The 201,940-nt window shown below is 39.2% G+C and overlaps 3 protein-coding genes and 1 long non-coding RNA gene across 6 annotated transcripts; 2 read left to right on the top strand and 2 right to left on the bottom strand.

The window, feature by feature from the left end:
- Positions 1 to 5,260: 5,260 nt before the first annotated feature.
- On the bottom strand, positions 5,261 to 6,609 carry LOC117831424. The gene is made up of 3 exons (XR_004634998.1): positions 6,567 to 6,609; positions 6,341 to 6,453; positions 5,261 to 5,361 (listed from the first exon to the last, which is right to left on the bottom strand). It is a non-coding gene; the product is annotated as an uncharacterized LOC117831424 (long non-coding RNA).
- Positions 6,610 to 43,335: 36,726 nt separating this feature from the next.
- adra1ab (adrenoceptor alpha 1Ab) lies at positions 43,336 to 66,469 on the bottom strand. Its single transcript, XM_034709902.1, has 3 exons — positions 66,352 to 66,469; positions 56,295 to 57,534; positions 43,336 to 46,297 (listed from the first exon to the last, which is right to left on the bottom strand). Exons 2-3 carry the CDS (start codon positions 57,208 to 57,210, stop codon positions 45,822 to 45,824), a joined length of 1,392 nt encoding a protein of 463 aa, XP_034565793.1. The 5' UTR covers positions 57,211 to 57,534; positions 66,352 to 66,469; the 3' UTR covers positions 43,336 to 45,821.
- A 23,343-nt stretch (positions 66,470 to 89,812) lies between these two features.
- On the top strand, positions 89,813 to 101,401 carry tmem230a (transmembrane protein 230a). Of its 3 annotated transcripts, XM_034710025.1 has the most exons (5): positions 89,824 to 89,924; positions 92,304 to 92,371; positions 93,996 to 94,110; positions 94,417 to 94,539; positions 101,150 to 101,401. In XM_034710025.1, the coding sequence occupies exons 1-5, from the start codon at positions 89,877 to 89,879 to the stop codon at positions 101,288 to 101,290; spliced, it is 495 nt and encodes a 164-aa protein (XP_034565916.1). In that variant the 5' UTR covers positions 89,824 to 89,876; the 3' UTR covers positions 101,291 to 101,401. The 3 variants fall into 3 exon arrangements, with proteins under 3 accessions (XP_034565917.1, XP_034565916.1, XP_034565919.1); XM_034710026.1 differs by lacking the exon at positions 92,304 to 92,371 and having other exon boundaries at positions 89,813 to 89,924; XM_034710028.1 differs by lacking the exon at positions 89,824 to 89,924 and having other exon boundaries at positions 92,324 to 92,400.
- Positions 101,402 to 103,351: 1,950 nt separating this feature from the next.
- Positions 103,352 to 182,331, top strand: igsf9a (immunoglobulin superfamily, member 9a). Its single transcript, XM_034710024.1, has 21 exons — positions 103,352 to 103,528; positions 114,097 to 114,191; positions 114,319 to 114,519; positions 126,539 to 126,685; positions 133,485 to 133,633; positions 134,640 to 134,751; positions 143,879 to 144,020; positions 154,349 to 154,494; positions 157,293 to 157,435; positions 158,813 to 158,953; positions 159,423 to 159,539; positions 163,120 to 163,270; positions 163,534 to 163,645; positions 165,224 to 165,414; positions 172,935 to 173,152; positions 173,493 to 173,577; positions 175,263 to 175,433; positions 175,819 to 175,855; positions 176,239 to 178,512; positions 179,034 to 179,107; positions 180,992 to 182,331. Exons 2-21 carry the CDS (start codon positions 114,131 to 114,133, stop codon positions 181,153 to 181,155), a joined length of 4,836 nt encoding a protein of 1,611 aa, XP_034565915.1. The 5' UTR covers positions 103,352 to 103,528; positions 114,097 to 114,130; the 3' UTR covers positions 181,156 to 182,331.
- Positions 182,332 to 201,940: the final 19,609 nt, after the last annotated feature.

Raw genomic sequence — 201,940 nt, 5'->3', positions numbered from 1 at the left:
CATTATCTTGAAAGTGCTGGATCTTTTATCTTTCATATTAAAGATCATTTAATCATCTAATTCACAAATTCATCCCTTTTGTGAAGAGAACCTGTCTTTCTGAAACATAAATGTTCTGTTATAAAGTGTAATTCTTGAAGTGTTCGCAGTCAAAAGATTTTTCCTTTCCCTCAGCACCTAATTGGAAACACATTTTTTTCAGAAACTTATTAAGAGGGGGACAGGAAGGGAGAGAGGGGTGGAGTGCAACAGAGAGAAAAGAGAGCGTGAGACTGACACAGAGGGACTCAAAGACATATTGTATTCTTTACCAATTAACCTTCCACATAATATATCAGAAATATGTCCTGTTGTCTAACATTGCTGGAGTTCACTTTAACCCTCTGAAATTAAGTTCTCAGCTTCAGAGAAACGGTTTTGGAGACAGTTATGTCTGACAACTTCACACCATCTGCAAGCACTTAATTAGGTGTTTGTAGTATACTAACCAGCACAGCTGTAGCACTGAGAACTTGAAGTGTTGAAGTCACCATGCATTAAGCTAGAGGGTTAAAGATTTGTCTGAGTGTCATTAACACCAAGTGTAATTTACGACTAAATACCAGACAAAGCACAGTAGTGTTTCCTTCTTGTCCTCAGCGTGCAGCATCACTCATTTTTCAAAGGAAGAGGTTTTGTTCAGGTTCGGTGCAAAAAAAACCCACCCAGCTTCAAAAAGCCATGTTGACTTTTTTTCAGCATGGAGTCTTTGATACCAGAATCAAATGTCTTGTAGGCATAACCGTTCTTCCAAAGATATTTTATCAGCCTCTTGCTTCTGATGGGAAGATCCTAAAAATATGGTCATGAGTGAAGTGGTTCTCACAAAATCAGATGGTACCTTGATAGATATGTTGTGGTGTCTCGTAGTGTCTGTTAGTTTGAAGATGGGAAAGGAATGAGAGGAACCACACACAACCTAGCAATGGGGAAATCTGTTTGCCTCGGGAGATCTATCAACATACTTGCTTGACCACTCTGCTACGTAAGTACTCTTGCTGTGATAGAAGCCCCACTATTTCACACAAGTTTAACAGGCCAAATTTGAACTGTGGTGTCCCACAAAGGAAAGCAAACATCCACCAGTCTGCCAAAGGAGAATCCAAGCTACTATGCAAGGGGAAGACTCAGGGATACATATCTGAGGCAAGATTAAGCTGTACTTGTTGTTATTATATTGTTTATATGTGATGATTTTGAACTGCTCTGCAAGTTGATGAAGGGATTTGTATTTGAAAAAGTCCATCATCAGCCATCAATAGTCCAAAGTATAACTTTAGGTAATGTATGACTTTTTCCAAACACTTTTCAGGCAAACCAAGCCACATTAGAAGTTTCACCAGTATGACCTCATGATGTCAATCAATCTTTATTTACATAGCGCCAATTCACAACAAACGTGATCACAAGACACTTTTAAAAACAGAACAGGTCCAGACCATACTCTATGTTATATTATTAACGAAGACCCACCATCAAGACAGGATAAGATCCATTCCCATCTTACAGACAGCACTCAGTTGGATCTCATCTTAATCCAGCATGAGCAGAGCACTTTTGGCAAGTTACAGCAGCAAGGACAAACTTCCTTTAACAGGCAGAAACCTCCAGCAGGACCAGACTAATGTTAGACACACATCTGCTGAGACCGAGTTGGGGTTGGGAAGGGGGATAGAGGAGATTAAGAGAGAGTGATGATGATAGTGGTGAGACGGACAGTAGTAGCTGTAGCCGCTGGAGTTTGGCACATCAGCAGCAGCAGGCTGTCTAGGGCAGCGACTCAAAGGAACCTACGAGACAAGGGAGCTTATAGATCGGTTGCATGCTGTAACATGTTTGCATGTCTTAGAGTTTCCTCTGTTGCCTTTCAAATTATGAAGTGCAAACACTTGTTTTCCCTTTAAGCTGTTGAGTGAAAAATATCTGAGAGGTTCTTCATATCTGGAAATGCTGTGTACCATTGACAACAGCAACGGTCAGTCCACTGTTGGTTATCAGGTTTCAGATAAGGTTGATCTTTTCCACCGTCATCGCAAACACATACAGTATCTATGTATGAAATATTACATATGTCTAATGAGAACTGGTATGGGTTATCACTAATACATGGGTGTGAGTATTATTCTTGTTCATCTTGCTTGGCATTGAGACCTTGTTTGCACATTGAGTCACCCTGCTTGTCAAAATACCAGTGCTCGGGAAGTAAAGGCTCAGTAGGTTATCAGCGAGGCCCATTCATGATGTTCCCATCAGGGTTTTGGCATAGATGAGGTTGTTACTGGGCCCTGTCCAGAGAAATTTCTCATGATCACTAAAAGGATGATTGTATACTGCACACATGCTTAGCCAGCCGGTTTTGATCCTTTCTTGTACCTGAATCGTTTTCCTCTGGATCTCCTTCCACTGAATCACCTTCTCTTTAATTGTATTCATCCTGATTACATGTTTCTCAAACAATGCATTTCTGTTCTGGTTCTCTTGCTTAGGTGAAAACATACAGTGGTTGGATTACAGTAATTTGGTGCAACAGACATTGTAAGTCTCAAATGGAATTCCTGGAGGACATTACAGTTTTGATTGCTTGTCATGAATAAGGGCATTCTACTTCTGCTGGCAAGCTAGTCTGTCATGTAAGGAAACACAAAAGCAGTTAAGTCTAAATGCCATACAGACTCCACAACACATCGGCAACCGTTTTCTTTCTCATGTAGACAAACCTTACTTGATGTCTGCTTTGAACCTGTATTTTGGCCTATAGCAGAGGGGGCATAAAAAAAAAAAAAAAGATGGCCATTTAATGCCAATAAGGTAGGCAACTTTGTGGTAACCAGCGAGAACACATGATTTAAAGGCACCCCAATCCTTTCAGCCCAACTCTTCAATAACACACAATTGTGTACTGCCTGCTGATGCTGGAGAAAGGCTCTTTCTCCTTTACCAGAAAGAATTGGGGCAGGGAGTGCAGCACATAGTTGTGATCTCTAATTGCTACCTTTAGCTGCCTTGACAAGCAGGCAGGTTTGTAGGTGACCAGGAAGGGTCAGAAATGAGCTTGTAGCATAACTTGGCCCTTTCACTTTTGATCTTGACCTGCCTCATCTCCGTAAGAGTATCTGGACTTAAAATACATGCATTCAGAAAAGTTGCATACTCCATCTTTAAATATATGTATTCTAGTCACAAGGTAGTTCAGTAAACGCAATCCACAAAAGCTGTTTTCAATGTGTCACACCCAAAGGCTTATGCACCATCTGGTAGCATTTACTGAGGTGTTTGTAGAAAGCAAACCAATATAATTGTCAGAATGGACAGGAAAAGCTGAGATTACAAAACAGACTGTGTTTGAGATATCTCCTTCTTTTGACTCTATTCACAAGTTAATTTCCTCTGCAACTTAGAATGAAATAACTTGGAGAAAATGGATGGTGTTCGAGGATGCAAACACATAAAGAAACGTTTGTATGTAGATCTGTATCTTTTTATATCATAGCCACTTAAAGATGAGGGTGCAAAATCAGTAAAAATATTTTGTCAGCATAGTCAAACATAATGAAATACTACCTGCCACTATCAAGTATTTTAAAAAACATCATCATAAACTGGATGTTTTGACTGAAACATCCATACAAGTTTTATTCAGATAATACATGCTTGATGGTCTCTGAAGCCCCAGCACAAGGCTGACATTTGTGACTTTGAGTAAAGTATCTCAACACTTTACCAAGTGCCATCACATTTAGTAGCCTACATTCATTTATATCAAAAAAGATTAAATAAAATAACTTTTGAAATGTCTTGATTGTTCATGTATCAACCTACAACCTTGCTGTGCATGGTAAGTATCACACTTGGTCAATAGGGGTATGTTAGTGTTGTCTCTGTGAGCAACTTGATGCTCTACTTTGCCGGAGTATAACCAAGTAGCGAACCTCCAGACATGAGAATTGAATCTGATTCGGAATTGCTTAAAACTGCAGTCCATCCAGTGACCACTTGAGGCTGGCACCAGAAGTACTGGAAACCACATACACACCCATTTAAAAAGCACAATCTTTATAGCAGAAATAAAAATGTTTACTGTCTAGTACAAAGTGAATGGTTTTGGTCTGAGTAGCTAAGATTAAGAGTTTTGCATAATTGGAGGCACAGCTGACTTGACTGACAGGCTGGCACCTTGTAGCTGTTAGTGAAGAGGTGAAAGGCCCGCCTCAACACCATGTCTTTACTTCACACTAGATCAACCGAAGTTAGGTTGAGTCAGCATTTCAGACAGGTTGACCACCAACGATAGGCTTCAAATCTACGTTTCAGAAACAGAGGACGTCACGGAGACTACGTCTATGTATTATAAAGTTTATGAGTAAAACATACAACAGCTGCTAGCAATGAGTGAGATTTCTAAAATGTTCTAGATGAAACATTGAGTTAAAAAATATCATTAATAATAACTTAATTTGTAGGTAGGCATGCCAGCTGTTTTTATTTGACAATATCATAAGTGTTTCATTTGCCTGGAGTGTGTGTGATTGCAACTTGGTACAGTCGAACCTACTTCAATAGGGTTGTGTGGTGACGTTTCTCTAAATATGACATCTATTTATGTAGATAAAGGAGGCTTGACAGTTGTGAATTTGAGCAATGATCCTCTCCTCAAGCATGAATTTTAAAACTCAGGACTGGAATTTTTCAATCATCAGAAACAAATCACTAATCACAGAGCAAGAGCTGCAGGCTTTGGACAAATGACAGCAAGGAAAAGATGGGGATTCGTTTTACTGGACTATGAAATTTCAGTAGTGGGGCCAGAGTGAAAGAGAGCAAGGGGTTAGATAGGGTGAAATGAAGGAAATGGAAGAAAAAGTAGATGAAGGGAAGCGAGGTAAGGCTACATAAACAGCCCAGAGGCAGTGAGATGTATTACATCACAATGTCAACAAAACTGACAAGTAGGAGTGTGAAAGGAGGTGGCTGGCTATGATTAAAGTGGGTACAGTGAGCTTGGATGTAAAAATGCCTCAATAATAAAATAGCACAAAAATAAGTGAATTGTGTTTCAGAGCAAGAACAAGACACTCAGGTAAAATTAAAGCCATGCAGGAACTGTAAAAAAAATAGTTAAAAAGTGAAAGATGCATTGTTGTCATCATCTGTAGTGCATTAACAGTTTATGATTTCATGCACGATTTCAAACTAAGGTTCACTGAGCCATGCATAGTTTCCACACTGCTTTATTGTCCCTCATGTTTTATGCACCAAGCAACACGATGGGTGTTTTGCAAATGTTGATGGATGGCTTCCTGACCACAAAAGGGGACTTTGACCCTGTGGAGATAAATATGGTACATCAAAACACATTAATGAATACATCAATAATTTCTCCCTCTGCTAAATTTAAAAGGTTCTCTTTTTGTATCTCCTCCTTTTCTATGATTTCACTTCTCTTTGCTCACAGCTTTTACTGTCACATTTCCTATCAGATAGTCTAAAACGCACAATGATGCCAGTCAGAGAGTGTAACAGAGTAAGTGTGTGTTCCTGTCAGCATCTCACTCTCCTACCCTCCTCTCTCTCTGTTATTGTCACTGCAAAGAAGACTTATGAGATGGAGATGACAGATTAGCCATGGTGACTTCCTCTGTCTCATGTGGTGACTAATGGTACTGGCCTCTCTCTGTTGTTTACTATGTTGCTGATGAAGTGCTGCTCTGTAATGGACTCGTGTACTGGTTCTGAGCCTCCGGAACAAGTCTAAGCCGCAAAATGTTGTCATTGCCAGGATGTCTGACCAAAAATAATTACCATTATTTTCATCACATTTGTTCTTTCTATAAAAGCGTGGTTAATTGTGACATCTAGTTTGGGTTATTTCCATTAAATGAAACAAGTATTGCACAAGATACGAAAAGGAGGGGTCATAGTCCGGCCTTTCCTTCTGCAGCTCCAGCTTCATTGTCACAGATAGTACAGCTGGAGAGTCAGATTTAATGAAAAATGATGATCTTTTCTGTGCACTGAAAACAGTTTTTAGCTTAGCTTTGACCTTATACTATAAAGGTCGACAGATAAAGCAAAATGACAAGAGAAGCAATCACATGTTATTGTTTTGAATTGAAATCCTTGTTTTCAAAATGAATTGCAGAAACGTTTGTGCTGTTTTTGCCAAAAACATGTCAAAGATGGTGTAGCCAGCACAGCACACTTACATTACAAACAACCTAAAGCATAATTTAGTTTCATTAAAAGTGGGAAAGTAGACTTACAGAGCCCTAAAATGTATCAAATGAAGTTGCAAAATACTTACCACAGCTTTTGATGTGCATGTCATAATCAAGGGGCAACCTCGGGACGCGGGAAATGAAACCAATGCGGAAGTGTTAAAACTGCAATTCCTCAAGTGTCCACCTGAGACTGGCTCTGAAAGTACCGGACACCACAAACATACCAATTGAAAAAAAGCTGATCTTTACAGCAGAAATAAACATGATTACACTTGTACAGTGTACAAGTTTCGAAGATATTAAACTTACAAGTTTTCCATAATGAGAGGCATAGCTGACCTGACTAACAGGTGGGAACACTAGCTGTTTGCAAGGAGGCTCAAAGCCCGCCTCTTTACCTCACACTAGCCCGATAGAAGTTAGGTTGAGTTCAGCATTTCCAATATGGCACCCGCCGACGATTGACTTCAAAACTCTGCTACAGAAACAGATGGAATACATCACTGATACTCCGTTCATTTATACCAAGCAGCAACCTCTAGTCTCAAACGATGAAGCCCATGCGGAAGTGTTATAAACTGCAATACATCGAGAATCCGGTTGAGGCTGGCTGCAGAAACACCGGAAACCACATAGACATGAATGGGAAAAAGACGATCTTTGCAGCATTAATAAACATGCTTACAGCCTGGTTCAAAAAACGGCTTGGCTCTACGAAGCTGATCTCTCTATCTGGTTGTACTCCCCCAATTTTGGCTTGAATGACCCCTCTGATGAGGTTCATCTTCTACTATAATCAATCACGTTTATAATCATGGGTACACACACACATGCATAAACAATCAAACAAATGTTGTTTAGCTAAAACACAGTCACTCACACAGAGAAAGAAGCAATCAGGAAAGTAAGCAGGCGTAAAAGCACTCACTCACACACACACACACACACACACACACTCACACAAAGTGCTGTACTGTGACAGCTGTTTGTTATTGAGTCAGTGAGGTCAATGAGGTCTGGTGTTTGTAGTGGCTCAGACTCTTGCTGAGCATCAGGGTCATTGCACTGGTGGGTGTCCATGTTTGTGTGTGTGTTTGTCAAGACAGTTGAGTGTGACATATTGTGACAGCATGCTTTCAGACAGACGAACCCTCAGCATGGATCATGCATTTATTTTCTGTAGTCTGTGAGAGCATTGATTATTTCGCACTAAGGCTGAGAGATGCTGTATTCCAGGATGGGTGTGTGCTTATTGATTAAAATAAACATCCATACTGCATTTAAAAAATGTTACACAGCCTATTTCCAGCGCTCAGTTTTAGTCTCAGGATCTTATCTTTCTTCTGATTACTTTGGATTGTAGCAGAAATTCCCTTTCAACAGCCCATGACTTATAATGCTAATTATGCCATCACAGTTGGTACATTCGTATGATTGTGTGCCTCCTAATCTAAGTCAGGTCGTGAGCTATGGTAGGATGCTAATGTAGCCCCAACCAGAGCAAGGCAGCATGGAAAAGCCATTACAGCTGACAGAGAGGCCTTTTATTTGGAGAGCTAAGCTCAGGTTCACATCAGGAACCAATTACTTTCAACTGCCTTTCTTCAGAAAGCAGCTGAAGAACCCCCCACCTCTACCTTCTTCTGTGTCCATCCCCTCCTTCTTTCTCCCTTCATCCCCTCCCTAGCAAATGTCTACCTCCAGCAATATCCCTCCCTTTCCTTTCTTTCGTCTTCCATCGCTCTGTCATTCTCTCTTGCTGGCACTGTATTCTTTAGCTAACCCTCCTTTTCCTTCCTGTCTGCCTCTCTATCTGCTTTCACTCTTTTCTCCTCCACCCTTTCCTGCCAACTAACCTTACACATATATATTTTCCCCCTAATTTTAACACTACCTCATTCTTCTTTTCACCTTTCTTTGCTCCCGTGCTCAGCTCTTTCTGCACCCTGCTTGTGTTTCCCTTTCAAATCCCTTGCCTTGTTATCATCCATTCATTCCCTGTAACTCGTGCTCCCTCTGCCTCTCACTAAGTTTCTCATGTCTTTCCGCTATGCTAAAGCTAAAACAAAGAAAAATAAAGCCTAATGAAGTCCAGATCTGACAAAGTGTTTGTCATCACAGCAGAAAAAAAGGAAAAGAAACCATTACAAATCAAAAGTAACACTTGGACCCTGCCTCTACCCACCTACCTAAACCCTGTACAGCAATTCGGGGATATTGTTCATGTAAGTGTTTAAAGCTTAGAAATGTACCTGTTCATAAACAAGTAGACTTCATTTAGATGAAAAAAATTATACAGAAAGGTTGTACAGGGAAAAAGCTTGGTAAGTACAGCTTAGACTCATCAGAACAGACCCAAGACAAGAAGCAAGAACACATTAATCACTAAGTGTCAGTGATTCAGAAACAACTAGAACCACCTATTACACATTTTTGGCTCTTGTCTCTTTGGCATAAAGCCACGCAGAGGCCTTATGGGATTTGGTCTAGTCTAGGATGCACAGTATTGAAACATAGTCACATCCCATGTGCTGTGTGAGGGATAAAAATGTTTGCCTAGTGATTGCTGATGAAGTGGAAATTACAACCTCAATTCCATCTTCAAAAAGTCAGACTATAAATTGCAACAGTAAAGAAGTTACTCAAATCTGTACTGACACAGGCAGATGAGGGGTTTTGGTTTCACCTGTCTGTGAAACTAAATTAGTCCAAGTTTACATTTGCACTAAGATGGCATCTTAAAATCACAGGTTTCATATTAGAACATATTGAATCTCTTCCCTCAAACATGCATGTGGTCACATGCATACAGCTGCAGACTAACACACTGAGCCGTGCCATGTCTGTGGTTAAAGGCCTAGTGGTGTAGTGGTGTGGTAGCATGTAAACACACCACTCTGTGGCATGGTTGTGGTAACCCTCACACACTGTGCACTCTCTGTCTTTCTGTATGTATTACTCTGTCTTTCTATCCTGTTTTTGCTTTATCTTTTTTTCTGAAGTCCCACTTTTACCATTCAGTTCTTTTCTTTTCTCACCATGCCATCTTCCTTTTTCAGTATCCTTCTGTCCAGTTGTGCTTTAAAAGTGATTATATATTTGCAAATGTCTTTTTTGAACTACCGAGCTCTGTTTTCACTTTACTATCTGGACATAGTCCTATGTTTTTTTCCTATGCTTTCATTATTTATCTGCAATACTCTGATACAGTTTCTTTAATTGGCAGATCAAAGTCATAAAAAATAATTTGAAGTGGATGCAAAAAAAAAAAATGTGGCAATGAATTTTGGATGCTTCTCTTCCCGGGCAGTAAAACAAGCTGTGAGCACAACTATGACATGAGGTTGCGTTTAAGCTTATATTTTAAATTTGTCAGCAAAAACTTTTCTCTCTACTTTACTGTCATACGTTGCCATTTGATCCATTGCTACAACAAATAATTTATGATGGATTAATATCAATCATTAATCCTTTTCTGACATACTTAAATTAAATGAATTATTAGCTGATGATTAGGGAGGGAATTAATTAGCCAGTGAATATCAGACACGGACCACATTAATAACCAACAAACCAACTTACCAACCAGCCATCCAGCCAGCTAAACAGTAGATCAACCAACCAACCAACCAACCAACCAACCAACCAACCAACCAGCCAGCCATCCAGCAGACCAACCAACCAGCCAACCAACCAAACAACCAACCAACCAGCCAACTTAACACTCAACCAGCCAGCCAGCCAGCCAGCCAAACAACCAAACACTTAACCAAACACTCAACTAACCAACCAACCAACCAACCAACCAACCACTCAACCAACCAACCAACCACAGCAAATGTTATCGCAAGACGCTTTACAAAAACAGCAGGTAAAGCCTGTATGTTTTTATTGTTCAAAAAGATCCAACATCAAAACAGGATAAGCTTCAGTCCCAAAAGACTCTGATCTCTTATCTTATATCATCTTAATCCACCATGAGCAGAGCACTTAGCAGCATTTAGCTAGTTGCAGTGGCAAGGAAAAACGTCCTTTTAACAGGAAGAAACCTCGAGCAAAACCAGACTTATGTTAGGCGGCCATCTGCCTTGACTGAGTTGATTGTAAGGGGATGTCAGAAGAGAAAGAAAGAGAAAGATGGATAGAGACAAACAACAACAACAGAAACAGCTTGTGCAGACTTGTGTTTACAGTGCCAATAAATGTCAGCTGACATCACTAGAATTGTGCTCCAAAGATGTGTAACCTAATTCTGTGAATAAAAGGTAAACGCATGCATGTCTACTCTTACTCAGACACACAAAGTCTCCCTTGTAGACTCACACACACAGACACACAAACACACACAGACATTCTTGGATAAAAACCTATTTGTTTTAATGGCTGAAGGGAGGATGTGGATCCACCACCCATTGTGATGCTGTGCTGACTGCTGCGGTTCTCAGGCATTGTGTGAAGAAAATAAGCTCTTAAAACTCCAAGTTTGAGACAATCAACTCTCAAAACTCCATGATCGAGCCACAGAAACAGCTGGAAGCCTCTCAGTTTGTGCAAACAGAATCCCAGGTCAGATCTTCTCAAGTAATTTAAATAGACAGAATACTTAGTGATGCATAATATTGGATCTTTGACGATATCCAATATGTCTGTATTTACAAAATCAGTTTAGCCAATACCAATATACACACACCCTTGTTTAACACTGTAAAGAACACAAAGTCTCTCCCATTGTTTTTACTTTTCAGAAACTCTTGGTGCTGTTCAGGATCATGCTTCTTGAGGTGCATGATTAAATTGGTCGTGTTAAAGGAGTGTTGTTTTGCTCCTTCTTTTATTGACTGTACTTTACAAGTATTGCAAATAGCTACTGTTTGCTGTCAGTTTATTACACTTCAAAATACTTCCATACAAGCTGACATATTAAAGCCCATTGAGGAGGATGGAGTGATTGAGGGTGTCAAAAGCTGCACTAATGTTCAGGAGGAGGAGGATGCTGAGGGAGTTGTCATCCGATGAGAGAAGGAGGTCGTTGGTGATTTTAAGGGCTGTTTCTGTGCTGTGATGGGTTCTGAATCCGGATTGAAATGGTTCGTAGAGCTGACTGGAGTGAAGATAAGCTTTGAGCTAGGTTGCACAAGTGCGTTCGAGGATTTTTGATAGGACCGGGAGGTTGGAAAAGGGATGGTAATTGTGGGGACTGTTGTGGTCGAGTCCAGGTTTTTTGAGGATGGGTGTGACAGAGGCGAGTTTGAGGGCGGGAGGGACAGAACCAGTAGACAGGGAGAAGTTGATTATGGAGAGGATAAGGGGTTGAAGGAAAGGGAGACAAGCAGTCATGCAGCAAGGATAAGGGATTGAACAGAGTATTGAATATTTGCAGCTAAAATGCGGGTGCTCAGTGAGGAGAGGTGGATGCCAACTAATGAGTAGAAATCGTGCCGGTTCCAGACTGTATCACTGTTTACAGGTATGATACAGATGTCAATTCCATTGGCTCCAAGATCTGATCACAATTTTTATAGATTGTTGGAAACAAAAAATGTATATTAGTTTGCTTTCACTGTTATATATATTTCTTATAATACTGGAGAATTCCACTCTTAAAGCCCCTGGTGGGTTTTTCAAACCATTTCCCCTTACATTCTCATAACTATAAGCTTTTTCTTCTTAAATAATTAACTGTAAATAAATAGGCCTACAATAAAAATGTGATATACCATCATTAACACAAGTATTTTAGACATTGGCTATACCTTACTAATGACAATCCGTCTATACTTTCATGAAATAGTTAAGAATTAAGTGCATGACTTGACAGCTTTTCCTCTACAGCTCTTCAAGATTCATGTCTCATAATGTGGTCCAAATATCTCCTAATATTCAGTACGAATGCAAAGAGTTGTAGCATTTTTACAGCTTTTTCTGTGAAAGCCACAACTCAGTGGAACACCTTACTGGAGGACATTAAGAACAGTGAATCTATCAGCAGCTTCAAAACCAAACTGAAAAGTCTGCTAAAGGACACTCAACACTGCAATCACTGATTTGATACTTTTAACTTGATATACATACTGTTTGTTTGTTTGTTTGTTTGTTTGATTGTGTGTGCGTGTGTGTGTGTGTGTGTGTGTGTGTGTGTGTGTGTGTGTGTGTGCGTGTGCGCGTGCGCGTGCGCTTGTGTGTGTGCAAGCAAGTGTTTTTACAATGTGATGTTTTAATTGTGACCTGCCAAGGGACTGCAGATGTAAATTAGCTTTAAGCTAACTCTGGTACAATGCATCAGATGGTGACATTTATGTTAAATATTGTACATGGTCCCTTTACAAATAAATTGAATAAATAAAAAAAAATAAAAAAAATAAATGTATCACTTGTAATTGTGGGGTCAAACATGCTATTCCTGACTAAAATTGCAACATTATCTTGTTTTCTCTTTAAGCACATTTTAAAGGTACTCTAATACTAGACGGTAACCTGACTGGAGGTGCCCTCAGACAGGGCAGGAAGCCTAGTTCAATAACTCATAGATTATTTCCTAAAGGAATTTAGGAAACAACTTGTAGTCCACTTCCACAAGACTAGACGATCGTCTGTCAGTCAAGGCTTTGGGTCAAAGGTCAGAGGTTATCTTGTAAGTGTCAGAGGCTTTACAATCACAGACTTCTGAAGTCCAGGCAATTGGGGATCTGCCAGTTTTTCACAGGTTGTGGAGAAAAGATGATAAAGGCTGAGGTGGGGAGGGAAGAATATGAAATCAAGGCTTTCACATATTGACAGTGACAGAGAACTCCAGCTGCTCTACCTTTTGCAGCAACATTTCAGTGACATGTCTTAAAAACATGGGGATGGTGAACCAATCCCACTTGTTGGGGTTATTCTTTGCCAAATAAGTTAATCTTCAGTTTTCATACCTTCTGTAAGGAAGCAGTATGAGTAATGCCGCGAGTGAAAGCAGCTTCAAGTCTTGTAGCCATACATGGAGTAAAGCAGAGTGCAGAGCGATAATCTGAAAGGCATATAATTCAAAACTATAATGAATCAAACACAAAACAAACCCCTGCTCCATGTTTTGTTTTTCTCAGACGTAGACTAAGCAAGGAGAAAAATACAGTTTTATGTCTAAAATATGTGAGAAACAAGAATCAACATTAAAAATAAGTTGACTTTGGGTTTTGCTGGCACTGCTGTGTTTATTTTATGGTGAATTCAATGAAAGAGTTTCACTTTTCTACTGTTATTCAGCTCTTTCAGATCCATCCTCTCCTTTTTTAACTCTCTTCTTTATTTCTTTGCAGTCCGCTTGAACTTCTCCAGCATTAATTACGTTTATCTTCCTTTCCGTCCACATCTCCCCTTTGTTACCATAAATATACATTTATTTTTATTACATTTTTATATTCCTTACAATCATTTCATTGAGTTTCACCCCTGTTTACATTTCCCTCTCTGTGTTGTAGCTGTGTATACGTGTATGTATTTCCCCTGCAGCATGGTTAGTGTGATTTATAGGAACGCTGCAGACTGTGGAGAGACTCTGGTTTCAGCTTTGAAGTCTCAGCGACCACAGGGCTGCTGGCTGACACACACAACGACACAGACACACACATGCATACATAGAGGACCTGTGGATAAAAAACACACTGTCAGTTCCTCTGCCAAAAAACCCAAAACAGAGAGTCAGCAAGGGAGGGATGTGACTGGAAGAGAAAGAAGTAAGTGAGGAGAAGAAAGAAATAGAGCTCTCCCCCCAAAAAAGAGAGAAATTGAGGGAGGGAGAGGGAGAGGAAGAGAGAGAGGAGAAGAGGAAATGGTCCCTGCCCACAGAGGTAAAAGGACCCCTTGTCTGTTTAAACAAAGTCACAATTCAACTCTTTTTAGTTGAGTCTCTTTGGTTCAGTCCAGCCTGTCATTTATTCCAGGTTCCCAGACATTCCTTTTTTGAAAGGATTCAACAAGTGCAATTCAAGGTAACCACGTACATACCTACTGAAAAAAGTTTTGATTGAAGAAACACTCTTAAAACATAGAAAGTTACCATAAAGGAAATGAGTTTTACGTATATACATATATAAATATATATATACGTAAAACTAATTTCTCATATGTATAGCAACGTATGTATATATGTATATGTATATGTATATGTATATGTATATGTATGTGTATATATATATATATATATATGTGACATCTTTATGTATATACATTTGTGTGTATATATATATGTAGACATCTTTATATATATATATATATATATACATACATATATATATATGTATATATATGTACTGTATATATACACATAAAGATGTCCAATATACTGTATATATATACACACATGTATATACATATATATATATATATATATACACATACACACATGTATATACATATACATATATACATACATTACTATACATATATCATACAGTATACACACACATGTATACATATATACCTATTTTTGTTTATGTATATGAATATACATATATTCATATATACACACAAATATTTATACATATTTACACATATAAATATATATATACACACATGTATACACACATATATACACATATAAACACATATATATATACATATTCATATACACACATATATCCATGTAAATATATATATATATATATTGATAAATAGAAATGTATCTATATACATATTTCTTTCTATATGAAATGGAACTGTGTAAAATTAATTTACAAAATGTCTATCAACCCAGCATATCAGTTCGGGGGTCTCTGTCTCTGTTTATTCTTTTATTAAATGTTTTTATTAATTGATTTGTTTAATTTTATTATTCTTGTTTTTTTATATATATATATTATATTGTTTTTATGGGCCTATAAATATTTTTTAAGTATCTTATTTTATTTTTTTCTTTATTTTAATTTTTACAAAGGTTTATGTTCTTTGTGTTTTAACTTATATTACATCACTGTGCTGCACTATGGTAAATTTAGTTTTTTTAATAAAGTAGATAGGATTGGATTGGTTTGGATCTTAAAAGCTTTTTTCTTCTTTGTCACTCTAAGTGAGTGTCATCTCCCAGTTCATGGCAGCTTGCATGACTTTGTTGTTGGTTTGCTTAGAGAAAATACTCACTGTGCTTAGAGTATTGAACCAATTCAATTCTGTGCACGATGGTGACTTCTACAACAGAGATCTTATCACCGAACAATAAGAAGACACAAAAAGGAGTTGAGAGACAGAATGAAAAACAGTCAGAAAGAATTAGACAGAGGGGAACACACTGTTGTCCTTCAGACCTCAGATTGAACCAGTGATGAAAGTGACAAAGACCGATCTGTAGTTGGCTACAGCTGTGCTTCTTTAATAGAACAATTTTAGGATATAAAATATTGTCTTAGTGAAATAAGCAAAAGGAATTTGTTGTTCTGAAGTTGTTATCTCCTTCTGATAGTTATAAAGAAAAGTGCAAAACAAGGCATAAAGACACAAAAGGTCTGTTGTGTGGCTGGAAATTAAGATTCTGTAAGTTTCTGTCCTCTGAAACTTAATCTGGGATGTAAACTTTGGACACTGAAAAGTTCAGAAACCATAAGTAACAGTCCTATTGTGAACTGTGGTTTAAATCAGGTCATTAAACCTATCTTTTACGTTAACGTGGCAGTCAGAGCCAGCTGACACATAACTCTGGAAACACAAGCTGAGATTCTGGTGAATAAAAAGCTGTTACAAGGCATCTGACTGCCACTCCTAGGTTTTCTGGTCAGCTCAGTTTGGGTTACAATTGAAGTCATGTTTAGATATTTCCGAACAGCTGAGGAGTGTTTGTACAATCTTATGGACATCATTTGAAACCAAACCAAACAACATGTTGCATGCTGTACACTGCATATTGAAAACTCTATAAAGTGTCACTCTAAGGTTATTTGAGTGGTTAAGTAAATAGACAGTACTTTACAAATACAGTTTTAGGATACAGTTTTAGGTGACATTTGTTTTTCTCCCATCCCCAGATGACATAGTTGTAGACATTGGTTTCATTGAAGTTGTATGAAATTGTTCTTGCTGTGCCATTTGTATAAGTTTGGCAGATTTCAGGGTGCATTTGAAGCAATATATTTCAAAGTAAAACTTATTTTGCATTAGTTCTAGTGTTTTCAAGATTTTTCACCATAGACTGTATAAAAAAATCAACGTAATATCCGTGACATCACTTGTTCCTGAACACAGTTTTGAAGCCAATTGCCAGGGGTAGACATTTTGGAAATGCTGAACACAACCTAACTTTGTCCTTGCTAGTGTGAGGCTAAGAGATGGGCCTCTAGCCTTTATGCTAACAGCTACAGGGTGCCCGCTTGTAGATCAAGTCAGCCATGTCCTTATTTCGGCAAAACTTGTAAGTTTATTATCTTCAAAAATACTGAGTTATAATTTTTTTTATCCCTGTACATGTGTGCGGATAGAGAAAGTAAGGTCTAATTAGTTAGCATGATGCATGGAATTAGCATAAGTCAGAAACAGTTGCTAGGGCTATTTAAATGTCAGCTGATATTAAAGTTAGCTTTGTGGGTATTTTTGCTGCTTTTCTATATCCTTCTTTACAGGCAATGCTCAGAGACCAGTGGAAATTATAACAAATGTCTATATCTTCTTAGATGTAGTAGCTAGTGTAGTGGCTAGCTAGCAGCACTACCTTATGTAAGTAGTCAGGAAACAGTGGTGACATACAGTACAATTTTGGCCAGAAGCATTGACTCCTGTCTTTCAAATATATCTGCCAGCTTTTAAATGCAAACATCCTAGCTTCATGATAGCTAGCAGCTAACATTTTGACTATTGGGATAGTAAGAAAAAGCTCTCCACAGGTCTGGATATGCTGTGTGTATCATTGTCAGTGTAATGACCTGATTATTCTGACCTGTTGTTTTTTAAGAGAGGGAATTGCCATCTCCTACTCTCTTCCTCCCTCGTCAGTTCCTCTGCATGCTTTGGCAAAAAGACATGTTTTTTTTAGGATCACTTGGCTTGACTCAGCTTTCTTCTTTTTTGTGTCATTTTTTTCAATGCATCACAAGCATTTCCCATTTCTCCCTGCTAGTCTCTGTTGCACTAAACCTTTTATTGACTTTCTCTTTTCTTTTATATCTTCTGCTGCTGCAGCATTCCTGAAAACTCTGAATTGTAGTCATTTGTAATGCACACAATGTCAATATTGTGCAATAGCTTGCAGTCTATTTTTATTCTGTACATTCCATACCTTAGACCACCCATATTTCTTTGTAATATAAACACTCATTTAAATATAAATCTCTCGCAAGAACTTCACCAATGTTTTTGATTCTTTCAAGAATGTCAAAAATATAACCCAGATGGGCAAAACAATTCTGTAGAAATAACTTTAACATACAGCACATAAAGAGATGGAAAGACAGCTAGGCAACCATATCAAACACAGGCATGCATGAAGAAAGCTAAAATAGGAAAGCTGTATATGGATTTTCCTCTGTAAATAATGTCATTAGTTATGCATAAATCTGTTACTGTAGTCACCAAGCATTGTTTGGGGAAAACAGACATCCAGACCAGAGGCTGGTCCCAAACACAGAGCCTCACAGACCTAGAAACACTTTACTTTTAATTAAACAAACTTCTGTGAGGACAGACAGGGAAAAAAAAAAACTTAAAGTGGGCTTTTATGGTGTGCAGACTTTTTATTGTGTAGCTGTAGCTTTCTATCAGATGTGCACAAAGTCTGAGTGGAAAGCAGGATTCAATTTATAGCAGAAAATTCAAATATGTCATACTTTAAGTGCTAAATTATTTATTATTTCAGAAAGATCTTCATCAGAAAGGAAGGAATGTAACTTGAATGAAATGTGTCTCATATAAGTCTCTTATTTTGCATCTAAGTACTCAACAGGGAATTCTTGCAGAGCAAATAAGTGACATAGTTTCTAGAGTTATTCCAGTGATTTACATGGTGTAAAACTGTGGACTGTTTTAACACATTTTAGGTTTTAACTTGTCAGCTCTTATTAGTTGCACTGTCAGTAACTCTGCCAACTCAGGATAATTCTGTTCCAATTAAAAGAAGAAGAAGTTTGTTTTACATCATGACAAGGATGAATTCCATTGTAATGACACATACCACATACCATGTCAAACTTTTAATTGTGAAATTGGAAAACATGGCGCTAACTCAATTTTCCCAACTTGGCTCGTCGCATACTTGGGACCCTTAGCTTGGCAGTGGCTCTTTTTATTGGAGGTATAGTGACAGCATTTTCACACAGCACACATGCAATGTGTAAAAAAATTGAACTGATCATCACAAATCCTTATTCACACAAAGTTCTAATGTCATGATAAACCATCATCAGTGCTTGTTATATGGAATTAATTCAAATTACTTGTTTGCATTTAGCTACGAATGGGCTTCTCACACTCACTGGTAGTCATACTTTATGGTACACAGCATTTTTTCAATGTCATTTTGGCATCTGCATTAGAGAGATAGATGACTGCTATATCTGAAAAAAAAAAAAAAGAAGGAGATTGTGACTCAATATGGAAGTGCACAAAACAGAATGGTAGAGCCAAATACTGGATCATAGGGGAAACATGGATTTGGCTTGTCTGGTTTCACAAAAGTTGATAAAGCTATTCTCATATTGACAAGATTGTGATTAAATTGGTTAACTAACAATGCAAACAAATATAGCCACCAATATGGAAACATAAACTGAACTTTTTTCTATTTTCTAGCAAAAAGGCTTGATCCAGTGTCAAGAGGGATCTTCTCAATGGCCCTGGTGGTTTTGCTCTCTAGGCCAGATACTGTAACATATCCTCACTGTGGGACAGAAACCTTGTATCTCCATATTTCATCATTTTTATTTTTACTCAACTTTCTGTATGCCTGCTAGTGGGCTATCTTAGATTTAACCAAAGAAAAGTATTCAAAAAACAGCTTGTGTCTGAATCTCATGCAGTAACTGATGTGAGAACAACGTTTTTTTCATTTCCTGCAAATTAGAGGTATACAAGGTTTTTGCATGCCAGGGTTTTAATGTATTGTGTTAGGGGTCATGAGTTCTTTCCAATCCTCATTCAAATGTTGCTTTTAGAATAGATTTTAAAATTTTATTGTTTGTTTTTAAAGCTCTTAATGGCCTAGCCCCCCAGTACCTGACCGAGCTTCTCCAATATCATGTCCCTGCCAGGACATTGAGATCATCTGGTCAATTGCTACTGGTCACTCCCAAAACCAGGCTTAAAACCAAAGGTGACCGAGCCTTTGTGGCGGCTGCCCCTCGGCTCTGGAACAACCTGCCCCAACAGATCCGCTCTGCAGGATCAATCGAGATTTTTAAATCCTCTCTTAAGACACACCTCTTCTCCTTGGCTTTTAATCAACATTGAGTGGACATCTGGCATAATCTTAATTAAATTTAAATTTATTTTATTCTATCTTATTTTATTATACATTTGCACTGTTTACGTATTCTAGTTTTGTATTTTAGTATTGTATTGTATGCTATGTTTGTCATTTGTGCTGTTTTTGTCCTGTACGGCACTTTGGTCAGCTCCGGTTGTTTTAAACGTGCTCTATGAATAAAGTTTGAGTTGAGTTGAGTTGAGCTTTAACCAGCAGGTCCTTAAGATAGCAACACCTTCTTGCTGTCTAGTTTGTTTAAACATGAGCTCTGTTTAATGATGCTCATAGTGTCAGAGGGCATTTACATGCAGTCAAAGCTTTCTGAGCTTCCCTATGGCGGATGCGGTGTGTCATGATGTCCTGCATGGTGGGAGAGTACGTGTGAACGGGGGTATGTCAGCAGGTAAGCTTGTTGACTCACCTCAAATGGTGTCAAAGGACTCATTGGCAGAGAGAGCCAACAGACTTGTTTGACCCTTTGACATACAAACACTGAGACATATGCTTTTTCTGTTTCACTCTTTCATTCTCCCTCTGTCGCTCTTTCTGTCACCACCCACACACACATACACAAGAATGAGTGACATTCTCATCACTTCTTTGGCGGTGGGTGATCCGCTGACCTCTTACTGAAGTTGGGTGCTAAATGTCACCCCTTTGATGTTAAAGCACAACAGCGTCTGTGTGTGTGAGTGTGTGTGTGTGTGTGTGTGTGTGTGTGTGTGTGTGTGTGTGTGTGTGTTCTATCACACATTCTTTACATGCCAAAAGAATGTCACACAGTTATATACATGTCTTCCCTTGTCAGCCATATGTTAAGGAAGACCTCAACCCACACACAGAGTCACACACAGAAACTTCTTTGTCCATGTAAGGTTCTACCTTAAATGAGAGGATAAGACAGTGAATAAAAGAGGAAACTGGAAGGAGAGAGTAGGGGATGATGTGCAGCAGAGAGTTTGGGGGTCACTAGTCCACTCCAAGGACTATTTTCTGTACATGGATGTGCACAATTTAACCAATGGGCTAAACTGTGACGCTGTCAATCTGTGTCACTATAATATTTAACATAATCAATAATGACATGTTTTGCAGCAGCTGTAATCTGCTAAGCCTGTTATTTTAAACCCCTGTGTTCTCATCTGGATGATGTTTTGAATGTCATTTTCTGTTATACTCTAGACCCCCCCCACACACACACTCAGAATACAAGAAGGGATATAATGGCAGGAGGTATACAATTTTGTGAAGCTTGATACGGTGCATACTTTATTTATTTTACATCTAATGTTTTCCATATTTGTATACAATTTTCTAGTCTTTCTGACCACTCAAAGTGCTTTTACATTTCTTGTTATATTCACCCATTCACACATGATTCTGCACTGATGTGCAGAGGATGATGTAGTAAGGAACCACCAGTATTCACTAACCCCAGTCAATTATATTCACACACTGCTGACCATGTCACTGGGAGCAATTTGGGGTTCAGTGTGTTCCCCAAGGACACTCCGGCATGTGACTGCAGGAGCTGGAATTGAACCGGCAACCCAGTCGAAAGATGACTGACTCTACCCACCGAGCCACAACTGCCAACGCCATGTCCCATGTGTCATATTGTGATCATATGTAACATTCTCTCCCACATCTCACAACCATGAAACCATCTTATAACACAGTATTACATATGATTTTAATCTTCATAGAATCTCATGCCTTGTGTATTAAAAGCCAAGGAGTAAAAATACGTTTTAAGACATGATTTAAAAGTTAGTAAAGTTGGGGAAATTCTAATCTAATCTAATCTGACTCTGGCAGATAAAAAAATGTGGATAATGTTTTGCTTCTCATATTTTGCAATGATTTAGAATACACTCTAATTAATTATTATTTCATGAATAAGCAAAGAAAGGTTGTGCACGTGTTTACTTCAATTTGTCATATCCATACAGTATTGATGGAATGCAGTGATGACAATACTTTAATTTCTGCACATCTTGGTCCCTATACTTTGAAATAGCTGTCTCTCGGGTGCGATTTAAGTTCCTGGCTTCAAACTTTTCCATGATTACAGATCATGTTAGTTAGGAGCTTGAGGACATGTGGACAGGGGCTGGAGAACTGAATGAACAGTAATTTGCATTTTGGTATATCAAATATCAAAGCGCCTATTTATAAAATGTTTAATTTTTATTTTTTTCTATGATGATGATGATGACATTTGAAGTAGTAGTAAATTCAATTTAAGATGCATATACATTAAATGTGTGAATGTTTATGAATACATATACTGTGTTTTGTGAGATCTATATTCACACTTACCGACCTGTTCTTATACGCATCATTATATTTTATTTTCAGACTTGTATGGGTAGAGGTTAACAAAAGTTAGAAAAAACCATTGTGTTCAAATGGTTTGAACCTATAAGAAATTTATCTTATGTATGAACAATCCTGACACAATAAACATTATAAAAAAAGAGGAACCTTTGTCTTGCCTCCCTTCCTCTCATCCCTCCCTCTCGCTGCCCTCAAAGCTTTGCTATCTCAAATACTAAAAACCTCCTTCTGTTTGATTCACCGGTGTAACCACATGTTTTCCAGGTACCACTCTGTCACTATAACTGTCCCATTACATTGCAGTGATTGCAGGACTGCTGCTTTGGTTTCACATATCAAGATTACACCCACATCCCAGACATACCTTGGACATTTCATCTTCAAATAATTGGATCTGAATGTCTACACAGTATCTTCTATAGCTGCAGTGTGAATGCATGTGTGGTTGTGCCTGCAGGGTACGTATGTGAAACGTATATCTTCACTACAAAGGAAGACAGAGGGATTTACCCAAACGTGCAATAAAGCAGACTGGGAGAGACGTTAAGGGATGCATGCACGTGGGTTTTTGATAGTTGTATATTTCTCCTTCTGCAATCTGTAAATATCATTATCAAAACCGTATCCGTAACTCTAAACCTTCTTCCTCTCTCTCAAATCTCCGCAATCCCTCTCCACCCTCACATTCCCTAACCTCTCCTTTGTCTCCTCAACGTTCTATCAGCCATCTTTGTTTTTTCTCAAGACAAAGATCAAATCAGATAATGATTCCTATTAGAGATTGGTTGTTATTAGATCAACATTGTTATCAATGCTGCGTAATATTTTCCTTAAAGAGAAAAATGTTTCTTGGAAAAGGTTTGTTTTCATAGCTTTGACCATTGTTCCTCTCAGTGATAGTATCATTGCACTCACAGATACTCATCAATGTCTCAGTTTCCCTGATGTCAGTGTTTACTTTGGTGAGCACAGAGTTGCCATAACCATACATAATGCTTGCCAAAACACAGAAAATAAGATCCTACATGTAATAAACACTCATTTTCTTTTAAATCAGTAGTAATTCATGTAAAAATGATATGACATCACCCTTTCTCTGGGGGGAACACCAACACCGGAGGATATAATTAAACTGATTTAGTTCACTGCTGCCACTATGCAGTATCGAGTGTTGGACAGAGAGGCTGAGACAGAGATGTAAGTTGTGTATGAGGTAGACGACAGAGTGGAAAACCAGGGTTTTGGAAACATGATTTCCTGTGGAAATAGTGATGTCATGAAGGTCTGTCTTTTACACACACACACACACACACACACACACACACACACACACACACACACACACACACACACACACACGCACGCACGCACGCACACACACACACACACACACACACACACACACACACACACACACACAACATTGTAATTCAGATTTTTTTTGCACTCTGTTAATGTCATTAAAATAGCTGTCTATGCTTTGCTGTGTACTTCATTGTCAAGTCATGGGATTCTTTTGGAATCTACTTTTGTGGTGATGAGACCAAGTATATTGCACAATGCATCTGAGTCTGTTATCATTAGATGTACGAAAAACAAAACAATTTTCAATACTTGAATTGATTATCTGATCATTGCTTATTTTATTGGTGACTTCTGTCAAGCTACAGTGGCTTGCAAGCTAACCGGTGGTATGCTATGTAGCTTATAACAAGCTACTGTCAGCCAGCTACAGTCCCTGGTCAAGCTAGCTAGCTTGCTGCAAAACTGCCAGTTAGCAATGAAGCAAAGTCAGCTTCCAGCCAGACCTTAACTTAGCCCTGTTTTTCAAAATGCACTTTATCTTGACTCTTGTTTCATGGTTAGCTTCAAACCATACTGAATATCTAAGTAATCTAAAATCTTAGTTTTGTTCTCATTGGCAGAATTTGGTAATCTGAAATTGGTGTCAAAAAGCCTGAAATCTATTTTTATTGTTGCAAAAGAAAAAAGACAGGAAAAATTATGTTTTTGTAGTACTATCATTGGACTATATTTAGAGAGCTTTCTCTAGTCATGTGACAACTCAAAGCGTTTTTACTTTACATGTCACATTCACCCATTCACACACTGATGGCAGAGGTCACACACCAATGGCACAGCCACTGGGGCATTTTGGGGTTAATGTCTTGCCCAGGAACACTTTGCATGTGAAAATCAGGACCTGGGATCAAACCGATGACCTTTCGATTGAGAGACGACAAATCTACCATTAAGCCACAGCTTCCCCAGGGATGTCACAATCAAGTTAGTCATTTTAAGGAGTTACTGTGACATGACCTTGACAAAGAGTCATGAGACCTGCTGCGATATTAAAAATAACAATGCCCAGAGACTTGGAGGTGGTGTTAAATGTGACAAGAGGAAGAAAAAAAACAGTCAATTATTTTAATGATGTCAAAGAGTTATACTCTACTTAGTGGAAGATAGGAGCTTATATGGAAATGAATAACTAGCTCTGAAGTTTTCATCTCTTAATGCCAGTTCGAAAAAGTCCAAAACAACAATCAAAACTTTGAGCCTGCTCTTATTTACCCATCGGCAACTCCTGAGTTTTATTAAAAATCACAGAAGTGAAACAAACTGACAAACTCATACTCGCTACAAATAGGTAATCCTCCAGGTCAAGAAAGAGCAACTTGAGGGATTATTCACAATTTAGGCAAGTTTAACATTAGGACCTGAAACTTATATGTGAGCCATATTAAAGCCAAAGCATTTAAGAAGCACAACGTTAGACATGTATGTGCAGATTTTTCAAGCGCTGTTAAAATGGTTACTGGATTTAAGCCATAGTCTGGATGCTTTATACGTGCTGTCTCACTCTGCCAGGTATCCTGCCTCCTAGGGAGTGTTGGGAAAGTGGTGACAGTCTCCATGAATAGCCCCACAGCTGTGCATTTAATTAAAAGCAACCAGGGGAGTGCAGACAAACATTTTTACATGTTAGTTTATGGTGTGAAATCTGGATAGCTACTGGATGGGGTGCTACATATTAAAGAACAGTCTAGCAAATTAAGCTACCTTTATGGACGCTGAGTCCACAAGGGAAGCTAACACCCAACACAAAGCCCATTGTTTCAACTAGAAGTTACCTTACAGAGAAAATTTGCTAACTTGACTTTCAGTGTGGTATGTGGCAAATTTTTGCTAAAACCAACATTTAAAATGATTCTTAGCCATTGTCCCAAGTGAATGAGGATGAGCTTTCACTTAAATATCTTTCCATGATTTTGGTAATCCACAAGAGTAAATAACGGGTGTTTTTTTTGGTGATCCTTAAACAAGATTAAGAAGGTTCAGCCATGCTAGCAGCATCGGTAGGGTTCACGGCAGGAGGCTTCATTTAGCTAAACAAATGACAATTGCTAATATTCAGGTACAGATAAATGACTTTGTCACTTAATCCAATCTTAGTGCAGTGTGTTAGCATACCTACATTTGATAATAAGCACTTTGTTAATAAGCACTGCCATTAGCGTCACAGGTATTTGTTCATAAACTCAGACTAACCAGTGTACAAAGTCATTAGGGCAGCCTGAAAACTCTGCTGGTATCAATCAGACAGTGTGTTAATCCATGAAGGCTTTATATGTCCCGTTCTCTTCCTCTCCTCCAAAGAAACTAGAGTTACTACTTCTGGAAATATTTTCCCTTTCTGTGTGAGAAAAGATTTTTCTTGGAAAGAGGAGATATATGCTACTGAGAACAACTTATATAAATCTCATGTTATAGCTTTAGAAACAACGCTGATCCCCTTGCTCTAAGGTTAAAGAAAATGTTTGGCCAGAAATGGCCCCTGGATAGCTGTTTGTGGCTGCAATTTATTGATGTCCTGTTTCAAGCCCAGATCTAACGATTTCTAATTCAAACTGATTTAAACCTTTGAATTTCAAATGAACTCTAATGTAATAAGTCTACATTTTATTGCTCACATTGAATAGTTGTCGTTTGCATGCTCCCCAACCTTTTCCCATTGACAGTTATTACCGTTTCTTACTATTTTTAAATCCCCTAGTTTTTGTGTTTTTTGTTATTTTTGCCAAATGAGTGGTAAATCAAGTCAGACTCTGAAAACAGAGAGATGAAAAAAAGATAGTTTCATTGAGTGTTGATGTCTCTCTGTGTGTTCTGGTAAATCACTCTTCTCCCTGTAGTACTTATTCAAACTGGATCTAATTTTCCATTCTGCTTGGCTACTGGCACAAACTCAGCCTACAGTCCATGACCTCTTCTAATGTTTTCTTCTTTCTCCTGCTCACTGTCTTCTCTATTTTTTTCCACATCTTTAAGTTTTACTGCCTCGTGCTGTTATTCTAGTTCATGTATTTCCTTTGCTTAAATTCATCTTACTTTATTTCAAATCGATTTGTCTTTTCTTGCAATATTCCATCTTAATCTGTGACACACACTTTTCTTTACGCTCTCCTCCCTTGTTTTCTATGTAGTTCTCATATTCCTTCTTCTCTGTTTTCATATTTTCTCTCTGCTCCATCTCCCTCCTCACCCTTTGGCCTCAGCTCAGATCCATCTCAGCTTTTATTTTCTTGATGTCTCACATTCATACAGAGAAAGCACTCAGGATCTCCCAGCTGAGTGCCGGATCATGTTGCCATATTTCAGTTAATGTAACACACGCACTTGAAACCTTTTGAAATGTATGCAGAATTATATTTGAATGTTTCAGTGTGACATGTAACACATTGCAGGGGCTCTGAAAATCCTCCCAAGGAAAGTAGCCGTGTGCACACATACACTAAAACTGCAACAACACTGGTTTGTTCTAACTTTAACTTTGAAAACAACACACATTGACTCCCTTGTGAATGAGTGTGTGTGTGTGTGTGTTGTTTGTCTACAAAGTCAACCTCGAAAAGTATCCAAGGGCATGTGTTTTTGTGTGTGTTTATGGCTTGCATGCTGACCCTTTGCGCATTATGTGTGTGTGTTTGTGTGCCTGTATGTATGTGTTTGTATCTGTGTGTGCATGTGTTTAGAGGGTACAGACTACGATTGTTCTGCCTGGGTGTTAGCTTTCGGAGCAGGAAGTGCACGTTCAGGTCAGGGGGGGATCGAGGCACGCTCAGTCTGGCCACATCTGTTCAAATACCGGAGACCCTCGAAGTCACACAGGAAATCTGTGTAAGTGTGTGCATGTGTGTGTGCGCGTGCTAGAGAGGCTGCTCTTTGTGAGCACATTTTATAAAAATATTTGACCTTTTCGCTCAGTATAACATGTTCCCACAAGAAGCGATAAAGGAACATTTTTCATGTACCTGCTGTAATGGCATTGCAAAAGGGCAGGTGACTGAATAAACACATCAGTTAATCAACTCCAGAGATCTTATGTGTACACTTTTATTGTTACTTTGAGTCATAAATAATGCACTGAAGCTTGATATGCTGAGCTGCATTGCTTGGAACCCTCTACTCTGATTCAAAATACCTGTCACTCTGTGTGGAACTTTTCAAAGAAAGAAATCAGATTTAAAAAATCTGTCAAAAATACAAAATCATTATGTATTGATCAGTAGGACAACATAATGTCTAAGTGCCCTGAATCAATTCAGAACCACTAATAAAAAAAATGAAGACTGTTTTATGATCTTTCACTTACATTACAGTTTTGATAAATTAAGGAAAAGGTTGCTGGTGTATTCCTATAATGTTATGTATTTTACTGTGTCTTCATATCTATAGTGTTCTGTAGTTTTATGACACTGAATGCTGTTTATTTAGGCGTATCGATACTGTCAATGCCCAGCTATTACGGTAAAAGATGGTAATGATGGAAAGCTGTAAACTCTTTGCAGCAGTGGTATCTCCTGAAATTTTTTTGTGTGTTGGTACTGATCTTGACAGTGAAAGTTTTTTCAAAAATATGACATTTAAATTAATGATCTGCCAACAATCCATGCATACACACCAGTGCGCTTAAACGCACCTATGGACACAAAAAAACCTATACACAAACGTACCATATGCGCGCACAGTCGCTCACAGACTGGTGCATACACTCACACATATCCTGTGACATTTATTACGTCTTCGATGTAAAACAAAAGGTGGAAGTTTCAGCTGAAGGTGAAGAAACAAGCCTGCCCACAAACACAATTATGAATAGAGAATTATGTGCTGTGCAACTGCCCGAGCCAGTGACAGGGCCTTCATTCACGCAACAAGCTATACATTTAATTTTGATCAGATACTAAGAATAAGCAATATCAACAGTATTCCATTCTTCATCACATAGGAATAACTAGGCCTCCAGGAATTCTTAACATGAGCCTCAAACACCAAATGCATTGAATTTAAGCACAGCAGCCAGGAAGGTTATTCATTGCAGAATTTGTCTTTTGCACCATGTTTCTCAGAGTGCTCAGAGAGGATGCTTTAAATTTTCGTCAATATCTCCCCCTCGCCCACTGGCCAGCCTTGTTAAAGGCTTCCTCCTGAAACAGGCCCAGAGTATTGAGAAATTCTGCAACTAAGAGATCGTAATGTTCTCTTAAAATAAGTAGGTTGTTTGAAATCCACTGTGCCGTGTTGAGTTTGACCTACTGCGTTGTTGTGGAATTTGGGGAGACTGGTTTGATAAAGGCGGTTAATTTATTAACCTTTAGCATCATGCCTCCCGGAAAGGAATTATTGCGGGCACATGTGGAAAGTACTTCTGAATGATGTATTGCCTGTAGCAGTTTGAAATAAGTTTTGGTAAAATTTAGGTTTGAATCGATAGAAGAGATTAAAAGAGACATAAGGGATCTCTATTAAACTAAAATTACAATTTCAGACATAGAATTCACATAGCAAGGACAATAAATGACTTAAAAGAGGAAGATAATTAAAGTTAAGAGGTGAGTAAACGAGATTGAAGTGGTTTAAAAGGAGAGAGGAGTCACTATAAGATGGAATATGCTGACATCCAGTGGTCTTGTTTGGGAACTGCGGTTTACCCAAGCATTAGAGGATAAACTGCAGTCAGCACACTCAAGGGGAATTAAAAAGTAACAAAATTATAGAAAAAAAAAACAATACAGAAAATTTTAAGAAAATAAAAATCAAACCTAAACCTTTAGGTATGTGCGTGTTAACCAAATTTTCAATTCGTTACAATTGAAAAACTAAGTAAAGAAAGGGGGGCACACACTTTCTTTCTTTCTTTCTTTCTTCCACAGGAAATTTCCACACACCCTTGGTAAACTCGGTACGGTGCAAAGGAGGAAGAGAAGATGGCTGCTTCTGCAAGCCTCTGAGGCCCCAGAGGTACTTGGTGTTGATTTGTTACACAATGGTTTGCACCCTTGAGTTGAGAAAAATTATTAAAAGAGATAATAAATAATTTGGAATAAAAGGAAGTGTTAGGGTTAGGGTTATGATTAGGGTTAGGGTTAGGGTTGGGGTTAGTGTTGGGGTTAGGGTTAGGGTTTAAGGTTAGAGTTAGGTTTTAGGGTAAGGGTTGGGGTTAGTGTTCAGGTTAGGGTCTAAGGTTAGGGTTAGGTTTTAGAGTAAGGTTTAGGGTTAGGGTTATGGTTAAATGTTAGGGTGAGGGTTTAAGGTTAGGGTTCAGGGTTAGGCTTTAAGGTTAGGGTTAGGTTTTAGGGTTGGGGTTAGTGTTCAGGTTAAGGTAAGGTTTAGGGTTAGGGTTTAAGGTTAGGGTTTAAGGTTAGGGTTGGGGTTTAGGGTTAGGCTTTAAGGCTAGGGTAAGGATTAGGGTTTAGGGTTAGGCTTTAAGGCTAGGGTTAGGCTTTAAGGCTAGGGTTAGTGTTAGGGTTTAAGGTTAGGATTAGGGTTAGGATTTAGGGTAAGGTTTGGGGTTAGTGTTCAATTTAGGGTTAGGGTTATGGTTTAAGGTTAGGGTTAGGGTTTCAGGTTAGGGTTAGGGTTAGGGTTTAGGGTTAGGGTTCTGGTTCTAACCCTAACCCTAATCATAACCCTAACCCTAACCCTAATCATAACGCTAACCCTAACCTTAACTCTAATCAAAACCATTACCCTAATCATAACCCTAACCTTAACCCTTATAACGAACCTAACCCTAAACCTAATCATAACCCTAACCCTAAACCTAACCTCAACCCTTATCATAACCCTAACCCTAAACATAAACCAGACCCTAACCCTAATCCAAAACTTAACCCTAAACCTAATCCTAACCCTAACCCTAATCACAACCGTAAACCTAATCACAACCCTAACCCTAATCCTAACCCTAATAATAACCCTAACCCTTGTTATAACCCTAACCTTAACCGTAATCATAAACCTGACCCTAATCATAACCCTAACCATCATCAAAACCTAACCCTAATTATAAACCTAACCCTAATCGTAATCCTAATAATAACCCTTACCCTAATCATAAACCTAACCCTAATCATAACCCTAACCCTCCTAACCCTAACCCTTACCCGAACCACAACCCTCACCCTAATCACAACCCTAACCCTAATCATAACCTAACCATAACCCTAATCACAACCCTAACCCTAATCATAACCTAACCATAACCCTAATCACAACCCTCACCCTAATCATTACCCTAACCCAATCCTTGGCCTAATCACAACCCTAACCCTAATCCTAACCCTCAACCTAATCACAACCCTAACCCTAATCATAACCCTAAACCTAATCACAACCCTAACCCTAACCATAATCATTACCCTAACCCTAACCCCTTACAACCCTAATCACAACCCTGACCCCAATCATTACCCTAACCCTAATTCTAACACTAATTCTAATCCTAACCCCAATCATAACCCCAACCCTAATCCTAACCCTAATCACAACCCTATCACTAACCCTAATCACAAACCTAACCCAAATCATTACCCTAACCCTAATCACAAACCTAATACTAACCCTTATCATAACTCTAACCCTATCCTAACCCTAATCATAACCCTAATCACAACCCTAACCCTAATCACAACCCAAATCACAACCCGACCCTAATCATTACCCTAACCCTAACCCTTATCCTAACCCTGACCCTAATCCTAACCCTAATCACAACCCTAACCCTAATCACAACCCAAATCACAACCCTGACCCTAATCATTACCCTAACCCTTATCCTAACCCTGACCCTAATCCCAATCATAACCTTAACCCTAATCCTAACCCTAATCATTACCCTAACCCTAACCCTTATCCTTACCCTGACCCTAATCCCAATCATAACCTTAACCCTATCCCTAACCCTAATCATTACCAAACCCTAACCCTAATCACAACCCTATCACTAACCCTAATCATAACCCTAACCCAAATCATTACCTTAACCCTAATCATAACCCTATCCCTAACCCTAATCACAACCCTAACCCTAACCACAACCCAAATCACAACCCTGACCCTAATCATTACCCTAACTCTAATCCTTACCCTAACCCTAATCATAACCCTAACCCTAATCCCAATCATAACCCTAACCCTAATCACAACCCTATCCATAATCATTACTCAAACCCTTACCCCAATCACAACCCTAATCATAACCCTAAACCTAATCACAACCCTAACCCTTATCACAACCCTAACCCTAATCACAACACTAACCCTTATCACAACCCTAATCATAACCCTAAACCTAATCATAACCCTAACCCTAATCAAAACCCTAACCCTAACCACAACCCTAATCACAACCCTGACCCTAATCATTACCCTAACCCTAACCCTTATCCTAACCCTGATCCTAATCCCAATCATAACCTTAACCCTAATCATAACCCTAATCACAACCCTATCCCTAACCCTAATCATTACCAAACCCTAACACTAATCACAACCCTAATCACAACCCTATCACTAACCCTAATCACAACCCTAACCCTAATCATTACCTTAACCCTAATCATAACCCTATCCCTAACCCTAATCCTAACCCTAATCCCAATCATAACCCTAACACTAATCACAACCCTATCCATAATCATTACTCAAACCCTTGCCCTAATCACAACCCTAATCATAACCCTAAACCTAATCATTACCCTAACCCTAATCACAACCCTAACCCTTATCACAACCCTAACCCTAATCACAACACTAACCCTTATAACAACCCTTACCCTTATCACAACCCTAATCATAACCCTAAACCTAATCATAACCCTAACCCTAATCAAAACCTTTACCCTTATCACAACCCTAATCATAACCCTAAACCTAATCATAACCCTAACCCTAATCAAAACCCTAACCCTAACCACAACCCTGACCCTAATTATTACTCTAACCCTAATCACAACCCTGACCCTAATCATTACCCTAGCCCTAATCATAACCCTAATCAAAACCCTAACCCTAATCATTACCCTAACCCTAACCCTAACCCTAACAACCCTAATCACAACCCTAACCCCAATCATTACCCTAACCCTGATCCTTACCCTAATCATAACCCTTACCCTAATCATAACCCTATCCCTAATCATTACCCTAACCCTAATCATAACCCTAACCCAAATCACAACCCTGACCCTAATCATTACCCTAACCCTAATCCTAACCCTAATCTTAACCCTTACCCTAATCATAACCCTATCCCAAACCCTAACCCTGAACAAAACCCTAACCCTAATCATTGCCTTAACCCTAATCACAACCCTAACCCTAATCACCACCCTAACCCTTATCATAACCCTAACCTCTTATCACAACCCTAACCCTTATAACAACCCTTACCCTTATCACAACCCTAATCATAACCCTAAACTTAATCATAACCTTAACTCTAACCTTAAACATAATCATAACACTAACCCTAGTCATAACCCTAACCCTAATGAAAACCCTAACCCTAATCATAACCTTAACACTAATCATAACCCTAACCTTAACCCTTATCATAACCCTAACGTTAACCGTTATCAGAACCCTAACCTTAACCCTAATCATAACCCTAACGTTAACCGTTATCATAACCCTAACCTTTACCCTAATCATAACCCTAACGTTAACCGTTATCAGAACCCTAACCTTAACACTAATCATAACCCTAACGTTAACCGTTATCATAACCCTAACCTTAACCCTTATCATAACCCTAACGTTAACCGTTATCAGAACCCTAACCTTAACACTAATCATAACCCTAACGTTAACCGTTATCATAACCCTAACCTTTACCCTAATCATAACCCTAACCCTAGTCATAATCCTAACCCTAACCTTTACCCTAACCATAATCCTAACCCTAATCATAACCCTAACCTTAACCCCAATCTTAACCCTAATCATTACCCTAACCCCAATCTTAACCCTAATCATTACCCTAACCCTAATCATAACCCTTATCATAACCCTAACCCTAATCATAACCCTAATCATAACCCTAACCCTAATCATAACCCTAACCCTAACTGTAACACTAATCATGACCCTAACCATAATCATAAACCTAACCCTAATCATGGGATCTGGCATCCTGTGACAGTGGAGCATCTGTTGTTCAGCTGCACAGTCGGTTGATGGGGAACTTTATAGTTGTCTATGGCTGTGTCCTGCTAGGTACAGGGGTTGAAGAGGCGCTATGCCTTGATGATAATGCCGGCCAGCCAGTCGTATCGCAGATCTCAGGGCGATGTGTTCTGCCTGATAATCGTCCTCTCTTTTACCAGGGAATTGATTTACCCTTTGTTTTAGCACCAAGAGGGTTCCAGGGAGGACTACCACCTTTAGATTTATTACCCAGTTCACAGTCCTCTTGTTTCTTGGTAGCATGGTTGCTAGTTAGCTGTGTGGTAGCATACTCATGTCCATTGTTTTGAGTTGGTAAAGTGGTGTCATTCCAACCTACACCGTTCATTTCCGCGTTAACTTCTAACCGACAGATTTTTAATTCCAGCACAGCGATCTTCTGAATAAGTTTGTTATAGTCGTCTGTGGAAAAGGGAGTCATCTTGCTGCTAATTAGCTTTAGCTACCAGGTTTCCAGGCACTGGGCTCACTGAGGAAGATGTAGAGATGTTGGGTGTTATTGTATGTCTGTACTGACATGTTGGTTCATACAGAGATGTTGGGTGTTAATGTATGTCTGTACTGACATGTTGGGTCATATTACAAACGAACAGAGGTTATAAAACTATACATTTATATAAAAAGCTTACTTAATAACTATTAGTAAGGTAGCATTTATGTATTTATTTCTGAATGTATTTATTTATTTTATTTTTATTAATTATTTATACATACATTTCTGCATTATTTATTTATTTCTAATTATGTCATTTATTGTCCCACATAGAAGAGAAGAAAAAGAACACATGATAAAGGAAATGGGACAAGAAGGACAACCAGGGGAAAGGGAAAAAGAAAAAACAAAGGAAGGGGTACCAAACCAACAACCAGAAACCATGTTGCAAAAAAAGTGCCAAAACAAAGGAACAAAGGAAATGAAATGAAGCTAAAATAAATATATTGAAAATTAAGTAAGTGCTGCAGTCTGTGTGTATTCAGGGGTGCATGAAAATGAAATTTAAATATATAAAACACTAAATACTGATGAAAAAAACACATGCAGATATGTAAATACATTTTAGAGGAGTATTTAATAATTTGAAAGTGAAAAAGTATATTTTTATAAATATGAATAAATAATAATTAAACAAACAATAATTGCAACAGGTTTCAGCTCTTGTGCTTTGCCTATGTCGGCTGCAGGGGTCGCCAGTGGGACATCAGGGGTACTAGGCCGTCACATTAGGTACCCAGAGAGGAGAAGAGGAAGAAAGGAAGGAGGGAGGTGTGTGTGTGTGTGTGTGAGAGAGAGAGAGAGAGAGAGAGAGAGAGGGGGGGGGGGTGTCGACTGATAGTAGTCAAATGTTCTTCTACTGTTTTAACACACGTTACCCTGGAAAAAAGGAATACAAATTGAAAGGTAATAATTTATGGTCAATAGCTGATTACAACATTTCATGAAAAAATAGAAAAAGGAAAGAAGGAAAGAAGGAAAGCATATGGAGAAAATTAGGATTTAGGTCCTGCTGTGACAGTCACCCATCTAAATGTACCTGTCCTTAGCCCAGTCTGTCATTGAGGCCTGTGGGGGTCAATTGCACTTATCCAATACCTCGCCCTTCTTCTCTGCAGCAGGGACCAGGTCCCTGTTTCCAAGCTTCGGCAGGTCAGGTGCTGTAAACCTACTAGGGTTAGGGTTAGGGTTAGGGTTAATGGTTAAGGGTTAGGGTTGGGGTTAGGGTTGGAGATGTTTATTTTTGTATTTTCATTTTGATAATTATTTCCTACATCTAACAAAATATTTATTTTAATGTAGAGTGAGTGAAATTACGGTTCAAACATTATTAATAAAGTGTATTTCTCTGTTTTGTCTACTACATTCAACCACATCAAGGTCCTAGAATCTGGAGGAAGAGTGGCGAGGCACATATTTCAAGGTGTTTTAATGGAGAGTTTCCACAGTCTGTGATGATTTGGGGTGCGATGTTATCTGCTGATGTTGGTCCACTGTGTTTTATCAAGTCTAAAGTCGATGCAGACATTTGTCATGCTTCCGTCTGCTGAGCGCCTTCTGATACTGCTGATTTCCTTTTCCAGCGGGACTTAGCACCTGCCCACAGCGCCAAAAGTGCTACAAAATAGTTTGCAGACAATGATGTTACTGTGCTTGATTAGCCAGCCATCTGGCCTGAACCTCACAGAGAATCTGTGGAGCGTTTGTCAAGAGGAAGGTGAGAAACATCCGACCCAAAAACACAGATGAGCTGAGGACTGCAATCAAAGCAACCTGGGCTTCAGTAACACCTCAGCAGTGCCACAGGCTGATCGCCTACATGCCACACTGCAGGGATGCAGTAATTTGTAGTAATAGAGCCCCAACCAAATACTGAGTACATAAATGAACAAACCTTTAGGGGTTGTTGGTCTCTGTTTCTATTTCTTATTTTTTAACTGATCTTAGGATATTCAGGAAATACCAGTAATTTGAAGAAAAAAAAGGCTTTTTTAATAAATAATGAATATGTATAAGTTTAAATTTTTTCATGTTTATGTTAGTTTCTTCATATGGTGTGTTAGAGCCTCACAGCAGAAAATCTCATACTGTAATGCCATACAGAGCCCTCTGGTGGCCAACTCAGGTCAAGACAGTTCTTATCAGCTCAAGTGCAAGTAGTAAACTGTTTTCTATAAAGGCTGTGTCTATCATTTGAACCTCATCTGAAGTCCATCCATCCTCTTTGTATCCTCGCTCAGCTTGTGAGGGATCACGGAGGAGCTGAAGCCTGTCTCAGCACTCATTGTGGTGAGCGCTGAGGTTTCTCCCGACTCAGTCAGACAGGACTGATCTATCACAAGGCTGACATGCACCGACAGCCAACCATTCATAAAGAATTCCAAAACTACTAAGACCCTAACAGAATGATTTGACATCCTGTGTTCATTATGCTACAAACACTCCTCAGTTCGATCAGAATTGTATTGATTTCTGCTCAAACAAAATTGTTTTTTTTGCTGTACCAGATCAGTGTGCTGCTGGACAACAAATGAAGGTAGAGAGGTGGTTTAAAAAACAGCGTATGGTGTCAGAAGATACTGTTTGCTAAATTGTTAAAGGCTTTTCTGATTTAATGTAAATTATTAAATAAATGTTGCAGTTAAGCTTTAAAATGCCTGCAGACCTGATAACTGGTGTGCCTGAGCAAAGTTTGCTCAGTTTTATCAAAGCCTTACACCTTGGTCTTGCAGATTTAGTGGTTTCTCGGTATTGTTTTGTCTGAGTCAAATATTCCTCTGGCTCAGGGGTTAGTGCAGCGATGTTTTCTACTTTTTTCTTCTGATTTTCTGAGCAAAGAAAATAACTGCACTGAGTGCTAATAACATTGACACAATGTCAAGGTTGGACTTTTTACAGAAAGCGGCCACCTCACTATTAGCTCATTTTGATTTTAAGTGGAACACTAAAGCTGTCCTGTCCTGATCCTGTGTGCACTTTTATACCAGATGTGGCCACTGACCTTTGGACAAGTGTACTGACCTTTTCTGGCTCAGTCCAGCTTTTAGAAATGAGTTCAAACATGGCCTATGCTTGTTTATTGCCTGAAGTCCAAAAACAGCTACAACACAAACCAAACCATTACTTCTACCTCCTTTTGTGATAGAACCCCCACTTCACTGCTGAAGAAACTCAAGACCTTTAAGACCACTACTCAGCTCAGAAAGAAAATTTATTTTATTTGGACAGCTGTAAAATATAGAGACTTTAAGCCAAGGCAGTATGAGAATAGCTGTGATATAGAAGATGATTTGACCAAGCCAAAACAATTTAAATGGACCAGGAAACAGACATCAGCTTTAAAACAAGTCATCACTGACATGAGTATTCAATGCATATCTTAGATGATGGTGGATGCATCCTGCATAATGGAGGCTGTAAGTCTTGTTAATATATATTCATGGCTGTAAGCATTCAGAAAGGTAATTTCAAGTCTAAACACATACACAGGTGTAGTAATTCCCAATGCAAACTCTGTGGGTAGAGATGAGTTTCTGAATAATTTATACAGTGAGTGTTTGGAGTCATTCAAAAACTTCTTTGTGCCAATTTATTTGTTCTTTGATTTGCAGAAATCAAAGAAAGCAACAGCTACATTTCCTGCTGCAATGAAAAACAATACACTATTTCACCTTAGCTCTTAAATACATTTCATCAACTGCAGGGACTTGTTTGTATTCCTGTAGTTACCGCTTGCTTCTGGCTCTGAGCCTGCAGATTTACATAGTGTCTGCTCCTCTTTCAATGAAACAGCTGCAGGATTTGTTCCTCTTTCGGATGATTCAGGGGCTGCTAAACCACACAGGTGTTAGATTTACTCTTGCTGATTAGACCTCCACTTAGGTTCATCTTTTAAAGGAGCTTTGCTTTTCCGGGAGTAATGGCACCAAACTCAACTAACTGTCAGATAAAGACCCAGATTAGCTTTGAGCACAAGATGTCTAATCAAGGGAAATAAGTAGAAACACCTGTGTAGCCTAATGTCTTATTGTGTTCTAAAATTAGTCTGTTAATGTTTCTCCTAGCCTCAGTGGTTTCTTTTCTTTGAGTATTTTTAAGACTATAATATCATGGGGACACAACCTGTCACAATTTACACAGGATAATACCTAGCTAATTTAAAATAATTTAGCTTAATCTGAAGCTTTTCTACATTAGCTAACTGTTACGGACTTCCCAGAGTAGAGGTATGAATGCAAACTAAAAGCCCTAAAATGAACAGTGGTATCAAACGAGAGCAAAGGGGATGACTGGTTCTCAGTAGGGGAAACTGAAAAAGGATCAGCTGCTCACCTGCGTGCCTGTTCGCCAGGATATACTGTTCGGCGTGGGTTGGGTTGGCCGAGCCCAAACTTCTTTGAGGAGTTCAATAGTTATTTTTGGTTGGTTGGGACAAGTTTAAAAGCGTTGTTGGTTCTCCAAGGGTATTCCGACGTCTCTCTGGTTGAGTTTCGTGTTGATCTGTTGCCATCCTCTTCGCTTCCCAGCTGCGGCTCATCGTCTCAATCAGGTGACATCATACAAAGACCAAGCCCCTTTCATGGGGAGCACCCAAGCGCTAACCTCCGGTCTAAAAATTTGAGTCCAATGTGGAAGTTTTAAAAGCTGCAGTTCATCGAGGATCCGCTTGAGGCTGGCTCCGGAAGTACCGGAAGTCACATACATATGAATGGTAAAAAGACGATCTTAACAGCAGAAATAAGCATGTTTACAGCCTGGTACAAAAGACGAGTGTAGTCTGGATAGCTCATTTCTCGATGTGCTCTCACTGCGAGGGGGGGGGGAATTTTTTTCAAACACCACAATTTCGAAGATATTGAGATTACTAGTCTTCCAATGAGAGGCACAGCTGCCTGTGGGAACACTGCAGCTGTTGGCTAGGAGGCTCAAATTCCGCCTCTTTACGTCACACTGGCTCGATAGAAGCAATATGGCTTCTGCTGACGATTGGTATCAAAACAGCTCTTCAGAAAAAGACGGGTGACGTCACGGATACTACGTCCATATTTTATACAGTCTATGGTGGCACCTCAGGCACAGGATGCATTTAAAATTGTCAGACAAACCCGTGACAACCGAACTCAATTCCAATTTCCCACATGAGAACCAGTCAAAACAAAATAAAGAAAAGAAAAGAAGAGGAGGTTTAAGGTACCCCTTTGTCCTAACACTAGCACAGATTATGAAGTCTGTTCTGATTACCTGTTTCCACCCACATATGTGGATGTGGATGTGTATATGTGGATGATGTCTCTGGTGTCAAATGCAAGGAAGTACATTTCTTTTTTGATGGATAGAGACCTGTTGCAATGGGCGAGAGGCAAATTATTTCCAATTATTGATAAATGTATATTTCATATCAAATTAGCAAAGACAATCTGATCGTATGTATGACCATTTAAGCAGAATAACATCACTCAGATTCACAGTGTGTTAAAACTAGTCAAACAAGGTATTTTTCTACGTACAAACTCATTTAACAATCAACATTAACAACTGAGTTGAAGGAAATAGCCTGTCAGCTAGTTAGCAGCCTTTTAGCTAAGCTAGCAAACTGTCATGAAGCTGTCATCCATAAAGCAGTGAAAGTCGGCTCACACAGAATGCAATGTGTCCGTAAATAGACTTGAGCACAGTCATAGGGATTCATAATACCTAATATTTTGAACTGATACTATGGCAAAACAGTGCTGCATCTCCCCACTCTGTACTCCCAAATTGCCCTGTCTCCCTTCAGCTGTTCTATCAAATAAAGGCAAAATAGCCCTGAAAATAACTTTTTGAAATGTATTGAAGTCCCTATTTATGATTCAGCTCCTGCCCAAATCCATCCACCCGAGTAGGCTTTTAAAGCACAGTTAAAAAATGTTTTTGACCTTCACCAAAAATGCCATAAGCACATAATTTGGATGATAAAAAGATTATGCCCCTTTAAACCTCTGTTGGCTCACAAAAATCCATCAGTCCTCATGTTTCAACAGATCGACTAACTGTTCAACGAGACAGAAAATAATTTAGGCTAATAACAGAGCAGGCCAACTTTTACATTAATGCTAATGCCAGGAGCTGCATTTGTGAGCATACACCTGAGAACTATTTGCATATGAGCGTTTCACTAACTACCGAAGCAGTGGGTGGATTTGTTTCTGTACAATGCTTTTCCTTTGTAGGCATGTGAAAGGAATCAATACACACAATGCCTCAGAGAATCAATACATCTTCAAATTTATGTGCAGACACCATGCGCATAAAAACAATCCAAGATTGGAAGATTCTCCAGAGACAATTCAGAGAAGTCGTCTGGCTCGACACGTAACAAAAGTATTGCAAATAATGAAGCCTGTTTGAGTTTCTGTTAGAGTTACAATCCTCACCATCTGCTTTGCTCAACATCATTATTAATCATGATCGCCATTTGGAATGAAATATCACTTTGCTGAGTCAAATGATTTAGTTAAACAGCACATGCTCGTCTTTCCAGTAATGGGAGCCTGGATCAATTTATCACAGCAGTGTTTGCCTTCATATGACAGCTGCTGCATGCTGTTTGAATCCTGCGCCGCTTTTTGAAATGAGAGCTGCATGTTTAATCGAATCTGATGCATCTATTTCCATAAATAATATTTGAGCTGATGGAAGCAGACCCAACACCTCAGGACTACTCTCTCTCTCTTTTGCATACGCACAAAGTTACACACACATTCATACATAGAAACCAATCCAAACGGACTTAATCAAACACAGGTGTACACACACAAGGATGGAGTCATATTCATGTTGGCATGGATGTGCACACACAGAAAACAAGCTGTGGTTTGATGATTTTTCCCTCTGTCAGTGTTCCTCCCTCTGGCACAGATAATTTGTTATGAATCATTAGTTTTCAGGGTTCTGTTTTTCTTTTCTCCCTGGAAGCCAAAAGAAGGCAGCGGCTGCTTCGCAAAGCTGCAAATTTTGGCAAAGCAGGGAAATGCAAGGGTGGATTGTGTCTGTTGGTTTGACATTGAAATATGACAAGTTGTCACACGAGAAAAAGTCAGCTCCCAAATAAAAAAAGAATAAAGAAAAGTGTTGGATATTTTGGGCTCTTTTAAGTAGGGTTGTATGAGGTACTTGTCAATAATAAGTGTATTACTCACAGGGGATGCCAGTCAGCTCGGCCTCTTTGTGGAGGAACTGTCCAGACAACCAGCATGGATGCTAGACTATCAACTGCTGCAGATGAGGTCAACTTGATCCTAAAAATTAGCAAATTTTAAGACATTAAGACCAGAACACGAATATTTGTGTAAGTGTACGCTCTATTTATACATTTGTCAATGATGTACTTGTGGACACAAGAAGACACCTTTATGAACTAGAGTTTACAAAAGAAAACAAGATTCAAGGAAGAGAGAGGGAGAAACTTCTGTCCTAATTGGAGAGCAGGAGAGATCCTTTGTTACCTGGTGGGGCAGGTGTGGAAACTGAGCCCAGAGAGCTCCTGATGTCATGGAATGGGTCTTGGTAATAGCAGTTCTTCAGGACCAATTCAGAGGATACCAGCAGCTCAGATACAGCTGCAGTCCGCAGTCATGTACCAGGGTTTCCTGAATGCTGACTGTTTCTCTGACTTTCTTTCATTTTTAGAAGTTAAAAGAAGTTTCAGTGGACTGCCTTGCCATGCCTACTAGGCACAATTCATGTTGAGTCATACTCAGCTGATCAGGGAGCTGCAGGTGGAGGAACACTTATATGCTCTGTACGAAAGTAGTGCAGAAACGAATGGACTTTCTGATGGCAAAGTAAAGCTCCGAACATTTCTAAATAGAGCATAAACTGACATTTGCTTTGGTAGGAGTTTGTAAAGCTGCAATACAAGAAAATAGTAAAATAACTATTCCCTTCACATTAGAAAACAATCTGCCAGAAAGATGAGACCATTTTTAGCCCTTTTTAAAGATCACTCTTGTCAAAAGCCTTCAGACATCTTAAAAGTGCTGCTAGACTAAACAATTGACATAAGCTGGATTTAAAGAAAACAAATAAAAATGATTTGTCAGTATGTGGAAATATGTGCTAAAATGTAGCCCCATATGTGGTGAACAACTTGAAATGAGACTGTGTAGCCTGATTTCACACAGGAATTCAGCATGTTATGCTCAAAACAAGTAATACTGATCAAACGTTCTTTTTGAATCGGTAAGAGGCAAAAAATGAATCAAAGATTGTTACATTTCTCTGACAAATCATGTTGCAATCAAAAGTCTGTCCAATAAAGACATGAAAATTGGAAGACATGATTGTGTGCAGAGATTTCAAATGTGAACACCAGGAATTTTATTTGGTCTTTATCTGCTCTTATCAGGAAAGAGATGAAAAGGATAAGATGCATGAAACACACAGTTCTGACTAACAAAGTAGTTTTGTACTTGTTTCTTTAGTGTTAATCTTAAAGCTTTTTAAATCCGCTTCCTCCATTTTCAGGAATTAGGTTTCTCAGACCTGTGATAAAATCCCAGCAGCATTAGAAAGATAATGAATGACAAAAAAAAGTGGAAAAAATGATGCGAAAACTGCTGAGTAAGAAGGAATATCCGTGACAAAGCATCATGTTTCATCGAATAAAGATGTTTCATCTCAACTGGAATTCAGAAGAGATTATAAAGACATAAAGGAGTATATGCAAATGTAAGTCCAAGCATGAAATGTCGTTGTGTTTATTAATATATAAACCGTATCTACACTCAGTCATGCCCATCTAATGAAAAGCTGGCAAATTTTCCACAGCCACTTGTTGCCTAATGCAGCGCAACATTGAGTCCTCAGCTGTGAATGTCAGACAACACGAGCTGCATGTTTATTAGTTATTAAAACACTTCAGTCATTATGTGAAAAGTTACATCTAACAGAGTTTACAAACATACATAATCCTCCTGCACGGTCACTAAACAAAGTGCCTTGAATACAAATCTCCAACAGCAACACAGACGGAAGGATCTCTTTCTCAATGTGCCCTAACCCAAGGTGAGCAAAAAATGACAAATCATGTGTCTCCGAGATTTTCTTTCAGCATCCTGCCTGCTCTTCTCCGATAAGCACACTCAGGTATTCATCTCTGTTGTGATGTCTGCAGGGGAGAGAAATACCTTTTAATCCGAGCACAGCAGATAAAAGCAAATCTGTTTGTACCAGAAGGGAGCAGAGGATTACTAACGAAGAAGAAATGTGTGACAACTTCTTAAAAAAAGATAAGACAGTCAGAAACATGTTTGTTTAAGCTGCTGTATTAGTGAATGTTCACAAGGTGTTTTCCAATGAAACAAACATTATCTCAACATTAGAATACATAATGTGTCTTTAAGTATTAGGCTTTGTTTTCTAATTCATAGATCACTTCATTTCATGAAAGACAGACAGCATTGGCACACAATAGACACACTAATGAAATAACAGAATCCCTGCACCCCTTTGTAAAGCTGTAAGTGTTCATTGTGACAGGTAAGAGGGATTTGAATTCATTAATTTTAATTGAGGTCTTCTTCTGTGTTGACATTTTTCATGATAATCTGCAAGGGAAAAAAATAATAACTTATACAGAATAAACACAGGAGAAACCAAAACAAGGAACCCATGGAAACTGAACTAAACATAGACTCATGACATAGAACTATATTTCATTGCATACTAAATGATTTATACTCACATTATTTGAAGATAAAGTTATCTTTTATAATGCCAGTCTTTACTTTGAACCATACGGATCTCCTGTAGTAGAGTCCATCAATCATAAAGCAACAATTATTTCAAGTAGAACTAAGGCGCCATTCAAGACTCATTAAATGAATATGAACTATGATGAACAATTTAAAGGTATACACATGCACAAAGGGAGAAATTTGGCTTCAAAAATACAGATATTACCCCCAAAAGCCACAGCAAACCACAGTTGGTACGAATGTGCTCATACTAAGAGTGTAAAATATTTGCCCGGCGATGGCACGAGTGTGAGTGTTGGATCATTCATATTTGCTCAGACCAAAAGAGAAGCAAACAGTATCCCCTCTCAGGGAGTCTCAGTTTATTTTAAATGGGAAGGCACACACAGTCTGCACTCATTACATCAGTATGAACAGAAAATAAGCAGATATCCCTGTGGTTTAATTGCATCACAAGGTCCAAAAGAGGACAAGTCTGAAACTTTTCTATGTTGAATGGAGGTTGGATCAGATTGTTTCTGATGCATCCCAGGACAAATCTGATAGGCTTCTGCGACACTGGGTCACAACTCCCATCTTTCCATTGACTATCTATGTGCTCTTGCCACACTTAGAATTCAACTTAGTTTTGGTCTGAACTCACCTTAAGACATCAGTTAACCTGTCAAATGAAAATGTTGCCATACCTTTAAGAAGTGTAAATAAGCAAATGTTTGTTCTCAAGTTCTCTTATCAAGTATAAAGATGCTAAAATGTCAGTGATGATTTTCAGTGTTGTTTTTCGCTTTTAAGGCAACATACAACATTCAGTTGAAATGCAAGTTACAGGCAGACAAAGACATCAGGCTCAGCTGCTGGAGTTTGTCATGCATCAGGTTTTTTTCTGCAGTGTTCACACAAGTGACCTTACTCTCAGTGGGACTGTACTCAGTCCTTCTAAGACCTTTTCATTTATTTCATGACACCAGAAAATGCAACACCCCAAAAAAGGTTGATGTAATGCTTGGGTAGTCATTTTTAAAGCATTTTTGTTGCTCTATTCTTTTAAATCCTGTCCTGGCAAGTGAGATATAGTAAACCATGACAACAGTCACCATTGGTCAATTGCGTACTAGTCACAAGGTGAACATTTGCAAGTGTTGGGGAATTGCTTTGTCATTGTTTTGGTTGGACACTTTTAAAATCCTGCCTATTCTTGCTTTTTCTTCAAAGTTGCCTTCTCCTATCTAACTCTTATTCAACAGTCTTATAAACAAACACTGAAAGCCTCAAAGGGCCAGGATAAAGAGCTTAAAGACTGAAGTGCTCTGTTTTGTTTTTCTGTTATTTACTCCAAACTAAAATCAGCTCATATTCTCCTTTTCAGCAAAAAAATCTCTGTTTTACAGATACAGTATTTCATTATCAAAGCCTATGAGTGTCTCATCCTTTTAATACAGAGCATGAATACACACACTTCTCCTGCAGCTTTCACTTTCTCAGAACTGTTGGTGAATGGTAATTGTACCAGGATTTATGCATTTCCTTCCCTCGGGCCTTTGTGCAATCTGCAGAAATACCACCAGTGTTTCTGGAAATGCTGTCTCTGGAGTGCTTTTGCAATGTCATTTCAATAAGATGCTATTATCCCTTTTATGCCTTTCCCGAAGCACTCATTCCCACTAACATATGTCCATACTCGCAGAATGGATTTTTATCCCGCACTTTTTAAATAAAGCGGTACTAAATTTCCTGCGCTGTGTGTTCATACCCAGCAGTTGTCTACTTACGCATGCAGAGCTCTGTTCCAAAGCAGCTCTATGGGGCGGTTGAGCACAGACAAAATGTTATTCATTTTATTTGACACTTGAGACATTTACCCTGGCATGAAGCCTTAGGGCAGTAGAGTTATCTCCTGTGTCCTCGGAGGCAAGTCACTTTCAGCTAACCTTGCCCCCAAGGAAAATAAATATGCATGCAACAGTTGCGCACAAGTGTTCCCCGAGGCAAAGCCGAAGTACAAGTCTGGTGATGCTCAAACTTCCTCTTTTATCTTGACATGCCAATCAAACAGCCTCTCCTGTAACGCCTAGAGAAAGGCGTAAGACCTTAGCTGATCCATGACTGGAGGGGTTCTGTGGTACTGATGTTTGACTTGCTGAGTAACACCAAGCCTTCAGCAGACTCTTCCTCTGGATTTGTTCCCTTTGTGCCTGATCTGGACCACCTACAGATGTTGTAGAGGTTGAAAGTGGCCTGCAACAACCACATGGGGCGACAGATACACGTCTTTGGGCTGGGAGAACAGAGGTGTTAGATGCAGGGCCCAGACTAGATGAATAGGCGGTGATGTGTCCTTGTGGTTTGGTAACGAGTCCCCCAGTCCTGAGGCAGCGACCGAGCAGCACGTTAAGGAAGGCTTTCTTGAACTCCTGGCTGAAGCAGGGGTAAATAATGGGGTTAATGCAGCTGTTGAGGTAACCAAGCCAGAAGGTTATCTTAAAGATGGTTTCAGAAGGCTTACAGGATGGGAAGATTGATCCTAGAGAACACACAGACAGACACGACTCAATATAAAAGAAAGTAATATTATTCCACTTAAAACATCATGTCGCTCTTAGAGCTAGGAAGCATTACCCTTATGCCTGCACACGATTTTTCTGTGTACTCTGGGTTGGCATCTCTTTCTTTGTAAACCTTAATGCTTCAGCTCGTGATAATGTCTCTCTCTTGTGGCTAAAAGGGTTAAATCTTTGCGGCTGGGCTAAAAAATGTCTGAAATATTAAAATGTTGATTATAAATTCACTCTTAATACTTTCATAGCATGAAATACTGTCCATGGTCTAAGAATGAATCGTTCCTCCTCTGAGGAGTTTTTATCTGGTTATGAAACAGCATATAAATAAAACTGATGCATTTTTATGAGCTACAAAAGCAAAAGGGACAATCAGCATAAAGTTATACTTTATGTCTGGATCCTCTTCCATAGTGTCCGTGTCAGACAAAGTGATTAACTGCGCTCTGTTGAAACATTTTTTTTTGTGTTTTTTTTCCACAGCACAGACTCATGTTTGACTGTTCAAAGACAGCAGGAGAAGATATTCCCCAGAAAAGACTACTTACACATGTAGAGACAAGATCAGAGAAGCGATAAGGTGTACTGCTTCTTCAAAAGGGACATCGAAAACAGTCTAAATCTTAAAGTTCCTCACAGGAGCTTTATGATTAATATGACCGCAATATTCAGGTGTCTACGGAAGCGTATTGTATTCACATGAGAAAAAAAATCATGCAAGAAAAACAGATCACTAATCTTGGAATTACAAGATAAGTGATCTATTTTTCTGAATGAATTAAAAAAATCTGCTCCGTTTTTCTGAATGAATGAATTATCGGGAGGCCTATCTGAAATTCAACAGCTGCAAAGTCCTCTGGTGCCTGCGCAATGTTGGCAAGCTAATAACAAAACCATCTATGTTACTTAGAGACATTGGTATCTCCCAATATTTTAAACCCAAAGCAAAATAAAGCTGGATTAAACTGAAAAACTGGGGCATGTTTACTTCCTTGTGTGGCCTTGAGGTGCTAAAAGGTTTCACTATAACGGTATGCTGTTTAGTCAGAGAAAACAGAGCAGATTTTTTTTTTCCCATTTGAACACAATATGCTTCAGTATTCTTGTCCCTGTTCAGGTGTATTTAGTTTCTAGGGTCAATGGTTTCATGTGTTGATTTTCCTCGTGTTAGTATATGTTCTCCTTTTTTGTATATGCTAATGTCTGTGTATTCCTTGTCTGTGTTTTTGTCATGTGCTTCCTGATGTCTCCCTGTGTCCTGTGTTTTCCCCTCCTTTTTGAATGTCTTCACCTGTGCCTTGTTGGTCTCACCTGTGTCCTTAATTGTTACCCAGTGTGTGTATGTAGTCTCTGGCTGCTTTCGAAACCGCCTACTATACTAGCAGTACGTACTGATTTGGCCAAAATTCAGCATGTAGTATGCGAATCAGAACTAAATCTGCAGTCTACTGATTCGGGAAAATTTCACAGAATGCATCGGACCAGTCTCCCTCACGTACTGTTTCCAAAAATGCACAGCAAGCGTTCCACTTTGTCTTCTTTTTTGACGGGGGGAACTCGGGGGTGCTGTGAAAACAAAAAAATTTCATATATATATAAACAACTTCTTAACTTATAAGTTATAAGTGAATGTTAAAGAAGCAGTTTCTCTATCAGCTTGGCTGTACCTACTGCCTACTACATTAGTAGGTATTATGTAGCAGGCCATTTCAAAAACAGCCTCTTTGTTTCCTCCCTTCTGTGTCGGTTCACTTGGTTTACGACCATAGACTGTAAAAAATATGGACGTAGTATCCGTGACGTCACCCATCTGTTTCTGAAGAGCTGTTTTGAGACCAATCGGCTGCGGCAGCCATATTGCTTCTGTCGAGCCAGTGTGACGTAAAGAGGCGGGCTTTGAGCCTCCTAGCCAACAGCTGCAGTGTTCCCACAGGCAGCTGTGCCTCTCATTGGAAGACTGGTAATCTCAATATCTAAATTGCCGAATTAGAAAAAAATTCACTCCCTCACAGTGAGAGGACGTCGAGAAATTAGCTATTCAGACTACACTCATCTTTTGTACCAGGCTGTAAACATGTTTATTAATGCTGCAAAGATCGTCTTTTCCCCATTCGTGTGTATGTGACTTCCGGTACTTCCGGAGCCAGCCTCAAGCGGATCCTCGATGAACTGCAGCTTTTAACACTTCCGCATTGACTCATATTTTTAGACCGGAGGTTGCCGCTTGTTTACGACGTGTGATCTGTGATGCCGTTTCCAGTGTTTCAGTGGTTCCTGTGGCTGTTTGCAAAACGGCCTGCTGGATACTACCTACAAATGTAGTAGGCAGTAGGTACTGCATACTGTATACTGCGTTTGAATTTAATATGTAGTATGACTGTTCTGTTGGATCTGTTCTGCAGTATGCTGGGCCAGACGTAAATGGATTTAAGGTTTGGGAAAGTGGAAGATAAACTGCTTCTTTAGCATCACTTATGATTTAAAAAGTTAGGAGGTGGTTTATATGTATTTTAATAGTTTTCACAGCACCCCCGAGTTCCCCCCGTCAAAAGAAAGAAAAAGCTGAATGAGCGCTGTGCATTATGGGAAACAGTACAAGGAGGAGACTGGTCCGATGCATACTGTGAAACTTTCCCAAATCAGTGCAACAGCCGGGGAGTTTTGGCATACTGCAGATTTTGCTCTTGTTCACGTATTGCATACTATACTGAATTTTGGCCAAATCAGTACGTACTGCTAGTATAGCAGCCTCTCTGTTTCCTCACTTCTGTGTCGGTTCATTATATTTATGACGTGTGATCTGTGATGTCAAATCAGTTTTATTTTGAATCTGCACATGGGTCTTCCTCCGCGTTATTCGGAAACTGCAACATCGTCTCGCAGAGGTTTCAGGCTTTAAAAATGACAAATATTGCCAATCTTGTTGCTGATGGTCTTGTTTGTACTTGTGGGTCACAGAAAGTCATCACTGTTCATTTTAGTCTGTTTCATTCCGATCAAAAACTCCCCACAGGAGCTTTAATGAAACAGTTTCACTTCTATCTTTCAAAATCAAATGATGAATACCAAATTGCCAAACTCACAGGGTTCCAAATTGTAGTCTAAACACTTCTGCACTTCTTGTACTGTTACAGTCCATAACCCAAGCATTAAAGGATCAAAGCAGCATTACAGATTTTAAATAGAGATCAAGACTACAACAGTATTTCCAAGATGCAATGAAATACAATTATTTATCACATGAGATCACATTATGTTATTCATAAATGGTCGCTTCATGGAGCGTGTGTTCCAATACCTAAGCTAATCAGTTGATTCAAGGCAATTGAACCTCATTCCTCCCAACTTCATTCAAATTCATATGTATAGATTGTGTTCACGCTCAAGCCACTGCACAAAAATGGAAAAACCTCCCTTGTTGTTTGAGAAAATAAAAGCTTTCAAGTCACATCTTTGATTTACATTTTCAAAAGCAGTCTGCGTTACAGCAGATTTATTCACTGGATGGCACCACTGATGATCAGTACACACTTCATTTTTTGTCTTTATGTAACGATAATATACTGTCTTGCAGGAGAATGGAAACAAAGTGCTTCAGCACAACAGGCTTTCAATCTGCAGAGCTCAAGAAAATACACAACCCAGAAAGAGGCGCGTGTGTGTTCAAGCCCTCATTTCAGATATCTCAGACAATCTTTGCCTCAGAGCTAATATGATCGCTGTGCTATGAGCCATGAAGGTCCGTCTCAATTGAAATGCAGAGCTGTTCTCTGATGACTTGCTGCCTTGGGAGGCTACAGGGTGACTGAGGATGCCTCCTAGCATTACAGCCCATTAGGCCTCATGCTTGTTATCTATAATAGCTTTCTTAGGATGCTGCAATAGTTTGGTTTATTTCATTTCATATCACAGCATAAGCCTGTTCTGCCGCAGTGGTGTTTTGGTCTATTTGGTTACTCGTAATTGAATTTTTTGATGTCTCCTCTGAGACCCGAGCAGCCGAGTTGAAGCACAGTGAAGGAGGAGGGTCCTTCATGATTTTGTGTTCAAAGAGCAAAAAAACCCATCACGCAACATTATACAAATAATTCTGGTCTAAACAGCTTTTGTAGAACAATGTTGCTAAACCACAGGAGGGTTGTTGTTAGATCTCTCTGTTCAATGCTCAGCCAATATTTTTAGCCATGAATGTCGCACAGACGTGTCAGTTAGATGTTAAATTGGTCGCTATGTCACTTTGGTTCAGGTTGAAATGTTTCAAGAGCTACTTGATGAATTACCATGAACTCTATTCACAGTCTCCAGAGGATTAACCACACTAACATTATCTTTGCATTCTTATGAGGTGGACATTTTTCTGCTTTGGCACAAGAGAATTATATTAATTTGATGAGCTCTCATAGTGCGCCACTGTCCCTCCCATAGTGCCCCACTATCCCTCTCATAGTGCGCCACTATCCCTCTCATAGTGCCCCACTATCCCTCCAGAGCATCCCTCCCCCAGCATGCAGCCCTGCTTGTGTTAACTCTAAAAGTAGTATGGGAGGTAGAGCCTTCTCAACCCCCTCTCCTCTGGAATCATCTACCAGTCAGAATCAAGGAGGCAGACTCCCTTTCTACTTTAAAGAGTATGCTTCAAACTTTCCTTTTTGATTAAGCTTATAGTAAGAGCTGGCTCAGGCTTGGACCAGCTCTTGGTTCTGCTGCTAAAGGCTCTGAGTGCTGGGGGATCTGGCACACTGAGCTCCTGTCTTTCCCTCTCTCTTTTGTCTGCATGCCACTTACTATCAATCTCCATGTCCCTATAAAGTAACTATATGTCTTCCGTGCAAGTTCTTGAACTCCCTTGTCTCGTAGGTTCCTCTGGATCATTACAGCAGACAGCCTGCAATCATGGACTTTAACTACTGGTTCTAACTGCTATCCCTGTTAACATCAGACTTACCTTACCTTTAAGGTTAATCCTAAAACAGCTTGACTCCAACTGCTATGATTAAAATTATCAGTCCTACCTCTATTATCATTGTCATAATTGTATGCTGATATGAGACCTTTTAATTTTAACTGTTATAAATAGGATCATAGGATCAGTCTGATATATTCACTCTGCTGTCCCTGTAAGTAGTTCACATCCTTGTACTGTCACTCTAACCACAAGTCTATATGAGCTGTCATTGTCTTCTTGTTGGGGCTCTGTCTGTTGGCCTCTATCCATCTCTGTGTTCCTGCATCATCCAAGTCCAACACAGTCTCAAGAGATGGCTGTTCAACACGAGTCTGGTGCTGCTGGAGGTTTAGAGGATTTTTTTCCCTTCTACTGTTACTTGCATATGTTGCCTCATGTATTCTCATGGTCGACTAATATAGGGTGTCTAAAAGATCAATCAAAGAGTACGAACTAGTCGTGCTCTTTTTGTAAAGACTCTTAAGAAAATGTCACCGAAACATCCTTCTTCTACCTCCGAAACATTGCACGCCTCAGATCCTCTCTCTCCTCCTCTGCTGCTGAAACACTCACACACGCCTTCATAACTGCCAGACTGGACTACTGCAACAGCATCCTTTACGGCCTTCCCTCCACCAACCTCCAAAAACTCCAATATGTCCAGAACTCAGCTGCCCGGTTACTCACCCACTCCCTCTTCAGAGTACCCATCCTTCACCCCCTGCACTGGCTCCCCATACAGCACCAACTCAACTTCAAAATCTTGCTCATCACCTACAAAGCCCTCAATAACCTCGCCCCCTCATAACTGACCGACCTCCTCAAACATCAATCCCCATCTTGCCGCCTTGGATCATCAGATGCCAATTTCCTGTCCCCTATCATCAAGTCCAAGCACCACACCTTGGGGGACAGAGCCTTTGACATTGCTGCCCCAACTCTCTGGAACTCTCTTCCTCCAAACATCCGCTACTCTGACTCACTTCCATCATTTAAAAACCACCTCAAGACCTTCCTGTTCAAAAAAAGCACACAATACATAACCCCTACTCCTGCTCCACCTCTGTCTTTGTTCTGTTCTATTTATTTGATTTATTTTTATTTTTCTGTGAAGCGACTTTGAGTACCATGAAACGCGCTATACAAATCCAATCAATTATTATTATTATTGTTAAAACATTTGTCATGAATTGTAGCGCTACAAATAAAGATTGGTTAATTGGTTGAGTTTAAGCAGACATGTGTCTCTTTTGGCTTGTTAAATGAATACATTAAGTATTCTGCTCTAAGGTTCATAACTGGTGACAGATGTGACACCCATCACTGTATCCTGTATGAGAAGGTTGGTTGGCCCTCTCTTGAGCAGAGGAGAAACAAACACTGTTTTTTGTTTATTTTTAAAGCGCTTGCTGGAAAGCTCTTTGGAATGGAAATATGGATCCTATGGGTCTCGCTCTTCTGATTGGCTCATTCTGAAAGCACCTCGAGTTAACACTGAACTGAGTAGATCAGCATTTTCCATTGATGCCCCTAAATCATGGAATACCCTCCAACAGACTTTAAAGTTAATATCCATTCCCTCTTTTGCAAAGTTTAAGACTTTGATCTCAGACCACTGTCTGAAATTGTATCTGTTTTTAATGTATCTATTATTTTGTGAATGATTTTGTTTGTATGTTTGTTGTTTGGAATGTGTCTGTGATCTCGACGACATTGGAAATGTGGGAAACCTCAATGTCTTTTCAAGAATAAATAAAGGTTTTGAATTTAATTTAATTTAATTTAAGTTTCCAGGCTCCATTCTGTGTACTTGTCAGTAAGCCCTGCTTACTGCCCTAGCGTGAACAATTAATTGAACAGAAATTAGCATTAATTATTTTCTTTATTCTGTCTCTGTGAGGAGTCCAAGCGCCTTTGCCTGTGACTGTAAAATGACCTGCTGGCCTTGTGTTTCAGCCATAAAGCAAACACACATTATCAGGATGAGAGGGGGAGAACAACACAGCCGGTATACTCTCACTTTGTAAACAGTTTTTTTTGGAGGACCTTATCCACTCTACTCACAATCCTTCCCTACAGAGCTTACAATTCTGAATAAGAGTCTTGCATTTGACACTATTGATAAAGGGCTGCTACAGTAATAAAGATTGTGCTGTAAATAGACCTATCTCCATGACAACTGAGCAGGACTGTATGATACAGCTGAAAGTGCAGAAAAAGCTACAAAGTTCAGCATCTGCTTTCAAATATTGATTTTAAAGAAACAGTAATAAGTTAGATTAAGTTTGAATGTTAATTGAATGCTAAATAGCTGCTCCATGAAGGCAGACAGCAGATCCCAGTTTTAGCACAGCTTCCCTATTGTTTGCAACAGGATTAAATATCAGGCTATAATAAAGCTAGTTATTAATGTGCACAGGCACAAAAAGGAAAAGACAGATAACACACAGCCCTTTATTTGTTTCGATACTGTGTTTCACTCACGTCTCCTCCATCTTTTGCTCCATCTCTCAATAAGAGTACAGTGTGTGTAACTAAATACATGTTTCAGCAATAATCGCACAATCTGTGCACAGGGAGCAAACTGCTGACACACTACTATCCTTTAAACACACTGGTCCCCAATGACATTCTCTTATCTCAGTCAAGCAATAAGAGTTACTTAAGAAGCTATTAAGATTCCAGATAAGGTTTATAATGGCGGGTTTCTGGCCCCCTTTCACATGTATGATAACATCAGTGTTATCAATTTTTCTTGACAGACTCTTACTCTTTTTTGAAGCTATAGTTCAGGAAATCTGGCTTAAGGGACATTTGCTTTTTTCAACGGGCTCCTTATATTGTTCACTTCAGCCCACATCATCAGTGAGGTTTAGCTTCAACACTGAATTAATCCTTAATTAGGCAATTTACATTCAGCTTTCCTTCTCTACAATTTCAATTACTGTTTCTTACACACTAGAACAGAGATGATAGGAAATAAGTGTCATAGAAATCTTTCATGCTCTTATTATGATGTGAATTAATGTTTCATTCATAACCCGTTTTAGATCAAAAGAATACCATTATGAAGGTATAACTTTCTTGAAATGTATGCAGGGGCTCAATCATTTTAAGTTCTGCTTTAGACATTTACTCAAGGTTAGGCACATTGTGTGACTCTTATTGTGTTATCATAATAATTATTATTTCAGGAATGTGGCATGTTGTGCTTTGTCGAAACGTGGCTGCATCAGGATATTCCCGACCATAACGTCTCCATTGACGGCTTCCAGACTGTCCGGGCAGACCGGGATAGCACTGAGAACGCTGTGGGCCTTCGACCATGTTATCTGCACAGGGAGATCTCACATGTCATACTGATAGCTGTTTACATCCCCTCTCTGCCAACCCGACTACGGTGTCCAACGTTCTCAACGCTGCCATAGCCAGAGTCCAGACAGACCACCAGAGTGAACTCTTCCTGATCTCTGGGGACTTCAACCATTTATTAATTTTCTACATAGCTTATTATTGTATTTGTATAACTTATTGTGTATAGAGCAACTGTAATGACTGAATTCAAATCCCTGAAAGAAGCTTACATTCCATTAAAATTTGATGTTATTTTTCATGAGGTCTCTTTAAAACTAAGGATTTTAATTTAAATCAGAGGTTAAAAATAATAATTGGCTAATAATAATAATAACTGATGACACACTTAGATCAATAAACACTGAGGTGTTAAACTAAACTCCCAAACCGGTGGAAGTCAGGGGTCCCAATCATTCAGAACTCACATAACATCTGAGTGTGTATGTTTGTTCAAAACCTTCATGTTTTGTCTCATAATGCCGTTTCACGTTGGCTCTTTTAATAAGTGCCACGGTTTCATATGATGTACGCTGGTTTAGTGCTCCCAGTGGGAAGTATGAACAGGAATTAGTCTGTCCTTTATGAATTAAATGCTCTATTTTTGCTCCTCACTTTTCTTTCATTGAGAGCCATTTGTTCCTTAGTTTCTAAACTAGCGCAGTCGTCTGTATTGCTCCGTTTCTCCGTCTCATTCCTCTGTATATCTCCCTTTGTTTCCTCTAAATGTATCGCTATCTGTCTTTTTCTTTCCACCGTCTTTTCACGTGTTACTTGCTTCTAACTCTCTCATCTGTCTGATCTGTATGGTCATTATGTTTATCGCCTGGAATGCACAGACTTGATTGGCTGAGTAGTATCACGTGGGATGGTTTAACTTGCATGCAATTGGTCTGCATGTTTCCTCATCTGCTCAACCACTGCTGTAACGATGACAAAAGATGCACCGGTTAACATAGAAGCGCCCGTCAGATTTTATATCAGAACCCTCTGTTTTGGCTGTAGGTCCGGGTCCATATGGGACGGCTTCTCGGTCCATCAGTTAGTGACCTATGCTGTAGAGATTAACCAACGGCCCACATGGTGTGGTGCTTCATGGGAGATGGATGAGCAAAATAACAAAGAATCTATACCTGGGAGACCAGTTTGACACCCAAACTAAATCTGCAGCACCCCATGATGTATTTCTCACCCTAACTATACATGTTTTTGCTTTAACCTTGTCAAACAGACATAACTGATTGTTAGGACTCACAGCCTTCTCATGTTAAGAGGCCTGATAATGGAGAAGCTGTATTGGCAGTAAACAAGTGAATGTTAACGCTATTCATAAGTGGATGTTACTTAACTTTTTTGTTTATATCTTTTCATCCCTCTAAGGTCTAATGTTTACAAAAACAGTGAGCATAGCTTCAAAATTGAAGAAAGAAGTAGAAAATCCTTTTTACTGTCCTTCCTGGGGACAGATTATTTCTGATTCACAGAGACAAACATGTCCTTTAGGATCCTTCAGGTACAACCTTACTGATTTTTAGAACATTGCCAGGGGTTTATCTCTCAGAGAAACAAAGTTTGGGCTTTGAGACTAAAATAGAATAACAATACATGAAAAGTCACAAGCTGGGTTTATGCCAAGTCAAAAATTGAAGAGGTTGAAAGGTACGTACCGATGGGTAAAACCACGAAGAAAGGGAGCCAGCACAGAATGAAGCAGCCAACAACAACACTGAGAGTTTTGGCTGCTTTCTCTTCTCTTGAGAACTTCAGCATCCTCGGCAGGGAAAAAGTGGAGCATTTATGTTGCTTCTCAACCTTTTCTTCTTCCTGTTTCTCTGCATGAGCTGCATTCCCTCTGTGTATCCTCAGTGTCACCCCCTCCGTCTCAACCCCTTCTCCCTCACTGCCCTTCCTGAGGGTCTTTGTCTCCCTCTTTGCCACAGTATACACACGGCAGTACATGGCCAGGATGATGGCCAAAGGTATGTAGAAAGATCCAAGAGCTGAAAACAAAGCATAGCCCGGCTCCTCTGTTATGCGGCATACTGTCTCATCCTCTGGTTCTGGCTCCTTCCACCCAAAAAGAGGACCCACAGATATCGCTGCTGAGAGTCCCCACAGAGCAGCCACCGCAGTCAGGCCTCGCCGTCCTGTAGCCATGGCAGGGTATCGCAGAGGGTAGCTGACAGCAAGATAGCGATCAATTGATATCACACACAGACTGAGGATGGAGGCAGTGCAGCAGAGAACATCCAGAGCGGCCCAGACGCTGCAGAAGGAGCGGCCAAACACCCATCTGCCAAGAGCCTCAGAGGTAGCGGAGAACGGCAGGACTGCGGAGCTGAGCAGCAGGTCTGCAGCAGCCAGGTTGGCAATGAAATAATGCGTCACAGAGCGCCAGTGGTGGTGAAACAACACTGATAGGATGACAAGGATATTGCCAAGGACCCCGAACACAACAAACACCACCAGCAGTAACCCCAACAACATTGCCTTCGCTACATCCATTGGTGGGTAGGTGGAGGAGCTGCAATTCAAACAGGTCTCTGCTGCAGAGAAAACACTGATGTTCTCAGAGGGAACCATTGTAGTCCATTCAATGCAGATTTGAGCACAAGTTTTTCCTTAAGCAGCTTCAGCCCTCTGCCTCTTCTGCTCCTTAATCAGAAGTTGAGGCATTTCCTGCCCCATAAGCTGCTCTGTAAGTTTATTCCCAGCTGTAGCAGATCTTGCCCATTCCTCACCACTCACACAGTCTTTGTCAGGTTTCTTTAGCAGGATGTCACATTAGGAGGGAGAGGCACCGCCATTATTTGTCATATTTAGTCCAGAATAGCTTAATAGCTTGTACATTCATCTTTTATGTAGCAGTCATGTTCAGACATGCTGAAAGGCTTTGTCGAAGGAAACCTGTCAAAACAAGGAAAGAGATAAAGCGTGATTAACACCCCAGCTTTTATAGACACCCCAAACAGGCCGATTACTTCTTAAGTGCTGTTCTTACTTTAGCATTGTGAGAACAAATGGAAACATCACACATTAAACAGAACACATTAAGAAGTTAAATTGGTTAGGGCATAATAACAGTTCCCTGTCATTAGAAAAGGGTAAAAATATCTCTTGATTTCAGGGGACACAGCCTCTTTTTGCAAATTCATCCTGTTGCACAGATACATGGAACAGACAGGAGCAATGCTCGATTGAACTGTTTGTAAGTGGCGTTCATAATTTCCTTGTCATCTCCTACAAATTACAGCCTGATGTCTTTTTGTTGTCTCTGCAAGAAATCAACTGATGTCTATTAAACATACTGTTATTAATATTTAACTTAAGTTTAACTCTGCACCATCAAAGATCCATTAAAGACACTGTGAAGGTCATAGAGCTGTTAAACAGTCTGGAGGTGGTAGGGATTATAGGGGAAAGAGAAAAAGGGAAAGAAGATCTAATCAGAGGCAAAGGGGTAAAGACAAAGACAGCACTGCCGCAATGTTAATCCTTAGGGGGGGAAAGAAAATCATCTGTGGTGTTATGAGAAAACAAGTCGTTCATACAGGGGTTACAGAGATAAATGAGAGCAAGGATAACTTTTATAACGCCAGACTGTGATGGCTTCCCTTGAAGGCCCTGTGTCTTTGAGCTGTACTCTAACTCAACCTCCAGATGACAGGCCAGGAATTGGACCTTGAGGAGGGCACTTTATTACAAAGGCAAAGGCTTGGACCACTGATAGACCCACTAAGTACCACTCTCTGTGTACGTGTTGGGGATCTTAGATGTCACCGAGCGAGATAAACGGCGGCGAGGAGTAAAAAATGAAAAAGCAGCTGCGATAAAGCCTTCGGAGATCACAGTCATGCTTGTCATATGTTCCTGCATCGGATCAAAGGCTTTCGCTTACTGCGCATACCAGGCGGAACGAAATCTCCCCCAAATAAACACTCGATGCTGGGCTCAGTAGCCAGAGGGAGAATGGAAATGAAATAGGCGGTGAATGGATACCTCAGATTGTTTCCGCTGAAGAGCTAGACAAGGTGATATTTGAAATACATTTTCGCTTGTAATGAGATTTCTCTTCGCGCTGAAGTATCTGCGCAAAGAGATTAGCTGCATTTGAAAAGTTTATTCTCTCAGCCCACCTGTGTGCGGTGTCTACATTGAAAAGCCTCTTCACAGGAAATATATTTACATGATCTGAGGTGGGACGGAAAAATCTATTTGAGCAAGTTAAATAATGTTATCAAGGAGTGTCAGAGAGGTCAGGCGTTATTAGATTTATGCGGCAGCTCACAACAAGTGTCAAGGTGGCGCAGTGTGTTTGTAAAGGGAAGCAGCATTCATCCTAAAGTTAACACACAGAACAGTGTGTCTGAGACAGGTGGCACAATTGACATCAAGCTGCTTTGCTACATTTTATTAATATGTGCCCACATCCTGAGAAAAAGACACTTTGTCAGTGGTCTTATTCCTGGGAGCTGTCTTTAAGCTGATTATTTTGAAGTGACTGTAGAGTCAGTTGGGTGGAATGAAGAGTGCAAATGTGAGAATTTATGGTTCAAACATACAGCTGACTGTGAGCCAGGAGAATGGGGTTTGGGTTCCTCTCTGAACCAAGTAGTCAGTACTTACCTCTTTTTTGAGTTACCTAACATTATGTGAATGAGGTATCATGAATGTACTTGCACAGAACTTGTGAATTAAAACTTAATTTAAGACAGACCAGTGATCCTTTTTTTCTAAAACCCTTTTCCAAATGCCAAGTTCTTTCTCTAAACCGTTAACTATTTTTCAGTCAACCAGCAGGTTATGATTGTTGCAAGGGAATGCATGATAGATAGTGGACTGTTAAAGAGAATATTTTGTTCTAATCCGGCTGAGTTAAATACTTGATTCTGATTGGTCAAATCCCCATAACAATCGTTATTAATTTTGAATAGCAAAGGTTACACTAGGGATAAACTGGTCACACATATCAAATCAAGCTGTCTGATTTCACCTCTTTCTAGTGTGACAAACACCTTACATACTGATAGCATCAGTAGACAACAGGGAGGACATTTTTAATTTTACACTCAATTTATTTGAAGAGCACAGAGCTTTGGATTCATGGTTAATGCCTGTCCGCTGACCAGTCACCAGCAGAGAGAAGAAGATGAGAAGTGTGAAAACAGGGCAGAAACACAAAAGCTGAGTGAAAGAGGCGTGGAACAAATTGAAGAAAACAGACACAAAGCAACCACAAACCACAACATGGTATGGACTTTGTCAGTCTTATAAGACCGGTTGAGTGAGAAGAAAATGCAACCAGAAAGGTTACAGAGAGGAACACCTCAAACAGGTGCTGCTGTTATTTCTGCCAACAGAAAAAAGACTAGTGTTTTGACTTCACTGTGAATGAAAATATCAAGCTTCATGTTAATTCAACCTGTGCGTGACCTGACTGATAGAATGCTGTTGCTATGGAAGCACTGCCGACTGTCAATACAGAGGAACTTTTCTCTTTTTTTAACTGTATAAATAAATCATTTGAAATCAATGAAAACATCTTTAAATCATACTTGATATGGTGTACTCAGTGTGGACAAGATCCCAATGCAAAGTGGAGGGGACTGTGTTCACCCTGTCAGGATTCTATTTGAATAACCACCAGCTGACTATACATAATACCTTACATTGTTCATTATTCCACTATTACAATTTTATCTGGAAAATAAAAGAAGAAAACTAAGATAAAAGCTGCTTTACTTTACATATTTTTTTGGACTGGAATAAGATTGCACCTAATTTCGTTGTACTTGTGACAATGACAATAAAGATATTCTATTCTATTCTATTCTATTATTAACAAGCCTGAACAACCTAACACAGTAGGTAGTGGTATGTGACTCACAATTACATCCAGAAAATAAAACAGGCACAAGCTGATGAGAGAGTAAACATGATGTTATCTGTGTGTACATTTTCACTGTTTTAGAGGATAACACGATTGTAACCTTCAAAACTGATGCAAGTATTGCAGGAGGAGCAAATATCCTCAAACTTTAAGTCACCTGAGAAGTCGGCCTCACAGTGAAGATGCATAGAAGAAATACAAAACAGCAGCTCACATTACAGACTGCAAAAAATGTACCTGACAAATCAAAGGCTAAAGCACTTCATGGCAAAATAAATTAATTTAAAGCACTTAATTGCCAATCATGTTCCCCAAGGTAGGAGACGAAGGATCACACCTGCTAACTGTGTATGTGGAACACTGGACTGACTTGCAGCTGCTTTTGAGAAGTAGCCTCTATGCATACATTCCCAGTCTGACTGACAACATCAGTGACATCAGTTGTGCCACGGACATTTGGACTTTTGATGTTAATCTGATGAGTATGCTTAGTTTGGCTGCTCAGTGGCTGCATTAAGATTTTTTTTAAAGGTATTAGTACATTCACAGGGGTGCTCCTGTATTCATAAAAAAAAAGTAAGGTCTGTATTCTGTATTATTCTTTGTTAACAACAGTGATTTCACTTAAAATTGGTATGTATAGAATACTAATTTGCATCTTTGGGCACTAATCTTAGTCTGTTTTACAGTCAGGTGTGCATAAACTACACACTCTGAGATACCTGATATCTGTAATCTCACTGGCATCACCAACCAGGAGCAGGTTATAATTGGTTAGTTGTATCAGCTCAAAAAAAGTGAAAATCATGATCCTATTTCTTCTGATTCAGATGACCATGAGAGTAATAAAAACTTTTGGGGGACTCCAAGTTAATCAGCATTTAACAGTAAAAGTCTTATGACAAAGACTTTCTTCCCCATGTGTTGTTATCGTTCACAGCTTGACAAGTAGCTTTAGAAGTGAAAATTGAGATGACTTCTTAAAGTAGATTGTTGGCTGCTCTTGCATACAAATGATATTTTTGAAGACATTAATCTTGGTTGCATAACTGCTGATAGGTTCTGGGATTGCATTACAGCTGGGTCCATTCTATTTTACTCTGCAGACTGTTTGGATGAATTAAAAGTGGACCATATGTACAACAAACATAAGCAGAACACTTCTGATTCTAAATATATGTTACTTCACCCACAGTCTACACATTTGCATGCATAATCTGTAAATAAAGACAATAAGACAGTAGAGTTGTTACACACTATTGCCATAATGCTTTTCTAAGCTTTGTGCCGCTGACCGTGCTGCTGTTATTCACGAGTTAAGAGTAAGAGGAGGCTCTACACTATAAACACCCCTACATGCCTCTGCTTCATGTTTCTTTCATGCATGTTCAAGAACGTAACCGTCAGGGTGATGACAGTGCTGTGACAAGATGATGAATGACTGTAAAATGCGTTAAATGACCTTTTCAATCTATTCCATTCCTGAATGCCTTCACAGCCTTTCTGCCTCATCCAGTGAGAACTACGTCTCATGTATAATTTTCTTCCTCATCTAAAGGATAATCATGAGGAAATATGAAAACGTTTTTGAGCTGCTTATGTTCTGACAAAAAGGCATTCCCTTGATAACAAAATAAAATCAAAGAGTTGTACACTTCTAGTCAGCTGTGGAATGAACAGAACAGAAAGCCCGATGAAACAGAAATGTCAATCAATGACTGAAATGGTGCATCTAAATGCCAAAGTATTTGATTAATCTACCCTTTTAGAGCAAATATAATAGATTAATTTTTAAGGTCATTGATCAATCAAAATGTCAAATATTTGCTTATTTAAGATTCTGAAATGTGACAACTTTCAGCTTTCTCCAATGATATCACGCTTAACATCCTGAGGTTTTGGACTTAGCAGAAAAAGAAGCTATGTAAAAACGGTATCATGTAGTAGGTTTAATAATATGTCTAATCAACAAATTAAAGGTAAGTATGACCAATTCTTAATCGTTACCATCAAACAAGAATCTTTTCATGCCATATTTATTTAAACTTTGACTCTCCTTGTGATTATAAAACCTGTTACAGACTAGGATAATGCATAGTGAAGAGGTGGTTTAGTAGAATTAGAATCCCCACAGTCTGGATTCTACCTTGCATAATAACCTGTTCACTATACATAATCCCATTTATTATGCATGTACCACATGTTGACATGAAAATGTTGATTTAAAGATTATTTTATTACTTCAAAATTATTAATTAACTGGCGAATGAAGAGGGATTGGAAGGGAAAAATGGCATTGCTGAATAGATGATATGCCTCTACTATTTTTATTTCTGACAGTCCAAATATGTTGACATGCGCACGGGAGATTCTCTCTCTCTGTTGTCTGTCATTGCATTTATGACTCCTTCTCGCCACAGTGACCGCAGCCATTTGTGCATAACACTGTGCCAGTTTGCACCTGCCTTTCAAACGTGCTAAATATAGGCGCAAAAACAGCACCTGCAAATGGTCGCAGGTTTGATAAATCACAATGTGTGTGATAATTAGTTATATTTGCATCTCCTCCTCTCAGTATTTTGCGCGTTCTGATAATCTGCATATAGTCTGCATATTCATGACGACAAACACGCTAAATATATTGCGCATGCTATTTTGCTCATTTGACAGCCACAATCCTTAGTGCACCCAGTTAGTACATCAGCTATCAAGTTCGCACATGTTTTTATATACGCAAACCTTTAGTAGATCGGGCCCAATGTGTTATTAAAAAAGAGCAAAAAAAGCTGCTATCTACAGCTGGAGTAAACCTGGAAAAACACCAACCAATCCCTGCCATCAGGAGCCAAATTATGAAACCAATCAAATCCCGTCCTGCCATTCTGCCCGCCTCCTGTGTTTACATTTTATATTTGTGTTTTTAACTTTCACTATGATAATGTTTTGGTGTTTTCTTACCGCTGAGTGAGACATGAGTTTACATAGTGCAAAACACAAACAATGTGCTGAGGACCAGTTTTGAATAAGTCACGATCATATGGTCACGAATCAGGGCAATCGTGCATGTCAGCAGGGGCATTGTTTTGGAGGCGCTCTGAGGGGAGGGGTTAGACGGAGTCCTGAGGAAATGCTACATTCAAGTTCATGCTAGTTTACTGTGGCACTCAACCCTAGCTTTAAATAGAATATCCTTAAATGAAGGTAAGGTTAAAGGGTTTTTTGTTATTTTTTTTGTTACAAATGACGTCAAACTGCACATTTCCACTGAAGGTAATGTTAGAGAAGGTGAACAGGGCTTCTGCAGGAATATTTATGTTGACATTTTTGTCCTCATTCACCTCTCCTCCTTCTCTGAGCTTTGCAGCTGACAATAACAATAAATGAGGCACAGCTTAACACTGTTGCTACTCCCGCCTATGGTTTGAGTTATTGTACAGCGATTGGCAATGCAGAGATACCCCTCAGCTCTGCTGCTGTTTGCCTGGATTGCAGGACAGGATGTTACATCACTTTTCCCTCTCAGAGATGGTCGGGGGCCCAGTGGCTCCTCAGGCTGCTCTCACATTTGAGAGAACACACTAACCTTTTTGCCACAGTGTTTACCAATTTAATATACCAATTGAAGCATATGCGTGTTTCTTTTACCTCAGTGTCAACAGGCAGAGATGAAATGTGCTGGACTGTTCTCTGTGGATTGATTTGATATGCTGAGTGTGATTAGGTTGTCCCTAGTGTCACTGTTGCTGTTCAGAATTAATTTATGGGGTTTTGACGAATCAGAATCAAGTATGTAACCCAACAGGGTAATACATATACATAGCAGTACTTATATATGTTCACCTGCATACAGCAGTTTCATGTTCATAACTGGCAAGCTTATTGTCCTTGTTTTAAGCTGCATCATAAAACTAAATGCAATACAAACCAGACTCAAATTCCTTGTGTTCACAAACCTGACCAGAAGAGCTGATTGTTTTTCTGATCTTGATTTCAGTACTATGTCTTGTTGCATCCCTGAGAGCCTTTGATCAGCTGATAAGCAGCTCATACGTACATACAATGACATCCAATGCATCTCGCAGAGGATAGCCTATCAGATTGAAAGCCACCAGCGGATACCATTACATCTGAAATTCAAGGGTACTGCTCATTTTATTGCATTATGGGGTCTCATGCAGAGATAGTGTATTACCCTTGAAGAAACTTTCCCGTTAGCCTCCCCAGCCTGAGAGGCCGTTACGGAGGTGAATAAAGTCAGCCAAATAAATCTCTGATTGGACTCATAATTAGGATTCTGTTTTAGGAGAGAGAATATTAGCAGGCTTATTAAATGGCTTAATGTAGCCTGACCATGGGGATATTTAATCAGAGCTGCAGCTCATAAGCATAGGACAGCTTTACTGTCTCAGAGGTAGGTAATATTAATGACAACATTTTGTCAATGCAGCAGATGAGATACTCCTGTTCTTGTTAAAATCCTTGTTTTGCTTCCACTTGGTAATGAAACTTTTAGAGCCCATATTCATTACTGTTTTCTTTGAGTGTTGTGAGATATATATCAGACTAGTCAGACAACAAAAAGATGAAGTCTGAGCACTTTTTCTGACTTTTTAACCTGCAACACTGTGATTAAATGCTATCGCCTAAGAACAATAACTTAATTGGCATAATATTTGTATCACTTCATCATCAGTGAAGTATTTGTTGAATGATCAGTTTGTTGTTTTATTGATAAGTTGACTTATTATGAAAGTAGATGGTGAAATAACCAATCAGAAATCTCTGTAGCCCATGTAGATGTCTTTAAGTTCCTTAATTTGTGAGATCATTAACTTCAAAATCCACTAAGAAATGATGTACAGTGTTATTAAATTGATAACAAATCCTATGAGAGGCTCGAACAAGAATACGGTCACATTTCTAAAACACATCTGTTCCACTACAACACCACCTCAGAGGAAACTCCTGGATTTCCCATTTTAAATACATTAGTTCCCTTAAAGTCAAGCCTTTAAACACATGACATCCAAACATCCTTTCAAAAAGAAACACCTGAATATTCTCAACACTGTAATCTAAACTGCTGCCAGTACAGCAGTTCATGTATCATCTGTTTCCACAAACACCACAGTGAAACTGTTTCTGTCAGGTCTCCTGAGCAGTGCAGTACATCATGATGAATGACTGCATGTTTGTAGTCCATTTCTTAAATGCTGCTCTCTCAAGGGGGAAGAGTCATTGCAGGAAGTTCATAATTCAAAACTCTGTGACATGAATCATTATGTTTTATCAACCTTGAACACTAAAGCTGCACAGTGCCCTTTGGAAAGAACATATAAGTGTTTTGTGCTCTCATCCATTCAAGCCATTGCTATTGCAAGTGCTAACCTCCAAGTGTGATGTGTAATTCTCCTTAGATCCAAACCATAAGCCCTTGCAGTCCCCTAAAACTTTAACCATTCATCATCCTCTCTATAGTCTATAAATATTTAAATACTTTGAATTGTTTTAGAGCAACATGTTTGACCTGTTGAGGAAAAATGTTCTAAATCTAAGTTTGACGCAGCAAAGGGACCCAGCCTAATAGTCTTTGTTCATTATAATGAAATAGTTTTCTTTATGCATCAAACACTGCATGAATTATTAGCATTTCCATTGATGATGAAGAAAAGCAATTTTCACAATGTTCTAATCAGGCCTATTAAAAACAATCGCCACTTCCTCCACTTGATTGAAATTAATCAAAAACAATCATAATTATCCATTATGGAAATTTGAAGTCACTCAGCCTTTGAGGTTAGCTGTTTGATGGTGAGAAGAAAAAAGTGTCTTACCTCCATCCAAGCACGCGTGTCTGTCTTTGAAAAAGAGGGGGAGAAATTCAGATCATTTTCTCTGAAGGCAATCATGCGTTTTTCTGTCCTCCACAGACAGCGAGAGCGCTCTCCTCCCTCCCTGCTGCCGTCCTCTTGCCTCCTCTGGTGAGAGAGAGAGTCACAGTGGACCACCCGGCCTGATCCTCCCACGCCCCGCCCCCGGCACGAGCCACTCAGAACTTGAATTAGCTAGTGTTCACGCGCCCTGCCCATTTATTTAGCTACTGTGTGTGACCCAGTATGAGCCAAGCTGTAATCACAGTCTCACTGTACATTAGTTTTCATTAACTAGCAGGTAAACAGAGTTGTTTAACATCTTTTATTTTTCTACAAGTAGGAAAGAAAACCAAAAAAAACATATACTTCCATGTTTCTTTGTTCATATTCATGTTTCAAGCATTGAAGAAATTACCAAAAGTAGTAGCACAACATAAAAGAACACACCAGCAATGTGTGTTTAGCCAAAGACCTTTTCTGCCATGGAGCTTTTGTGACAGAACAAAAACATTAAATCACATCAATGAGTCACACTGTTGCACTGCCTGGCATTGTCTTTTAAATACACAGTGGTTATATTTGAGTGGATCACAGATGCAACATCCTGCTGCTCAAAATACTTGTGCAGCATATGTATTAATCCGGGGTTAAAAATAGTTCCGAGCCATTTTCTCCTGGAGGTTTTCCAAATAACTTCCTCATCAGATTCGGGAAATTTCACTTTGTCAGATCTGTTTTTAAAAATTACATCTATATTTGTAGCAGCAGGGGCGCAATCGAAGGGGTGGACAAGAATGGCATGAGCACTCCCTTGATATCTGATTGGTCGCCCCAGTTGCCACCCCAAAATCCCAAACCATGACTGGCTATATCTCTTATCAAAGGTGGGACTTCCGTTTATAGGTAAACAGCATTTAGCAAAACAGACTTTGGTAGTAATGGAATACAATTTTCATAGGTACATTTAAATAAGTGTATGATCACTTTAATATATTTGTTTTTGTTAACTTAGAATGAGCATTATGTATTTACATAAGGAGTGGGCCCCCTTCTATAGAGGCCGCCATCTTGCACTGCCATGTTTCTACGGAAGAACAGAACAGACAAACTAGTGACAGATGTGTTTTCGTGTTTGTGTTGCAGGGAATTGTGGGCAAAATCCACCAGTTGGAAGATGAAAAGAAGAGAGTGGTTGTTGTGATGAAAACAAATTGTATCTATAGACTTTTTTTAGTGTAAACAGATCATACTTATCATGCATCACTGGAGCTTCTTGTCCTTGAAGGCCGTGGTAGCTTCATCGACAGGAGGGGTGAGCAAGGGAGCGTTTGCATCTAGAATCTGACTGTAGATATCGCTAAAAATTCCTATTTCTACACACTGTGCCTTTAAATCATCTTTGAAGACTATGTTGCAACAGACTGCTAGTAGCTATCTTAGCATTTAAATAAAGCACATGTCTTTGTTGCTACTTTAAAAATCAACTTTTGAAAAGTAAAATTTTATACAAAGGAATATAAAATCTGTATTATACTAAACAAAAGTGAGTATGATAATTGGAGACTGAAAGAGCACTTTGATGATATTTGACATGTGTGTGCGTGTGTTTTTGTGTGAACCATCCCAGGCAAATCAAGTCTGGACACACCCCTGTGTGGTCATCCAAAAGCTTTGGTAAAGCTATGTGTCTTCTAAAAAATTGACAAGGATTCAAATAACAGGACAGGAAGACTGTGAGTATCATTTTAGTTCATAAGCACTAGTATTACTGAATGCATAATTTGATTTTGTTGGCTCACGGATGTACTGTCCTGCTTCACTACTTTGTCAATAAGCAACAGTGTCCCATGATAAGGTGACACTGTCCTCAACAGAACTACAGTCTTCATTATTATTTCAAACACATGAAATGACTTCAGTATTTTTTAATGCTCCTCCTCCGGCATAAGGAATGATTGTTGTTTTTCTGGAGCGAAGGCAGAAGAAGTCTTATTGTGGGGGAGTGCTGCAGAACCTGAAAGGAATGAGGTTAGAGCCTGAGTGTGACACAGACTTCAGAGTTCATGTCTCATCCCCACAGCAGTGACTGTTGATTTAACCTTTTACCAAGACCCCAATCTTTCTTTAACCTGAACAGAGTAGATTCAGTTGTTTGAATCACTGAAGATTATCCACAGCGGACATTCAGAAGAAAATATTCATAAATGCGCCTTTATTGTTTTTCTACTTGGAGGATTTATTCACCAAATCAGTCAAAACTGAACAACTTCAATCCCGTGTTACTCACTGCATGTAATCATAGTTCCCTGAAGATTATTTCTACTGGTTTTGGCCGAGTTAAAGTGTTGGAATTTGTACCAAACTTGAAAAATAGGTGTACCAGAATTACGAAAATCTAATGTGCAGATCGCCATGGTGTTTCCAAAAGATTCATGCCCCACAGAGGATAAACCCTAACTCTAAAGGTATTAAACAACATAACGAATCAATTGCAATCAAACTTGCAGACAACATTTACACAATGGGTTTACTCTTTTTAAGATTACTTTAGTGGAAGCCTTCTCTTCATTCTCACCTTGGTAAGATCATAGTCCCACATAGCATATACGTCTGGGCCAGATCTGGTGTCAAGACGGCACTGCTGGCTGACTGCTGGCATGGCCAGTGGTATGTCAACCGGATGTCGGCCAGGTCTGGCAATGATGGCATTATATATATGATGGCATGCCACATCTGGCCCGGTTGTGGCTTGGTTTATGTGGCCCAGATTTGTCCATGCCGCATCACGGCCGATTAAGATTGAGCTTGTGATTAAGCTGGTCCGTGTGGGCCGTCTCTGACAAACTATATCTTGGCCACTTAAGGGCCTTCATTCTTTGTGGTATGTTGGCCAAGTCTAAGTGTATTGTGGGCCAGAACCAGGCCAGACCAATTTTGCTATGTGGGGTATTGTGATATTTTTAATAAGCAAAACATGTAGATACTGAAACATGACACCTGTCTGTGTTTATCGTGCGGCCAGTATCAGTAAATCATCAGATGTATGTTCTAAATTTCTACATTTGATTCTAGTATGAATTACCAAAATAAAGTTTTACGTGGGGAGGACAGGAAAGGGTTCTGGGAGCTGGTAAGAAGTCCTGGTATGCCAAGGGGTTTCAGGTTTAGACACGGCGTACCAACCCACTTAAAACCCTGCTGATTGTTAAACATACCGTTCCAAAACTATCAGCATTCATCTGGTGCCCTCCCAAAACTGTTGCCACAAATTTTGGATCAAACTGTTTAGGTTATTAAAGTCAGTAGATGGATGAGAGACACACGCTGCTGCAGGGCCAACAGGAAATGGTTCTGGTAGTGCCTGTCTATACTTCGAAGAGGGAGTCTGCTCGCTATGAGGCAGACCGTGAACAGTTTTGGAAAGAGTTTCAGTGCATAACAACTACCTCCTGGATGACAAATCAGCTATTTATTCTGTCAGGTTATTGTTTCACGTTGACTTATTTAAAGCTTCTGCAATGGTGCTGCAACCTGACCGCAGGTGTCTAAGATGGAGCTGATGGCCTTAGCAGCCGTGTTTACTTTCAGATTTTTTTCTCCTCATCTGTCTCAAATTCCAGGGTGATGCATTCATCTTCTAAAGACAGAGTTGTCTCATAAGTCTGCTGCTGCAGGGTGTATTGATCTTGTGTATGGATTTTTCTGGTCTATGAAGTAATATTGCAACTTTCAGAGTTCATTTGGGGATGCCCTCACAGTAAAATTTTTAAAAACTTATCTTTTGTCCCTTTGGTGAAAGAAGAAGAAGTTATAAGTGGGTAATAATCTATGAATTTTGCACAATCTAAAGTGGAAAAAATTTGCATTTCTTTAGCTCTGTTATTTCATCTCTTCTTAAAATTACAACAGGGGGTTACAGACAACGTTGAGCTCATCAACATTTGGATTATTTTGCTCAGTGTTTGCTTCAGTGAGTGAACTTATTTTATTCCTGAGTTGGGAACAGTGGCTGAAAATTGCCTATTTAAATTCAACTCATGGATACTGCACCTGTACCAGTCCTGCAGATCGTGATGGGGAACATAAGATGAATATTTGGGGATGCACTGAGTATTTTCAGATATTTTCCATGAGCACAGAGCTGTCTAATACTCTTCTGAGTTCTTCCTGAATGCATGGTGTGAGAAGACAGACTTTTTTCTCTCCCAATGAAGGGCTCTGCAGGGGCTTAAAAAATGCATTCCGTTATTGCAGTGTACCAAATGTAGGAATGTGTTGATATAAGCTGTTAGTTCTTTAGCTGGGCCATTTGTCTAGTTATAAGGATGACCATGTCAATTTAAACAAAAAGACTATCTACTGAGAGAACTGTAGAAAAATCGGAATCTTTACTTATTTTGAAATTTCTCAACTTGTCATTCAGCATCACAGTCAATTACATTTTCTTTAGTATTTCAACATCTACACCACAGCTGTCTCTTTGTTGAACTCTGTCTCCCAACGCCCCACCCCCCCTTTACTCACATCAACATGCTTACAAACTACCTCAGGACTGAACCACCACAGCACCATTAACTGCACTTTCCATCCTGTACATTCATTCATTCATTCATTCATTCATTCATTCATTCATTCATTCATTCATTCATTCATTCATTCATTCATTCATTCATTCCGCACAAACTATAAAATGTAGAAACTGTAAAATGTAAATCTCTTTTAATCCCTATTGCACTACTGTAAATATATAGTCTAGTCATTCATGTAGATACATATTATATCATATTTATTCATCAGTCATACTTGTACATTCTGTATCATTCATGTTATTTAACTTACTGCTAAGCACTTCTGGTTGGATGCTATCTATATTTCATTGCTTGTTTGTACCTGATACATGCTCAATGGCAATAAACTGAATCTAATCTCACCTCATCTCATCTCATCTACAGGATGTCTTTGTGCAGACATTCTTTGTGTTTAGATGATGCTCATGATCTCAGCAATCTGAAGTAGGCCCAGAGTGCTAATTTGGAGAACCAGGAATAGAGTATGATGAGAGTAAATAGATCATACAGGCTTTACTTGCTAGGGTTAGGTACGAGTACTTATCAATTTGAGTAGCGCTTCTCAACTAGGGTTTCACATGTTCTCCAACAGCCAAACAGTAGGCTTGGTCTGGGAGGTCTGTATCCCACTGGAAACATACAGTATGCTGCATGGCTCCGAAAATACGTTTTTCCACTGACATCAATTGATATCTCTGTCCCAAAATAGTAAAGAGGCGATGCGATGGATGGGCCTATTAAAAAGAGCAACGGTGGTGCTGAAAAACCCTGCTTAAAAAAAGAAAATCTTCAGAAGCTGTCTTGGCCAAATGCACCAAAATAAAAAAAATGTTGTTTTTTTAATTGAAACAAGCTTGCAGCCTGCTGTAATCATACCAAGTGGACATGACACAGGTAAGCTGAGAGCATAATCAAGATGCCAGATAATGCAACACAAAACACAACATATATTGTTCAAACCACTGTTCAAGTTTATGAATCAAATCAGTGAATTGAGGTGTTATATGTGTACTTTGCAAAGTACTATCTAACTGTGAAGCACTTCCATGTAGCCCCTCAGCAGTAGCAGCAGCCCCTCAGCCAGTGTGCTGCAGACAGTGAGAGAGAGAGGAAGAGCCACTACCAAGCACAAGCATAGAGCCAGGTTCAGTCAGTGTCAGTGTTATATATTAGCATATATTATACAGAGTACAGTCTAGACCTGTTCTGCATGAAAAGTGCCCAAGAAAAGAATAATGATTTAGTGCTATGTAAGAAAAACTGACTAGACTTAATGATGATTGAAAGTTTATAAGTAAGGAATACTTGTACAAAAGTTGAAGACGTTTAGAGCTGTAGATCTTACCCATGATAAAAACATGATAATTTATACTACCAATAGTTAATTTATTTGCAACATTATTAAATCCCACACACTGCAACCTTAATAACAACAATAATAAACTAATTAGTTTAGCACCATTCATATGAAAAACAGCTTCAGGATACGCATAATTATAAAAAAAGATTATGCACAGAATGGATGATAAAACTCACTAAAAATAATGATGTGTTTAAAAATTATAATTATTACACTCATTTTATTAATATTAAAATGAAAAAAAAATCTGATGTTATGCAAAATTGTTAATTATCCAAATAATGTGAATATTTATAGACATGAAGTTTTTATACTTAATCAGAGAGGCTCAGCAAATGCCTGGTCACAAAAACAACTTGTATTATGTTAAACTAATATGGACCATACTGGCTGATATGTGAAGTAATTATAAATCAAGGCTTCTTCACTGATAAATAAAGGTGAACTAATAAAGTCAGAGGGACTTCATCATTAGTTAATGGTGAGCAACAGGAGCTGATGATACATCTCACATTATACATTAAAAATGTACTTGAATTAAAATGTCCAACACTTGTAATGTGTACCCTCATTGTAAAGTTTAACTACATGTCCATGTTGGCAGCAATAAGAAGTTGAGAGCACTGCAGTAAGAGGCGCCCAATGTACAGATGTATTATATAATAAAAGGTTAGAAGTGGGTTTTACGAAGACACATGAGCATGCACTTCCATGTACAAATTCACAGTGTGAAATGGTACAATGCAAGTCCCTCCCGTGTGATGCAAGGACAACATTTGATTTTTGGAAACACAGTATACTTATAAATATTTATTCCTCATTCATATGAAATGGACACAGTGTCGTGGCCTTGAGTGAAGTCTAGCATATCTGAGGTATTTTACTGTTCAGTTTCTTGGTAGAGTAATGGCATGTATGATAAGAAACAGGAAGTTTTCTCTAGTCAGGATGAAATAAATTGATAATGCAGTCGTGTCTGAGTTTCATGTTTGTGGACCTGTTCAATTTTAATGGATTTCCGTAGTTGTGATTAATTTGGTTAATTTCTGGTTATGAACGAAAGCTCAGATGTGCTTAAACATACTAACTGGAAGATTAAAAGAATCAAAAATAACACAGGATTTGTTCTTTAGAAGGGTTCCTTTGAATCTTTTTATATGATTTAAATGTTCAATAAAATCTCTGCTTGTGAAAGAAATGTTGACAGGTGACTAAACAAGCGCCTCTGTGCATAAGAACAACCAGAAAATATGTGTAGTTTATTGTGTGAAGGCCTTGAGGTTTAAATGCCAAGAAGCCAAAGGCAAGTTATTTCATGAAGGAGCCTTTGTTTGTGAGCAGTTCTTTTTAAATCTATGCTTCTATTCTGAAATGTCAACCTCTATAAAAAGTTTTAACAATAACTTGAGCACTCAAAGCACTTGTCAGACTTCAATAAGAGAAGTGTCTCTGGTTTTTACTTCCCCCACACTCTCATTCATTGATTTTTGATGATTATAAAAGGAAAGTAAGCTTACTAGATTGTGATTTTTGACAAAAGGAAAGTTGTAAAGGTACAGGTTAAATAACAGACAAGATGTTATTATTGCCCTGATCTGATCTCATCGATCAAACGTCTGTGTAGTCACTCATCCCATGGGCAGGAATGTTCATGTTACTCATCTCTCGTCTGCAGTGTTCATGTTTAGCCTGTGTTACCTTTCCTATGTACACAAATACATAAACTCTCCACTGGTTAAAGGTCAGGTACTTTACTTTGAGCTGACAGGCACTTCATAAGGCTGTCACTGCACCATAATGCTCAGGGCATCCTTGAACTGATGTTCTCCCTCAGACTCCTGACATAAACTGATTATATTTTGGGTAAACCCTCCCCCTTCCATCCCTTCACTCTGCCAGGGAAATGCAAACATGCACAGAGCCAGCCCTCCGCTTGGCAGAGGGAAATATATTCTGTCGTTATCAGCTTCAGTTGGTTAAATGCTAAATTATTCATAGGGCAGTAAAAGCATGCCCTCATGAGATTAGTGCAAGTAATTGTTCATCCCATTTGCTGCTTGAATGCAAGAGAGAGGCTGGCTGAACACCAGCATCCTGGATAATTTTTCAATAAGAAAAAAAGAAATGCCATTCAGAGACTGTGAACAACTCCTCAAACTTTCATAAACAATGCCAACCAATAATGCCTGCCTCCAACTTTACAGCGAAGGGAAGTTAAAGGGACATTTAACATCAAGCTTGGAGAAGGCAACAGATGACACTTGTGTTTAACCAGCAAACTCAAAATCTGAAGAATGCTCGCCTTTCTAACTACAGCCTTTGTATTACGGGCAAAAACTAACCCTCATGTGCAAAATAAACTTTATGAGATGAGTGTGTTCCCTAAACATCAAGGTTCGGTCCTCACTGCAGCAGTCCTGGTCTGACTCCAAGTGCATCCCTCCCAAACGTTTGTCTCTGCATTGCTACAGAGACAAAATCTGAAATGCCAGAAAACTATTTTAAAAAACACTGCAAGTGGAGGAAGATGTTTGTGTCACGTCTATGAAGAGTGCAAAAACTAACAGGCTTTCTGAGGACTAAGTAAATAACTGTAACATTTCAAAATACCTTGGAGCTTACACACCTACATTACCATTGAGTTGGAGCTTCTTTATATTATCTAAATAGCTTGGCAGAGCTGACCCAGTCTGCAGCAGTTGACAGCCTCGCTTTTGTTCTCGTTCTCCGTCCACCAACTCAACAAAGAGGCAGAACCGCCCGGCTTCCACTGAGAGTGATACACTTAACATTGAGTGTGTAAATATAAGGCTATCCTTTTAAAGGAAGCAAAACCTGGTATAAAGCCCTTTGTCCAGGGGACTACTACTGAAGAGGACTCCTGTGTTTTTAAACATGTGTGAATCAACCATGTCTCTCATTTTTAAAGTGAAAATTTCAAGGCAGATCACCTCTCATATTTCGAGACTGAAAGAGGGCAGCGGTCGGGCTCAGTTAGTGTTTATGTAGATCATATGCAAGCCAAGGTTTGCAAATGATCTGAAACCAATAACACCCCATGTTGCTTCCTATTTTTGACTATAATTGCATGCATAGCTGCAAAGATGAGCCCTACATGCAAACAATACTGAATCAAATCGTAAATACTGAATCAAATTCTGTGTACTTTGTACTGAGCTTTTCTTACCTTTTATATGTCCACTGGTTATATTTCAGCTGAGTGGAAAAGTCTTTAGTGCTGGCTGTCATCTATCATTGCTTGGTTTACTGCATGTGAAGCCAAATTCCATCTACAGGGAGAGATAGACAAACAGACAGCTTTAGAAACAGATGAAAACCCTCACCACGCCACTGAAAGTGCAACAAACGACCTGAGTGTTAAAAGCAAAAAATAAATGTGACTTGATTTAATCAGTGTAAAAGCTGTGAAGAATAGAAAAACAATCATCAGAAAACTGTTCATTCAGGTAACTTTGAGAAATGCTGCACTGAATCAACAAACACAGGGATTCTTTTTAAAGGATAAAGCAATTTCCCCGAAACAGTGATAAAAAAACAGGATTGATTACTCTATTATTTCTTACTTTGTAACAAAAAAACCCATTTAAGAACATTAAGGAACTTCTTGGATGCAGGCATTTTTCTTCTGGGTTGCATTTCAAAACTATTCAGTTGTAAAGCAAACAGCTGGATTGATTATAGTAGTTTTAATAGACTTGAACTGTGCAGTGTGCAGCTTTTTGAAGAAAATACTTGTAGTATTTGATTTAGACTCTTCAGATTCTCTCTATATGAAGTTAGTGTAACACAAGTACAGGAACAGGACCAACCCCCCAAATCCTATCTAATCACTTGCAGCTCATTATCTCTTTCACCTGGGCATTTATCCATAACTGTCCATATAAGTCTGCCTGACCCATTCTCTCTTGTTCGTCTCAGTTCTTGCTACCTTCCCCCCCGGTTCCCGTTTGCCTTCTCTCTCCTTCCCCGCTCCTCTTTTTACAGAAACAGGGGTTGCTAAACAAGAGGTGCGTCCAAACATGTCCCCAACCTGAGTCTCGACACCTCATTCCCGACTATTCAGATACCTCGACCCTTACTTTTTTATTCCTTGGCTTTCAACCCTGCATGAGACTCTGCTCCTGTTTTAGTGTTGTATGGCTTGTTTTTATTTATTGTTTTATTGTTTTTATTGTTTTATTATCCTGTGTTTTAATTGTTTTTATGCCTGCGTTGTTTGTCTATTTATGTACAGCACTTTGTTCCGGCTGTGGTCGTTTTAAAGTGCTTTATAAATAAAGTTGAGTTGAGTTGAGTTGAGTTACTCTTCCTTCCTTTCCTCGACCCCTGATCATCCCTCCCAACCTCGATCCTTTAACTTATTTAGATACAATTCTTAAAACTGTAACATCGTGTGGTTCCTTTTTGGATGTTCAATGATGTGGTTTTGTTTAAGTATTTCAGCGGGTCCCATCACAAACATAATTATACTGTACAAGGGCGTGGTTGTTTGTTAGTGAATGGCTTAAAATACGTTTTTCATCTTCTTTGTCCTGGAACATACAAGTCATAAGACATGCAACTATATCATACAGTCAAGGAGCACCTGAGGCCTGTAGCACAAAGCAGGTTAAGTGTACTAGGTTATCATTTAGTTATGGCTTCTCTTCCTACAGCACAAGAGATCACACTCAGCAGTCAAATGAAGTTGGTTAGCAACTTATGAGTTAACTTAAACTATGAGCCCCACAAAAGATATGACCGATCCCGAACAGAACCTATAAAAAAAAAGTTTACTGTCAGCAATAAAGTCCCTCTCTAAAGATTTGTGCAAAGGAGATGAGACTATCTCACCAGTTATTATTCCATTAGTTTGGAGCTAGTTTTTTTGGGGTCTTTTTGTTAAGACAGTTTGGACGTTTTTTCCCAGTTGTATCTTCAACTGTATTGAATGGAGTGGTATGAAGTTAACCAAATTGAAAATGAGAACATAATTCAACGTAATTAAAATTAGTAAATATGCTTTCATATCTTACAGGGCTTTGCTTCTTGTATCAGTCTCTGTTGTAGGATGATAAAGTATACAGAATCTCTCCTGAATATATTCCAAACTGAAAAATCATTCCCAAACATAATCTGCTCCAATGCAAATCAGGTGTACAACATGAGCTACCAAGATAACCTTGACTGGATGACAGAGAATCATCTTTGTATTACTGAGTTAACCTTGAACTAAACTGAAAATCCTGTTACAGCACTTAGTTAACTGCTCTGGTGCATTTGTTGTATTTGATGGTGACATTGTTAAATCTCATGGTTCAAGTTTGTGGATGTAAAATAAGCACTGCAGTAAATACATTTATTCTCTTCATTTAGCTCTAAACATCCTCAGAGGCTTGGCGGATTTTATGCTTGTTTTATTGCGGTTCATTGCCAAATGACTGCATTAAGATGTTTACTCACCTGAAAGGAGCTATTCAATCACCAACTCTTTCCTTTAACTAAACTAATAAGATATTTTATATTTAAACTGAAACAAATTATGTGAGTAAAGTAACACACCGCTCATACATAAATTCCTGGGTATCATCAACCAACTCCAATAATTTTCTTTCATGAGTTTCTTATTAAACTAAGGAAGATTTTGCACCAATTTGAAGGCCTGCAAAAAAAGATAAGTTATGCAAGTAAAGAATACGACCAGTATTCTTAAAGAGAAAAGAGGAAAAAGTACCATGTACCATGCATCATGCATTGATTACTGCAACTCCTTGTACTTTGGCATCACTCAATCCTCATTATCCCGCCTTCAAATAGTTCAGAATGCAGCAGCCAGGATCCTGATTAGCTCAAAAAAGATAGACCACATAACCCCAATTCTTTCCTCCCTACACTGGCTTTTGGTCAGCTACATAATTCATTTCAAAATCCTTCTGTTCGTATATAAAGCACTTCATGGTTTGGCCCTCTCTTGCAACTCAGAGCTCCTGTCTCCGTATCACTCTGTCAGAGCACTCAGATCATCACACCAAAACTTCCTGTCTGTCTGAACATCAAGGACAAAGAGATAAGGGGACAGGGCCTTCTCCATCTGGGCCCCAGAACTGTGGAATTCTCTTCCCCCCACCATCCGATTCTCCCCCTCTGTCGAGACTTTTAAAAGTCATCTCAAAACGCACTTTTATTCATTAGCTTTTAACTGCCCTTAAACTCACTGGCTCAGATACTCACTGTACTGATAATTGTACATCTTGTCATTACCGTTGTTATTATTACTGTTAATTTCGTTTTTAATTATATTGCTCTCTTGCCACTCTTCTTTCCCTCTCTCTCCCTCTGTTTGTGTGTTTTTTATATTTTATAATTTATTTTTCATTTTCTCTTTGTTTTCCTCATTTTCTGTTGTAAAGCACTTTGGATCAACCGTGTTGTGTGTAAAGTGCTATATAAATAAAGTTGATTTGATTTGATTTGATGTAATGAACAACACATCTTTGGTGGCCTATACACAGACCCACTATTGTGGTTTTGCTTTGTGTTGCAGAATCAAGATGTCAAAGGTTAAAGCCAAACATGCCAACTGCTCTGTTGTCGGCTGCAAATACCAAAACGATCATGTAGATTCTGTCCCAGCACTAGAGGACCAAAGAAAACAGGGGCTGCTTTTTTGACAGCATTGTGTCGGCTCCAGCTGGTGTTAATTTGTTTGTTGGTGCTAATAATTTCATCTCAGACTGCTTCAAAAGCGAGGACTGACCACATAAAGTTAACCACAAAAGGGTAGGAAGTAGGACTGACACCCAAATTGTAATGAAGCACTTGAAGCCATGAACAGTGGTCTCCTCCTGTCAGGGTCAGATTATGGGTCAAATGTGATGTGTACCGGCACAGGTTCTTCTGGAGCACTTGCCATTTTTTTCTATGGTGTTTTTCCGGCTCTACATTTGTCTGCACCGGTCTGCATACCCTCTCCCTCGGACAACAAACAAGGTTCAAAGTTCAAGTGAGGATTGGAAAGTATAGAGTTGGGGTCAATATAAAGAAGCTATCAGGGGGTTTTAATGTTGCAATTTCTTTGGGGGAAACAGACCTTGATCTTCTTGATAAAGCGATCAGGGCCAATCACAAGGACCACAGTTTTGTCAGAATTAAGATCAAGGAACTTTTGAGACATCCAAACTGTGGCAGAGGCTTGGGAGTCATGGACGGTGGTAAGATTATGAGGTTTAAAGAGATGCATTATACATATATTGTGTTTATTTGTGAATAAATGAGGTTTAACAAACCCATTGTTTGTTTGTATTTCAGGAGAGGAGTGTTTTGCCTGTGTGAGTGATTAATCTTCTCTGGAGTGTTCTGTGAAAGTGTGATGTGTGTGTGAGAGTTGGGATGTCCTCAGCTCAGACACTTTTTTTTTTAATTAGGATGACATGATTCTTGGTGTCAAAGAAGCAGATAAGTCAAGTCACATTTAAATGGAACATTCTCCTCCATCTGCATGTGTCACAGTGTCACCGGTCACCTAAAGCAGTGCTGTTTCAGTGCTATATATTTTAAGAGAGCCAAGACAGAAGTGTATCTAAGCTCCTGTGTCAACATGTAGGAGAGCCTGGCAAGAGAATTTTAGACAAGACAGGGAGTTTGGAAACAGACCTATAGTAGACTACATCTGTGCAATGCTAGGGTGATGTTTTTTATGGAGTCGAAGGAAGACACAGACTGTCTTGATGGACAGATACTGACACATAAGGGGAAGTTTGACTGACAATAGAGAAAAGACGGGAGACACTGACTGGCAGGCCTTCATAAAGAAATCCGAGACAATCCAAGATGGCCTTCATGGAATAATGTTCACCTTGGACAGCAGGGGTGGATTCCGGTACCCCTCAAGGTTAAATTTGATGTGAGAACATTGATCTAATCAACAAAGATTTTTAAAAACTTTTACATAAATGGATTATAAAATACTTGATTCTGGTTGGTCAAAACCCATGACATGGTCCAAATGTTGCAAGTGACAACTTGATTACATACGTAATATCAAATCAGTCTACTGAAAAGAGACCAACAAGTTGCACCTCTGCCTGATCACACTGTGGCTTAGGCGTTTTTTCCCCAAACATTGTTTTTACGTATTTATCATTTTTTATTTATCTATTGTTTTTGTTTGATAAATAATGAGTCAAAGACATCAGTTTCAGTTATCATTTAATTCTAAGTTGGAAGGCTTAACCAGTGATTCTCAACCTGGGGGTCCTGACCGCATTGGGGGCTGTAAAATCATCTCTGGGGACTGCTAGATGATTGTGGATTAAAAAAAAACAACATAAAAAATGAAATAACATATTTTTGACTGAGTAATGTTTTTTAAATAAATAACATCACCAGTAAGACTGTACGACTCATCAATACATTAATGATGACTTCATCATCAATTAATGAAGAGCATAATATATGACTACCTGTCTGAGTAATATATGACTTACTTTTAATGCATTGATTATTTCATTATTATTTAATGCTGTTAATTCATGTGTTAATTATCACAATGGGTTGATGGTCCACTGTTCTGCACGATGAGTTAATGATGGTGCCACACTAAGTACAGTCACAACATGATTATATCTTTGTTAATCGTTAGTTAATGATTAATTAAGACAAATGATCATAATATCACTTGAAGACTATATGCAGCAGCAACAATAGTAAAGTAAATACAGTCAACATAAAATCAAGTTAAATAACTGTCATTAGTTAAAGAAATTATTCATTAAAAGAGTTTTATTCAACAGTTCATGCTCTCATGAAACAATAAAAATCCATCCTGGTGAAGGGTTTAAAATAAAGAGCAGTATTTTTAACTGTTGGTTCTTCTCCTCTTTTTGTCCTCAAAAGATTATTTCTTTAGAGATGCAGGACTGTATCGTTTGAGTCTGACACAGGGTACACAATCTAAGATATTCGTTCCGACAAAGGTAAGCAAATTCCTGATATTTTGAAGGTTGCAAAGATTATCTTGCCAGATTGTCCTGCGGTGAGGTATTTTAAGAGTGCTTTTACTTCCCTTTCTCAGGAACGTCATGGCTGCACTGATTTGAAATCATACATATAAAACATGTTCGAACAGATATTCTGTTGTGTGTGGGGGGAACCCAGCTGGGCATGCACAATGGTTTTTTAAAAGATATTGCAACTAAGAAGTTAACCTTAAAACAAACACTTAAAAATCTCACTCAGTTGTAAAAGTTACCAATCCAAAATAATGAAGATATCCAGCACTGAACTCAACATGGTTAAGGCAGTTTCTTACAAACCCCTGCAATAAGAGGGCTATATTTCATAAGGGACAGTTTTGAAAGAGGAAGCATCCATCACCTGTTACCTTGGCTCCACCAGGTATTATCTTTTATCCAGCAAGCTCTGCAACCTGCTCGATCTCCTGACCTGTTGTCAAACATAAAGCAGAGGCCTGAGCTCTGATAACTGAGCAAAGAAAATGACACACATATTTCTGTGCAGCCTTCTTAGATCCTTGTTCATATTTAATGAAAGAGTGCCGGTGCACTTACATCCATCAAATGCACGACACAAGGTTTACCCTCCCTTTGTAGACACGACAAGGTAAAGGTTTCAAAGAAATGATGTCAATCCTAATTTAATTTCCTCGTCTGGAGAGGACTCAGCAGAGATGCCTGAGGACGCTTTTGAAAGGGGACCTGTTTGAGGGGAAAAATAACATGGGTCAAGTTAATCATGGAATACACTTAGAGATGGGCAAATGGAATTTGAATGAGTGCTTTTTGTTTCATTAACTTACAAAGCCGCTGAGATTGACAGAAAAGCAGGACGTATAAATCAACGGCAAGTGGGGGAGGAAATAATTCAAATGGAAATGAAACAGAAGACAGGCTGTGTGATCAGTGACAGCTACTTGGCTAAACCAACACAAGGAATGTTGTATGAATTCCTGCCAACACTGTCGCTACATTTAATTAAATAAGGACACAGGTACCTGGCTCGCTCCATCTGTTTACAAATTGGTTTGTTTGCTCTTGATAAACACATTTCACGGTAATAGTTTTTGTTTTAAAGGATTTGGAACAAGTTTAGTTGTTAATTCTCAACATTTACAAAGTTAATGTATGACTCCTGTCATTATTAATTTCCTTAAGTTAACTTAAGCATTATTTTTGCCAGGAAACAGTTGGTCATATTCTTACTTTGGTGATTCCTTTTTTCATTCCTCCATAAGTGTACTCACTAACTTATATTCAGGAATAGATAAAACTGTTTTATTAAAGTTATTAGTTAAGCTGTTAACACTTTTAATTAAGTATGGAACAAAACGGAATTAACAGTGAATCCTCTTTATGACCTATAAAGCAAACACCATCAGAAAAATACAGATCACTTCTTCCATACCGTCATTTTCACGCCTTTATCTACTGTGAGAGGGAAGGTGTCAGATGAGTTAATTAAAAGTTCAATTTAAAACTTTTTTCATGGCTAATCTTCACAGTGAGAGATACATTAAACTATTCATTTTAGAAGAGATATAAGAGGTACTGCTTTGTCCACAGGGGGGCACCGAAATACACAATAACTGGGTATTCCTCACAGGAGCTTTTAGGACTGTTTGAGAAGAAAGCGGAGGTAGATTTAGCTAACTGGATTTTAGCAAGGTATGGCATTCAACTGTGTTCTGCAGCTGATCAACAAAAACCAAGGAGCACCTTTGGCCACGATGGGCTCCAGGTACAACTGTTTAGCCACTCTCAGCTGAATAGGGGGACCTGGTGGTCCATAGTTGTTTGGATAAAGTACGGGCCTGGTCATATAGAGTTCAAAGGACAGTTATAAAATGTTGAACTTAATGAGGGACCGAGTAAGAGGCCAGGATTGGATCTTATAAACTGTTGATAAGTCGAGCAGCAGCATTCTGGGCCAGTCACAAATGGTAAAGGAAAGCCTGTGATGCCTATATGAGCATAGCAGAAGTCCAAATGGGGCAACACAAAAGGATGCACAACCTTGTGCAAAGCCCAGACAGATGAAAACGATTGAACTCTTGAACTGGTGTCATATCTGAACAAATCTCTGAATCCGTACATCAAAATAAAGATCATATAAAAAAACATACTGTACATGCATAGTGAGGGGTCCAACACTTTGGAACAATCTGCCCAAGGAGATCAGGTCTGCTGAGTCAGTGATCTCTTTTAAATCTTTTTTGAAAACATACTCTAACTGTAGAGCCTTTCCGGATTTTATCTGAATTTTATTTTGTTTGAACCATTTTAAGAAACATATTTGAAAAGAATTGTATTCTTATTTGAAAAGTGCTCTACAAATAAAATGTATATTATTATTTCTTGCACCTTGCTTAAAGTTTTGTGAGAGGGGGCCAAGTTTGCTCGATATTTACCCTAAAGAGGGAGGTGTAGAGAACACAGCGACTTCACTTATGATCAAACATCATTCAAAGTATGAGAAATGAAAATACAAACAAACAATAAACACACATAAACCTTCCAAATATAAATATAGTTCTTGTGCATTGATGGACATAAACCATCAAACAGACATGAATACACCACCTGAAATCTGAATCTGATGGCATAATTGCAGACTTTCAAGTATTTACAATGTCTGCATAAATGCAATCAAAAATAAATATTTCGCTCACGTCAGTCAGAGAGGATTAGAGTATTTTGTACATTCTCGTTTCACAGTGCGGCCTGCCCATTTATACACATGTTTGAAAAACATCTTAAAGCCTTAAACAAAGGCAAACATATTAAATGAAGTCTCATATTTAGAACAGTGATGATATAAGAAGCATGAAAACATGTCTATATAACTTGTACACTTTACATCAGGGGGGCTGTGAAACAACGTGATAATTAAAGAGCTGTGTAATTCCTGTTTTTTACTTTAAATTTTCTTCACCAGCATCAAGACAAAGAATCTTTATAGTTTAAAAAAAAAATCTGAGCAGGAAAAAAAAACAGTTGGTAGATTATGGACCCGTCGACACAAACAGAATGTCCTGCCAGCTCTGCCACAGCAGGCGAGGCATCCTGCGTGTCTCAGGAGTTTTTCTTTATGACTGCTGGAGCAGCAGCAGGAGAGAACATCTTGTGAATATAAAGGATAGGAAGGTGCTGGCCATGTCATATTTTCCATGCTTGCAGCCACACTTTGGCGTCACCGCTGGCAATTCTGTTTTTGTCTGGAGACTGAAACAGGGCTTTGTGTTATTAAAGTGCTGTGAGGCCTTTGATGGATGGTTCCCTGTGTGTACACCGTAAACCTGAAGTTTGTTTGTTCATTTGATCTTATCATTTTCTATTAAAGGTGTGTGATTCTTCATCAAATAAAGAAGAAAGTTTGGGACTTACAGATTTTTCTTTAATGAAGTTAAACCACAAGTGTTTGTGAAACTTTGCAAAACCACAGATTCTATAAGACGAGTTATTTTGGGCTTTCTTGAGTGATGAGGAGTTACGTAAAATGTTGTTGGCTGCCTTACTTTAACACTGGTCATACATTCTCAGTTGAAGGTTGTTCTGTTTCTGTACTTTCTGATTTAAAGTATGGAAGAAAGAAACCCTGCTGGTATTTGGAGCAAACATCTTGTTTTTTAATGGATGATGATGATTATATGAACTTTCTCCCATGAAGTTTTGTTTTCACTCTTCTTGCCCAGTTCTGTCTGGATTTCTAAGACGATGAAGCAGCCATAGATGCTTAGATGTGTTCTCTTAGTGCTGTATTGAGCTCATAACTGAGCTCTTAGCAAAGTTTTCCTGATATCAGTAGTGAAGACGTTTAACTCTGGCCTCAAACTGCTTCTTCCCTCCAGTTATTTACTTTTCATTCTTAGTATTGCCAGCAGCTTCCCAAAAAATGATGTGGGTGTGATTATGAAAGAGTCAGATTTGCTCCTGTGAATAAAGGATTAAACATGTTCTGGATTCAGGAGCCGTGTTGTGCTGCCAAGTGTTTTTCATTCTCATAAACAGACAGACATTTGATGAGTCAATATTTCATAACCAGATACTGTTACTGATTATGATACATGTGTCATTTGTCACTTTGGTCCTAACTCAAGTATCTCAATAACTGTTGAATAAACTGTGATTAAATCTCTAACAGACATAAATGTATCCTTAAGGTGAAGAAACTTTACTCTGTCGATCCTCTAGCCCCCCCAGCATGGTCAGTGTGTTTATTGTTCAATGAAATCTCTCAATATGACAGAATGAATTGTTGCAACAGTTGGTTATAACACATTCATGGTTCCAAGATGATGAACCTGTTTACTGTGATGGTCCTCTTTCTTTTCCACTGGCACCACCATGAGGCTAATTTTGAAAGAAATTCCTAAATAGACATTACAAACGAACACATCACGTCCCCCAAGAATGTGTCCTTTTCCGAAATGACTAATCAAACCTACTTCACTTTTGGGAGGGGAGTGAGCGACACTGCTAGTAAAAACCACACAGGTAGAAATCTGCTTAAAACATGAAACAACTTATTTAAAAAAAACAAAAAACTATTTACTTTCTCTTTATAAGCAAAACAATCTCACAAACACAATCATTAAACTGATGAATATAAGATTTGGTCAGGAAACTGTTGCTACCATCTAACCCCTCTAAACAGTCACTGGCCATTTAAAAGCCATCTCTTTGAATGATGTCAGGGGAGTGGCTTGATCAGGTGTGAAGTGGTGAAAGGTGATGCTGCTAATGCTACCATAGGCTGATAGGTTGGCTTAGACTATAGTACTGTGCCAAAAAAAACAGCCCAAGATGTTATGTTTATTCAGGAATGATTTTCATATTTTAAACTCACATGCCTCATATTTCCAGATTTGCAGCTCCAAAATAGTAGGAGCAATAATAGAAAGAACTAGCTATACAATAGAAATAGCAACTAAGTTACTATAAGTGACAACTTGGTATGACAATATGGTTTAAAATGTCCATCTGGAACATAGACTGTATACATAATGGACGTAGTATCTGTGACGTCGCCCATCTGTTTCTGAAGCGCTGTTTTGAGACCAATCGTCGGTGACAGCCATATTGAAATGTTGAACTCAACATAACTGCTGACGAGCGATTGTGACGTAAAGAGGCGGACTTTGAGACTCCTAGTCAACAGCTACAGTGTTACCGCCTGTCAATCAAGTCAGCTGTGCCTCTCATAGTGGAAAACTCATAATCTTAGTATCTTTGAAATTGCTGCGTTAGAAAAAAATTCATCCCCCGTACAGTGTGCCGATCGAGAAATGAGCTATCCAGACTACACTAGCCGTTTGTACCAGGCTGTAGTAATGATAAGTAATAATAATATTTAGTACCATTCAGTTTCAGTAGCTACTAAATGTATTTCTAATTTTAAGTTCACTCAAGAACAAAGACAATTAAACATTCAATTTTTTTTTCATTCATACTATTTTCATATGTCTGATTAGGTGGGTCACTGGTCAATCTGCGTGGGTCTGTGCACACCCAGGCCCATCCATATAGCCACTTTTGCTATAACAAAGGGAATTCCAGGTCTCATTAGTGATTAGATAATTTTTCTGAGCAAGAACCAGCTCCTTCTGCTCCCAAAATGCTCTTCCTAGTATTATCAAAAGTCTGCTTTCAGAGCCAATTTGCGACTGACAAATCACTACAGGCTCTCCAGCTCAGCAGATGTCTGCTGCCACAGTGCTGCGTTCCTTCAGTGGAGCCAGGTAACCCCAACATGATGGCGTTGAATAAAAATGAATCTAATGGAAGTTAAAGGTTTGTATTAAAAAAAAAACCCTTCCAAGTTTAAAGTTATTTAAAAAATGTCTGTATCTTTGCTGATCTCATCCTGGATGTGTGTTTCTGAAATTCATCCTGCTTTCTTTTAGCTGTCAAACATATCACTCATTGAGAACATCTGCTGTGAAAATTACAAAAAAGCTGTTTCTTTGATGTGCTGTCAGTTATCTGCTCTGACACGTCCCCCCTCGAGCTTCCACAAGCATTACAAATCATAATTTAGAAGTTGTCAATCCTGTTGCTGATGATCTTCTTTACTTGTGGGCTCTAAAAAGGCATCACTTTTCTTTTAAGTCTGATTGATCGACCGACCGACCGACCGACCGATTGATCAATCAATCAACCAATCAATCTTCATATAGTGCCACAACAAACTTTATCTCAAGATGCTTTTTCAATGAGCAGGTTCAGACCGTATTTTTCATGAATATCAAGAGAGGATAAGATTAATTTGGCTGGGCTACAGGGGGAAGGAAAACTTATTTCTCACAGGCAGAAAACCTCAAGCAGCGCCAGACTCATGTTGAACAGCCATAATAACCATCAAAAAACCCTCACAGGGGCTTTAAAGAACCATCATTAGCATCAGCCTCCAGAAATCTACCCGCTATTTACTAATTATTATAATTATAATTCACTAACTTGTCATAACAGACAACCCTACAGAAGGAAGCAGAAGCTCCTGAAATCACAGTGCTGCTTGTTTTCAATGTAACTTAACAGCTGCAGAGTAAATCTGCAAACAGGCTTGAATGTGATTACAGAGAGACATATGAGAGATGGAGAAGAGATAAAAGTAAAAATCAAGTGATGAAGCTTTAATACAGATAAACATATCGTAGTTTAACAAAGAGGAAAAAACTCAAGATGATGTCTTTTTAAGGACAGTGTGCCTTGAATATAATTGGAGAGTGAAGATGTCCAACCTTCAGTAACTTTAGTTCATCTTGAAAAGCTTGCACATACTTCACAGATTATTATTATAGACTGAAAAAGGAACAGCAAGCTATAGTGCACCACATAACACTCAAAAGCTTTTGATTAGTGTTTTCTGGAAAGAAAGAAAAAATGCTCTGCAGAATAATAACATAATTACAGAAGTTCTGTAATTATGTTATACTTCACTGAAGGGTTTGAGGAAGACGTTGCTGCTTTTAAGAGCAAATTCACTGAAAACATGAAAGACCATGGACAAAAACCTTGAGAGACTGAGGACAAAAAACATTAAAGACCAAGGAAAAAACCTGTCTAAGCTCAGAGAGGAAGTTGTTTTTGCACAGATGATGAAAAGATCGTATTAAAAGAACATTGTATGGCAAATGTTGTGTGGTAACCTTAAGGTGTTCAATTTGTTTTGAAAGAAGGTACTTTATATATATCGCAATAGTCCACAAACTCCTTGACCTTGTCCAAACTTTTCCTGCTATAGCATTTTACTACTACATGAGAGCAATTGAAAATTATAATCCACTAGTAATACACAAAACTAAATCAAAGACCTAACATTTTAAAATTGCCTGTAATTTGGAGTAACTAGTCTACGTTTTAATTACTGTTTTTAACAAAATATTTCATTTTATTTCATTGTTTATTGTTATTTATTTTGATTTATTTGTTTGTTATTCTTTCATTTTTGGCCGGTATTTATTATTAAAATTGTTTTTTTAAATCAACTTAGTTTACTCCTTAATCTTTTATTTGTTTTAACTGTCTTGGTTTAATTTTTTTTAAAGCATTTAATCATTATCTCTCTTGCCCAAGTCTTTTACTATTAACTGATGTCAACTCTTTTGTGTGTTTGTTCCACTTGCGGCACTTTGTGCTGCTTGCTTCTATGCATGAAATGTGCTCTATGAGTACTATGAATCCCTAAGAGAGTGTCTAAGGATGTATGTCCCCAACTGCTGCCTGAGATCCTCCGGCAGGTCCTTCTTGGAACTTCCTAGAGTAAAGTTAAAAACCAGAGGTGACCAGGCCTTAGCAGTCAGGGCCCCATCATTCTGGAATGACCTGCCGGGGGAGATCAGGCAAACAGCATCCTTGTCCTCTTTTAAATCTCTTTTAAAAACACACTTCTTTAAATGTACTTTTACCTCTTAACTCATCATTGTCTTTTTAATTTCTGCATGGTTTTTATTATTGTCTTTTACTCAACTAATTTTAGTTCTCTTTAATCATTGTCATGTGCTTTTGTGATTTCTATATATTGCTATGTCTTGCACTCTGTAAAGCAGTTTGTAAACCTGTTTTTAAAAGGTGCTATATAAATAAATGTATTATTATTATTATTATTATTATTATTATTATTATTATTATTATTATTATAAAATACAGCTGGATTGCATTGGTAATGGTATACCACTAGATAAATCACATTATAATACTGAAAGATAAATTCAGGATTCTATAAAAACTTAATAATCAAAGAGATCTACTTCAGCTGGTAAAACCTTGAAGCTTTTACTGGGGTTAAGTTGGAATAGAGTAAAAATACACAGAGGAGTTGTTACCAATTTCCAGGTTAAATATCTCCATTGTTTTTTAATCACATCAGTGGTTATTGGTTAACTCGAGTCATTAGATGCACGGCAGTTGGACTACTTTGTACCAGGAGCCTGTGAACCCCACCAGGATTAAAACAGGACGTAGTTTCACGCGCATGCGCACTGCTTCAAAATAAGGAAGTTGACGTGTTTTGAAAAGTACCATGTAGATGTGGCATCGTAGATGAGCAGCCTACACGACATAAAAACACAATCTCTACCTCTATTTAAGGTAAGAGGGGACCGAGGTGAAGAGACGAGTTTATATTGAGTGTTTGTGCGTCTGACGTTATGTTGTGAAGCTTTTGTTAAGAAGCTAATGCTCCAGCTAATTAGGTAGGTCTGTTATTAGCTAAACATGAGCAACCAAAGCAGTTTAAATAAGCTAACTGTTTACTCAGCAGTAAAGCTCTTTACTGAACTACATGTTTACTATGCAGAATCCACAGCTAGACATAGTTACTAATGCACATTAGCTGCTATTACATTGTTATACTGTATGTTCATAATAATGTGTCAGTGAGTTAATCGCTTCTAGAGCTGGAGGGCTCACATTCCTGCAAAGCTGCATTTGTTGTCACTTTAATATCTTCGTTATGATGTATTGGAGGCAACCTATTTGTACAGTCTATGGAGGTAACACAGGCAATGGGCACACTGCAGGAGAAGTAAAGTATGATACAGCACAACTTAAATTCCTATTCTACATTAGCATCAATACAATATGTCAATACATAACAGCATAATGCATGATTTGACATATATGTAGTGTAAAAACCATAGAAGTCCAAATAAGCTTTTTCAAGGGAACCATTGTAGTCAGGAGTTTGGATTAAACATTAGTGCATCATAAGATCAAATTCCCTCAAAATAACTCTTCTACTTGGAAGTTTTAATCCTTTGTTTGTTTAAACAGCCTTTTGAAACAGTAAAAATAATGCTGTATTAAACCCAGAGTCATAGATATAAGCTTAACCCTAGAACACTATCGCTAAAATTAGTAACACCATCACCAATGCCGGGTGTTTTTTACCCGATATAATATACCCAATCAAAAGTACTTGTCATCAAAATATATCAAAATATGACAATACATGACAAATTAGAGTAGTGTTCTTTTCTTTTAAACTGTGCCATGTCTAACTGAATGAAAAAAGTATCATGGGGGGACCCTATATAAAAATGCTACAAAATCACTGAAAAATTTGGAATTTGGGACCAAAAATTCATTAAAAAAAATAAATGAGGAAACTGGAAACTTGTTGTTCAGTCCATCCATTCCTGGGACATTTAAGACTTATCTGGTGAAGGCACAGTCTCCTTGACACACAAACAGCTGCAGGAGAGAGAAAGATAAAATCACTAGTGCCGGGTGAAAACCACCCGAACACGTGCCTGTAGGAAAAAGCGGGTTTTGGAGTAGGGAGACACCCACATCTTCAAAGACGTCACAGACGATGCTGAGGCTACCCAGGGACCCATGACACTCAGACATACTCAACATAATGAAAATCATGTAAATGTGTTTGCTCGGGTGATTTTCACCTGGCGATAGTGTTCTAGGGTTAAAATGCGTTATATCTACAGTGTTCTGGAAAAATCGATAAGTCGTTAGTGTGCAAGTGTAATGTAGAGCAAAGTAAACTCTTCAGGAAAACAATAAAGTTGCATGAAAAATCAATTGTTTAGATTTATTAACTAAGAATGCAAATTGCAAGTTTCACTGTGCAGATAGGTGACATATAAGAGCAGTTATATCAAATGTGGGAAGGTTAAGTTGTGGACCAGCACTTAACTGTAGCATTAAAATGATTGTTGTTCCTGGTACTAGTCAGCCATCCCCTCACAGTTAGACTCAAGTGGTACAAACAGGAGCAAAAGGAAGATTTGCAACAAAACCAAGTTTATCACAGTAATCTCATGGATTCGGTCTCTTCCTCTGAAACCACCCCGGACAAATACGAGTGAATACCCCACATATTTCTATTTAAGCCTGCATACTTTTCTCAAATACCATAAGGACATCTAGAACACCCTTGTAAACACTCGTCTCCATTTTTTCTCTCAATCCGCTGTATTCCCTCGCCGCACTAAGTGCTGAAATATTACTATGACTGTAACCTGGAGCTCTCCTCATCACTGTGGCTCTGTGGGAAGTTGATGTGACAACTGCCAGCAAAATAGAGACTATTTCTGAGAGCTCCTTCATCCTCTGTTTGAGCTGGAACAACAGTTTTTATTCATGGATCTAGTCCCCTGTGGGGGCCTCTAGTACGCAAATGTGTCAAGCCAAAATTTCCAATACAAACAAAACGTACGCCTTGAGGAAGATCGTATCACATCATCCTGCTGTCCCACTTCTCAGAGTCCCTTTGCTACAGATCAATGTGGTGATGTTTTATTGCGCCTCCCTTGTTTGTGTGTATGTGGCCCATCAGATAAGGCTGTGATAATCTGTTTAATAACATATCTTTATTCACGCTGACTGACTTGTGTGGGATTATCACAATTACTCCACGTAAGGCGGCGTCCTCCATGGCGGTAAAAAAAAGAGCACCAGATAATTACTTCTTTCTCTCAGAAGTTAATTGGCAAATATCTTCCCCTGCAGTGTGCACACAGGTTGCATGAAGAGAGAGGGAAAACACAGCTTCCATTTTCATTGAAGGCTCGTACGAGGCAAGTTATGAGCAAAACAAGTCTTAAAGGTGACATATTACGCTTTTTTCATCAAAATATATTGGTCTAAGACAGGGGTGTCCAAAGTACGGCCCGGGGGCCAATTGCGGCCCAATGTCCATTTATTTATGGCCCCAAGCTTCCATCTTAAATTGTGTTATTTATAGAAAAGAAATTAATCACAGTTTCTTTCTACAAACAAAACTAAAGTCAATCCAGAAACGTCTCAAAAAGCTTCATATGGACTACCTGTCTAAAGCCAAAGCTCTGGGAATTCTGCAAGACGGCAATAAAGAAGAAACACAAGGACTCTTAAAGTTGACAAGTTTTCAAATTAATCTTTTTATCATGATGTGAAAATGTTCTTGATGAACACTAAAACTTCTGAAGACACAAAAGAGGACATAAGACAAGATCAAATAATGAAATTGTGCAGAAAAGGCAAAATTTGGTGCATCAAAAATGTTCAGAACTCAGGAAAATAATTATTTTGTTCTTAAAATGTTGTCTGCTTGTCAGAAAGGTCTTAAAAACCACATAAAAAAGAAGTGTAATGAAATCTAGATCATGATCCTGCCATAGGAAAATAATGATACAATACTTTTCCCACATTGCCGAACCCTAATGAAAAACATTTTCCTCCAGAAGAAGATAATGTTTGCTCATGTGTACATGGCTTGTGGAGAACTGAGGACTACCTAGTTATTGATTTATTGAGACTAAATTTAAAATGATTGTTATTAAATAAATATTTCATATACAACTTTTGGGATTCCTAAGTCTCAATAGGAGCCACTGGCCCTGAGGTATTCTGACAACATCATATGTGGCCCTCTTTGAAAAAAGTTTGGACACCCCTGGTCTAAGAGGTCCCCAAAACATGTTTTTAAAGTTTATGCTAAAAAAACCCACTTTGAAATCAGATTTTGGCATGCCTGAAAAACCCTCTTCTTCAGCCCTGCTCAGAACGGTCTGTTTTCTCTCTGACCACCCCCCCCCAGGAAGTGGATGTGGCCTCGGCTCTGCAGCGCGTTGAGCTAATGTTTACATGTTGGCTGCATAGACATGGCTGCTCACAGACCTGCTTTACTTCAACCCTCTGAATCTGATCCAGAATCTGATCCTGACGGAGAGGCGCCTGCAGCAGGACCTTTCTGAACCATTGGTCACAGATTTAGTGTTTCTTGTTGTTTTATTTGTCAGTATGTTGACGTGTGTCTTGGTAGGGGTGTTGTGACTATGTGTATTATACATATATTTATCTACCATAAGAGGGTCCTATGAAAGCTGTAGTTTACCTGCACTTTTGAAATGTAAGGTTATATTTTTTACCTTCAGTGCAGTTATACCATCATTTTTTCTCAATTAAAATAATTTTAGTAGAATAACTTGTTGATTATTTGAACATAAATCTGTCTGAGTGAGGCGACATTGAATTAAAAGTTGTAATCAAGCTCTTCAGTCGTTGATTGAAACAGAAGAAGTGGGATTTTGAAGTGACTACAATTAAAAGAAACCTTCAAGACAAAACATTTTATCGTCAGAGAGTCATGTTGGGCAGATATGAAAGATGATGGTGAAAACGATGAGTGACGATTATCTCTCTCTCTCTGTTTCCAAACAGCTCTTATGCCATAATGAAAGCAGCCAGAAGCAACATGTTGGGTGCTGGAGCATCCAACAACAAGGTCAAGTATTCCCGGCTGGCTGCAGATGATGAAGGTTACATAGATTTACAGGTGAGAAAACCTCTGCTGCCTCCTCTGTAAACCTGACAGTGTCTCTTGTGTCTCCTGACGCTCACTGTGGATTACTCGGGAGGCTGGTAATTAGTAAACCCAATTAATTTGAGGGGTACCCAAATAATGGCTCCCTGGGAAGATGCCAAAGCTCTCTGTGTTTATAACAGAGCTGTAGCTGACTGCAAAAGAATATACTATATCTGCCCCTAACAAATAAACCATAAATAAATAAATAAAATGAACGTGTGTGATGAAAAACTAACAGAAAACTAAATGTTTGTCTTACTATTTAATCTTTTACAGTTCAAGAAAAGCCCCCCAAAGGTCCCGTACAAGGCAATCGCACTGGCAATATTCCTCTTTTTGATTGGCTCCTTGCTAATAATCTTCGGGGCTCTCCTCCTGTCAGGAACCATCGAGGTGGAGGTGAGTTTGATCAATTATGTTATCACATTTGTTCAAACAGTGACTAGCATGAAGTGGTTCCTGGATAGGGTTGCAAAATTCCAGGAATTTTCAAAGTTCAAAACTTTCCATGGAAATTAATAAACCAGGAATGTACTAAATTGAAGATTGGCTCTTAATAGGGAACTTATATATAGTCGGGGAATATATATTTTAGCATTATCCTGACTAAAACAACCGGATTTCATGCAAATACAGTTGAATATCTGTGATATTCCTCAATCACATGCAGTAGTACACTGCTCACTGCAGGGCTATTGAGACCACGCCCCCTACATGCACTGTGAAATTCCTCCATCACATGCACACATGATTTCTGAAGCTTGAGGGAAGATGTGGAATGGGACTCTTTTGGGGGGAGAGGGGCTCTTTTCATTTAACCTTTTGATTGGGACTTTATTGGGATTGCATTTTTGTTTATTTTTAAATAGATTTGGTTGGGGGGGGATGAGTCATTTTTAACTCAACATTCATATTTTTGTTCTTCAATGAAATAATTGATTGTTTTGTAAAATATTTAGATCTTGATAAAGTTCTACTTACAAATAAATCTGTTTTAATTGTATTATTTTGGATGGATGTCTGCTTATAACAAAACACATATTTATGCTTGGATATGATACCTTTCAATTAAATTACCCTAAATTCTATGTTAATTCCCATTGAGGTTTCCAATATTGGAATATTTCCCAAATTCCCCAGCTTAACTTCCCATGGAATTTTACGGGAGAATATCTGGTAATTTATGAGAGATTTTCAACCCCTATGCAAAACCTATTCCTGGCTCAGGTTCTTTTTGTTCCTGCTTACTGTTGAACTGTAGTTGAGATGTGGCCCCAGTATTAATATTGAAATGCAGCTTATTGTGAAGCAGGTCACATTCTCCTGTAGTGTTTGTGTTTTTTAGAACTGACAGTAAATACCCCGTCAGGCCTGTTCCCACAACACACATCTTTTGAAAATCCATTTGTGCCAAATATGTCTCTGTCTGAGCTGCCTGCCTCCTGTCTGTTCTGAATGTAATTCCGCTTTGGAAGATCTCTTTTTGTTTTGCTTCTATATGTGAATCAGAGGAGCTGTATGGACGGCCCCTTATTTGTTTTATTTTCAGCATGGTTCTCCAAACACCTCTGAAAGCATGTTGATCAGCCAGGTCTACTTTGGGATACATTTACTGTAGATCAAGACCTAATTGACTTTGCTGGTTAGCTCACTGTAGCTGAGCATACACTATTGCTCTTTATATACTGACAGTTCAAGGTGCAGTATTTCCACCCTGCAACATTTCCCTGCAATATGAATGTCACAGAGTCCAAGTCGTCCCACCGCTGTGCCAGCTTAGGAGGAAGTAACAGAGGCGATACAGGGGCGAGATGGGATCACTTTAAGTCTGCAGAGCGGGCAGGGCAGAACAGTGAGTGTGTGTGTGCGTGTGTGAGAAGCTCCCACTGTGTGTTTAGCTCTCATGCTTCCATAACACAATGTGAATCACACTGGGACACCAATATTATGGCACTGTGAGATCACTATGAAAGTGTAAAGGCGTGATGACAGCGGAGCGTCGTTGCAGACTCTGAAATTGAAAATGATGTAGGAGAAGCCAGAAGCAGCTGGACCAGCTCTCTTTACAGTAATAAAATTATTTGTATATAGTTAACATGCAGTGATTTTGTTCTGTTAGTTATAAAGGCAAATGTAAATAATAATAAATAATAATAATAATAATAATAATAATAATAATAATAATAACTTTATTTATATAGCACCTTTAAAAACAAATATTTACAATGTGCTTTGACAAACAAAGCATGGTTTGAATAACAAAGTAAACCTTTTGACAGACAGGGAGGAGAAATTAAACGCAAGGTTAAGAAGAATAAACTTAAATTGAACAGAATGAAGTGCTGTGACAACAGACCAATGAATCATTGTTTAAGAGGTTTTTCAAAGATAAATAAATAAAATAAATAAATAAAAAAGGATAATTAAATAAAAGTATTGAAAGGACAATAAAAGAGGTTTTCAGAATGAGAAACGACATCATATCGAGAAAATTAGAAAAAATATAGGATAAATTAGGAGCATTAAAATAATAAATGAAAATATATTAAAACAATGAATAATCAAATAAAACAATCAAATCAAATGTAAAACAATTAATTAGTTGGATAAAAGCTAAAAATAATAATAAAATAGAAGTAAAAGCGGTTAGAAGCATGAAGTCTGTAAAAATGGGATTTAAGAAGAGATTTAAAAGATGTCACTGACTCTGCGAGCCTCATCTCCTCAGGGAGGTCTTCCAAAGTCGAGGGGCTCTGATGGAGAATTCCAATCCCTTTTTAGATTTGAGCCTCGACTTTGGAACGACCAAAAATACCCCACTTGAGGATCTAAGGCCGCAAGATGGCTTGTAATGGGTGACATGAACAATTGAACTTTGGAAATATACACAATATTCCTCAGTCAATTATATGACAATACAGTGCAATGTATTGTTACTCCTGTATTGTAGTACAGATTGTCTGTCCTGATTCTTGCCTTTATAGAGCTGTAAGTAGCACCCCTCCGACTAACATCATGTTTGGATTGTTCATCCCTCACAACAAACCCTCTCGCTCCCTTACAAAGCTGAGGCGGTCTTAAACTAAACAAGCAAACAAAGCTGAGCCAACCAATCTTTCCTCCTGTTTTTCTCGAACAGACATGATGATGGAATCAATTTTTCCATCTAACTTGAAGCAAGAACGGGTAAATCTTCCAAAACGGTGTTGTCTAAACATGAGCAGTGGTCCAAGAACATGCCTCGAGTGAATATCCTGCAAATTTCTGGATTCAGGATCAAGCTGATTTAGGAATAAGTAAACGTGACAGCCTATCTGAGGAGACATTTACTGCCAGCTTTTGATGCGTGGCAGTTTTGGGTAACTCTGTGATACAGTACGGAAATATTTCAGTCAGTACTAAAAAAAATAAAGTGTTGCAGCGTGATATCAGAATCTACTTCAGACTCACACCACGGGAGCCAACAAAGCCTCCCAAATTTCAACTGAAGCAGTAATTAAAACACTAACTCTGCTGTGAAACGTATCTTTAAATATCTGTAATTGAACAGTTGAACTGACATTAAATCGCCGTGCTGCCAATTCTTACTGCGCACTTGCTTTTCCTGGCCAGAAAGATGTCAGTGTCTGTGTGTGTGTGTTTAAATCTAACTAAGGATTTTGATATTTCATACCTTGTAATGCCAATTTGATGAATCCTCTGTTGTGGTTACTGCTTCCTAAACTCATGACTCTGTGTGGGTGACGATGCAGCCTGCACATATTATATATATTTGAGTTTGCAGATTTTGATTGCAGAAAATGTGATCTGACATAAAGGCAGCAGTGGAAGCATCCAAGCCGTTTCCCTGCCAATTAGCCCACGCTAGCCAAAATAGCATATCTAATACTACACATTACACAAGGTTCAAGCTATGAATAATGGAAGAATGGGATCCAGGCAGGTTTTTACAAGAAATGATGCCTTTGAAAAATGTAGTTTGATTATTCTTTTGTTATATCTTTTGTATAACAGCAGTTTTTGTGGTACACTAGGGGTAACACAAGGTCTTCAGCAAGGAGAGTTACAATATGTATCACATTTGAAGTAAAACATGACCCCTACGGCTAACAGTGGCCTTGTTTGGCCTTGTTATACAATATCTGTATCTTGCTATCATGTGCATTAGTTTGGTTGTTCTTGCTTGGTTTAACAGGCAGGAAGGAGTCCATCATCTGTTTTTAAAACCTCTGGTAACCCAAATCAACAAAAAACGTTCGACCCTTGATATTTATAGTCACATTTACATGCCAATTTATACATTTGAAATATTGGAACAGAACTTTAATCCATTTTTGAAATATCATTAGTCAAGTTTTTATACCGTTCAAACGCTAGAATAAAGAAGGCAGGGCTAACTTGGATATTTATGATGAAATAAATATCTAACAAATCATAAATTGAACAGAGTCACGTACACACATGTTTAATAAAATTACTCCTGCTCAGATCGTCTCCTGAAGTCTCAGCCAGCTCCCCTCATTGTTACCTAAGCCACCATACCTACTTATTAGCTTGCTTACTAATCACGTACTGCCTGTAATCTGTCTGTGTACTGTGTACTCTGTCTCTCTACTCTTTGAACCTCTGTGCTCGTGTGTCCCTGTCTGCACATCCACCGGTGAAGATGACAGCTTGTTGTCATTCTTCTATTTTCCGAACTGCGGTGGATTTGGAGAAACTTTAGGCGGTGATTGAGTTGAGCCGCGGCCGAGTGCTATGCTCGTTCCCCCAGGACCGGTCCACTAACTTTCCCCAAACAGCTCAGAGTTTAAACAAACAGCTCCGTCTGACACCCGGAGCCGAGCTCCTCTGCGTGCACATACTACACTTCAGCCTCCGCTGCTCCGGGCGTCCCATGGTCCTAATGCCCCGGAGACTATGAAATGATACAAATGATACATGATATAAGTCCTGATTAGGGATGACCACAATTAATCGATTATCGACTAATTGATTGTTAAGAACTTACTCGAAACACACATTTTTGTTATCAATTTTCCGTCACGTGGAACAAACATCATGTGGTCTCATATTACACTCATCTATCAGGGAGGTGTTTTAAGTTTAAAGCATGTTGCATGTGGCTGTGCGTCAGGTCTCCACGTCCGCATTTTAAAAGAGGATCAATACAAAACTGCTGCCAACAACAACACGGACACGAAGGTTGACAGCTTTAAACAGGATATTTCCCACCTTTGGATACGAAGGCAACAGACAGGTGGGAAATTCAGGTACGCTACGTTTGCAGATCAGCAACATCAGAGCCGTCTGAGCTTTCCCCCAGCGGGACTGATTATGACCCGGTTGCGCTCCTGGCTGACACCTGACCGAATACACATGTTTATTTTTCTCAATAAGAACGAGTAGACAGAAAACTGGACACTGTGAGTCTGAAGTACTTTTCTGTTAGTATTATGAGCCTTCACTTTATAAGATTATGTCCGTGGAGAATATTTAGGGGGAAAACAACTAATTTGTCATTGTTTTTGACGTAAGAATAATAATGTTTTTTTTATCAATTAATCGATAATTGATCGTTAACATTTCCAACAATCGATCACGGAAAATACTTAAAATGTACATCCCTAGTCCTGATTCTGAAGTATTTTGTGACTCAGCACTAAGAGACTATTTGAAATGATTAATTTTCAGATTCTGGAGTTTTTAAGTCTTTAGATCCAGAGTCAGAAAGCTCAAACATGCAGGCTTGGAAACCTTACGTGACCTTACAATCAAAGAGTTAGCGGACACGCCCACACAGTCCTGAGAAATACTCTGAACTGGAAAATAAGCTGTTTTTGAACTGAGTTTTTTCATAGTTGTGGATGTTTGTTTTCACTCTAATTTTTTTAAAGCTTGATTACACATTCAATTTTGGTTTTCTATATGAATTTTAAATATTCCATTTATGTTTCCAGAGGCTTTAAGACTATTCAATGCGATTGTAATCAGTTGTTATCACTTCCAACAGCAGTTGAAGCTGCGCAGCAACATAAACATGAATGTTACAGTGTTCTCTCGTCTCAAAAAAGATTGCCATGACCTCCTTGCACTGTACACAAACATCTCTCTCTGTGTACGTCATGAATACAATCGTCATATTGCATATGTCTCACGGAGGAAGAGGGTGTTTCAAGAATATGTTTCCCAAGGGTGGCTTGTGCTATTTGGACTGTTTATGAAATCTCCCCAGTAAACATGTTTATTTTTTCCCGGTGAGTCAAGGATCAGTTTGAAATCAAGGCTGCTCTTTGCCACAGACAGAAAAAAGTTTTCTCAGTTAGCATGGAAGTACCTCAATGTCCACATCATGAGAACTGATAACTGAATCTGCTCATGAAGACCGTGAGATATGGTCTTTTTGAAGGTTATTAAGACTTTGAAAAAAAACGGCCTTGCATAATCACAAAAGATATTTAGCAGGATATTTAGATAACAGGTACAAGATGAACCCATGAAGCACTTAAAAAAAAAACTCATGGAGGGGGCTACAGTAACTTTGTGCACAAGACTGCCATCTGGTGGTGAAGCCCAGCACTACACTTGGCACAAAGTCTGCCTGTGCCTCCTGGTCGTTAGCTGCTACACATGAAATGGCTTATGATTTACATGTAACCAGATCCCTGACGGATGAAGTCATTCTGTGTGTGTGTGTGTGTGTGTGTGTGTGTGTGTGTGTGTGTGTGTGTGTGTGTGTGTGTGTGTGTGTGTGTGTGCCTCCTGCACAGCCTTCTCACTCAGAGGGGGTTGTGCCGGGTTGACAGATGACAGGGAGATAAGTATGTTAAAGCCTGATGAGTACATTAAAGACTCTGTTATGCTCCTTGCAGCAACTCATTACAGGGTTAAATATTCTGATACATGATGTCTGGGAGTGAATCATGGCTGTGACCTCAAGTAGATCAAACCTCATGAATACCAAGAAATGTCTGCTTCTAACTCATTATCACATGTGTTATCTCTGCAGCATCCAGACCGCACCATCCCAGTCATCATCATCGGACTGCTTGTTTTCCTCCCTGGGTTTTACCATTTGAGAATCGCTTACTTCGCTGCCAAAGGATACCGTGGTTACTCCTACGAAGACATCCCAGATTTTGGTGACTGAGCCAAATGTCAGCTGCTGATTGTTGGAGAATCCCCTCCTCTGTTTTGAGACTGTTGCTCTTTACTTTGAGCTTCTGAATGTATGTAGCAAATAAAGCAAAACTCAATCACTGCTCTGCCATAGAGACTTGTGTGTGTTCACAAGTGCAGCGCTGCAGGATTCGACATGTTTAGCTCAGATTTTATTATCTGTGTTTATTACCGCACTCATAGAAGCTTTAAAAACCTTAGAGGCATTTATATTCAGCCTGTTAGCATTGATTCAGACACTTAATAGCTGGAGGATGTTTGTCTGCAGTAGTTCAGCAACACTACTCAGTACTCAACAAACATGTTCTTGTTTACACAGAGGCCTTTTTAAAAACTACTGCTAGAAAGTCTATAACTTGTATGACTGAAATTCTTTGTGTTTCTTTGCACAGCTGTTTTGTAGTGTATTTTAAACAAATATGAATTTGTTGCTGTAGTTGAAGTGATATAAAAAGAGGGTATATTTCTCCTGAAAGATTATATTAAACAGATTACCCTGTCCAAAGATTGATTACTTTATTGAATGCTTATTACTTATATTATGAAGTATTGCTGTTTGTGCATATTCAATACGTTTTGAAAATCAAAGAAGGATGTATTTTTTTTAAACATACAATTGCTTGATTCAAACAAATGAAATAAAAGTAGAAATGTGATCTGGAGTCTGAAGTTCATGATTTTAATCAGTCTTGTTTACTGCAAAGTCCTGTGAGGCATGATCGTAACAGCACGATTGAACTGTGTGCATAACTTTATTTATTGTAATAATGAATTATATATAGAATATAGCAGGTAATAATAAATAAAATAATCTTTATTTCTATAGCACTGTTCAAAACAAAGTTACGAAGTGCTTCACAGATAGATAAAAAAAAAACAAAGAAAAAAAAAAAACACATGCATATGAATAATTAATTAATAATAATAATAATTATAAATAAAAAATAAAGGTACTCCAAAGTACTAGAGTGCATAATAAGACATCAAGCACTTGCAAGTACATTTACAGAAATAGACTAATGAGTAGCATTCTTGTACACTCATTAATTAATTATCTTTATTTAAACTCGAAAATAATTGAGAGCGAAGCCCTCATTTACAATGACATTGAGCATTTAAAAGAAACATTAAAATGCATGACAAGCAAATAAAAGATAAAACCTTAAAATGGTGATGATCAGACAACAATTAAAAAGTCATGTTAAAACCATTGAAAAGTAATGTTAACACAAAGTCAGTGGAAACAGGTGCAATCAGATGTTAAAAAGTTTAAAAATAATGATTTAAAATGACTAAAATAAACCAATGTATTCATTTTCAAAGTGCTTTGAAGGGAGTTCCATGCAGATGGTGTAAAAAAAGCCAAAAGCAGATTTTCCCTGCTCTGAATTAATTCTGGGAACCTTTAGAGTAAGCCATTTAGTCGACTAAATTTGAACCAAAATTTACTGAACATACAAATAACCAAAACTCAAATTATCAAGAAGTTGTATCAGTTTTACAGCCTAGTTTAAAGGAGGAAAACGGACCTGACGCACATCATGTCTCTACTGAAGGTTGACTTGTGTATTTGACTGGCATAATTGTCGTACTTTATTATTCAACAACAAAGAGTTTGTAACTTTTTCTCCTGGTTTGGCCTCCAACATCAGGTAAAGGACACCCTCTTGTGGTTAGCATTAGCTGGATCTCATCAGGGATTAGGGGCATAAAAAGCAGCTTTTCATCCTGTGCCTGCACAAACAAACTCTTTCATTAAAGCTGCATTGGTTTAAAACATTAAAGAGCTTAAAGGGCTGTGGCACTGACTTCAATTAATGTGGTTTGAGTCTTTTGAACATAGAACAGCGGCAGCCACAGGAGGGGGAGGTGTGGGGTGTGTGTGGGGGGGAAGGGAGGAGGAAGGAGGGGGGTGTTGGACTCTGACGAGCTCAGCGAGGGAGCAGCGAAGTGCGCCGATGCTTCACTGTCACCTGTACGTGAAATGAACACCTGTTGCCAGCGGGGGTTCACAAAGAAAAGCGCTCATATTCCAGGTGGCTTTAAACACCAAAAAAGAGAAGAGGGCCTGCTTTAAGTTTGCCTCACAGTGACCTGGTCCCAACACGGAGAACAATTTACGTACAAGTTGGACTTTTAAAGGAACATACGGAGGATGTGTTTTTAAAGAGTGTCTCAGCGGCTGCGAGTTCCCGAGCTACAGGCACAGGTAGGAAATGTTACAATTAGACACAAAACAAAAAAGTCATCCGGTAATGATTCTGAAAGTGTTTCTGACTTATTGCAGCTTTGAAAGGATGAGAAATTAAAACTCAGACCTCGCGAAATTCCCCCTCAATCCTCTGAACTGTGTCATGCATTTAAACGTCAGTAATGAAATTTCTATGGAGGCTTTTTTCATTATAATGGGAAATGTAAAAGTTGGTTGGATCTGAAAGCAGCAGCAGCAGTCACTACTTTTCAAGAACAGCTATAGCTACTAAATGCAAACCAGGTCTGTGTTAATCATTCACGAAACCATATCTCCTTGTCTCTGTCTGATATCGCTAATTGGGTAATAAAAGTGTGACAGCTCCAGCTTGTGACCTCTTTAAAACTGGGGCAATCAGGTTAAAGGTATCTGGAAAAACTTTGCTTCAAAGCTTCCTAAAAACATGCTGGGTTGTATTCACATCACTTTCAGGGCTTTAGAACTACATTATTACAAAACAGAGTTTTGTTTTATTTCATGGAAATTATTGAAGTACAAATTGGAAACAGTTTTAACTCAGATAAGTTGACTTTTAATGATTTGTGGTCCAAACCAAGGGAAAAACTGAGCTGGCTCTCTTTGTTTTTTATCCTATTACATTTTTTTTCTGAGTCGCACGATGAGAGCTAGGAAGAATAATCTTTTTGTGCTGTTGATTTTATACTGAGACTAAATTCTATCTTTATTATATATTCTCATGATTCCCCGTAGACTAGGCCCGTTAAATCATTTCACAGCCTATTTCTGGTTTGATTGAGTCTGTAAAGGTGCCAGATGGGCACCGTTTCCCATAATATAATATCCCCAATCATCAGAGGATGGTTAAGTGGAAATATATTCTTGTACCTCTTTTTTGAAGGAGGACTTGTCTGACACAATATGAATTAGGCCTACGATTTAGATCTGATAGTTAGTGTCTGAAGTACATGCAAATGAGTGCCTGGAAAACACCATTAAGCCCATACCAGTGTTTTGCATGTTTATACCATCCCATTACTGATGGCTGAGAGGTTTGCTGTGATGTTGATGTAGATGTAGTTCACAAGAGGGGATTCATTTAAACTACACCTGACAATGATGCTACTTTTGACAGGAAGTGAAGAAGACATGATGATAACTACAATGAATTATCCATGTCTAAAAAGTCTCCGATGCACTGTAATGACATGGGGGGGAAGAGACAGCTGACAGATTGTGGAGAAATCACAATTAAAAGTGGCAGTAATGTAAAAAGCAACTTGTATCGTCAGAGCTCCTGAAAAGCTTGGCCTCAATATTTCAAACTCTGTGTATAAAGACAGTGAGGACAAGTCAACGCTTCATCCAGGTTTCACACTTTCAGAAACTCAAAGCTGCTTCATCGAGATGGATCATTGTGGGTGGATTTTGAGCAGATTATCTCCCATTAGGTGCTTGTTCAAATGTTGCTCAATACTGATTGGTTGAAAATGTGTGACGTCACCTCTTTCAAAAGAGCTCTGTTCACTTTGAGCCAGCAGGAAGTGCACAACAGGAAAATAGGAATGTGTCATGTTAAATAATCTTCACTTTAGTAAATTTTGACTGGGTAATTCAAATGAAGAATTCAAGGCCTGGAAGACAACAAATGAAATTAGTTGCCGTACATTATTATTCCTTACATTAAGTGTGCAGTCAAGCTGGCTCTAATTAAATGTTTAATTAGAGGTGTAAATCCTCCCAAGATGACCCTGATATGATTCAGTCCTGGAATCAGGATCAATGTAATGTCTGTAGACTCAACTATCAGGATTAGCATAAATTGGACTTTTGTGTTTGAATTTTTGAGGCACAAAGATCCTAAGTTTAAACTCAGGGAGGAGCCTTCTCATATCCCTGACAACAAACACACTTTGGATCAGTTTGACAGGAATCAATCAATTTGCAGCAGCTTTAGAGAAAAAAAATCTCTTTTTGTTGTCAACAAAATATCAGTTGACATAAAAACATTTGGCTCACGAAAGAAGAATTTCTGCACAGAATGGTTGAATCACATTCAGCTGGACAGAGATCATAAGTTTTAGTTCCTTCAGGACCTGAAACACATACTTAAGCACTTGGACTTCAGAACGTTGGGGTGTTGAAAACAGACTTTATCTCCTCTGCACTTTGACCCCACTGCACTTTTATTTTCTGTAAGTGACTGAAGTATATACTGTGGATCAAACAAAGAAACATTGTTCCTTTCATCTGGGTTTTTCTGACTGTGCTGATTCACTGAAAAATATACCTTATGTTTGAACTCTGAGTTTAGAGATGTATACCCACACTGCAGAAACCTTTTTATATTTCCTTTTCTCTCTTCTTTTCAGCCTGTCCTATTTTCTCTTTAAGTGCACATCAAACTGAGTCACACCAAGGGTTCCTTTTGTGATCGGAAGCCAGCTTTTGAAAATTGGCTTTTTTTTAAAGCCATGTGCAAGTTGTCGAAAACTAAAATCTACACTTAGAGGGTGCAGACAAAATAAGGTAAGCACCTTGAGGAGAAGAGCTTAGCTCTGCAGTCATAATATCACGATGACATTACTGGTGCAGAGGTGGGTTACAGCTGCTTGAAATGTCAATAAGCTGAGTTTTTAAGCTGCGAGAGGCGTCTGGCAGTCATCACTCTGATGGGAGATTCTGAAGCACATCAGCTAACAGAAAGGACCTCCAAAGAGCTTGTAGAGAACAAGCTCAGAGGAAATGTAGTATGTAAGAAAGAGCCTTCTCGAATTTCTTAATGAAAATATGGAGTATTGAGGAGTAGTGAGTCAGAAGTTGTTATTACAGGAATTGGTTTATTCAGTTTAAAGGTACAGTGTGTAAAAACGTCTTGGGGCTACGTAGCTAATTTCTCTATCGGCACACACTGTTGGGGGGTGAATTTTTTCTAACGCACCAGTTCAGAAGATATTTCGATTACGAGTTTTGCCCAAATAAGTACATGACTGACTTGACTGACAGGTGGGAACACATAGCTGTTGGCTAGGAGGCTCAAACTCTGCCCCTTTACCTCACACTAAGCTTGGTTGAGTTCAGCATTTCCAATATGGCTGCCGCCACCTGGCTTCAAATCAGCGCTCAGGAACAGATGGGTGAAGTCATGGATACTACGTCCATCATTTATACAGTCTATGATTGAAACGCTCCCTTGCTCCCCCCAACCTGAAACCATGATGGCCTTCAAGGTCAAAAAGCTCATGTGATGCTTTATCAGTATAATCATTTTGTGTTTACACCATCAAAAACTGTTAGTACAAATTATTTTCTGCACAACAACCACTCTTTATTTCTTCATCTTCCAACTTTTGCATTTTGTGCAGCCACCCACTAAATACAGTCATGCATATGTTACTTGTTTGTCCGTTCTCTGCTGTGATAGAATCATGGTGGAGCAAGATGTTGGAATCTATGGACGGAGAACTGCTCATTATAAGTGGGGTTATTTTTTGCATTCAGGTGATTATACATTAGTTTTAACATTCTCACGAATATTGTATTCCATTTCTACCAAGTGTGTTCTGGTAAATGTCACAAATTATACCCAATAATACCTTGTTAAGCTGTACTAGTCATTTGTTTTCACTTATTGGACACCAGATTCCAGCAATGCAGAGGCCTTTTTATTGAAATGTATTATATTTATACATATGTCTGACTATACAGGGCCTGTATACCTGCTTTTTGCCTGACAATTTTAACTTCAAGGCTCAAGTCAAGTCTTTTATTCAGATTTTTGTGACTTGTGACCCCTACACAGCCTCAACAGTCTAATAAGCTCTTGAATTTATCAGCACAGTGTAGCTGTAATAATAAATCAACTGGCTGGTGGAAAATGATGAGGTAATTATTTTGTCAATGATTAATTTTTTAGGCATCAATAAAAACAAGGAGATTTGCTTCCTCTCTTTGTATATAAATATAAAAGCAAGAAAAGACTAGTCATCTCTCAGCACAGTTGGTGCCCTGCATACGTGTCCCTATAAGTTCTCAAGATGTCAGCCTGGCAGATATTTTTTGTCATTTCTACATTTCTGGCTGAGTTGCAGCTATGAGTCAGAGCAGAAATTGCTTTGTCAAAATCTGATTGTAACTTTTAGACAGATGAAGTTGGACACAAGACAGCGTGAGTCAAAGGTCTACAAGACAACGGGTGGGCTTGTCTTTCTTCGGAATAAGGAATAAAATATTGTAAAAGTTCCTCTCGTAGTTTGTCAGCTGTGTTTTGGTTCCATCCAGTTTGACAGCACAGAGGCCTCAAGTCCACATCCACTGCTCTGTGGGAAGTTAGAGGGGTACTCTGACAGAGAACGCACTTCAGATTCTGCTTATACAGGTCTCAGAGAGTACCGCTGCATGGGTGAACATGAAACATTTTGTCCTCCTAAAAACTGATTAATGAATTGAGCGAGGTCACTTGAGGTTTCTTAAGACTACAAAGATCCCGGGGTTGTATAGTCACAACAAAGAGCTTAACAGAGCTCATCATCTCTGCTTCAGGCTAGCCCCTAGAGCTACCATTAGCCTATAGGAGGGATGGGTTTTTCAAACAAAAACACTTAAAGTCACAGGGAACTAATCAACCCCCCCTTCTGCTGGGTGCCTCACTCTTTGTCATCTAGTTATTGTATGATATGCTAGTTTCTGTTGTGGTGGTTGCTCTTGACCTTAGTTTCTTATTTTAAAGGAGTACCACAGAAGTATTTGACAGCTGCTGAAGCCTCTGCAGTTTCCCCTGGTTCAGAATCTCACAGCACCACAAGACAAGCTATAACTACCATTCGTCAGTTGTACTGCATTACCATCAGGCCCTGGTTATGGAAAAATATTTTCTGGATGAGGTAATGCTCACATGAGCTATCAAATTGACTATTCAAATATTTGTAAAACTATGACCCATACTCATAGAATGTATAAATAATAAGCACAGCCATCATTATGTCATCCATTGCTTTGACTGCATGTATGAAGCCTTGAGATCTGCAATTGGCCACCACCATGTTTATTGCAGCCAGATGTAACCGTATCTGAATGAGAGGGTGGTGCTGGAGGGGTGTAGTATTTATTTATCTATTCAGCCATGCTCGTAATTTCATTCTGCTTGGAATCTTTGATGTTTTTGCTGAATGACAAAAAATGTAGTCTTGAATCTTAAGGGGTTGAGCTAAACTGCCAACACTCATGGCTCTTTAATTACCTGCTGAATGAGCCACATTTGCCATCGTATTCCCCATTCTGAGATATTCTATATGTTGTGGTGGCTGACCACAGATGTTTATTTAAAACCAGAATCGGAAATACTTAATTAATCCCTGGGAAGGAAATTCGGAACCAAGAAAAGAAACAAAGGGAGCTTTAGGAGTATGGCGAACTTGCCGCTAGTTCGTCCAAATCTTGAGTGAGAGAGTAGCGAGTGTCCGACACATAACTGGTCTACTCGCCACTTGAGTACACTATAATCTCTCAGAGACAGACGCCACTGGTCTGCTTTCAGTCCCTAGAGTCAGAACGAAACATGGGGAAGCAGCGTTTAGTCATTATGCACCACATATCAGGAACAAACTCCCTGAAAGCTGTTGGTCTCTCTCAGAACTCTCACCTCTTTTAAATCAAAGACTAAGACTTTTTATTTACCATTGCCTTCCTATTTTAGCTATTTTTTTAAACTTGCTTTAAATGCAATTGTTTTTTAAGATATATTTATAATTTTCCTTTTCTTTTCTATGTTTTATTATATTTGTCAATTTAATTGTGCTCTTTTATGCCTGTCTGAATGTTTCCAATGCTTTTAATGTTTTAATGTTAAGCACATTGAGTTGCCCTCTTGTATGAAATGTGCTATACAAATAAAGCTGCCTTGCCTTGCCAACAACAGTCCTGACTGCTGTTAACCAGCTGACAGATATAAAATCATGATAGACAATCGATGAGCAAACAAAACTGGTATGATGCTACTTTTTTCTAGGCTGCATAAACATTACACAGAAGTGAAAGCGTGGACAAAGGAGACACCAGACAGAGTGATGAAGCAGCAGAGGAACTTATAGCAAGTTGAAAATGTGTGAATATGTTGATACACTTTCCCTGTAATACATGCAATGAAAGTATCTAGACCTGTTACCTGTTTACTGAGATACACTGACAGAAAGAAGAGTATATGAAATACATGATAACTGTTGATAGCTTTAAACTTGAGATCACAATCTTGGATATCCATTTGGTGCTATAAAACACACCGAGACTTATCTAAAAAATATCCTTTAGAGTTGTTGTGAATGGAAAAATGAACTTTAGTTACCAAAACCATTGTTGAGCCATGGCGTCAGCATGTATATCTGCTGGAAAAATAAGGATCTATTGAGGATTTTTGGCTTTTGGGGCCGAAAATGGAGTGGATACTGAAGCATCAGTTTTTTGTACTTTGCATTGGCTTCATTTTTCAACAGCAGGGAATAGCCACTACTAGCATTTCACAAAACAAGACTTGATCAGATTATTTGCAGTCGATTTGCATTGTGGGTAATGGCTGCACCATATTTTGACAAGAAAGAGGAATAAATATGAAAGATCATGTCTCTTGTTAGCATTAGTTCATATAATTTTGAGATAGCATAGTGAGTGGTTGGCGTTTTTTCATTATTCTCTGTCTGGTCAGAGGATAACATTAAATATATCTTACTGGCATATACAAATATCCTTGAAACCATTCTAATCAACTGAACAAATATCCTGTGTTTCACATTCCCTAAGGAAACAGTACGTGAAACTGTGAGAATCAGTACCCAGCACATTATACGGACACACGTGTTCCACTGAAATACTCATGAGAGAAGTGAATCTGATCAGAAACAAACATGTTGCAGCCTTTTTATCTTTAGTCTTCGAGTGTGCTGGGGTGAGAGGAAGCAGCACTGCTGATAAATCTGTTACTGTGCCTCGGTCATGATTAATCAGTGGGTGCCCATTTCTTCCCATGTGTAGATTAAAATGGCAACAACACAGAATTTCAACAGCATGCCTGTCACTGACATTTCTATTTCTGTCAGCTGATAAATCTGCGTGAAACAGAGAGCTTTCTTTTGAGAGCTACTGGCTCATTTATTTTAGCTTTGACCGTTTTCTGAGTGCCGTGCTGTCAATGTGCTTATGTTTATGCATGTCCTCAGAGTCAGCGTATGGGGGAACATGTCGCAGGGAAGCTGTCTAGAGACCATCTGTGTTACCATGGTGGAGGGTTTCACCTGCACAGGCCACTCTGTCTGGCAGCTCTGTGAGACTTTGGTTCAGATTTAATGATAGAAAATGTCCTGCAGTTTAACAAGACTTTTTTTGCCTCTCATCTCGTCTCTTGCTGTGTTTGCCGCACTTTCCCTGCTCTGTTTCTCTTCTTAATAGATTTTTTTTACCTCTTTTCTGCTTTATTGCCTCGCTATTTTGCCAGACTTACAAATAAGTTGCATCTTGTTAGAGCAATAAAAGCATAAACAACATTGTATTCATCTGTAGCTGTCTATTATATGGATAATAGAGCAGAAGTGTCTACTTATATATCTTCATCTGTGACATAATAAAAAATGAGGGACAAGAACATGTTGCGCATCTCTTTATTATGTGTCCAACAGGGCAGAGTCGCCGCTGCCTTGTCATGGCAACAGACAGTCTAAATTTGAGCATACGTGTGAGTGTTTGTTCTTTCAAACTGGCTCACTGTGTGAAGCCCAGAAATAAAAGAATCATAATGTTCAAGTTTTACCTTGAGCCAGTCTCAGCACACACTCAATACTAATTCAAATGTAAAAAGCCCAGGATGAAGCCTCTGTTGTGCTGATTTGCATAAAGCCAGCAGGGTGAAGGGCAGAGGATGGAGGCAGGCAAAGATCAGCAGTCATGCTGCAGATTGAGGATTCCTTTTTTTGACTTTCACTTTGATTTTGAGGCACATTTGTGTATGCTGTGCTGTTTGCTGAGGCAGGGGAGTTTGTTGAAACAGAGGCTGCAGCTGTGGACAGGCTACGTAATTGTTTTTCACCAGTTCAGACTTTGCCCTCGTTATGACATGAAAAAAGCCAATAAAAGTCTCATGTAGAGAGAGAGAGAGAGAGAGAGAGAGAGAGAGAGAGAGAGAGAGAGAGAATGAGAATGCACATGCTATATGCGGCTGGGTGAGGTGTTGGCTCATACTCAGGAAACAAGGAGCATCAGAAATCTTGTAAACTATTCTGGGCTTACCTGTATAGATTTTGTGTGTGAACTATATTCATAATAACAAGGGCTTTCAATGCAAATTTCATGCAAACTTAAAGCTGGGGTTGGTAGTCAGATTTAGATACACTTTTTGTCATACTGGTTAAAATAATCTTTATGTCCCGATGGCAATCAATACATAATGTGTTCTTAAAAAAGAGTGAAAAAAAGCCGCTATCTAAAGCCGGAGTAAACCTGGGAAAACAACAACCAATCCCTGCTATCAGGAGCCAAATAATGAAACCAATCAAAGCCCGTCCTGCCATTCTGCTCGCCTCCTGCGCGTACATTTCATGTTTGTTTGTGTTTTTAACTTTCACTATAATAATGTTTTGGTGTCTTTTTACTACCGAGTGAGACATGAGTTGACGTAGTGCAAAGCACAGACAATGTGCTGAGGACCGGTTTTGAATCAGTCGGAGTCCTGAGGACACGCTATATTCAAATTCATGATAGTTTTCCGTGACTACCAACCCTAGCTTTAAGTCAGAGCTTTAACTATGTGTAAACTTCATATATACAGTGCTATATATATATTACGTATTGCTTAATTTTTAGTGATTATATTCATACCATATGTTTTAAAATCCATGTTTTACAATCATTCATTTTGCAGTTTTAATACACAATGCAAGGCAACTAGACATTGGGATCTGAACAGCAGGTTTTTACAGCCTGAGCATTTTCTGTTTCAGTGAAATCTTTGCATATAAACTATTCATCTAAAAATCTATTGAGTGTTTTTGAATAACTCCCTCTGCAGACCGGAGTGCATCCTCCAACTTTCCTCTCATCTCAGCATACAGAGCTAGAGTCGTTTTTTCTTTCCTCTCATTGGTTTTGAAAATGGCTAGCACATCTTTCGACTTCTTTTCACCGCTGTCTGATGTCTGCTGTCTGCTGTCTTCTTCTGGTATGCTGACACTGTGAACTTATGTTTGGGGCCAGTTGATATCCGTTCATGTAAACCTCACAAATGTCATTAGCAATGCATAGAGTTGAGAAAAAGTGACATGGTAACTCAAATTGGTAAGGAAAATGCCTTATTTATTCAGTGTGCATATTAATCGGTCTGTCCAAAAATAGATAAATATGTGGGTATTTAAATGTATGTATATGTCAAGTATATGTTTGTATGTCCTTAAGTCCACCTGTCTGTCTATCTGTCTGTATGTAATTAGAGATGTATATACAAAGTATGAAAGCAATCTTTGTGTATTTGTACTATCTTATTGCTATCAATACTTAGAACAAGACCATGCAACCTTTTCTGAAGCAGAAACAACAACAACATGAACAGTAATAGCTGTTCTAATAAGCAGCGCTGGATCATTGTCCTTATCTGGCCAGTGTTTTGATGTCTGCTATTGTGAGTGGACGGACATGGTAGCACGTGCCTGGAGTATTTGTTAAGGGTGCTGCCACCAAAAATTAGCTGTAGTTCTTCATATCGGGGTACTGCAATGATTAATCCTAATTACATTCAGTAACAAATGTGGGCTGACAAAGGGGAGGCTAAACTGTCAGTCCATTTCCTGTCAAATGTGACCTTAAAACAAGCAGCAACTGTGGAAGAATGCACATGACCCCCGTGATACTAGGTCAACCATGTTGAAAAAGACAACCTTACATGACTGTTTGTGGTGTTTACTGGTTTATACAATGATTTTGTACATTATTGTATATCTTATGAAGGTGATTGACAGCTAAATAGTTGATGCTTTGAAGTTTGTTTGTAGAATCTGACCTCTCTTGTTAACGTCTTCCTCTAGTTTCCCATTAGCTAGAATGGAGGTTGGTGTTGTTTTGACTAGACTGAATCGGTCGCTGCGTCTTGACATTTAGTCGCGCTCCTTGATGCTGTATGATCCCATCAGCTCAGCTTATCTCTGTCCTTGAGTGCTGAGTCTCCTGGCTGCTCCAGCCAAATGTCTCTATTGATGGGCTCTAAATAAAACACTTAGATGTCACTCTACACGTGACACTCGGAAGATTTACGTGACATTTATGACATTTACTTTCAGAAAAGGATATAGGGCCATGAAGTTTTCTGGCAGCAGGGGCAGCTCTGCCCATTTGTGTAATGATATGGGATGAATTCCAGTTATTGGAAAGCTGTATAAAAATCTGAGCGCTTCTCTCCCCCTGTCTGTGAAATTATGACAGAAGCGACAGCTCGGCTGTAGCCTTTTAAGTTTGGAAATCTGTCACAGATGGCTGTCTCTTTGCATGCAGCCAAGGAAGTAATGTGATTGTGACAATTGTATCTCCTTTGCCAACAGATTGAACATGCTGCAGGTTGTATGAGTGACAGATATGGGATCAGCAGGATCATATATGCAGACTTTCACTCTGGTGGCCATTTCTTGTCTGTTTTGTAAGTATCTGAATCATTTTATTGGAAAGAGATTTGACATCCCTCTCTTTTTGATTTGATTTGCATCATATAAACACATACTAATCATTCATTTGAAACTAACCTGACATTTTTTCTCTCACATCAGTATCCAGTGAAGGTGGAAGCCTGGAGGTGCTAGGGAAGGCAGGAGGTGTGGTGGAGTTGGAGTGCAGTTTTCCCCCGTCAGGTCCAGCTGCTCTGTCCTTGGCATCCCTGCATGTGGTGGAATGGGTTCGACAGGGACTGGACATCCCTGTTCTGATGAAATTTGGATCGCACATGCCTCGGGTCCATCCACAATATGAGGGTGAGTGCCTGTGGAAATGATCACAATACACAATCCAATTAAAGACTATGTTAGAGGAATCCTATGTGTTCAATTAAGCTTCATAGTATACTACACGTGTTCTTAATGTTAAGTACTTCTGCTCATTCTTTTTAGAGTTCAAGTGTGAACCTTCACCTTGTTTTGTTTTGCAACTGGCATGATAATTTTGTTTAAGTCCAAACTTTTGAACTTTGCATACTTTTATGCTGTTGCCACACTAACTTGTTTTATGTGGTGTCTTATCCAAAGACGATATAGGGGAGGTTCTAACATTTAGACTTACTAATAGAACCTGGTTAAAATATTACCTCATCAGTAATTATGTTCAGATTTGAGATGATAGCAGATACAGTAGTATCTTATTTGTTCGCTGTTAAGTCACAAAAGACTGTAGTACAGGAAGTCAATGACAATTTAAGATCACCTATTTTTTTCAGCTTGAAATATCCTGAAAACAATCAATAGCTTAACATTCCATATTGTATGGGCTTCGTGGTCATCTGAGGATAAACCCTACGGATTATGGTGACCACCTTACTCTGCATTAAGCACCACCATGAGGTTTACTTTTAGGTTTTTAATAGATATGTCATACATAAACCATTCATCAGCTAGCTTTTGGATGAAATCTGGTGTAGACATTCATGCTCCCTTTGGGATGACCAGGTCCTCTCCTGACCTTTAGCCTGGAGCCATCATTTAGCCACATTTTACACTTTGTCAGATGCTAACTAAAAACCAATCACTTTCCAATCTGCCTCAGCTGCACTTTTTGCCAAGTACCTATACCGCATGTGCAAGCTATCAGGCTAAACTAGGATGGTTAAAACTGAGATTCAAAATAAAAAATTGACATAAGGTTTATGTTGACATTGGGGATGTTAGCAAGCAGCTAGGGAAACACTGAGAACATTTTTTATAATTGAGCGCAATTTATTTAACCCAACCAAACAATGGATTACAGAGTCTTATAAAAAATGTCAAATTGGTTTGCCAAGTGTAGTTAACGTTAGCAGAGCTAGCACCACTAGCCTTTGGTCCCCCTTGCAGGTAAACATCCACATGCCTGTGCTGGCTACGCATTTCTTTGGTTGAGTGGCTGTACACCAGTTTAACCAAACACAGTCTTCATTCAACTTCATCTCCATTTTCTAGATCAGAATACTGACAAACCACCACAAGTTGCCATCTGTCATGTTAGCTTGTTTACATCTGTTATTGTTGTAGCCGTTAACTGGAGCTAGTGGCAGATGGCTGATCTACATCTGAGACACAACATTTGACCAGCAGTTCAGACCTACAATAATCAAATTATTAATAATTAATGTAACTGCCTATTCATTCCAGTGCCGACTAGCCAGGGTGACACAGGTTAATTGATTAGTTAACTAAATGGCACTATTCCGTATCTAAGGGATGTAGTTCTGGACCATTGATCAGAGGAAATTTGAATGCAGGGATTGTTTTGTTGTGACTGAAAAGATGTGCTAAAGTTATTTTTTGGTGAGTTAGAATTCATTGTAAACCTGTCTCAGTATTTCTGTCCTTTTTTAAAACCACAGTCAACTATCATCATTGCAAAATAAATGTGATTGAAGGCCCAGGATACATAAAGTACCAGTATTATTAAAGAAGGATGTGCTGTGAGACCACAGTCCCATTTCCCCAACTGAAAGAATGTAACCAGTATCTGGGTCTGGGCGTGTTTTTAGCACCACACCTTGATGGCCTTTCAAATCAGTCTCAGTGGGAGCTACTTTTTCTGGAGCTGAAGCTCTCACATTGCATCACCGCCTATTGTGCTCTTTCTGCCCACAGCACTGAGAACAAAGCAAGTCTGTGGGGAAAAATATCCTCAATGGACCAAGAAAACCCATGTGTAGCTCCTGTTATCCTTTAAAGTCACAAACAATAGGACTGGTGTGGACAAAAGGGGAGCATGGCTGGGTGGCTCAGATATTCTTTTTGTCAGAGGACTTTTCGTCCGCATAGAATTTTACCCCATCCACCTTTCCGAAGGCTATTTGAACTCCAGCAAGGAGGCCATATAGTGTTTTGACTAAAGTGTAACTGAAAAGAGAAACTACCTGAACAGGCTTCATGATATCTCCTAGAAGTGTAGCATTAATCCTTATTGTTTAACATACATAGAGAGCACATAGGAACCTCTACTTGTCATTCCTTAACAGCAACATAAATGCTTATAGATAGTAGGTATCAACATTTCATAAAAACAGCTTAACGATTAGAAATTCCACCCCTTAAACACTTCTTACCCACAGTTGCATCAGCTAGTACAAAGTCGTGCTGTGCTAAATATTGTTCAAACCCACAGAACTTCATTCTGAATTCTGGTGGAGATCCCAAATGTTTTTAAAGATATCAAGTCTGTCAGGCAGAATTTTTGGAAAAGGTGGATGCACAAAATATATCATATGTCAAATTATTTGATGGAGAGTGAAACACCTCACTCTGGATTCATTTTAAACAGTTTCAATGAAGATCTGGAACAAGATGATAAAGAGTGAGAGGGTTTTCTTATTTGTAAAGATTCTCCAGGGTAAATAAAAAAGGATCAAATAGCAGATAAGTGGTTCAGAACATAAATGGTAATTTGGGAAATCTAAAAAATGAGAGATGCAACACAGTTTGAGATAAAAGCCTTGCCACTAGGAATATTTAAAACTTTTATCAGTCCTAAATCATTATCACCTAAATGCATTCGTATTATTTCATTATTTGTTAGGAAAAAGGGGCAATTAAAAACAACTCCTTTGGCTCTGTTAACATTAGATGGGCATGTATCTTTAAGTATCTTAACATTTCATTTTATTACCTTTTACCATGAACGTATCCACAGGCTACAAACACATTGGAGGAGTTAAACTGTAGGAATGCAGGACCTTGATACGAACTGTTAATGCATGTGTCAGGAAATTAGACTGTTTTGGGGTCACTTGAAAAGAGTGAGGTACTCATGAGTGGTTGTTATATGATGCAAACACATGATGGAGAAAAAAACTAAGTGTGGTATAGCTAGCTGTCTTGAAATAATGATCATATCATATGAGCATTATGGAGTAAAGCATTTTTCCCCCAAAACTATCTTAATTAATCCGAACTTTTAACAATTTAAGTTGAAGCCCAAATAACTAAATCCAATCTAGGTTCTCCTCCATAATGGTCAGTTTAATTCTGCAATGATAAGGCTGCTTTTTCTATAGTTTTCTTATTTTCAGTAAATTACAAAACCTCAGTATGGACAATTGCATTCTGCCTTAAAACTCTACTGCAGATACAATTAGGTGTACAAGATGGACTATCAATGCTTTTTAGGCATCTAAAAATCAATCCCGTATCCAATGTGACCAATATACCAGTATTAAAAACAGAGAAGCAAGCAGCCACTTTGTTGCGCAAAGCATGCTGGATACTAAATGAGGTGGACCAGTCTATGGCACCACACTCAAATGTTAATCTGTCTCATTAGGTCCTAATCAGGCATTTAAAGTAAACAGTGGTATGCTATTAAGTAAATACATTTTGTAGAGTGTTGGAAAAATACCTAAATTCAAGACAACAAATGAAGAGCAGAGGAGGTGGCGTGAGTCCCAGTGAATTGGTCATGGGCAGTGGTTCAATACATACATTATATCTACCATTGGCTGTGTTCTGCTATACGGGTAGCTGGCAGGGTGGCGATAACAGATGGTACTAGAAACCTACTAGAAGCTACTCATCTGCATAGAAACTGGTCATTGCTGAATGCTTTTTGCCTTCAGGAGCCCCCAAAATTAGACTGTCTTGAATTCCAGATTTTATGGTAATGCTAAAAAAACATGTCTTATATAATAAATGCATAATTATAAAGTGGATTTATGTAGGACATTTTTCTACTGAAAGTGACGACCCATTTAGGGTGCTACCCTTTATTTCAAACTTTAGGTTGATCTGTCTAGAATTGATTTAAAGATAAACCACTTGTTCATGGTAATAAAGGAATATGTCAGCAGGTGTAATGGTGCGACACAGTGACACGTTTTAAATAGCTTCTAAGCAAAATGTCAGAGAGAAAATCGATTTTTCTGGCTCTGCCTGAGCTGAAAATACTTGTTAGCAGGATCAATTCATTGTTGGTTTTGGGATTTGTTGACAGTAAGACAAGTATGGAATATTGCCAGGCTTTTCCTTTGAGCCACTATTTAAATACAACCTGAAAAGTCATAGGTCGCACAGATTCATTGGTTGTCCTGACACATTAAACAGCAGTAATTGTTGCATTTAGGTGTTTGTTTGCCAAAGGATCAGAACCTGCTTTTAACTGAGCCAAGGCCTTTCTCATTTGAGTTGAATGCCACTCCCTCGCCCGACACAAGGAAATACGGCACAGACATTTACATAGCAATAAAGTCAGGCTGAACCTTGGCTGATGAATTATTGGAAGTGGGAGCGGGGCAGACTTTAATTCCAGCCCGGGCTCATAAAAGACAGTAGCCTTTTGTCGGTGACTCTGAGGACGATCCTTCAACGTACACTGATGTCACCTTTCATTACACTGGATGTTAGCTGCAGAAGAAGCCAGGCAATATAGAGGCAGTAAAACTCTGAAGTTTGCATACCCTTTGGCCTGTGAATCACACTTATTGTACACTCAACCCGACAATAAAGCTTCCTGCACAGAGAAACACCTTCTTTTATAAGGAAAGGTATGTTAATCACATGCCTCTCTGGTGACAAACAGAAACCTGCTGTTCTAATGCGGATACAAAAGGTTTGAAAAAAGATGCTTCGTCCAATTCAACGCTGGACTTTCTCACAGCTACATGCTGGTGTGGGGGTAACAGGTGCAACATGGGAAACTAACGCTTAAGTGATGGAAGGAGAGGTGTGTGTTTCACCTCCTCAGGCTATGAATGTTCTCAGGTGTCTCAACAGTTTGGTTCCAAGAGCCAGAGCCCAACTGTTGCTTTGGTGTAGTGATTCTTACAGCAACAAAACTGATTCACTCTGTCAAGGTTCCATTTTTTTTGCACCGTTTTTCCCTCTTTGCCAACTTAAAAGGATAAAACCTGACCTTTTGTGATTGCAGGCCACCTCTTCCATCAATACTCTTTGTGCCTGACCTTGTGTGCAGCTTCACTGTGTGTGAGATACATTAGATTTTGGTCAGATTGCTCCCTGGAGAGTGTTAAGAGCTAAAAGGGTTTAAATGTATTTGTTGTAATAGAGCAGTTAAGATCAAAGGATTAGTGTCTGATCTGTGAAGAGGACAGAGAGTGCCTCAGCACCCCTAAAGTTGCTGACTGTATTAGAATACAGCTGTATGAACCAAGCAGCAACCTCCTGTATTAAGAAAAGAAGCCAAAACGGAGGTGCTAAAAATTGAAGTTCCTCCATTGTCCACATGAGGCTGGCTCCAAAAACCAAAGAAGCACAATTTGACAGCGAAAAAAAAACCAAATTTACTGCCTGGTTCAAAAATAATTATGATCTGTATGCCTCATTTCTCTATTCGCACATGCTATATGGGAGGGGAACTTTTATATAGCACTTTAGTTTTAAGATATGAAGGTTATGAGTTCAGGGGCACAGCTGACCTGACCGACAAGACGGCACACTGCAGGTGTTTGCAAGGGGGCTAAAGGCCCGCCTCAACTCTGTCTCTTTGCCTCATGTAGGCCAACCGAAAGTTACGGTGATTCAGCAATTCCAACATGGCAACAGCATAGACTGTATAAAATATGAACGCAGTATCCGTGACGTCAACCATCTGTTTCTGAAGAGCTGTTTTGAGGCCAATCATGGCGGCAGCCATATTGCTGCTGTCGAGCCAGTGTGACGTAAAGAGGCGGAGTTTGAGCCTCCTCGCCAATAGCTATAGTCTTCCTGCAGTCAGCTGTGCCTCTTATTGGAAGACTCGTAATCTCAATATCTTCGAAATTGCCGCGTTAGAAAAAAATTCACCCCCCTCACAGTGTGAGCCGATCGAGAAATGAGCTATCGAGACTACACTTGTCTTTTGTACCAGGCTGTACACATGTTTATTTCTGCTTTAAAGATCATCTTTTTCCCACTCATGTGCATGTGACTTCCGGTACATCCGAAGCCAGCCTCAAGTGGATCCTCGATGAACTGCAGTTTTTAGCACTTCAGCTTTGGACTCATATTTTTAGACCGGAGGTTGCCGCTTGGGCAACAGCCATCAAGGGCTTCAAAATTTCAGAATCCAATGGGTGACATCACGGAGACTATGTCTATGGTATGATCACAGCACAAGCTCTTTTCAAGTTAAAACTCATCACACTCAGCAGGCTATGTGGGAGAAGCACGTTACAGACAGCTAATATGGCTAATACACTTTCCTTTCCCCACATGGACAAACACGAGAGTTTGCTCTGCAGTTGCTCATCTTTCTTATTACAGCAAGCTGCTCCCAATTCAAATTTCAAACCATCACACTCTCGAGCATAAGGGAGCAACCAGCTGCAACCTCACGTGAAACCTTATCTGCTTCTTTCTCTCACTGAAACCTGAATGTCTCTGTGCGGTGTGCCATACGCTGACGACATCTTTGAAGATGCTGTGGGGTCTCTGCCCGTAAATATCACATTCTCAGGGACATGGACGTCCGTGTTGTGCAAAGCAGTTTTTAATTTTTCATGCAGAGTCCTGTCCAACCAGAAAAGACGCTCTGCCGGCGATGCCCCAAAAGACTTTTTTAGCATTTAAAAACTTCATTTCCAAAATGTTACACATCCATTTTTGGAGGACATAAAATCAATTCCTCTGGGGCATCTTTCACTCCAACAGAATAATACAACAGAAAAACAAACACATGCTCTGTGGCCTTTGAAGTTGTCCTTTTGTCAGGTAAAGGGCTGCTTTGTAGTGAGGTTAATTAAGCAACTCAAACCAATGAACATATCAGCATCTGTTGAAGCTGTTTTTGAAGTTAGTTCTTGGCATGATCCAAATCCTGTTTTCATTTATTTGTGCTTTATATAAAAGAAATGAAAACAAATTAAGGTAATTAAAGAATACTGCTTGACTACCCAGATGCAAACAAGCACAGATGGGAGATGGCAACTCCGATACAACATGCTTGTCAGTGTTTTGTTGTTGAAAATAAAGACAAGGTTATATGTTGGCTATTTCTGGTTAAACTGGGGAATAACCACTCCACAGGCGTGATGTGTAACCTGAACAGGCATGTTGACGTTAACCTGCAAGAAGGACAAAGGCTGGTGTTGCTAGCTTGGCAAAATGATTACACAGCCCCTGCTGAGCTGTGTCCAAACTTAATTTTTGACTGTTTTCTGAGTTTATTTTTACTTTTACACTTATTGGTTAAATAGAACAATGAGGACTCAGAAGTTTCTTGCTTTGGAACATCTCATACAATAAAAACCCTCAACCACAAACCAACACTTTCATGGGAAATAAAAAGATTTGGGTCAGGCCCATCAGATTTACTCTCAGGTAGAAAAAGCTGCTGGATTAATTAAACACTTCTTGATCTGTCTCAAATGACATTACACCAAAGGGTCTTGTCAGTATTTCAGAATGAATGCTCATTCTTTTTTTTTTCATTTCTTCTTCAAAAACTGTGTTTTCAAGAAATGGTAAAGGCCATGACAAGTTTTTAACCAACCCTGTTGTGAATGCAGCAAACCTTTATATTCAGACAAGACCTTTTCATTTGTAAGGTGTTGTATTTCATTACAGCACTGAAGGGTTTTGTGTTTCCCTGTCACCTGAGAGCCTCTTGGGGGGATGGGGTTTGGGCTTCGGTTGGAAACAGTTGGGCGAATAAATACATTATGTGTGTGTGAGCGAGTGTATCGCTGTGGGTGTGTCTGTGTGCGAGTGCACGAATTAAACTGATCAGGGTTATTGTTTGGCCAGGAGGAGTCAAAAAGCTGCACTTTGGTTGATTTAATTCAACGGATTTAGTGAGCAGAGAAGAGAGGAGCAGGGCAGAGAACCTGAGGAGGAGAGGGAGGAGGAGGAGGAGGAGGGGTTGTTGTTGGTGGGGGTGGTGCATCGACCTGTTGTCAGTATCGTTATCATTCCCTGCTGTAGCTCTGGTGTTTGGTTACCTGCATCATCATCTATGGATTCACTTCACTCTCTGGTTTAGAAGAGCTTTCATTATTCTCCTTATTGATATTATTTAAAAGAAAATAAGCAACTCAGTTTGTAACTGTTCCTGAGACTTCCAACATTAAAACAGCTAATCTTACTTGTCCACATACATGCAATAACATTATATAGTCAGAAGTTTGTGGACACTGACGTTTTGCTCCCCTCACATGAAGCTGGGTACCTCACTCTAACACAGCCTCTGAAACTGATGTAAACCTGGCTGCAGGGTTCGCTCCTATTAGAGCGTCGTGCAGGTCTGACACTGATGTTAACTGATAAGGTCTGATTAAACATTGGTGCACCAGTTCACCCTAAAGGTGTTGGATTGGGTTGGGGCGGCACGTGTTTCACACCAAATTTGGAGAACACCTCTTTATGGGGACAGAAGTCTGCACAAACAACATATTCTCACTTCAAACTCACCATATTAAAGAGTCTGTCACAGGCCCAAAGCTTCACAGTATGATGATCCAGGTAACACTCTGGTGACAGTTTTCCAAATGCAGGTCAGGGCTTGAGGTAGCAACAATAAATATCCAACAGCCAGTTACACACACACACACACACACACACACACACACACACACACACACACACACACACACACACACACACACACACACACACACACACACACACACACACACACACACACAAATGAGTCAAGTTAACAATGATGAAAAGAAAAAAGCTGGTAGGAATTTTTAAAGAAAGCTGACTGATGAAAAATTCAGGATGACTTTTTATCTACAAGAATCATTAACTTTTTCTTTAGGTGGAAAAAAAGAATTAAAACAAATTCAAAAATCTTCAGGCAAAAAAACTAACCAAAATCTTCATTAGAATGAAGTAAGTGATCAAGGATTGGACCTAAACAAGTGCAAATCTATTTGTACCTGTTGTGTAAGTAACCTATCCAAATTTGCAGCTTTCATTGAAACAACTTAAAAAAAACAAACATCTATGGCCACTACTGAAAAGGCGTAGAGAGGTTTAAAAAATAAAGTTTAAAGTAAAACACATTTTTCAGATGTTGATTCAACATCCATGCTTCGCCAACAAATCTGTTAAATGCTAAATTAACACACAAATGAATGCTAATTTTCTAGCTTTAATTTTTAGCGTCAAAGCACACCGTGGATTAGAACAACACTTACATTTAAGACCAGCACTCATCACTGTCAGACACTGAGCTCTGTTGAATATCAATCATTGTTATATATTAATCAACTACGTCGGCTTCCAGGGGTCTTTCTGCCTTCACAGCCGGAGCTTCAGTCTTCTTTTCTTTTCAGCAGTGTTTGAAACTGCTCCCTTTAAGATGTCTCTAGACCGAACTGGTTAACCTCACATGGCCTGTAAAGTGCAATATTCATGACTTTTGTATTAAAAATCAAATGCATTGGAATCACGTCTTTGTAGAAATGGGACTTCGACTACTGATAGATAATTACTTTGATGACAAATACATAATGTCAAATTAATCATCCCTGTCTGCCTTTTAGAGGTTATTCAAATTTAAAGACTAGATTAACATGTTGATGTTATAGGTATAGTCTTTTTGCTGATCAGACCAGATTTGACCTGTTTCCCCACCATAGACTGTATAAATAGTGGACGTAGTATCCGTGACGTCACCCATCTGTTTCTGAAGCGCTGATTTGAAAGCCATTTGGTAGCAGGAGCCATATTGGTAATGCTGAACTCAACCTAACTGCTGTCGAGTTCGTGTGAGGTAAAGAGGCGGGCTTTGAGCTTCCTAGCCAACAGCTACAGTGTTCCCGCCTGTCAATCAGTTCAGCTGTGCGTCTCATAAACTGGTAAACTGGTAATCTTAGTATCTTCGAAATAGCTGCGTTATGAAAAAATTCACCCCCCGTACAGTGTGTGCCGATCAAGAAACAAGCTATCCAGACTACATTCATTTCTTGAACCAGGCTGTAAACATGTTTATTTCTGCTGTAAAGATCGGCTTTTTTGAATTGGTGTGTATGTGGTTTCCGGTACTTCTGGAGCCAGCATCAAGCGGACACTCAAGGAAGTGCAGTTTTTAACACTTCCGCATTGGCTTCAGTTCTCGCAGCCGGAGTTTCCCACTTGTTCACCACTGAGACGTTATATTACTTAAAAAGATCCCTGTATAAAACACTTTAATTTACCATTGGTTAAATATGTGAAGCTCCCAGGTTTGTCTGGCCCATCCCATTGACCTTGAGTGCTCATCCAAGAGGAGTTTCATGCTTCTTATATTATTGGACCACTGACATACAGTGGCTGTCATACCTGGGAGTTAGAGCAGACATTCATGTTGAAATGGCTTGGTTAAAGGTAATGGTCTTTCTCAAACAGTTTATACATTTTAATACTCACCTGTAGCATGAACAAATTAAACAAGCTAAGTCCCTTAAAAAATGACATACTAGTTATATGGTTAGTGGTGTTGCAGCATTTCCCCTGGTACACCTTCAAACCAACAGTTGCTAACAAAGACACCATGCAAAAAATGCAAATTCATATTATCAGAGTTTCAAACGGTCCACAGAAACAACAGTTTTCTTTGGTTTCCAGGTGTATTTGTAGTAAAAGAAGAAGATGGAAATACTGTTGGTTTACCAACACCAACAGTTCAAAGCTCAGCGAACCTAATTCAACTACATTCTTCTTCTGTCTGCACACCAAGTGCTCACTTATGCTTCTGTTTAATGCATGCACACACTTGTTTTGGCACTCTCACACATGCATGGCATCGATATACAAAGCAACCTGGATTTCCCTTGTCCCTTCTCTCCTTCCTTCTTACTCCGCTCTCCCTCTCTACCGGCCTTACAGTCCATTTACCTCACATTCAAATCCTTTGCAGTCATACATTTTTCAGATGGTAGGAGTGTTGCCATCAGGTCGCGTTCCAGCTTCACCTCCACCCTTCCCTTCCCATTTTATCTGACAACTCCCAGTCACGGTGGCACAAACCTCCCTGTCTCAGCACAGCCGTTTCCTCTGAGGTGCTGTAGTGACCTATATCACACTGAGCTGGTAAACATAAGAGGGGAAAAAGCTGCCAGGGGTCAAAGGGTAGGATTTTGAAACGCTCTAATCCCCTGAGTGTATTCTGCTGTGTATTTTGCTCAGCATTACCCCTCCCCTCCTCCTTTTCCCCCTGTGGATTCAGTCACCTTTGGCAGCTTGGAAAAGTAAATAAGGTGTGTTATCTCTGCCAACATACCTTACACCAACTTCCTGCTTCTCTCTGCCTGTCCCATCCTGCTATAGTGACCAGAAATCAGAGCTCCTGTTAATAATTACCACTGCACGGCCTTCCTGGTAGCAGCTTCTGCGCTGCAGTTTGAGCTCTGTGTAGATATTTTTATTTGAAATGGTGCATAGAGCGACAGTGCATCTCACATAATGCTGTCATTGACAGTGTCTCTTCAGCCACACATTTCCAGGCTGTTAGGTCACTGGGCAATTGTCTGTCAGACAAACTGTGAAAAGTTGATGGACACAAAAAGACGTGGGCTGCAGCCTGGAAAAGATAAAGGGGATGATGTGGCAAGCTGTGCTGCGGCTCGAGGGAGCCGTCACCTGGCAACCAGGAGATCACATTTCGAAGTTTGCTTGTTGGCTGTTGTTTGTGTGTGGTTGTGCATTTGTTTGTGTGAGGCCGCTTCATTCGAGGACAATGTTTTTTGTTTTTTTTTGTTTGTTTCATCAAAACAAAGCTTCACACTCCAACAGTTTCACTCAGGTCAGACCTAGAGGATGTCAAAAAAAAACAGAATCATGCAAAGTTAGCCATCTCAGAACCCCCCTACCTCTGCCCCCTCACCTGTCTAACCTCAATCTGTTTCTGCAGGGCGAGTGTCTCTGCTGAGAATCACCGCCCTGAGGCTGGAGGGCCTGCAGCTGGATGACCAGGGCCTGTACGAGTGTCGAATCCTCTTACTGGATGAACCCACAGATGAGCTGCAGAATGGCACCTGGACTCTGCTGTCTGTAACCGGTGAGATTTATGAAGTTGTGTGTGTTGTTTTTGTGTGTGTGTGTGTGTGTGTGTGTGTGTGTGTGTGTGTGTGTGTGTGTGTGTGTGTGTGTGTGTGTGTGTGTGTGTGTGTGTGTGTGTGTATGCATGTGTTTTGGCTGTGCGCCTGTAAAGCTTAGAGCTGAAAGTAGATTATGTTTAGCTTCGTAAGGCAAAATCCATGCGCCAAATGTAAATAAAGTACAGGACTGGAACTTGTTTGAACAATGAGCAACCTTTGGTCTGGAGCTATGAGATAGCTCCTGCTGGGTGTGTCCATCAAAACACGGAAAATCAGAAAAAGATAAGGAAAGCGCGGGTCAGTAGAACATCCACAATACATAGCCTCAGAAAGTGTGAAAGAAGAATGTTTAATTTTAATAATCTTTGCTTTGATAGAGAAAAATGTGTCTGCATTCAACATAAAAACCAGTCAGGCTCCAACAGATGTTGGGGAGAATTGCTCTAGTTTACTGATGCTTATATAACACTTAAATAATATTATTTATTTTTTATTTATACCTGAATTTATTTTGAAAAGAGATCTGCTATTTTTTAGACCAGAGAAAAAAAAGACTTACTTGTATAAAATATGATTTTTTTTTAACACAGTTACAGATCTCCATAAGATGTGCTTATTAATGACATCATTTATAAGGACAAATAAAGTCACAAAAGGACACTTTTAATCAAACTGAAATTGGACTGTTCTCCTCTGTTTGAGTGAGGTTTTATAGACTAAAATTATGTTCTGTTTTTCAAGAAATGATAATACCCTTGTATTTTTTTTTTTTTTTTGGATAGAGCATCTACGGCTAAATCTATTTCTAAAAATAGATCTTTTTCTCGTAGTTTTCAAAGAAAATTCTGTCAACACCAGCATGCCAAGCCAAGTGGTGAGTGTGTATTCAGTCTATCACGTCAAACACTATACCAGCACAAAGTGCACATGTGTGTTGAACATCTTCTTGAGCAAGCAGTAATTGTAAACAGTGTTCTTTAAGCATACAAAGTGGCGAATTAGAAAGGCAGTCTGATGATGAAGAAAGCAATGTTTCCTTCCAAACATGCAGTACAGAGCAGACGTAAACAAATCGGAAGCCTGCCATCTTTGCACATGTGTAGTACTTATAGTGGTGGACAGTAACAAAGTATATTTACTTGAGTACTGTACTAAAGTACATTTTTTGAGTATCTGTACTTTACTTGAGTATTATTTTTTGGGGGAACTTATTACTTTTACTCCACTACATTTGAAAGACAAATATCCTACATTTTACTCAACTATATTTCTATCAACACTCTAGTTACTCACTACTTTAGCTTTAAAGTCAGCTGATGAGTTTTCTTTTCTGAAATCAGATCCCAAAGACTGTAAACTGTTTGTGTACTTGTGTTTGGTTTGTCTATGGTGTAGCTGTACCTCGGTTGAGTGTAGAGCAAATGCAGATCAAATGTTATTCAGATCAGTGCGTTCATTTAGTCGTGGTGATGATGGCTATGACTGAGACGGATGATGATTCTCTACCTGAGCACCACGTCATATTTTAAACCCACATTGGAGGTTTTTGAAATAAATAATGATTGGTATTGTTGTAAATCTCTGATCTGTTTACCACACAAACTTCATCACAGCCAACAAAACATCACCATCTAACCTGAGAAAGAATGTGGAGGTCTGCAGCTCACACACGTGTTTTATTCCAGATGAACATTTGAAACTTGTCTGTGCTTGTAGTAACTTAGTTTATATTTCATGGTAGACTTTGTAGATATGAAATAATGTTTTCTAGATAAACAGAACGTAGCAGAATGTACACCCATACATTCTTGACTGTACTCATACTTTGTGAAAATACCTTTTGAGGTATTTTAAAAAGTACTTTGAATACTTCAGTATTTTTAAAAGCAAGCACTCCAGTACTTTAACTCAGGTAATAATCTGACAGAGCAACTTTCACTTGTATTGGAGTAATGTTTGACCAGGAGGATCTATACTCTAACTTAAGTAATGCAGACGTGTACTTTGTCCACCCATAGTACTTATAAACAACAATTGCCATTTGCAGGTAAGTCAGTGCTTCCCAAAACTTTCGTTTCCTCTGTCTACACAGAAACAACAAAACAGACTTTTTAAAATGATCTACTTTACTTGTGGACGCAGGGGTAACACGGAAGGAAACAACAACGTTTTCAAAAATACCCACATAAGTGTGGACGGGTCTAACCCTGATGCCTCTGGGTGGGCATTTCCCCTGGTAATGTTGACTGACTTCTCAGGGCCATTTTTGCTGGGAGATGCACTGTCAGCCGCACTGCCGTCGCCCACAAAGTGATTTAAGACATCTGTTCCCTTACAACATTTAACATTTTGGAGGACAAACATTTATATTTCATTGGGAAAGTGGAAGCTGAGTAGATTTCACTTACCTAGTGGAACATGGTAAACCTAGTTTGATAACATTGCCACTTATTGTCTCTTTGTCAGAACTTTAAAATCAGGTTGATCTGTGCTGAGCTTTGGGGATGAAAAACAGAAAAATATCTAAAATAAAGTTTTTGTCCATTATTTGTCTCTGATTTTCTGACAAACTTGATGTTAGTCTGTCTTTATGTTTAATGTTTTTGGCTACTTGACAGTTGATCAGGGTTTATTTGGCTCCTCCTGCACATTTATTGTCCCTGAAGTTAGTGGTTAGTTCTGCTGTTGTATTTATCTGTCAAGTCTGTTATATCCTGGCTCTTGTTATTATCCAGTATTGCTTATTTTGGTTCTTTAATATGTGCAATACAATACATATAAATAGAATAAATAAAATAGTGTCTCTTTCAGATTTGCACTTTGGTATCAAATGCTGACCTCATAAAGTCTCTATTATCAAGATGCCAGTTATTTGTTTGTTAAGCTGACTTGCAGGGATGGTATTGATTAAAGAAAACTCTTGGCAGTACACCTTTCTCAACCTTTTAAATGGAGGTCCCTGAAGAGGAGATCTGTTTATTGATCCTATTTCAGTTTGTCACATCCTTAAAAATGATTTGATTTCTGCAACTGTCCATGCACAAATATATATTTGGAGCATTTTTGCCTTAAATGATAGGACAGCTGAAGAGAGACAGAAACTGTAAGGAGTAGAGATTGGGGTCAGACATGCAGCAAAGGGTCGTGGCCGGCAGTCAAACCAGTGATCGCTGCAACAAGGACTGTAGCTTCTGTATATGCTGTGCACAAGCCAACCGGCACCCCCTCACAACAGATCTTAGAGACACACAGTCTACACTGTGTGTACATCAGCTTTGTGTGTCCAGACGTCCCAGTAGAGGAACGTGTTGGTGCAGAAGCTTCATCCCACTTGCAGTCACTGTGGATTTGAAGTTTAGCTGTACTCTTTGTTGCCAGTGTTGCAAAACTTTTTGAAAACATATATAGAGAGAGCGGTCAGACTCAGAGGCATCCATAGTGATGGACAGGGATCACTTTTAAAGCTCCTGTGAGGAATTATTATGTGGTAATGAAACAGCCTGAAATGAATACTGATGTCTCTTTATGAGCTACAAAAACAAACAAAAGCATCAGAGAGAAGAATGATTATTTCTGTAAAGTTATTTTATTTGCCATCAACCTCTACACACTTTAGTTAACACTACAGGAATATCATTTTATTCTGTCTATGCCAAAGACCCATTGTGAATCACATGTAGGTCATGATCTACTGGGGAAAAGATTTTTTTGTCACAAAACGTACACGTGCATGACAAGATCGATAAAGAGGTTAATCTTCCAGTTTTGTCCAGAGAGGGCGCCAAATTCAACATAACCTGAAAGTCCCTCACAGAAGCTTTAAACCCACCCCCAAAGTGTGGCCCACACCCTCTTTTCCAACAACCAATCTGGACACAAACTGGATAATATACAGGATTTGAATTGGCTTTGTTTGAAGAAGGCATCATTTCACAATTACCCAACTGAGGAAGTTTTGCTTATCTCCTGCATGCCACATATTCATTTCATCTACAATACTGTCTATATTTTCAAAATTCTTTACTGGTGCTCGACATATAATACTCCTTTAGAGTTTAACTTCTGAAAAAGTTCTTTAAACAAGACAACTCTTTCTACAACTTCGTTTTTTAAAGACTTCTTTTTAAAAGAAACTGTCGACAGATACGATCATTTAAATAACTTTTGACTCCTTGACACTGGTTTTGTGAGACTCATTTCTGACTTGAGCTATCATCATTATTATTGATACGTCTAAATAATGTATCTAAATCTGAAATATGCATCATTATTTTTTGTGCTTTGAAGTGTGTCTGTATCGAGGAGAACCTTTGCTATGACTCCACACAAACATAAAGAATAGCAGATCAAAGCGAGGTGAGGCAGTTTCACCGAGTTGGTCTGTGCGAGCGTCAGGTTAGAGCGGAGAATTATAATAGATTATGTCTGTGTGCTCAAGGCTTTAGATGTAACTTCACTGACATGCCCTGCAGGTTTTAAGCTTCAAATCCTATTGTTTTCACTCTGTCTTAACATTGGAGATTGACGCTGGCTGAAAGTGTAACAAAGAAAAGGTAAAAGATGATGAAAGTCAGAAGTTTCCCCAATATTTTCCCTTGTTTATGCAACAACATGCAAAAGATTTAGTGAGTATCTGGCAGGAGATTCTGTAACTTTAGCTTATATTTTCATCAGGTCGCTCATGTTTGTGTATAATGAAAGAAGCACTTCGACCTTTAATACAGATGAAAAAAAGAAAAAATCAAATCCTTTTAAAATAATACTGAAAATGAGTTAATATTAAATCAATATATTTGCTATTCACAGAAAAGACAGACTTCTGATAAACTGTGATGATTTGTGGAAGATTCCGGTGGTTTGTCATCATTTGGAGTGTTTGCAGATGATAAAAGAAGTTTCTGTGAGTGCTCTGATGAGATCTGAGGCTTAAAGTGGCAGGAAACGTTCCCGTTAGTGGATCTAAAAGGCAGCGTCACCAGCACTTTCACTGTGGTGCCTGAAATAATAACGTTACCTGATGTCAGTAAACTGCACACAGGCTGCTGCTGTTTTACAAACAAGGCCGAGCTACTGTCATGCTGTGCATGATAGATAAAGAGAATGAGGGCGACAAAAGATTTATTGTCTGCTAGTCCAGCATTCCCCTTTGTAGTTTCTCTTTAATGTGTCTGCTTCAAACAGACAGCGGGTAGTGAGTTTATCTCCTGCTTTACAAATCAAGTTGTATTCATCTAAATCTAAGTTTAAGAACCACTGAAATCATTAACATGTATTTTTAAACACAATGGGCCTCATTTATTGATCTTGTGAGAAAACGGGTGCTGATCTGAGCGCACAATTGGTCTTATGACAGGACACTCGTGTGATTTATGAAACATTTGTGTCTGGCCAATCCCAGTGTACAAATGATCAGGTCTTGTGGAGGCTGAAAACAATCGTCATTTAAAGATAAAGCCCCTAATTATTCACAGTTCAGCCGGGATCGCCCACGGAATTTCAACATGAAGGGACGCTCTACGGCAAAAAAACGGAAACATGTCTGATCTGGAGATCGACACCATACCAACAGAGGTAGAAACATACAACTGTGTTGTTTGACAGCCTGAAAAGTGGCATTACAGGAGTCAGAAAAAACACGTCTGGATGAAAATCATTGTAGCAGTCAACAGTGTGGGTTCGTAATTCTTCATATTCAGGGGGAAAAACTGCAGACCTTAAGATCGCTATAAAAATAAAACATGTGGCCACTCTCAAAACAATCTGTGCTGGGGACCCCAGCCTGAAACGGTCACTGTTCTGTAAGGGGGGAGTGGCAGCACTTACAAGGTCTGCGTCAGGGTGCAGGGGCACAGACAAACCTGCGCCGTGTCTGATGCAAATGATGGCAAATATTCAATATCGTACACCGCACACTTGTTAATCTACCAGTGGTTTTCAATCAACTCCAACTGTGGTCATTTTGTAACACGTAGGCTGGGCAAGAAATTGCGTGTGAATGAATGTTCTTCTGAAATCTGAAATGGTCAGCTGACACACACAGGCCATCCATTCAATAAAATAATGAGTAAAACAATCTTCTTCATGGTAAGTCCCGTCATCAATCACATCTGTCTAAAAAAAAGAAAACCAACCTATTTAAAACGTTAAAGTATAAGTCAATTTCCTCCGGAGAATTTACATATTTGTGTTTTTCTGTTTAAATCACCAACAATATTTTGTACAGAGAGTTAGCTTTGCACACGGGAGAGTTGATAGGTACTGAAAGCTCCGTAGATTTTTAAAGTAAATCTATAAGTAAAACACACATTTGTTATAGGAAGAAATCAGGTGACAGCTCACGCTGCTCAACGTCATTTCAAAAGCATTTTGCAGGGCTGGATAGAGAGCGAAACGTAAAATATATTTTGGGTATCATATCTAATTTAACAATCTAAATATTAATCCTTGATCCTCCGTATGTCTGTCTAATAATGCACTGTACCAATACGTGCTAAATCTCCGCCACAGACAGATTTACTTTACTGTACTGCGTTCCAAACTGACATGAAAACTTGCGTACACGGACTGAGACCTGCCTTGGGATTTGAGCGCATCCTCCGCCCACATTCAAATTGATAAATGCCAACCTTTGCGTGGAAATGGTCATACACCCTTCGGTCATACGCACGTTTGATAAATGAGGGCTATTGTGTATTTTTAAATTCTTGGTTTCCTCAATTTACAGATGTTAAATGTTTACCTTAATGTTTTGTTCTTTAGCTCCACCCACCTTCACTGAAGCCCCGCCTCCCGTGGTGGAGACCCTGGTTGGCAATCAGCTCTCTCTTGCCTGTGCTGCTAAAGGAAACCCTACTCCAAACATCACCTGGATGAAAGATGGCAGTGTGATTCAGAGCGCAAAGTACCAGGTATAGTTGTATGTATTGATATACAAAGTAAAAGTCTTGAAAAGTATACAACCCATCCATTACTGCAAGGTAGTATCTATTCATTCTCTATCTCTCTCTGTTGAGATTCTCCTGTGATAAAAGGATACATTTATTTACCTTGCTAGCACAAAACACAGTTAAACCACTCTATTACAATCAAATGTCCAATCAAACCTTAGAAGAAAGCCCAAGGAAACTGCTCTCAAAGCATCAAAGTAATACAGGCAACACAACACGGCCTCTGTGACTGTTATTGAATTGCTAGTTCTGGCGTGTGCATACTGATGCTGGAGGTCCACTTGAAATCTGAACACTTGAACAAGATTTTGAGTATTTCAAGACAAAAAAACAATGGTTGGTTCACTCAACATGCTATCTGTAAATGATTGGACAGAGCTGAGTGCTTTGAAAAAATGTTAAGAAAGTCAAAATGACTCCCACAGTGAGCCCGCAACTAGATTAAGCAAAGTGGCGTGAGGCTACGCACTGAGTTCCAGTACTCCAGTATATTTTCAAATGGTAGCAAAACTTAAAAAAATATCTTTTTGTGCAAAACTAAAACCGTTTCGAGATTTTCCAGTGTTGTTTTGACAACTCTGACTTTATTTTGAGAATTAAGCCACCTCAAAACTGACTAGACACATGGGGTCTAGATGTTGGGGCATAAAGATTGCTAACACCCTCTGGTCACTAATGCTGGAGGACTCCTACCTCACACAAAAAAACAGTAAGCAACCAGTAACTGCATTTAATGTATAAAATAACATGATTACTTATACTTCCACAAAGTGCCAGTGCGTTAAAATTGGCCATAACAACAGTTCTTGAGTAATAGTACACAGTTCAGTTTCACATCTATCTATCCACCCCCTATACCTATCCATTAATCACATGTTCACTACCTATCTATTGTATGAACAGCATCTATATATGTACCATTGCAGCCATCAATCTCTCACTTGATCTGTCATATTATATTTACCAGGATGGAGCGTTATCTCTGCAAGCAGTGAGCATGCAGTCAGCAGGACAGTATGCCTGCCACGCCTCCAACTCCGAGGGAAACGTGACTTGCGTGACGAGAGTGAAGATCAAAGGTCAGTTGTTGCTTGACGGCCGGCCTGTCTGTCTGACTGCTACCTGTCTGTCTGTCTGTGATGTCTGCCTGCCTGCCTCCCTGCCTGCCAGTTTCTTCACTCTCTGTGATGTTTGTCTGACTGGCTGGGAGCCACCACAATTTACATCGCTGTTTCCCTCTCTTGCATCATATGACAGAGTGGCAACAGAATCTCAAACTGAATTTAACTCCTATTTGGTCCCTGTGAAGGTATTATTGATATCATGGTATGTGACAGGATTTCATCCCGGGTTTGGGGCATTGCTTTATTGTGATAAAACCCTGTGTTTAGCTGAATTTGAAGGCATTTCAGAGACATGACAGTTTTCTATGATTTTAAAGCTGCTCTGGCTGATTGAAATGGTTTAATGTCTCTATTTGGTTTCAAAATGTGCACATATTACAGGGTTCCCACGCGTTCTAAAAAACACCTGGAAAATGGGAGAAAAAGTAAAATGTCCTGGAAAATCACATATAGTCCTGGAAAATTATTCCAACATGGCTGCGTTTGACCTGACCCTATTAACAAAACACATCCCCATTCATTGAAAGTTGAGTGCACGCTGTGCTGGAAAAGACAGCGACACTGCACAACTTTTTTCACATCTTTTCTCCTTCACTTCATAATCATGCATTCACAGAAAACGGGGGTATATAGTTTATGTTTTATGGTACATTTGGCTTAATTACCGTACTCTAGCTCAGTTGTTCTCAAAGTGGGGTCCTGGGACCCCTGGGGGTCCGTGAACCATAGCCTGGGGGGTCCGTGAAATAATTTGAATACATTTCTAGTAAATCATAAAATTGTGCTGTGTCATTACAAAACAGCATACACCATTGTTATGATACCATTTGGTGGCTCGAAGGGATATGTGAGTCTTGTTACTGTTAATTTTCTGAAAGCGTTTAAGATCAATTACTTGAAAAGTATAAATGTTGTCATGTTGAGTCCACAAGGAATGAAATGACCCTCTGTTTTAAAGTATACAAGTGGTATTTACTTGATTCAAATTGAAGTGTTATCTGTTTATCACTATGGTACAGGTCTGAAGTATTTACATTGATACGTTTTAAAATACAAATAGTTCCAAGGGCAACTAAGAGTGCAAATGGTAGTAAGCATGTGCTTTAGTGATGGGAAGTTGGGCTCTTTTCAGAGAGCCGGCTCTTTTGACTCGGCTCCCAAAGAAGAGCCGGCTCTTTCAACTCCCGAACGGCTCTTAATTTAGGATCTTTTGTAGCCGGATGTTTTACCTTAACTTTGCAAAAACTAATGGTTTGTGTTGAAACCCCTTTTACGTACAGTGTTTTTACGAGAAGACTTATATTTGACCAATTGTGTGCATTTATTCTGTTACAAAATCATTCTCACCCTGATCCCAGGGTTAGGGTTGGGGTTAGGGTTGTGATTAGGGTTAGGGTTGTGATTAGGGTTAGGGTTGTGATTAGGGTGAGGGTTAGGGTTGGGGTTAGGGTTAGGGTTGTGATTAGGGTTAGGGTTGTGATTAGGGTTAGGGTTGTGATTAGGGTTAGGGTTGTGATTAGGGTTGGGGTTAGGGTTGTGATTAGGGTTAGGGTTGGGGTTAGGGTTGTGATTAGGGTGAGGGTTAGGGTTGGGGTTAGGGTTAGGGTTGTGATAAGGGTTAGGGTTGTGATTAGGGTTAGGGTTGTGATTAGGGTTGGGGTTAGGGTTGTGATTAGGGTTAGGGTTGTGATTAGGGTTAGGGTTGTGATAAGGGTTAGGGTTGTGATTAGGGTTAGGGTTGTGATAAGGGTTAGGGTTGTGATTAGGTTTAGAGTTGTGATTATGGTTAGGGTTGGGGTTAGGGTTGTGTTAAGGGTTAGGGTTTTGATTAGGGATAGGGTTATGGTTAGGGTTAGGGTTATGATTAAGATTAGGGTTGGGGTTAGGGTTGTGATTAGGGTTAGGGTTAGGGTTCTGATTAGGGATAGGGTTGGGGTTAGGGTTGTGATTAGGGTTAAGGTTCTGATTAGGGTTAGGGTTGTGAAAAGGGATAGGGTTATGGTTGTGGTTAGGGTTAGGGTTCTGATTAGGGATAGGGTTGTGATTAGGGTTGTGATTAGGGTTGTGATTAGGGTTGTGATTAGGGTTAGGGTTGTGATTAGGGTTATGGTTGTAGTTAGGGTTAGGGTTATGATTAAGATTAGGGTTAGGGTTAAGATTAGGGTTAGGGTTATGATTAGGGTTAGGGTTAGGGTTAAGATTAGGGTTAGGGTTAGGGTTATGATTAGGGTTAGGGTTAGGATTAGGGTTAGGGTTATGATTAAGATTAGGGTTAGGGTTAAGATTAGGGTTACGGTTATGATTAGGGTTAGGGTTCGGATTAAGATTAGGGTTAGGGTTATGATTAGGGTTAGGATTAGGGTTATGATTAGGGTTAGGGTTAGGATTAGGGTTAGGGTTAGGGTTAGGATTAGGGTTAGGATTAGGGTTAGGGGTATGATTAGGGTTAGGGTTAGGGTAAAGATTAGGGTTAGGGTTATGATTAGGGTTAGGGTTATGATAAGGGTTAGGGTTATTATTAGGGTTAGGGTTTAGATTAGGATTAGGGTTAGGGTTATGGTTATGATTAGGGTTAGGGTTAGGGCTAGGGTTAGGATTAGGGTTAGGGTTAGGATTAGGTTTAGGATTAGGGTTAGGGTTAGGATTAGGGTTAGGATTAGGGTTAGGGTTAGGATTAGGGTTAGGGTTATGATTAGGGTTAGGGTTAAGATTAGGGTTATGATTAGGGTTAGGGTTAGGTTTAGGGTTATGATTAGGGTTAGGGTTAGGATCAGGGTTAGGATTAGGGTTATGATTAGGGTTAGGGTTAAGATTAGGTTTAGGGTTATGATTAGGGTTAGGGTTATGATTAGGGTTAGGGTTATGATTAGGGTTAGGGTTATGATTAGGGTTAGGGTTATGATTTGGGTTAGGGTTAAGATTAGGGTTAGGGTTAGGATTAGGGTTAGGGTTAGGATTAGGGTTAGGGTTATGATTAGGGTTAGGGTTATGATTAGGTTTAGGGTTAGGGTTAGGATTAGGGTTAGGGTTAGGGTTAGGATTAGGATTAGGGTTAGGGTTAGGATTAGGATTAGGGTTAGGGTTAGGGTTAGGGTTAGGATTAGGATTAGGATTAGGGTGATAGTTAGGATTAGGGTTAGGTTTAGAACCAGAACTAAATTTAAGCATACAGAACCAGAATCAAACTCATGCAAACAGAACCAGAATCAAACTCAACCAGAACCGAACCAGAACCGAACCAGAACCGAACCAGAACCGAACCAGAACCAAACCAGAATTGAACCAGAACCCTACCAGAACTGAACCAGAACCGAACCAGAACCGAACCAGAACCGAACCAGAACTGTAGCAGAACTGAACCAGAACCGAACCGGAACCGAACCGGAACCGAACTGGAACCGAACCGAGCCAGAACCGGACCAGAACAGAACCAGATTCGAAACAGAACCGAAACAGAACCGAACCAGACCCGAACCAGAACCGAACCAGAACTGAACCAGAACCGGAACTGATCCGAACCAGAACCATACAAGAAACGAACCAGAACCGGAACTGATCCGAATCAGAACCATACAAGAAACGAACCAGAACCGAACCAGAACCGTACCAGAATCGAACCAGAACCGAACCAGAACTGAACCAGAACCGTACCAGAACTGAACCAGAACCGAACCAGACTTGATCCAGAATCAAACCAGAACCGAACCAGAACCGAACTCAAGCAAACAGAGCCAGAACCAAGTCAGGTAAACATAACCAGAACCAAACTGGAGCAAACAGAACCAGAACCAGAACCAAACTCGAGCAAACAGAACCAGAACCAGAACCAAACTCAAGCAAACATTATTAATGTCCTCAGGTTGGCATTGAGAAAAATCAGATGCCTCAGCTTGGATGGGCTGATCCGATTTCTCCTCTCAGTGAGTATTTGCCCGGTCTTCAAGAAGACTATCTCTGATGGAACAGATGAAGCCAGGATACACAGCCTCCCCTCCATCACCTGTATCCCATATCCTCACATATGATTGGCTGCATGGCCGCCATGCTGACCAATCAAAACAAAGTTCTGCTGTGAGCAGAGCTGGGGCTGAGCTGGGAGCCGGCTCTCTCTTGATGCGAGCCGGCTCTTCTGATTCACTATGAAGCATCGGCTCTCAGAGCCACAGCTTTTGATCATGACACATCACTAATGTGCTTAATCTGTGTTATAATTATGAGGGGGCCATGGGCAATTTTCTCACCTGTAAGGGGTCCCTGGCTCCAAAAAGTTTGAGAACCCCTGCTCTAGCTAGTAGGAGTGCAAACTACCGATAGTGAAAACAAACGGAACAAAAAGAGCGACACAGCTGTACAGAAACTCCACGTTGTAGACATCGCTGATCATAATAGACATCGCCATGCAGGAAGACAGTTTACATTTTTTAAAATCTCTGAGAGATCTTCAAATACAGAGTGCGTCTTTACACCGGTGCGATTTTTTCAGAGTTTATGGTAACCCAAATAAAAAAACGTGACATTTGCTTTGTTTTATATCGACCACTTAGCAGAGTTGAGTTGAGAAACATTTATGGCCATTTTTGTCATTCAGATCTATTTAGGTCATTAATGCACTGATCCTCTGATCATTATTATTATTTAATTATTTCAATAAGGCAGCTTCCTGATTCCTTTGCAGGCTCTTTTGTTTTTTTCTTAGCGCATTTTATATTTTTTGAAATATAAAATTTAGATGGTCATACCAGCTTGATCATCAATGAAAATGTCCTGGAAATGTCCTGGAAAATTATCTCTGGAAAAGAGTGGGAACCCTGAATTTCTTTGAGGGATGTGATAGTTAAACTGTTTTCAGTATTTCTAGGTACTAGTACACTCCTCTCAGATAAAGATGCATTTTCATGTTGAAGATTTCTAAATTATAAGTCGTGTAAGGACTAATATCTGTAGAAATGTTATGCTGTGTATCACTAGATTACACCAACACATCTCTGCATAATACATTGTGGAATTAATTTCTGACTTTTTCCTGTACTCCTACTCCAACTCCTACTGCTGATTTACTCCAGAGAAGCAGGACTCATCTTGAGCGTTATGCAGGGGGAAATATTTTGTTTTGTCGTAGTGTCTCTTTGAGGTTTCTCTAAATTATGGAACATTGGTAGTGGTCACATTTTGAATAAACATCCTCATGAGCCAAATGCTGTTCAGCTGTAGTCACATTATCCGTGCTTTGGCTGTGTTTCCCTGCAGCGTTGCCACATGGATGGATTACAGTAGACTAATGGCTGATCTGGATGGAGTCAGCCATAACCTCTAAACTGTCACCCATGCATATATCTGTTGAGCATTAAAGGTACAGACCAATCACGAATGACTGCTGTAGAGATCATGTGCTTATTTATACATGAGACATGTGCCACATAAAGCCTACATTATTAGCTCTTTGCAAATAGGACATGTGATGGAGTTCGGCTGGTACAGGGAAGAGATAAATGTGACACAGTAGCACCGCACTGCAGGAGCGGTGTGTGTGATTGGTTTCCAAGGAAATTACCCTGCTATATTCGACAATGCTGTGTCTCAGGAATATTGACAGCTTTGCTCAGTTGCTTAAATGAAACTGGTGCAGCTCTTGGATTCTTGTTGCTTTACTCAGTGAAGCGTTGAATTCTCATTGAGTTGTGTTGCTCTCAAGCAATCATTTCCAGCCATCACAACCTTTCCAACACAGATGTTTCCCATTTCCAGTCATCAAGCATAATTTAAAAGGCACGGCATAAATCCTCGTCCTATCTTTCTGTAAATACCATCATGTTTATCCTCTATCAGAAGAGCAACTTTACAGCTAAAGGGCAAATGAGGATTTTCATAGGATCCAAGCTGACATATTTTGGGCCAGATAGAGCCTGTCATATATTACGAAAAAGACTGATTGTGATGTGTAGAGGATAGCTGTATCATGTATAAGATTATACACATTGTATTGTGTTATATCACTTAAAGGGATTAACTCTGGAAGGATTAAGATGTCATTTCAAATGTGTCTAGTTAACATGTATTCAGTTTGATTGTTTTTAGTGGACCTTGATTTACATATTTCCCATGTTATATTTTATTATCAGTTCATGTTAGCTCTGTAACCCAGCCTCATGCACCTGATCTAGCAATGATTTTACTTTTTTAATTAGGGCTGTCAGTGATGACACATTCATCTCGGTTAGATTAGATCTGAAATTAACACAGTCATTTTTTTTCATCCTGTGCTATTTGCACATTGAAGGTGAGCAGCTGTAAGTATTGCACTTTGCGTCAAACACAACTAAAACATCACTGTAGTACTTTGAGTTTGAGCTACCGTCTTTGAGCTAAGCATACTGGTTCAGCTAATCAGACTGATGTCAGAGGGCAACTACATCACGAATCCAGCAGAGCACTATTTAGAGTGAAGGAATCACTACAGACGTGGGGATGAAACTACATTAACAACAGTATCAGGCATAACTGTGTAAAACAGTGACAGCAACCTAACTAGAGCTCCTGTAAAGGTCAAATGCTGTGGCATTAATTGGGGATCACTGGATGTCACTGAGTAATCAAAATGATCTCGGAATAGCTGCACACAACATTGACACTAATTGGACATTTTGTACATGGACTCCTGTATGCTTCACTGCATTACAGTGTTATTCTTAATTAATAATAAAAAATAAACACTGTATATCACAGGATAATCTGTCTCCTACTTCCAACAAATGGTTTCAGACCGTAATGATGGAGCAACACAGCAACTTTTTGAACAATACATCTAAAAGTCAAGATCATAAAGTACATTTCATTGCAGTCATTGCAAAAAAAACAACCTAAAATTCACACAGCAGGATAAAAAAAATCACTTCATGGTCACATCGGTTTGTGGGAAATCCTTTCATTGAATAACATATAAATTCCAAGTGGCAGTCACAGCAAGTAAGAATATAGTTTTTTTTACCAATTTATATTTTTCAGGCTTTTAAGCCTTTATTCAGAGAGAATATGACATGGTTAGAGCAGGAGACCAAGAGAGAGAGTGGGGAGTGACATGAAGGAAAGGAGCTGTAGATTTGAGTTGAATCTTGAAGGCCATAGCCTCTGTACATGGGGTGCGCAACATAACCCTCAGGTCAAGCTCGCGCTTCAGAATATAGTGCTTTAAGGCAGATCTGACCCACTGTCAGATCATGCATCAAAATCCAAACAAAGCAGCTGCAACTAGGTTCATTTAGAGAGTGCAGAGTGTTAAAGATCTCTGCGCTCACATAAAATCAAAAGTCCATCCTCACTATTGGACATTTCAAATTCTAATAGCGAGAGTTGATGTAATTTAAAATAAGGGCCAACATTACTTTGTGACACTTTAAATGGGATTCATGAATATCATGTTTTTGTACAAATGTATTATTTCAGTAACTTCTCAGATATCAACTGTCAGGCTTCTTTTCAGTATCTTAACATTTCTTCTTGTGGTCCTTATGGCTAACAGCAGGGCCTGACTGGCATAGCAGGCAGTTTCCTTGTTGGCTGACTACTTGGTGCCAATATAATTTTAACTTTGAAAAAAACATTAAAAAAAAAACATAAAAAAAAAAATAATAATAATTATAATAATAATTTTTTAAAAAAAGCTAATGACAAGCTCACAAAGCAGAGGCAGAATGCTATTGGTTAACTTTATGATAACAGTTGGCTGTTCTACAGAGCCGACTCTACCCCTCCCCTTCTGTCCTCTAATGTTCAGATCATGAATGAAGAGCTTCAGTATGCTTAAAAATAATCAGATTGGAATGCAGACAAAATTGAGAATGTATGTGTGAGGTCAAATGACTTCATCAAAATACTGCAAAATTGGGAAATAATCAGCAGGCTGCAGATCTGCTACTACAGAAACATGTAGAGAGAAGGAAGATGTGTGGCTGTGTCAGGTAGACAAGCTGAAGGAGCAGGTGTGTGTCAGAGAGGTAAACATACATTATGATGAGGAGGAGAGTTAAGCTGAAGGAATATCATGCTAATGATGTCATGGCCTATAGGGTAGGACAACTCACAAATCGATCCCGGTACACGTACGGGTAAATGTCCATACTTGTGAACACGGGCAAGCTTGAACACTGACACTGAGTGACATATAAAGGTTTTTGAAACAGGTGTTTGTGTAACATGTGTTTCTTCTGTTTTGTGAAGGTGATATTTGACTGTGGGATACAGTTACTGTATCCAAATCTCATTGAGAAATTACACATTTTTAGCATCTGCTGCTTTACCGACACAGTTCGTGAAACATGTCACTGCATTGGCTGTAATGGATTTTTTCTTTATACTATCATTACCCCTAGCATTAAAAAAACCTGCCATTGTTGCTGTTCTTCTTTTAGCTCCAGTGCTGTCATTTGATGAAGTTGGTGCCCTAGATGAATTGAAGACTATTTCAGCTCAGATTTCTACTCTCCTTCTTCATCACTACAAAGCTAGAAACTAAGTTACAAACAGCACAAGTAGCACACCGAGTAAGGAGGCAGAGGAGGCTTTTTTTTTGTCTGACTCCTATATTCTGCTATTTCAATTTGAGCATACAGTCAAAGTAATGCAGCATAGAGGGGGAACGACTGCTGCCTGCACACAATGCATCTCTGTACACATAGGAAACACTTATCTTTAATAGTCAGTGCAGCACACTGAGGTGTTTAAAGGCTTATATGAATATGTTTATCACCACATTAATTACAAATCTACGACGGTAATGAAAAAAACAACTTTTTGTAAGGGTCGTGAACTTTTGAAAGCAGTGATGCACATTTCGATGAATGTTTACATTGATGAGAGCCTTTAGAGTGAATGACAGCCATTCGAAAAAAGAAGTGCAGTGTTATACAGTGTATGCGTTAAGAACTTCACATTGACAAAGCAACTAAAAAAAACTGTAACATTGTTATTCTCTGTGCTCAGACATGAAGGACATTTTGAGCCTTCTATCTGTGCCTCTGAAATATCCTCTGTTGCAGCTCTTTCTTGGGAATGTGAGTGATGTCTTTTGTAACCTTCCTCCCACCAGGTCCGCCTGTCATTATCATCCCTCCCAAAAGCACCTCTCTCAACATGTCCCAGAATGCACTTCTGCGGTGCCAGGCGGTGGCGGACCCTCCCAACATGACCTACGTGTGGCTGAAAGGGGGCGAAAACGTCTATCACATCGAGTAAGTGCAAAAATGACCTTTGTTCCGAAGCAGTAGGTGGTGTAGAACCTTCCTGAGTGGTTTTGTGATTCAGAATAATTTAGGATTAAAGGAAGTATTGTAGCGTCTGATCAGAAGCTACTTTGGTGCTTTTTTTGTGGAAGAATTTATCACACAAAAGTTGAAAAGAAGTTACAGAAAGATGCATCACAGTAATGGAAATGTAGAAAAAAAAGAAAGAAAAATCTAAAAAGCTCAAGTTTTCAAGGGAAAGCCACTTTCTCCCAACATCTGAAAAGCTGTCCCACAGCCAGAGGTGACACATATTGACAATAAGTGTACTCCTGTGTCCACAAACAGGGTCAAATGCCTTTCTATCAGGGGAAACTAAAATCTGATTCCCCAGGGATCTTAGTTCTGGCCCAAGGAGCTGCAATACAAGGAAGCCAGCCCCATTGCATGAGACAAATTCAGCTGCAACATTTCTTAAAAGCCAGGCTGACATATACGCATGTGTGTTGTTTGTATCATGCATGTACATGTGGATGCAAGAGATGTAACACACATTTTTGTTCTTGATTTTATACTGAAAATTAGTCACAATAAAGAGTCTAGTCAGAGGTCAGAGCAAAAAAAGGATGGATTTAATGGAAAGAGAGGGCTTTGATCAAATGTCTTATGTGAAAGGGAAAGCATTTGAGACCTTTATTAAAGCAGACATTTTCTGGCAGCAGCTGTAAGATCACATAAAAACTGAGTAAACTTTCACATCAGGGTATCTGATAGCAGGGAAGAGAGCAGAATGATAATGTACTTACATTAATTTCAGAGGGATTCTGTTCATATTGTGTTTTAAAAGTTGTGCTTGTATTGTAATATTGCATATTAATGAGCAGAAGTATTATTTTTATCATCTTTAATTACCCGGCTCTTTTACTAACACCTGTCTGTGTTCAATAACTGATTTTGATTGGTCATAACCCCATGACACTGGTGACAGATTCTGAATAGAAAGAGTGACACCAGGAGCAACCACATCACACACATCTTATCAAATCAATCCAAGGAACGGAGTCTGGCACATTTTTGAAGTTGATGGTTTCACCTCTACCTTTTGACAATGTGGCAAACATAGTTCCTAACATCATCAGTGAACAACATGGAGGATATTTATAATAGTATTCTTTTGTGCCCTTAATTTATTTTAAGGGCACAAAACTTTAGGTTCCAAGTCAACAGCAGAGAAAAAAAGACGAGAGGAGGGAAACTGCTCAGAAACTAGGGAGAGAAGTTAAAACTAACAAGGAACTTAGCGAGGGCTGTCTAACTAATTGAAGAAAACAAAAAAAGAAGTAACCACAAACTGGAACATGAGGAAGGCTTTGACAGAGTTACAGGACTGCATGAATTGGAAGAAACATGCCAACAGAAAAGTTACAGGTCAGAGGGCCTGATCCAGGTGCTGCTGTTATTTTCTGCCTCTGTTAAGAATGCCAACCGAGGCTAATGTTTTGACTTCATCATGAATGAAAACATTGGGTTAAACATGTTTTTTTTTTTACTGTTACTGTTACCGTTTTTGTTTTTTTTTAGCATTTTTTTTTATTCAGTAAGATAACCTTTAAACCAAGACTTAGTGTGAAATTATTTGTATCTATGGTTGGTAGGGAGGTAGGAAGTTGGTGCCTTCTCTCACCTTGAAGTAGGGATGTAAATTTCAAGCATTTTGCTTGATCGATCTTGGAAATGTTAACGATCAACTATCGATTAATCATTAAAAAAAACGGAAACGTTTTCAATGTCAAAAACAATGCCAAATACGTTTTTCCCCCTGAATCAGATTTCCCTTCACAACACAATGTATATAACTGATGGTATTGAATAGCTACAGATCATATTGAGGTGTTAAAAATGTTAAAACATGCTGAATATCAGTTTGTGGAGCAGGCGCATAATCTCCGTGGACATACAGTCATAAAAGTGAAGGCTCAGACTTCAACAAGGGAACTGAACAGAAAAATATTTCAGACTCACAGTGTCCAGTTTTCTGGCCACTCGTTCTTATTGAGAAAAATAAGCAAATGAACACGGTCAGGTGTCAGCCGGGAGCGCAACCGGGTCATAATCAGCCCGGAGGCAGAGAAAAAAGCGCTCGTGGAGACCTGTCACTCAGCTGCAGCCCCCAGCTGAGCGTCTCCGCTGTGCACAACACCTTTAGTCAGCTGATTCACAAAAAACATGCTTTAAATGTAAAACACCTCCCTGATAGCAGAACCAAATATAAGATAACATGATGTTTGTTCCACGTGGTATAAAATATAAACAAAAAAATGTGTTTGAGTACATTCTTAACAATCAATTAATCGTCAGTTGATCAATAGTTGACATCCCTACCTTGAAGGGATTCTATTTTGCATAAAGACCCACCCATTATACATTATCCCTTAATTATTATATACATGAATCAATGCACCTTGAAGTCAGGTATTTGAAGTGCTAAACAAGCAAAAATCTGACTTTTCTTTATTTAACACTTCATTTGATTACTTTTTACGTAAATTAGAGCATGTTCGGAAACCTAACAACGTCACTGTATTCCTGTACATTATCAAATCAAATCTATTTATTGGAAGTAACTTTTGAATCAATTTGGTAATAGGCCCTTAAGGTGGGATCACTTAAATGTACCTTTTGCGTGTTGTCATTTATTCACAAATACTCAGATCCACCTCCCTGGGGTCTTACATATGGCCAATGTAGCTACAGCACATGGAAGCTAGTCCCAGGGGACAGGAGGAATTCAGCTGTGACATCTTTTAAAAGGCTGCCTGACATGTGCTGGAGTGCCATTTCACTGAATGTTGAGATGTCATCATTTAATGCTGACCCAGGTTTAGTAATATTTTAAAAGAGATGTGCTATAAAGGTTTGCTTCATGCCCGGGCACATGTTTTACTCATTAAATTTACAGTGCGAAGTTTCCTCATTACTCAGTCAGTCACTGCACACACTGCATATGAAAAAAAATGCTAAAGAAACTCCTCACATGAAGGCTACTTTAAGTTGGACCTAAAATAGCAGTACATAGCTACCACAATCAAGTGTTAATGATGCTGCAGCAGTGCCAAAGATGGCGTGGTATAGGAGCACACACCACACAACATGTGTTCCTAATAAACAGAAAACGGAGATGTGGCTGTATCTCCTCTGGGAGTGTCTGCTGATACCTGCCTATGTTGCCGCTGCATGTAGGAAAAAGTCAACTCATTAAAGTCACAAAAGAAGAATAGTTTCACAATCAAAATGTGGAATGGTAATGGACAAATCCAACGCTGAAGAAAGAGTTTACGAGGAAGGAAAAGAAAGGAGAATAAATTTGAAGGGACTAGCAAAGAAAAAATGTGAAAGCAGTGGAGGAACAAAGGAGAATGTGACATGATCAGGGCAGGGGTGTAAGATGTCCAGGTGCTAAGAGATCAGCAAACATTAAATGAGGATCCACATTAGTAAACAACAAAATAAGTTTCCTGTAACTCAAACTTTTTACTTATCATGCTTTCTAGTACTGGAAAAAACTGAGCTTTTGACCTGCCCAAGGAAAACAGAGACAAGAGTTTTCCATTAGCAATGTTTCCAAGATGATAAAAAAAAAAGGTTCTCTTTCCTGATGTTATATTTATTCCAGCGCAAAAACACTACAATGTGCCTTGTCCAAGGCTTGACATTTTGTGCCAGGTATTTCAATGTATATTAGCAGCTTCCCTTGCTATGTACTAAATGTTTTCAATCTCAGGGTTGGTAAATAGACTTGTACTTATGTAGCACTTTTCTAGTCTGTCTGACCTCTCAAAGTGCTTTTTACATACTACTCGTTGCATTAACCCATTCATACCCATTCATACCCATTCACTCATTGATGGTAGATGGTAAATATTTATAAAATAAAAAGATTGCACATCACGTTGTATAGAGCTGCAGATCGTGTTTTGCTGTTCCCAAGGCAACAGGAAGGCCAAATATAACAGCTGCCAGGGTATATTTTTGGGGAAGGCATAATTTTGGATAAGCAATATGGATAAAATACGTACATGATGATTGTTATTATATTATAACCATTATATATATTCTAGGTTATACATTGTGTGGATTTTAGAAATCTCTTATCTTTGGAAAAGTTGCCAAGAGACAGTTCTCAGTTTTTGTCATTCAGCAGATTGAATACCAGACAGCTGAAGTTAAGGTACATACATTTATCTCAAGTTTTAATAAGAACAGAATTAAGTTTCCAACATGGCCATATGGCAGTTCTGCTTTTTAATTTGTAAGTTGGCCCAAAGTAAATCCACAGATTTCGATGCACTTTATAAGCAGCATGTCTGATGTCATATATTCTTAAACATCAACTGCTGACTAAAGTGCTGCAGAGGTCTGATCAATCTTCTCAATCTTATGTGTAATTACAGGGAAATATAGGGGAAGTAAGTTTTCTAGTTTTCAGCTTAGTGTTAAAGGTGCATTGGGAAGTTTTATTGTACAACCCCAAGCCACAGAAAGTTGACACAAGTGTGTAAAATGTAAAATAAAACCAATTTTAAAGGTTTGCAAATCATTTGTATTAACTTGAAAATATTGCAAACATGACATCAGCTGTTGAAACTGAAACATTTTATTGCTTCATTAAAAATAAAATGCTCATTTTAAGTTTGATGCCAGCAGCATGTTTCAAAGCAGTTGGGACAGGGACAACAAAACACTGACAAAACTTGTGTAATAAAACATAAATAAAAGAGATACAAAAACTGGCGGAACATCTCCCAACTGATAAGGTTAATCTGCGTCAGGTTATTGAGAAAACTAGGTAGAAAAAGGCATACAGAGAGGCTGAGTCTCTCAGAAGTAGATGTTGGTAGAAGTTCACCACTCTGTGAGAGACTGCATAAGCGATATTTCACCACTTTCAGAATAATATTCCTGAGCATAAAACTGGAAAGAATTGTGGGATTTCATCATCCACTGTGCACAGTACCATGAAAGGACTCTGAGAAACTAGATGAATCTCTGTACAGAAGCGACAAGACCCAAAACCAACACTGGATTGCGGGGATCTTCAAGCCCTCAGGCAGCTCTGTATGATGAACAAATATGACTCTGTGGTGGAAATCACTGCATGGGCTCAAATCCCTTCAAAAGCATTGTCTGTGAACAGTGGTTTCAGAACTGGCCTGCCTGCAGTCCTTACTTGTCACCCACTGAAAACATTTGGCATGTCATGAAACGAAAAATATGACAAAGGCGACCCCAAACTGTTGAGTAGCTGAATTCTGTATCAGGTAAGAATGGGTATGTTTCACTTTCACATCATTTACAGTGTTGTTAAAGGGAAAGGTGATACAACATGAAGGCAAACATTCCCCTGCCCCAACTTCTTGGAAATGTGCTGCTGGCATCAAATTTAAAATTGGGGTTTACAATTACAGTCACAACTTTTTGGAAATTGGAGTTATAAATGAGTAAGATATGATGTATAGTGAAGAGGTGGTTATACAAATAAGAATCCCTACAGGGTGAGCAAGACCGTGGCACAGAGTCAAAACCAATTTTTTTTGCCACAGTGTCAACCAGGGGTACATCTCGCTCAGTTGGAAGTGAAGCTTTCAGCAGTGTGTCTGCCCCCTGGTGGCTGGCTGCAGTATAGGTCAAAAACTCCGTCTCCCCCATTCATTTGAATGGGGGAGCAGTCAAACTTTAAAAAATAAACACGTCGTACAAATGTTTCTCACATCCATATGCTGTGGTGATATGTAGTTATTTGACTGTTTTGCGTTTTCTGAAAAGCTTATTTTTCGTTAGTTATTAGAGGTTAAAAAACGGGGTTTTACTTCCAGGTTTGCTTTGATTGACAGCTGCCGTAGAGGGAAACTCCATAGGATCTTGTGATACTACGATGTAGGGAGGAGCTTGTTATCGTGGCAACACAGAAATTACCATAGCAACACAGAAATTCTGTGGCTTCGTAGACTCTGGCTGCACAATGGCTGCGTCCTGGAGCGGGGTTTTTTAGCTTCAGAACCATACAACAAGAAAAGGCGGAGCAACGCTGTTCATTTCTATTTACAGTCTATGGTGTCAAAAGGCAGAGGCGAAATGTGCCAGACTCCTTTCTGCAGAATGATGTGTGAACAGGTTGTCGCTGGTATTATTTTTGCCATTGAGAATTAATCACCATTTTTATGTGGGTTTAACCCAATCGGAATGGAGCATCTAACACAGCCAGGGAATAACATTATACCACAGTTAGTTAATAGACTAAGTGGTCTGATTGGACAAAACACATTTGTGAAGTGCTGATAGAGTACAACAACTGTGAGTGATATTACAGTAATTTACAGACTGTCTGATGTAAATTAACTTCACAGCAGACAGTCTAATTAGTCAAGGTGGTACCTGATTGGTCTTTAATTTAACTGGTTTGAAACATACAATTAAATAATACAATACGGAGCTAGAGTGTAACGGAGATGTTTGTAACCTAAGAATCAAGGTCTGAAACAACTGCTGTTGGTTCAGCCAAATTAATCGTTAAATACAGATGAGATATGAATCTGTTGTTTGTAATGACCTTTTATTTGTTTACCGTTGACTGAATTGCAGCAGTACTGATCTTCAGCATCACACCTTTCCGATATTGCTTAATTATATCTAGCCAGGGTTTCATGCACTATATCCTTAAGATCTATGAAATTTGAAAATCATGTTCTTACATAAAACATTTGACAATCCTTTTTTATAGGTTAAAAATAAAAGCTCTTACATTATTTTGGAGTATATAGCCAGCAATCGTGAATAACAAGAATAGCCTGAAACCAGTCACTAGAATATGTATTGGATGTGCTGCACCCTCAAATGCAGGTGTGATATAAACCCATGCTGGACCGACTTCTGACAGCATGCTTTCATAGCCACTTGACATCAAAAGCTCCCCAGGGTAGCTTTGCTCCTCTCATCAATATTTTTGTAACAGTAATGTGTGTTTATTGTTATGAATAATGCAATGAATGGAATATATGCAATATGAAAGGGGTAACACAACTATGAACTATCTACATGTGCTCCTCTGTAAACCTTTTAAGACAGCTTTAGCACTTTTTTTGTTTTCCCAAACTCACTGTTGGTTATCTCATCAGCCTTATTTACCGTTCTGCTTTACCTGCCCAAGACAAAAAGGCATTAAAGAAAACAACTTGCAGGTAAAGAGGTTTTTACAGGGAGAACCTAATGTGTGAGACAAAACAAGAGCTGTGGTAAAAAAGAGAAAGAATATTGGACTTGAATTCATCAGGTAGACAGACATACTTGCAACTCTGAATACTAATGCTGCTCTCTACCTGCTCAGTGTGTAAGGCAACAGAAAGGAGAGTAACTTCACATTTTAATAATACAGGCTGGAATGTGTGTTTGTCAGCATGTTTCAGTTCCTTATCCTAATATGATGACGATTATAGAGGAAGTACACATACAATACAAGCTATGAAACAGTGGCTCGGATAGGGTCAGTTGAGCAGGTGGAGGGCTTATTCACATTACTTCTCATAGGCATCACTCTGTCACACATAGCATTATTCATTAGAGTGACACTCAGGTTAATACTCAACCTGATTTTGATGAGGGAAAAAGTTTCAGAGAGGCTTTTTGGAGTTGATGTTTAATGCAGTTAACAGCTGAGTAGACCACGCGGGGATTATTCCTATTATCTGTTCCTCATTTCAGTGGAATAAGCTCTTTTGTAATTGCGTAGTTAGAAATAGTGACGTGCTCTTTGAAAATGTTGAAACAACTTTCAGTCTAGGTTTTCCTCATTTGCACTGGAGATATCTTCTTTAACAAGGGGGTTCTTGGTTTTACTTTGAAGGATTTAACTACGGTCATGAGGCATTTATTACAAGAGCTTAATAATCACAGGACAAGAGAGGAATGTGGAAGTATACATCACTATTATGCTCAAAGTTGAAGTGAGGATGATTCTGCCACATTGGGGAGGGGGGGGCTGACTACCCCTTCCTGCTAGTGTGTTGAAGATGAAAAGATTCGTCAATTACTTGATCAGCCATTCTTCGCAAATCTTTTGACAGTGTTGATGATTCATTAGTTGTTCAAGTAATTTCAAAAAAACTTCATTATAAAGAAACATCTTTTAATGGGGAAGCAGTGCAAAAAGTTCTGATAGTACAAGATTAAATGTGTCGACATGACAGCGATAATGGCGTTGTTGATGTTTATAGAAATGTGGTACATGTAAGGTGTTCGCAAATAGTTGTGACAGTATGTACAATGTTGATAAATATAGATTTGTATTGTTTGTAAATCATTTAAACCCTCATATAGGCTCCTGTTACCCTCAAATGTACTAACATATTTTATTCCTTGGGTCAATTTGACCCCAGCAATTTAAACCTCCAGAAACTGATTGTTACCCAGGTTTATGTGTCAGGTACTTTATGTTTCTTTGTTGAATACCTGAATAACCCTTTAAAGAAAATATATTTCAAGCATAAACGCAATTTAAAGCATTTAGAAGGACTTTATTTGTAAATAAATAAATACAACTGCTGCAAGTTTGTCATGCTCTCATCGGCCCTGCCTTGTTTCTATGTTATCAAAATGTATGACACAGGACACATCATTGAATGTCTTTAGAGACATGGGGGCTGGAAATATTATATCTCAATATAAAGGCTGGCGGTTCGATCTCAGCTCCTGCAGTCACATGGGAAGTGTCCTTGGTTATAGTGACTTCAATATCATCCAAAACAACCAAAACAAATATGTGGAAAATGCTGATATTTCTTATGTCATACACAGCTAAAACATCAAATTGACCCCAAGGAACACCAATGTGTAATTTTTTTTACAGGAAATTGGAACATATCAACATTTTAATTTTAGGTTTTCCCAGTTGTCCCCATTAAATTTGGAAAAGTCATGAAATATGAAGCCAAAAAAAAACGATGTTAGTCACTAATTTGGAGACGTTAAACATTGAATGGGGTCGAATTGACCCCGAGGATAATAGGAGGGCTAAGGACTTGCTATATTGTTGCAAAGAAAACTACAGTCAACCATATACCAATGTCAATGCACTTTTCAAGCTGGCAACAGAGATAATTTTGTTTTCACAATTTCCTTTCGTACAAAGTTCAAAGTTGCACAGCTAGCAGCATAGTACGGTTATACTTAGTGAGGTGCTAATATGATCTTACAATGCTAACTTGCTGATCTTAAGCAGGGTAAGATATTAAGATATTTTACATTACTTTAAATGCACAGTACCAAAAAGCTTTACCGGCATGATTCTTAAGGGCTCGTCATTGAAAGTGGTCCCTTTCAAATCAGTGCTTTGATTCAGAGTTAAATAAAAATATGTGTGTAAGGGAAGCAGAATAGAAAGCATTCAGGAACACATGTTGGGATGTCTGTCGATACACAAAAAAGACAAACAGAGTCGTTTTGAGAAATACCCAAGTCTGTTTCAGTGGATGTGTTAGCTCACCTGTAAGGTAACACAGGGGTTCCCAAAGTGTGGGTTGGGACCCCCTGGGGGGTCGCAAGACACAAATGGGGAATCGTGAGATGTCTTCCAGAATGTTTTTTTTTTTTTTTAAGTTATCTAAAAAATAGTAAATTTGACCCATTATAGCAAAAGAAATCGACTTAAATAGTTGCTAAACTTTAAATAAAACCTTGAAAATAGAAAATTTAATGAGTTTTCTGCCTTTCTTTATGCCAGATGACTCCTAAGTTTAGGGTTAGTGAACAGTTAATTATGAAAAGCATCAGTAGCAGCAGGTTAATTCATAACGGCGCATGAAACGCACGCACATGCTCATATAAGTAGGCTCATTTTCTGCAGACCAGCTAAATGAAGCCACATAACTTGACTTTGTGTGAGAGTCTGGGTTGGAAGTCTTTGGCAGTTATATTTTTAGGGTCGCGGGCTGAAAAGTTTGGGAACCCCAGCGGTAACAGGACTACATGTGACTGTGAGTGGCCCCTTGACTACATGTTGAAAGCTTGTATATGTAACCTGTTTTTAAGAAGCTGCATCCCAGCATCATCAGTTTCTCTCTCTGTAAATGTAAGTATGTATACATGAGTGGGCACCTCTCTTCCTACTCTAAACAAAAATGAAATGAAGTTTCTTTAACCTCCATCTGCACACAGTGGTGAATAACTCAGAAAAAAAGCCTCCTACACTGTCAGAGCTGTGAGAAGCTGTTTGACTTGACTAGAATGGAGGAGCTGAATTACCTCTCGCTGTTATTCTCAACAATCTCCTTTTCTTTATTCTCCAGCTCCCTGAAGTCCCGAGTAAAGATCATGGTGGATGGAACTTTACTCATCTCCAGTCTCATCCCAGAGGATTCTGGGAACTACACCTGCATGCCCACCAATGGCCTTCTGACCCCGCCCACTGCCTCTGCCATCCTCACAGTGATGCGTAAGTTTCTGTTTATAGCTTCTGTATGTGTTTGCCACCTGTGCATCTAATAACATAACTCATTTCAACAGATGATAATATGTATACCTGTAAATTTGTTGTGGATAAATGTTGATTTTTGCAAATGACATCTCTAATTTAGGAGAGGTTGAGTAAGATGAGTTTCCTCTATGTGTTAAATAATCTGAGTGTTCCCCTTCTGATCACACTGAAGGGTGTGTTTGGTTGGTCTGTTGCACCTGCAACCACACCCATCATTGATGTCATAGATAGCTGACTCCCTCATCTGTGCTTTCTTCATCACTGCTGCCACTAGAGGACAGTCAGGGAAAATACTTTCAGCAGATGTGAAGTTACTGTTTTAACAGAAGCTGCCTTTATTTCAGAATAAACGGAAAAATACCAAGAAGAAAAGAAAACTCTTACAGATACTTTACATTACCATCACTCTTGAGTTGAAAAGTGAAGCTGTTTTACTGCTTTTGAATGCTTTCTTTTAAAGAGGCAAGATGGTGAGTGAAAATACTTCTACGACAAAGCATAACACCTTGAGTAAAAATTAAAAGAAAGTAGCAGACATATCTGATATCTCATCCTTTTAAACTCACTGTGTTTAAGATAAACACAAAGTGCTTTCATAAGAAGGATAAGTGCTTAGTGAAGAAACCCATCACATCCTCATACCAATATTCTCTACTACTAATGTTCTTAGCCTCCCACATGGCTCCTAACCCCCCACACCCCAAGATATGTGGAGCCAGATGAGCAGCGAGAGCCAGCACATCACTGAGGTTATCTAGTGGGCACTTCCCTTCATCAGTGTTTAGTTAAGTTAGGCCCACGACACCTCAGGGGGGTACACAGTTAGCTCCACCATCATAGAGCCACCCCCCTCCATGCCAGCTCCCACACCGCCCATCACATCCGCGAGCAGAACCTCTTTATATCACGACACAACCCATAAAGCATTACCACGTTCAACAGATCCAGGATGTGTTCATGCTAGCTCCAGTTAGTAACAGCACAGACACTACCTGACATACTACACGGAATGTAGAGGCCCCACAACCCAAAACATACAGACTGATAGATCAGCGAGTGCCGGGACATCAAAATAGAATAGAATAGAATATATCTTTATTGTCATTGTACATTGTACAATTAAATTGAGGTGCAAAAGATGCATCAAAGAACAGTAGTAAAATAAAAAGAAAAAATCATAAAAACAGCAGACAAACATGAATGAATAAAAATAGATAAAAACACGAGACACATCCAGCATTCAACAGGCAGGCATTCAGTGAATAGGAAGATTGCACAGTCCCATTTTATGTTGCATTACTTAGCATTTGGTGCACTTATTTATTAGGGATAAAAACTGTCATTCAGCCTGTTTGTCCTTGTTTTTAATGTCCTGTATCTCCTACCCGAGGGCAGAAGTTCAAACTGGTTATGACCAAGGTGTGTTTGATCCCTGAGAATGTTTCTCGCTGTCTTGTGGCACCATGCGCTATAAAGTGCATCCAGCGACGGGAGAGGGCAGTCGATGATTTTTGAGGCAGTAGTGATGACTCCTGGAGCGTTCTCCTCTCTGCTGCTGTGCAGCTGGCATACCACACACACAGACAGTGCAAAATAACACTCTCTATGGAGCAGTGGTAGAAGGACGCAAGTAGTTTCTGTGACAGGTGGTTCTTACTGAGGAGTCTCAGAAAGTAAAGCCTCTGCTGCACCTTCTTCACAGTTTTTGTGGTGTTAGTGCTCCAGGCCAGGTCCTCCTCAATCTGAACACCCAGGAACCGGAAGTCAGAGACCCTCTCCATACATTCCGCCTCGATGAGTAGAGGCTGGATGTCTGTTTTTTTCCTCCTGAAATCAACGATCAGCTCCTTGGTCTTGGAGGTGTTAAGGACCAGATTATTGTCCTTGCACAACCCAGTCAGCTGTCCACCTCGTCCCTTTATATCACCAGTGTTATCAAGTAGGCACATGATAAAGAATAAACAGAGAATGCAAATTCTTTATCTAAATTAATAAGACAATTGCTTCTCTATAAAATCCAATATATACCTTGATTTTACCAAAATACATTTTAAAAAAGCTCACTCAAAGATTTTATTAACATCATTATCACATTGCCCCATAGGTTTAAAAAAGAATAACAGTGCCAGACTGAATGCTTTTGCTGCATAACAATTTTACCAAGCATAAAAAGTACAAGGTTATTTTTTTAATTAACATCAGAATTTATTGAAGAATAAGATTAATGTGTGTAAATTAATCATTATTAAAATATAAGCCTGCTTTTCTGGTTATTTACCATTCCTTGCTTATTAGAAATCAGTGTTATAAATGGTTTGTTAGGGTAATATGTCAGCAGTAATGCAAAATAACATGTTTTGAATTTGATTGATTTATTTGTTGGTTTCATGAATTGTTTATTTTGAAGTTTTGTAACATGTTTGTTTGTTTGTTTATGTTCCAGGATGAGGTTATTTGACATCACACATGACCTTCTCTGAACTTTTTGCTGCTGTTTATAGACCTGTGAAACCCATTAGACACATTCAGTGAGCTGTAAACACAAAGAGATGTTCAAATAAAGTCTTATTGATTGATTCTTGTGAGGCTCACAGAAAACAGAGAGCAGTGTATCAATATGAATGAGATAGAATGGATCATTGCACTGTTTTGTTGAAACAGTACATGGAAGAAGGATGTTAAGATATGCAAAATAATATAATAGTTTCTACAAAGTGAACTGCTTTGAAACAGCCTTGATTTTGTTTTCTGCTTAGACCCAGCCCAGGCTCTCCAAATGCCCCAGAGAACCTACCTTCCCACTGGAATGGATGGTGTAGTCCCCTGCCCAGCAGCAGCTCAGCCTCCACTTCTACATGTAGATTGGACCAAAGATGGAGGACCTCTTGACCTGTCTCTGGTGAGAAAAAATAATAACATTAACATGGACGTGCTGTAGCCTTATTGTAATACTGTACCAACTTTACTGTGTACCAGAACTCAAACTTCTGTCCCAATACTTTGTCTGATGAGTGCTTTCCTTAATTGATACCTGATATTGTGCACATCACAAGAGAATGGCGACAGAATTATTATTTTTTTAGCAGATAAGTGTCAGACACGCCGCTCACCGAAGGCATGAAGCACCGGTCTCCAGCCACCCATCATGCAAACGCTTTTCTAACTACCAGCCCACTCATCTGCCCACAGAACAGTAGAGCAACAATTTTCTTGCTATTACAGCGTGAGCACTGTGTGAGACGTTGAGTGATTTTTTCAGGTATTTAAAAGGACCATTTCCTTTGTCCAATATTGGAAATTTCGAGTCAGTTTTTCAACCGCAAAGTCATTCAATCACATTTATCTTAATGGACAGGGATGATGTGTTCCATCTTAAAAGCTTTGAAGCAATCCCCAAGGAACTCCTGACTGCCCCTTGCTCTTTCTATCTTTTACCTTTCAAACTAAGAGCCCGGGATGAGCTCACAAGAGATCCAGCCCTTCCTCCACCTGACCTGTCACACGCTGAGTCAACCCTCCCCCTCAACACTTTAGAGATGGACATGACACACACTGCAGGAAATGTGATAGGTTCCTGTAGTGTTAGGCAATGTTGTTGGAGTCAGGCTGTTATTCTGCCAATTATTCCTAATTTACCCTGGATGTGAGGAGCTATTATACCAACCAGAATACTTTCTCACAGCCTCAATCTGGGGAGGATAATAGCAATGTTAACTTCATTAAATTGGGTGGAAACCTTTTGTGGATTCAGAACACAACACAAGGCTTTCACTTGGCTTAATGGAAAAAATGACTTGAAAATACTCCTCATTTTTAGAATTTGAAAGCATATTTATGATGTGTGTGTTTAGATTTAAGGAGGAAATGATAACGGGAATATCCAAAGAAGGATTCAGAATTGGAGAACAACATTTTTTGGCCATTTTTGGCGAGATACTATCTTGCAAAAACTGTGACAGTTTTAATAAATAATACATAATTCTCAAGAAATGTTGAAATAATTTTTCCAATGGGGATTTAAGTACTTAACCATGCAGGACTGTGGCAGGCTGATAGAAAAAATATTTCTGTAAATCCCTCAAACACTGCTGAAGAGCTCATGCATGGCTTTGCAGTAGTTTCAGAATGTCTTGCCTTTTAGCTCTCTAAGCCCTTTGCACACTTCTTATTTTACATTTTTATGCAAATAATGATATGCATCGTTCAAGACTGCATGTGCTAGTTCCTTTTCTTTCATATCTGTCAACATTTTGAGAGTACTGCTCGTTTTTCTCAGTATCCAGGATGGACCTTGACACCAGAGGGCTCTTTGTTCATGGCAACGGTCAATGACGATACAGCAGGCGTGTACACATGTACTCCATATAACAGCTATGGCAGCATGGGATCATCTGGGGAAACGACTGTAATTCTTCAGGTCAGTGTTGAGGTTACTTGGTGAAAAAAAAAATGTTTGAATGATTCATTAAAATGCTTCATAGGAGTAAGACTTAATTCCCTGCACCATAAACTGCAAACTGTTGGTCAGTCATGCCATTTAAGTTCAGATACTGTCACACACTCTGCCCTAGTTTTGTTTTACTATCTATCTACCCCACTGTGCATGTGTTTTAATTACCCCAAGCGACATCTGTCATGGCAAATTAAAAACTTAACTGAAATGACATTTTAATGACCTTTTCACAGCGACGTGTGAGCCCTCTGGCATTAATAGAAGTCAACTCAGACTCACTATAATGGCTGCACTGTTATGGAGTTAATTGTGTGGCTAATCCTTTTGTTATTAAGATAATCTTGTCCAAAGCGGCAGTAATCCAGTCTTCAAAATCCATTGTTGGCAATGCAGCATCTCCTTGATTCAGTTATTTTGCTTTGGAAATTCTCAGGACCCCCCATCCTTCAGCGCCACCCCAGAGAAGCAGTACCAGCAGGAAGCTGGAAGGACCCTGCTCATCCCCTGTCAAGGGAATGATGACCCGACTATAAAAGTGACCTGGGGCAAGGTAAATAACCCACTAAAGCTCTCAGGGAAGTAATGCTGTTTGGTTAGTGGTACTGTAGATATGCCATGTTGTCTGTGTTTATGCAGAACTTGGCTTCTTTTGTTTGTATTTAGAGATGTAGCATATATGGGCAAAATGCTAGCAGCTATATGCTCATTAAAAAATTGACTGTCTGATCCTCAGCCCTGTTCACACGTGAGCACCTGTCATTTTACAGACAATATCAGGACGATCGGTTCAGAAAGTGTTCAGGTTTGGCTTTTCACACGTCCTACACAGCAGGAGCTTGTTAGTGTCGGACTGTCACAAGTTGAAACTCACAGTTTGGTTCAAATGAAAAGGAATACCTAGGTAGAGCATGCAGGAGGAGGTGGAGGAGTCTCCTGTTATGATATCCTGGATTAATTTCACTGCATCATGAGGATGCTTCTATAATACAAATCCAACAGGAGGGAAACAATGTATAGTTAACAGATGCTGGCTGTAAAGAGTCCAAAGTAAAAAAAAAAAAAGACTGCTTAAAGTGGACTAAATCATCCACCTGTCCGATCATTTGTGGCCTTGTTCCAGAATATTACCTGTTGTGTTCAAACACCAGCTCAACCTGATTTCACACGGTCAATTTGCCAGAGGGGCTGGCAGCAGAAAGTCCAGATAAATTCACACATGAACTCCCCCCGGACAATGTTGTGAAAATTTAACAAGTGCAGCTCATGTGTGAAAAGGATTCTGCCTTTCCTGCAGGTTTTTTGCCTTTATAGTTGTCCTGTAGCATTTTTCAAAACATGAGAGAATGTATTAAATATGAATTCCAGTTTTTACTGTGAAATATTTTCTAATGTGTCATTTCAGCATTTCTTCTTTCTATCCAAACAAATCACCTCAACAGTTAATTTTATGTTGGTACCTCTCTCTTTCCTTTACTATAAAAATGTTCAGGTGACTTATTCAATTTTGACGATGTAAATGTGTCATTATAAATCACTGCAGCTCTTGTGAAATTGCACTTGACCTACAGCTAGTAGTTTGTAGTACATAGAGGCCTGTCTCCAAAAACAGTTGGGGTACTAAAACATGAATATAGTAGTACAAACTGTGTGAGGATTTTAAAAAGACACCAATTTTTGGAACTGATAATTTAACTGTTTATTGAAAATGGTTTGCTCATTTTAGAATTGATGCCAGCAACATTTTTCAAACAATTGGGAAGGGGCATGAATACCACTCTGTTGCATCACCTCTTCTTTTAACAACACTTGAAGGGCTGGGAACTGAGGTGATCAATTGCTGTCATTTTTAAATGTAGTCTCATTCTTGCTTGATGTAGGATTTCAGCTTCTACACAGTTTAGGGTCTCATTTGTCACATTGTATGTGTCATATTGCAGTAAACATTTTGTACGGGTTGCAAGTTAGGACTGCTGGAAGGCCAGTTTAGCACTGTGACTGTCTCACTACTGAGTCATGCTGATGTCATGCTTGCAGAATGTGGTTTGCCCTCGTGTTGCTGACATAAACAAGTCCTTCACGGATAAAGATGTCGACTTGGCAGCAAATGTTGCTCCTAAAGCTGTATGTATTGTTCAGCATTGATGGTGCCTCCACAAGTGAGAAAGTTCCCCATGCAACGTGCACTAGTGCACCCCCATAGATGCTGGCTTTGAACTGTAAGCTGACGACAAGCTAAATGGTCCCTCTCTTTTGCCCAGAAGACAGAGCAGCCATGATTTCCAAACAATGTCAATTCGGACTCGTCAGACTGCAGGACAGTTTTCCATTTCCCCTATGGTCCATGTGAAATGAACTTGGGCAGGGATAAGATGGCAGTGTTGCTGGATCATGTTTATGTATGGTTTCCTCTCTGCATGCTAAAGCTAGCTTGTATTTGTCAGTGCAACGACAAACTGTGTTCACAAATGATGGTTTTGGAAGTGTTCTAAACCCATGCAGTGATTTCCATTACAGAGCCATGGTTGTTTTAAATGCATCGCCCCCTGAGGACCTGAAGACTGGCCTTGTCCCTTGCATACAGATATTTCTCCAGGTTCTCTGAATCTTTCAGTGATATTATGCTCTGTAGTTGATGAAATCCTCAGAATATTTCATTTCTTCTTTGAGAAAAATCACTCCTGAAATGTTGCACAGTGCAGCCCTTAACAGAGACAAACCCTCTCCCATCTTTGCTGTAGAAATCTTACTGGGATGCAGTTATTATACCCAATTATGTTACCAACCTGTTGCCAGCCAACCTGATTAATTGTGAGAATTTCATCAGGTGTTCTGTTTTGAGCATTTCCCAACTTTTCAAGCTTTCTTTTGCTTTCACTGTCGGAGCCTTTTTGAAACATGTTGCTGGCATCAAATTCAAAATGGGCTTATAATTACGCATACAATTAAGTTTCAATATTTTACTTTTTTTTTTTTTTTTCACAAGACATGCAATTCAGTGTGGGTTTTTCAGTGCTTTGCAGTTTATTATGTCTGTTTCTAAAGACATTTTTAGAGATAGATATGTAGTCAGAAGAGCTGTGTCATTCATGTAACTTTGTAAACACTTAATTTGGACTTCTCATTAAGCAAGGTTGAGGTCTAATTTATTTATTTCCACTCAATGCTCTGTTTCCTAACCTTGCAAAAGTAGTTAGGGTTATTTGTATGGGCATTCTGAGCCTCCATAGTTCAGCTGTAATGAAAGAAACAGATTGAATCACTTCACTGTTTTTACCCCATCCGCCTATGCCATTTCACAGCACTTTACCGAAATGAAAGACGGAAATACAGAACAAAGTGACTGTCTCTGCTGCTGCCACCATTGAGTGGTGGACAAACTCCCTGTTCTCCATTGTTGCAGGACAGCACTTAGCATTGCGATGATTAACAAACGTTTCACCTATTGAGACAAATTCATCAATGCCTTTCCTTCATGGAGACTAAATTAGCATTTGATGTGGACGTCTGCACTCAAAAGAGCAACTTGTAACACCTTCAGGTCTAAGAAGCCAACCCTCTTAATTAAAAGAACACATTCGAATTCAAACACAAAGACCTGGGACCAGAACCAGTTGCCAGAATCAATAATATAACAAAGTGATTGTGCGTACTGTATAATTTATTAACTCAAATTCAGAGGTAAGATACTCTTTAACCTCATCCATTATTTTATTTAAAAACCCAATCTGCTGGAGTAGAGGGACCAAAAGAGCCAAAAATACATCAATGTCGAGAGACCTTGTGACTGTAATGCATATTAGGACCGGACCCTGACCTAAATCTACGTTGTGATACTTTTTCAGATTTACCCTTGTACCGGTTAATGGAATGGAAGCTTTTATATTACAAATCAATCATATTTCCCTCCTTTGTTGTGTCTTATTTGGTGTTTGATTTGTTTGTGAATGTTTGTTGGAGCTCTCCTTGGGTGATTGATGAGTTTGAGTAAACAGGTGTAAATTTAGCTCAAGGAGAGGTTCTCTATAAAGGTAATTTGATTATACCATCCACTCTAATGATGTATTCACCATTTTTAGACTGATGCTGTGTTTTGTTTCTCCTGTGAATGATGGTTGTTCTTTCCTTGATAGGTGGACTTGGCTCGTCAGATTTCCTATTCCAAAGAATCCAATGGCTCTCTGCTTCTGCAGCCACTCACAAAGGACCACCAGGGCTGGTGGGAGTGCAGCGTTGCTAACCGTGTAGCCTCAGTGAAAGTCAGCACCCAGGTCTTTGTCTTGGGTGAGTGTAAACAGGATTCATATCATACCCTAGATCATAACAGAAGTTTTCTTGTCCAAAGTGAAATGTAGTTCTTCATATTATTGTCTCCGTACCTGTTTAAACTTCCTTTACAAACGGCTTGGGATGGATTCTTGTGCCTCCAACCCGCCTCCAACAGATAAATGTGGTACATCTAGAGATGGCCTCTAAACTTGAGCAGATTCAGGTAGTTGAAGTGCTGGCCGATTTCCACAAACTCCTCTCCTCTCCCTCCATTACAGGAACGAGTCCCCATGCAGCTACCTCTCTGTCAGTCTCTCCAGGGGTGAAGCAGGCCAACATATCCTGGGAGGCAGGCTTTGATGGAGGATCAGCACAGACATTTTCAGTTTGGTGGGTGTAAAGCCTCCTACTTTCTTCTTGGGCTGTAACCATGGCAGCCATCGACAGCACTGGTATTACTCTATTGATCTTGAGGATGAGGAATTCATTTATGTGTTATCACTTCTTGGCAGCTACAATAAAAAACGCTGGTGCAGAGCATAGCTGTGTATCACAGCGGCCATGCTAGCTACAATAGGGGGTAGCTGAGAAAATACAGCGTCATGCCTTGGTGACTCAGCACTTCTGTATCAGCTTACAAATCACAGATAAAGGTCTTGTGTTCACTTGAGAGCTACATGTTTTAAATATGTCTGTGTTCTATGAAAAGAAAGTGATGAACAGGGTAAAAGGAAAGCTGCACCCAGTGATGACTCAGAACCTCTGTGTGGAAAGTGTTTTCCAAAAAAAAAAGCATGAGTGGGGGAGACTCTCTTTGTATTGATAGCACAATCCATGGGCATTTGTCTTTAAAAGGAGGTCATCTTAGTTCATTGAAGTAAAGTGTTTTTAAAATAGAGCTCTCTAATCAGAAAAACATCCACACTAACATTTTGTCTTTGTTTTTATGTCCGAGAATGCAAGTGATGATAACACAAAGCATCTCTTAATGCTCATCTTAATCACATTGTAACCCGCGAGCGCTACATCAGATGAAGATGAGATGAGTTATCTTAATCCCTGAGAGGGAACTGGGTCATTGCTGCATTAAAGAGCAGCATAGGAATAAACATAAGTCACATCAGAAATCCTAAAATAGACGTGCCAGTCATCGGAAACAACTACTTGATGTCTTGTCACTGCTTGCTCTTACTGTCTTACATTTTAGGATCAGGGATTATGAAGAAAAGTCAAAACGGTAAAAGCTGATTTGACCTCCTATGAACTTTGTAGGTCCTGATTTTTATCACAAAGGCTAAAACTTACTAAAGATAAATCTTGTTAACACGGTGTGGCTTCCCCTGAATGTCATTTTGATAAAGAAAGGTGTGTCACAGTTATGAAAGCTTGTTAAATATTCCCAAGCAAGTAATTATTACGTTACAGAAAAATGCCAGCATATTGCTCTTGCATATGCGGTAACAAAATGACCTGCTTTATGCCGCACTATTCACTTGAGTGTGTATGGTTATCTTGTCATTATAAATGAGGGTCACATTCTTTTTTTCCCATTTCCAAATAAAAGAGCACACCACTTCTGTCTAGTCTAAGCCGTCCTCTTGAAGAAGAAAAACCTTAATGTCAGACAGACATTAATAATTTTCAAGAGCTCCTGTAGTTTTGAATCAGTGAATGGGTGAATGGGTTTTTTTGCCCCGGGTCAAGTAATTTGCTTCGTATGAGATAGATGTGTAAGAATCTCAGCATTGGTAAGAACATGAAAATCCTCATAATTGGAGTGGCAAGCTCAGTGCGATTGCAGGGATACATCAGTGCAGTCTCTGCCACAGAATCTGCAGCTAATGAGTATAAATGATTGATGAAACCTACTTTTCTGTCATGTTTCATAAAACCAGACTCACAGCACTCCAGCCGCTCTTTTGTTCTCACTTATTTTCACTGTGCCTCTCTCTCTCTCTTTCTCTGCAGGGTGAAAAAGATTTCAGGACACGATAATGACGGGAAGCTGGAATGGTTTTCTGTGCCGGTTCCCCCCTCCTCTGGAACCAGACTGCAGGTGACAGGCCTGTCTCCTGCCACCGACTACCAGTTCAGCATCCTGTCTCAAAACAAAATAGGCTCAGGACCCTTCAGTGATATTGTCACTGCGAGGACATCGGGTCAGTACCGTATATACAGTATGTCTTTTTAATCTGCTGCTTTCCAGCGCCCCGCTCTGTATGGGATCTGGTTGCAGATTTAAGGATAACAGAGACAATAATGACAGTTTAATTTGCATAGCACTTTCCAAGCTAGGAGCACTATGTGCTTTCATTAGACAACATGAAACCTAAATCAGATAATGAAATAAAAACAGTCCAACAAGCCAAGCCATATCAATTCAACAAGTAGATCACACAAGTAGAATCTATCGAAGCCTTTAAACTACACTTGTTGCTTGAACAGAGCTGCATCCTGGAATAAAATATGCATGGATGTAGTTGTCAGACAAAAAAGAAAAATGAAAGAAAAAATGGACCGCAGAATGAATGCTAATATTGGACTACTTCAAAGCTAGGTGTTTGTACAGCAAGCACTTGATCACCCTTTGACTTAATCATGGATTATGAATTAGCTGGCAGGCCAAAACTCTATTTACATTACACTAATTACTCCACATACAAGACCTGTGGGCACAATTCTGATGTTGGAGGTGTTCTGGTTACCACCTGTATTTCAGCAGGCTTTGGCTGTATGCAGTTTAACAGTTCATGTGAGTGGCAGAGGAGGCGAAACGCATACGCCATAACTAAATCCCTGACCAAGTCAGCTAATATGTGATGACTCCACTGCTTTTCTTAATCCCTCTATTGAAACATCTGCATTTGAATGTTGTCTCCCAGATCTAACCCTAGTCTTGCTTTTCAAGTAGCTAGTTGGAATGTAACCATTGGCTGTGCATGGAAAGGATGTCTTGACCTTAAATTCTTCATCACTAAAGGCTGATTTATACTTCTGCATCTCCCCTACACAGCAGGGGCTGACGCGGACATGAGCACCACATACTTGTGTGTTGATGTGTTTGTGTCGCGCAGCAATTCTCCACCGAAATGCTTGAGGGCAGTTTGGTTTCTCTGGTAGCCGGTCGCCTCCTTCCGGCCCCGCTACGATCTCTGTTTACTTTTCCACAGCGATTCAGAGCGTGTTATGTTTCTCTACAGCTGATACATGTTGCTGTTTATCATACAAACATGATTACATGAAGAATAGAGAGGAGGAGATGAAATACACGGCCAATGTGCAGGGATCCCGGTAGTGACATAAATGCTGGAAATACAAGCCGCAGAGTTGACCAATCACAGGGCTTGTGGTCCGCGTAGAACTACTGATGTGCACCTCCTGACGGAGCTGACGTGCACCTCCTCCAAAATATAACTTTATATTTTGGAGGAGGTGCACGTCAGCTCTGTGAGTAGGGCTCTGAGTAGGTACGGGAGCTACGCGGACCCCCTGCGTAGGCTACACCGTCAATTCGAAGTATAAATCAGCCTTAACTGCTGGTTAAACCAAAAGCCTGCAAAAGTTGTCAGTCCTAGAGGTCACATTAACAACAGCCAATGGTTTCAGTTGTTTATAGCAGGCCTTAAGGCTGATTTATACTTCTGCGTCGAATCGACGGCGTAACCTACGCCGTAGGTCCGCGTAGCTCCCGTACCTACGCAGAGGCCTACGCACGTAGCTGACGTGCACCTCCTCCAAAATGTAACTACGCGTAGAGCCGACGCGGACCGCAAGCTCTGTGATTGGTCCGCTCGACGGCTTTGTCTTTCCCGCATTTACAGCACTTCCGGGGTCCCGGACATCGGCCACACATCGGCCGTGTAATTTCATCTCCTCCTCTCTATTCTTCATGTAATCATGTCTGTATGATAAACAGCAACATGTATCAGCTGTAGATTAACATAACACGCTCTGAATCGATGTGGAAAAGTAAACAGAGATCGTAGCGGGACCGGAAGCAGGTGACCGGCTATCAGAGAGACCGCACTGCCCTCAGGCGTTTCGGCGGAGAATTGCTGCGCGACACAGACACACCAACGCAGAAGTATGAGGGGCTCATGTCCGCGTCAGCCCCTGCTGCGTAGGGCGACGCAGAAGTATAAATCAGCCTTTACCCAGCAGATGTATTGGGGGGGGTAAGAGGCCCTTTTGGACAGTGAGGAGTTAGAAAATCACTGATGTTCAATAGTACCTGGACATGTAAAGCCTTGTAAGTAAAGAGCAGGATTTTACGTGGCTTCTGAAAGTGGCTGAAAACCAGCGCAGTGAGGCTAAAATACTCAGATTTTTCTGAGCTCCAAAGCTATAACAAACCTCTGTTGTTTTCCTCCTCAGTCTTTTTCTTTTTATCAATGAACGGCAAACAAAACATTCAGCTGGCAGGCTTTCATTGTAAGCCGCTACTGTCCATCACATTTGAAAAGGGAAATCCTGGCAGCTTGAGATGATATCAACTTTAGCTAATTAAAGTGAGCTACGGTTGATATGAGCAACTTTCCCAAAGGCCAAACTGATATTTGGCTACAGTGCTGTGGATTTGTTAGCTTCGTGCTGGTGTCTGTCAGCTAAAGATTGTGTATTCTCGATGACAGCAAACTCTTTATCACCACTCTGTTATCCTAATCAGTTCCTCTCTTCCGTTCAGACATCTCATCATTACTTTAAGATCTCTTTACTTTACACAATTAATTGGTCACATAGAATTCCAAACACGCACAAAACATTAAACCACAGCTCGATGATTGCATTGTTAAGCCAGTCCATCTTTTAACCATAGCTGTAGATTACATGAAAAAGGTGAGTGTAGCCACAATTATGTCACCCGTCCCTTTGTGTACCCTTTTTTTTAACCCTCGATCTCTGGATTTTGGCCACTGCCATCTTGTTTTTTTTTGTACTTGACTATTTTTGACCACAACGTTGATAAGACATCCTGGTTAACAAGTCACTGTGGTAGCTAACTCTCAGTCACAGGTAGCCACACTCAACTTTACAATTCATATTTTACATCATGAACGTTGTGCTGCAATGAAAAAAATGCGAATTTGATGCTAAACATTTCAGAAAGATGTTTACAGAGGCAATACATCAATGAAAAAGGAGGGAAATTTTCTCCATGTAGTTGTCCTCTGCTTGTCATTATGAAGAAATGCATCAAGTGCAGTGTGATGTTTCATGTTAATCCTTTTAATGCCATTGTTTGTATTGTTCTGTGCAGCTTGTTATTGCTGGTGTGAGTCTGAAGTCTCTTGTCTGTGCTACGTCATTAACGTTTCCAGATGCGAGGCTCACCTGCTGTGGGAACAGAGTTGTTGGTGAATCATTTTAAAACTGGACATTTGTTGTTTGGGTGACTTTACTTTTTGCTGATAAAGACTGACAGAGGAGCGGACACATACAGTATAAGCAGACTGGAAAAGAGGGGATGATTATGGTGAGGTCAAACAACTGTTTATTTTAATGACAGTACACTCAGGATGGTACATGGTACTGGAGGGGCTCTCGGTCAGCAGCTCTCTCTCTTTCATCTTATTCAGTGCACATATGGGCAGATATGAACAAATTACTATGCTTAGGTGGACACTGTGTTTGACATTAAACATTTGCTCCAACCACTCTATTCATCACAGTAAAGGTTCGGGTACATTGAAAATCAAGTGGCTTTATCACTGTATTTCCATGTGTCAAAGAAGTCTATCACATTCTGGATGAAATGTTTATATTCTCTGTAAAAGAAAGTTCATAAATAAAACTAAAGTAAATCCAGTTATGTCATACAAAACTGCATATGAACTGAACATACATGGCCTCTTATATACAGCTATAGCTCTAGAATTTCTGCAGAGCTTAAGTTGTGCAAAAATACATAACTATTATAGCCCATATGTTTGTAAATGCATTCAATGAATATATATTTTTCATTGGTGCAAAAAGAGATTTAAAATAGAAAAACACAAAAGAGGACGCATTAACAACTTATTTATTAAAGGTGACATATCACGCTTTTTCATCAATATATATTGGTCTAAGAGGTCCCCAAAACATGTCTTTAAAGTTTATGCTAAAAAAAACCACTTTGAAATCAGATTTTGGCATGCCTGAAAAACCCTCTTCTTCAGCCCTCCTCAGAACAGTCTGTTTTCTCTCTGACCACGCCCCCTCAGGAAGTGGATGTGGCCTCAGCTCTCCAGCACATGGATCTAATGTTTACATGTTGGCTGAATATACACGGCTGCTCACAGATCGCGTTACTTCAACCCTCTAAATCTGATCCAGAATCTGATCCTGACGGAGAGGTGCCTGCAGCAGGACCTTTCTGAACGATTGGTCACAGATTTAGTGTTTCTTGTTGTTTTATTTGTCAGTATGTAGACGTGTATCTTGGTACACAGCTACAGCTACAGCTACAGCTACGACATGTAGCTATGTAGCTACGAACATGTAGCTATGTAGCTATGCTAACTAGCGCTAGCACTTTTCCATGACAAAAAAAATCATGCATTAGATCTTCAAATCTGCAGACGTGGGGAGTAAAACCGACCTTTGTGTTTATTAAGACAGCCTACAACTAGCATGTCTCCCTCCTAAGCTCCTTGTTACCGCACATTTGTGCAGGTAATGAAAAACGGAGGAGGGGTTGAGTTGTATTTTATACAGTCTATGGGCTTAACAAGCTCCGAGCTCTGACTCTGTGACAGACCGGATATTGTTGTGACGTAACAAAAACACGGAAGTCTGAAACGGCTCGTTTCACACACATTTACAGAGAGGTGGAGAAATCAAAACAGGGGCAGAATGGATTTTTTTCATTCTCGGGGGGTTTGTAGACATGCCAGGGAAACATATTTCAGGTAGAGAACCATTAAAAAGTCGATTTTGCATGATATGTCACCTTTAAAGATGGTGCAGAAAATATACAAATGGATCAGAATGCAGGAAAAGAAATGTGTGCTGGTGCTGAAAATGTTCTTGGAAGAGCTAGCCATGATTAGTTTAAGCAGCTATGATGAAATGCTATAAAGACAAAGATGGCAGTGCAGTTGCGGGGTTTCCTGTAGCTATCGTACACACCGTCGGAATTAGCCAAAACCTTTTCAGCAGTAGGGAAGTTACAAAACACATTTACTTCACATAAAATAACAGTGACAAAAGGCAAACTATTACTAACATTTGTCTGCAATTTTACAGTGTTGTGTGCCTGGTAGTTAACTCAGATAGGGCCAATAGTTATGAGATGAGAATGATGGAAATCAAAAACATCCACTTCTTGCCTTTCACTTGTCTGAGTTAGGAAGCAGAGCGCTATCCTCCTACAGGAACCCTAAGGCATTACCAACAGATCACTGAACAATCAAACTAATCATAACAGGATCTACTCAAGCATCTGTATTCGTATTTTTTCTATCTTTAAAATGACTACTAGTATACAGCACCCATTTACAGAGAACTAAACCATATAGAACAAAAAGAACATACTTGAACCTTAATTGTTGGAAGTTATCACTACATGAAAAAGTCTTTCAGTTGTTTTGTAAGTTGTTCTTCTATCTGACTCAGCTTTATGAGGTCAGTCAGGGACAGGGGACATTCCTTTCTATATACAGAATCTGTGGATAGGAAAACAATCATGTGTACCTGCAAAAGGCCTGATAACATTTCTGGAGAAGACTGTGTACGTGACTTCTAAAGACATTAGGGAGATTGAAGTGAAATGTATTAGTCTTGTCTGACTCATACAGTCTTTCTTACAGCCTCAGCTTTATTTGTATCTGCTGCTAATTAGTGATGGTGGCATGCTAAACCAATAATATATAAACTGCTGGAGATCAGCATGTTATGCAGGAGAGAAAGCATAGTGGGCCATTATAGCATTCACTACTGTTGTGACAATGCAGGCTGACAGAGCCTCTAGTGTGACCTCAGAGGTTAAGTTTGTTAGTACAGTACATTATGAGGAATCAGAGAGCATCTACATGTCTGTTTCCCTCATCTCAGAGAAATCTCATGCCTCGTCCACATGTAGGCGGGGAAGTTTGCAAACTTTGCTTTTTCTCTGTGTTTTGGCCTTTTGAACACACACACAGATAGTTCAAAGTCACTAAAAACAGAAGTTTTCAAAAATGCTTTCCAAGGGGAAGATTTTTTTAAAACTCTGTTTTGCATGTTTGAATGGACGAAAATTGAAAGTTTTGGAAGAAGCTGCCGTCATCACCTCAACTTGCTCTTGGCAAATGTTGTTTATATGTATTTTCCCCTTGCAGATGGTAAATGGTAAATGGACTTGTACTTATACAGCACTTTTCTAGTCTGTGTGACCACTCAAAGCGCTTTTCACTATTGCATTCTCCCATTCACACAGCATTCACTCTCTTATGCTTGAGGCTGCTTTATGGTAAGGGACCATCAGTATTAGCAAATATCATTCATTAGCTAATAGGGGGAGCAATTTGGGATTCAGTGTGTTGCCTAAGAACACTGACATGTGACTGCAGGAGCTGTGATTCAAACCCTGACCTCCCAATTGATAAACAATTTGCTCAGTACTTGGTTAAATAGCATGTTTACAGGGAAGACAGGTTATTTGTTGTCAGTGTATCGGAGGAGTCAACAAATATTCCAAATTCAATAGTTTTAATTCATTACTTTGTACACAGCTAACACTGTTCACGGCTGTAACTCGCTCAAGTGGGTGCTCAATACACATTAAACAACATTCTTCTATGGTGATTGACATGCCAGACTGATTACACATTATCCCCACCTGCTGGCCTGGTGGACTAGCTACAGTGTTAATGTATTTAGCAAATATTAGCATCGTGAAAACTCAACGCTCAAGTATTCAGTTTTCATATAATGTGCTGCTATTCCTCACTTCTTCTTGGCCAGTACAGTGCATTTAAGTATTTCAAGTAGTCTGCTCAAGCCTCCGGCAGGCCAGGTCAGTGGGTGACTCAGTCTTTGGAAAAGTTGTGAATTAAATGTTGATGTTGCCCCCGGTAACATACTTTATGGTTTTTGGCAGAGAGTAGTCATCCTGGATACATCTGAGAGATCACACAAATATCTTTGAAGATGCCACCTGCAGCTGGATGAGAAATATTAATACCATGTAGATTCTTTTTTTTTTTCCGCCAAAGGTCTGTGTTTAGAACGAAGTGATGGAAAGTGACTAACCCTGTAAAGTTAAGTCGTCTGAAAGTCCCAATCCAGCTTATATACATCAACCATCATCAAGATTTCAAGCTTATCATCTTTACAGCCAAGAATTAAAAGCTCCAACATTAAGAACATTTTCATCTATAGGGTGCAGAAAATCATGTAGACTGCATCTAATACTTCAGTGCTGCACTGACATTATGAATGTTTCTATTATTTAGTTTAACAGTTTTATCACAAAAATTAAAATATAAAGTATATGAATGTATCTCATGTATCTACTGTTTGTCTAATGTTTGAATAAACCTACCAAACTGTATGCTTTTGTGGCCAGCAGGAGTACTAACCACTGCAAAACTTTCCCCTCACACTCTCAAGGTTGAACATCTGTGGCAGAAGCAATTTCCTGTGCTGTAATTTAATTTTTCCGCCAGAGTGTATCTGGCTTATCGACTGAAGGTCTTTTCTCTTCCCCCTACAACAGATCCTCCGCTCAGGAGAAGTAAACTAAAGCCCCCTGTGTCGCTCTCAGCTGATCAGGGCTCAGCAGGTGTTATTCTGCAATGGTCCCCTCCCGAAGCTCAGCATCCTCCTATCACAGGCTTTGTTCTTCAGTCCCGCACCGAACAAGGGGAGTGGTTTAATTTAGATGAGGACATCAGTGCCAACAGTAGTGAGATAGTCGTTCCAGGTCTGCACAAGGTAACAAGCCAGTCACACTGCTCCCTCTGAGACTAATCAGTCCACACTGCTTGTTGAATGCCTTAGAGATTTTTATCTAGGCTACACCTCAGTGATTTTACTTTTGAAGACTCTCAATTATGCACACGACATGGCTTTTCTGCTGACTTTCAATCTGAGTGCTCTGCCTTTCCTCCCCCCACCCTTCGTTTTCTCTCCTGTATAGGCCTACACAAATTCAAATCAACTTCATTAGCATTGCAGGCACAGTCCCGTGTTGACAAAGTGTGGTTTCATCCTCTGTCCTCCCTGCTGTGTGTGTGTGTGTGTCTGTGTCTGTGTGTGTGGATGCTTGTCCCAGGACTGTGTGTACGAGCTGCGGCTGCTATCTCGACGCGGGGAGTTGCTGAGCGAGCCCAGTCCATCAGTCAATGTCTCCACCGTGGGTAGGTGTTTCGAGAGCAACCTTGCCCCTTCTGCATTCTCACCCCACCCTCTGTTACAACCCATCCTCCTCTATCAGGCCTCTTTTTCTTACTCTTTTTTTCTGTTTTTCTTCCCATTCTTTTGTTCTCAGCGTCAGACCAAAATTAGAGCAGGGCCTCGGGGAACGCTGTCCATTAGAAGCCTGAGTGATTGAAATAGCTCCACTAATAACTTCTCACAAGAGTTAGTGCTAGAATCTGCACTGGTCTTTTCTGATTCTATGTGAATGGGACATGAATTTTTCATTAGATATGGTACAAATACATCAAACAGATGGATCTTCAAACCCTAAATGGTATCACTCGAGGATTGTATATTGTTCAACATAGCTCAGCTGATAATATCTAATTTATCGTCTGACTGAGTAAATTATGCAAAACGTTCAAGTTTATGATCCACTGATCATCATCAGGGAGGCTGATCACAGATTAGATCCACTTAAAACTGATTACACAAAAACTCACAGCAATCTTGTGTCATGTTTATGAGTTTCTTTGTTGGTGGTGTAAAAGGTTTGCATTCATTTGTGTTGGCGGCTTGAAAAGTGTATGCGAAGGGGACAGCCAGTAAGATCAGATAAACTATATTAAATGGTCTTATTATTGAATATTATTGAAAATGTTCAGCTGATTAGCAAAGGAGGAAATTAATACTAATACCTCTTTATAACCTAGAAAGGAAAGGGAGACCATCAGGATTTAGACAAGCTACTACTATATAGTTACTTTTAATGTCTGCAACCAACGTAGGGGCGAAGGCGCCAGACGAAATGATGGACAGAGAGCTGCTGAAACAGCCTGTTCTTACACTTTCTACAGCAATGATTCTCAATAAGTGACATATTTGACTGCTATAATAAATCAAGTTGGGATTTTTGTCAGAAAAAGCCACTTACACATGGACAAGTGATGGGCAGTGAAGAGATGAGGTCCCACTTTGTCCATAGGTGGCGCCAAAATCAACGCAAACCAAAAGTTCCTCACAGGAGCTTTAATGACAATTTTAAGTAATACTTTATTTGTTTTTATTCATATACATTTGAGACATAATAATTCAAATTATAAAGCGTCGTTATCTTTAAGAAATACAAGCTAGAACTTCTGATTGGTTGTGTAACAGATTCAAACAGTCATGTCTTTTTATGACCAACAAGAGCGAGATCTTGGAAGATGAGACTGACAATATCTACGTGTAATTTTTGATGCCTGAAAGCACTGTGAGAGGGTAAGTGTCAGACAGGATGAACCACAGCAGGCTGGAAAATCAGCCTTCTTTAACTTCTTCCATAGAAATTATTCACAGAGAGTGATTCATTCGACTAATATAACAAAGCAGGGTGAGATTCTTTAGACAAAAAGTAGAATTTATACATTAAAAGGTAAAAATCATGAAAGATGTAAGAGGTACTGCTTTGTCCAAAGGGGGGCGCAAGAAATCGACACAAACAAGACATTCCTCACAGGAGCTTTAAGATTAAAATAAATAAATAAAGGTTTAATGTGGGGAGCATTATATCTGCATTTTCAACTTTCTTCTTTCTAATAGTCTTATTTCGAATTATTGTTTTCAGTGAAGCAATCTTTTTTCCTGCTCACTCCCTTGCTTTTATGTTTGTTATTAATGATAATTTTCCCCGTTGAAACAGGGATGGAGATCTACCCCGCCACATCTCGTCTCCTGGAGTTCGTCCCTGAGCCATTATTAGCTGGCGTGCTGGGCGGACTTGGGTTCATGTGTTTGGCACTGGTCCTGCTGCTCGGGTCTGCCTGTATCATCAGCTACAAGAGAGACCAGCGCCGCAGAAAGAAGAAGGATGGTAAAACGCCCCTCACTCTAGAGACAGCGCAGACACTCACTTTGATGAACTGCATCATGAATATCATCATTTATTCAATAAAATATTGAAGGCGCTTTCAGTCCATTATATAAATCATACCCCATTGCATAGATTCGGTGCACCTCTTGTAGCCCCGCTCGTCCATTCAGTTGTAAAAGTTATTGATGTCATTTACATTACTTGCTAATTAGGGTAATTTCTCATTAGTGGCTGATAAATGTAAGTGTAATTAACTTTTTGGACAAGGCTGCGTGCCTCGGGCCCTTTAATGGGTTCTTATTAGGGTTGATTATGTTTTTACTTCTTGGTCAGTGGTTGTATCCTAATGAGTCAGATACCATTTTCCCCTTTCCCTTCATTTCAGAGCCCCCTCCTGCCATCTATAAACGCTCCCCATCAATGTAAGTACCCCTCTATCATTTCATCTAATGTCCCTCTCACTAACCTTTCCCTACGCCTCCTATAAAGTAAAACACAGTGAAAATGCCAACATTGAGCTTCTTTTCTATAACATATCCTCGTTCTCTGCCTCGTCTTCATCTATTGCTGCTGCTGCTGTTTTTGGTCTCTTTCTGTCTGCATCTCTCCCGCCCCCACTTTCACTCTTACTCAATCTTATTTTCTCGGTCTTATTTTCACTCCCTCTTACACCTCCAGTTTTTCTTACAATTTTCTTCTCTCTCCCCTCCCTCCCCCTCTTTCCTTCTCTCTCTCTCTCTCTCTCTCTCTCTCTCTCTCTCTCTCTCTCTCTCTCTCTCCCTGTCTCTCTCACACACACACACAGTAAGACTTCAGGCACCGGCAGTCCAGACAGTGTGTTGAAGAAAAGCCTACTTCGAGCCAGCATCCTCTATCCCACCACTTCCTCTACCACCACCTCCTCCTCCTCGCAGACAGACTGTTCCTCTCTGAGCGCTGAGAATCATCACCGGCGGAAGCATCCTCCGTCCAACTACAGCAGGGGTCGCCTTATGAGGACGACTTCTTATCCTTCTCCTTCAATAGAGTTGATTTCAAGAGGTCCTGATGGGCGATTTTCACTCCCACAATATGACACGTTGAGTGTCAGCAGCAAGAAAAATGTAAGATATGGCCAACCAGCAAGAGTTCGGAGATCTGTGTCACTGCACTCTGAGAGGGAAGACAGGAAAGCGCCTCCATTTGTACTCTCTGTTGATCTCCCGCCTTGCAAACCAGTAGAGTCCAATTCAACAAGCCAAATCTGTGGCATGGCGCAGTCTTTTTCCCATCATGGGCCTTATATTTTGGATCAGAAGTCAAGCTATGATGGCTTCCCTGACCTCAGCAGCATGTGCTCCAACAGTAGCTTGGCTACCGTTCCTCGTCAAGACAGAGAATTCACTCCAACATTTCCAGTGCTTCCACATATCCGATCTAGCCTCGGTCAGCCATCTACGACCGCCAGCGCTCTTGTGCTCCAAATGGAGCACGAGCGGGAGAGAGGAAACCTTAGTCACTGCCTGAAACTGGCTCAGGAGAGGGAGAATCTGGAGAGGGAGCTCCGGAAGTACACGTTAGAGAGGAGCTCTTTGAGAGAATTCAGGAGGGAGCAATTAGACTTGGAGGGGAGAGAGGCTGATGCTTATGATCATGTGTGGAAATATAAGAGCAGCACATTGCCTCACAGATTACCTGAAGGTAGAAAGGAGAGCTTTGGTTTGTCACAGAGTCCTATCTCTTCATCATCTGTGCACTGGGATCCCCGTCCTCTTGTCTCTCCTTCCACTGTGATCCCTACTCAAACCCATTTCAATAAGTCTTCACCTCCCAGTTCCTCTTGTTTTCAGGCTAACAACCATTATCCTGCCCCACCGTTCACCCAACAGACCGCCCTCCGATCTGAAGACGCAGGCAGCCTTCCCAAAGACCAATTAACACTCCCACATCTGTCCTCAAAGCACCAGGGACATGAAAGGGTACAGGCAGCACCAGAGGGCTATGATAATTCACCACAATCCACGCAATTAGAAATGCAAACATATGATTCATTTTCTGAGGCACAGACACAGAACAATCTCAGTCGTGGCAGCCTCTCAATGTTGTCTTTCCATAGCAATAATTACACAGGAAGATTTAATTTGAATCTGGATGCAGTGCCAGACTACTCAGATGTGGAGGTAGTTTTCCAAGAGCCCTCTCATGAACACGTGTGCATTGAGATGAGTGTGGATGAGCCGGAGTTGGATGTATGTATAATGAAACCTGCAAAGCCAATGCTGCACCACAGAATCGCCTCTCATGTGCAACACGGGCGCTCGCTTTCTCCAAGAGGCAGATTTGAGGACGTGAGTCGGAATTCAAGCTTCAAATGCCGCAGTCCTGCTCCCGTTTTTACCCCTGCTTCACCCCCAGAACTGTGGAAAGATGTGACCCCAGGCCCTAAAATCTGCGACTCCAAGAGGCGGAGTCACAGCCTTGACTCAAGGAGAAGGAAAGACAGCAATTTCTTGACCCCCGATGCATGGATAGACTCTCTCAGTCAGGAGAACTGCTCTGCTATTTCTTCCTCTCGTCCACACTCTCTATTATTGGAACCATTGAGCTCTCCAGCCAGGAAGATCTCCAAATCTCCTGCAAGTTTTCCTTCTGCTACCCAAGCTGCCTCCGGTTTACCCCCCGCTGTCGATGTTTTATCTCCGAGGCCCCGATCAAATCTCGAAGTGCCTTGTCACTATGAGCCAAGACGAGAGGCGTCCATCTTGACCGAAGCTGCCAAATGGACAGCCCCCTACCAGGAGACCACCAAACAGGCTGAAGGTTCCTTGGAGGCCTTGAGGGAAGCTTCCACTCGCCATCCGTCGGACAACAATGACAACGAGGCACTTGAACTCGAAGCAGGAGGCTACGATGGAGTGCCAGAGTCAGGGAGCAGCTACAGCAGTTATGCCAGCAGCGGTCGAGGAAGTATGGAGCCAGCTAATGGACGTTTATCCCTGTGTCAACTTTCTCCAACTCTCACCAGCTCACCTGAGACTGTAGAGGAGAGCCAGGGGAGCACAGAGGACAAACACAGTCTGCATATGGAACAAAGCCAACGGTAAGAGAAAGATTTTGATTCAAGGAGTGGGTGTCTTACCAAAGGCTTTTGCTAAGTACTGTGTTTAAGAAACTGTATCAAAGCGTCGCCTCATTGATGTTTAGAAATACAGCATGAGCAACATCGCACAGTGTGAAAAGCAATTCATGTGTTTGAAAAGCTCAACAAACACTGGTAAACTGTGTAAAGCAACAGATGTTTCATAAATTGGAGAATTACACAGATTACACTCATGTCATCACTTCTCACATAAAGTCCTGTGGAGCAAAATGTCATGAAGAGGTATTAGCAAATAGAGCAGCAATTATATGCTGAGTTTTAGATCCAAGCATAGGAAGGAAACTGAAAACATTTGGGCAAAAATAAGGAAATTCAAGCCTTTAAAAAATGAGTCTCTATTGGACTTGATGGATAGTTTATTCCGAGAGCTTTTATCGTTGTTGACACTGTAAGTGTATGTACATCTGCATTAAATATTCAAACAGTTTTTGAAACTAAGTGGTGCTTTGTGACCTCCCTAGGAGAAAGGCCTCAGTTGATGAGAATTATGAGTGGGATGCTGCTGATTTCAGCTCACAGCCTGGAGACCATGATGGTAAGGGTTTTTCATTTCTCACCAACAATCTGCAGAAAAACTGGATAGATTCATCTGTTTAGAATCATTAGTCAAGACAACACAATACTGGAATGCAACTAGATGATACACTGCCTCAATGTTTGGGGGTTAATAACTATTACACTATGCAATACATTATGCAGACAATATTTCGTATTGCGATATTATTTTCAAACAGCAGACTTCAGTTAGTAAGTCAGGGATTCATTTTTTCGTTAGTTCACAAAAGGAAATAAGAAGTGAAGAAGAAGAAGACATACTTCCTTAATTCCAAAGGGGGAACTCAGTTTTTTAAACTCTGTTACTTAAAACATGCACTAATGGAGAGAGAGAGATCCGAGTGAGGGGGCTGACCATGATCAAGCACCCTGACCTGTAAGGGGTTTAGGTGACTTGCTTATAGGTATGGCGGCAATGCCCAGGAGAGGAACAGGTACCTCCAGGAACCATCACTAACTTCCCTACTTGAAACTGGCAACCCTCCATTTCTATGCCATGTCCCTACAGACCAATCTACTCCTGCCCCCAATAGTTAGATAAGTTGAGACCACTCTGCAGTTAGTTCAGCCTGCTTTGTTTCCAAAGGCCGCCCCTCTAAAAGGAAGTTGAGATATGTAATTATAGAGGAAAAGCACCATTTGACCAAGCAGGTCAAGGGCACTATCGTTCTATCTTTACTCATAAAGTGCCAATTCACAACAAATCTGATCTCTAGATGCATTATAAAAAGAGCAGGTCTAGACCATACTCTTTGTTTATATTATATACAAAGACCCAACATCAAGATAAGATCAAATCACATCCTACTTTAAAATTCCATCTCATCCTATCTTTATCCACCATGAGCAGAGCACTCTGCAGCATTTAGCAAATTAAGGAAAACTCCCTTTTAACAGGCAGAAACCTCAAGCAGAACCAGTTGGGATTGGCAAGAAGTTAGAGGAAGATGCAGAAAGAAAGAGAGGGATAGGGAAAGACAACAACAATTAAAGCTTATACTGCATACTACACAGCATCCTTTGTGTATTCCTGTATGTTTGACAGCTGGGTATTGATTGTTGTTGGACTTAAAGCACTCCAATAACACTTTTAAAGATATCAACAAAGGAATGACAGAATCATCGTGCTATTCTTTGTTATTCATGACAGTCAATATTGTTATGTATTGATTGTTTTATTATTATTCATCTCTGCTTTGGAACATTACCGTAAAACAAAAAGAAAAACTTTGTTTGACACTTTCACTTGCTCAGTTACAACTCACAACTTAGTTTTAATGTCAACAAATATAACACAAGATGTCCATCTCTTGTTCTAAGGGTTTTACTTTAGTCCCAGGCTTGCATAATGAATAAAGCTGAGCACTCTTTGTGTCTGCTGAAAGGGTTTTGTGACCACCAAAGAGCAGATTTAAGCAGAGCATCAGTTCCATTTTCAGGCGAGAACAGAATCATTTCCTACACCAGCAGTTACAGCTGTGAAGGAAACTTAACCAGCATTTATTTTTTGTCTCATGGTATCTTGTGCACATACTGATTTTAAATATAAATTTCATATGAGTTTAAGCAGTATTGTGTTGGTCTATTGAAATCAATCAGCTCAGATATGTTAAATTTGTTTTTACTTGACTTGAACTATTAAATGGTGTAGAGAGCAATAGTTAGGTCATTACAGCTAATTTAACCTCATCTAAGTGATATCAATTACGTTCACAGACACAGATTGACTTCACTCAGTTGCTCTCATGATTAACTTGCCCATTGATTTATTAACTTTACTAATTAAGTTATGTTTCATGAAATTATATCTGCAGGAAAATACCTAAACTGATATAATTTCACAACTTTATTCTTTTACCCACAGGCTTGCTTCCTTCATTGAATCTTCTGAAACCTTGTCGGTCCTACAGCCTTCCAAGCATGCAATGCTCCACTAAGGCACTGAAAAATTACACTCGGCTCTCTTTGCTCCCAGGGCATCAAAGCAGCTGCTCTGCTGAGCCAGAACCAGACACCGTGCTGTTCTGACAGCACCCGCCTTTGGCTCAACTCACCTAGTGTGTCCTTTTACTTATTGACTCGCATCACAAGGCGACAAAAAGTGCATGTGGCAAAAAAGTAGAGTTTTTGTCTGATCAATCTTTTTCAAATCTAACAAAAGGCCAAATAGCTTTTTTTTGAAGGGTATGCTTCTTTGTGTCTTTGTTAAACATCATTTGAAATATTTTCTTTTCAACTAGACAAGTCTCACTTTAAGAACATGAGACACATCATCACCTTTACCCCTGTGCAGAGCTTCAAAAGTCTGTTTTTCTTTTTGTCCGATCACTATCTCACTCTTGACTTTTTTTTTCTTCTTCAGTTGGACAATCTGTCGATATCAAAGCATTTCACTGTCCTGATGGTTTTACCACACTCTCTGTGTGTACTTTGCAAAGCATTCATCATCCAGGGATGACTCACTGGCCACACAAGGGACAAAGCGATCCCAGTCATCATGAAGTGACTGCATTAAGCTGGGGACGATGAAGTTTTTAGATATCATCAATCACCCTCTGGTTCAACAAAAGGGGTGTTTATGAAATGTCAATATAAGGAAGATAAATAGAAAATCCTGCCTCACTGATTCTGTTCTGCTTTGGTTGAACACTGTTTTTAAAAGTGATATTTCCCAACAGAGGTCATTACCTTATTTTTTACCCTTAAAATACTTTGAATTTTTGAATCTAAAAACCCTTCCATTAGGATAAAAGCCTTCGTTTTCTCTCCAGGCTGTCTCATTGTTCAGCAATGCAAAATCTGTAATTAGTCTGGTAATTGACTGGGGTCAAGTCAGCTTGTATAGTGTGTCCTTGTTTATTTTTTTTTATAGAAACAAAGAAAGATTGGCTTTTAGTTTGACTTTAATTTACCATGAGCCGGTTCACTGAATGATGACTGCGTCTTCCTTCCAGCAACACCTGCTTTATTCACACACACTTATTCACACTGATGCTCTGGAGCCAACGTTGGTGTTGATTAGTGGTACCAGATGAGTGTTTAAATGCTTTGCTTGAGGGTATGTCATCAGCAGAGAGTGAAGGCATCCGTACAGGGCGGGGGGAAAATCCAACTCATTTGTCGAACTACAATCTAATATAGTTGTGCTGCAGTAGTTTTATAGCATGCTGGAGTCCAAATAAGACTTAAAAAGTGTAATTTAACATTTATCCAAAGAAGTTTTTAAAGTTTAATTTATTCAGTGCTTGGCCACATTGATGTTTTTTGACAATGACGTTTTTAGTCTCAATGTAACTTAGTTCAAGAAGATATAAATTAATTAAGTTGATTCATAAAAAATAAGTACATTAGCATTTATATCCCTGTGCACAGAACATGCACTCTCAGCCTCTTCATCACATTGTGCTTTTGAGGACTGTACAATAGGGATGTTCTGAAATGACGAGCTCCCCAGTCATTTGTATTGATTTTAATTCTGACCAACAGAAAAGTCTACAGTACGACAGCACTCAGGAAACAGTGAAAACTGGGCACGCAGCTAAGCACAAGAACACAGAGTCTGCATGTCAACAATGTCAAAATGGTTTGCAGAGTGTAGCAAATGTTAGCCAGCGACACTAGCCTTCAGTCCTACTCAACGTGCACATGCCTGTGCTGGTTATTATGACTTTGTTCCAGTAAAACGGTTATATGCCAGTCTAACCAGACAGAGTGTACATACAACTTCATCTCTATTTCCTAAATCAAAAAAGAGACACCGCACTAAGAGATGGCGTCATTGTCTACTTCTAAGTACTAGAGCATTACAGCATTATGGCAGTAGCCATTAACCGGACCAACAGCTTAGACACAACATATGGCCACCATTTAAAGCCTCTGTACAAAACAAAGAACATGCCTATAATGTAAAAATATGAATGATTTGTTTAATCAAGTATATCCAGCAAGGGTTACAACGTTTAATTGTTTAGTTAACTAAACACACACATCTCAACTGTACAGTACTCCAAAAAATCGTATCCCTCCTGACAACAGCTCCTTGCTCAGCTTGGTTTTCACTCCATGCTGCACACACTAAAGTGATTAAGTCAATTAACTAAGTCAATTTCTACCACTGCCTCCAGCAGCACAACCTTTTGTACAATAAAGCAAAATTAATTGTGCCACATCATAATTTTGTGGTCTGACTAAGCAGCGGTTTAATTGTTGCTAGAGAGTGGAAACAATACACTGCCCTCAACATTCATTTTGATCATTTATAGCTGGTATATATCCATCAATGGTATACGGATAGGTGACAAATGAAAGAAAACACCTCCACACTTAACCCCTGTGAACAACCATGAGACATTTTGGAGCATAGTGCTGAACAGTGTTTTCCATCACCAACAATAACACAAGGAAGGATAGTGTTTCATCCCCTCAGCAGAATGCAGAATCAGTGGCAGATCATGGTGGCCCAAAACCTTTCTGAAACACTTGACTTGTCATTCCTGAAAATATCCCCTTCTATAGAGAAAAATTCAATAAACTAAAATCATCGATTTCGTCAAGCTGGGTTTTACATCTGAGGATTTGGTCGTTAACTTTTTCAAAGCAGTAACTTGCCGTCGCTGCCTGAGCCTCCAGAGAGAAACATGCTTATTCCCTCATGCTCTCTTTTCTTCATGAACGATGGTAGAAGAGGGAAGATTGGGTTTTTGCTTTCTGCTGTAGCTTAAGGCCTTCACATTAGTCAACCAAATAATTAACTCAGAGCTGCACAGAGTACCAGAGCATTGTGGGGTATCCATCCTATAATTGAAATTCACTCATAGAGGCTGCATTTACTGCAAATCAATGTTTCACTTCTGACGAACATTTTCATTTTCTGGTGTACACATATTGTACCTCAAGTCCATAAATGATCAAACCCAATGTGCTGCTTGGGGGGTTTGAAGTCAGCAGTAGGATTTTTTTTTTGCCTGCGTTTTCAAATTGAGTTCAAATATTAGGATTCCCGCACATCAAACCAGAAAAATTTATGCAAATATATATTTTCAAGGCAAGACATTTTAAGGAAAAAATGCCTGGCTAACAGCTCAATAGAAGAATTACGTGAGGGAGGTCAGTTTGTTGTGTTTCAGTCCTCGGGAGAATTCAGTCATGAAATACACAAGCAGTGAAAGAGCAAACTAAGCACTCCATTGGCTATTTAGTAATATGACCAAACTGCACTTCAGAGTACAACAGCACACACACAAACAAGAAACCCACAAAGGAAATCAGTTCTCAAAGAGAATAGCAATACTCATAACCTGATCGTCTTTGCCTTGTTCCAGTCGTGGTGTGTACTCGGAGGAATTAGTTTTAAAGCAAGCATTTCTTTAAAATGTCCATTAAGCAGTGAATGAAATATTTGCAAATGCCATGAAGTGACGCTTGAAGCTGCAAACTAATCAAGGTTTTATGAAATGAAATGTCATATACAAATTGAAAAGTTGAAGCAAATGACGCTCATTACCTCGGTAGTTTGAAACAGGCATCAATTAGTGTGTAAGTCAAGTCTCTACAAAAGTGCACATCAGTTTACTTGCAGCAAACTTTCAAAGACAACATTTCATTTATTTAAATTAACTCTGACTGCTAGCATGAATTCTCAATCACACTTTCTTCACACAATGGTATGATCAAACATTACACACACTTTGTACTGTACAGTCCAGCTCATTTCTGTAGATGGGTTTGTTTGTAGTGCATGCATGGAAGGAATTTCAGTGATTAAAAACAGAGCAGCTAAGAATGACTCAGCTGCAGAGGCTTTGAACAGAACTAAACAGACTTTAAAGGAAATATTATGGTTTATTATAATTACAATTAATAATCAAAGTAAAATGCATGCACACATATCAATCATAGGTCATAATATTGTTACAGATGGCTGATTTAACAAAAGCCAAAATGGTTCAATGAAGAGCCATGTAGGAGCCAAAGAGCCGGCTCTCTTTGCTGAGCTGAGCCAAATGATCTGGATCACTAAAAAGAGCCTGAATACCCGTCACTGCTTCACAGTCAGCTTTTCCAGCTCAGCCCAGCTCTCTTCAGATAAGAGAGGAGATCACAAAGAGAGAGAAAAATAACATTTTTGAGCAGAATAACCACAAATGTTGAAACCTTGGTCTAAAATAAAGTTTGCTACTGCAGTATCTCATTCCCTGAGAACCTTAAAACTAAAAAAACACCCTACCTTTTCTGTCTGTAAATATAACTTCTATTTTTTATTTTTTTTGCATGTGTCGTGCAATCAGTTTTAGTGTTCTTCCTACATTTATATATTTATCACACAGAAACAGAAGCTCTTAAAATGTAGTCCTGACTCATCCGTCTTTTGAGAAATCCCTGTTCATTTTGAAAAATGCAAATGTATGTATTATGAGATGTAACTATTAAAGATACTGTGTTAATGTTAATATGATGTATGAACAGCTTTTTTTTTTGTATCAATCCTCTAGCTGTAAGCAAGCACTGAGTTCTTCCTCTGCTCCGTTCACACTGTGTGACGCAGAGCAGCTTCCTGAGATGGTATTCAGATATACAGCTTCACTCTGCTCTTTGACTCTGAGTGGGCTGACTTCATTGACTGATAAAGCTCTTGTCTAACATATGAACAGGCTTCCAATTATACTAATGGTATTTGTACTGCAGCACAAGACAGCCTCAACCTAGAAGAGATGATAGGAGGTAATGTCACAGTCATCTCTTTTAATCCTCTGCAATTTGTTTTATTTGGACTTTTATATCACTTTGACATCAGAGATTATGGGGTGGGACAAACACACTTTTCTTTTCTGTGGCTGCCAAGCAGAGTTTTGACAACATTGAGAGCAAACAAAGAAACGGTAATGAGTGTGATTGAGTGTAGCCCGAGCAGGGTACTTCAGCAGCTGATTTCAAAAGGGGAACACTCATAGCATCCACACGACAAAACAACAATTCACACTGACAGGTAACATTTTTGTTTTTCAGTACTTGTATGTGGTGTGAATTTTTCAGCTTTGTATTCACTGGCGTTAAGGCTTTTTTTAAAGTTCAATCTGTAGCTGTCAGCCAAGCTCTGACTGGTTGTTTTTGAAGTTGTATTTTCATTGAAGATGTTTATTGCAATTTTTTCTAAGCTTTCTGTAGAAGAAGTGACACACTGACAGCTTGATATGTGCTTCACACAAAAGGGGTGGGTTAAACTGAAGGTATGGAGCAAAATATAGTCTCTGTAATCTTTGGTATTCTGTTGAACCTTCACTCAAATGTTGCATGTTGTGGTTGCTTGAAAGACCAGGCTAAGGGTTTATTTATGTAATTATCTTTACATTTAAAACAAATTATGATTTAAAGCTTGTATGCACCATCAAACTATGATCTGTGACATATAACATTATCCTACGTATAATCAGTCAGTATAATCAGTGTTTGACTTTGTGACAGCTGTGGTTTCTGTAAAAACAGCAGCTATGTTGAACAGCAAACACTTCTTATGCAGCAGAAATACAACAGCACTGGGTTGCAGCAGCTATGTATAAGTTCATGATGCCTAGTTTTACGTAATTTGTAACTGAGGAAAGATTTTAAGCTCTAATTACATTTAAAAAGTACGTCTACAAACGTTGGGAGTTACACCAGCTGAGATAGTTACATCTTAAATCTTACACCGTGCTCTGAGTAGGTGTGAAGTCCTCTGTAAAACACTGATGGAACAGATGGAACACGAGTCAGACTGTAAAATTAAAATACACAACAAATATATAATACAGATTTAAGTTCTTATTGTACTGATTTATGTTCAAGTGTTCATTCCTCTGGTGTTTACATGAGTTATTTGTTATTAAACAGGTGACTGATTGACAACTTTGTCGACAAATGCGGGCTACTGTAGCATTGTTTTCCGGAATAGCTGAGTAGAGGAGGAACAGAGAGAAAATATAATAAACAGAAACACAAGAGTAATTTAACTTTTTAAAGCCATGCGTGTTTGTTTCAAACCAAGCGGCAACCTCCGGCAGCGAGACTTGAAGTCAATGCAGAAGTGTTAAAAACTGCAGTTCATCGAGTGTCCGCTCGAGGCTGGCTCTGGAAGTACCGGAAACCTCATACACACAAATTCAAAAAAGCAGATCTTTACAGCCTGGTACAAGAGATGAGTGTAGTCTGGATAGCTAATTTCTCTATCGGGACACACTGTACGGGGGATGAATTTTTTTTTTGCTGTGGACTGTACCATTTGAAGTTAATCGATAAGTTGGATGTACATGTATGTATTGTTTAGCAGAAGGGCTGTGTGGTCGCTGTGAAAAACATGCCACCAGTGCAATATGTGAGCACCCATTGAATCTTCACATCTAATAGAGGATCATAGAGGTCAAAGGTCATCCATTTAATATACAGTCATTGAACAAAACACACAGACTGTATATTTAATGGACGTAGTATCCATGATGTCACCCATCTGTCCTTAAAGCCAATCGGGGGGTGCCATATTGGAAATGCAGCAACTGTTCCAATACTTTTCAAATTCAGCCAAACAAAGAGAAGTGAAAAAGTTTTTCATTAGGCCATTAGTGATATGATTCTGAGCAGCACAAGTATTTTTCTGTTCTGATCCATTACAGCCTGAAAATTGTTATGAATTGATTTGTTGATGCTTTTTATGGACAATAACAGTCAGCACAAATATCACAGAAAATACATTGCATTTGAAATTGCCTTCATAACAAGAAGCAGTGGTGCACCAGTTGACACTTCTAATGTGAAACAGCAGCAGACAGATTAGATTTTGGTTAGCAACAGTCTGCAGGGGAGGAAACAAGACACATCAAGCTTCTGTAAAGTCACACAGACTCGCATTGCTTCCTGTTCATCCTTGCTCTGCGTGAAGGCAATTTGATTACAAGTTAACAAGAGATACATTACTCAATAGAAAAGGCTGTTTGTGAAAGAGGCTAACCAGAAATAGTTTTGGTTGCATGGAGACATTAAGCCTTGAAAGGAAAGTTCTGGAAGTTATTTTGTCAGTCAAATCCTCCATTTAATTTCAAGTTCATTACTTCAATGTGTGATAATTAAAGTATTCTTCAGTTATTGTACCTGAAGGCCAGAACTGCAGCTCAATACAAGGGAACAACCTGTACCCTCTGAGTTTATTGGCAGAAAATGAAGTGGCTTGCGTTGTGAGAGTGAAACTGTGAGGTTGTGTATAAATAGAACAGTCAGATATATACAGGTGTCACCTCAACAAGTACAGTTGATTTGTCAGTCAGGAATCACAAATCATACATCCAAACATTGCCATGCAGTAAGCAAAAGAAAAATGAAACATCTGAATATCTTGAGGGGTAACTACAGCGTAGAAATTAAACCTGAATTACATGCATGGCCAGTTTGTAGCTGCGGTGCTGTAACACTTCCATAATGTGCTCCAGTACTGAAGCATTCATTTTTCATTTAACCTTGCAGATATTATTATTTTTGTTATTTCCATCTTCAAGTGGACACCAGCAGGTATTTTCTTTTTGCACAGCTGAGAGAACAAGGATGGCAATTAGCGCTTGATGCTGAGGACAAGCTGCAACTATTATCTCCTACCAAGTGTAAAATTAGTGTGATTATCAGAAATATTACCGTCGAAATATGGTGGGACGTGAATAATGTAAAGATTGAAAGCTAAATGGGAGTTTTTCAATCAGTCTATCAGCATATCCAGCATTGAGTCAGAGAGGCGAGAATTCACAACATGTCAGTGAAGTTAATTACCTCAGCGAATGCCTCCCAGCAGAGTATGGAATAATAGCATCAGGGGAGAGAGACTTTTACTCTGCTGTATTGGTTTTATTCTACAGCCGAATCTTTTCTTAACCCCTATTTCACTTTAATTAGGCGTTTGCCTGAGAGACTTATTATTTGAAAAAAACATCTGTGTTCTTGTTATCCCTCGGGCAATGACCTTGCAGTAAGTGTTTCTTATTCTTTCTCTGATTACCAAGCATGTTCATGCAGAAGTGATGACCTTATTACAGCAGCTGCTTAAACGGCATTAAATGGTAGAAATACGACAGCTGAACCCAATTTGCACCTGTTGACTTTATCAGACGTTTTTTAAAGGTTTGTCCTCTTAACATGTTATTATGATAGTTACATGATAGTTGAAAGTCAAACTTTTCAAATTAGACTAAAATCATGCTATTAAAACATAAGACACCACAGATTCATAGGTACATTTTATGTATTTGTGTGAACCGATTGCTTTTGTAAATTAATGATGATTTTGCTTATTTGTCTTTTTTTCTGTACATATTGATTATGGGTCTTTATGAAATTCAAATCATGTTTTTGTTTTTATTTTCTAATATTAAGATTCATATTTAAATGTCTCATTGTGTAGTTAGCTCTTGATTGGGAAACCACTGAAGTTGATATGATTTGTACAGTTTGTTAAAATCCTTGTATCTTCATGTCTTTTAGAATAAATAATCCTCATCCTGGGTATGCATTGTTAAAAAAAAAGGAATATGAGATTGTAAAGCATATACAGTATATATACCTATAGACATTTATATTTGAAGATGACATACATTTTTCGTACTCAGCCTATCAAGGCAACACTGTATTGAACATGTTGTTTGATTATTAAATAAATCTGAACAACTTTATTTGTGCTGTGCATTATATTTTTTTTCTCCATTTTATGTAAGGGATAATGTATGGTTAGCAGGTTGTTATGGGAAAAATAATCCCAACAAGGTGAGACAAGACCCCGAATCGAAGCGGAGGCCAGGGTGTTCAAGACATTTTAGCCACATTGCTTACCAATAAGATGCTAACGGCAGGTAACAGTTTTACCTCACCTTACGGTCTATGGTGTCAACAAGCAGAAGTTGAATGTGCCGGAACTCTTTTACGTAGATTGCTTTGACATGACGTGTGATCAGTTTGCCTCTGGTGTTGCTCATTTTAGTGAAAGTTATTAACTGTTAAGGGGTTTTGACCAATCAGAATCAAGCACCTTACACAACCGGAAGATCAGTAAGAGAGCTAGGTAACAATAACATATAATATTATGTAATCATTTAATATCTTGAACACATCAGTAATAATATTAATTTTAACACTAGCAATTTTACAGATTTCTGTTTCATTTGTGTATGATTTCGTACTTGTTTAAATGAAGCAGTTACAAGACATTGGTCTGGAATAAGCAGGGCTTTTACTTCCCATTCAGTGTGTATGCAGTCGGAGAAAGACTTGCAGGAATGCACAATTCAGTCCTGTTTTCCACAACATGTACGTAAATGTACAATGACAGCATTAGCTGCTGGGCACCTTTTGCACAGTTTTTAACAGCCAAACAAAAACCAATTGAGAGTATTTTTGCACAAAGGAACGAATGAAAATCTACACAAGTGTGGCATATTTAACTATGTATCCCATGTTTAAAAGCTCTTTTATATATCTTGTAAGTAGCCTAATACTGTAGCCATTGTTGGCCTCTGCCAACCATTCAGGGATTCAAAACAAAAAAAAACCATTTTGACAGTAAAAATGTTCAACATAAAACAAACCACAGAGGAGCTCCCTACATTAACCCCTGATTAAAACTGTGTTTTCTCTATTTGGAAAAAATCTGATTCATTTTCTTTTGGAAAATTTCAGATATTTGGCAACAGATATGACCTTACTGTGGCTGCTTTCACATATGGATGGCCTCCAGTCAAGTACATTGTATGCTTGTACAAATTTTCCAGCTATCACCGCGTGATACTCCTGAGTGCAACAAACTCCAAAGGTGAAAACCTCTGACAAGATACAGAAAAATGTAGGTTTGGGTCTGGTGTCTTACCAAGCCTGACAAACCGTAACACATGGGACAGGATTAAAACATCATCCTGCTACCAGTGTGCAGCAGTAGCTACCCCAGAGCTCTGGTTATATTTGGTTTGATACTATCACTAGTTCCAATAATAACCAGGTACTCATTGCAGTTGCAGGAGTTGTCACTAAAGCCATTTAAACCAGCAAATACAAGCTGAGGAGGAAATCCATATCCAATCCAGTTCAACATATCAAACCATTTAAGCTACATTTTTATTGCACTGCTCTGTAAAGCAGTTGGTGGTGTTGAATCACCTGCTGTGTTAATGCATGTTCCTCATCCCTGAAGTGTTTCAAGTTGTGTTGAGCTCTAATGGTTTATAGCTCTGGCTATAAGTAATCAAACCTGACTCATGAGAAACGCAGGCATGTAGTGGATTATTTTTATCCCATACTATACTTTTGCCGAAGTAAATAAAAACGCTTACATGAGAGGTCCAGACATGACAAGGGCAAAGAACACTGATGTTTGCTATCAACATAAAAGCTGACTACACACAGAGAGTGGAATTCTTAAATGGACATAAACATACATTAGAAATAAAAGCTGTGAATGGTCCTGTGTACAAGCAGATCAATGAATAGGGATTATCAGGGATTAGAAGAAACCATGAAACATCAAAACTTTATGTTTATGAATCTAATTTAAGATGTTTTGAGGATCTACAGGAATCCAGTTAGAGCTCAATTCCCTGGCTAGTGTACAGCTAGATTTTCAGAGGAAGATGGGAACTGTTGCAAGAGGGACACCTAACCTTGCAATGCGGCTATGCTAGCAGTACCTGGCTGAACTGCTCTTTCTTCCAGTGTGTAAACCAAGCCACATTGAGGATGAAAGCTAGTTACTGTAAAGGTTTGGCAATGCATGAAAAGTCACTAGCACTCAAGCAGAGTCAAATAGCATTGAAAAAAAGCAAACTGAAGGTCTATTTAAAAGAGCTTGACATTGCTGTAACTCAGGTGCTTACAGGAAAAGATCCACAGATGGATTTTGATTTACTAGTAGCCTCAATCTACAGACAGGAAGCTCTCGTGATGCATAAGTATGAACTCCCGTTTGTCAAGTTTTTAGCATCAAAAAAATAATTATATACAAATTATTTGACACAACAACAATAAAATGTATTCTTCTTCATCTTCACGTTGTCACTTACTTAAAGCGAAAACAAGTATGTAACTAGTTTGTCCATTTTGTGTTACGATAGAAACATGGCGGTGCAAGATGGTGGCCTCCAAGGAATGGGACTTGCTCCTATGTATATATAAAAGAGTAATTCTAAGTAACCAGAAACAACATTAGTGTTTAATCTCTTGAACATAAAAACAATCTAAACATACTTACAAATATTATACTTCTTTTATACAATCTTTTCTGCCAAGTGCCACACACTACTAGACAATGAACATTATTAGAGGACAAGGGGGCTGCTGTTTCATGCAGGATATGGGATACTGTTGTATAAAAGTTTGTTAGTATTTGTGCAGCTGTTGAACGCAATTATTGTGCCATAATATCTAATAAGAATTAAATATTGAGTTTTACTTGTGCAGACAGTTACTAAAGTCATGATATACTGGCTACTGGTCATGCAGTAGCTGCATGATCAGTAGCCAGTTTTATGTTTTTCATAATGCAACAGTTTTTATGTTGCTTTCATAATACACCAAGCTGTTACAACCTACCCTGCCTACCCTGTTGCTGACCTCACGGTTTGTTGCTGCTATTTAGGAAGGATGTAGGAGCTCACTGGCAAAGAAATTAATCATCAAAGTTTATTTTCAATGCATATGATGAGAAAGTGAAGGAGCACTTTGCAGTTCCTTTTCTGTTTATGAGGAAGCCTCACAAAATAACTAATGGCATCAAAGATTATGGGTTTCATTTTTGTCAGCAACACATGACTAAGCTCCTTCTGTATCTGCAATGCTCCATCTCTTTTCGATCGTGAGTATGGCTATGTTGTATTTTCATGCATCATCATTGACAATGCACTGAATACATCATGCTGTGGTCAAAAAATAAGTCCGGTTCTCAGTGATGAGATATGCTATTCAAAGCCCATCACAGACATTTGTCATTACAGTGACGAATAACATGCTTTGCTATAGGCAAATCTCAATTGACAGTTTTCTGTGGAACCACACAAAAACTCCTTGCTGTTTTGAAATGACAGCCAAGCTCATGCAGACTTTCAAATACGTCACAAATTGAAAAGACAAATTATGAAAAGTATTATTTAGCCTATAATTTTCACATCAGAATTTTGAAGTCACAAGTTTTTTATGACGGACTCCCTCTTCAAACACACAAGAATAAAACAAAACAAACAAGAACAAATTGAATTGCTCATAAAATCCTACACTATCAGGGGAGTTGAGTGGGCATTTTTCACACTTCCTCAGTAATTAAAGCAGTTAACACAGCAAATGTGTGTTTGTAATTATAGCACTGTCAGATCAGAACTATAGAGAGCAGTGACTGGATGCTGTTTCTTCTATCAGGAAAAAAACAAACAATGAAGTCAAAAGTAAGTAATCCTAATAAAGACCGCACATTACTGAGCTAAATCCGTCTAAGTACTTGGCTGAACACAAGAGAGACAAAAGTACTTGAAATTGTTTTCATAGAAGCATGCTGTAGTTGAGCCTACCATGATTTACTAAGGCCTCATGATTAGTTCGGCACATTGTTACCAGGAATAGGCATGTTTTGGAAGTCACTAATTTCCTTGTTGTTGAAACAGTGATCTGCATTTCAAAATTCAAAATTAGAAAAAAATCCTTAAATTTAGCTAAATATATTTGAAGTCTACAAGTATAGGATGTCTAATTGGTTTGCCAAGTGTGGCTAACATTAGCCAGGCTAGCAACACCAGCCTTTGTTCATCCTTGCGGGTTAACATCTACATTCCTGTGATGGTTTCACATTGATCAGGTTATGTGGTTATATAGCAGTCTAACCAGACACAGCCTGCATACAACTTTATATCCATTCTCTACATTAAAATACTTACAAACCATGCCATTCTATGAGATGTCATCTGTGCTTGTTTACATCCAGGTAGTAGAACATTGTAATATTTAGATGGTAGCCAACAACCTGAGCTACACTGGCTGATGGCTTAACCACAGCTCAGACACAACATAGCTGCATTTAATTCCTACAATAATAAAAATATTTAAAATTAATTTAAATCAAGAGTAATTCTGGTTCTGACTTGCACATGATAACAGTTTTTAATCTTTTAGTCCACTTAACATGCACATCACTAACCAGGGCCACTTGAGTGTATGTAGGCATGACAGATCTTGGGCCCTATCTCAAACCTAGTACATTGTAAAGGTAAAGGTAAACATACTTTATTAATCCCCATGGGGGAAATTACATTTTTTGTGCCTTGCTCAAGGGAACCTCTGCAAACTTTGTCCAGACTGGGACTTTAAACAGTGACCCTCTGGTTCCCAAGCCAAGTCCCTATGATCTGAGCTACTGCCGTCCTGTCCCGTGGCGCAGCTCAAATGTCATTACTATCTTTTGTGGTCAGCCCCATTGTTTGCTTATCTTGAGACAATAAAAAAGCCACTGTGCCATTTAAAAACAAAAAACCTAGTATTGGAGTGCTTGTTTGGCTTAATTGATAAAGCATGCTCCCCATGTATATTCCTTGATACACTGGTCACTACAATTCCTACTGTCATGTCTTGCTACATGTCATCCAACACTAGCTCTCCACATTTCCTGTCTTTCTCTAACTGTCCTTTCCAATAAAGGCAAAAAGTCTAAAAACAAAACCCAGTATCAGGTCAGTGGGGCAGTATCTTCCTCAATTTTCAAAAGCGTATGAGTAAGACAGTGAGATGTGCATTTACAGACAAGCTCACACTACTTCTACTTTGCCTGTCAAACAAACACGACTGCACAGCAGGACCACCCCTGTTTAATACCATTGTTTTTTTTTTTTACAAAATCTGTCAAAAACTTCACAAGTATCACCAACAATGAGAGCAACAAGTTTGAATACATGCAAAATAATACAGCCATGTGACCCAGCAGCAATACAAGTTAATAAAGATTAGAGGTCAGGCTTTGTTTGATGATAAGCACACAGGAGAATAGCTAGTAATAGGTTCTGATCTACAATGTCGATGAGTTAGAAGTTGAAAACAGTCAAAGAAATAACACTGCTGAACCTTGTGTCAATGCACACCTTCATTTTGAATGTGAAGAGGCACTTATCTTTTTTACTGCAGTGGAATCACTGAGGTGGGTATAACTTTAATCTGCTCATAACACTTTATTTTCTGTGTGTGCATTGGGAGAATGAAGGATAAGGGTTTCATGAGACAGTTTGACCTGGTTTACTTAAGAATAATGTCTGAAATCTACTTTTCAAATAAAGATGCAGACAGGCAGACTTCAACTGCATCAGTTTCCTGGTACAGGCTGTCTATGACACCTTACTAAGCCTGACAAACCTTACCACGTGGGACAAGATTAAAGCACCATCCTGCCCCCAGTTTGCACAAGTAGCTACCACAGGGCTCTGGTTAGACACTATTGCTAGTGTCACTACAGCCATTTAAACCAGAAAATTCTAGCTGAGGAGGAAATCCATCTCTATATTTGCAGCTGGAGAAAAGCCCCTTCCACATCCTTTGACAAGAGTCTGCCTAGTTTGTGCAACCCCACACTGCCAGCTGAGATCTAGGAAAACAACTGAAGCTTCCTGATAAAATCATATAAACAGCTCCAGGCCAAACATGGTCATCTTTTCAATTTCCCCACAGCAGATGTTCATGCCACTGTAAGCTGACAGTGCCATGAGAAGAACACATGAAGAAGGCTCATGAGCGGAAGCTTCCCAAAAATCAGGGGCTCATGGACTATTGCAGAAATAAGGGATAATGTATAGTAAGTGGGTGGTTATGTGGACTGGAATCTGAACAGGGTGAGCACGACCCTGCCATGAAGCAAATTAACATCAAATTTAATATTTTCATTCTCAGTGAAGTCTAAAGAATAACCGTTTTTTCTGTTGTAGACATATTATACTCCACATTTTACTGATGCATAAAATGGCCCCAGCATCTGATTAATATAACCTCACTACTTTCAGTCTGTTGCCCCCTTCTTTTCACTCAACCAACCCTTGAACACTGCCAAACCCCATATTGTGTTCTGTGGTCTGATTTGTCTGTCATCTTCAATTTGGTGGCCATTTCTTTATTGAGCTTCTTTTCCTCCCGTCTTTCCTGCTTTTTAATAGTGACTCAATCTCAAAACTAAAGTTTGTGCTCTCCAAATATATTAAGTGTAATTTATATAAATTTCATATTGAAAATATCCAAGATGTCTTCTGATACTGTTGAAAGCCAACATTTTTGCCACAGTGTCAACAGGCAGTGGAGGAATCATAGAGCGTATGTGTCTAGTGTCAAAATTAACAGGGGGCATGTGCAAAAATGTAAAAATGTCCTCTAAAAACTGCAATTAAGAGCCAAATTAAGATTTTCTGCCAATAAACGCCTACATATTTAACAGATTAAGCCAATACCCTATGACGCTGCATGAACTGTTACTAGTTGCTGACACGGACCAATACCTTGTTCCTGATGTTTTGTCTGAGTTCACAGTAAAAAATGACCTACATTTTCAGACGATTTTTAAAAAACTTCAGTATTTTCATCCATTATCAGACAAAGCTAAAGTAAAACTGGTACTTTAAATACAGCACAGTGAAAGATAAGGTTCTCCTGAATAAAATGATGTATGGCACTTGATGCTGAGTGCTTCAATAGGTTAGAAAAACAAGATAAATACAGGAGAGTCTGGCGCCCCCCAAAATGGTCTAGGTCTTTAAAGGTTAAAAAGCTTCTAAAACTCTCTCCCCTCATGCTGCAACTGAGAGGGTACCTACAATCTAAGTCTAGTAACGTCCATTGACAAGATTAGGCATGTGGGATCAGATTGTCAACTTAACCGTTGTTATGGGGATCAGAGCCAAGTATGTAATACAGCCATGCAGGTGAAAAGCCAAGCTTTGTTTGCTGGCTAGAACCCCAATGAAGTGTGCTGCTTTTGGAGGACACTCACTCTGCGAAGCTGTCCGGGGCGAGGAATCACTGGCAGTAAAGGTGGGCATTACTTTCCATCATGGATGCTGCAGAGAAAGCCACAAAGTGGCTTTGGATAAAGAGGGGAGACTGGTAACTTGTTGCTGCTTGAATGCAAACAGGGACAAGTTCATACTGGCCTGTCATCCCTTACTGGGTAAATGGTGTTAAAGCTAAAAGTGCTCTCTTCCAACCTGGTGGGCAGCAGGTAAGAGTCATAACCCAGGCTCATTGTGCTGGACGAAGAGGGTGCCCACACTTTTAATATGATTAAAACACTGATTTATATTAATGAATAAACCACCTTATAAATGAATCTGCATCCTGTAAATCAGCGGCGATTGCAATGCTGAAGGTGTGTGTGGTGTTGTGGAGGCAAAACAAAGAGAACTAACAAAAAGGTATAAGACTGACTAAAAAGAGCATGAGATTACCAAACTTAGACAGTCAAGGCCCAGATGTTAGACATCAAACTAATTGTCCCACCCCTCTCTCACACACAGTAATAGTCAATTAAAGGACAGGGTCGGACGGCAGGAGGAGCAATGACACAGTCAGGATGTGCATCAGGTAAGTTTAAGACACAAATCAGAAGTTTAAAGGTACAGTGTATAGAAATGGGAATATTTAGCGACCTTCCTCTCCTGTCAGTGAAGCAGTGGCGGCATTTGAAAACAAGAAGCTCCTGTGATGCATCATAATTATGATCCTCCATTTTTCAAGTTTTACCCATCATCAATGCCTATCAATGCAAATGATTTTACAAGCAACAACCACTCATTTCTTCTCTGCCTAACAACTGGTGCATTTTAGCAACCACTCACTAAATACAGACACAAAAATGAAATAATTATTGGCTCTGTATGACAGACAGTTTAAAACATGGACATAGAGTCAGTAGCATCACTGACTGATTTCAGAAGATGCTTTACAAGGAGACACAACACGCCCACCTGTCAGTCAAATCAACCATGTCCTAATTATGCCTAATCATGCTTATCTCTGAGCCTTAATATAATTAGATCTGATGAGTTACAAAAACTTCCCCATCAGCACTACAGTAGTCATGAATACAGATCAAGGTACGAGAGATTTAACGTGCTTTTTATACTAGTGGGATGGAAATGCTGTAGACTTTTGTAGGGCTCCTGCAGTTTAAGGATCTGAGAGTTTGTGCTCTGATGTAGTTATTCTTATTAGGAATATTTGGAATAAGACCGCACACACACACACATAACAGCACACTACACTCACTGTACACTAGCTGCATCTCATCAGGACTGACATCGTAGTAACATTCAGAAACAACAGCCCTGTAACTTGTAAGAATTTCACCTGTATCTGAAAGCACAGGATTTACAGATTTAGAATTTCAAATATAAGTTTCATCAAAGCATGTAAACAAAAAAACATGCTATTGAACACAAACAAATGACATGTGTGACACGAAATGCTTCCTGAGTCTGGCCTAGATTACAATAACACTACCGGTAACACCTGCTGAGAGGTGTCATGGTGCTTGTCTTTGACAGTGGACTCTTTTTGCTTCTCTTCTCTGAAATGATCCCCCTGCTGCTCCTCTGTTTGTTGTGTTTGGTTACTCTTTGGTTACTTTTCTATCCCTCATCATACGGTACTTAAGAAATAGATGGATTTTGCATGAAACATTAAAGGTGATATCTTAAATTGTCTGGAAAAGGAAGGCTTGATTTTATTATTTTTTTACTTACCTTTCCAACATTTTTCTCTTTCCTTCCTTTATTATCCCTTACATTTCCTTTTTCATTCAACTCCACCTCTTCTGATTTGATTATACAGTTGATGTCTCAATCTCAACCTCTGCTGCTATGATATAACATGACTAGGTGGGGGAACAGTGATTACTACAGCTGCTGTACAATATAGGTAGCCAGTTGACAATTCTGTGAGTGTGTAACCCTTTATTTGGAGGAGCTGTTGAAACATGAAGTGGGCTGAGGTTGACAGGCCTGTCTGGCATTTGCTTGAAATTCCCTGTAGGCACTTTGATATTCTCTCCATTCACAAGTTCTGTTTTTGTCAACACCAACTTCTGTAGAATATGTCCCTCATTAGCAGCTGAATGTTGTAATATGTTCACCAGCCGGTCTCTTATTGTGCCTGTCTGCTGACCTTTTTCTCTGAAGTTTTGCCTTTGTCTTGTGAAATATGACATACTTTCACCTTTTGGGGGCCTTTAAAGGTCTCTAAGAAAATACATTTGTTAGTTGAACATGCTCACATTAAGACATAACCTTTGACATAACATTTTTGTTCAAAAAGCTTTTGAATCAATGCCTCCCAGTGCTTTGTGATAACATGCAAAAAGGCTAACACCCTTCATCCAACCCCCTGTGCATTTAAAACCAGCAACAAGCCACAAACAAACATTGCTTTTCCCCTGTTGTCATGATATTTCAGTCCAAGTTTCAGAATAATTCAACAAAGAAGCTTTGATGTGCATTTGTATACGCAAATACATCCCTTTTTCAGTCAACATGAGCCCCACTGTGTGTTTAAGTCTGTGGAGTGGAGATAAATTGCCATGTGTGGGTGTTTTTCAATATTCAAAGGTTTCAATAATCCTCTGGTCCATTTCCAGTTTAAGGTGTTTCTGTGATCCCCAGTGACTTGTCACTCCCATGACGGTGTGCCCTCAATCAGATGAGATGGATGCTGCCTGCAGCTGCTCATTTCCTTCAGAGCAGCTGCACAACATCACACGTTCACACAATCTCCATATTACACCTGTTGATTCACTCTATCTCTCAGATTTTGCAAAATACCTCCGACAGCCGATGAGGACTGTGAGTGAAGAGATTGTCCCTGATGTGTAGTATGACCTTGTCTGTGATATCCATACTGTGTAATGAAATGGAAAGTGTTGGTTGCCAGCGGCTTCATGCAGCGGCATACCTGAACTTTTGCAGAAAATAATGAATTGAACTCAGCGATGCAAAATGTGACAGAAAAATGACAGTGCAGCGCTGACAAGTTGAGCTGTCATACACACACTAACATTAGACTAAATGTTCTGTATGCACAAAGGCAGAGCTTGTTTTGCTTCCTCAAACTTATAATTACTAGTCTAGGAATGAAAGGCATCATTTTCAACACTCCCTATGATTTACATTCAACTTTTCAAATGCATAGCCCAAGGCCCAAATACAGATTATGATGATTACTGTGTAAATTGTCTGTTTTCACCTCTAAATACAGCTGTCAGTGGGCTGCTTCACACTCTGAATGTTCTCTGTTTCAGGCAAATAGATTACGCCATTAGTCAAATTGATTACAAATGGGTTAGTGGGGTCGACCGTGTTGGCTAAACAACAAATTAGATACAAACTGAATGCAATCCGTCTGATGTCCTGAGGGCTATTGAGTTTAATTTGTGTTTCATACACTGTATTTTATTTGACTTAATTCATCACTGTTAACTTCTATCGATTTTCAAATTTCCTTACTCTGGTGCATGGCTTTGACATTTACCTGTGGTCATTAATAACTGTTACCATTACCGCTCAATGGTGTTCAAAGCTAGCTGACATGAAAGACTGACTGTTCTCATCTGTGTTCCCTGAAACTGTCCATCATTTTCAGCTGTTCATCTCTCCAAGACCTGAGAATGTCAATTGTTTCAAAGATTTGGACCGCTCCATAACTTCTGTCAAACCGAAAAGACCACAGATGCTAGACTGCATTACATGATAGCTTAGGACAGCAGGTGACCACCAGACTCTGGGACACGCAGTTTTAAAGACAATGACCTCATTTTGGAACAAAAAGGAAATCGTAAGCAAATAGCTGCGGCTAGCGAATGTACCAGGTAAAATTCTCCTTTGGAACACTATAAAATGTCTAATAGTCTACGTTTTTTCATAGTTGTCCTCATCTGCTCTGAAACTGGCACTGCTCTGCTGGTTGAAACAGGGACAAAAGCCATTTGGCACGGCTGACAGATAATTCATAAGGTGTAGTGCTACAGGATTAAAGCAGGAACCACTAATGAAATTGAGCATGACTTCTTCAAGGCTATTTTCAAGAATGTCCTTGAACAATCATAGTCACAATTATGACGTAATGCAGAGACAGCCCAGCCTGTGGGCTCATCAGTGCCTCTTTCAAAAGCACTCCCCTTATGCAACCAGTACTGCTATGAAGACAAAATGGTGAAGAGAATAACCTGCAATGACGTATTTTACTGTAAACTGATGATCTCAGGGTTGATGCCAGCTGTAATACATCAACACAAATCACTTTATGACATATTTCCATCATGAAATTTGTGTGTTGTTGTTTTTTAAAGAACAGTTGCAATGAAAGCTGGGATGTTTTGAGGTTATGTGTAACACATGTCACATTGATTTGAACATGTGTTCATTTAAAGCCAGCTATGGGCTGAGTAGGATATTAGTCTCCTGACATCTATCCCAAATATCTGTAACAAGATGCCTAATTAAATAGCTTAAAATGTAAACTGACACCCTTTTACGATGGTTATACTTTGGCAAAAATGCAAAGTTCTGTCGTCATTATGCTTTTATACTTATACATACTTCTGCACTGTGATACAAACCTTTGTTGGTGTGATCATGCATTGCAATAAGGAATCGAGAAACTTAGACATGAGCACTGACACAGCAATGGTCTGTCTTGGCAGCTCCTATGTTATACATTGATATTGTTTTATCCCTTCTGATATCAGCTCAGGGACAGAACGACTCGCCTCGCAACTTCACTTCCATTATCCATCGCAGACAAGACTTATTCATATGTCAAG

This window comes from Notolabrus celidotus, chromosome 19 (genome assembly GCF_009762535.1).
Source record: "Notolabrus celidotus isolate fNotCel1 chromosome 19, fNotCel1.pri, whole genome shotgun sequence".
In the NCBI taxonomy this organism is placed as follows: Eukaryota; Metazoa; Chordata; class Actinopteri; order Labriformes; family Labridae; genus Notolabrus; species Notolabrus celidotus.
Note: the sequence above shows the minus strand (reverse complement) of the source record. Positions and strands in the feature narration are given on the sequence as shown.

Excerpts from the sequence above, each read along its gene's own strand:
- tmem230a (XM_034710025.1), top strand. The coding sequence starts at position 89,877 with ATGAGCAGCCTACACGACATAAAAACACAATCTCTACCTCTATTTAAG. Across the intron at positions 89,925-92,303 it reads AATCTCTACCTCTATTTAAG|TGTGCACACAGGTTGCATGA; the intron begins GTAAGAGGGGAC and ends CTTCCCCTGCAG. Across the intron at positions 94,111-94,416 it reads AAGGTTACATAGATTTACAG|TTCAAGAAAAGCCCCCCAAA; the intron begins GTGAGAAAACCT and ends AATCTTTTACAG.
- igsf9a (XM_034710024.1), top strand. The coding sequence starts at position 114,131 with ATGGGATCAGCAGGATCATATATGCAGACTTTCACTCTGGTGGCCATT. Across the intron at positions 154,495-157,292 it reads TGCCATCCTCACAGTGATGC|ACCCAGCCCAGGCTCTCCAA; the intron begins GTAAGTTTCTGT and ends TTTTCTGCTTAG. Across the intron at positions 175,856-176,238 it reads TATAAACGCTCCCCATCAAT|TAAGACTTCAGGCACCGGCA; the intron begins GTAAGTACCCCT and ends ACACACACACAG.
- adra1ab (XM_034709902.1), bottom strand. The coding sequence starts at position 57,210 with ATGGTTCCCTCTGAGAACATCAGTGTTTTCTCTGCAGCAGAGACCTGT. Across the intron at positions 46,298-56,294 it reads CTTCGTGGTTTTACCCATCG|GATCAATCTTCCCATCCTGT; the intron begins GTACGTACCTTT and ends TGTGTTCTCTAG.